The sequence below is a fragment of the Argopecten irradians genome, chromosome 6 (genome assembly GCF_041381155.1).
Source record: "Argopecten irradians isolate NY chromosome 6, Ai_NY, whole genome shotgun sequence".
NCBI lineage: Eukaryota > Metazoa > Mollusca > Bivalvia > Pectinida > Pectinidae > Argopecten > Argopecten irradians.
This window is the reverse complement of record NC_091139.1, coordinates 21,777,657-21,997,969: the sequence shown is the minus strand read 5'-3', so window position 1 is coordinate 21,997,969 and position 220,313 is coordinate 21,777,657. Positions and strand designations below refer to the sequence as shown.

Genomic DNA, 220,313 nt, shown 5'->3' with positions numbered 1-220,313 from the left:
GGCAAACCTTGAAGGAAATCGAAAGTGATGAAAGCTAGGATATCAAGCATTTAATTAACAGTATACTTTGTCTTAATTCCATGATTTTCATAATTAAGATTGAAATATACGTAATATGGCATGGCTAGATTCCTTGTTACCCATAAAGTTTGATCTATGTATTACTTTCCGTCTATTCTTATCTAATCTGGGTACACACTCTGCCTTTTTCTGACTTCGTCTGCGTAAACCGTTGTGCTCCTCAGACGGGTTTCTTACCAGTTTCTAAACAAAGGAAGTAGTGGTATTAGTGCGGACCGAGTGGAATACACATGTTCAGTGTCTTTCGCAGCATGTTCGCTTCATTGAGATAACACTATAAAAAGCTTCTTAGATATAACACTATAAAAAGTTTCATTATGATAACAATATAAAAAGCCTCATTATGATAACAATATAAAAAGCTTCATTGAGATAACAATATAAAAAGCTTCATTGAGATAACACTATAAAAAGCTTCATTGAGATAACACTATAAAAAGCTTCATTGAGATAACACTATAAAAAGCTTCATTGAGATAACACTATAAAAAGCTTCATTGAGATAACACTATAAAAAGCTTCATTGAGATAACAATATAAAAAGCTTCATTGAGATAACACTATAAAAAAGCTTCATTGAGATAACACTATAAAAAAGCTTCATTGAGATAACAATATAAAAAGCTTCATTGAGATAACAATATAAAAAGCTTCATTGAGATAACACTATAAAAAGCTTCATTGAGATAACAATATAAAAAGCTTCATTGAGATAACACTATAAAAAGCTTCATTGAGATAACACTATAAAAAAGCTTCATTGAGATAACAATATAAAAAGCTTCATTGAGATAACAATATAAAAAAGCTTCATTGAGATAACACTCTTCATTGAGATAACAAATATAAAAAAGCTTCATTGAGATAACACAATAAAAAAGCTTCATTGAGATAACACTATAAAAAGCTTCATTGAGATAACACTATAGAAAAGCTTCATTGAGATAACAATATAAAAAAGTTCATTGAGATAACACTATAAAAAAGCTTCATTGAGATAACAATATAAAAAAGCTTCATTGAGATAACACTATAAAAAAGCTTCATTGAGATAACAATATAAAAAGTTCATTGAGATAACAATATAAAAAGCTTCATTGAGATAACAATATAAAAAGCTTCATTGAGATAACACTATAAAAAGCTTCATTGAGATAACAATATAAAAAAGCTTCATTGAGATAACACTATAAAAAGCTTCATTGAGATAACAATATAAAAAAGCTTCATTGAGATAACACTATAAAAAAGCTTCATTGAGATAACACTATAAAAAGCTTCATTGAGATAACAATATAAAAAGCTTCATTGAGATAACAATATAAAAAAGCTTCATTGAGATAACACTATAAAAAAGCTTCATTGAGATAACAATATAAAAAAGCTTCATTGAGATAACACTATAAAAAAAGCTTCATTGAGATAACAATATAAAAAGCTTCATTGAGATAACAATATAAAAAGCTTCATTGAGATAACAATATAAAAAAGCTTCATTGAGATAACACTATAAAAAAGCTTCATTGAGATAACAATATAAAAAGCTTCATTGAGATAACAATATAAAAAAGCTTCATTGAGATAACAATATAAAAAAGCTTCATTGAGATAACAATATAAAAAAGCTTCATTGAGATAACAATATAAAAAGCTTCATTGAGATAACAATATAAAAAGCTTCATTGAGATAACACTATAAAAAAGCTTCATTGAGATAACACTATAAAAAAGCTTCATTGAGATAACAATATAAAAAAGCTTCATTGAGATAACACTATAAAAAGCTTCATTGAGATAACAATATAAAAAGTTCATTGAGATAACAATATAAAAAGCTTCATTGAGATAACAATATAAAAAGCTTCATTGAGATAACACTATAAAAAGCTTCATTGAGATAACACTATAAAAAGCTTCATTGAGATAACAAATAAAAAGCTTCATTGAGATAACAATATAAAAAAGCTTCATTGAGATAACAATAAAAAGCTTCATTGAGATAATAAAAGCTTTAGATAAATAAAAAAGCTTCATTGAGATAACACTATAAAAAGCTTCATTGAGATAACAATATAAAAAAGCTTCATTGAGATAACACTATAAAAAAGCTTCATTGAGATAACAATATAAAAAAGCTTCATTGAGATAACAATATAAAAAAGCTTCATTGAGATAACAATATAAAAAAAGCTTCATTGAGATAACAATATAAAAAAAACTTCATTGAGATAACAATATAAAAAGCTTCATTGAGATAACAATATAAAAAAGCTTCATTGAGATAACACTATAAAAAAGCTTCATTGAGATAACACTATAAAAAGCTTCATTGAGATAACAATATAAAAAGCTTCATTGAGATAACAATATAAAAAGCTTCATTGAGATAACAATATAAAAAAGCTTCATTGAGATAACAATATAAAAAGCTTCATTGAGATAACAATATAAAAAAGCTTCATTGAGATAACAATATAAAAAAGCTTCATTGAGATAACACTATAAAAAAGCTTCATTGAGATAACAATATAAAAAGCTTCATTGAGATAACAATATAAAAAAGCTTCATTGAGATAACAATATAAAAAAGCTTCATTGAGATAACAATATAAAAAAGCTTCATTGAGATAACAATATAAAAAAGCTTCATTGAGATAACAATATAAAAAGCTTCATTGAGATAACAATATAAAAAAGCTTCATTGAGATAACAATATAAAAAAGCTTCATTGAGATAACACTATAAAAAAGCTTCATTGAGATAACAATATAAAAAAGCTTCATTGAGATAACAATATAAAAAAGCTTCATTGAGATAACAATATAAAAAAGCTTCATTGAGATAACAATATAAAAAGCTTCATTGAGATAACAATATAAAAAAGCTTCATTGAGATAACACTATAAAAAAACTTCATTGAGATAACAATATAAAAAAGCTTCATTGAGATAACAATATAAAAAAGCTTCATTGAGATAACACTATAAAAAAGCTTCATTGAGATAACACATAAAAAATTCATTGAGATAACAATATAAAAAAGCTTCATTGAGATAACAATATAAAAAAGCTTCATTGAGATAACAATAAAAAAAAGCTTCATTGAGATAACACTATAAACAAAAACTTCATTGAGATAACAAATTAAAAAAGTTTCATTGAGATAACACTATAAAAAAAGCTTCATTGAGATAACAATAAAAAAAGCTTCATTGAGATAACAATATAAAAAGCTTCATTGAGATAACAAATAAAAAAAGCTTCATTGAGATAACACTATAAAAAAGCTTCATTGAGATAACAATAAAAAAGCTTCATTGAGATAACAATATAAAAAGCTTCATTGAGATAACAATATAAAAAGTTCATTGAGATAACAATATAAAAAGCTTCATTGAGATAACAATATAAAAAGTTCATTGAGATAACACTATAAAAAGCTTCATTGAGATAACAATATAAAAAGTTTCATTGAGATAACAATATAAAAAAGCTTCATTGAGATAACACTATAAAAAAGCTTCATTGATATAACAAGATAAAAAATGATTCAATGGAGATAGCAATATAAAAAAGTTTCATTGAGATAACAATATAAAAAAGCTTCATTGAGATAACACTATAAAAAAGCTTCATTGATATAACAAGATAAAAAGCTTCATTGAGATAACAATATAAAAAAAGCTTCATTGAGATAACACTATAAAAAGCTTCAATGAGATAACAATATAAAAAAAGTTCATTGACATACACATAAAAAAAAAAGCTTCATTGAATAACATAAAAAAGTTCATTGAGATAAACAATATAAAAAAGTTCATTGAGATAACAATATAAAAAAGCTTCATTGAGATAACACTATAAAAAGCTTCACTGAGATTCAAGTAAATAAAGCTTCATTGAGATAACAATATAAAAAAAGCTTCATTGAGATAACACATATTAAAAAGCTTCATTGAGATAACAATATAAAAAAAGCTTCATTGGAGATAACAATATAAAAAAGTTCATTGAGATAACAATATAAAAAAGCTTCATTGAGATAAACACTATAAAAAAAGCTTCATTGAGATAACAATATAAAAAAAGCTTCATTGAGATAACAATATAAAAAAGCTTCATTTGAGATAACGCACCTATAAAAAAAAGTTCATTGAGCTTGAATCACATATAAAAATTAGCTTCATTGAGATAACAATATAAAAAAGGACTTCATTGAAGATAACACTATAAAACTATCAAAAAGAGATAACAATATATGGGAAGAATGGTGATGATAAGAGCCCCGTGTAAGATGATATCTAAATAAACAACATATGTGATCACTCATCAGATTTTGTATCAGAAGTCATTTTCTATTATAAATCACAAACTTGACTATCAAACACAAAAACAAATAGTCGGTTGTGTCAGTCACAAAAAACTGTCGGTTAAAAACAAAACTGACAGTAAAAACACCAAAACAGTGATCTGTAGGTGTCAGTCACAAAAACTGTCTGTAAAAACATAAAAACAGTGAGCTGTGGTGTCAGTAAAAAAAACTGTCTGTAAAACAGGCTGTCAGTCAGTCACAAAAAAAACAAAAACTGTCTGTAAAAACACCAAAACAGTGAGCTGTAGGTGTCAGTCACAAAAACTCTCTGTAAAAACATAAAAACAGTGAGCTGTAGGTGTCAGTAAAAAAAAAACTGTCTGTAAAAACACCAAAACAGTGAGCTGTAGGTGTCAGTCACAAAAAACTGTCTGTAAAAACACCAAAACAGTGAGCTGTAGGTGTCAGTCACAAAAAACTGTCTGTAAAAACACCAAAACAGTGAGCTGTAGATGTCAGTCACAAACAACTGTCTGTAAAAACATAGAAACAGTGATCTGTAGGTGTCAGTCAAAAAAAACTGTCTGTAAAAACACCAAAACAGTGAGCTGTAGATGTCAGTCACAAAAAACTGTCTGTAAAAACACCAAAACAGTGAGCTGTAGGTGTCAGTCACAAAAAACTGTCTGTAAAAACACCAAAACAGTGATCTGTAGGTGTCAGTCACAAAAAAACTGTCTGTAAAAACACCAAAACAGTGATCTGTAGGTGTCAGTCACAAAAAACTGTCTGTAAAAACACCAAAACAGTGAGCTGTAGGTGTCAGTCACAAAAAACTGTCTGTAAAAACACCAAAACAGTGAGCTGTAGATGTCAGTCACAAAAACTGTCTGTAAAAACAACAAAAAGTACTGTAGGTGTCAGTAAAAAAAAACTGTCTGTAAAAACACCAAAACAGTGAGGTTTAGGTGTCAGTCACAAAAAACTGTCTGTAAAAACACCAAAACAGTGAGCTTTAGGTGTCAGTCACAAAAAACTGTCTGTAAAAACATAAAAAAAAGTGATCTGTAGGTGTCAGTCACAAAAAACTGTCTGTAAAAACACCAAAACAGTGAGCTTTAGGTGTCAGTCACAAAAAACTGTCTGTAAAAACACCAAAACAGTGAGCTTTAGGTGTCAGTCACAAAAAACTGTCTGTAAAAACACCAAAACAGTGATCTGTAGGTGTCAGTCACAAAAAACTGTCTGTAAAAACATAAAAACAGTGATCTGTAGGTGTCAGTCACAAAAAAAACTGTCTGTAAAAACACCAAAACAGTGAGCTGTAGGTGTCAGTCACAAAAAAACTGTCTGTAAAAACACCAAAACAGTGAGCTGTAGGTGTCAGTCACAAAAAACTGTCTGTAAAAACACCAAAACAGTGAGCTGTAGGTGTCAGTCACAAAAAACTGTCTGTAAAAACACCAAAACAGTGATCTGTAGGTGTCAGTCACAAAAAAACTGTCTGTAAAAACACCAAAACAGTGAGCTGTAGGTGTCAGTCACAAAAAAACTGTCTGTAAAAACACCAAAACAGTGAGCTGTAGGTGTCAGTCACAAAAAAACTGTCTGTAAAAACATAAAAACAGTGAACTGTAGGTGTCAGTCACAAAAAACTGTCTGTAAAAACACCAAAACAGTGAGCTGTAGATGTCAGTCACAAAAAACTGTCTGTAAAAACACCAAAACAGTGAGCTGTAGGTGTCAGTCACAAAAAAACTGTCTGTAAAAACACCAAAACAGTGATCTGTAGGTGTCAGTCACAAAAAAACTGTCTGTAAAAACACCAAAACAGTGAGCTGTAGGTGTCAGTCACAAAAAACTGTCTGTAAAAACACAAAACAGTGAGCTGTAGGTGTCAGTCACAAAAAACTGTCTGTAAAAACACCAAAACAGTGAGCTGTAGATGTCAGTACAAAAAACTGTCTGTAAAAACACCAAAACAGTGATCTGTAGGTGTCAGTCACAAAAAACTGTCTGTAAAAACACCAAAACAGTGAGCTGTAGGTGTCAGTCACAAAAAACTGTCTGTAAAAACACCAAAACAGTGAGCTGTAGGTGTCAGTCACAAAAACTGTCTGTAAAAACACAAAAACAGTGAGCTGTAGGTGTCAGTCAAAAAAAACTGTTTGTAAAAACACCAAAACAGTGAGCTGTAGGTGTCAGTCACAAAAAACTGTCTGTAAAAACACCAAAACAGTGAGCTGTAGGTGTCAGTCACAAAAAAACTGTCTGTAAAAACCACCAAAACAGTGAGCTGTAGGTGTCAGTCACAAAAAACTGTCTGTAAAAACACCAAAACAGTGAGCTGTAGGTGTCCGTCACAAAAAAACTGTCGATAAAAACACCAAAAACAGTGATCTGTAGGTGTCAGTCACAAAAAACTGTCTGTAAAAACACCAAAACAGTGAGCTGTAGGTGTCAGTCACAAAAACTGTCTGATAAAACACCAAAACAGTGAGCTGTAGGTGTCAGTCACAAAAAACTGTCTGTAAAAACACCAAAACAGTGAGCTGTAGGTGTCAGTCAAAAAAAACTGTCTGTATAAAAACACCAAAACAGTTAGCTGTAGGTGTCCGTCACAAAAAACTGTCTGTAAAAACACCAAAACAGTGATCTGTAGGTGTCAGTCCAAAAACTGTCTGTAAAAACACCAAAACATAGTTGCAGGTGTCAGTCACAAAAAACTGTCTGTAAAAACACCAAAACAGTGAGCTGTAGGTGTGTCAGTCAGTCAAAAAAATGTCTGTACAAAACACCAAAACAGTTAGCTGTAGGTGTCAGTCACAAAAAACTGTCTGTAAAAACACCAAAACAGTGAGCTGTAGTGTCAGTCAAAAAAAACTGTCTGTAAAAAACCAAAACAACAAACTGTAGGTGTCAGTCACAAAAAAATGTCTGTAAAAACACCAAAACAGTGAGCTGTAGGTGTCAGTCACAAAAACTGTCTGTAAAAACACCAAAACAGTGATTGTAGGTGTCAGTCACAAAAAACTGTCTGTAAAAACACCAAAACAGTGAGCTGTAGGTGTCAGTCACAAAAACTGTCTGTAAAAACACCAAAACATGTGTCTGTAGGTGTCAGTCACAAAAAAACGTCTGTAAAAACACCAAAACAGTGAGCTGTAGGTGTCAGTCACAAAAAACTGTCTGTAAAAACACCAAAACAGTGAGCTGTAGATGTCAGTCACAAAAAACTGTCTGTAAAAACATAAAAAAAGTGATCTGTAGGTGTCAGTAAAAAAAAACTGTCTGTAAAAACACCAAAACAGTGAGATTTAGGTGTCAGTCACAAAAACTGTCTGTTAAAACACCAAAACAGTGAGCTTTAGGTGTCAGTCACAAAAACTGTCTGTAAAAACATAAAAACAGTGAGCTGTAGGTGTCAGTCAAAAATAACTGTCTGTAAAAATACCAAAACAGTGAGCTGTAGGTGTCAGTCACAAAAAACTGTCAGTAAAAACACCAAAATAGTGAGCTGTAGTTGTCAGTCACAAACACCAAAACAGTGAGCTGTAGGTGTCAGTCACAAAAAAACTGTGTGTAAAAACATAAAAACAGTGAACTGTAGGTGTCAGTCGCAAACACTGTCTGTACAAATACCAAACTTATAGGTTGCAGGTGTCAGTCACAAAAACTGTTTGTAAAAACACCAAACCTATTGGTTGCAGGTGTCAGTCACAAAAACTGTCTGTACATACACCAAAACAGTTAGCTGTAGGTGTCAGTCACAAAAACTGTCTGTAAAAACACCAAAACAGTGAGCTGTAGGTGTCAGTCAAAAAAACTGTCTGTAAAACACCAAAACAATAAGCTGTAGGTGTCCGTTACAAAAAAATTGTCGATAAAACACCAAAACAGTTAGCTGTAGGTGTCAGTCGCAAACACTGTCTGTACAAACACCAAACTTATTGGTTGCAGGTGTCAGTCACAAAAACTGACTGAACAAAGACTAAAATAGATAGCTGTAGGTGTCAGTCACAAAAACTGTCTGTAAAAACACCAAACCTATTGGTTGCAGGTGTCAGTCACAAAAAATGTCTGTACAAACACCAAAACAGTTAGCTATAGGTGTCAGTCACAAAAAACTGTCTGTAAAAACACCAAAACAGTGAGCTGTAGGTGTCAGTCACAAAAAACTGTCTGTAAAACACCAAAACAGTTAGCTGTAGGTGTCAGTCACAGAAACTGTCTTTCAAACACCAAAACAGTTATCTGTAGGTGTCAGTCACAGAAACTGTCTTTCAAACACCAAAACAGTTAGCTGTAGGTGTCAGTCACAAAAACTGATTGTAAAACCACCAAAACAGTGAGCTGTAGGTGTCAGTCATAAAAACTGTCGGTAAAAACACCAATACTATTGGTTGTAGGTATTATTTTTAGTTATTGTTAATACTTAAATTTTCATTGTAATGATTTAGAATGGACCGAAATATACAAAACGTACTTTGCTACTCAATTAACGCGAGATCATGTTGCAGCTTGCATCTTTCGGCGAAGTAATAATTAAGCTATACGGTTCCGTAACTTTGATATACAACACGATTGGAAGATTTTGGCTGATGAAGCTTTCCGAGTGCGGACCAGCAAAAATCGTTCACGAGTGTTGAAATCATTAATATCTTCTTGATCACCCGATGATTATTTTTCCCACGCTTTAAAGAAAAATGTTTTTTATTGCGGTATGGTCTTGGTACTATCGACTTCGCCTTAAATTTGATGACGTTATCGACCAATACACTCATTGATGACGTCTTTTGAGCGTGAAACTTCGGTGTGGAATGTTAACGCGTGTAGTCTGTCGTACCCGAGGGGCGTGACATATCAGTGAATGGTGGGAATCACCGAAACAGCCCGTGGTTTGAATTGTTCACGACCTTGCTCAAAGGAATAGACTTGGCTATCAAATGTTTCGACATTTCTATGTTGAGAAAAGATAGGAAGAGAAAAAAACAACGTTAACATAAAATAAAAAGAGACATTTTTTGTGTCTGTCGAGATCTAGAGTGCTTACGGGGTCACTTTGCATGACATTTCCAACTAGTCTGTATGAAGTGCATTTAAAGTTCAGTTTTCAACGGCATTCAGGGTTAATTTTCAAATGACCGAGGTCAGTTTTCAACGGAGGTCTACTTTCAACTTTACACCTGTACAATAGCTACATCCTAGTTAACCTTAAACATTTGCAGAGGGCAGCAATACCAACAACATAAAGGCTATTATCAGAAACATTTCTATTGGTGCCGGTCTTATAATCCACACCAATCATATTATTGGCTGTCTGTCTGATTTTCTTGTAGACATAATTGTTTTTCAATCATGTCTATAAAAGGACGTTGACGTAGTTCACGACTTACTGCTTATCACCCGTGATACGGCCTGCGCTGTGATACCCGGATTAGACACGCCATTTGACTGTCGCAGCTCGTCAGTCTGTCGATAATTCCAATCAGATCTTCTGTCGTCTGCTCAATCATGTCACAAGTACAGCGCCGTTATAAACTGATGTATACGCCATTGCAGGTATATATAGAAACCCTGATCTTTTCTAGTATTTCATTTATTCTTTCTAAGAATCTAAATGTCTGTTGTACATATGCTACCTACTATATACTTACCACCAGCTATGATTAGCCACAGGTCAACATCAAGCTGACCATTAAATGAAACTAGTTGGCTTTCTAGCTTCCGTTATAACGTCCAGATGCATCAAATTTCCTTTCTACAGTCATGGCTTAGGAGCGGAAATCAATTACACGGCATTGCCCTAATGGATGTCTGAGACTTTAACCTTTTCAGGTGGCGTGGTTTGAGCCCCTAGAACATGCATCAAGGGCCAATCATTACGACCAGAGTATAGTCCATTTCATTGATCTGTAACACTTGGTCTGGATACGGCTAGTCTGGTGTCACGGACGCCAATACAGGCATGCTTGATTTATTCTGCACTTACCATTCTGTGTAATGGAAAATGGCAGGAAGGACACACCAATTCTTTATATAATACTTAAGCATCTTTATCAAGACAGATGCCGTCAGTGCTTTATCGACACAAATTCTCCGATTATATATCACCTTAATGCCATAGGATAAACTGGAAGGTATATCAATAATTCGTTATAATGACATACAACGCCGAGGCCAAATATTTACACTGACAGAGAGACGCATTAATAAGGTGGACTTATGTATCTTCTGGCATTACCCAAACACTGCCATATGGCTGTTGTACTAAAGTTAAAGGACAATGGAGAATTGTTGAGCCATCATGAGGGTTCCCGGTGTTGATTATTACAAACCCTTCATCCTTCCAGCTCAATACTTACAAGTGTTCCTAGATTAGATTTGGTACCATAAAAGGAACAAGGCGTTGCAGTAAAAGTGATTATATCAACTTGAATCAAGGTCAATCGGCAGCGTCAACCGATAACAAGGCGATGACTTGACTTAGTCCATTGTTATCTGTGGCTTCCTGCTTTGTTGGCCATCTTCTTCTGCTTTATCAAATATACCCACTTGTAAACATGCTCCGAATCAATATAAAGTTCACGGAAGTGTTTTTTTATGATCCAAAATTTATATACATGTCTAACACAGAGTTAAGGCCTCATGATCATGAAACAATCTTAAGTTTAGACTTAGCCAATCAAAGACAACGTTACAAAAAGTTACGTCATTTCTGATTGGCTAAATCTAAACTTAAGAATGTTTAATGATCCTGGAGCCAGTATGAAAAAAATACATGTATGTTTCCATATGAAAAAAAATACATGTATGTTTCCATATTAGTAAATCAGTCAAAGTGTTACTTTTAAAGTTGTTGTTCCTTTCAAAATAATCGTTAAACATAAAGAAAAATAACATCCTTTTAAAGCAGATGCAAGTCAGAGTGAAAATAGCTCCAGGAAGCTTTAAAAAAAAACCAACAACAAACAAACAAAAAACAACACATTCTTATTCACCAAACATATCTCTATAACTTGAAGGCTGCCAAGGTTTGGGCCTTGGGTCAGCCTTCATATACAAATAATGTCCCCTCACAGGGAGGGCTCTCATACATCCCACATCTCTTTCATCCCAGTCAAAACATCCAGCTAAAGAAAGCTGATAAAGTGTCGATGTGAAAATAGAAGCTAGTTAATAAAGTTATATTGATTTTTTCTTTGGAAACAATAGCTTTATGTGCCATAACTGGGCAAATATCGTGACGTTATGTGTATCATTAAGGTTTGATTAATTAACCTGTGATAATCATTTAAAGGCAACATGTATGGTGCTTTACATGCATATGTTACAACACGTATTTTATGCATTGTAGTTGTTCGTGTTTTTTTTTAATGTTTTATGACTGTTTAGATGACAACATATCTAGATAATTTATATTTATATTTATTTATATTTACTAATATCACTGTAAAAAGTGAAATGGTAGATCACAACTTGGCTTCTTGGTCTGACCATTTTACTGCATTAAACATAATTATTTTTGGCAATACTGACAAAATTAATTTTCCGCTCTTATTTGAATTTGTTGAATTAAAACATGCATTGTAAGTAATGTAATTCTCAAAATGTTGGTTATTTGCGGTGGCGAATAACATATTAAAAGCCCTTCTTGATTCGTGAGTATAAAAATCACAAAAAAATCATAAAATTGAGTTTTACACAGAAACTCTGAAAATGCAGAACAATGATAGAAGACGGTGTCCTTGAAGCGTTCTCTGCTACAATGAACGGCAACACGCGGTGACATTAGCAGTGTTCGTAATCCCTTGGTCATTGGTTATAGAATACATTAATACTGAAGTGACATGATGTTTTCACCAGTTTCAATTTTATATCCATTTTGAATAATTCTAATGTATGATAGAAACAGATAAAGATATTTATTGGACATATCAAAAATCATTTTTTTAAAGTTCTGTTTTACAGTTACTTTCATTTCAATCCCAGTAGATTTTAACTATAACTGTTCCGCCAATATCCCTTTACAATACACCAAAAGGAAAGCTCGACACTGCTAGACCTAACTCGCATACTGGAATACAACCTTCATATAAGTATGTAGTAAATGTATCAATCACATTCAACTCCACGTAGGTCGTACGACTTTAAAACAATAAAGCGGTGTACGAACATAAACACTTTTATTGAACATTATTACTGAATCAAAGATCTGACTAAATACTAAGAAGAGAAATGCCTTATAGCAGTAGATGGTATCATTAACCTACAAACTGTTGGGGAGAACGTCGCCGGTGATGCTCAAAACGGTATTTATACTGCGGAAAGAGGCATTCAAATTCAAGTTTATTATGTCATTCCCACGAGACAAGACTACATGACAGGGAAAGCATAGAGAAAAATGTCAAAACAAAGTCAAAATATTAAAACTAGACTTACCAAAGTTTAACAATGAGATCTAAATTATGATGCAGTGACAACACACTGAGCCAAAATAAACAACTATACGTGAGTTAAATATATTAAACGGAACTAGGAACTAGCAACCAACTTCAGCCCTCCAAATAAAAATAACCTGATAGGCAAACTACAAGTCAAAGATATGCAACCTTTCATCGCACAACGTCATGAGTACATTGAGATTTCACATCGTCAACACATCGATCTGAACCATCGCGAAAATGACGGCCAGAAGCACTAGGCTGCCAAAGCAAAAACAAGCATTTTAATAAATCAAATTAAAAAACGCCTAAAATTATTGATTGAAATCGGTTAACAATTATATTAATATCATTTAAGATGAATTTTACAGGAAAGAAGAACCAAGTCTACAGGAATAAGTATGTCAACAATTACCAAATATAGCCGTTCCGAAGTTTTCAAAAAAACGAAAAAAAAAAAAAAAAAAAACGACGAGAGAAAATTTTATTCTGGCAAAGTTGTTCATGCATGAAAAAGAGCACATGCTATCTTAATCTACAGGAGATAATACATGATCTGAAAAAAAATCAAAATGTAATTAAGGTAATGTATGGATTACTTTAAAAAAATAAGGTAAAATGACTATGTATTGTTTGGGGCCCTTATTTATTGGATCCCAATTCCATAATTTGTTGTAAGCAAGATATTTAGTACACCTCTGATGCATCGATGGTGATGGTTTTCTTACATTAGAGTTCTAGTTGCCATGGTAACCGTCCAAAATATGCATAGAGACAATAGAGCGCAATCGTGAACAAACTCAACATTTACTGTGAATATGCAGGCACTTAAGATGAATCTTTAGAAGAACTATAAGGTTTGTTAAAGGTTGAGCTCTATGAATTCTAGAAAAAAACCACTTAGCAGAAATAGGTCAACCTGATCAAACATGATTCAAACATCTGTAAAGATACACAACTATCATACTATTGGTACCAGAGAAGTAGTCGATATTCGAAATTCAACAATCTAACCACTAAGTAACAGGTTTGAAAATTTGATGTTGGGGGCTAAAAAGGGCCCAAACCATACATAGTCATATAGTTATTTTAGCTAGAAGTTTTTTCCACCTTGATTTGAAAATTGTCGTTAAATTGTGATAACCTAATGATCTTTTGAACAACTGGGCCCGAATTATACTAACGATCTAGTTATACTTCTCGTCTTATACTTTAGTAAACTTGGTATTAATCAGCCGAACATTATCTACAATACACTTTTCAACTATTTGAGGGCTTTTTTGCATTATGAATCCGATATATAGTCATCGAGATCATGGCACCTAATTGTCTTATGTGCCAAGTTGTGACATTAACCAGAGACCAGCTTGTCTGAAGTCGGGAAGAAGACCCTCAGAGGCCCATAAACCGGAGACAAATCACTAGCAAGCCGAACCTTCTCCAGAGAAATTTAATCATGAAAACAACAAGCAGCGTTAACCAACATTGGGTTATTGATCAGTCGAGAGAGGCGGTAACCACTTCTCCCCCATTTCAGCCCCTGTCGGCAAAGATTGCATTAATATCATCCGCGGATCACCTTTTTAAAGGATATATGATTGAAGCTGATCTATTTGCTCAAATCATAAGGAGATGGCATTATTGATTTTTCATGGCAAACCTCAGTGCTGGATGTTGGCGAAAGACGCCGTCCATAGTATTTTCCATAGAAGTGCTAGGCCTGTGTACTAGAACAAAACAGGCACCTGCCACGCTGGGTCACAACCAGTCTCCTATCTACAAATTGCTTTTGTCATCATGAAAAGACGTTAACATATATTGAGCTGATCAAATGGGTGCGAATTCATATAAATCGTCGTTTCTTGAAGGATATCAATTTTCCGTATACGATTATGCAAATGCATATATATTCCGAAGCAGCCAAAATGTGGAGATGATTTTGTCAAAAGCAAAAAAGATATGTGCACACTAAAAACTCTGTCAAATCAAAAAAGACAGCACAGCATATTTACTTCTTACTTCTTAAGCTCGTTAGAATGTAGTTAAAGTAAACGGCAAGAAGCATTAAAATAATGTACATTGTATTGTCCTTCTGTTCCGTTATTATGATGAGGGAATGAGCAGATGTGAGTTTGGTGTGTATGTTGTAATGTTGATCCCTCTTTAATGAGACTGTAGTGTGAAGTAATGGTATGTAGGGGTGACGATACTGTGTGAATGTAAAAGCTTGTGCGTATGGGGGTATGGGAATTGCCAATGGCAATCATCACGGAAGGAAGAAAGCCTGACAGATTTTATAACTCTGCTCTTTGGTTTTTAATGCATTAGAGCCGAGGAAGAAACATCAGATGAACAACATAGAGGGACTTACTGACTAGTGGGCCAGAATTCGTGGTAAACATCACATGTTTTATCGACGTGTAGTTTGAATTTATTAGCAACAGTGACAGTAAAACCACCTTTCGTGATACGTCACGTTAGCTTGTTCAATACAATCTTTTATTTGTGTTCATAAAAATACAGAAACTGTAAGTCGGAAAAATATAAATTGATACATGGGTACAATGTACAACTAAGAATGGCGATCAATTTATTCTAGAGTAATTCATGTGATATCTGTAGTATTTGGTTTCTTGTTTTCGTTTTTACTGTTGTTGATGGTGAGACACATATGTCTTATGTTCTACAATATCAATATCACATTATCTTATTATCATGATTTGTTATCACAATATACACGTGTAAAACACAATTAATAACAAGTCACTTATGACGTTTACACAAGACTGAAGATGTAATTATGTTGTGAATTATCTTCAAATTAAAGTGCCTTGGGTGTCCAGAAGGTATTGGGTATAGATATGATTATGAGTGGGAGGTTAATTTTGCAAACCATTCCAATGTTCGCTGGTGGTAACGTAGCATAGTAAAATTAAATTTCGAAAGTGTCGAACAATCGTATGAAGCAACGAGGAAGGGTGAAATAAATTAAGTGCTATAAAAAGGGCATGTCCAATCTAGATGTCAGTTCAGGAGAAATCTATTCATTGTCAATATCTTTATCGAAGTAATGGATTATTGTATTACCACGAAAAGCATGAAAATAATCGTGGTTTTGAAATACTTAAATGTGATCTGGGTTGTTCTATGAGTAATAGCTATATTTTCCCTACGGTTTTTAGTGATATACATTGTACATATACTGAATACAGATGTTCCCTTGAATAGTTTTAACGGATATAGACGACTTTTTATTTAAATGGCATGAAACAAAACGTGCTAACTGAAAATTTCGGGACTGCTATAGATGTTCATACCAAGTGAAAATTTACTAAGCTTTTAAATATTTATCAAAAATTACATTTTGAGAGGTCAACATGTGTTGGACTATGACCCAATCTGGCCTACAATATTTGATTGAGTACGATAGTATTGCATAGTAAAATAAGTGCAAAATAAAACATACATTTGTATATGTTGTCATGCATGAAGTCAGTATTATGCTAATTTTATTTAATATGCTATTACTGTAAAATTGTCTTCTTAAAATACATAATGTGGCTGTACGTTTCTAGATACATAGTGCTGGTAAATCCAGCGGAACAAGAAATTATTCTGATTTTATTCAGTGTTCATCCCTATACCAAAGCAGATTTAATTTTTTAAATGAAACTTAAGAAGAACTACGTATTGTAGAATTGATAAAACAATGTCATCATTAGCGTTTGGCAAAACTGTTATTTTCCTTTTTTTTTCAATTAGAATGTTACAAAAACATAATGGGCTTTTACTGTTCTAGGATTTCTTAAATGCTGAATTCCAATTAATGAAATTAAAACCGGTGTAAAATTAAAAGCAAACAATCTATAATAGTTGAACTGCATCACCAGTTTTGTCATACCAGCTGACTCTAAACAAAATAGAAATGACTCGTCTGGGCTTCAGCAATATCGATAGAAATGTATTGAAAACATATATAACCCTCTTATCAAACCGCAATCATCACATATCTCGTCGATCGTGAATCGGCCACGCAAGTGTAATTTACACATATTTTCGATTAAAGGATCAATTTCGACAATGTTTAGACGATTCGTTCGTCCTGTGCACGCTAATGTTCTATTGAGGTGGGGTAATGGAGGCCGCTCATGAGCTTTGTGAGGGAGACTCATTCGTCACTATTGGTGAACTGGATTAAATGGCGATATGTATATAGAGCTTAGTTATTATATCTGTCGCGCAATAGTGGGATCGAACATAAAGCTTCCTTTCATATACATTAAAGTAGTTTTCTATTGAATGTATGGCCAAATATAGAACAGACACTAATTGGGTTATATTTTTAAACGGGCTAATTGATTTTACAACACAGTAATGGAAATTGAGACCAGGACTGACAGTTCGGTGAAAGGATTTGTTAATAACTGCCATTGGCGGTCCTTAATTAGAATAGTGTCATACCTGTAATACTATCTTGTTACGGGTGTGTGTGGGCGGTAAAGGAACACATATATACATATATTTCCACGCTACTTTCAGTTTCCCCGCTTGATCTATATTAAACCAGATGGGCAACATCAAGCTATGAACTCCAATCTGGTCAAGCGCCTGAATACAATGTATACTAACGCCTATACATAACGGTCAAATAATTTAAAAGTGGTTTTAAAGTTGTGCAGTCTTTGAAATCCAATAGTATTATCCTGTTGACAAAATAGCATGTATTGGGAAATTTCATGTTTGCTTGATTCAAACCGTTTTGTGTTGAATTATATTTAGAAGCTAATGCTAAGGCTGTTCTGTTTATTGAACTTGGTGGCGTCAAGACTACCGCAAGCGGGAAATTTAAAGGATATACGTGTATAGTTTTGAATTTGAATGATCGTAATGGAAATATAAGTAATAAACTGTTACCAGATTGAGCATGCAGTTGATATGTTCATGGCGCCCTAACTGGCGCCATGAATATTTATCTTCCTTCGGGATGGGATTCATATCAACTGTATGTCCAATCTGGTAACAGTTTATTACTTAAGTATATAATAAATAACTACCGCTTAACCACTGGTACAGCGATTGGCTTACAGAAGCTTTGACATCGATATTCTTTTGCAATCATAACCCTGTACTTCATTAATATGAAAGAAAACTTTTTGATAGAATATCAAAATAATTATTTTTATATCATATTTAAAATTTCGTTATAATTTAACAAATAAATATATTTGATATTCTGATTTAGATTTCTCCAATATGTAAATGTAAACACATTTTAAGTATTTCTTGATAATTCATGAATAACACTTTCGGCATCATGTTTAAGTCCCGCAAACAGGACAAAGCCTGGTTTTTCTGTAGACCGGAAATACACTAAAGAATGATGTATATTTATTAGTTAGTTTCGTAAGTTTTGTTCCTCATGACAAATTATACATAAAGACTAGACAAGTCATGCTGACTATAACCAGTGGTTCCCAGAGCAACAGTTAACAAGATGGTGTCGTTTGTCACGAGTATCCACAACTGAATAATACTTCCCTTACGTTCTACGATTGGTTTTACAAGAAAATAAGAAGGCTATGCACAGGAGTCTATCATAGTGTCTATATATTATTCTCAGACATCATGGGGATTTATATCAATGAAATCATCCTTTTATGTGCTATATTATACATTTGTTTGAGAAGTGAGGAGTACCGTTGCCGAATAGCTTCGAATACTAATGACTTCATCATGAAGGAAGCAGTCGACATTCTCCTGAGCAGATATCTGAAATATTGGATTAATTTTTATATAGAATAGTTTAGGGAATACAAAGTAAAGGTATAGCAAAATAATTTCATTACCAAGTAAAAACTACAATGCTCGTTAGAATAGAACTGGTAAGAGTCGATGACTGTGTGTGTGAAGGCATACTATAGCTATGTGATAAACGTCGTCACAAGTATGATATCGATATTGATCTAATTCTTGAAATGTTTAAGAAAGATCTTTGGCCACAAAAAAAGTCCAACTATATGTAAACTGTAACTTCTCTCAGGTCCCTACGGGTTCATGTTGTTCCATCGAATTAGATAGGAATAAAATAGGAAAGTTGTGTTTTAAACCGAAAACAAGTGGATGTGTCACATTGATGCTAATTTCTCCATAGTGATAGACTGTATCTGACTTTACGAATGCGTGGATGTAACGCCATGGCCTATATTTCACATAGAATTAACGCTTTGAAAGAGAAGAAATTCCAGCGATCGCGAGTTTGTGTTGGACTTTGAACAAATCATTACTCCCCAGATGACAGTTCTGTTTCGGTTTGTCTGTTAACATGTCACCTTCTCTAAATATCTTCTTTGATCAAACGTGTGAGTTTAAGAAGCTGGAATAAACACACAAAACGAGATTTCGCTATCAAAGCACTTGCCAGCAGACTTGGAACATCAAAGAAGCCGGAATATTTATCTTCTGTTCACCGTAGCTTTGACAACACTATTTTTCAATTACCTTGATTCTTTCATCTTAGAATCTCATTTTATCGGCACAAACCATGCGCTTTAATTTTAACTTTTGCTACTTGCAAACGTCTCTGTTTCACTGTATCCAAGCTAAAATAAGACATATCCACATGGTGTCGTCTGCTCCGTATGGCACTGGTAACTACATTGTATCCACATACAGAAGGATGTATTTTAATATCTCAGATTCAACATCATTCGACAAAATATTCAAGATCAAATGAAGTTTATTTTAATTGTAACCAGTAGATTCATCTTAATCTGTGAAGCTACTCTCCCAATAATCCTGTGGATTCTAAAGTTTTTTTTATAAACACAACCTTAAATAATCTAAGCATGCTGCATTTAACGAAGCATAAGACCGATGTATTACATCTATATATTCTATGTTGTCTGCTCATGCAGGTAGCTATTAATTTTGACGTCATGTGGTTACTAGCGTAACGTCATATTTTTCCGATAAAATGAATTTCGAACACAAAATAATGACGTCACAATCGATATCTTCCCGCAGAGGGAATAATACTCCATATTATGCAAAGACGGAATAAAACCTTGAAGCTCAATAGTGTTCGTATTCAGTATTCGTTATCTATTCTATAACACTATAAATCTCGAGAGGATGCAGTATTGAAATATGTAAATAATTTATTCATGTAGAAATAAAAAAAGTAATATCAACACGATTTTGCATTTTACTGTTGAATTTTTTTATGGCAGAGTAATTATATCATGTACAATTTAATTCATTAATAAACGTACTTAAGGATTAACTTGAATAGTTTTTTTTATGTTATGGAGATATAACACAAAAATCTGAGTGGAGTGTACTCTAAATGAACCGCGAAGTGATACACTAAGGTTTTTGTGTTATTTCTCCATAACATAAAAAACATATTCAAATTAACCCTCATAATTCAATTTACTAAAGAAAATCTCTTCAATACTCAAAATTCATTTTGGGACTCATTTGTCTATAAAATCATTACGCCGTTATCTCTGCCAATCAGAAGCAACGTCACAAAAGGCGACGACATTTTTTCCTTTATGGACTGATAAAGTAAATTTTTAAGCCAATGAAAATGCTCGTAACAAGCAAAATTGAATTACATAGATTTAGAGATGTCACATGTACAACGTATGGCAATAACAAAAAAAAATTCTAACATTTTTACATGATGATGTAAAATAGAATGACGACCACATTGGAGAACTACAGTACACGATTTTCATGTTGAAATTACACTATATTAGGAGGAACATTTTTTCAAACAAATAAAATAAAAAAAAAAACCCAAAACAAATGATTTACATTGTCTATGGCACCAGGGGTCCATCTTTATTTCACGATGTACAATATGACATTAGGTATGAACCATTTATCATTCCAGACATTCTCCACGCGTCTTCGGCTTATGACCTAGATCCTACATGCTTGACATTGGAACATCTGAACTATTCTTCATCCGGATCCCATTTTTTATTTCAAATCCAGTCCAGGGGACCTGCCGTTCACGATGCTGGCTCTAGCACAAAACATATAAGTGTAAGCTTCTTAATTTTGAAGTGATTCGATTCGAGGTGACACTTTCAAATCAATATTCATTTCGGGTTTCATGGGCGCGACAGAGTCTTGGAATCAACAAAACACGTGACGAACGCGCGCCCCGTATGGATTCCAAACTTAGGAACACCAAGAGTGAAGAGACCCAAGAGAAAGCACCTTCTGAAGGTCACCTGTACTGATTTATACCGAATCTCCATTGGAATCTATTTCTCCGCCTAGAGTCGTAACGCCAACGTTCTAATTGATTTTATGTATGTGCTAGTATTCTGAACCTGTACACTTCTGGTTTAGATGGACATGACTGACTTGTATTGAATTAAACTCAGACTTTTATCTCTTTCTAGAGAAATGTTTGGTAGAGAGTATACTAAACTACAAACGGTAATGGAATTTAATGATGTCAGTTTGACTGTGACGTTTTAGAAACTGCTGCGGTAAACGTACAGAGTCTCACATAGTCCGCTCTATTTACATATTAAAAGAGAAAGAAGAAAAAGAAACAATAAAAACAAAACAATAATAAAACAATAAAATACCAGTAAACCCGAAAACAGGGATTAGACAATATATACTAATAAACAATTAACAACAATATTAAATACATTAGTTCAATCTGTTTGATATGTTATTTTTATTTCTTTTCATGCGTGTATCATATATCATCAAAACAACTCGATGTCAACACATTAATCTTGTCAGTAAGGTAGCAAGTGGGAGACTAAGAACTCGGCTAATGTTAGTGATGAGGAACAAATGGACATGTGACCTCCTCACTTCGTCATGTGGCAGGCATGTCTTAAGATATCGTCACTGTAAATCCCATAATCCACATATTTAGTACATCTGTATGAATAGTTTTAAGCCATGAAGAGTCTTTCGTGTCGTCAAAACAATGTATATTATTAATATATTGCGAGGTAAGTACACGTTATACAGAAAAAGTAAAAGAAAATGACTGATTATTGTTGCAGAGATAAAATAATAAAAAAATCATTTCATTGCAATATTTTATTATATCTTTTTATTTATAAAGGAATACAATTCAATAAGGAAATGATGTTGAATGGTTGATGTTTTGCTTACTTTACTTCATGTACATGTATATACATGTATAATGCATATTTATTAAGGAAATCTCGACACATTCTTTAGCGTTTCGCCGTGTCTAGACGGTTCTTCAGAATATGTATATATATGTAATGTACCTCAAATACACGATGTAACATGGCGTAAAATATATGCGTTAAAAACTCAAGATCCACATATCAAAATTATCTGTAATAGGGCTTATCAAAGCACACTGTATACAATTTACCAGAGAAAATGTACTTTTTTTTTTACATTATTTAATCTAAAATAAAACAATTAGGTGCTTTTTCAGATCATGCATATGGGGAAGCAGGTTGTACCATTGCGTTTGTATCAGACATAATGAAGCAAATCACGGTTTGTGTATACCGGTACATGCACACGTGAAACAAAGAACATATTTTCCCACTACATTTTCAAAGTCACTTGTCAACATATGATATTGATGTGAAATATGTTATGTGTCACACTCGCAAAATAGGGCGGGACATAAAAGGCTACTTATGTCGCAATCTGACTAATTAAACAATAGTACTTTTGTTGTGTATTGTGTTTGTACCACACTCTGGTATAACGTAGTGTGTAAAGCAGTTTTTTGTGATAATTTCATTCTTATCGCGTTTCAAAGTCACCTGGACATATGACGTAAAACTTATAAATATGTACATTAATATATTTGAATTATTTACTGTAGGAATATTTTTTCAAACATATATCCAAGTATAACTATAGTTGAAGGTGTGTAAAGGGAGGTAACTCGCGTTTCAATTGTTTCAATTCTATCCTGAGCCATGTTGTAGTTACTTAAGAGGAAACGTGATTGACAAGAACACATAGTAATACAAATCTTAATTACTGATGATTAAGCTTTACTCCAGGAAAAAAAATACATGTAGTTTTAAATTGGATAATGAATAATTTCTCAAAATGAAATTGTAATACTGAACGAAAACAAAATACCAAAAACGGAATAAACTGAGAAGTCAAACATGGGAGTTAATATTGCGACAAACAATAGTATGGTAATTTAAAATAGCAACACATCTTAGAGAAACAACTATAAAATTACTATCATAAAGAATAACGTAAAAGATATGTAAGTTAAGATTGAACACTGGCAATATATGAATACTGTGTTACAACAACCTGTTTAAAACAGCTTATATACATTTACCTATAATTTACTTATAATGCTAATACAGCAAAGCGAAAAAAATGGACCGGGTATATTATACACAATAAAGTACAAGCTAAACGAAATACAAAAATTACAAAGTTAGCTTAAGTAATAATGGTATACAGCAAATCAAAGAGCAAATACACAACACATAAAATAAAACAAAACATATCACAGATAATGTGTATTTAGTGTATTTAGTAAATATGTTTTGTTTTGATTGGTGGAATACACTTAAGAAGTTCAAGGTGTGAATTCAGAATAATCGAATATGAGGATATGGCGTAAATCTTACCACATACTATGATACAATTATATCAAATGGCAGTAAAATACATGTATTACATTATACATCAAATACTGAAGTATATCCATTTGAGAAGACGTGTTGTTTTGATAAAAAATGTCATATGATGACTGATAACATATATAAACAATGTTTTAATAAGAAATCCTTAACTATGATTGATGTCGAATTAGTAAGCCTCCAACCACCCCCACAAAACAAAACATATCATGTTAGAGTTTTTTCCATCCACATGATAATAGACTTGCTACGTGCAAGATGACCGATTTCGAACTCGATAATAAAGCATATGTACTCTATTAGAATGTTGATCATCTCGGCATCAGATGTCATGATATCGATATGAGTATTTTTATTGGCTTGTTCACCACGATAACAATAAGTATTGAAAATCTAATATTCAAAGACAGAGAACAAAATTAAACAAAATTAATCCCAAATAGACGGTGTCAATTGGTATATAAATTATATACGTGAGTAGGTGAAGCACCCGAATGTAACGCACATAATGATTACCAAGGTGTTAAGTTCAAATCGAAGGTTAGTTGCCTTTTGGCCTGTATCGCTCGAGATGAGCAGTATGATCTACATATCAGATACATTGTATTTATAATTCACTTCAATTGATATACACATCTGTCGAGTCCAGGTACTGTCCAATGAAGTCGTAGCAGTACTGGTACTGTTCCTAGTAAAAAAGGAATGAACAAAGGGTAGTAATTACATAATCTTTCAAGTGACAAAGGTTACTAACGACTAGGTCTGTAAACGAACGGTCCATTTCCTTATACCAATATATAGGTGGCTTCGGCGAAATAAGCTAAAATAAGAAAGCTTTATGTAAATGAAAAGCTTTCAAATGAAGCTGTCATTAGTACTTTATTGTATTTTTTCAAGGTGTCGGTTCCTTAGTCTAAAGATGAAGTTTAAGCAATAAGTCAAAATATGTTACTCATAGGTACAACGAAAGGCCAGTTTGGCTTTTCAGGGATTCCTTAAAAATAATTTTGCATTCGGACAAATAATATATACCATTTTTTGATAATTTCTAAGATCAACTCACAATGTCTTCCAGTGACTCCGGTCGTCGTTGTTTCAACTGACGTGCCGTTTGGAATATGTCTACTTCTCCATCCAGCTTCATCTGGTCCCTGGCGTTAGATACACAACAGAACAGTCCGCTCTGTGTACACCCGTCACTATAACAACGGAATGGTACAATCAAATATATGTAGGGTTATTGCTTCCTTTTGACCAAATACTTAAAAAAACCAATACAGCTTTTGCTTGATAATAAATGATTAGGAAGGGATAACTTGCATGTGCCAATATTTTATAAACAAGTAATGGTACAATCTGCAATACTCGCGAAAATATATCGGTATATTTGCTGACTTAGGGTGAAAACATAAATATTTGCTATAAGGACCATCCAAGAGAAAAGGTCTTGTTAGCCAGATTTTTTATACACAGGTTGAATTGTATTGAAATTGGATGTATGGGACCCTATTATTATGTAGAGGATCTTTGTACAGAGGTGGTCGCTTAGACAGGTTTTACTGGATATTAATTAATTTTACTGAGTTTTGATTTTCGAGGCATCAAATATATGATATATGGCGCGGGGTTATTCGTGAAACATCCCCAAATTGAAGTAAAAATTTATAATGCAAAGTCGAGCAAAACCTTGTATACTTGGGGTGCATTAAACAAAATATCATAGAAGCAATCACATCATATGCTTTAGACTGATAAGATATTCGGTATAACGCATAAAAATGGCTTCCAACCAAGCCTACTTTATGAGTTCGCTTCCTTGAACATATATGAAAAGTAGTCTATGTATCAGTTTCCATTTCAACATTTCACAAATATTTCGAAAATGTAATACCACACTCAGCTCAATCATCTTGACGTTTAAATCTTACCGACACATGACGATCACGGGTGTTTCATTGTTTGACCGTCGCCTACCGTCTACCAGTTCCAGGAGTTGGAGGAGAGAGGAGTCGGAGGGAGGCAGTAATTTATCGCCAGACCAAAGCATCAAGCTAAACAGCCGTACCGTTGTTTCAGTACTTTGCCTCTGATGTTTTGTGTTAAAAGTAGAAAATATTCCCGATATTTATCAAAGAACATTCGATTCGTGCAATATTTGAAATGAACTTGAATGGGATGATAATATAAAGTGCCGACAAATGTTACACTGGGTAAGGGGCCTGATTTCTGGAGACATCAATGAACAACAAAATCACATACATGTAATCACTTTATAATATGTTATTCCCTGAAAACACCTTCTTTTGGATAGACATCATGGAACAATGAAAATAATTAAGATATGATAGATTCAACATGGTTTAATTTATGTAACTATTTTTCAGTGTATGAATACCTCTCCAGTTACATGGTAATCCGAAATTGTCAAATTAGCATCCATCGATCGTTCATTCAGCTTTGTAAATGAAAAATTTGATGTTGTGGAGTCTCCTTCCAACCAATTTCCCTGAAACATTAATTATTTTCAGATTTATAAAAAATGTTGTTCAACATGACCTTTCGTGATTAATGTTGGACCGCCCTAAACCTTTAATTTCTTTCTATAAATACGAAATTAATCCAAAACTAACTTACTTCAGTTGGCTGTCCTAGAACCACAATACTCTCACACCTGTAATCAAATACCATTGTCCAGAAGTCTCCTATTGTATCCTCCATAGGGAACTGTGTCATCAAGTACGCTGACTTGGATGTGTGCGACTAAAACAGAAAACAATACGTTATTGTCTTTCGCGACATAACCACGATATAAATCACAAAAACCAAAAACAGAAGGATAGGAAACTTTCAAAGCAACGACCAATCAAAGGGATTCGGATAAGACAAAAATGGGATTAGACAAAATTATATTGTAACAGAACAAGTTTTGAACCTGACTTGTATTTTCAGTACTACTTTTACCAGCATAATTATGTAAGTACATGTTATATTGACAATATTTAAATATCATGTACATGTGACCGTTTGAAGAGTTATGCTGTATTGTGTTAACAGATGTGGACGATTTTGCTGAAAGGCTGATGGAAGGATTTTCTTACACCTCTGGTCGCGTGGAAGTGTTCTATGACGGACGGTGGACTATATGTTCGAATAGCTGGGATAGTAATGACGCCAAAGTGGTCTGTCGAATGCTTGGATACAGGTAACGTGCTCTAGGAAGAGCGAAAACAAGGATGATAATTCAATAAAAGCTGTACCGAATATTAAAAAAAGTAACGGTAAAAATTGTCTATGTATTTAATGTCGGAATCAGCTCGGCAGGCAAAACTCTTTTTGATTCACTGACCAAACAACGCTCATTATTACTTTGAAAGCAAAAGTTCGATCGTCTTAAATTATTTTGAGTACAATACCGGCACATGATCTCGTACACCTAAGAGTTTAATAGTTGATCAATAATTAATTTGATATTTATTTATTGTTATATCATGCTGTCTTCACATAACAAACATTTATTTTGTATTAACTTCACACAAATAAATGTTTTTTTTCTTGTATACCAAAAATAAATGAAAATCATGTACCTTACCCTATATTTGAACTGGAAGTAAACATGGCACATGATCTTTTAAAGAACACTCCGTGATCCAATTTCAAGCATATTATGATAGAATGGTTTGAAAATGGACTATATATTTTTGAGAACTTCGGTACATTTCAAACTGTAGCCCTATAGAATGTTCTCGAACATTCAGCTGACTGTGTTGCACCAAAACTCTACATGTTTATAAGTTGTTTTATATTCTACTCGGACGTAGCAGACGATGTGTACCAGTTAAACGACTCTAAACACAATTATGATGACTGTATGGCGAACGCGAGAGTAATTCACTAGTTCTAAGTATATTGCATATACATGTTCAGTGTATTTTGTCTGAAGCGGATGTCACTCGGATCAACATTTGCGGTCGGTAAAGCCAGGTTTCCAGATCAAATTATTATAAATTAAGAAGGAACAATGTCATACTATATATTTAAGTACATGTATTGGTATATTTTTTTTTCATTTCAGCGGGGTATGAACAATTTGTTTGCAAACTGTAAATCCGCGTAGATATCAATACTTTTAATTAATTTAATATGATATTAGATTTAAAAAAATCGCTTGTACTTTTTCAACTCATTTTAATAATGAAATGTTTTTTGCAACCCTGCGCGTATTAATTAATCGATTGCAACTCAGGTGAATGTGACTGCCTAGCTCGAAGTGATAAACCATTTGGCCGTTATGTACTATTCGCCTGCTGACCAACGTTAAGCTCACAGTTTGTGAAAACAGAGTTTGTATAGAGTCCAAAAGACATAAACAGGTCAGATAAATCACTATATTTGGAAGTAAAAACGCAATCACGTGATCACTAATTAGCTATAATACAACTTCATATTTCGGCCAATGGCATGAATGACGTATAAGCATGTGACTCGTTTTACTACGTTTTTACTTCACAAAAAAGGCGCGTGTTTCGTATCATTTAGAGGATATCCCCCGCAAATCCAAAGTTAGGAAACAGACTGAATTTCATAAATGTATATTTGCATTTATCTTTTTTACCGAAGCATTTGTTATTTAAAGGCATAACGATTTTTTGTGTGTGGTCTTAATGGCCATGTACAATTAATATTGGTTCAATCTTTGGGTGAAAACCCTCCCGGGACGTGGTTATATCTCATTGAAAGTAATAAATATACATATTTGTATCTTCATACTTGGTAGTGTTTGAGAGGCTTGTAAGTATTACACACTTGGGATGTCTGAGGCATTTTTGTCACGATGATTGAAATATAGGGAGCATTTGAAGGAGGTTTGGACAGAATATTTTATAATACCTACATTGTCGGAACCTTTAATATACTTTATATTATTAGAGTATGGAACATTGGTGTTTTTTTTTTAAATATTCCTGTTTATTTTTCTGTACAATGTCGTGTTAAATGTGGAAGCATATGTTTTAAAGATATCAATTCAGAATATCATGCAAATGAATTAAAACGATATCCAAGCTATTTATTTCCAGGTCCTCTACTTGTATTGCATTGTCTTCTTAACCGCAGGATTTCTCATCGTCATTTAGATATGCAGTACAGTAGCAGTAGTGTTTTAATTTCAAGAATTTTAACTTGTATTTGTTATTGATTTCATTAGCGGGGGCAACAAGTTGAAGATCAAAGGGATCCACATCCCTTTGATGTTTACCGATATCGGATGTCCGGAGGAAGTTGGTCCGTGGGTTTTGTAGGGAGCGCTTATTATTTTTATACAAATTTGATTTATAGAGGTCGGATTTAGCACACAAAGAAAAACAGTTTTAATGTTGGTTTGTATTTCAAATTTACCTGTACACTTATTGCGTTGATATAATCTGTCCTATTAGCCGGCTGGGACTGAAGAAAAACTCTGAACTGGTCAGCTTAAAGAATAGCAAAAACTATTTAAATGCATGCAAAATATGCAAGATATCATATTAGAATACAATGTGTATTTGTTTTTAATTTGAACATTCTATTCATCAAAATTAATTTCATATTTTAAAATTTAACAAAATTAGAGGGATTAATAATAGTATATTTAAAAGTATCGGGAGTTCTTACTCGAACTAGCAAAAATAAATATTAATAAATTAACGTGGCGGAAAAGAATGGTTTAACGAGACGTATTGATGAAGGGCAAGGTGTTGAATATACCAATGAAATTAAAAAAATAACTCACCCGGTAATATATCCAGTTTCCTGTTCTTGCTTTTGTTTTCTTTCAACATTGCTGCTTTGAAGCAACGTGGTGAGTAACTTGGTTTGAAGTTGAGCAATGCCTGTGATGGAAAGGGATTTGAAGGATTGAAAGTTTACACAAAATATTACACTTCAAGGAACATGGTGATATTATAAGACAACAGTTAATATTGCAAAAACAACAAACATTTATACAACATGTATATGTACGTATATAAAACAAATCAGAAAATTTGATATATTGATAATATTTGGTTTTGTATTTCTTTAGCTGAAAGTACGTGAATGTTTCTGAGCGAGCATGATGACTTCTGTAAACTTTGCACCGCGCCATTATGCGTTAATTAGCACAAATAAGTGGACTAGCTTTGAATGGTGGAATGTTTTACATTTTAAACTAAATATAATTGTGTCGTGTGTTACCTTAAATTCCTGGTGACTCTTTGTCTGATTGGCTGGTGTATTCTTTGGACACATTGTAGCCAAAACTTTAGGAAAATTTGATCGGGAAATGTTTGATTCTTGTAGATTGAATCCTTCTACCAATAATTCGTGGAGGGCAATGTACTGTTCCTGCAAATAAATCGCATGAATTGTTGGTAATTATTACATTTTAGAAAGAAAAATTATATACATAGTGATGGATTGTTATTGTATTTGGTTTGTTGTCTGATTGTACTTAAAGACGCTCCACCGCCGACAATGCATAAACGATATCCATCATTTGAACAACAACTGATATTTTAATCGCTTATATATACATTTTTTGTATGTCTTATAACTACAAAAATACCATTCGTCAGCAGTGGAGCATGTTTAACGTCTCACAGCTCTATTAATGTACGGACGGTCTTCCCTGTATGTGATGTGATGTGTGTGGTCTAGGTTATGTCACTGTCTTTGTAATAGTGGATCTCCATCTCAGCGCTATCTATAAACTGACCCGCAATAACACATCTGGTTATTTGATAAATCAAGTGTTGGCAATATTGCCGTGCCTATTATAATTTAAATAGTGACAATGTAATCTCTAGTTAATTTGAACGTACGTAATTTTGGATCATATTCATTCTGTCCTTTCGCATTGCCCTAACGTATCTCGGAATGTCCACCCGTTCGGTTCTCTTGCCTTGAGTAAGAAGAGCATCCAATGCAATGAACGTTCCAGTTCGTCCTAAACCAGCACTAGAAACCAAAGTTTTAAGGTTATGGTTTAGAAATGTGTTTACAATATCGCTTTGTCTATGGCTAGTTTAATCGCTCTGTTAATTTTTACTTTAAAATATATACGACTCGTATTTTGTGTCAACTGACGGTCAGAATAGAAAAGATATTTACTTTAAAATTGCAGCCTTTGTAAAACGCAATATAGGGAAATCTAAGGAAAAATAAATAAAAAATATAAGCTGTCGCAACAACCTGCAATGGACTATCATCTGTCCACTCAGCTGTGTCATATATGACGTCACACGGCGATGGAATAGTACAAGTTCAAGTGAATTAGGAGTACCATGGTCTGGCCAGGAGATGAAATGGAACTGTTGTATCTGCCTCTCCTCTCTCGTCTGTATGGGAAATACAATGGTATCACACTAAACAAATAGATAGATTATAGATAGTATTATTATGTGATATTACGTGTTCTTCTTTGGGGACAATACACTTTTCCTTTGCTGTTGTAGTACGTCTGTAGGTTGTTGCTTATACATATGCATTATAATTTATGTAGCTATATGATGTAAACAATGATGTGAAACATAACATTTGTCTACAGTTTTCACCATCTCGAACATGCTAACACACTAAGCTTTCAATCTCGTACCAAGATCCCTTCTCAGTTTTAACATATTGTACTGGTTATTTACGTCTGAGGAAGATAAAAGTGCATGTGGTTATAGTAACGTCACAAGTAATAATTTCGTTGGTTTGTGTCATTTGTATAACCATTTATATAATGATGTAAACAACATTCTATGAATCAACTATGTTTTCATGAAAATTGTTGTAAAATTATACGATACCTTCTTTTTAAGGACTGTGACGTCACGAATAACGTAGAAAGCATATGTTCTTTCGCTGTCAAGTGTAAGCTGGAATGTTGATGTGGAAAGTGGCTCTCCTTCATCAGGCCAATATTGATGACATTTACGCTGCAAAACAATGGAATAAATTGATGTTGAAATTTGATCCCGCAATATCAGCAAAATATTGCTACTTATATTAAACTAAACATAGATAACATGACGAAGGTAAAGGTAAAAGAACAAGCAAATTCGTGGAATTTCCATTCCTCGTTTTCAGGACATATTGAAGGTAAACATTATTGAGGTTAGGTTTAACCTTGGTTGAAACATGAAAAAATAAACTGAAGTCTTATTCAGATGGAAGATGCGTAAAATAATGTCCACTGAAAGTGACTACTAAACTTGACTGAGCTCTTAAGGCATTTAACTTCGATACTAACTTTTAAGAAAATCGGTTTATATTTGTAACTATTATTGCACTGGGAATGACAGAAAATGATGTTTTAGTACATCAAAGGGCCATAAAACAACTATACTGTTGGCCAAAAGTGGCAATCGAACTTGGCCAAGCCCTTAAGGCATTTTACCTTGTTACTAAGTTTGAAGAAAATCGGTTAATATTTATTAGAGTTATTGAAGGGAAATGGCCGAAAATGACTTTGTTATTGAATCAAAGGCATAACCCTGCTAAATAAGGTCCGTCGTAAGTGGCGATCGAACTTGGACGAGTCCTTAAGGTATGTAACCTTGTTACTAAGTTTGAAGAAAATCGGTTTACATTTGTTACACTTATTGCACGGAAATGCTAGAAAATGATGTTTTAGTAATTCAAAGGGCCATAACTCCGCTAAATAAGGTCCATCGACAGTCGCGATCGAACCTGGCCGAGCCCTTAAGGCATTTTACTTTGTCACCAAATTTGAAGAAAATCGGTTTACATTTTTTACAGTTATTGCATGGAAACAAAGTGTTACAGACAGAAGGACAGACAGACGTACAAAAATTATTATCCCCGGTTTCCGAGAAAGCGGGGGATAAAAAGAAAGTATTGTATAAGTGATATTAGACAAACACCGAACACGTACGATGCCACCTTCGATGAGGTTCGTCAGCATTACGATTTTGCCTGAGCTGACCTGCCACACCATTCTCCAAAAGTCATCTGTGGTGTTGTCTTTTGGTCCTGTAAATAATAAAGTCATAATACCTTAGTCTCTTATCATATTCCGGAGAGAAGATAAAGTTTTTTTTATTTGAAAGTCATATCTCAAACAAAATACACATACCGCTACTAAAAAGGTCTTACTTATATTAATGAATTGTCTGCATATAAGCCTCTGAATTTGTTTTACACATACTTAAACTAAAACCTTTTACTATATCGGTAACTACTTAGTCAGAGTCAAACTAATTTATTCCATTTACTTATTGCGATCATTTTTCTGTAGACATAATAACTTAATATACGAGTTTTACCTTGACTGGCGATATACACCTTGTTTAAATCCACACCCTGAAAATTACAGGTAAAGCATCATTGAAATATTACAAAATATATACAACAAAGCAGATGACTTCACCATAATCATATCAAGAACAATCTATATTGAAGATGTTAACGAAATTTAGCTTATTTTTCATGAATTTTGATCGTCAAATATATCTTATCAGTGATTTTTTTTTCATAAAGCTGAAACGAATTATCCAACTATTTCTTCCTATCAAAAGAAGATTGTTTCGATGTAAAAAGAACTGATTTTTTAGGAATCAGCTTTTTCAAGTAATGAACTTACATCGATATAATTTGCATTAATGTAGGTCGTATCAACGTCATTTCCGATCATTTCCAAAATGACCCTTGAATGGTCGTCTGCAACAAACAACACCTGGGTTTTGGTTATATATTTAAAGGCATTTAATCCTTTAAAATAATATTCAATTAATATGAGACAAGTCTGATATATAATCAATACAAAACAAATGCTGATTGTATATACTAGCCAAAATCGTATCAGGATGTCGTTACATAGTCGACATTGGATTTTGTCCTTTTTCATTGAGTTGGCTCTACGGCTAGTACTTAGTGCACTGTAGTAATAATTAGCGTAGGGGCAAAAAGGTAAGGGAGCTTGATTGAATCTCTCATCCCCTTTAAGGCAAGAAAGGGAACTCTTTAAAACCCTCAGGGTAATATTCTCAAGTTGTCAAACTTGAGGTTTGACGAGTGTTTAGCAAATTAAGAATCTTACTCCGGCAGTTTATCATTTTTTTTTAAAATATCTTCGCTATTTAAAGTATAATGTTCACATTGTTCATGACAATGTTGATGTGGTATACTGTAACATAATTGCTCTGTGCGTTCAGGCCGTTTTATCTGGTTACGATGGAGATACCTTACTCTGATAGGAAGTTTGAACGTGTCTGTTCAGGTTAAGTGAAAATGCTATGGTATCGGTAAAATTTTATCAACGTATATTTACACTTGCTAGGCTTGATCACAATACGTAAGTACTAGCCGATTTTGTTTACCATAACTGCAATATAACATTGAACTTTGAACTTGCGTATGAAAATATTCTATGCAACGTAAAGGGGCTACTTTCTTTTTAAAAAGAAACACATGGCTTTGTTTACATTTTGACGTAACATTACGTGTATATTGCTATTTTTCATGGAATTTGGGGAAATGTAAACAATACATATATGTTTTATATTTATATATGATACAAAAACATTTAAGATTAACAATTGTGTAAAGAAACGGGAAAAAATATCACGACTGGGGCGACGTGCAGCGCTTTCATTTTCGTTAAAAATGATGGATGTCAAATGTAAACATTACCTCTGTGTCTGTTTCCTACGATCGAGTCTTTGGGGTTGACGGGCGTGAGACCCTCTGACAGAGCTAGGTCAGTTATAAACATATTCTCTTGTCCTTGTTCTTTGAGAATTTAATCATGTGTATTATAAAACATGCACCGCTAGTAATCCACGTGTTGACAGTCACACGTCACCACAAATACATTGTATCCATCGAACACAAGTGAAGTTGTTCCATCTATAGATGGCGATGGATATAAGCGTAGATTATATAATCACATGGCTCCGAAGGATGTAATATCGTCAAGTCAGACGACAATCTCAAACAAATTTAGCTACTTGAACATCGGTGTTTTGACAACTTCGGAAAACTCCAGTGTGTTTACAAGCGTGCGTCAGCCTCGCCTCGCTGCACAATAACGGTCACCGAGTTCACACATGTGGCCGAGTACAAATACTTTATGTTATTACGCTATATTAGTATATATTCACTTTTAGCAAAATTGAATACCTTTTTAAAGTTCTGATATGTTTAAATAAAATTATCTCTGAAATTTACTTTGTTTGTCATGTTTATTTTACACTAAAATATTGAACTTTTTTTCGTCGCGGATGAATAATTCTATCTTATGTGAAGAGTCATCATTCGCTATTCAATTGAGTAAGCTCCCCCCACTTTTGTCCGACTTTTATTGAATAATTACGTCACTTTCAAATGACGATTTTATTGCATAAAATATAAATAAAAATTCGTGTGAGTGTAAATATAGGGATTGGGTTTCGTTTTTTATGTTAACCATATAACGCGCCCCATAGAATGTATTCTTAGAGGGATTGCTCCATACAAGCATGGTTAACATAAAAACGAAATCCAATCCCTATATAACATGCATAACATCAGATCTTTAAGAAGTTTAGAAACATTTAATGAAGACATAACTAAGAGGATACACCTTGGGAAAGGTAAAGTGTAATATAAAAATTAGAAAAAAACCAACAAAAAACAAACGAACAAAAAACACATTGTGATTGTGTAATTTAGGTACTCAGCAATGCTTAGTGACTCTACTAACTAATGTTTTGTTATAGATGTAATAAAAATGTCAAACTTACACGGGAATGTTGTTTTAAACCTATTGCGTTTCTTGTTAGATAACTGTTTGCCAGCTTCGTGAGGATAAACAGCTCCCATTGGGAAATTCTAAAAGTAAACAGTCTTAAATAAGCATTTCACAAAGAAAACCATAATCATAATCAAACATATGGAAGACTGACATCAAGACTACAGACAGAGTGAACAAATAATCTATAGGATTTACCATCATAATACAAGCGGAACTATTATCGTTTATACCTTGAACTCCTCCTGAAATGCCGCGGCCTTATTCGTTTTTTTCTTGTCGATGAGAGATTGTAGTTCAATTATAGGTATCCCAAAAGAATCCGAATTGGTGTATGTGACGTCATCATCTACAGTTAGTTTGACGTCCTGCATGTTTATATAGACCTGTCCACTCACTTCTGTATCACCTGTTAAAGCGATGAGTAGTTTGGTGTTATTTTAACATTATTATTGTGGGAAAATACAAACAACATGGGATAAATCATAAGTTATTGCAACTTATCAACGTCTTCCCCCAGTACATAAAGATAGATATTTACACATGTATATCAATACAAATTACAAATTAACATGCATATATTTTTTCACAGTTCTTTGAATGAATGGTTTGTTATGATTTTGATTTTGAACAACACGATTATTTATTTATAAAGGACGTTTTGAATAAAATCGTCATATTTAGTACTCAACAAAACAAAAGTTAAATTCATTACAAGTTGTTGGTAGACCTCAAGTGATGCTCTGAATGGTCTTCCTTTATTTACCGTTTCGATATATCATTTTTGCAATGCTAGCAATATAGTTATAGGTTTTCAATATTAACGAAGAGTCGTTTAAGTTTTTATTTACAACATTTACTAAAGGAAGTATGCAGATTTGTAGAAAAAATCAAGTCATTTCAAGCCGCTGATTTGGCAATTTGACAAACAACGGTCGAAGGGAACATTGCTTAAAAATAGAGAGAAAAACCCACATACAATGTCATTGTTTTATTTATTTTTTCTGTTTAATTTTTCTAATCATTTTAATGTCATTGTTTTGTTTTAATTATTACAATGAAGAACGCCTTAGAGATTTCCTTAGCTCTGTTGTAGATATAGATAGATATCAAAGTGCCCACAATTGTTTGGTTGATGAATAATTATCAGAAAAAGTCCGTCATAATGCCAAGAATTAAGAAAAAAATTACAAGTCCATATTTTAGCTATACACATGGTGTCCGTAATTATCATATCGAAACACTATGCCTTTTTCTTAAGATTTCCAAATGAAAATGCCAATATTGCATGCAAAAATTGAAAACTTGTAACCGTTGAAAATAACGTCAACGGTTAAAAGGGTTACATTTGTCAACGGTTACAACGGTTCCATTTGTCGAAATCAACAACACAATAACATATCTGATGTATTATAATAATTGGGCGCGATTAAAAAACTCAAAACAGCTTTCTGCAAACAGATTTTATAATATCTTATATTTGTTAAACGTCTACACTAGTATTTTGTTTAAGAAAGATTAGTCTTGTTGTAAAATTGACTTATAAAATTTACGTTTAGTTACTGCGGCTATCACACAATCTTGAACAAGTTAATCAATAATTTTGTTCCTTTTCCATCTGAATACTTGATATAAATGCACTCAAAAGCGGCAAACTTTCATGAAGAACGAAAAATAATGAGAAAGTGTAATATAATTTTTTAATCACAGCTATACATACCTACGGCATTCGTCTCTTTTGGTTGATTGTCATTTTCTATTGCTTGTTTTGAGGTTGTTGATGATGAAGTGACATCGAGGAATTTCGATGACATCTTGTCATTTGGTGAATTATTTTTTTCTTTGTTTGGTGGTGCTTTTCTTCTGAAATGAACATAATATGCATGTCGGTTTCAGTATAAAACATTTACAATGAATTTAAATATGATAATGATAAATTTAAAATAATACCTTTTTATAATGACGATCGTCACTATAACAGCAAGTAGGATACCAACAACTGCTCCTCCAGCCGCACCTGCGTACAGTCCTGTCTGGCTATCTGACGACGATTGGATGGCAATTCCTAACGAGACAAAATATCTTGAAGCATACACTTCTTAAAAACTTACAGCAAAAACTAATGTGGTTGCATTCATTGATTTATTAAATGTGCTTATATGCACCATACATACAGAATATAATATATTTATTCTAAAACTTGTATTCAAAGTCTAGATGTTTAAATGGTGTTTTATTACTGTTAAATCTGCCCCCGACTCCACCTCTGCCTCCGAGTTTAAGTAATGAGCATATATATTTTTGAAAGAAACATATATTAATTGAAGTCTACGATTTATGTTCTTTTCTATATAATTAATATATACTTGTAAGACACGTATCTCCTCCCCAGCCATCGGTACATTCACATGTTCCATTTGACATGCTGCATGACGAGCGTCTGCAGTTACCACATGTGTTATTGCAATCTAACCCGTGGAATCCATCTTTACAAGCTGGAATAACAAAAATATCTCTTTAAGCAACTTTTTAGTTGACTGTTATTTAGGTAGATTTGTTTAAAATCACCCTAATTTGCTCAGTATATGATAAGCAGAATCTCATTATATCTCGACAATTCCTATTCCCGTCGAATCGTGTAGCACACCGGGGTATTCGGATAATTTCTTTCTTACTTATTTGCCTCATATGAGAAGTTAATCTTTTATTTGTCGTCAATGTCTCACTTCATGTTAATTAACCGCGTAGACAATCTTATCACGTGGCAAAGAAATAAATTCCCAGTGTCAGGATATGAACGTGATCCATTGGCCAACTGTTTAGTGTCTTGTTTCTAAACCAAATACGTCCTGCAAAACAATAGACCTACCTACAGATTCTCCGGTATTTTGATTACAGCGTTTGTCAGAACAATATACCTACCTCAACATTCTCCGGTACCTTGGTTACAGCGATTGTCAGAACAATAGACCTATCTATACATTTTACGGTATCTTGATTATTGTAACATTACATACGAAATAAATTTTGGGTCCGAATGACAAAAATCATATATTAAATGTTCTTATAACTCGAATGAAATCTTTAGACAACGAGATCGCCGAAAATGCCGATTTCTTTTTCATAAATCTGCCGTAGAACAGCATTTCAAAATATATATCTAGGTGTTCAAAATATATATCTAAGTTTGCAACTATCGTCGGCAATTTTGACATCTGTCTTGTTCACATCGTTTTACGACATGTAACTTGTCTATTTATATCAAGTAAAGAGATCATCAGTAGACATGATAACTCGCTTAATTCGAACATTCGGATAACTCGAAGTTTTATCTCGGTCCCTTCGAGTTCGTATTAACCGAGTTCCATTGACCTACCCAAACATTCTTCGGTATCTTGATAACAGCGATTGTCAAAACAATAGACCTACCCAAACATTCTCCGGTGTCTTGATAACAGCGATTGTCTTTACAGTTGTCAGGACAGGAATCGTTACATTTACTTGAATAGTATCCAGGGCTACACTCTACAATGAAAATTAATACATGATTTGTGTTTCTTTAGATTGTTTTGCATTATCATTTTCATATTTTCTTTTAGTTAAATCTTAATTTAGATTTCGCTTAGTCATTTATTTTAATTTGAGATATAGAGGTTCCCCAACAAGTGACTGTTGTTTATCATGTTTATCAAACTCGAATTCGTTAATTTTCAAATTTAGAAAAGACAAGAGCTTTAGCGAGTCTTTTTAAAAAATTGAAAGTTAACTAACGAGAATTAAGATAAACATGATGAACAACAGCCACGCGTTGGGAGACTTAATTATTTCATAACTTTAATTCTATATTTATTCCATAATGACCATTTTCTCGTCTTCATTCAGGGAAACGTACCACCATACAATTTAAAGTGATATCTTTCCGCCATAAAATATAGTGCCTAAATAGAGAGCCTATATTCTACTGTTTTATACTTTGAATAAGCAGTTACCTGTTATGCAGTACATACAATTGTTGACCAATCAGAGGCGCCATAGGTGTTAGCACAACGGAGTGTGTAAATATATATGATAACCGATTGTTATGGAATTTATCATATGGGTTTTCTATTGTGTAACATGTATAGCTATGGGATAAATATATATATACTAAAGTCATAAAGACACATAAACCACACTCATACACTTTATGATTAGTATATTATATGTACCTACCTTCACAGATGCCTGTATCCTGATAACATTGACTGTCCCTACACTTGGAAGGACATGATTGGTTACAAAGTCTGCCATAAAATCCACGATTACATCCATCTAAAGTAACATTATATATTTTAATATTTTAATTACAAAACTTTTACAGATTAAAATACAATTTTGATTCGATAAACACAAGTGTTATTAATACATTTAAGACGATATTCTGATGAAAATGACATCTTAAAATCGTAATAAAAACATCTAATTAATTTAAATATTTTTTCTATTAATGTAAGTATGCATAATTACAATATGTATATATAATGGGGTGAAGAAATGTTAATACACTCATTGTAATTATGTTGCTTTTATCTTTGTATTTTTAACACATATCCTGTGCTGGGAATATGATGCTCCCCCTTAATATAAATGATAACCAACTGTTTTGGAATTTATCATATGGGTTTTCCAATGTGTACCATGCATAGTTATGGAATATATATATATATATATCATATACCAAAGTCATAAAAACACATAAACCACACTTATACACTTTATGATTAGTATATTATATGTATGTGTTTACTATTCAAGGGGTGATCTGATTAAGCGATGACCCATACCTACCTTCACAGATGCCAGTATCCTGATAACATTGACTGTCCCTACACTTGGAAGGACATGATTGGTTACAAAGTCTGCCATAGAATCCACGATTACATCCATCTAAAGTAACATTGTATATTTTAATATTTTAATTACAAAACCTTTACAGATTAAAACACAATTTTGATTTGATGAACACAAGTGTCATAAAACAATTAACACGATATTCTGATGAAAATCCAGTAGATTTGAGAGTTAAAGATGCTCCACCGCTGACATATGATATTTTTTTCACTATAAAAAACAGGAGCAGACGATTTAGTATTTTTCTTCAGCTACAAAAGTTACATACTTTACACCATTACCACCATTGTAAAGTTTGAGCTTCTAATTTTACCTCAAGGTAAAAATATGAAAAATAATTAATTGCATCCCGAAAAAATTCCGTGGCACTATATCCTATATGGAATGAAGTACTGGTTGCGCATGCACCAAAGGCAAAATAAATTATTTTATATTAGTTTCTGTGTTAATTAGACAGATATATACACGATTACACACCAATTATTATTCAAATTATGAATATCATTTATGCTCTGTCGGCGGTGGAGCATCTTTAACTTTCGCCCTAATCTTATGGTTTATTTACTGATACATAAACAACATACATGTAAAAAATGTATATAAGACTACAAAACACAGGCTTTACACAAAGTTACCGACCTGAGCATTCTCTGCTATACCGGTCACACACTGAACTCCCACAGTTGATAGGACAAGACTCGTTACACGCGTCTGTATATAGTCCAGCCACACAATCTAAAATCAAACCCATGACTTTATACTGGGTACCGATGTTTTACACTGTAATACAACGAAAAATGAAACACTGAAGTCGAAACTAGTAGAAGAGGCCAACTCAATGAAAATGGATATCGTCATACATTTTTGTATTCGGTGAATGGACTGATGAGTATATATGACAGTCATGTGATTTTTTTTCCAAAATATACGAGATTTGACAATTATAAAAAAATCGGGACATTTACTATAAAACAGAGAATATCCCGATTTTTCAAAATAATTTTTCAAATCTCGTATTAAAAAAAAACATGACTGTCATATTTACTCATTAGTCCATCCACCAAATAAATACAAAAAATGTATGACAACATCCATTTTAATTGAGTTGGTCCCCTGTGGAAACTAGCACGATAAAGACAAAACCTTTTACATACCTGTGCATATACCAGTGGTTTTATTACATACGCTATCTTGGCAACTTGATGAACAATTTCTGTCACACCTATCACCGTGGAATCCTGTTTTACACGCTGAAAAAACCCAGTGCAATAATGAGGGGTAATGACTCAAAAACATCATGGTAGAGTAGTTGGACTGGCGAAAATTACCGACGATAAGATAATCTGACCAAAGCAGTTGTATTTAATACATGTTTGATGCATACTTTTGATTAATATAACACTCTTTAAATAAAAAGATGGAATTTGGTAGAAAAATTGTGACGTCAAAGACGGGAAATGTCACGTTACTTTAAAAGTTGGTTAAAAAGGCACATTTTTGTTTTTGTTTAACGACCTCCGCAAAAAAGTATATTAAAAAGGATTGAACAACAAGCATATCTTGTATGTTCTGATGTAGACTATATCCAAAAATAGTTTTGGTAAACCCTTACGGAGGCATTTAAAACCAAACAAGACGACGAGAAAAATCTTGCAGCTCTACAACGTTGTCATAACAATAAATGAAAATCAAACGTTCAAATAATACGGTACTTCCTCTGCTATTAAGGATTTGTTAATTTCAAAAAAAAAAAAAAAATTCATTTCGGCAAACATATCAGTTTACCTTCAGTATTTTCCATCTATCTTCTGATGTGCATTTTGTAAGTAGTGTTATTTTCTGATGTTCTGATGTAAGTAGCGTTATTTTCTGGTGTGCTGATGTAAGTAGCGTTATTTTCTGGTGTGCTGATGTAAGTAGCGTTATTTTCTGGTGTGCTGATGTAAGTAGCGTTATTTTCTGGTGTGCTGATGTAAGTAGCGTTATTTTCTGATGTTCTGATGTAAGTAGCGTTATTTTCTGGTGTGCTGATGTAAGTAGCGTTATTTTCTGATGTTCTGATGTAAGTAGCGTTATTTTCTGATGTTCTGATGTAAGTAGTGTTATTTTCTGATGTTCTGATGTAAGTAGCGTTTTATTCTGATGTTCTGATGTAAGTAGCGTTATTTTCTGACGTAGGTAGCGTATTTTTATCTGTTGTACGTAGCGTTATTTTCTGGTGTGCTGATGTAAGCAGCGTTATTTTCTGATGTTCTGATGTAAGTAGCGTTATTTTCTGATGTTCTGATGTAAGTAGCGTTATTTTCTGATGTTCTGATGTAAGTAGCGTTATGTTCTGACGTAGGTAGCGTATTTTTATCTGTGGTTTGTAGCGTTATTTTTCTTGTTTTATTTATGATATTTTAAAATAATGTTTATGTCACCATTTCCTTCACAATTCCCAGTAAGCTGATCACACATGCTGTCTGTACAGCTAGCTGGACATGACTGGTTACAAAAGAGGCCATAGTATCCCGGATTACAGTCTGTAAATATGATGTATTTTTATACATAGAGGTAAGTGAAGCCTCCATTTGATTTAAAACAAAACTATCGATTATCACGAACCACTTTAACATTTTGTTGCCTTTCATTATGTAACGCATACGGTACGTACTTATTTGGGTGTGCTCTCAAAGAAAGATGAATACTTATATCAGTATTTCGCATGAAAAAGGGAAAATTAATTGTTAAGGATTTTAAATAAGAAACAAACATTTACAAAAGTTTCCAGAATTTCCACCAAAGAAACTTTACATTTTGCGTTATGCGGATGAATCGGTTATAAATATTTCATTTAAATACCTAAGCATTCTCCATTGTCCTGTATGCACGTGTTGTTTACACAGTTATTTGGACACGTCGTATTACACTGCTGACCAAAGAAGCCATTTCTGCACGCTACAACAGTAAATCATTACCATGGTGTCTAAATTCAATGTTGTCTTTAATACTTTCAACACAATAATTAGTATGAACGGTCGATACTGTTTAAAATCTAAAATTTTCTTGGAAATTTCATTTTAAAAAATCCATGACTAAGTAAGTCCTCTTCAAATCGTTAAAAAGAACATAATATTTACTTACGACTACAGTTTCCCGATGTTGTGTTACAAACATTGACACAACTAACAGAGCAGGTCATACAGAACGGACCAAAGAAACCGTCTTCACAATCTGGTGTAACATTGAAATAAAGTGACTAATGATTAAACCCATTGAAATTGAAATTCATATACATGTAGTTAAACGCATGTGACCAACTCCAACACATTTTTGTCAGTAAAGAATTTAATGTTATGATGTCATTCACGGTTTTTTTTTTTATTTAAAAACGATGTACCAAAGAAATCGACATTATCAAAATTATATATAAAATTCCACACCAAACCTCAATATTTGATCTACCTTAATCGTTACACGAAAAAAAGTTTGAAGCAAAATATAACAATTCAACAAATATAAAAAATCAACATTTATATAACTTTTATATGTTTTATTTAACTTAAAGGAGTTTAAGATAAATGACATTATTGACGTCGGAAGGAATACACTTACCTTCACATATCCCTGCTGTCTGAGAACATTTCTTGTCTTTACAGTTCTCTGGACATGTAAGATTACACATGTTACCATGGTATCCAGATACGCAACCTAATAAACAAAACATAGTCCATGCATAGTATATGTATTTTACTATGGTATACATTTCATCTAAAATGAACATGCCTTTAATATCCAAACCAGTTAACACGTTTGTTGTAGTGTGACCGTGTCAGGTATAGTTTGAGTGAAGTTTTATAACCAAAGTTAAATATTTCTTGTGGCTATTTAATGCTACCACCGTACTTGCATGTGTACGTACCTTCGCAGACTCCTGTCGACTGGTCACATTGACTATACATACAGTTACCAGGACACGGTAAGTCACAGTAGGTACCATGATTGCCAGGAGTGCAACCTTACAGAAATAAAATACAGCAAAATCTACATGGGATTCCCAAATTATTTTTTTTATAAGAAACTGATAAAATCAAAGGCATTAATAAAGACATGGAATAGAAGAATACTTACACCTATTGGAAGAATAACCCTAATTAAGTCTTTGTTTATACCTCAATGTAACAATTCATTTACCTCTTTACCAAACCCTAGCGATTTTTTTTCAAGAGCTCAACTCAGTTCTTTTTAACTTTTTATGGAACAGCAAAGTAGACAAAAAAGAGGGATATCATAACACAAGATTATAGCAAAGGCGTATTAAAAATGATGAATATAAAATTGTTTGTTGATTCTTTGAAACTTGGTTGGATAAGCCGCTTACTGGAAAAAACATGCAAGTGGCAAATTATTTTTAACTCACACACAGATTTTAAAATGCTGTCAACATGTGGTAATATATATATTGAGAAATGTCGAAAGAAATGTAACAATTATTTCTGGAAAGATGTTTTCAAAGCATGGGAAAATTTTAATGATATAAATGAAAGTAAGGAAAATATGGACACTTTAACGGGTGTGTTGACAAGGCCAATCTGGTATAATAAATCTATTATTGTTGGAGGGGGAGTAGTGTTTTATAAGTTCTGGTATGAAAAAGGAGTGACAATAATCAATGATTTGATAAAAGATTATGTAGCAGGCTCCTTCTATACTTTTCAAGAATTTACAGAAAGATATAACATCAATACAAATTTTCTTCAATTTCAAGGTCTTATTTCATCTGTCAAAACATTTTTAAGTAGGCTAAAATATTTCTATAAGATTATGGCCATGAATGGTGATTTTATTTCACCTTGTAGAAGAAAATGGGAGTATCTATTTGGTGAAATTGAATTAAATTGGGACAAAATATATAACAATCCTTTCAAGGTTACTAACAACACAAAGCTACCATGGTTTCAATACAGAGTACTTCAAAATATTTTAACAACAAACTCATTTTTATATAAAGTAGGATTAGTCAATAATCCAATATGTAATGTTTGTTATCTTGAAAATGAGAATATTGTTTATATTTTATGGGAATGCAGGGAGACTTAAAGATTTTTGCAAACTATAGAGACACTTTTAGATGCTTTGTATATCCCATTTCAATATAATAAGCCAAGTTTTCTTTTTGGTATGTGTCTGAATGATAGACCTCCAACAAATAGACTAGATAATGAAATTTTAATCATAATAAAATTTTACATATATAAAACAAGATGTCTACATAAAGCTTTAAATCCACATGCACTTATTAATTTAATCCATGAGCATTATACTTCTCAAATACATATTGCTTGCAGCAATGGTGAAACTGCACATCAGAAATGTAAAAATGAATGGAGGAAATGGGAAAAACTCATTAAATTATAAGTACATTGATTTCCTGTATAATTTTTTTTGTATTAATATATACTTATACGGTACATATTATTGCATAATCGTAATATATAAGGGCAGGCATATTCATAAGCTTGATTATTATTTATCTTTTTATTCTATTTCATCTAAGTATTCTTAAAATTCTAACTCATACGTCTTAACAATTCCATGCAAAACTCATGTTCACCAAGCATAAATGCCACATTAATGAAAAATATCAAAGGTTTTTTTTCTGTCACTAGCCCAGTCTCTTTCTCTTTTATCTCTGCTCTCTTCCTTTCTTTTTCAATCTATTGTTTACTACTTTATTTCTCTTTTCCTATTCTTGTTCCTTGTAATGTGTATGTATGTGTGTAAAGATGAGTATGTAAGTGAGGACTTTTCTTGTTTGTGAGAAAAATTGAATAATGTATGTGCGAGTAGGTGCGTGTATGTGGTGTAAGTGATATGAATGCTGTGTGATGTCTTTATTTATACCAACAGCTCAATTATGTTCAGTTAATTAATTATGATCATTAATATTACTAAGGAAGATTTGAAAGGACCTATGATTTTGATGAGTGATTATGAAAATGAGGATGAGTTAGATATGATGATGATGATGATAATGATGATGAATGATAAGGATGATGAATGATAATGATGATGAATGATAATGATGATGAGATGATAATAAAGATGATGAGGATGATGATAAATGATTACAGCATTGATGATGGGTGGCCATGATGATGAGGATGAGTGATGAAAATAAAGAATTACTGTAAAAATTATGAGAAAATGTAAATGATGAAAGAATTTGATTGGTGAAAGTAATGATGAATGGCTACGACTTATGAGAATGATAATTTTGAGTGTGTTGATGAGGATCAATTATGACTGATAAGGAGGAACTTTTAAATGTGAATGAAAATCTGGTGAGAATGATAATGATGATAAGAAATAATGTGCATGATAAGAAGGAATATGATTAGCTATATAATTTAAAAATAATAAATAAAGTGTTTTTGTCTGTATATATTACTGCTGTTGGAAAAAATAAAACAATTAGACAAAAAATCAACATATATATATCTTTGATATGTTTCTATTTAAGTTAAAGGAGTTTAAGACAAAGGACATTATTGACGTCAGAAGGAATACACTTACCTTCACATATCCCTGCTGTCTGAGAACATTTCTTGTCTTTACAGTTCTCTGGACATGTAAGATTACACATGTTACCATGGTACCCAGTTACGCAACCTAAGAAACAAAACATAGTCCATGCATAGTATACGTATTTCACTATGGTATACATTTCATCTAAAATAACATGCCTTTAATATCCAAACCAGTTTGTTGTAGTGTGACCGTGTCAGGTACAGTTTGAGTGAAGTTTTATAACCAAATTTAAATATTTCCAGTGGCTATTTAATGTTACCACCGTACTTGCACGTGTACGTACCTTCGCAGACTCCTGTCGACTGGTTACATCGACTATCCATACAGTCATCAGGACACGGTAAGTCACAGTAGGTACCATGATAGCCAGGGGTGCAACCTTACAGAAATAAAATGCAGCAAAGTCAAGTATAGCAATTACCTTCAAGACAGAAAAAAAATCTTGAAACCGATAATGGTTAAGTCATCGCTATAATACACACACTGTCGGGTATGCTTTATACAGAGACAGAGGGAGGTAATAAGACGCGTATTAAAATAATGTGATAGAAAAAGTGCGGTTAAAATGTCCCGACTTTTTACAACTAATCATTATCTTATAGTATAACGTTAGATTTTTCAACGTGGAAGAATGCATAAACAATAAATCAGTTAAAGATACTGTGTTCCTTTTAAATTCATTTTACGTAATAAATACATATTACTGTCAAAAATAATAATTTTATGTATAAACGCTAAGCGTACCTTCACATGTCCTTGAGAACTGATTACATTTAGCATCCATACAGTTATCCGGGCACGACAGGTTACAGTACGTACCGTGATAGCCAGGGCTACAACCTAAACCAACGAAACAGCAGAACAATCATTTCAACTATCATAGGAATAGAAAGATCCTGAAACTTGTAGTCTCGTCACTTAATCAAAGGATCTTCAGTTCACTGACAAAAACCACTTAATACCCCGGATACAGTTAACAGAGTTTGGTAGTTAATTAAAGTGATTTGCTAATGAGTAGTTAAATACAAACCATAAGTAGAAAATCGTGCAGGGATAATATAATGTAATTATATGTTAAAGATATAAAAAGTAATATTTCATTTCCATTTGTCATTGTTTAACCTTGTTCATTATATTATTTGTATTTATCGTTTTCATTTTATCTGGTCGTTATCCTATTTAATTTGATAGTTTTGTCGATTACAATGACAAGGAGAGTAAATCGTAAAGGACAATTTAATTGACTAAAAACATGGAATTCGGAAGTCCGAAAAGTTCGTAATCCGGACGGATTAGGCTGTGAACGAAGGTGTCCGGACTATCGAGGGTTCAATGTATTATTTTACTGTTATGTTTCTACTTTACATTATTCACAAATACATCATGTTTTTATTGCATAATCTTTCATACGATTATGTTTTTTCTATTATATGATTGTTCTTTTCCAATGGAACTGATTGTTGTTCTCCGCGAATCTGATTCGGAACATTTCACCGAGGATATTCAATATGTATGTAATAGTATTACCACCATAAAACGTATATTCCAGCCACAATGACGTTGAAATAAAATTAAAATTGTCTGGACACAAAAACTGTCCAATGTTTTTTTAACAGAAACCAGATTAACTGTTAAGATGGTACTTTCAAAATCACTTATTATAACATTTAACCTATCAATGCATTGTAAAATGTACGAACCTTCACATGTTCTTAAGTGTTGGTTGCACCTGTGATCCCTGCAGTTGTCCGGGCATATTAAGTCACAAATGGTACCATAATACCCGGCCTTACAGCCTATTATGGACATAATACAAAAACATGTTTGACAATTTAATTCATCTTAAATATGAAAATGTAACCGTATAACTTTAAAGATAGTGATAGCACTGAAAAGGGGATTTCATCCCTTTAACTGAGCATTTAAAATAAGCACCAGGCATGTACTTAAAATTACGCGTCAAAACCAATGAGAGGTAACCGCTAGGTATTAACCATATAGGTTGATGGTTTACAATAAGTTACTTTGTCTTTTGTCCCATTCCAAGTATGTATTAAATGAACTCGATTGATAATAGGATGTTAAATAAATAAAACCAAATAAATGTATATAACCATGTATAGCATTATGTATAACAGGTTTTACAGGTTGAATTATTATGTTACCTTGACAACCACCAGAATCCACATCACACGTACGGTTGGAGCAGTTATCAGGACATGGTGTACACAGAGATCCAAATCTATAGGCTCCTTGGGCACAGTCTAGCGTCGTAATTAGTAATTAGATATGTAAAACACTTACACAAAAGAAGTGAATAAGACGTTTCTTTCCACAAATGTAAAAAGGAAAAAGCCACTGTTAGATTACCAAAATGAAAAAAAAAATGCTTAAGGCATAGCAATGTTTAGCTACAGTATTGTTATCTGAGGACCCAAGCTTGCTCTATAAGAAAATGACACTAAAACACCAATAGTTCAGGGAAAAGACTCAATGAACCAATATTGGTGTTAAGGATGACTGAATTAAGCTGACATAAGCTGACTACCTTTAACACAGAACTAGAACTAGTAATTAAACAGTGTTATTGAACCAAAAACATCAAATAGAATATTCATTTATACTTATTGATAATTGATTGATTATAATGAGAAATAATAAACAAAAATATATGGGAAGATCTTGTAATTATGCACCATTTTGTCAGCTGCGTTTAAAAATATTGCGTGGAGTTTTGGTGATTATTTGTTATCTTAGGTGTTGGAGATTGGTAATCACCACACAAACATTCGTTTTAATTTAGTTTCTTTGTCATTCTGTCTGCTTTAAAATTGTATAGATATTGATGAAATTACATTGAAATATCCTCGGATCAATATAAAGGATGGTCACATTTATTTAAATAGTTATTTTTTCTGTGAGGAAACCGATGATACATAAACCAATATGCACATTTTTGCGTATATTTATATTAGGATTTCCTATTTTACTCTATTCAAGCTATATATGCTAAGTCAGGATATAATGTTCACACAAAACATACACGTCATATAAATTCAACCCTGAGATTAATGATTACTTGTCGTTTGTTTATTCTTATTGCTTAAGTGTAATTTAACTAGATCTAATATGTCTGTTCGACAACAACAAAAACGGCAGTGTAACAGGACGTTGGAAAGAAAGGTACATTTACACGTGTAACACTCTATCACCTTTTGATGACTGGGTGCATTAAATAAAAATGTACACACAATTTGATATTGCCAGAGAAAACAATAGGTTTATATACGTACATTGACAGTAGCCAGTGGTAGGGTCGCAGTAGCCGTTGACACAAGTGTTTAGGCAGGATGAATCGCAATTGCCTTGACCATACATCCCCAGTGGACAACCTGAAGTTAACAACAAAATAAAGCTTGCATTGTGATCAAAACAACATATTTTTTTTTTCTTTAGCTTCGATCGCCTCAATACAACTACAAAACTCAAATCAATCATTTTCTCAATGGATAATTTTGACCGCGCGTTTTTATTTTGACTTTCGGTCGACTTTTGAATATTCGGATACTGTTTACATTGGTAATATAGTTGTACGCCTCTTCAAGTTTAAAGGAAACTGTAAATTAGTTAAATACTTTTTGTAACATTGTTGTACACACATTACGTTAACACTAACATATAATTGATAAAGGGTTAACTGAAAATGTCAGTATCATTTTTCTTTTAAAAATGGGATACAACGCTAGTATAATTCCCGAAAAAACCTAAACCTCTAAATCCAACTGGTCAAAGTACACAAAACAGTATTTGCTGCAGTAATCTAACGCAGATCGCTGATAATCAATAACATAATAACATAACACAATAACATAAATGATATTATATTTATATCCCGAAAACATGCCAAAATGCAACTTTATTTTAAGAATATCACGAAAATCCTCCAACGGTCTGCGATTAAATCCTATATTTACCACATCTCCTTGAGCCCTGAAGGGTTTTGAGCCCTGAAGGGTTTTGTATCGTAACAGCTATACATGAATTTTACACGAACAACGAAACAGCAGAACAATCATTTCAACTATCATAGGAATAGAAAGATCCTGAAACTTGTAGTCTCGTCACTTAATCAAAGGATCTTCAGTTCACTGACAAAAACCACTTAATACCCCGGATACAGTTAACAGAGTTTGGTAGTTAATTAAAGTGATTTGCTAATGAGTAGTTAAATACAAACCATAAGTAGAAAATCGTGCAGGGATAATATAATGTAATTATATGTTAAAGATATAAAAAGTAATATTTCATTTCCATTTGTCATTGTTTAACATTGTTCATTATATTATTTGTATTTATCGTTTTCATTTTATCTGGTCGTTATCCTATTTAATTTGATAGTTTTGTCGATTACAATGACAAGGAGAGTAAATCGTAAAGGACAATTTAATTGACTAAAAACATGGAATTCGGAAGTCCGAAAAGTTCGTAAACCGGACGGATTAGGCTGTGAACGAAGGTGTCCGGACTATCGAGGGTTCAATGTATTATTTTACTGTTATGTTTCTACTTTACATTATTCACAAATACATCATGTTTTTATTGCATAATCTTTCATACGATTATGTTTTTTCTATTATATGATTGTTCTTTTCCAATGGAACTGATTGTTGTTCTCCGCGAATCTGATTCGGAACATTTCACCGAGGATATTCAATATGTATGTAATAGTATTACCACCATAAAACGTATATTCCAGCCACAATGACGTTGAAATAAAATTAAAATTGTCTGGACACAAAAAACTGTCCAATGTTTTTTTAACAGAAACCAGATTAACTGTTAAGATGGTACTTTCAAAATCACTTATTATAACATTTAACCTATCAATGCATTGTAAAATGTACGAACCTTCACATGTTCTTAAGTGTTGGTTGCACCTGTGATCCCTGCAGTTGTCCGGGCATATTAAGTCACAAATGGTACCATAATACCCGGCCTTACAGCCTATTATGGATATAATACAGAAACATGTTTGATAATTTCAATTCATCTTAAATATGAAAATGTAACCGTATAACTTTATAGATAGTGATAGCACTGAAAAGGGGATTTCATCCCTTTAACTGAGCATTTTAAAATAAGCACCAGGCATGTACTTAAAATTACGCGTCAAAACCAATGAGAGGTAATCGCTAGGTATTAACCATATAGGTTGATGGTTTACAATAAGTTACTTTGTCTTTTGTCCCATTCCAAGTATGTATTAAATGAACTCGATTGATAATAGGATGTTAAATAAATAAAACCAAATAAATGTATATAACCATGTATAGCATTATGTATAACAGGTTTTACAAGTTGAATTATTATGTTACCTTGACAACCACCAGAATCCACATCACACGTACGGTTGGAGCAGTTATCAGGACATGGTGTACACAGAGATCCCAATCTATAGGCTCCTTGGGCACAGTCTAGCGTCGTAATTAGTAATTAGATATGTAAAACACTTACACAAAAGAAGTGAATAAGACGTTTCTTTCCACAAATGTAAAAAGGAAAAAGCCACTGTTAGATTACCAAAATGAAAAATGCTTAAGGCATAGCAATGTTTAGCTACAGTATTGTTATCTGAGGACCCAAGCTTGCTCTATAAGAAAATGACACTAAAACACCAATAGTTCAGGGAAAAGACTCAATGAACCAATATTGGTGTTAAGGATGACTGAATTAAGCTGACATAAGCTGACTACCTTTAACACAGAACTAGAACTAGTAATTAAACAGTGTTATTGAACCAAAAACATCAAATAGAATATTCATTTATACTTATTGATAATTAATTGATTATAATGAGAAATAATAAACAAAAATATATGGGAAGATCTTGTAATTATGCACCATTTTGTCAGCTGCGTTTAAAAATATTGCGTGGAGTTTTGGTGATTATTTGTTATCTTAGGTGTTGGAGATTGGTAATCACCACACAAACATTCGTTTTAATTTAGTTTCTTTGTCATTCTGTCTGCTTTAAAATTGTATAGATATTGATGAAATTACATTGAAATATCCTCGGATCAATATAAAGGATGGTCACATTTATTTAAATAGTTATTTTTTCTGTGAGGAAACCGATGATACATAAACCAATATGCACATTTTTGCGTATATTTATATTAGGATTTCCTATTTTACTCTATTCAAGCTATATATGCTAAGTCAGGATATAATGTTCACACAAAATATACACGTTATATAAATTCAACCCTAAGATTAATGATTACTTGTCGTTTGTTCATTCTTATTGCTTAAGTGTAATTTAACTAGATCTAATATGTCTGTTCGACAACAACAAAAACGGCAGTGTAACAGGACGTTGGAAAGAAAGGTACATTTACACGTGTAACACTCTATCACCTTTTGATGACTGGGTGCATTAAATAAATAATGTACACACAATTTGATATTGCCAGAGAAAACAATAGGTTTATAAACGTACATTGACAGTAGCCAGTGGTAGGGTCGCAGTAGCCGTTGACACAAGTGTTTAGGCAGGATGAATTGCAATTGCCTTGACCATACATCCCCAGTGGACAACCTGAAGTTAACAACAAAATAAAGCTTGCATTGTGATCAAAACAACATATTTTTTTTCTTTAGCTTCGATCGCCTCACTACAACTACAAAACTCAAATCAATCAGTTCTCAATGGATAATTTTGACCGCGCGTTTTTATTCTGACTTTCGGTCGACTTTTGAATATTCGGATACTGTTTACATTGGTAATATAGTTGTACGCCTCTTCAAGTTTAAAGGAACTGTAAATTAGTTAAATACTTTTTGTAACATTGTTGTACACACATTACGTTAACACTAACATATAATTGATAAAGGGTTAACTGAAAATGTCAGTATCATTTTCTTTTAAAAATGGGATACAACGCTAGTATAATTCCCGAAAAAACCTAAACCTCTAAATCCAACTGGTCAAAGTACACAAAACAGTATTTGCTGCAGTAATCTAACGCAGATCGCTGATAATCAATAACATAATAACATAACACAATAACATAAATGATATTATATTTATATCCCGAAAACATGCCAAAATGCAACTTTATTTTAAGAATATCACGAAAATCCTCCAAAGGTCTGCGATTAAATCCTATATTTACCACATCTCCTTGAGCCCTGAAGGGTTTTGAGCCCTAAAGGGTTTTGTATCGTAACAGCTATACATGAATTTTACACGAGTCACTTATGCTTTTTTAATCATTTTAGTTTTGGTGCATGTACATGTAAATATCTGCACATAACAAACATACTTAAAAAAATGAAATTAATTTTATAACCATTAAAATCGAATTTTAAAAAATATGGTAATGCATAAATTTCATCATCAAGTACGGTGATCCTGCGACATGTTAGACCAATATTGCGTATCTTTGTATTATTTTCGAGAGTGAAACCATTATTTCTGAATCATGTAAATTAACCCATTCATATTATTTGTTTAAATCATTTCAACGTATGTTTGCTTTCCGCCTTACATTAAGCCATGTTATCAGAGTTAGATCTGTAAAATGAGTGTATCAAGTGGACATCTCCATCCTTGTAAAAGACTAGGCACGCCTCGTGATCTAAAATCGTACACTCGTGTTGATATAGCCCTGGCCAAATTATCTTGCAGTTCTGAATACATGTATATCAACATGCATAATGCATCATGGAAATTATAATTCCCAATATCTATGAATACATATGTGTGTAGAAAATTATAGAGCTGGAAATAACTGAAACGAGAGCGATGAAAAATGGTATTAAATCTCATGGAAGAGTTTTAAGATATGTCCGAGATCTTTCAAGTATTCGTATAATGTTGTAGACTACCGGCCAGCAGCTCACACCAGACGTGACCAACAATTTTTTTGTCAAAATATTATGCTATGCGTTGGTAGATTTGTTGATGATAAAAACCAAATGTACTTACCATACACTTCGACTTCACAAAGCTCCAATATAGCAGTAGTAGAATACCATGCTTGGGTTCGAGTTCGCCGGTCCACGTAGATCGTCAGGTACTGAGTGCTGCCTGTACAGGATGAGATGGTCGGAGTGAGGTCCATAGAGCCTTGTACAGAAGTTGGGTCTTCATAACATCTATCACCGCTTGTTCTGGTAGACGTGTTTGACACAAATACTTGAAACCCACCAAATCGCCCTTTCTGCTGGCTGCCATCACCATCATCTTAATAGAACACAAATTTATTTTGAAATACAAATATCAAAACAACAAAAAGAAAAAATAAGGATATCTTCTCATAGGAAGTATTATAACGCTAACTAGACCAAACATATTCTGTTGTGTACCATATGAAGAGATTAGTATGAAACAAGTCCCTAAAAGTGTTTGTAGTTAGCAAATGGATCATGCTAGTCTACTTAAAATACCTTTGCTAATATCAAAGTATTCATATAGAAATATACCATGAATATATTTCATTGAAAAATTGTATGTTTGTGTAGCTTACAATTGAACCGTAGTACAAAAGGGCGATAATTAATGTTTAAAAGATAATAAATATTATTACAATCAATTTAACAAAATTCTGCACGATTAAAGTCATACTACCAAAATCGATATTTAAAATTAATGTTATTAATTCATGTTTGAGAAAACCAATCGTATAATCAAACAACAATAATAACCAAACCAAACAGTTCGATATGAACACACAACGATATTCATCAGGCCTTCACGGAAACACTTACATAATATTACTCCAAAAGTCAAGAAAGTATTTGCAAACGCGATTCCCACAAAATGCACATATACAAGAATAAGTCAGCTAAAGGATGAACAACTGTGCGAAGTCAAAATGTCCATGTATTAAACCTGCTCTCATTTTGATTTTTAGAAATAAGTTTTAGAAATAGGACATTTTTGAGCTATTGCCACTCAAAGACACCTTTTTGGCAAAATATTGGATTTTATGGGACTTTTGCCGTTTTGACCATACACATATTTTAAGCCATAATTACCGAACGGGGTGTTTGATATTTATAAAAATTTAAGGAATTTGTTGTACAGTTGACTTATTTAAAGATGTAGCAGCGAAAAAATACTTTTTCAAAATGGCCCCCAAATGGGTCATTTGTTAAAATCTCTGTATAAACAATTCTATAAAAAGAGGCATAATTTTGACAATATTTGCAAATCGCACCTTGCTACTGTACAAATATTGATAATTTCTATTTGAAAATCTCAAAACTTCTTTGATCTATGTTGAAACGAGACTTCAACACCGGACTGTGCATCCTTAATCTACATTCTGTATTTTTGATAGTAATTCAATAAGTTTGAGAAAAATGAAATCGTTTTGTACGGGTTTCAAGCGCGTATACAAACTACATTAGATAAACTAATGTATTACATGTGTAAGCATGGTTCTCACATGAATGGAAATAAGTTGTAAGTCAAAATAATCCTGATTCATCAAAATAGCATTAAAATATATTATTCAAACGGATATGTGATAAAAGTAAGCAACGTCTAGCCTGCCATGAAAATTATGTTTGAGTCAATAATACAATTACCAAACTATCTCAATAATACTGCCTTTGTAAAATAAAATATTCTGAACTCAGGAGTTCCTGGTTTTGTTGCAGGTGTTTTGTTCGATATGATATACCTGCTCTTTCTACTTACCTCTGTAAATTATCTCGATTCTTTCAATAACGACCTGACCACCTAGATCTATCTGCCACCAAGCCTGCTTTATGTGATTTCTTACAAGTGTATGTGAACAACAACCACCGGCAAATTTCTGATTTCTACATCCGTCCACAGCTTTGACACTAGAAGTTGCTCCATTGTGATTCGAACTTTGCCTTGTTGTCTTGATTGTTGGCATCCGGCTTGTGTTTACTAAACATGAAAACTTAATGTGTTTTACTATCAGATATGATATAAATAGTAAATGAGAGGTTCATAAGCATTAACGTTTAACTGACATATGATACAACAGCAAACGCAAATATGTCTTTTCGATTAAAAATATCTAGCGTTATACAAAAAATGTATGATAGCATGGCCGTGGTGTAACTAATGTTTCATTGGATTAATAGCTAGTAACATATTGAATGGACGGGGTAAAATTCATTATAGTATGTAAAGGGAAACATTCGTATAGGTCAAGCTTCGGTAACATTATCTCTTGTATGATATTGTTATTGAACAGACATGGACATATATAATCAAGCAATCGTCTATCATGTAGACAGGTATACTCATACCCAGTGTAAGATTGTTTGCTTACCAACTAGAAATTTGTCAAAAAAAGTCACAATATTGGTAAAGATCTGTCAATCTATGAAAAGTACTACACAGGTATAATGTCTTCGTGTAAATTCATGTCGATTTCAAGTGTTTTGCAGGTCAATATGACCTGAAAAGAGCAAAAACGTCATTTTAAGTCAAAATTTTACCTAAAATTGTCCTAAAGTTTTCTTCATGTTAAATCGACCTCTATTTTAGGTGAATTTGAGGTCAAGATTTTTCAGATCAAATTAGTTTACCTGAAGATATATTGTCTGTGTAGCTCCTGTGAACCTCTGATAACTAAATTTAATTCGACTTATTTCGTGTTACAATCACACGTTTTGATTTCCCAAAAGGAAACGTACTTACTCATATGAGGAATCTTGACTCCCTATGATTGGTGAATCACAATTAAGGTAAAAGGTTTTTAAGTCTTTTAAGTAAATAACACAAAAATACGTGTTTCATACACATCTGGGGAAAGTTTTAAAGCTAAGCCATATCACTTAGGGATGAAAGACGCATTCAGTATTACGCACCAGGGCAGACTCACAGGTAGTTAAAGTAAGTAATCTGACACTTCGTTTCAGGTAACCAGAAAGACTATCTTAACTTACCCTTACGTTATACAGGCACCTGTGAGCTACATTAATAACAAACTAAACACACACGAACCGAGTATAGGATAATACGGGTACACGTATCTACTATAAATAACAAAGACATAAAAATATTATAATCTCACCGCATACACGGGATGTCACAGTTAAATGACCCAGGCTGACAATAGGACATTAGTCTAGCTAATCATTTACCAACCAAAAACAAAAATAAAAACAAAACAAAATATCCATAGTATTACAACATACAGTGATGACCTTGTAGTCTAGGCTAAAACAAATGCAGTCGTAACGCACTGTATATTATAATACATTATAATTCAATTTTGCTTGTTAGGAGCATTTCCATTGGCTTGAAAATTTACTTTATCAGCCCATAAAGAAAAAAATGTCGTCGCCGTTTGTGACGTTGCTTCTGATTGGCTGGGATAACGGCGTAATGGTTTCATAGACAGAAGGGTCCCAAAATGGATTTTGAGTATTGAAGAGATTATCTTCAGTAAATTGAATTATAAGGATTAATTTTAAATATATTTTTTGGTTATGGAGATATAACACAAAAATCTGAGTGTATTCTCATCATAAATCGCTTCGCGGTTTATTTAGAGTACACTCAGATTTTTGTGTTATATCTCCATAACATAAAAAATATACTCAAGTTAATCCTTGAATATATCAAAATATCATGAAACTAGAATAACAGAAGTAGAGTCAATGAATTAAGGAAGCAGTGCATCCTGGAATGCATTAATAATGCAGAATCTAATCTTGAAAAAAAAAACGATTTAGAAAGGCTCAAGCTTCTCGTAAATTCTGGATAGCTGTTAGTCATAATGGTTTGTATTTGCTGCAACTATTTGTATCCCATAGCCACATAATATATATGTGCAGGGTATTTTTGTCCGTTGAGCATATGCCATCTCTAAATAATAGGCATGATCATCAACTTCTAGAAAAATAGTCAACACATTAATACAAAATATATCTTTGTATAAAATATATTTACGTGTTTGGCATAAAATGGAATCTTAATCTTAACAACAAAAGATATAGTGTCTAAGCTATTAGATGTCGTAAAGTCTGATAGGTTAATTCTATCTGATGCTTAAAAACGCAAAAAAAATGCAAAAACTGTTTGTAATTAAATTTGATGCAGCTTTGTAAATACACGTATATTTTTGTCCAGTCGCCCATCACCATTTACGTATCTGTTGACATCATTACATGTTATACTGGTCAGTGTACTGTCGTCTAAACAATAGTCATATATAATGTATTGTTACCTGACGTGTAAGACACCTGCACTGCAGATAGAAAACACAGGAGCCACACACACCCATCCATCGTGAGTTAAAACACCATTATACGTCGTGTTTCATTCGTCTTTCTTTAGTAGCTATCTACCAGGAAGTACTGTCTTATTTTTCAGTACAGAGAACTGCTGTTTATAGCAAGTATCAAGTTACATTATATTGTATGCATCATGTCATTACGCTCCAACGACCTCTTATTTTTACAGACTTATATCATGGTCAGTGTGTTTGTATATTTACGAGGGTTTTTTGTGTGTCAGTGTGTATGTAAGTATGGCGAGAGCATGGATGTGAGTGTGTTTTTTCGTTTATTGTATTTGTATACACGTTTGTTTCAAACCGATGAGCCGAAAGGATCAAGGTAATAAAGGAATTGAATTGAAATTGTATATCCAATATAATGATGTCGTTTGTTGTTTGTAAGACTGATAAACTTGGGTTCCGCTTGAGTGGTTTGATTACATTAGAATAGATGTAGAATCCATAATACGTGGTCTCACAATGAGATAAACATGATATAAAGCTAGTATATTAATAATTCTAAATAAAAGGCCAAATTTAATTCGAAGTAAAATTAAAAAAAATCATTTCTAGGGAGTACATGTATATAGTCAGCCACTAAATAGGACATTCTTTAGTCCAAAATAACACTAATAGACCATATTAGTCCGTTTAATGTTATGATCATGCACACACAAATCCAGTCAGAACACTCCATCATATTCGGGAGTCATATGACAGCCAGGCAACAGAATACATTGCCATGATACATATACAGATACGATTTAAAACAAACTCTAACACTTCCCTCAGCGCCATGATTGTGTATTGTATATCATGTCATATTTCAGTCACGACACTCCAAAGACATCATTGGTGACTTAGATCACCACTAACGAGTAGATACATATAAGTCTTGCTGATGATGATTAAGGAAACATTCATACATGTAGTTGCTTATCAAAAGAGGTAATAATTCAGAGGTTGACAAAGCAAATCCGGTCACCTGACTATACAAGTAAAAACCTGTAGGAAATTCCCCGTTACTTTCGCATTTTTGATAATCAAAACGACATTGCTGATAATCAAGAAGAAAACTTTACGTGGACAGCAGTGGGGATTTGGGGTGAACGTTTTGGCTGTGTTTTTTGGTGTTTTTATGCAGGGCATCTTTGAGAAAAAGTATAACAAAATTACTACAAGAAACGAGGATATGTCCGCCTTCGTCCTTGGGTAATGTCACCTTTCTGAGATTTGACAATTTCTCGTATAAACCTTCATCAAGTCTATAATTGAACAATGACATAGAATGTATATTACATTTTTATTTTTAACCAAATATTACATTGGTGTAACTATGGTACAAGAACGTATTGCATAACAACGATGTTAGTCGATAACACTCCACTTAATTATATTAACATTCAATTAATTATTCTATAGTACTTACAGCACTGGGAGATTATTCTGATTGTTGATTTAGACATAAAAATGGACCTCTAGATAAGTCAAATGTGTTCATTGTTATTTCTTATAATGAAAACTGTACATAAAACACAACATTTTACAGCGTAAGATGGTACCGTAGGTACATCACTCAAACAGGAAGTGAGAACAGCACCAAACGTCAGACTTTTACTACTAACCCGGAATGTGGCCACAATATTGTATTTCTCCTTACAGTTATTAATAGTTTCATAAGTATGCCACCAATAGCACATGCTATACAATCTACATGTGATGCGTTTCAGTTGCGACTCACTCTGCTGTAATACCTTAATGGAAAAACCCAGCACATATCTGAGCGTATGACTTGTGATAATTCAGTCAGACGATTACTATATTTGTTAATGAAAAACGTTTTTGGTATAATGTAGCATCATATATATGTTACCTATAGCCCGAGAGACTCTGGCCCTGACACCAGACTTCGACGATGTCTGATGGTATTATGTTACCGTGACGTGGTACATGTACAATATCGTATGTCTTTTAGTTATCAAATCTTCTTACATATATGTCTTCTTATTTTCGAAGAATTTACATATACAAGATATATGGTTATCTCACTCACACCATACACATCCACTCACGTCATATTTAGCATAATTTCAATTTATCGCCATCTTCATGTATTATAAAAAAATTGACCATCACATTCACATCCCTCAGCCTCATCAATGATCATCATTCATACTCACATCGTTATTAATTAAGCATACCAATATATTATTAACTCATTCAATATCATTATAGACCAATCGACCCCTCACATCCTCATTCAACATGACATGAATATAATATTATCATCATGAGTCATCATCCTTATAACATTAATCATCATATACATGTACACTTACATCATCATTCAACATGTAAACATCTGGTTTTATATATAAAGTGTTTAATAAGAAGAATAATTTCATTCTCAATTCTGTTATATAGACCTGTGTATTCAAATAGCCCAAATATCGTTGCTTGTTTATTTACGGCAAAGGGAATAATAAGAACTTCTAATAAAGCTTCAAAGCCTGTCAGAAAATTTTGAACCTCATTGCATTCTCATAAAATCTGGATAATTGTCTCCCTTTCTATAATGCAAAAATACTATGGGGGTTATTTGTGTGACCAATCTTGTAAATAAAAGAGTTATTTGATAAAATATGATGGTTTATTCGAAATTGTAACCATTGAAATTTGGTATTGAGAGTTACTAAAGGTACATTATTTATTATGGTATGTTGGGGTTAGTAGTGACCAGGGTTACATACTCCCCCTCCAGAAATGAACTCGGACTCGAATTACCAGTGGTCGTAACGATTCTTTCGCAGATAAGTGTTGTTAATTTAAGTACATGTAACCTTATCGCAGACTATACTATTGTTTCTATCAAGGACGTATCTCGCTTATAAATCATTGTTTCTATTAATACACGCTCTGTTATTGCTCGTAAATTTATTCAGATATGATGCTATGGCATGTATTTGACTGAACACAAAACACAACAGCTTATAATTTGAACAGTAAAAATCTTTTTCTTATACTCTTATTACTTATAATTTATACTCGTAGGATGCATAAGTAGCTGTTGTTTCAGCATCTATACTGTGGCCATTTTGTTGTACGTGTATTATACATGTTCACGTAGCTACATGTATGATGATAACCTAAACACGAAAATAATGTATTTGATTTTTATTTTACATAGTACCATTTAAATTGATATGTTGATTGCTAAAAATTGTCGCTAAATTTGTTTCGAAATCGTTATTAATTAGTCAATTCAAAATATTCAGAACAAAATGTATATCTTGCATGTACCACAAGGATACAGTTAGGCTAGTAAAACAGTGAAAACAGTGTTTTTTTGTTTTCTGTTTTGTTTTCCTCATGATTTTATTCTTTTTATTTGGTTTTTGAACACTGCACATAGCGATGTACATGTATCTTTAAAATATATGTATATTTTTGTGTCTGAAATAGTTTTGTTTACATACAGCATGCGCTTTCTTTTGCTGAATTTGCAAATCTACTGTAACACTGAATTCTAAAATAGCTAGTATGCATCAAAATTTATACAATTTCACGGTTGATTGTGGCGTACAAGAAAACGAATGTTTGCAATTATGGGAAAAATGATGCGTATGGAAAAAAATAATCGTGCGTTGATATTTGACACAATGATGTAAAATTGGATACCAACTCTATCTGTACCAAAATTTGTTATTGTAGCTTGTTTTATTGTGAAGAAATCGGTAATAAACATAATTCCTGGCACGGGGATTGGGTACGGTATCGGGCCGGGACGGCGTACACGAAATCACCTCCGCCCACTGAGCGCGAATGAATTTGGAGTTATCTCCCCGGATATGAAATTCACTACTTCCGGTGAACATGATTTGAAGGTTGCAACCACGCTAACATTATTATGGCAAATAACAGAGTAATTGTAAGTATATTCGCGGAACCTAAATATGTACCATTTACTCGCGGTTCCTTTGGATGATTGCCCTCGATACACCGGTGTCTATTGATGTCAATAAGTCATGGTCATAATTTTTGCTTAATATATCTAGCTAGAATCAAGTAGTGTTGACAGTGATGTAACAGTGTGCCAATTTGGGTTACATGACGTTACAGTAGCTGAAAAGATATCATTTTCTGAATGACTTCACAGTCAGTCATGATCAGAAGGTGTTATTTTGCCGCCACAACAATAGTTACATGTATCACTATGCGCGACCTTATAAGAAGTGCTTTGCACTTTATGCCCTTCGGATTCGAGCACAAAAAGCTGATAGAAGCATCTCCCTTGCAGAAATATTTCTCATGTGGAATTATACGAAATCACGTGAAGACCTTTTCATTTGAAATTCATGTGAAGAAATATTGTCGGTGCATCATTTGTGATAAAAACTCATACACTTCCAAATATATTATGTTAAAAGTGTAACAGGAGAGGAAAAAATGTAGCGGCCAGACCGGGATTCGAACCCGGGACCCTCAGAATACTAGCCGAATGCTCTACCGACTGAGCTACCTGGTCACCGATGATCGACCCAGTCCAATCCCGCTACAAAAGCAATACCTAACGGTTAGAATGTAATGTACCTGCTAGTCTTACAAAACGGTTCTTAAGTTTCTGGATTCAAATAAATCATAAAATTTTAAAACCGATTTTTAGGTCAAAGTGACCTACTGTGATAGTCATTTGTCCGTCGTCGTGCGTTGTCAGTCGTGCATCATGCAACATCCGTTAACATTTCCTTGTGAAAATATGTACCAAGCTTAATGAAATTTTGTATATAGACTCGTATTGGAAAAATCTTAGATGAGTTCAAAAATCAGCTTGATTTGACAGTAATTTGCAGAGTTATTGCCCTTTGCATGAATGATTATTATTGGACCTTGTGAACATGATAACTTTAGTAAATATGCACCAAACTTAAAGATGCTCCACCGCTGACAAATGGTATTTTTTCACTATAAAAAACAGGAGCAGACGATTTAGTATTTTTCTTCAGTTACAAAAGTTACTTACTTTACACTATTACCACCATTGAAAAGTTTGAGCTTCTAATTTTACTTCAAGTTAAAAATAAGAAAAATAATTAATTGCATCCCGAAAAAAATCCGTGACACTATATCCTATATGGGATGAAGTACTGATTGCGCATCCACCAAAGGCGAAATAAATTATTTTATATTATTTTTTGTGTTAATTAGGCATATATATACACGATTAAACACCAATTATTGTTCAAATGATTTATATCATTTAAGCTCTGTCGGCGGTGAAGCATCTTTAATGAAACTTTGTATGTAGACAACCAATTTCAAGATCTCAGAAAACTTTGAAAATCAGTGTGATTTGAAAGTAATTTACAGAGTTATTGGCCTTTGCACTACTAATTATTACTGGACCTTATGAACACAATAACTGAAGTAAATAAAAACTAAGCTTAATGAAACTTTGTATGTATACTAACATTGGAAAGATCTCAGATGAGTTCGAAAATCAGCCTGATTAGACCATAACTTACAGAGGAATTGCCCTTTACAATTATAATTATTGAACCTTTTGAAAATGTTAATGTGAGTTTATATGCACCAAGCTTAATGAAACTTTGTATGTGGACCTAGTAGATCTATGTTCCTATTTTTTGAACAAAAGACATCAGTTGGCTAGTAAATGACACTAACTTGTATCAAATATCAGGTGACCATTGTTTAATTCCCATGGGCCTCTTGTTACGTAGCTTCAACCTTCATTGGGGTATATATTTGTAGTCCAATTGCTGATTAAAATATCAACCTGATGGCTACATATATATGTAACAAATCTAGAATTCAGGTAAAAAAGGAACAACTACATGTATATATGCTTTGAATACAACAATATGTAATCAATACTGTATTACATAAAGTATACAGTTTGTACATGTACACATGTATGTACTTGCTCATTTAAACAATTGATTGACAGCATTTCAGGCACATCATTATATTGACTTAATGATGTCAAATATAGACAACTTATGTACAATAGTGTACTTAATTGTCTGTATTTGTATGGAGATAAATGTAACTATAAATAAAATTTTTTGTATCTGTTATCTAAATGAAATGTCTAGTAGATTTCAATTTGTCTTTTTTGATAATTCAAAATATATTTTTTTTCAGCAATGGAACACATTTGCTAGAATATGGTGGTTATATGATGCCAATCACCAGTGTGTTATCCAGTCTGCTAGAAAGGTAGCACAATACCTTCAGAGTCACCATAAACCCATCTACCATCCTCTCAGTAAGTAATTACAGATCAACACACACCTATCTACCATCCTCTCAGTAAGTAATTACAGATCAACACCAACATATCTACCATCCTCTCAGTAAGTAATTACAGATCAACACCAACATATCTACCATATCCTCTCAGTAAGTAATTACAGATCAACACCAACATATCTACCATCCTCTCAGTAAGTAATTACAGATCAACACCAACATATCTACCATATCCTCTCAGTAAGTAATTACAGATCAACACATTACTATCAACCATCCTCTCAGTAAGTAATTACAGATCAACACCAACATATCTACCATCCTCTCAGTAAGTAATTACAGATCAACACCAACATATCTACTATCCTCTCAGTAAGTAATTACAGATCAACACCAACATATCTACCATCCTCTCAGTAAGTAATTACAGATCAACACCAACATATCTACCATCCTCTCAGTAAGTAATTACAGATCAACACCAACATATCTACCATCCTCTCAGTAAGTAATTACAGATCAACACACACCTATCTACCACCCTCTCAGTAAGTAATTACAGATCAACACAATACTATCTACCATCCTCTCAGTAAGTAATTACAGATCAACACAATAGTATCTACCATCCTCTCAGTAAGTAATTATAGATCTATACAAACATATCTACCATATCCTCTCAGTAAGTAATTACAGATCAACACCAACATATCTACCATCCTCTCAGTAAGTAATTACAGATCAACACAAACCCATTTACTATCCTCTCAGCAAATAATTACAGATCTACACAAATTTATCTACCATCCTCTCAGTAAGTAATTACAGATCAACACAATACTTTCTTCCATCCTCTCAATAAGTAATTACAGATCAACACAATAGTATCTACCATCCTCTCAGTAAGTAATTATAGATCTATACAAACATATCTACCATATCCTCTCAGTAAGTAATTACAGATCAACACCAACATATCTACCATATCCTCTCAGTAAGTAATTACAGATCAACACAAACCCATTTACTATCCTCTCAGCAAATAATTACAGATCTACACAAATTTATCTACCATCCTCTCAGTAAGTAATTACAGATCAACACAATACTTTCTTCCATCCTCTCAACAAGTAATTACAGATCAACACAATAGTATCTACCATCCTCTCAGTAAGTAATTACAGATCAACACAAACATATCTACCATCCTCTCAGTAAGTAATTACAGATCAACACCAACATATCTACCATCCTCTCAGTAAGTAATTACAGATCAACACCAACATATCTACCATCCTCTCAGTAAGTAATTAAAGATCAACACAATACTATCTACCATCCTATCAGTAAGTAATTACAGATCAACACAATACTATCTACCATCCTCTCAGTAAGTAATTACAGATCAACACAAACCTATCTACCATCCTCTCAGTAAGTAATTACAGATCAACACCAACATATCTACCATCCTCTCAGTAAGTAATTAAAGATCAACACAATACTATCTACCATCCTATCAGTAAGTAATTACAGATCAACACAATACTATCTACCATCCTCTCAGTAAGTAATTACAGATCAACACAAACCTATATACCATCCTCTCGGTAAGTAATTACAGATCTACAAAAACTTATCTACCATCCTCTCAGTAAGTAATTACAGATCAACACAATACTATCTACCATCCTCTCAGTAAGTAATTACAGATCAACACAATACTATCTACCATCCTCTCAGTAAGTAATTACAGATCAACACAAACCTATCTACCATCCTCTAAGTAAGTAATTACAGATCAACACAAACCTATCTACCATCCTCTAAGTAAGTAATTACAGATCAACACAAACCCGTCTACCATATCCTCTTAGTAAGTTATTACAGATCAACACACACTTGTCTACTTTCCCATGCATTCTATACATGTTTATATGATTTCTATTTTCAGGTGATATTGGAGACCATGTTGTAGTGATCAATACAAAACACATTGCAATGAGACACGATGCTTGGAGGAAATACAGATATCATCATCACACAGGGTAACCATGCACATATATATATATAATTAATATTTACTGTATAGGAGCTGTGGTAGACAATTGGTTATTTAAAAGATGCTGTGACATATTATTAATCACATCAGGGTTGCTAGAGTGAATCCCATGTGAGGTACATAGTAGTTGTTAGGTACTGATGTCTGGTCTGTGATTTTTCTTTTGGTACTCCAGTTTTATTCCACCTTCAAATCAAACCTGAAATTCCCTTAAATGGCCCTTTACTGTTAATAGGATGTTAAATCAATCAAATCAAACAAGTTTCTATATATATAATCCTAGTCCAGCAGCAAATCATTTGGTTCATGATTTATTGTGTCCCCAGGTAAAGATCCAAATAAACAAGAAAATGGTAATACATTTTGTAGTTACATAAGTATTTACTTAATTTAAGTTACTAGGGTGGAGGGTCATTTTACGAGCACCTCAATTAGCAGTAATTAGTTAACTAATGGTATTTAAGAAGAGGTAACAGGTAAAGGATACTGAACAGATTTTGTATTTTCTGAATTGTATAAAAAATACAAAGCCTGAACATTTAGATTACTTCAAAGGTATTAAAGAATAACAAAGACAGCTAATTTATGTTTCTTGGTGAAATTTGATTTGCCTTCTTAGATGATGTAGCTAGAAATAATATACAAAACCTGTCTATAATCACTTTACAGATACCCTAAGGGGCATTCTATGACAGCGGCCTGGCGACTTCATGATCTGGATCCAACACGGGTAAGTGTACATAATATATGTAGCAGGGAGCTCTATAAATCGAAATCTAGATATCCACTACACTTAAGATAATTAGAATGAGAAGATAGACTTTCAGTTTTTGTGTTACAAGACTGTGATTTTGAAGGGAATTCATGATTTCATAATCTTTAATACAAGTGAAGTGTATCTTTGTCTTTTAAAGATATTTCAATTGATGGTGAAGAGCAACATTAAAGGGAACCTTCTCCGCCCAAACATGATGATGAGACTTCATCTTTTTCCAGAGGAGGTTTGTTTACATTATTCTACTTCTCTTTATATCATGTACACTGTGGCACCAGTTGTAAAATAGTGCTGAAGTGGCTAGGACAAATGCCACCAGTTAGCAGAATCAGATTAACTGAACCGTAACTGGGTAACCAACTCCGCTTTACAACTGTATATCAATGCTATAACTATCATACTGAATTCCATAACGATCGCTTACATACTTTCAGTGAAATAATCACTTCACACAAACAATTTTTGCTTTGAATTATATTTATTATGTTTGTTTTTATTAACTGAATTTGTTAATGCAAAACCAGAAATGAGACAGTGAATGGAAATGTATCGCCCGGAAAATGTTGGGGCAAATTAAAGATTCAAGATTTTTTTAAACCAAAACTCAAAGGCTTTCCCCTTCCAAATTAAACCCAATGCATGTGTCATATCTTTTAAGTTTTTATGTAAATATGGCGACAAACACAATCTAGAATAATTAAATTTAACTGCAAAGAATTTAATTAAAGTTTTATTTCAACCCTTGCAGGAAGTTCCAGAAGATATACTCACCAATGTGTGTGACCAAATCAAACAAGTACAGGTCATACCAAAGAAACTAGATCAGTATACAGAAGAGGAGATCAACAATTTCCCCAAACTCTTTGACTGGTCTGTATTATTTCATTAAAGTTCCCTTGTTGAAATAATCTCTCACCAAATTAATCTAAAATACAGCAATTCTATCTATAACTGTCTGTCCGATTTGTCTGAGATGCTTAAGTTCTATACCAATGTATAATTCTTGACAGCAAAAACAAACCTTTTAGCTACAATACCGTTATAATGTAGATTTGAAAGAGTTACTTGCCTTGCAACTTTTCATACTTAAAACTATCTTTATTTCACGGCTATTAAATTTCATGATTTCCTTTTAAAAACATTTTTGCAGAGATTAAGTTTTGCAGATTTAAAATTCAATTAAAATACCTTGAATTTAATTGTGGACGATATCAAATTCAGGGATATACTTTCGTGAATTTATCTAGATCACAAAATATATGAAATGAAATTGCATTTGAAATAAAGTTGATTTACAGTATTTGTTAAGACACTGATCCACCTTCGATACTTCGATTTAAGTTGTGATGGTAATAACTCTTGATTGGTTTTCTTCATTGCCTTGTCGCCGTATTTATAAAACTTGTTTTGCTTTTTTCAGGCCAGAGGATTATAACCTTGATCATTTAAAGGGAAAACAGATCAAACTGATAAAAGAGGACAGTGGAAAGTGAGCTGTGACATGGAATGTGTGTAATTGTGTATATGGAGTGTGGAAGTATTTGTATAATAAAACATTTAGATTTAAAAGATTACAAATTGACATTTTATTTTTTCAATATCGTTTTTCTAAGTGATTTTTTATCACTGTTTTTAGCTGGAGAGTTTATGCCATGGCGTGGCGATCATCGTACTTCGTTTGGCAATATTTCCTTTCAATAGTCATAATGAGTACCACAATGATTGTAAGCAAATTTCCCAGATACATTCTTGGGAGAAGGGAATCAGAATTTGTATGAATCTTGGCTCTGACACCCCTGGAGAAAGAAGCGTGGGGCCCAGTGGGGGTAAACAGATATAAATCTCTTAAATTGCTACTAATAATGGAGTTCTGCATGGATTAAAACCAAATTCACCAGAAACATTTTCGGGGAAGGGAAATCAGATTTTGAATAAATCTTGGTTCTTGAAAGACGAAATAGATTGTCAAATTTTCATGAAAAAATCTGCCCCTCTATCAATACATGCATAAAACAAACACATTTATAAATTACATAATATAGAGTTAACAACAAAATTATTAGAAGACAAATGAAATGAGCATCATAAGAAAATTCAAGGCAATAAGCTCTTCAATGAGATAGAAATGTACATGCTATGTTTGACTCAATAAGCGCCCTAGCCGCTTAAACAAAATGAATAAGAAGGCGCTCAATGGAAGCAAATTTGAACTTGCCTTTCATAAAATAATTCTACACAGTTAGCCATAAATCAATTTGCAAAAAACAAAATCAGTAGAAATCCAACACAGTTTTCATATTTTCAGTCTGCATTTAATTCGAAGTAAGTGAAATTGAAACCTATAAGAAGGGGGAGGGGCGCTAATAGGGATGAGGACGCTTATTGGGTCGAATATATTACCTTGTCTCATGATCATCTGATACATAAATTGTTGCATATGGAGCCTTCAGCTTTATATGCCCCAGTCTGACTTTGGATATTATGATAGTTACAGAGATATACATCGTACTTCCAAAAACTCAAAAACTTTTGTGCAAATATAGTCCAGTAAAAATACAAAAAAAATAGAGGCCTAACCTCCAAATAATTGTAATATAATTTGTTTTCTGCTTTTTGGTTTGGAGGATCTTAGTATTTTACCATGAAAAAAGTCGCCAAAAATCATATGTTCGGAAAGTTATTTTTTCAACACCCGAAAAATAAGAAAATATATAGAAATTACACTTTTGACCACTTTTAAAGTACAATATCTGCTATTTTTGCAATACTTGAAATATGAAACTGGGTATATAGTAAGACAAACTTTAGGTTAGTAACAAATAAGTTGAATTGATACAATAATTTCAGTCAATCCAAGAAATAAAGAAGTATGAAAACGGCTCAAAACCTTTTGAATTTAGCTAACATTACCGTTTTTGTTCTTTTTAGATGCAAACATTTATAAAAACCTTACCCTGAACTATAGGGTCATTTTATGTTTTATGTCCTTAAAGAAAACAAGTTCTTTGATGCCTTAAAGAATTACATATATTCAGTTTATGTTTTATGCCTTAAAGAAATTACATATTTTCTTTGATATTAATGCATGATCGATAATACATTAGCTAGAAAAACCTAAATATTAACATGTCAAGTTGACTGATCGTGCCAATTTGAAGTGTTTTTATACTTAGATTTTTGGCAAAAACACCCATTTTGGTTGTAAATATTTCAGAAAATAAAAAAACAAATGCTTCAAAATATGTTATATCCTTTTTTGTATATTTTGTACTTGTTATTTTTATCATTTGTTGTAAAAACGGTATAAATATGCACATCTTATTTAGTAGTAAAAACTTCCTATCACGTTAATTTGGCTGAATACCAAAATAAGTCCATAAATCTGCAATACAAAAATCTTAATTTTTCGAATATGCTTTATTCGTTTGTCATAAAATTTTGCCAGTAAATAAATCAGAACTGTGATGATTTTCAGCTATAAAATTGAACTTGAACTTTTATTTTATTCCTTAAGCTTTATCTCATTGAAAAATATGTAACCCCCATCCAGTTCTATTATGGAAAAATGAAAAACTGACCTACACACACAGTATGCAAATATTTGATCAACTTCAATCTCACTTTATAAATAGCGCTCCATTATGGTGGTAATATTAGTCACAAAATAGATATTCACATTTTTGACATTTCAACTTAAGGACTTAGTCAATTAGAGAAGTTTAGTCAAATTGGCACTAAATGAGGATTTGATCGACCTCGCGTCTTTTATATTTGGGGATATTTTGATATAGTAGTCTATTAGGTGAGAATAGCCTACATAGAATCTGAATTAATAACTATCTAAACACTAGAGACGGTACTTACTGCATAATTCTTGAATGAAAAAGACATATTATTCAATTTGGACTTCAAAATTTCCTTGGAAAAGGCCAAAAGACCAACTTTGAGCAACCATATTATCTCAGGTAGTGAAAGTACATGTAAAATGTTTAACTGTTAAAGCCTTTAATCAACAGGTTTTATTTTAAAAGATTCCACCAAAATGAGTATCAATGGTATTGTTGATAATAACAATTTTTTATCTTAACAATCCAACAAAAGCATATTTGGCTGTTGCAAGGACATAACTATGCAATTTTCATGCTGTCATACTTTTTCCCTGTGTTGATTTCAACTTTTGTTTTTGGCAATCTGAGCTGTCCTTATAACGTTCTTGTCATACATTAATTTTCTAGTATCTCATGATAACCATGTAAGCTTATTTTTGGCTTCAAGTTGGCAAATTATGCAAATATCCCCATTTTTCTAATTTTTTGGGTGTCAAGAAAAAAACTTTCCCAAATTTTTATTTGTGGCGACTTTTTTTCTTGTATAAAACAAAGTCAGATCTGTATGAAAAACAAAGAAAAAATTCTGTTGCAATTATTTTGGGGTAACACCCTATCTTTCCTGGACTATATCCAAAACGACCATGTTGCATTCTTATGTATCCAAAGAATAGAATATACAAAGTTGAGGTAGCCTACATATAAACAAGTATGGAAAATCTCATCAGTATTTCTTGCAAAATTAATACACGTGTAGTTTACATGTATACAAAGATCTACTATGAAGGCCAAAATCCAAAAGTTCTGATATGTCTCAATTAAAGGGAAATTTGAATAATTTAATAAACACATAAATTTCTGTTTTTTTATTAGCCCACCATCATCAGATGGTGGGCTATTCAAATCGCCTTTCGTCCGTGGTCCGTCGTCCGTCCGTCCTTCCGCCCTTCCGTCTGTCCGTTAACAATTCTTGTTACCGCTATTTCTCAGAAAGTACTGAAGGGATCTATCTCAAATTTCATATGTAGGTTCCCCTAGGAGCCTAGTTGTGCATATTGCATTTTGGGACCGATCGGTCAACAAGATAGACGACAGGCGGCCATCTTGGATTTTGATAGTTAAAGTTTGTTACCGCTATTTCTCAGAAAGTACTGAAGGGATCTTTCTCAAATTTCATATGTAGGTTCCCCTAGGGCCCTAGTTGTGCATATTGTCATTTAAAACAAGATGGCCGACCGACGGCCATATTGGATTTTGATTGTTAAAGTTTGTTACCGCTATTTCTCAGAAAGTACTGAAAGGATCTTTCTCAAATTTTATGTGTACATGTATGTTCCCCTTGTACCCTAGTTGTGCACAGTACCTTTTAGGACTGATGCATAATGCCTTTCGGAACTGATCGGTAAACAAGATGGCCAACCGGCTGCCATCTTAGATTTCATTGTTGAAGTTTGTTACCACTATTTCTTAGAAAGTACTATAGCGATCTGTCTCAAATTTTATATGTCGTGTGTTTGAAAAAGTTTGTCTTTCCATTGTCAGACATAGATCATTCTTTGGTGGGCGCCAAGATCCCTCTGGGATCTCTTGTTATTTGTAAGAATCGTATTTTCAAATATTAATGTATAAGTGTTTTGCTTTTATTTTGTGTTCTTTTATCAGTTTTGATGAATAATTACTATGAAGGCGTTGTCTTCTTTCCATGTTTTTTTTTGTTTCCATATACATACTTAGTATGGTGGACTAAGGACTGTATAGCCCTATACATTACAATCATAACTTCTCCGTCTACTAAAATACATGTTCATACAATGTATTTCCATGCTTCCTAGTGTTGGTATCTGCAGAGGGGTCCTGGTGTGAAGTGTGTCATGTCTAAATCTGAAGTGTCTGTAGTGTATGTTGTCCGGAGTGTGTTTAAAGAATATCTTGATCATCTTATATATTCGATACCAGGAAGCAAGAATGGCGTAAAGATCACGATTTTATAGTGATAGCAGGAAATGCAAATTACAAACGATAAACAATAAATATAGTTAAAATAAGATTTGATTGACTTATTACAGTTAACCTTTGTTGATTCTACGTCAAGAAAAAACACATTAAAAATTATACATTAAAATATTGTGAAGGACTATTTTTATTGATATGAAACTGGCGTAATGTAATGTTTGAAATCAGCTGATCGATGCACGCGTACGAGAATCGTTGTATTCATAGTGTTTTCATAGGCAAATGTTTGTTTTCGTCAGTTTTTGATTCATATAGTGACGAAACACTCAGAATGTAAATATATTAAAATAATGTTTTTAAATGATTGTTGAAAACAGATCTACTGCAAAGGCAATATAAGGCTGTCCTCTTGTGTACGTAGTTTTACCTACATAAGTGTGCAGCACAAGAGTCAAGAGTGCAGGACACAAAAAACCTTTTTTTAATGAATATAAGACTTTTGCTTTTTTAGCCCACCATCATCAGATAGTGGGCTATCCAAAGGTGGCTATCCAAATCGCCTTTCGTCCGTGGTCCGCCGCCGTCCGTCCGTCCGTCCGGTCCGTCCGTTAACAATTCTTGTTACCGCTATTTCTCAAAAAGTACTGAAGGGATCTTTCTCAAATTTCATATGTAGGTTCCCCTAGGACCCTAGTTGTGCATATTGCATTTTGGGACCGATCGGTCAACAAGATGGCCGACAGGCGGCCATCTTGGATTTTGATAGTTAAAGTTTGTTACCGCTATTTCTCAAAAAGTGCTGAAGGGATCTTTCTCAAATTTCATATACAGGTTCCCCTAGAACCCTAGTTGTGCATATTGCATTTTGGGACCGATCGGTCAACAAGATGACCGACAGGCGGCCGCCATCTTGGATTTTGATAGTTGAAAATTGTTACCGCTATTTCTCAAAACGAACAAACGGGATCTTTCTCAAATTTCATATGTAGATTCCCCTAGGACCCTAGTTGTGCATATTGCATTTTGGGACCGATCGGTCAACAAGATGGCCGTCAGGGGGCCATCTTGGATTTTGATAGTTGAAGTTTGTTACCGCTATTTCTCAAAAAGTGCAGAAGGGATCTTTCTCAAATTTCATATGTAGGTTCCCCTAGGACCCTAGTTGTGCATATTGCATTTTGGGACCGATCGGTCAACAAGATGGCCGTCAGGGGGCCATCTTGGATTTTGATAGTTGAAGTTTGTTACCGCTATTTCTCAAAAAGTGCAGAAAGGATCTTTCTCAAATTTCATATACAGGTTCCCCTAGGACCCTAGTTGTGCATATTGCATTTTGGGACCGATCGGTCAACATGATGGCCGACAGGCATAATGCCTTTCGGGACTGATCGGTAAACAAGATGGCCAACCGGCTGCCATCTTAGATTTCATTGTTGAAGTTTGTTACCACTATTTCTTAGAAAGTACTATAGCGATCTGTCTCAAATTTTATATGTCGTGTGTTTGAAAAAAGTTTGAAAAGCAGGGAAAAGATCCCTCTTTCCATTGTCAGACATAGATCATTCTTTGGTGGGCGCCAAGATCCCTCTGGGATCTCTTGTTATTTTGAAATCTTTCATTTCATGTAGGAATTTTAATTAACAAGAATATCATACAAAACATACATGTATATGTATTTTCTGTGATTAGTTGATTATTCTTGAAATTGATATTAAAGTTGGCCGCAAGACATTTGATTGCTGATATGTACACAAAGCCTTGTATCAAGCTTAGTTTTCAAGGACATGCACTATCTGTTTTCTGGGGAAAAAGACATATCTGCCTTACAGCTTCATGTTTTTATGAAATTATTATATGTTTATATTTTGATTTTGAAAATTCATCTGATTTCATTCTAATTTTTCTGTTTCTGCAGCGTTGTATTTGCAGTACTTTGATTTAGTTTATTTAAGTCAGATATCTGTCGAAAATGTCCAATTCAGCAATTGTTTTTCATGTTTTAAAATATATAGTGTTTTCAGTACTGTCACAGGACTTTTGTTTCCTGGATTTTTTCACAACTTCATTGTTTTCATGTTTAGATTGAGAAAATAAGCAACAGGAAAGAAAAAGACTTATGGAAATGTTATTATTCAGCACATTTATGTTTGTTCATGAGAGTTATTAATTATTTATATTGTAAACTGAAAATTTTGTAAGTTAGTCATTTACCTATTTGTGTTCCAATTTGGGTAGTGTCACATTACCTTAGTTGGGTTCCATCTGTCTGTCCAACTGTAGAACTTCGGTTTCAAGCACACAACCATCAGAAGATTTTCTACCAAAACACTGACAGTGTTCATTCTGTCAGAGACACCATGTAAAGTTCGCTTTGACCCAAAATCGTGCCCTTTGTATTGACCGAACCTTAAACAACATGGCGCACAGTTAGCTGTAAAGCGTTTTGATATTGTCAAACTTGTTACTACTTAATTCTTTTATAGTAATAAATTGGTATTTGTGAAGTGATGCAAGTAGACTCCATTGCATCATCTTTCAATTCGAAAATTAAAAAAAAAATCTGCTATTGTTGTTTCTGTGGAAGTGATGAAGGACCTTATATATGTAGATCTTTCCATTGGTCTCCTGTTTTTTTCCATTGCACATTGTGACTGATCTTAAAAACTCACAGCCACCAGTCGACAATTTGTTATCGCTACTACTCAGAAAGGATTGAAATGGTCTCTATAAACGTCAAAAGTAGGTTTGTCTTGGCTTGGTACTCATTTTTATGTATACTCATTTTTATGTATTTCGGGACCGATCAAAAGCAACATTGCTCATACAAAGTCTTCTCATTATTTCCAAGAGAGTATTGAAATATCTGTATCAAGTTTATTCAATTCTTTGACTGATAGAAAAGCAAAATGGCAGGCATACGGTCATCTTATATTCTGTCTGGGTTTTATACGTAATCAAATATTTAAAATCTTTTGAAGACTCACAGTAACTGTACGACAGAATCCGTCAGGAATCCCTTGTAACTCAGTAACTTTATTGGTATTTACTCTTAAACTCGCATAACAACATGTCCGCTTAGTACTGAAATCTATCTGGCTGTTTGGCATGGTTCCTCAGATACACCCAGACATGTAACGAGCTTGATCTCAATTGCATCTTTAAAATCTATCATGAATAAAATAGTACAAACGCTAATGTAAGAAAAAGCACATTTATTTTGTTATACAAAATTTCTTAAGCAAAAGTCGTTAAAACACTTTCACTTTAATATCATTTAGTGTTAAATTTGATAAACGCAGAAACAATGCTACAACTAGTATTCTAAAATCTATTAACTACAAAATCAATTCTTTTAAATTATATTTACAATGTTGTGAATGATCAGTTTTTGTTTACTACGTTGAACATTATTTTAACAAGCATGTGTTCTTTTTTATTAAAGCTGGTTAAGGTCATGACATGGTTTATGTAATCAAACACTTAGTTGAAAGACTAAACATACGAGTGACAATAACGGTTAATTACTATGAACAAAAATTAATGATCATTTTTAAATAGTATATGTACAACTTTCACATCATTAATTACGTACAATTAAGCGATTTATAAGTAACTATGACGTCATAATCACATGAATGCTTCACAGACACATATATCAATAACTGACAGTGTAATTATCCCGCATGTTTCCATGTGTTTTATTTTCATTTTCATTAACTATTTAATGTATTATAACGCTAGCCCGACAGGGTAATTACAGACTTATTTTATTTCATATAATTGAAATTAAAATTGTTGTGACTACACAAGAACAGAATCAATTCTGAAACTAAATTCAAACAAGAAAGCGATCATTAAAGATGTCTATTGTTTGCTAAAATTCATGAATCATTCCATTTTCATCATCGTCCGCCATTTGGTACCATCATATCGTATTGATAGGTACAACACAGAGAAGTGTCACACAACGTCATTCACATAACAGATAACACACCCATTTATATATCTGTAGTGTCTTATCAGATATGTGAATTGCCATGCGGAACTTCTTTGGTATTTTTATATTGCCATTATTTATGCATATAGTTCAGTTTCTCAAATGTCCGATGCACACACACATATAAAATTACAACGAATCGCACAATACACGAGCACACACAGAGTAATGAGAATTCACAGACAATGAAAATGTCTCGCGATGGACACTGCCTCGATGGGGACAGCATCAGGAGCTTGGATGGACATGCGACATAGAAGATTTAATACCTTTTACGCTGAGGGAAGACTCTCCAGAAATGTTCTTATTTCGCCTTTCACATAAATAACTCATAAAGTGTCAAAAAATTGGCATTCCAACAAGTCACAACCTCAGTGATCAACACAACAAAACGACGAGCAGCCTGTCTTAACTGTGCACCGTTCATGGAGGTTTGGGGATACTCTCGCGAAATCCAGAGCTTTCACAAAGAGAAAACAGAGAGATCGGCACGGCATGATACCCATAGGAACCTCAACAATAACCCAACCAGACAAGCCTGTAGTGTGAGCAGTGAGCACATCATCACCACCATAGTGAGGTTAGTAGCCGGACATAGGTTAAAAGGTCTACAAGCATATAGAAAGCAGTAAATTGTGTCCTTACTACGTAAGTAAAAGAGTCAGTCTACATGCATACATTTGTTATGCAGAGATTTGTTAGCATTAATTCATAGGATGAAAGAGTGTCGTGAATTTAAGAGTATTGAAAGTGCACCACACCCGAAGGAGGAGTGAGAGCGATTGTCAATATCATGTTAGTTTCCCTGAGTGTGTAAAATATATACTGTGCTGTTTTTAATAAAACGAAAAACATGCTTTAACTAAAGTAAGGTTAAAAACCTGATTTACTCACATTTGCATGATTTTTGTTTGCAGTTTTACTATTTCATCCATGATGAAGGTGATTTGTGACGTAAAAGTCTCTTGACCGTCCTCCTGCATTTGATTACATCTCTAAGGATTTGACTGATGAGTGCAAATGTTTTCAAATGATATCGTGCAAGTAAATCTGTTTTCAAATTTATACTGGCCAGTAACAAAGAATGTAAAGGAAAGAGCAAAGCATCATACGAGCTACCATTTTAGTTCATTGGAAAAATAACAATAAGTATTATTCATAAATTCGCGGCTTTTACCTTTTGTCTCATCTAACGTAAAGTATTAATGTAACTATTAACTCGTAAGTAGAGATATTTTTGATAGCTTATTAAATTCCTCAGTGTAAGTGTTATTTAAGAAAACAAACACCGAAAAATAAATTATAGAGTAATATTAAGTCATATTAGCAAATTCTAAAATGACAGAATGTTAAGTTGAAATTATTTCAGGCTTTCGTGGGTGGAGCTAAGGTCGTCCCTGGGGAGGCGTCCATCCGAACGTTACCTATATATACTTAACAAGATACAAAACCACTAATACAACTATTTGACATTCATCAGAATGAGTATTGCATCCATGCAGTTTTGTATAATTCTTTTATACATGTATACTAAAAGCACAATGCCAATACAACGACCGGGAGAACACAAAACGAAAAATAATAATGGCGCAGGCAATAAAAACACACTGGAGGCGAATTAAAAACGGTACAATGAAGCTGTAGATGATTCTCGTCATAGAACAATCATGACGTTCTCTGAAGGGATAGACTGGGCAATACACACACAAACTTGCATACATAAATGATAAATGAAATAGAGAAAAAGGGTTGCGGAAAGCGAGGGTATAAAAAGAAACAAAAAAGGGGGAAAATGCTAAATAATAAGGCACTTATGTAATTTAGCGACACCAACACAATAAATTTGATAAGCTATAATGAAATAATAAAAGATAGATATTATGCTTTGTTTTGGGACTATTTAAACAGAAAGGCACCGGCGTGAGGTATTAAGAGAGTTGGGATGACAGGATGGAAGCGATAGGGGTGGTAAAGGTATTTTGATGGTAATGATTCTACAGGTGATATCACAAGATTATCGTCACTGATTGAGATTTTCCTAAGGTCCCTTGATACCATTAACTTGACCGACTGTCATATACTCCGGGCCCTGCTGGGATCCTGTGCCAGCGGCAAAGTTACAGAACTCGCAGTATCCCGGGGGTCCCGGAGGCCCAGCCAGACCTCGCCGACCGTGCATTCCGGACACACCTGGAGGTCCTCGGTCTCCAGGTCTACCCTGAATTCCTTCTCCCGTGGGGCCTGGTGGACCTGGAAAGTCACATAATGGTCATTTTAAGTCACTCAAATATAGCATCTGAAATTGAACGCGCGAAGCTAAAATGATAGATTGTTAACTGATAATTATCAGAGACAAATCAAGTTGATATCAACATTTGTTGAAAAACGCAAATATTGTTTTAAATTTGCAATATTTCAACGATTGATTTCACTAACCTGGAGGCCCAGGTTCTCCGTGACGACCCCTCTGTCCTTTCCCTGTGTTGCCCCTATCTCCCTTAGGTCCTGTCTCGCCCATGGGTCCGATTGGACCCTGGGGTCCTGGCAGTCCTGATAAACCCATCATTCCTCGGTCTCCCGGTGGTCCATGAGGTCCACGCTCACCTGAGGGGAACAAATATCATAACCATTGATACCATTGGTAGTTTGTAGATGTAGAAAATATTCTTCTGTCTGGCTCCGAGTAAGAATAATATCAATATCGTACTGTATGGATTCAGGAAAGTTGATATTCTCATTTGGATACAAAATTCCTGTATCTAAAAGCCATATATATTTCAATTTTATTTGATATTTAAGGAGAAGAAGCGATCATACAGTGGAGAGGTCAATCATTACACGATTACAGTAAAGTGGGAGCACGTTGTTATTTAATATATTTCAATAAACAACAACACAAAATATAAAAAACGTCAACAGGTACAGTCTCGGGTGATATTAGAATAAACATAAAAATGTTTGTATACCTTTCTTAAGACAACACCATCATCTATCTTTTTAGATTTCTGATTTCTGATTTCTAGAGCTACAATATCGCAAATAATAATCATGCCTGTCTCCAATAGTACTGGACGTTAATATGAAGTACCTACCCTGGATTCCGTTCCTGCCCGGGGGTCCCTGTCTGCCTGGGTTACCGATACCAGGTAAACCAGGAGGTCCCCGCAAATCTGCTGTTATTTCCTCCATATTTTCTACAAAGTTACCAAACGCCAGGTTAAAAACGGAGATGTCGATCAAGGTGGGAGTACTGTTAACGGGTATACTTGTAGCGCTTTTAGCACTAAACATGTCGAAATTAAATTACTTACATTGCAATGCATTACTGTGCTAATGTATTTATTAATGTTGTAGTAAAATTTGATGGCGTCAAAAGAAGTTTGTTCACAGACTACAGAAAGACACCATGCTTGATTGTTTTCAAAAGCGGTTTGTTGGAATATCTTGTTTAATAGCCTATGATTTTTACCATTTAAATAAAATAATACGTAATGCTGCAATGAAGACACTTAAGAGAGATCACGATTTACTCTATTTAGAAACGACATGATTTCGATTCGTGGTCGGAATCAATAGTAACACGTACCACGAAGAATCTGGAAACAGATTTCTTTGACCTCTGCATCGCTAACACTTCGTCCCTGCAATAGACGTACAAATATTACACAGGCAGCAGATAAAAATGAACAAAAATATTTGATAAAACCGATAATTTATACATATTAATTTCTTGAATATTATCCAACTTATATGATACAGGATTACAACGACATTGTGTAAAATGTAATTGAGATGCCGTGATGGCCGAATGTTCCAGCGCGTGTAGGTTTAAACTACTGACTATACATGGTAGGTCGGTGGTTTTCTTCGGATACTCTGCGTCTTCCTAAACTTGGCATGTCATATATATATTGGTTTGTGTGTGTGTGTGTGTGTGTGTGTGTGTGTGTGTGTGTGTGTGTGTGTGTGTACATCGTAACGATGTTGATGCGGATACATTCGGGTTTCTCCTGTATCCATAGCATACAAAGAGTATTGTGACTGATACTTACGGGAAGTCCTGGGATTCCTGGCATACCTGGCTGGCCCCTGAGTCCTCGAGTGCCGGCCAGGCCGGGGGGTCCAGATAACCCGGGCACACCGGGGGCTCCTGTAGCTCCCGCTGGTCCCCGCTCACCTGGCGCGCCTCGTTCTCCTGGCTGTAAACACGCGGGAAAATTATTAAAACTTCATTACAATCGGTAGTAATTTTTCTGTAATCGCATTTATTTATAGCAATAGTTGTTTTAGCGGTTCACAGAAAACACGTATGATATCAAACGTACATGTGACAAATACAGGATATGTGTTAATAACTGACATATATTATAAGAAAAAACTGTCACATTTCTTCTCCAATGAGTAGAAGACATCGAAGCCATTGGTGATGGCGGCTATGGCGTTCATTGCCTTTTGCTGTGCTCAGAGTCATTATAATGATTAAATAAAAAAAGTGTCAAAAAAGGAAATTATACTTCTCTGACCCGAAAGTAGTAATTATTTGATTTGATGCCCGTTTTGGTAAAAATATCTTTGACAGTTATCCAACAAATGAAAATGCCGGAAAAATACTAACGACAGAATTCTATCAGTTTCAACACCATCCGGTGTTGATGCCCCTACAGCTATCAATTTTAAATCATGTCGATATTATTATATCAAAGAAAAGCTACCCATGCAATAAAGCCTCGTAACGTCACAGCGTCAACAAAATTACTACTTTCTCGGTACAATTTTAACTTTTTTCAGAAACTCTGCTGTAACTACTTTAAAAGACAAACAATAGCACTGGAACTCAAAATGTATTCAACGCATGTACACGTCATAACGAACATTCAAGATATACAATCATATTATATATATCTCACAGACGATGTGGTAAACTATAATATCATCTGTAGTGCATTTAATTGAAATTCACGTATTTAGATTATCAATAAGATTTTAATTCAAGAAAGGTTCCTAAAATTACTTCTTAAATATACATGAAATGGTACATCATACTAAAAAAAGTGAAAAAGATCAATAGTTTGTAAATATATTTGACATTCTTAAACTTATAGGTTCCATTAAGTATACAGAATTTCAACCGACCGTTCGTCCTTCTTGCAAAGCCACACTTTCACTGATATGAGAAAAGTTAAAAATGAATATCTGAATCATTTAAGTTTACAATTTTTTCCACGAATATATGCGATGGTAAGCACAAAAGACGTTTGAATAGGCGCCAAAAGCAAGGCAGGATTTGTATATTATATGAAATCGATGATAAAATATAATAATTATATATTACTAATTTATAGAAATGACGCGACTGTAAGCCAGCTCAAATGTATAGAAATATAAGCGAGGAAAGTGTGCATGCATTGAGTTTGAGAATTTTCAAAAGTAAGCCGTTAATATTTGTGCAAGTTTTCAAAAGTGTATATTGCTATATTTTTATTGTAAAATTTATGTAATTTATAGCATTTTTGTTCTTTACTAGCAATAGTACTTGCAAAAATATATAAGGTCATATAATTTTACGGTTTCATTTACTTTGACATTATCAAAAAATTACCAAAAAAACGTGCTAATATAGGCGTGTATTTGTTGATGATTATTTGATCATGTTAAGTGGAGTCTCCGCTTTAATTCATTTTAACTGTTTTAAAATGGCTGATATTCATGGTTGTTATATCAATTATATAAATAAGGCGTGGCAACAAACACACATAAGGAGGAAAACAATGTATACTTACTTGTCCTGTAGGACCTAGGGGGCCAGCTGGTCCCTACATGAATGAAATATATAAAAGTTATTTATCCCAATATAATGATTGTTCAGTGAAGACTAATATTTCGTTATATATAATTAAATTTATTTAATTTACTATTAACCAGAACTTTTCCATTATATGCGATTGTGTAACAAATGCAATATTAAAATCATATATTGAATCTAATTTATATCGTAAAAATATGTTTTCTTATTACATAATATTTAGTAATAAATGAAACATTTATCGTTCCACATATAATGAAGTATAGGTATTGGGTATACTACACATACATGCTATCTAGACAGATTTGTAAGGGAGAGAAGATATAAAATCAGGATGAGAGGAAAACAACACCACAACAAAAATGATATACTTCAGTGTGCAGATTTACCTGATTTCCTGCATATAAAACAAAGAGTGTATTGCATATGTCAACTACACCAGACAGAGGGAATGTTTAGATCACAAGTAACTGCTTATACTTAAAAGTCTACACAATTAACACGTTAGTATCTTAAACGGCACCTTAATGCACCTTTTTATCTTATGTTTTTGTTTTGACCATTTCAACAACATCAATTTGATTATGTTGTCTTTGATTGCAGTGAATTAAAAGCAGCAAACGTGCTGCAGGTTCTGATCAGGGTAAAGCTAACATAAAAATAAGTTTTTGTTTGGCTTGGAGAATCTCAATGAAAATTCATTCAAATAATTGACATATGTTTGGTACATAACGCTTAGGAAAATTAATATGTCGTTTCACAGACGTATTAGTGCAATATATAAATATGGAATACGATAATTTAACATTTCCCGTCCTGGTATTAGTATTCATACTTTATGGCTATTCATTAGTTCATGTATATTGACATATGTGTTAAGTTTTGCATGAGCTACAAAGATAAAAGTGAATAGTTGGCACAAGATAAACCGACCTTAACAATAATGTTTATGAAAAAGTTGCTGACTCGTTAGTAAACTATAACTGGACATTTACCAATTAATACCACAAAACGGGTGATTTTACCGTTGTTTAAAAGAGAAGGATTTTGCTTTGACAGACAGAAGTCATTTATGTAACTTGGTATCAAGGCAATGTCAAGAAAAATTGAACAAGAATTCATGCCAAAAATAGTAAGAATGTATAGGCAAACGGAGAGTATAATGAGAAACTATATTGCGAAGTGACTATATTATATTGGTTGTCATAGTAACCAGCTGTGACGTGTGAATGGTGCTTACCGTGTGTCCTGTCGGTCCATGCTTACATAAACTTACCGGTGGTCCCATTTGTCCTTGACTATCCGGATTGTTAAGTGATGAGTAATAAGCACTCTTTAAAGTGAAAGAAATAAAAAAAATGCAGTTTTACTGTACCACATAACTCACTACAACAGTATAAAATAAAATTTATAAACATCGCACAATTCATTAAAACTATATAAAGTGAAAGAAAGTGATAACAATCATGGACTATTTGGTGCTACTACATCTCAGAAACCCAATTTTATTGCTTAAAGAGTACATGGATGGTCAGTCGCAATTCCTCCATAATAAACTGAAAATGGTGTTAAAACCAAGCCATATTCTAGTAATCACCGTACAATGAAAATAAACTATGAAAACTAATTAAATAATAAAGAAAAAAAACTTCCATTACCGCTACAGTTCTGAAATTACATTAAGCATACTTCAACAATATGAAAATTTCCTTCGGATTTCTGAAACAAAATCATTAGAAAGATAGTAGCAAAACTGGCGATTAAAAATTTACCAGGTAAAATGACGGATAAAGGAACTTAACGTTTAAAAATCTTAAAATAATATTTCGATAATAAAACTCACCAGATCTCCACTGAATACACCATCTTGACCCGGTGGACCGGGTGGCCCCTGAAAAGGTATTGCATTAAATAAATAATGTCATAATCATTAATCATAATTAATCTACCTATATGGTTTTAGTATGATATCAACATAAAAAAATAAATGAAAATACCGTTTATAAATCGCAACTGTGCAAAAACCTCTCCTAGCTAAAAATATAATATACATATATGTATGATATAGAACGTATATAGTGTTGTGAGAAGATGAAAACTAAAGCAGTGGATAACTAAACCGAAGACATTATTTTACCGAAAGTCACTGAACTCCTAAATAACAGTAATAATATAAAGTTTATATTATCCAAAACCATAGTCTTTTTCGCAATTAAATCTAGTACACCATTTCTATTGGAAACAAATATATCGACAGGATAATAACTAACCTAACTTTGAAAATTAGTTATGTTCTTGTGGATAGATATCGATTGAGACGTCATTGGTTTTGTCAAACACCCAGATGACGTCATACACAAATTATGACGTATCAACCAATGCATACCAGCAGGAGGAGATAACTCTTTATTATGCAAATATAAAATATCCTTCATATACTTACAGCTGGTCCGGGAGCACCTCTCATTCCCTGGGGACCTGGGTTACCCATCGGCCCTGGTTGTCCATCTTGTCCCTAAAATAGGTAAATGTTTCAGTGATGACGAGGAACACATTATGCACGACGTTCTCACAGGCATTGTAGGAAAATGTTACTGTACAGTCAATGTCATGAGAAGATAGGTTATTGATAGAACATCAGTGATATGATCCAAATGTCGAAAGTTGAAGATTCTTCACAAAATTAAAACATATCAAAAGTATGCTCAACTCTACACGATTATTTTATTACATTTTGGCCTATATGAACAAGTCCATTACATGACACAATGCTGTCGTCCTACTTGTTTATGTATATGATAGTACTGGCGAACTAACGGGTTAGTTGTCATGTGTATTGTTTCGTTTTTTAATGATAATTTCGAATTTGTAGATGTTACTTAAAAATTACTTCAATAAAGGGTATTGAATCATGATACAAGGGATTGAGTGTTATTTTAGCATTACAATTCAATAACTACGATGTCAATTTTCTTGTTGTGATGCGGTTTTTTTAAAGATTGATACACGGAAAGGATTTGTAAATATTTTCCATGGAATCGAAAGACATTACAAAAGTTACATGCCTTTCTAAATTCAAATGACAATACAGGACTATATAATATGTGAGTATGGAATAGATCAAAACGTTTTATACCAACTAGGAGACCGTGAGATGTTTGTCAATCCGTAACGCATCTTTTAATTGCCATAAATGATGTTTGTCAGTGTTGTGCAAGTTACAAAACGATCTTGAGTGATAAATTTATCATCTAAGAAAATGCACTTTTTACCAGCTCCTAACATGTTTCGTCAAATTATCCGGCAAATTGGCCAATTAAATGTTGTATAGCGGTTGGATGTCGGTACTGGCCTTCTCTCCTTATCTCCAAACTCAAATCAGCGTGACCTCCCCTGGCCCAAAATACTTCCGTTGGCTGATCTTAGATAAGAGAGGGACGTATGGTTCCAATACAAAGATTTACAGACAATCATTGTTAATCTTAAAATAAGGAATTCCAAAACGCGATACGCCCAAGTATACCATTTCATCAGAATCAGGTTGCCTATTCCAGTTTCAAATTGTTGCCAGTTTAATTTCATTAATTTACCACAACGATATTGTATGTGGTGGCACATAAAACCCAATTCCTTTATAGGTCATTAACAGTAACACATATTCTAGATAGTTTGAATAGTTGCGTCATGCATTTACGTAATTTAAAACCGAAGTCTATCTATTTGTTTAGGGATAATGATTTTGGCATTTATTAGTTTTAAGATGATTTTTACATGCGTTGTAACATAAACACTTAAACACTTTTCATTTTAATCTTTTTCACTTTACTCGGTCACAATGTTAATATTTCTTGAGTTAACATCAAGCTGATTGAAATATCCCGGCAACTCATTGAAAAATCTACTTTTCATTTCCCTACGTCCTTATATACTGTACAAATTCCAATTTTGATATGTTTATTCTAGTTTCTTACAATGTTGATAATTAATATGTAAAAGCAAGACTGAAGCGTCATGGGAAAATAGTAGGAGGTAAGCATAATAGAATTAGCTTTTAGATAATGAATTGAAGTCATTTATGACTTAAGAAATAAACAATGATTAATTGTTTGAAGAAAACAGTATGTGCAATTTTGCTCAGACCGTTAAAATTGACTTCATACGGTTAGTTAAAATTTTGTCTGTGGGCATATACTTTGAGGTAGGGCGGCCCATATCTTGTTCCTTCGGTATAACGACCCCTTTGTAATTTTGTTGCATAGTCTGCACATTCTGGCATGCGCAGTGCAGATGACCTATTTGTCAACATACAATACTAAACTTGATGATCGAAAACTGCTCTATCTTTTCTGTTTGCGGTAAAATTCTACACAAGGCTTAAAATTTAGCCAATTACTATTTAAAGCTTACTATAAAGGCTTTTTTTTGGTTGTTGCGAAATCAGACAAAGATTGTGTATCTGTGAGATATGACCCGAAGACCAAGCATCTGGACCACAATCACGTGTAATGAGCATTTCATCAAAGTAAGCGTGAAAATGATTCAGATAACACGGACCATATATCTATGCGTTTCTTTGATAAAGATCTAGACGACTCTGGTGTAAGTTGCTGTTAGATAATGATACGCTGTTTTTTCACGAAATTAAATAGACACTTCACATATTTCCGGAATGCATTCTTTTTATCCATGCCCTGACTACCCGGTATGAACTTCCTGAACGCTTCACGAATTCCAATTTAAAGTATTCTTTTAAAATTATTTTGAGAAAAAAAGTCTAAATATATCAATATCATTAATAGTTTTGTTCAGTTGTATTTAAGTTTTATAAGAAAATTGGTTAAAGATTGATTAAGAAGTAAAGCTTAATCATGTTCATCTGGAAGCATCTTTGAGAAAAAAATTTAAGTAAATAGTTTTTTATAAAAACTCAAACATTTATTATAACCTTTTTGTATGATACGTACTCAAAGCCTTGGTGTTAATGCTTTGTCATCACATTGTGTATTGAATGAAGATATTAGATTCCGACAACAATTGTACCTATTATAGTTCACCGAGTCTTGCGATCAATGTATTATTTCTATACATTCAAGAGAGAGTCAAGCATGCAAAGTATCTAAACAAACTGTCAATCAACTTTTCCCGACTATTTTAGTCTCGCCGGAACGTGAACAAAACGCTTTATAAAGACATGATAGGCGGAGCTCTGTTTTAAGTAGGATAATACACATCGTAGAGGATGCTGTTATATACAGTAATATCAGGGTGAGTATACAATTGCGTATGTTGGTATTTGTATTTATTTATGCTTATCATGCACATTAGAATTTTAAGATTTTGAAAATAAATCTCAATGTCGCTTTTCGTATTTGTATAACAGGTTTTAAGAGCCAGAAAAGTAAAATATTCAAACTTCTGCCAAAATTAATGTTGACAAGCTTCCTTATTATTTTTAAAATTTTATATAACGCAACATAAGGTTTGCGGAAATCCACCATACAGCATCGCTCTAAAGTACACGTACATACATGTTAAATATTTTTTTTTTTTACAATTGAAATTAAGTAAGTGATTGTAATACGTCTCTTCCAATGAAAAAACCGTAACTTAGTAATACTAAGGTTTTCTTGTTATAAGATACATATGTATATAAAATCGAAACCGCGTTTACCCTACTACTCATTCATGTTCGAATGTTAAAATACCTTTAAAGAGCCATGTATTAATCCCATTGGAGGGGGAAATGTGTGGTAAAGTCTTTATTTGTTGAAATCCCATCTGCCTGAATAACGAATCTAGGTTAGATAATAAATTAGATCGTTTTTGCTATATGTCTTCTTGTACTTATGTTAAAACTCTATCCAACAAAGTACTATTTTCTGATGACTGCATATGAATGTCCGGACTTTGAATGATAAACACAAATAGTATACGATGTATGCTAACAAGAAAAGATATAAATCGGTGATATGCTAAAATGAGAATACATAAAATATTTGTACTATAGCAGTTAATACTTACCGGTCTTCCATCCATTCCTGGTATTCCTGGTTGGCCTACGGGTCCTGGTTCACCTTGGTCACCCTGCATAAGTTCAGTTTCAACAATTTCAACATCATTATTATCATCATCATCATCATCATCCTCGTCAGAATTTTCTACGATCTCTTTAATTGTTTTAATGTCAGCCTCTTTAGTTGCTGCCTCGGCCAGTAACGCCGCTTGTTTTGCAGCTTTCTTTGCAGCTCTTTCGGCTTTTTTTAATCGCCTCGCTTCCTCCCTCTCTTTCTTTTTATGAAATCCATTGACATTTACTATGAGGAGGAAGGCAAACAAACACCATAAAACACACGTTAACTTCATTTTGTCTTATATCTGTCCCTATAGCAGTCCCTTCTTCACTTTCTGTCTCCCAAGGCGCGGGATGGTTTTTGCTGCCGTCTAGGAGCGAAGCGAACAGTGACTAGTCTCCCTCTGACAGGTCCAGGGAGGACCAGGGTCTCATATACTCGTAAGCGTAACGAATCCCAACCCTCGCTGACCCCACCGTCGATTGCTATTTGCTATTTCAGAACAAGGTAATTAGTGGTGTTACTCACTGATACCAATGTTAAGGTAGAGAGGAGGCAAGCATTGGAAGTTTTATTTCAATGTCACTTGGCTGTGACGGGAAACACCCACAACCTGGATGAGTTTGAAAGATGGGAGCTGAAATATCCTTTTCATAAATGTAGTATTATTCTTTTGAAATAAAATAAATATATATTTCCTTGATTCAGTTTAACATCTAACACCCAAATCATATAGCGATTTACACGACATATGTAGAACATCAACTCACCCTCCACCCTTCCCCGTACCCCGGGTCTTGTGTACAATATTTAGTCACTCGGCATTATTTTTGTCTATAGTTTGACTAATTTAATGCGTTTCAATCTACCAAATCATGTTTTGGACAAAAATATTGTCTCACTTTACGTTAAACATCATCTGAATGTCAAACAAAAACTTTAAGAAAGTGATCATCTATACATGTACGTATGTATGAAAAATAAAAATATATTTGGCTATGTAAAGTAAATGTTTGAAATTGCATATTGCGTAATAAAAGTCATTGATTTTGAAATTGTCATCTGGAAAAATCCGTTCATATTACATCTAAAACAGGAAATGAAACATTTACATAATCTAAACCCTTTGTGGACAAAAATCAAACCAGCTCACAAATTATAGTAAAATGTGTTGAATTGATTTATTGCGGAAGTTTCAAACTCGTTAAACCGGAGGTAACAACAAGACTTACACAGGAGCCCGATATCTAGATTTTGTGACTCGCCATATGGCCTCCTTCAATAACTTGACTGGTAATTGAAGTCGTTCCACCCGGCCTGAGTCATTTGTGTGGGAATCTCAATGTTACCATATACCTCTTTACTCTGTCCAAGCAGGTTATCACCATTATATTGTGTAAACTAGGTGCTAGAAGGCTCTTTGAAACCTTTCATCAGTGGACGACTGCCAATAGAAAAAAGGTCTAATGCTGTCTCTACAAATCTAGAGGAAGTCAGGTATCCTTAGTATCCTCCCAATTATAGTGTTGGCAGATTTCATTTCATGACTGTCTTGTCTGTGCTCACTTTATAAAACTCTAATCTTAATATTCAACACAGCCATCTGTATTGTTTCAATTCAAAACGCGTTTCTGGCTGTGAAATGTATTAAAGATACCTTATAATCCACTGATGAGGTGTGTGGACCAGACCATATGTTCTGGTATCGAACTACTTCAGAACAGGTGTTTTTGTTGTATCTATATATCTTACTTTAAATAGTATGAGAAATAGACCATAGGTCACTTGGTCATTTGATAACGTACTCTTCTTTCCTGTAATTACGTTTAATTTAAAAGTTCAGAAGGTCTTACAGTCTGTTGAAAGTCTTAATGTATTGTGAAAGAGAAACAAATGGTAACTGTATCACCATGAAATACCACATACGGAGAGTCTGGTTAACGAAGAGTTTTGATCAGAATATTTTGAAAGATTTGTTTATTATCGCCAGTTGTTTGAAGACCTTTAATTATTGTATCAATTATTTTAGACTATTGAATTAATTGAATTTCGTAAAAATCATACTAGCGGAATATTTTTACAAATATGTTACATATTTGATGCCAACTGACCCTGAAAATTCACAAAAATCAATCACAAAAATGAATCGCATCAAAAATTAATAAATATTAATCTGCCGGGGGACATGCTAGTGTAGAGAGGTCTCGTGTCAATTGAATTCTAATAAGTAAAGACGAGACCCTTAATTTTTTTTTTGGTTATGATTTTCACTAATGTTTCGAAATTATTATTTGATCCGTATTAACTTGCCAGTAATTGACCATTTTTATTGTACATACCCTTTCTCCTTCTCGTCCAGGCATTCCCGGTGGTCCTTCGTGTCCTTGTGGGCCCTATAAAATATCAATACATCACAGGTTCAATTTGTTGCATTTTCTATGGCTCACCTTCATTTAAAAGAAAATAACGAAAATAGAAATCATAATTTATATTCATTTTATAATTCTGTATATTTGTTTTTATTCGCGGATTTACCTAACTTCGCGAAATTTTATACCTCGAAACATTTTTACAAAAAATTCATGGTGTTATATTACACACCCGGTCACATGAATAACACTTTCAAAAGCTACAAAGACGGTTTAAAAAATAAATCCCACCGAATCGATTAAAACGAAAATCGCGGAATTTTACCCCTGCGACATTTAACAAACACACCATACACAGTTGCATAATGTTATTCTATATAACCTGCTCAATTTTTTCAGTTTTATTTTTTTCATGTGAAGTTGAAAACCACTCAAACTTCCTCTGCCCCAAATAGTAAAGTCAATATGTTGTATGCTTTTATGAATCAAACTTGAAATAATGATTACCACAAGTTACCATATATTTATTGAAATCGACGATAATTTGTTTGTTTAACGTCCTACATGGTATCATTATTCAGATTTTTCTAAGGACACGCCAGATTGAGATGGTGGAGGAAAATCGTAATACCAGAAGAAAACCTTTCGGTCGGTCCCAAAATTGTCATGTTGTCAGTAGCAACTGCTACACAACTCGCTTTGACCCAGAGTTGAAGGGCCTGCGACTGTATGTTGGAACACCTAACCATCAGGCCACTGTGGGTGAACACTTACTTTTCCAGATGTGTGTTCTTTTTTGTTTTTGTTTTAGTTTTTTTTTTTTTTTTTTGACTTTTTGGATATTTATCTTTCACTCAACACAAAATAATATTGACATGTATCTACCATATGCTTCGTATCTTTATCAAACCTCTGCCCGATAAACAAACCACAACAAAAACATGTTAAATAGTCATATGATAAACATGTAACACCAAAACTGATACGGAATAGCTGTAAAAATCTAGCGTCGTCTTTGAGCATCTTTGAACCGATTCAGACCCTCCTACACAGTGGTATGGATATACTTTTATTAGCAGTTTGATCATTGAGATGTATAAATGTCTGAGTGATGTGGTATCACAAGGTTCGTCACATTGGTCATGGTCACGTGATTTATTTGCAAGGTCACGTGATATGCAGTGCAAATTTATTAGACAAATACCATCCAAACCATGTCCTACGAAACTAATGGCAAACGAAATCTGAAATGTCATCATTCTGTTAAACAATGTTGTTAGCTTCGTATGCCTCGGTATACAATGTCCAAGCAGATTCAAGAAACACAAAAATGCCATATTAAACTACGATTTGACATTCGATGTGTACTGTTACTTATGACCAAGCCCGAAAGATGTTAGCAATGAATTTGATTTTGGTAATGATTGAGATAATTTATACAGAGTTTGTCGATGTTGTAAAGTAAGCTGAATGTACGCTGTGCCATAAGGTTGAGACTTTGAAACAGATAACAGCACAGGTCTCGTACATTCTATCTGTAAATTTCACTGCATGAAAAGGAAACATTGGCAAGCATTCATGACAAGGCCTCTATTTACTAGTCGGCCTTTTCATCTTTTTGATTCTTTGATTCGCTTGTAAAACTACAAAGCAAAGTTGAGATTCTAAATTGTAGAAGTCGTGAAAGGTCGAACTGCTGAAACTGCTAACACAGCAAACATTAATTTGGACATCCTCAGCGACATATCTTAATGGTGACTTTGATGTAATCCATGATAATTATTATTATAATGTTTGATACAAATATTTGGATTTGTGTTCGTAAATGTCATGATTATGGATTTCAAAGAAAAATAATTATGACACAGCTTTGAGTCCTATTTTTATAACACTGTTGTAGTTGCAATAAAAATCAAATCTCATATGTTGTATAACGGAATTTATTTTCACATTTCCATCTGAGTTTTGAATGCCCACTACCGAAAAGATAAAAATTCTTAAAAACAATAATAACACTAGAAAAAATATATCGATGGCCTAAGATGAGGTTACAACACCAAACATATGCAAGATTTCCTGCGTAATCTTTGTTAACAGTGAAGACGGAGTGATGGTCAACTAAATCGCGGTAATTATGAAGACGGCGGGAAACGTAAGACGACCTTCTTTATGAAAAGTAACGCTTGATTTTTTGAATGAAATTGTTCAGAAGGTGATGACAAAAAGTAAGTAGTATGAAGTAGTGTGAAGTTTTAAAGGTAGGCTAATAACTTTGTGTCACTATAAAATTACCAATATCGTTTCACATCTCATTAAAAAAACGTTTTTGATAGGTAGTATTTAATTTTACATCTACATTTTACATCTAAAAGAAAAAGAAATTTAACTCTTAAGGAAAGAAACCAAGGATAATGAGATATTATATAACAAAAGCCTTTTTTATGTATTACAGGAAATATTTGCAACATAAGTAAACGGTGAATGCTAGAGGTGAAAACACATTGATTAGACTGCTGCGACCCAACGTGACACTACACAGCATAACGTTATTTCAATACTGAATATACTTTGTTCTTGCTGTAATATGTTAAGTACCATGACATGATTTATGGGAAATTAGATGGATAATAAGATTATGTCCGTGTAACATGAATACCCAAACAAATACTCACGTAGCACACTGTCATTTTGCGGTCAATTAATTTTGGACATTTCTATTTTCGTTGTACTTTTCAAACCACTTGAGACTATATATATATAGGTCAAATACTACTCCCAGTAGCAATTAATTCGAGAATATATTTGCTGAATATTTCCAGAGTGTATTGGGAATCAAGGCAGTGTATATTCAGTTTTATTTCATATCTTAGAATATCAATGTACACGTACTTATTAATAATCAAATGGCATAAATCTGTATAATGCATTATGGATACTTGTACTATAACGTTTAATTTATTGACAAAAATCTTATATCAAAAGACGATTCCTAATGAAATGAATGAACTAATAATGATATACACATATTACATCTTAATGACTACGTTAAGTTGAAGGATCTGTTCAAAAAGTTTTAATGTGCATCTCGAACACACAAATCCCAGAGACCGATATTGATGTTGAAGATGATGTTGATATGAGGATGATGATGATATAGATTATTGTTGTGATGATGATGATGATGATGATGGTGATGATGATGAAAATCATGGTACGATGTTGGTTGTGATGATGGTGATAATTGATGATGATGATGATGATGATGTGAGTAAGATGTTTGAGAATGAGTGTAATAGTGATATTGAATGTGAAAATGCACATGAAAATGAAGTAAAAAATAAATTATTAAAAAAAAACCCCAGAGACCAGATCAAATACCTTAATCACAGCCTTGTTGTTTTTGGTCATGGTTTTTTTTAATTTTCGTTTTGTATTGTCTTTATTATTTTAATTTTATTTCTTTTTACAATTCTTTGGTAATGTTCCAAAAAATTCATAGTTCGCAGTTACAAACTATCCGGATGAGTAACAAAAAACGCTGCATCCCCATGGCCTTATGGTTAAACCACGATTAAAGATACCTACCAGATCCATGTTACCTCGAGAAAGTGTTATTTGTGATTAAAGAAAGTGGGAAAAAAACTACAAAATCTAATACAATTAACACCACATACAGAGCGTTCCTGTAGATTTACTTCCGATTTCGATGTTTGAAGTCCAGAGGTAAGCATCATTTGGGTTAGAGACATTCACACAGAATTTGATCTTCATTTATGCGGAAAACCAACAAGGTTTCTGTTTTTTGTGGCTATGTAAAGTTTGAGGGGTTCATCGTCTTCGTTATCAACAGTATCTGGACATTACCAGACACCACACCTGACCCACTCACGAACCATCCTATTCTACTGGAGGCCAGGATGCTACTTTCTCACTGCTCTTTTGTAATCTATTACAGCTTTATGAGCTCTTTAATCCACACGATAGACTAGTAAATATTCAAAAAGGAAGATAAAATTTAAACAATAGTGTTTTAATAAGATATGTATTTGTCTAAACTATTTTAAGAGATATAAATGTCTGTTTTGAACTTAATACATATGTGTATGAAACACGATTTGTGATGTATATGATTTTAGCGTTAAGCTTGATACTGTTAGGTTTACACCAGACTCCGTAAGACTGACCATCTATATAAACAATTGGCATCCGACTTTGGTCACGGAACATTAACGACAACGGTCATCATTACCAACCAATTATGTTCGGTGGTGAAATCTATGATTGTTTAAATCTTTTACATTGACTCTTTCTGGGAGGTAGGGCTTCTTAGTTCAAAAAGTCATTTACATTAAATGCTTTTAGTAGTTTGTTGTGTGTAACTCGCATCGAATGGTGATGCGGAGATTTCAAAGACCTTACACAAATGAATTGTTACCAAACACGTATACATTGTGTTTAAAAGGTAAATTCATCTGACTAGTGTTCGAACAGGACAGTGCTCGAACACTTATTTTATTTTTCACTTCTCATTTCTAAAATCAACCTTTTCTTTTGTTCATTGGTGCATGATAACTGTGGTTGGTGTGTGCACTTTTCTTCCGCCTATAAAAAAAATCTCTAATCAGATCTATAATTTGAATATGAGCAGACGACTTGTGACGGCACATCACAAAATTGACGATCGCCAAAATAAACAACATCGCGAGAAACGTTATATTCTAAAAATATTAAATTATGTTATAATGCTAACAAAACTTCTCATATTAAAGAAATTTAGCACTTGCAACGTGTTTTGGCATGAGTAACGAAAATATGACTTTCTCAATTTTGGTTCACTTTCACCACCCCGTTAAAACGCGTGTTTATCCGTGAATTTCTGATGTATAACCCACTTTATTTTTTGTCGAATATGAACATGCTATGGATTTAGAATAAAAAAAAGTTGTTGTTGTTGTTTTGTTGTTTTTCGAGGACTGGTACCTTCTTACGCAGTTTCCGCCATTTTGACAGTGATCTTTTAATTTTAATTTTGTTGAAAATATTCGCCATAAGTCTGTTCCAAGTTAAAATAACACAAACTTCAATCATTGCTTACTGCATGTATCTTAATTTAACAGTCAAAATTCGTGGGTTTTTTTCGATCACTGATGAGTCTAATATTTATGTTAAACGCATATTGATTCTCAGAGCCTATGGAGTCCAAGTAATGGAAAGAAGTTATTTTTATATCAAATTATAGAATTTAGATCTTTGTTTATTGTTCCTGACGCTTAAGTGTCTTTGAGTTATGTAAACATAGACAACCACTTTTAACATCAACAACTCGAACATTAAAATTTGAACAACTTGCACAGACATAATTATATACTTAAAGCACGGATACAGTGTTGTATACTTTTCTTCAGTCGGATGTTTTCAAATGCAAACTGCTGGTTTTATTCCAAAAGCATTTATCTATTATTCTATCGTGATGACTGATCCTCTATAAAACACAACGGTTTGTTTTAATAGCACACGCAAATATCTAATTAATCGTGTAGGAATGTAGGTGACTCCGCCTTTCTGCCAATTCCGTAAAGTTACTACTAAAGTGCAATTCCGTTATGCCTTTAGGTCTGTGATCCCGACATCACTTACACTGACCCATCTAACGGAACGCTTACAACAAATATCTAGACAAAGATACGGCTTACACAGAAAAGGTATCCGCACTACAATAAAATAACACTTACCCAAGATTAAATGTTTGGCATGAGAAATATAGTCCTGAGACCTAAAACAATACGATAGTTATCATCTGGTAGCGCCAAGGAGACGACAGCCATTTTTGTTGATGTTAACTATATAATAAGACAAGGTATGCAGGCAGAAATTAAAATTGGTTAGGTGAGCCTAGTAATCTAAACAACTAGACAGATCCATAAACATGGAAATAGTATTTTATGAAGTTAAGGAAAAATAGAATTTGCCTCAAATAAAAGTAAATATTAATGTATCAAAAGAACTTTACAGTCAAATTAAATTTGTTTCCCTTACTTTACTAACTAAACTTTTGGTTATCATCGAAATGAAAATCTCTATTTACGTTAAATGTATACTTCTAAGTAATACTGCTAATTCTTACACACTTTTAATACAATGTTCGTTATTCCAGGTTATTCAATATTACATTAGAAAGCGTTGTATAATGGGTAAATTGGCCTATCTTTACGCATATCACAGGACGTGCACTGTGCACAGATCATCAGGCCTATCTCCCCGAGATTACACTTATCCAATTGACTTCTTTGATGCTGTTAGAACCAGATTTCCTTAAAGTCATCACACAGAGAAAAACGCATGAGAAAAAAGCTGTAGTTGTTGATTAAGGGTTTTGGTGTGATAATCTTGCATTTTTTCAGGTTGGTGTAGGTCTGTTACACATTAGCCAATTCCTTGTTTAACTGTTTATACCCATGATTGGAGCGTCTGGAGATAGGAACAGCTCACAGATATAAAGACTTTAGGACGGGTGCAAATTAAGTGTAAATTATCGGAGATTCAGACTGAAACAGTACACGATTTGTATTGGTTGTAGGTGTTAGGAAGGTCAGTCGTACAAATGTATTTCTACTAATGTGATTCAGGTACTGCATTCCACAGAAACTATTGCAATAGAAAGATGTCAGTCAGGTTAAATAGCCTTCTTTCGATTCTATAAATGGACAAGGTTCCATCTCATGTATTTATCTCTTTTATAATAATGAAAAAAAAGTTTTTCTACCTTTTAAATATGATTTGGTCAATTTTGAAAGCTGCCTAGCGCAAGTAGTAAGTGTAAATAATAATATATCGCTAAATCACACAAGATTACTTTACATTTCTTGTGCATCCCGTTGGGTATTATCTAACATTTTAATTGCGCTTTGAAATCAGACCGATCTTGAATATATTTCACAATGTTTTCAAATAAATCTTTGATATATTTCAGAGTGAAACGATCACAGGAAAAATACTTTTCAGTTCAGCGCTAAAGCCAAAGACTTCCCAAGAAGACAAAAATAATGCATCACAGACGATTAATTTGATTGATAGCGATGCGGAAGCAAATGTTAACTTTATTTCTATGCTGTCTCTGGTTTACTTATAATGATCAAACTGTACTTCCATATAAACCAAAAGTCGTAAAGAAACATCTAGAAAACACAAGTTACCATGGACTCTCACACTCTTCATCTCTGGAAAAGTCATGGTACATTTAAAGTTTTCGCTTTTGAGATGATAAGGCTATTTCAATGTGCAATAAAATTATTTTCTATATGTGAGTCTAAATTAGCTAATAGATGTTTGAAAAATGAATCCCAGAGTTATCTTCATGGTAGACCCTCACTATGATAGAATCCCTTTTACATGAACCTAATCATTTTACCTAACAAATCTTGTCCGAGACACCTTTCTTCTGTTGTCTCTTTTCGAAATGTATTCGATTATCTCAATACTATATGTTTTTTGGATATACATGCATGAAACCTTGAAGGAACATAAAGAATTTGTCTTTCAATTGTAACAAGAGAGGAAAACTGCATTGACCAGACAGGGATTCGAATCCGGGGCCTCCGAACACTAGCCGAATTCTGCACCGATTGAACCTGGTTACCGATAATCAACCAAGTACAATTTCACTATACAATTTTTTTCTAATTTGGCAGAAGATTATGTCATTTTGATCAGACTTGAATTTTTAAAACCTAGAAATTCTGAAACAATATCAGTACAAAAGGCTTAAGTGATTGTGATGTCTTCAGCTCTTTATTTAAAGTCGTGAACATTTCATGTGATGCAACAAGTACATCACATCTTCTAGTCTGTCAATTAATGACTTCTATCTTTACCACTGTATTCCGATGAAAGCTTTCATTTCGGTACATTTTCGATTAAACAGAGATAATAACATAAGGATGGCGTGTGAATAACAGAAAGGTCAAAGTCATCGGTATCCAATAAAGTATAACAAAGGCGCAGGAGACTTAATTAAAACACAATGTGTGTATGGAAGACTTATCGTACCATATGCGTTTTAGGTTTATGACATTCGTATACAACTAACGACAACAGTAAAATACTACAATTTAGCATAGGAATACAACCGGCTATTCGATAAATTGTTATCGGCTGAAACTATCATCATTAGTTCCTGAGATTAGCTTAGTTTACCGGCACCTTTTATATTCACTTCTTGTGATTTATTGGACACGTAAATGCGACCAGCGGATGAGAGAAGTAACGTAAAAGAAATAAGTAAAGTAACCACAAACTTTAATATTTGGGATAATGCACCAATATATCATCAAATACTTGTATTATGTTTTTTGTGTTCCCCTTGGTGGCTGCGACGTTTGTAATGGCGAATGAGTAAATCTAATACAAGTCCCGTGTGAGACAAGAAACAAGATACCAACCCCGACACACGCGCTTTAAGTGGAAGGCTAAGCTATTTTCTCCATTGTAAATGGACCGAGACGAAAACGTGAGAAGTTTCTCGCAAATTAAGGGTATCTAAGGAAATAAATTTGACAAACGATTGCAGTTTTTTTTTCGAATTTAAATGCTTCATTTTATCAATTTTCGATTCATCATTTCTCAAACAGTCTGCACCTATGCTTCAATTAAAAACACATAAAACGAATGTTTGCTGATATGGTGATACAAAGATAAGTGTTGTAGGTAAGGGATATTGATAACCCTCCACCGGAGCCCCTGAACAGTCATTAACCTCTTTAGGCCCAGTCTAGATCATTATCCTCTTACATACTTATTTTCACAGCGCCCGAGTTTTATCACGTGTAACATTCACGATTTTGTCCCGTGTATCATTCAAGAAGCATTATGTCATAAAAATTAAGTATGAGTTTTTGTAACTTTTCCTACAAAAGGAAGTTAATTATCTCATTTTCAAAGTGGACAAAAGAGTTGTTCTTTGCAACATCGCAGTCACCTGCAAGTAGGGCGTGCCAATCTACAAAAAGGTGAAAACTTGGCCAAGTTAAAGAATGGCGAAACCCACAAAGATGTTGATATATCAAAGAAAACATTCAGTACCGTCCAGAATATGCAATTCTATATGTTCTTTTCATGCCATGACAAAGGGGCAAATTCGAAAATTCGACAATTTTGTCCACACTGTTAGAATTACTTCTTTGCCCTGTATTTATTACTGCAAGTAATTCGTATCCTATAGACATATGCTAATAAGGATCCAGTGTTATATGGAAAACAACCATATATTACTTAGAACAAGAATAAAACATGTCTTGGTAAAGAGCCAAGGGCGTTATGTAAATTATCAAAATAGTTTTTGTAGCAAAAAAAATAGTACTGGGTTTAATCATATTGTTTTAGTGTTGTGTCGGTAGCCTAGTGTGCATTTGGACACATTTGGTACCATATGCATACCACTGCAGCATTAGAGCGTATCAGTGGCATGTGGCAACCGCGGCGAAGCCGAGTGTCAAACCTCGGGTGACAGTAACATTGCAATATACTTTAATATAATTGCATTATACCAAAGTTCAGAAACACAACGTGTTTTCAGGCATTTAGTTTTGTTTCAATTTTTTTCAAATTCAAAGTTGGAGCCATACAGTCGGAAGTAAAATACCAGATCAGCTTCTATAACACTTACAAATCTCATAACTAGTTTCAAAAAAACAAAATTGCGTCGAAAAACAAATCAGTAAACATTGATTTCGGGCGGTTAACATTTTGCATTGTCAAATCTAGAACATCCTCTCGTTGCTAGGGTGTTGCTGCGAGAATGTCGATTGCCATCCATTGCTTTAATAATAACTGTCTTGTTAAAGTGGAAAATACTATATATTTCTCGACCAATAAAATGCCGGATTCTCTGAAATGACTAATTTGCGCATGCTTAGAACTGTGTTATGATTTTTATGCTAAACAAGATACATATATGTACCACATATCAATAGAACAAACGAATGACATAACTAAATAGTAGATTTTGTGCCTTTCCTGTATGAAACGAATCTTTATGTAGGTCAAGGTAAGCATGAACATGCACAAATTACAACATCAAACAATGTTCTATGTAAGCCCAGTAGCCTGCACAAATAACAACATCATACAATGTTCTATTTAAGCCCAGAAGCCTGCACATATTATAACATCTTACATTGTTATCCAATCACTTCCATAAAAATCCATTTGATAAAGAAGCTAATGTAATATTTGCAGTAATGGTCTATAAAGCTCTCTTGGAATTATGTAAAGGCAAATACCAAGTTTGAAATACGTTTTACATTTAATTGAATTACCACCTTTCTTAGCTTATTCAACAGATGTGTAGGGTCATATGCCTTCATTATATGAAGTGTTAAATAAATATGAATTTCTGAAATATACTATAACATTGCACTTTTCATTAAGAAACTGTACTTCAGAAACAATAGAAAAGTACGTTAAGTATCATTCGTAATGTTTTATATTATCCGGAGAATGTTCAGGGTATGGATTTCATTAACTAAAATTTCTACAAAGACTCAAAATAAGGTCGTTGGAAGTACCATGTGAAAGAATTCTAGACATTGGAATATGTTTATTTTGGTCGTGTGAACACCGATAACCCAATAGAGTTGGCGATAAGTGAGTGCCAGCACCGGTAATTACTATAATAACCTACAGCACAGATCGACTGGGGTGGACATCTTTCCATAACGCGTTCATTTTCTTTAAATTGAGCTTCAACGATCTTGTGGGACGTTCAAAGAACGTGTGGAATTATATCAAAAATGTTTTGAGATTTTATTTCAAATGCGTTATTTTTATCTGAAGCTTCCTACTAAGTGGTTTTTATCAGGCGCGTTTTAGAGGTAAAACTTTACCTGAGGTCCTACTGCATGATAGTAAAATGCGATTAAACTTAACTTTTCTGCCCCTCCTAAAGGCACTTTTGTTTTCAAAAAGCAATATATCACTACCCCACTTTAGTCCTATAACTGCCAGTATAAGAACGTGTCTGTTGTCAGTATAAGGAATGTGTCTGTTGTCAGTATAAGGAATGTGTCTAAGGTCAATATAAGGATTGTGCATGTTGACAGTAGAAGGAATGTTTCTGTTGTCAGTATAAAGAATGTGTATGTTGCAAGTAAAAAGAATGTGTCTGCTGTCAGTATAAGAAATGTGCCTGTTGTTAGTATAAAGAATGTGTATGTTGCCAGTAAAAGGAATGTGTCTGCTGTCAGTATAAGGAATGTGCCTTATGTCAGTATAAGGAATGTTTCTATTGACAGTATAAGGACACCGTGTAAGGAATGTGCCTGTTGTGTTTGTAAGGTGTCAAACGTATTAACGTGCCAGTTGTCCACTACACTATGGTGTCAAATGTATCCATTATTGTTAGGTGTCAAACGTATCAACTATTGTAAGGTGTCAAACGTATACACTGTTGTAAGGGTTCAAAACGTATCCACTATTGTAAGGTGTCAAACGTATCCACTATTGTAAGGTGTCAAACGTATCCATTATTGTAAGGGTTCAAAACGTATCCACTATTGTAAGGTGTCAAACGTATCCATTATTGTAAGGGTTCAAAACGTATCCACTATTGTAAGGTGTCAAACGTATCCATTATTGTAAGGTGTCAAACGTATCCACTATTCTACTGTGCAAAACGTATTCATTTTTGTAAGGTGTCAAATGTACCCACTATTGTGAGGTGTCAAACGCATCTACTATTGTAAGATGTCAAAAGTACCCACTATTGTAGGATTCAAACGTATCCACTATTGTAAGGGTTCAAAACGTATCCACTATTGTGAGGTGTCAAACGTATCTACTATTGTAAGATGTCAAAAGTACCCACTATTGTAGGATTCAAAAGTATCCACTATTGTAAGGTGTCAAACGTATCCACTATTGTAAGATGTCAAAAGTACCCACTATTGTAGGATTCAAAAGTATCCACTATTTTAAGGTGTCAAACGTATCCATTATTGTAAGGGTTCAAAACGTACCCACTATTGTGAGGTGTCAAACGCATCTACTATTGTAAGATGTCAAAAGTACCCACTATTGTAGGATTCAAAAGTATCCACTATTGTAAGGGTTCAAAACGCATCCATTATTGTGATGTGTCAAACGTATCAACTATTGTAAGATGTCAAAAGTACCCACTATTGTAGGATTCAAAAGAATCCACTATTGTAAGGTGTCAAACGTATCCACTATTGTAAGATGTCAAAAGTACCCACTATTGTAGGATTCAAAAGTATCCACTATTGTAAGGGTTCAAAACGCATCCACTGTTGTAAGGTGTCAAATGTATCCACTATTGCAAGGTGTCAAACGTATCCACTGTTGTAATATGTCAATCGTATCCACTGTTGCAAGGTGTCAATCGTATCTACTATTGTAAGGTGTCAAAAGGTAGGTTACAAACGTACCCACTATTGTAAGGGTTCAAAACGTATCCACTTTTGTAAGGTGTCAAACGTATCCACTATTGTAAGCGTTCAAACGCATCCATTATTGTTATGTGTCAAATGTATTCACTGTTGTAAGGTGTCAAATGTATTCACTGTTGTAAAGTGACAAAAGTATTCACTGTTGTAAAGTGACAAAAGTATTCACTGTTGTAAGGTGTCAAATGTATCCACTATTGTAAGGTGTCAAATGTATTCACTGTTGTAAGGTGTCAAACGTATCCACTGTTGTAAGGTGTCAAATGTATCCACTATTCTATGGTGCCAAACGTTTTCATTATTGTAAGTAGATACAACACGAAACGCACGCGCGAACTTGATTTTAAATTTGACATCAAAATTAGGGAATATTATTTGCATATATTTAAAGATAACTACAAAATTCACGATAAAAAATATTGACTAGAATTTGAAGCATTTTAGCATATGTTAATGGCTGAAATGTTTAATAATATCTCTACTACTTAACTTATCAAATATAACGTTTATTATTAAAGGCAGTGTTGACCGTACATATAACGTCATATAATTAATTACAAAAAAAACCGATGTTAACGAAATCGAGACATATTATACGTGGTAGATTTGTATTTCTCTTTTCTTTTTTGTTTGCCTTTTTTGTGTCTAAATATATTATAGTATGTTTTTTTTATTATATTACATTGATTATTTGTTCGCCTTAAACCAAGCATGATGAGGTACAAATTGGTTCAATAGAAAAAGTTTACAATTGCAATTAACGTTATTGCTTATTTCATCAATATAGTAATGTATCTTCTAAACCATTACAAACACGGATATGGGTTAATTTATAACTTTCGGATACCAGCCAATGCTTACACAGCTTAATTGTTTGTTTACATTTCAATATACCACAAATACTCTAGAAACTTGTCTACTGAGAACTAGAACAGAATCTGACATCACACATCTTCTCATAGGCGGAAAGTAATATCAGACGATCAGACATTAAAGACTTTTATTTCTTGCAAGAATTCATCATAGTTTCTAATTGAAAAATCATCATAATATGTTCATGACCCGACCTTAAAAACAATCGTTTTTTAAACAACTACAAAATTTAACTTATTTCGTCTCAACTCTCTCCTTCACTTTGCAACTGATATATTCTATATGGAGAACACCATTGTTTTAAATCATCTATATATATAACTTTTGTACATAAAACATTTATATCATAACTGATAGGGCATAACAAAATCTGGGTCATTTTTAAGATTTCCAGGTCATATAAAATCAAACAAAGCCCCTATGAAGCAATAATGTCCAATTACGACCATATCCGCATTCTGAGTTTAACAGACGTCCTGTGAAATTATCAGATAATCATATACGTATGGCGAATTCATGGACGGCTTCACAGGAAGCTTCTCTAACGCTATAGTCTGTGACTGATGTAGATAAGTTGGAAAGTTGTCATATGTTCACTTTACAAATACTTTAAACGCGGGTCATTTTACTAGTTAAGACTAGGCACTAGTACTCGTGTTTATGATACACGTTTTTAAATAAACTCAAACGTTATTGCAAACACTATTGCTAAGGTACAAAAATGGTGTAATATTGGTGCCTTCAAATTATTTACAAATCTTGTTATAACGACAATTTTAACACCGAACATTGGCGTTCGAGTATGAAGTACGACGAGGGACAGTTACATCCTCTCTCACATTTTTAATTATTATTTTCAATTTTTAGAAAGATAACAGTTAACTTATTAAGCTGGTTGAGAAAAAAACTCGTTTGTTTCATTTTGATTAAATTCCACCTTGAAAGAAAATAAATTAGGTTTATACAATCACCAGATATTCCCATTCATCGTATTTGATTTAATTCATACACTTTGATCAAATCTTTATATGTGAAACTCATTTGTATATTTTGTTGGCCTCATTTACTCGTTTAATGTTATTCAAACAGTGATTTCACATGGAGTGATATGTAAGCACTAACCAGTCTAAGTTAACAAGTGCAATACATTTGGCATTGGATTCCGCCAATGGAACATGTCCAACCCATAAAGCATATCATTTAGCTGAGCTATCCTAACTTGGACGTTAGTACATATCACGCCCATATATCTTTAGTACAAATACATCGGTATTAAAGTGACCCACGGACGCTACACCGATGTGTAGAGTATCCGCCGTCGTCAAGATAATGTTTACAAATCAGGTTCTATAATGTTAATAAATTACTCGAAATACAAAATTTGTATATTACCGCTAAAAATAAGTGCATTTCTACGATGTTTTATTTTATTTTACGTAAAAGGATTATTTCTATATAATAATTTCCTCATGGGCTAGTTGATATAGATACATAGTACACTCTGATTTAGCAAACTCCTCTGTATAAAGACTATCTGCTTAAGAATATTTTGTCATGGTTCCAAATACATGTATAGCAGCCAAATAACTTCAATACAATTTGACAAGTAAGGGCGAGTTAGTTATATGATGTCACGTTTCTTGTCCCCTCAGCGAACCTCATATGAGGTTTGACTACATATTAGATGATATATTACCAAAGTGTTAGGCCAAGACATCTTTTAACCAACTAAACAAGAACACCCTCTAAGGTAATGTTTTCCAAAACCGCATATAGTTTGTTTAAAAAAAGCTGCCTGGGTTTGAGTTTCATTCGTAACGATGCCTATATAACTTACCATTAGACCACGTGATCCTGTATCGCCTGTGGGGCCACGATCTCCAGTGGGTCCCTAAATTCAAAACAAATCAGACATCTTAAAAACCATAACCGAAATATTAAAAAACTATTTTGGAATTTAATATATCCTGTTTCTTATGCGAACTAATTTGGTCTAACTACAATGAAAGCGTCAATCTTGATAACAATACTGCAATCTTATACATAAAGGTTATTCGAATGGTTGCAGATTATACAGTGCTATTTACTATTATGTGTAATGTGAAAATTCCATTGTTTCATACAGCAAATACGTTCTGATTCACATTTGCGTTATATTTGAGTACTCTAAAATGGCAACATTAGTAGTAAACCATAAAAATGTGCACAAAGCAACATACCATTTCTCCTGGAGGTCCAGACTCTCCTGGTAAACCAGGGGTACCCTGTAGTAGATAAACACGTTCATTTAACATTTACCGAGATTAAAGAATTAAAGATAAAATATTTATTTGCAAATTATTTATTCAGACCAAATTTCAAATATGATTTGTCTCGTATAAAGGTAATATAGCAATATCTAATATGTGTCTACTTTTTGATAAGCGAAAGGGAAACATGGTGTACATGGTAATAAAAAATGACCACTTACAGGTTCTCCGTCATTGCCCGGTGGTCCTGCAGGTCCGGCAGGTCCAGATAAACCCTACATAGAACATATTTGGAATTGAGTTTTCACATCAGTATGTATAAATTAAAATTTTATGTGCTATTTTATTATCTAAATTAGTTCTTCAGATTGCATATGTACGTAGTATGTATCATGTTCTTTGTACCACCATATAAATTATATTTTTATTTCGCATAACTCAAACACAAATGATTTTAACGTATTTTTTAAATTAAGTTACTCGTATATATTGCTGTCTGGTTTTAAATATATCTTACATAAAACTTTTTGAAATCACATTATTGCATAGCAATACTAAGATTTAGCCATTTTCAATTAATTTCATATTCCTTCCCAATACTAATTAGCTTCATATTTTAAGATGCTTACCTCCTCTCCTTTGGTGCCTGGTGGGCCACGTGGTCCGGGATTTCCAGGCGGACCCTGTAATTCATTACATTATACAATACATAATTACATAATTAAGACTTTTAAGATATCCAGCTGTGGTATATTATAGAGTTAAACACTTACTGGCAGTGGACCGTGTCCGAGAATCATTTCTGTATGAAACTGATCTAATCTACAGAATGTATTAATCTTATATAATTGTATATAACATAAGTAAATTTATCTAATTGCTACTTTTGTACTTTTGTTCAAAAAGGATGTAAGTAAGAAAGACTTACCAATTGCAGAAGGAAATACTTAGTAAATGCCTAAGAGATTTAGTCCCATCACAACTTAGGGATCTTGGGATAGGCTAAGACACAAGACGTCACACAAGTGTTAACATTGTTCAGAAAACTAGAAACGCAATACTTTGCTCCTTGCATGGACAGTTCTCCAACACAACACATTTTTAATTATATTAATCAGTCTTTAAGCCAAAAATTTTTTTTCACGCATTTCTTACAAGTTCACCCCTTGATATTGTTTAAAGGCCCACTACCTTTCCGAAATGGTTTTTGATTTTTAAAATGGGAATGTAAAACGAATTTAATAATTTTGTCGAGTGGCAAAAGTTATTAACTTAACGTTAATACTACACTTATTATCACCTCCTAAACAATTTAATTAAAATAAATAAAATGTTAATTTTCATAACGCGGGTCGTCTTATGTTTTCCCCCGTCGTCCTAAATACCGCGCGGTAGTTGACTATCACTGCGGCAGACGGTAAAACAGCGAAATGACTCTCCATTGTTATCATATATTACGCAGGAAATCTTGCATATGTTTGGTGTTGTAACCTCATCTTAGGCCATCGGTATATATTTTCTGAGGTAATTAATGTTTTTAAGAAAGCTTTATATTTTGCTCCGGAAAGGTAGTGGGCCTTTAATGCTTTCTTTTATAATACTATGTTTATTTGAAACATTCGTTACCCATTTCATAGATGATGTTTTGGGAAACTGTCACATGTGTTTGATGCCCCACCTTTCGGCATGCGCAAATTTATCTAATTTGTTTAGAAACCGTACTACTCCAATACAATTTTATGCTGATTTATGATAACGCAAATGTGCTCCTATGATAACGCATCGTTCTGTCATTGCATACTGATGATTTGCGCGCTTTGGTTTAGTACACGGAATGTCGAAAAAAACAACAGAAGACTATTCTAATACCAATCTAAAACAAAAACAATAACGTCGACAGAAAAGAAAATCACAAATGAAAGCTAAGTGGTAGTTATTTTGATAGTTGTCGGCTATCAAGTTGTTTTAATTTTTGCTAAGGAAAGTAAGAGTTATTGCCCTTTAGTCAGTACTGAATCGCCTAATTTAATCTGTAATCGATCCATCTATTACAGTTTTTGTAAAAAAAACACCTTATCGTTTCTGATTCTAACTTATATTTCTGCTTGATATGCGCTTTTTTGCATCGCAGTTGAGCGAGAATCTACAAACTACGATGATTTCACCACTGAAGCATACAAATTTTATGATTTATGCTAAGGCTATGCCGTTTTATATCATGCATAAAAGAGAAAAGGAGTAGTACTAGAAAAAGCCTCTTCATGTCTTTCCATACCGGATCGTCTCCTGAACGGCCGAAGAAAGAGCTTTCACCTGGAGGTCCAGGGAGTCCCTAAAATGGCAAAGGCCAAAGGCCAAAGTAACTTTAAGTTTTAAACTTTAACTTTAAGATTACTTATTATATTAATTTGATGTTTATCGTAATGGAATTAAATTGGTCGTTGAATAATGTTTTTATAGAAATTGATTTATGGCTATCAATAAATAAAGAATAAAAACAAACAACTTCTCGCGTTTTTCATTCCTTAAAATCAAATGCTCCGAAATAGGGCAAATATGCTTTTAATGGCGAATTATTGAAAATCGAATAAAACAAACAAAAACATCACAACATATGCAGTAATGTATTAAACATCAAATCCAATAACTTCACTTGTAATCATTACATTTTATATTAGAAGATTAAGGAGGCCAAATGGAGTTCACACATATGTAGACTTTGTTGATACGAATTACGCTAAAATAAGATTATTGTTTAGATAGTAAGAGTTATTACCCTTTCACCCTGGTTCCCCTTGTCTCCCCGTTCTCCCGGTAGACCTGGTAAACCCTAAAGGGATAAAAAAGAGAAAATGTTATAAATAATGAGAGATAAAACGACAAATGTATGATATACCTATATCACTATAAAAGTATACTTCATTGCTAACACAGTTCAATATTAACATGAGCCATGGGTAGATATAAATTGTCTTCGACACCAATGTTCAAGACCAATACGTGCTAGTTTGCTTAGTGTTGTGTTTTCGCTTTTCACAGAAGACTTCCGTTTTCCTCCAGAACCAAAACTTAAATACACTGTTACAAATTCATGTAACATTAGAAGTAACCCCATACAACTGTATCTCTGTGTGATATACGTAGTATATTATGTCATAAAACCATCTCTGAGCATCAGTCCTATTTTATATGAGTGGAAGTACATATATATTACAGAAATGCTTAATGGTAACTTCTTACCTGAATCCCCTGCTCTCCGTCAACACCGTCATTTCCTCTCTCACCTTTAGGTCCCTGCCGTTTAGTAAACAAAACAATAATTAAAACAAAATCCTAAGTTTTAATTCATTTCCAACGAAAATAAATTCAAAAAGTTTCGCAACAAAGATTCGAGAATCTAGACTTATAGTGAGAAATAGCTATCATCTTTAATATGTAATTTCTATATTTTGTACACAGCTCGGATATTAAAAGATATAAACATAGCCATTTACCGTATCTCCTGGTCGTCCGTGAGGTCCGATCATACCCGGTTCACCAGCTACTCCCTACACATCAACGAGGATCGAGACAATGAAAGACATATTGAACAATGTACAGAGTAGATCTGTTAGATACCATCACAATTGTATAAAGTGATATTATAATTTGAAACAAAATTTTAAATTTTTGCATATTTTTAGAAGTATCAGTAGCAAATGCTATATGAAACAAATGAAATATTTACCGGAATGCCGTCAATGCCTGCAATACCCATAGGACCTTCATCACCTTTGTCCCCCTAAATTCAAAGAATGATATAAAATCTTGAATTACATACATATTTGTATTACATTAACAAGCTATCCAATGTCAAAGTATTATTAAAATATCAAATACAAAATAAATCTTATTGATAATTGAACATCAAAGTTTAAAATGAAACATTAATATGTCAAGTTCCAAGCAAGAAGAGATCAAGCGTATTTAGTTTGAGATAAATGTTTTAAATATATTGCATAGGTAACTTGATAAAACATAATGATTAATTTACCTTCAAACCCCTCTTTCCTTCCTCTCCTTGTTCGCCTTTGTCACCCTAAATATGAATTAAATAAATGACGTATTCTATATTTCTCCTGAGAATATCTGATGATGAATCAACAACAATATCTTTACGAATTTTTTTAAAAATATCACCACACTTATTTCATTATTCATTAGTTTTCTACAAAGTATAATTTCATGTGTGTATAATATGATTCATTTGCGGGAAAAAATCATAAACATATAATCTATGATTTCAAATTCGACAATAATATTATTGACGCTGACGACCAAAGATACCTTTGACTATTTGTATTTGATACTTGTTTATTTATTACATTGATCATTATAATGCATTATACTACCTTTGGTCCTATATCACCCTGAGGTCCTTGTGGGCCCACTGGTCCGGCAGGTCCCTGTTAGGAGGATCACCATACATAATAAGCATAGACAGACATGAATATAGTAATGAAATACACGTGTACTTTACACAATCAACAATGTCTGTTAGGTAAGCTACACGTAGTGATGACCTAGTATTCCTAAAACATTTGTGAATATTGTCAAGTTAATATCAGTCTCTTTGAATTCCATTTAAATAATATTATCACTCGCATAGAGAAATCTGAAACTTTAAACGACAGTACTGCTTCAAACATTTCGTTTTACAGAAGCTGGTTATATTTACCTCTACAGGAATGTGGTTAGACATATCAGGTTCAAGAATCTGGCCCTGTGGAAAAACACAAAACAGGAAATCATTTCACTGATTACTGAGACGTGAAAAACGCCTTTTATTGACGTTCCGTCGTATACAGAACGTCCATTTTTTGTTGTCATATTTTGTCAGATCGTCAGATGGAAACTCATGCAGATGTCAAAAATAAATGTCAAGCGAAGAAAAACGCACTGACAAAATCATATGGTTCATGTAGCCTTAAGATTTACCAACGAGTAAATCAGCAACTGCTTTGTCGCATTGCCGGGTGTTAACAAGATTTTAACTACCGATAAAAATAGATGGCCTTATTGTCTAGTCTTCATTTGGTAAATCGAGGATTGATTTATCTTTTTAGACTGGGTAACTCTTTTAAAACCGTTGATAAAAGTACGTGTTTGTAGTTATTATTTTAATCGTTTTAAGATCATCTCATGGATTTTCATATATTACTTTACGAATGTTTGAAATACCTTTTATCGTTGCGAGGGGTTTTTACGATAACCACTTGGTGATTGTTGCTATAATATGCAAGTATCAATATTTGTGTAATATTGATCAGATTGATAGACTAATATCAATTATTGTCGATTATATTCCATTTCAAAAATCACAACACTACCTGACAGAAACAATGTTATTTTTTTCTATCCTTGATTCAGTCTGTGAAAGTCTGGCACGCAAACCAAACCCCTGAATTTTATAATAATCATTTTAATATGTATTTAACTGCACGTGTTAACCTGAAGATTATATATCACTAAGAACAGTTCAATCCAATACTCTTATCATTTGTTTTATCATTGTCTCGACACGCCGACCTCTGGTTTGATTGTGTACATATTTAAGAGTATCCTACCGCCGGCCCTGGTGGCCCTGCTGGTCCCTGGATTCCCTGTTTTCCTGGTACTCCATCTGCTCCCTGTTAAAGAAAGACATACTTTAGGATCATCAAAGCACACTTCATAAATAGCAACACAAAGAACGACGTAGGTTTTATAATATTAGGTTTACAAATGAACGTTTTAATTTTTGTTGACAGATTAATGGAATTTCAATACTATAAGGATATGAAATTCAAAGGATATAGACAAAGGACTCACGTTAAAGCCTCGGGGTCCTTGCTCCCCGGGGTCACCTTGCTGCCCGCGTTCACCCTAAAAGAGACATAAATCGCACGTAAAATATAAATATTATATCTCGTACACGTTTCTCTTTCAAGCATCGAATTATTTCATGATCCATTCACCTTTGAAGAATTAACTTAATTCAGATCAATTTTCATGTGACCTCGTGTATAAAAACATTTCGAGTAATAGATATAACATGGCAATATGTATCATAAAGACATGTATCGCAAAAATATACACCTTCAAACACATCTATATATACATTTGATGTGAAATGCATTCATTTACGGTAGATGAAAAATCTAAAACTATAAGCAGGGCTGAACTACACAGATGTCTAAATCTTTTAAGATATAATCTTTCAGAAAGTTATTCTAAACCAGAATATTTTTATCTTTCCTATTAATCACCATGCAGTAGATATACATTTCCGTAAATGAACAACAGTTACAATTTATTACATTCAAGTTTAATGGTCATCTTTGAGTGCGTGATTCTGTCACTACCTATTAGCCCCCGGCTGTTGACAGAACATATCATACCAAATTGTGATTAAATATTATCTATTTCATAGACGGACGGGGCAAACCCATTGACAAAAATGTCATTCTTAATTCACTCAACGAGACGTCAATTTGTATTGTCAATGAAAACATCTCACTGCGTACTTAACTCAGTCAGATCTCTTCTATCGCGAGGCGGATAATTTAAGAGCGTAAAATAGCTACTTTATAAAGCGTTCTCGCTGTATTGGGTATCACGCCCTCAATCAGATATCGATACAGCGGACAAGACAATACGGCTGGTTTGATGAGGTTTGACAGGGCATAAAGTCTACGAGGATAGAAATACATGTCAAACCGCTAATCGCTCCCAAACTGTCAGCAATTCAATTACTCTTTATACAAAAACATTCCTCTAATTATGTCTATACACAGGTAATAATCTGTCATGTGAATACAAGTCAATATGGGTCACATAGCTGAATATCACATCATAGCATGATATTCAAAGGTGATCTCAAATCGAATTGGCAGGTCGAGATGTGACGGTTATTTGACAAATTAAAGTCTTAATAAACAAAAGGTCAAGATTTTGTTTCGTCTTATAAAAGAAAATAAATATCATAAAATGTAGCACCTGACACATAATGTGTAGTGCATTATCAAAGTTGTTGAGATACGTTTCGTTATACAAGTTTAAGTAATTTGCAGTCGATAAACTGTGTCGTAATATTTAGCATGATATTAGAAATACAAAATGTTTACAAAGCTACTTTAATTTTGATAGATTTCATAACACATTGATTTCTTTAAATCCAATCGTTACGACTGTATTTGTTATGTGTATCAAAGGTAGTTACAGTGTCATCGAAAACACCATTTTCCCAAATAAAACGCAATCGAAAAATCGTAAAGTATGAAAATTAAAGTAGGCCCACGTTATTCGCTGTGGTCAATGTAGTTTTGGTGAATAATGTGTTGTGTAAAACCTTATTTGTTCTTTTATCACACATATATATTGTTTTTGGAAGACGTATTATTTACGAAAAGTTATATTTATAAATGTAGAAAGTTTAACCTTAAAAAGTATGGATATAGCAGAACGCATTTTATGCATATATAAGCGCTCTTAACAAATGCGTTTAGTCATGAATCAAACAAGCGGTTAAAACACACAGTGTGTCACACTGCCCTTTATCTACCTCGTCGTAGAATTCAAAACTAAGCCGATAGTACTGACAGGTCATTAAGATATTACCACAAGACTATGTAACTAAAGTCTAATGAATTCCGGAACGGCAGTCCATTATTAACTCTTAACATTAATCGCTATTTTTAACAGTGATGATCTTGAGTTTTAAAAAGAGTCGGAATTTATGAGACAGGTCTATCCACTTTCAACCCATTAAGGACCACTTAACACCTCTAGGAATCTATTGGATCCCACTACTATTGAATTAGGCCAGTGACAACCCTCAACCTTCTAATCTTGATCAAGGTAAAACAATGGGGCAATGCCTCTTTAATGAATAGTATTACAGAAGTTGTCTGTCGTAAATGAATTGTATTACATAGTCGTACAATGTTGTTTAAGAACGGTCGGTGATCAAAGCGTCCAAATGGGACCTAATGATCATGTTTGTATATTAGATAACAGGGATCCCACATAAAACCCATACTATAAAGATGTAATGATACGAGTTTACAAGCTGAGGTCAGCACTCTAACATAGTACCGATGTTAAAACCGACATACGCTCTAAAGAATACAAAAATCATATATATCCGTGAAATATCATAGGATTCGAAGGCACTTTGAAGTGGAAGATTTCATTTTCAATTAGTAAATTTCATTTCAAAATGTTTTTTCAATGGTTTTTCTAATCAGTAATTAAAAAATAAACAAACAAACTTAAAAATTAAAAACTACATTATATATTAGAAATTATGTATATCAAATATTTACTTATGTAAAGACTGATTCTGTGTTGTTTGAACACTAAACGAATGTTATATACATCAATTTTTATTTGTAGATCTATGTTTAACATTTTATGTGCTATAACGAATGATATATCGGAACATTTGGAAAGTGTTTCATTTGAATCTGTTATTAATTCCTAGCGAGACACTCATTAACCTATAGGAGTAGTGCATTAAAGGGGCAGTCTTTATTTGTTATTAATAAACTCATTATTTAAGTTAATCTTAACTTTAAACCGTGTGCCAAGTAGCGGTATGTGTATGTTCAGATCGGGCGATAAATATCTGTTTTCATTTATAAGTCGGAGATGCACATTGTTCTTTGCCAAAATATACTTGTGTTAATGCAACACTTCTTTCTCATATTGGCTTTAAGACAAAATGTCTACATTTTCAAACGATTTTGTCGACTCTAATTATTGAATGTCTGGAGTTTTATATGAGATGGGTTTTGTTTTTTATTATTTTTGAACTCATAGTAATTACGCATCATTGAAATAATATCTTCATATGGTTTCAGTATTAGGCTAACAGTCTTTGTGCAAATACAAAATATGATTTATATACAGACAACATTGGCATGAAGACATGCTACAATGACATATCATCAGTGAAATGGCTTACCAATTATCATATAATACTGATTTCGTTTCATTACCATTGTGAAAAAACATACATAATTATTAAAGTTCTAAATACGAAAATGAATTTAAACAGGTATTATTGACGTATTCTCTCTCACCTGATTTCCCTTTTCTCCCCGTTCACCTCTTTGCCCGGTCATTCCCTATAATAAATCAATTATGTTATATAGATATTGTCGGTGTCATTTTCAAATAAAATAGGAAAACGAAGTGGAATAATTTCATGATTGAAACAAAAATCATGGAATAAATTAATTTTTAATTTTGTAAAAGACAAACATATTACTACAATAAGGTAAGTTGATATCAGTTGAAGATAAGAAAGTAATAACAAATTTGCATGAAAATGTATAAACAAACTTTTGTTTTCTTTTTTTTTCAAATATCAATGTATTGATCACTTCATATGTCTTGGCAAAATAATAGAGTGATTACCTGAGGACCTGGTTGACCTTGTGGGCCTTGCGAACCTTCTGGACCGGCAGGACCAACAACCTGTAGATACGTACATCAAATAATTTTATCAAAGATATGTAAATCGTGTATTTTATTTCATTCGAAAATAAAACACAACATTAACGTTGCGATAGGTGATGACATTAGAAATTGAAGTCCACAACTGACAGATACTCTGAGTGCTGAACTAAATGCAGCTAGAACATGTCAGTGTGTCTGTAATGTTACAACAAAAGAAAGATATTTTCAGGTAGTGGTTTAAATTGATTACAAGTTGCTTATTAATAAGGTGTTTTATCAAACTTACACTTTCTCCGGGCCTGCCAGTTTTGCCGGGAATGCCTGGGGTCCCAGGCTGACCATCCCTTCCCTAATTAATGTATACAAATGACAATCTTATTAAAAAAACATCAAAGTCGAATAGTTAATTGTTTTATATTGATTTTCATTCAGGTAAGAAAGGAGACAAACCAGACTTATTCTTGATCTTGGACACATAATGTGTACTATATTTCCTACAAAATAATATATATTTTTTCACTTCGGAGAGCCTGTTATGTTCTCACTTTATACTGTTCCAAGTAAGGAACATGTATTGATTATAAATTAATTGTAATGTCCTTCATTTTAAGTTAGAACTATTAATACAAACCCGTTCACCCCTTTCCCCTGGTGGACCCATATCGCCAGACAAACCATCTTTACCCTACAACAAAACCATGATTTTCGAACAGGTATGATGTTTGAATGCCTGAGACAAGATTTACATGCATTATAATAACATCCCATTACAAATAAATCAGAAGAAAATATATAAATTACAGATAGTACGTTTCCAATGGATAGTTAAATAATTTCTGAAACCAATAAATAAAATATAAAATATAAATCATTATGCAAATATATTAATATTGCGTGAAGTATAACTTCACTTTGATAATAGAATTAGATAATCAATCATCCAAAAACCATTCTGGGAGGTAAAGCGAAAGATGCTCAACGTGTACATGCTACTGTATATCGATAAGGTAGGAATTCGTCAATACTAACGTCCAATCCAGGTACTCCGGGTTCACCCTGACCACCATCATCTCCCCGCGGTCCCTCCGGACCTCTTGGTCCTTGTGGTCCAGTTTTGCCTGGAGTTCCAGCTTTACCCTGATCAATGATGAAATGTTTGAGCTTTTGAATGGCTTAAAATGTAGCAATTTACATTCAGAGAAGAATTATTGTAACAAAACTCATTCAGAGAAGTCTTATTGAATATTTTTTTTTCATTTTCTTTGCATCTTTCGAGTTTATTATTGATTGTTCATTATGTGTTATACGAAAATCATGCCTTTTTACAAATTTATTTTGTATATTCTTTTTAAACATCTGGTAGTATGACAATCATTATGCCACGTAACTCATCAAAATATATCTAATATACTAACAGCCTTTCCATCTCTGCCAGCCGCACCCCTTTCCCCTGGTTCTCCCTTTGGTCCCATCAGTCCATCAATTCCATCTAGACCATCACGTCCATTTCTTCCTGGGGCTCCCTGAAGGTATAGCGTTCATTCTTGTAAGTTTTCTTTCGTTATTATCTATGTTATGTTGTGAAAGCATGTTTGTATTTTATGTCTTGTGTATGAAAATTGAATTATCGGGTTATATTCTCGATTTCACGGCACAGCGCCATTAATGTAATTAATATCTGCGTAATATTAATGGTAAAAATAGTTAAATTAGATATACTCTGAAAGCTAGATCGCCAAAATTTAAAACTTGTAAAATTTGATTTTCTCATTTTATATTCATCATGTATGTTTACGTATAATGCTTTTAAGTTACTTTGAATCTATTTTATTGAAGAGTATATTGTAATAATTACGATAAAGATATATATATTTTATCACATTGAAAATATAATAATCATACGTGTAGTTACGCCAAATGGTCATGCTTACATTGGTTCCGTTGAATCCACGTGGTCCTGCTGGGCATTGTACTGAGCAGCCCATGTCTCCTCTTCTCTGTAGGAACAGTATAGTTTATGATCAATAATACTTTATATTTATTAAGTGAACTTGTATTTAGATTACCTATTTACTATTATCATACCTCTAAAGAAGTGTTAACCCAAACCAGGAATAACATACATCTAGAATAATGATCTAATAATGAAAAAGAAAAAAAGACCAATAAAAGTTTTCAAAAACAGTATTCACATATCAATCCATAAAACTAAAAAAAAAGAGTTTTCAAAACGTTAGTTGAAATATGTACTTACTTAAAATGAAGTTACCTTCAATAGATCTATTTTGGTGGCAATGATATACAAGCATATTTTGGAATAAATTATTAAGATATTCACCAACCCAAACCGTGCTGTATTGGTTTACAGGGGTACATAAATATATTTAACCTTATGGCCGTGTTAATTATCAAAACAAATGAAATGTGAGATTAAGCAGTAATTGCGTATTTCAATAATTGAAATAAAAAAGTGAAGGTTTGTAAGATTCATTATTTCGAATGATTTTCATATGTCATTATAATGAAAATAGAAATAGAAACTGATTGAGTCGTGTGTCGGTGGAGCCGACTCTGATAAGTATGTATTCACTGTCCGCTATGAGATCATAGTACCTGATAATTCATTAAATTGATTATTACTTGGTGAGTAAACGTTCAATAGGTTCTTCATAACCATCGTTTAACTGTGCTTGGTTCTTTTGTTTTGTCTTTTATCTACTTCAAATATTGAGTATGTGAGAAAATACATATGAACTCTGGAATGGTTATAAATAATACTTATTGAGCTTGTGCCCTTTGCCATGAACATACCTCAAATTATGTAACTTACGCTACTACTTCCTGTAACATTTGAAACAGTTTACAAGGCTATTAAAATCTGTAAAGCAATGAAAGGCTAAGTAGGTTATAAAGCAGGCACCTCGGCATGAACTGTTCATAGCAGCCGATTGATTGTTAGCTTTCTTATAAAATATTTATAATGGTTTAGTTTATAACGTTATACAAATCAAAATGAAAAAACACCTATAATATATATAAAAGTTAATTATATCACATGTTAATTGTTGAACGTAAAAAATATAATATATCGAATGTTATATTTAAAGAATAATGCGTGTTAAACTGACAGATCATTTTGAAACGGGATCTACAAGTCGGTAGGACATAAACAAAGTCACGTGTGCTAAAGTGATCTGCTTCTGTTTTACATGTGTACCAGGATGGAAGTTGTTCAGGACAATTACTCTTCATTATGTAATCTTCTTGTAGAACTCATGTGAATTCCATAACGTTCCACGAAACAAGCATTACTTTATAATCAACCTTACAGGTTGTATCAGCATGTACATACTGTTTTATCTGTAGTTTACATTTTAAAGAAATCGTACTGTTTTTGGTGCAGCTATGAATCATAGCATCTACAATAGCATTGATTCTGAGGTGATTCTTTCTGTTACCATGCACGGACACCTTACATTGCTTCAGCAAGTGCAACACATCACAAATAATGATAGTCAGTGTATTTGAACTTTATAGTCGACCGCCAAAGATGCATTTCATTCTAGGATGATCTTAATCGTGAATGTATCTGTGAAACGCCTCGGCAAAATTACATTATCAGTTATTCTTATTTCATGTATTGTATCATTTTTATATGGTCTTTTTAAACTGCCGTGAAAACGCGCCATTGGAATGTTTAAATTGCTCGTTTTGCAGATGCTAACATGCTACATGGGTACAAACTATGATCATAGGCAGAACATATTTTTATGTCTTGATAATGAATACAAGATTATTGGAAAGGTTTCTTTTACACATTTTGATGCAAATTTTGATATTGAATTACCAAACATTTCACTATCGCTCTGTAATGTGCAACCCGTCAATAAAGCTCAAGGTAGGTATACATACATAGTTATATTTCATAAATATGCAAATCAATGTGCGACCTATATCTCCTGTGTGCAGTACAACTCACTACTTGCTGTTGGACCTTAGTCCCATTTTTTATCTGTTCAAATGCAATGTAAACCAAAGAAAGAAAAGTGACAGAAGAACACTTATACACGACAATACTAATATGCATTCGATAGATAGTTTTCAAACAAATTGAAAGAAGACTTCAATAGTAGTATGTTAAATGCAGGCAAACTAGCATTATGTTCTATCACATCACGCATGCACACAAGCAACCGGAACTGTACCTGCTCGCTCATGTAGTTTCTCGATTCGCTCTAAAGAAGAAATTGACATCACATTTTAACACCAACACCCGTCATGCAGATGTCGTACAAAATAACTCTCCTTTATGCACGGCACCGGCCATTCGTTGACATGAGAACGTTTCTTATGCTATGAGCAGACGATTTGGTGATACGACAAAACGAACACCGTCAAGCAATTCAAACAAATAAAAAATCAAAACACATCCAAATATCTGTAAAGGTATCAAATATTTAAAAGAACAACAATGACATGTACTTTTGACATCATGAAAACAATGAAAACAATTCTTGTAAAATAATTTCTGAAAAAGCGTAACTTTGCACTAAGCACATAGACATCGGGTAAAGAGATAGCTGCTGATGGCAGGCTATACAGTATATGTATTGTAGTAGTTTATGTTACATGATACTTGGAGTATGATTGACCGTAAACTGAGTGTCAATGGATGTTTCATATAGACTGGTTTACTTACTGGGAGTTCGTCACAGTTTTCACGTTGGTGCTTTGACGGATCGCAATGAATGACCAGCCATTGGATTTCGAACTGAAAAAAGACATAATGAATCAGATAAAAACCAAGGTACTGTACTTTACAGTATTTCATTGAATTTCATGTATATCAATACATCACAATCTTTATAATTAAAAGAATATAAAACACTGATGAACAATTGCTAAAAATGATTTCATTTAAAAGTATTAATGGCGTTGTAATACATACAGTGAAATACAAATAATTGAAATAATTTGTTTTACATGTTTTCTAAAACTACACGCAATCATTGAACTCATTGGAACAATCACCTTTGCCAGAAGGTATTGTTCAAAAGTTTAGGAATTCATGGACTTTAAAAACTGGAATTTTAGCCACATAGTTCGGTAAAAAATATTATCAATTGCATTAAATATTTTAACTGTTATTATACGACATATACAATTCACATCGGTAAATCGTTCAGCTGTTATTATAATCATACCTATTATTTGATTATTGTAACAATGACCCTTATATTACATCATGATCATCATAAACGATAAAGAGTAGTCTGTACATCAATTTATTGATGAACTTAATCTTACCAAATAACACCCTTGCAAATAACTATTAGCAATATCAGAGCAGAAGTAGCACATGGTTGGCTGATTACAAATTAGAAACTTTGCGCCCAATGTATAAAGGATGACAGGTGTAAAACATTGAATGCTCGAATTGAACCAAAGGTCAAGGGCCAACAGGTGTTACAGAAAAACGCACCGAGCACTTGAAAAGGGTAATTCATAAATATCGTCAACGTTATCGTTGTTGATAGACCTGATGTGCTGTTTTGCCGACTTACCGGTACTGTCTTGCCGTCGAGCGCGTTGACGGGCTGGGCTAGAACTATGTCTCCATTGATGTCTACCTGTGACCGTGCTACCATTGGAAGTGTCTGAATATCCTCGCAGTCTAAAAATAGTGTTGTTAGCGTCCGTGTCACTTTGATGTGAATCTTATGCCATTCGTTGTTGAATGCCTAGATAAAAGTGAAAGTAAGAAAACTGTTTAAAGGTGTGTCTTCAGAATCAAGCTTGGATTCAAACACAGAGCAGTCTGATAGAGGGACAGGCACCTTTTAAACTCTCATATAAAGGGTAAACCATAATTAATTAAAGGCAGTATCACAAGCAAAACCGATATTCATACGAAAGAAACCTACACAGTTTCGCACGTTTCTGATTAAACATCTCTCTAAAGGTATGACAATTGATGTAATGAAGAATTATAGATACAAATTTGTATTTACAAACCTTTCGAACTCTTCTGTTGTCAAATGCTAGAGTCGTTAGAGTGTTACGGGTATCTTTGAAAACTAGAGCTATGGTTTTTGCTGGGGCGTCGAACCTAACGGCGAATTCTGACTGGCCACGTGAGCTTTGGAGGTCCACCATGTTCCATACCATCCGCCTGGCTAGTCCCTGTAACCTATAGGTGGCTCCAAAGGAGAACTCCTCGGGCATTCCGAGCGGGAACATTGTCCTATCAAAACAGAGGGGTAAAGTTACGTTTGGTTCAGGAAAGTATTTGAAAAAGGAATTTTAATCATCATTATTAAACGAAAACCGGCACAAAGACGTCGAATGCCTGTGGTTAAAGGAGGATGTATTAACGTGGTTAGAAATAAGTGACGAAGAACACACTTTTACAAAGCAGTTTTAACAATAGAATTGGCGACACGCACCTAGAGTAAATAATATATTTTCCAATTTTGAGTGATCACATAATCTTATTGTCATATATTGACCTTGTTGCTACTGATAACTGCTTCTTTTTCGCCGATCGTTTGAGTTTATATGCTTGTTGATATGTATTGGATCCTCGTGTACGCGTCACTCCTTTCATTCTCAACTCACGTGCTTTATCTAACTGGAAGTTAGATATAAAATCAAATGCTGAAAATAAAAAGCGAAAATATTAACATTTGAAATAAATATTAATATATCAATATTTTTATATGACAATTGGCATAACGGAAAATCTTTTTAATGTAATTTATGCATTATATTTATTATTTGAATGTTGTTTTTGTACCCATCATTATTCCGTAGTTTTTAATATCTGTTGCAAAATATTTTTGCTTCAAGCAATGTATGGCGTTACTAAAAACAATAGGAAAAACTTGTTCTTTCGACCGTTAAGGATTCTTGGTTTTGTTGAAATCCTACTATAATGAGTTCGAGTATCCCAATCAATGTAACGATGGCTAAGTTATAAATTGTTGTCAGCTGTCATATTGTAAAGGAGTAAATTATTTTCAGTCCGTATGCAGAATAAACAATCGTGCTTCACTTCAAATATATCACCTTCGTTTTGTACATTGTAAGAGGATATAAGACTGGCACAATTCCAGTGCTGGAATCTGGATGATTGACAGGTGAGGTTTATGGGTTGTAAGGTTAAATACAGAAAACTGTTAACACTCCTACATCATAGATATATAGTAGTGCTGTCGTATTCAATGTTGGCTCAAATTCTACACCATATACAACAGCTTACAGGCATCAAACCAATATGTTATTTTATCCTAAGCGAAACTGACAATGAACATTAAAAAACAATGTAGCACATTCAAAAGAGGAAAATGCAACAAGATATATGTGGATTTTAATTTCATTATTTGAGGATTAATTTGCATGATAATGACAAACAAAAATCACACTATAAAATGAAGCAATGTATTTTGACAATCACTCTGGTCGAACAAATCAGTAATTTCAAAATTGCCTTATTATGAGTGTAATCTGAATTTCCATAAAGATACCAAGATTTTTATTTTTGTTAATTACGTTTTGTAATCTTTCAGGGTTTTTTTCTGCATCAGATTGACAACAATAATGACCCCTAAATGAAATTCAAATAAGTTATGAAATGATTTACTTCCTGCTGTACTTTTAAGAACGCCTGAGAAGAGTGAAGATGTTGTGTGAAGACTTTCACCTTTATGTTTGCCGTCTACGCAGACCATTCTCATGTGGTTTTAGGGTTTTTTATGTCATGTGTTATGTTTCAAATCCTGCACCGAAGATGAATGCCTTCTTTGAAGTTGTACTATATCATTTCTACATGTAATACAACACATATACAAATGTTAGCTCGTCTTTAATGTCTACCAATAAATCACCCGGACTAGGTGGATCCTATGTCTCATGTTTGTTGGATCCGAGCACCATGCTGGCTTCATAGTGGCTTACTGACCTAGGTTACTGTGTCCTAACGGCATTTCACTCCATTAACACTACTTTACTGGAAGAAAGGGGACAGGCTTTTCAGCTGATTTAGCTCAGATTGAACGGCTTCAGAGTTAAAACTTACTTGCACTTTTTACCATATGTGTGTGCTACCTAATTAACATGCTTTTGGGGTTTGTATTTGTAATAGACATGGTATGCATGTAATGCCTCCTCTATTGTAGTGTAATGATGAGGTAATCCTGCTTTCAGCATTATAAAAACGGCAAATACTTTGTAAGGAACTGTATGTCAGTGTTTGATTACTTGCTATTGATTATGAAATACAGATCTGTATGTTACTCTCACAGAATCCAATACTACTGACATATCTATGAACGATGGTATCCTTAATATTCTTCTCAATTGCAGCTAGGCAACATGGTGACCATCAGAGTAGTATATTACCGTTATAATGTATAGAAATGTTCACAAAGTAAATTGTTTACTGTGATTTATCATTAAAATACCAATGCATACATGTATGTTGAAATAAATCATTTACATGCGTTCACATGAATGCCAAAGCAATCAGCAAGGTCGTCTGGATATCTGTGCAGTTGATAATATTAAAAACGAAGAATAGTATAGCTTTTTTTATATGGGTCATACCATATAATCGATATGTCAATTGTAAATTGTTGTACGTTTTATTATCATGCTGTCTAAATATGTGTCTATAATGATGAATTAAGCCAAAATAGAAACTACTAAAATACTTCGATTTCAACAACGTGTCAAAGAATCACTGGTATACCATTACTTCTTAGAACATGTCAGTCCGCAACCTCACGATCAACTATGTATGATGTTTGGAGTTTGAGCTGGATGTAAACGTCATGTACAGTGGATATGACAGTAGACCACCACCCAGAATTCAGATTGTCATTAACTCACCATTTAGTGTGATTGTATTACTCACATACATCAACGAGCAATATAACTCTCAGGTTGGTCTATTAAGGAAACCAGAGGCAGATAAAGGAGGCCGTGGATAACAATGATACGGATTGTTAAACATGAATGCCTTCAAGTGATAATCACCATAATTGTTTCTAGGGTAAAATTTGTCTTCTTCAATTAATAGTTTTTAAACATCTTAAGTGGAATTTAATGTGCATAAAAACTGAAAGTGTTAAGTGTTTCTGTTTTCAGTCAGGGGCGTTAACAAGTACTCGGTAACATATTACTCAACACATATGGAGTTTTACTTGTATGAATAATATGTTTCATCAGATATTTTTTTAACTTTTAGTCAGTCAATATTGTCCGTAACAATAGATTTATGCGTCAAAATAAGTATATGTCGTAATTAGAGCAATCAGTCGGCATTCAATCACTCTCACTTGCATTCTAAGTATGCAATACCGAAAGCATGTATTATGCATGCACAGAAATATACCAATGGTATTATGAAACCTTAAATAAGGGGGGTAGTTTATATAACCGGATCCGGTCCGACGATGAGAATCGTTTAACATGGGCGTGGACACCGGTGCTGCATACACATGAGCAGTAATGTTGTCGTTAAAGGTTAAGAAAACCCTCTTTTACAGAAAACCTTTTTAATGATTTTATGTAGTTTATTAAACAATTAACAAATAATACCTTGAAATGTGATTTAAAGTAGTAAACATAGTCTTGTTGTTTGACCAGAAGGCTACTTAAACATTCAAGTAATTGTTTGCACTAACTTTAATACCTAGCGTTGACATATACGAGCTTAGGTGATAGTGGTGTCTCTTACATAATAACTGACAGATATAGCCATTAAATGTCACCACAGAAGCAATGTGCTAGCCCTCCTCCGAGTAAGACTGCTGTATCATGGCGAGTGTTGATAACTCCACCACAGCTTTACGCAACTGCACTGTATGTTTGAAGTTTTGTGCATTCGACAAAAACGACCCACTATCGAAACTCGATCTAATTCTTTTCTTTTTGAGAGTATTTTGTTCTTTTCCCCTCAATTTTCTCTAAGGATTAATGAATCATTTTTAACTCGGACATTTTTTTATGTTTGATATGGATAAGATATGTGAATAATGAAATGAATGGATGAATGAAAAATAACAAAGATTATAGCGCAGAGGCTTCAGGAGGATTTATGGTTTTTTTTATACAAGGTACAATATGAGATTTTGATAATGACTCCATATTCAAAATCATCAAAAATGTCCGATCTCATGTAATGAAGAGAAGTAGAATTTTCCTGATAAATTAATTGGCTAACTATGAGTTTAAACCATATGATATCTGATTGTTTAATAGGAAATCTATTTTACGAAAACATTGTACGGCAAACTAGCCGATTACTTAACTACACCATTCGAGCTATTACATGTACATTATGTATATGTGATGTTTCGACTACGGCAGTTAAAGATCACCGTGCCTTCTATGAAATCATTATAAAACTCAAGTAGAAAAGATTACACGTAGCAGAATAAAACTGACAGACGACAGAGCAAAATTATATACCCAACCAACAAGGTAAGTTGTCTATAGACAATAACAGAATTTTCAAAGGTACATGATGCCTTTTGAAGTCCTTATACTTATAAGTAGCTTTGGAAACTTAGGCCGCTACCGGCAAAGAACAAACGTAATATAAGTATAAAATACAGCGATGTTTACTGTTGTTCATCTGACACTGTTAAAGGAATCTTCACTTGTCAAGCGCCACCAAAGTTGCCCTGTTCATCTCCCTGTTTTATGCATGTATATACCAAAGATCGGTCTCATCTTATCAAGTTTCAAAGAGACACTCTTCAACACGTGTATATATCAGACTAAATTCGTTTTAGTAGTGCAAATAGTGATGGGACTTCAAAAATAATAAAATTCTGTCGCGTTTTCAAACAAAAGTGCCACAATATAATCGTAAAATAACCGCAAATACTGCTACATTTACATATCTGTACCAAAGTCAGTTATGCTGTTGGTGTTAAGCAACGGGAAATATTCTATCTTTTAAGTCCCTGAAGTAGTAGAAGATGTTTCTATTTCATTATTATCATTAAGCTATTACATCAAGTCGATTATCGAAATAGTGTTATTCAATACAAATAAGGTGATAACAAGTGAAGATGTTCCTAAGGTAAGACTTCAAGAACAAAGAAGTGTGCTAATTGGTAAGATCTTTACACCATTTCCTTTCACATTAATACAGGTATAGATCAGTTGGTAAGTGACAAATGAACTCACCTTTTAAGTCATCATCCCCGGGTCGTATTTGTCCACAAATACTGTGACCACTTGGTATAAGTTCTGTAATGCAAAACAAACATTTTTGTAATCAGTGTAATATTATAATTGCTTTGAGATCATTATGCATATTATTTAAGAAGCGTTAACATTGTAGAAAATTGTAAATGACTATTGCGAAACTAGAACTGTCGCCAGAGTGGACGACTTATACCTCCGCTGCACAAATTTAGTAATAACTCCATTAATAGGGGACATTGTAGAACCCTAAATAGATTACTTAGCTTTCCTTTATGTCAGCGTTCCGTGTTCCAAATTTTGTCAAAATCTGTCCTGTAGGCTAAGAGAAGTTTGCTGGACAAAGTGTCTACAGACAGAGACAGACAGACCGACAACCCGATTTCTAACTTTTATAGGGTTTAATAAGGAATAATTCATTTTTTCAGACACTGCATTATATTGCATCATCAAGGCAAACTAATTCAACAATCAAATGCTTTGTTTCTTTGCATATATTGTATATATACTTTGTTTAAACTAATGCAAAGCGTTTTAAATTTAAATTATTTCGAAAACAAATAGAATATGGCATGACCATTACATATCTATTGTCTTTAACACTATTCGGTAAAATATTGTCAGTGGTACACTATTACACGATTTCTCTATTCTCTGGTCCGTCCTATTCCGTTTTCTTCATGTTACAAATGCATCAGCCAATGCGGAAACGTATCAATGTATCAACACCTCTTCGAAAACAAGTGTCTGTGATATACAAAACTAATATATCTTTTTTTATTCATACATAATTATATATTATTTAAAATTAACTGTGTACGAACAAGGTGTCGTGATGTCAGAGGTAACACCTTCTAAATGGTATGGATATCAGTTACCTGGAAGGACACTTAATGATATTTGTTATATATTTACATTCGATTGAATGTAGATTATGAACTATGTACATTTCACGCTAAATTGGTTTTCCGATCGAGAAGGACACTTGAACCTTACAAGAGTGTCCGACAAAACTCTAAACACACGAGGTATGGAGGCCTATGTCAGAAATATAAAGTGATGTTCATGAAGAATTTGATTTTTTCCCCTCACTGTTATCATCATACATGTGCTAAATATCCACATGATGTTCATATGTAACCCAACGCCTATTTAGTACGGAACAGGGTTTATTTAAAGATTAGAAATACAGTCTAAAGTTATGCATATTGAAATGAAGGTATTTCATTATATCATCTTTGTCAGATCATAGAGGTGAGGTGGTATATATACTGTAATATAGAACAAACTTACTGACCTTATTCACCTGTACAATAATTGGATTAGGATAGACTTTAACGCTTAGGTGATGATTTAGGCAAGCACATGTTACATCACTACGCATTGGTCTGAGGTAATCCTTATAACACGCTGACAGTAATATACAATGGTATCGTTCAGGTATTCACGAAAGAAATTTAGGGGTAACTATTCACCCAACCAGTAAATAGCTAGGCATAATATAAATGGTTTAATGGTCATATCAGTTTCTCCATTTATAAAGCAGTCCAACTACATTTAATTCAAAAATTAAAGACATACCAGAGCTTTGTATACATCTGAAAACCTCAAAGATATTACCTAAAATATGCAGTGATGACTGTAGACGTGAATATCGCAGATACCTTTTTCTGATTTATGAAGAGTAAAATGCATATTACATAACTCATTCAAGATCAAGCACCGTTTCAACGTTGTTCATTTGGATCTTTTCAATGAGGAATCATGTCAATAGCTTATTAATAGCTTTTTTACAAACAGTTTATAATTTATAAGTCATTTTGAAAACCGGAAATGAATTGCGTTGATGCGTGTCCAATATCCAGCTTTAATCACTCATGCGTAGTATTTTATGATATAAGGAACAGTTTGAAAAGACGATCAACATATTGTATACCAATGTATGTAAAACACAGTCTAGATATACAAACCTAAGACGGTTAGCCGCGTAAAAAAATAACCTTCATGTGAGCTTTGAATGGAGGATGAGAAACCCTCATATCTCGGTTATTTAATATAAGTACAGATTTATCAAATTTAAATTTTTATCGTCGAGACATCTATTAAATACTCATTTTAAGACATACGGGTCACAGCTGTTATACTCATGCTAACAGAAAGCGGTTATAATTTTTAGTTCTATATCTCAAATTGATATCATTCACGGTGGAGGTGTGTAGTGTACTTCTACGGTAACACACGTCGTCAGCGATGTGATATCAGCACAATAGACTCAAATGTATTACAAATTTATCAGTGAAATCAAATTACCTAAGATTAGTTTCTAATCTATAATCAATATAAGTCGGTTTTTTCTTTATATAGTTGTCACCTTAATACCAAGTTCTGATTGTAAACTTTACATAAAATTTTATGTTAAGTATTATATTGAATGACCAGCTTCAAAAGAAAAAATTGCAAACATAAATACAAATGTGGCATATTAATAATATAAAGTAACTAAATAACAAATACGTATGGTTATCTATGCTTTTTAAAAAAAAATCAATGGCAGTCCAATATGATATAATAGATTTAAATCTAGATTAAAATCCAATGAACATAATTGGAATTTGTAAAACAATATCATATTAATCAATCATATCATAATTGGTGTATTGATTTTCATCTTTGTCTTTTAGAACAATTGTGAATTCACTTGATGTCTTTTAACGTAATTTTATGTGAGCATCGACTGATTAAACAGGCGTCTAAATTATTGTTTAAGTATTATCGCACCGTGCCATCCTAAGACTGACTGATGTGTTTAATTTCCATTGGTTCAGCGTGAAAATCTTGCTGAATTCTAATGAAAAAGAAATATCACTATCATCGAAATTAATTATTTGTGTGGACATTCGATACATTGAAAAATGTTGATTTTGTCTCTTAACATTTCACTTCGCAAACAGAGACTCTATAGGTTGTCAATTAATTCCAAAATAAAAACTAAAAACCAGATAGGTTGTGTAGTCTTTATAAACAGGCTAAATATTTATTTTTTAATTCAAATATAACATGAAACAGAATAAGAAAACACCTATGAAAATATATATTACAAAAAATGTCATTCGAAACCTGGCATATTCTAATAATTTGAAAAGGCTATTTCCATCGCATAAGAACTATCGTGAACATTACGATACAATCGGTAGGTAATTAAGGTATTATTTCACAGGTGTGTGAATGACATAAACTACAATAAATTACAGCCTTCCTACACTTAACAGGTAACCCTGGACATACCTGTGGAGAATAAAACCATCGGAATACATCAGTCGATAGCCTAAGCTTTGTTAAGGCCATGATCTGGACTCATTGACATGTACATAATGCGTTTGTGGAGTAAAAGGTGGAGGTTAGAATCCATCTCAAATAATATGGCTAACCGTTAATCTATTTTGACAGCCTTCATTTCCAGTAATATTCAATTACGTTTTCACAATCTAAGTATTGTTTTCGAAAGTCATTTAGACGCTAATGTATTTTACCAAACGTTCAAATTGACCTAGTTTCCACTGTCAATGGTGGAGATATAGGACTTACACCGTCGTTGTAACACATGATACAGTGAACATTTATTTATATGCAATTATCTTCACAAATATCTTTAAGCATGAAGGTTCAGCAATAACATCGCAATAGTGTTAGACTGTCAGTTAATTCACAATCGACGCTTCAAAGGAGCTCTCCACGTTCCCACAGCAAACATAAACCTAGATATCTCATGGAAAGTTCTCATGTAAATCTTACACCTGACTGTTGTGCACTATATTCTTTTCTGCCTTAATACGCAGGTTATATAGTCTGTAAAAGGACTAGAGCTCTAGACAGCTGTATCTGTGATACTGAGCACACCTTAATGTACTCTATCTAAATATGTATCAATGTATATGATGCGCATGGAAAAAAGATCAGGAGCAATAAAAAAATCAGAAAAAACTTATGTGTATCTCCCTTTGTGTTTTCATTGAAATGATTATTTTAAAACAATAGAATTGTATATAGAAAATGCCGTTTTATAAGATATATAAAAAATAATATTTAGATATTCAGATCCTTTTGTAATTTCATTATAATTGAAGTACATTGATATAAATACAGCAAAAAGTATTGTCCTCTCTGTCGCATGTAGTAGTGATCAGTTTCATAAATAGACAACCAATGGCTTTGTAAAAGATCATTATTATCAACTCTGTATAAGATAAACAGCTTCACTTCAAAATGAGAAACATAGCTATAAATGGGAATGTAATGCTTACGTTTGCATAATTTCCATTTTGTTGAGATAACATGAGATTGCATATTAGTTCAAAGTCCTTCATATGGTATAAACGCTGTGGTGTGCCGACCTATTGGTCATATATTACATGTACATGTAGTTGGTGTTGTTAAATGATAAATACCGTATTAATGAGAAGAAATAATAACGCTATATGAAAAGTTGGATACTGCATCAATTATATTAAAAACAATGATATTTGTTCAGACCATTGTGCTTCTGACATTTATGGACATGGATTTGAATGTTCGTATTAACATGAAATTTTAAGCCCATATTGATCACATGTATTCAAATCAAATCAAATGTATTTTTGCATGAAAAAGTCATTTTACACTGAAGATGCACTATCCTTTCATTCTGGTTTCCTTCCATAGCTGTTGTTTTATCTCGAATCTAACAACCAATACATCGTGTAAAATGGTTATTATATATATTGCATGAACTATCAACATATCTGAATTTTGAAAAAATGCATTTTTGATAAATTAAAAAGTTACTACTAAAGATGTAACTGATTATACATTCAGTCTGAATGCGACGATTGTATTTGTATGTTTTCCAAATTTAGAACATAAATCCTCATAATTATACCAAATGAATTTGAAACCATTCATAACTGCATGTCTTCTTGAATTTCCAGTGTACCCAGCTTAGATCAGGCAGAGATAGAGCACTGTGTAGAGCAGAGTGTACTCGTATGTCCACTACGTTATAAGAATGACAATGCAGACACTTATTATAGAATCCTATAATAGGTACAACTAATACCAGGGTGTCAAACCCACATAAATCAACTTTATCAATGGTTCAAATTCAGACATAATTTTTAGGAAAAAAATCACTTACTTCAGGTACGTAACTGTTAGCATTAAAACATCTTAGTTTCAAAGAAAACTAATCTCATTTTCGTAATATTGTATTGTACATATGATACTGATGATGCGGTATCCCAACACATCTCCTTTTGTAATTCATGGAGGAAGCCATAAATCTTACTGCATGACTTAATTCTTATCTAGCAAGGGCTTTGTTTCAACATATCATATGAAGACTACATAAAACATGACTTTATTACAATGTGATAATAAAGCCTATTTTATCACTAGATCTAAATGGCACCAACAATGTCTATTATGTAATATAAGGAAACAGTACTGCACTGAACCAAACGGAAACGACTTAGAAGAAAGATAACATACTATGAAGCCACACTTCCCTCAGTCGTGTCTACAAATATATATTTATATTGTTTGTTGATACCCGACCTCTGCAGATCTATTACAACTTTGACGAACAATTTGAGGAACATAAAAGATTGCAATATCTGAAAATATTCTACTGATCTTTACAGATTCTTTTATATCGGTAGCCATATTTATAGTTTCAATCTCGATGAAAATATAGAATGCAGATTAAGAAGAATTGTACAAAAAACACATATATAAGTGTGCAAAGTTTGAAATTGGACATTTAATTCATCGTGATTGTTAATTCGAAATTACTGTTAGGAAATCAAATGTTACGTTATTACATAATACGTCATTTATTTCAACTGTATATTTGTTTTACGTTTTTAAGAATGTTATTCTGATTTAATCTTAGCTTGTATTAACATGCAATGACGTTTAGGAAAATACCAGGTTAGCATAGTAAAGATAAAAAAGAACGAAAACCATCGACCTACAGCCATTTTCTGGAAGGTAGAATTACAGACACATTAGACCACTGGAATACCATTGCCCTTTATTACAAAGTATCAAGTACCTGACATCAGAATAACCATATCACAAACGGAGAGTAGCATCAGACTTAAAGCTTAAATCAAGGTTCAAACAAACAACAAAAACAACAAAAAGTATTATAACTGATAATTGGAACAATATCTTTTAAAGAATGCAAAAACATGTAAACGTATATGATAGTACCAGCATTAATAGGGTTCACACACAATCATTTGATCGAGTTGCAATTTTATCTCGCAATGTGTGTTTAGTTACACTAAGAAGTAGATTCCCGTGCATCACACCTAGATCTCCACACAGACTATAACATACTTGATTTGTACGATAGTGATCGTGCTGACTCCGGACAATGGTGGTCCGTCTATTTATCAGTGGGGCGTTAGTGACTGGTCACCACCGGCCCCGCCACACACCATTGGTAATACAGATCGATAACACGAAAGGTGTGGGGCTCCCTTCAAAGCCAGGTCAAAGGTCAGTTCCGTACTGTATCACATTCAGTCTTATCGCTATCCGCTGTAAGAGGTGACTAAGCATGCGTGAGGTTACTGTCAAATCCCTTGAGATTTATCACTAATTCCATTGTTACATATTCTACATCGTATGTGTCTTTTTTTTAATTTGTGCTTTGGTCTGAATGATCAGTTTATTGGCGTGTAAGGAGTAAAACACAGTGAGAACATTTATCATATCGCGATGTAGATAGCTATAACTCACACCTAGACCCCAAATCAGTGTTATGATGCTTAGAATACTCCTTTATTTGACGTTAACAAAAGGTTATTTCAGAAGTATCACGTTTAGAACAAAAGAACTTATATGGTAACGTCATGCTACCCAAAACGGAATATCTTACAAGACTTGCGAAATATAAGGAAAAAATCTTGATTCGAGCGCTCATTGCATTTTTTCGCACTTTTGCAGAAACAAAGAAAGAGCAGAACCAAAAAAAAACAGGCAATAATCAGACAGACACGATCCGAAAGGACAATGAAAAGAGTATTAATAGTTGAACTTTAGAAATGAAGAACAACCTTAAAAGCTAACTACAGAAATATTATCACTATACCTGCTTCGCGTAAAGCGTATTATAATTTACACCTGTATGTTAAATAACGACGCTTCAGATAATGTCTGATCAATTTAGATTCACAATGAATGGGTAAACCAGATAATTCTTGCATTGACTAATAAATCTTTTTGCATCATCCACTACCTCCGGTTATTTCTAAACATTATTTGTAAAACATCTAGAAACACATGCATTTTTTTTCATATCAATGCAGTGTCTTATTACATGTCGTTATCAATGGCTTCACAGTGAGATGCGTCCTAACAAATGGAGATCTTTTTTTAAGATAAAGACAGGAAGTGACAGATTAATGTGAAGTAATAAATGTTTTGTTTGTATACAATGTGTAGGTAGTCGAGTGTGTCACGACGTCTAGGTGTTATTTGTTATCTGTATGTCAATTTAGAATTATCTAAACGACTGATGAAAACTCTTTATCATTATAGTAACTGGCACAAAGTCTTTGGTTACGAGTTTTTAATTAACTAAAAACAACTCAAATAATGTGACACAATGATTCAATATGCGATTACATTATATAATCCATCTCATAATGATATTCACGTGTTTAAATAATGAGGCCATTCTACAGTGAGTGTATATCTGTATACAGTCATCTGTACGAAATACAATGGTGTAATTCCATCCAGCCAGAACGTACGCTTCAGTATGCAACTCCACATAACCGCTATGGACGTTTTGGTGATAAATAAAATGAAGATGGACAGAAAACAAATAGATCTGAACGCCTGAACGTGATTAACATACAGCAAGCACCATTGGTATTCGGCGTAAGTACTAGACCTTATCTCGTGCTTATGACAGTGCAAATCAGATTCTCGTGGCGAAAATGTGCCATATTCCTTCCGCATGTTGTCGTTCAACGCGGAATGAATTAATTTTATCGTCTGGTAAATCTTTATGGTGAAAGATATGTCTCAAAATCGCCCAACATGCCATTTCGGATGTAAAGTCATAACGGTGAAGCTGTGTCGTTTTATACTTGGGTAAAGAAATGTACTTTGAAGTTTATCTATTACTAAAACATCTTGTAGCAAGAAAAAATGGTTTTCTGTGAAAACTTCTCATGTTGACGACGTTTTGGTTTGAAATATAAATGTATCAGAGCAGTGGTAACTACTGGGCCATCTAATAAAGATTTCGGGTTTCATCACTTTATTCAGATCAATGAAGAACATGTTTATCCTAAACTGACGCTCACTGAGTGTGATGTTTAAAGTTGTACCCATCAAAACTCTGTCAATTATTCAAACAAAAGAAGTTTCAAAAAGTTTCTGCTCAGGTGTTGAGGGTTAAGTTCTTAAAAAGATAAACGTATAGGTATGTGACCATTATGAGTTCTGAAATATATAACATAAATAGATGAACATTATACAGCCCAGGCCATGACGACCTCGTAAATCAAAACCAGTTGGCAACACATTCCTTTATTACCAAATATATATTCAATGTATATATAAAGGCATCAATTTATAGCGAAACATTTTAATGGGGCAAGCTATTAATTGAGATGCACATACAGTATTATTCAAGATTGAAATTCTAGAAAAACGAATGATATTCAGAAAATGAAAAATGGTAAAAATAATAAGAATAAAAAAAATGTACAATTTTCAAAAATAGTATTTATACATTTATATGAAACAGCTTAGCGTGACCTATGTTTGTCAGTCATTAATCATGGCGCTGTGCAGAGGTATGCCATAGGGGGTGGTATTGGCTAATGACAGGGGTGGTAGGGAACAGGTGTGAACAACGTTAACATTGTAACGGGTAATGTAACAAAGCTAGTTAGTAAAGTTCCGTAACGTGGTCTGACGGCCCACCCAGGACTCTGCACGTGTTATCGTTATGGAGAGTCGCGAGGTATTTGCAATTAAATGAGTTTGTATTTATATTTAACACTACAACATTTGTTGTCAATTATACGGTGCAAAATTGAACTTGCAAAAAATACATTGAAAAATATGCACTCACATTAAGAAGCGTTGTAAAAGAAGGTAATGTTTCAATGTGTTATCATTAAAAGTGGAATCATTTAAGACTTGTCTCGACAACGAACTAGACCACCATGTTAAATGACGTTTTTTCTGAAACGACAACTTTGATATAATATTAACAATAAAGAATTTGGATCGCATTCCTTATTCGATAGCATACTAAGTATTGTTTAATCATTTATCACCGTTGGGATAGAAACAATGCTATTGAGGATATTGATTCCATTGTTTCATATTTATTCGGTGTCCATCCTAGTACTTGTTACAATAACAATATATAGAAATTAAAACTAGATGTTGTGCGATGCAATAATACATCCTTTGTTCATTATAGAAGTCGTGATGCAAACATCATTCTCAAGCAGAATGTTTTATGCATCGTTTTACATATATACCTCATTTGATCTTTTGCTGTATAGCATGTGGTGAGGCACAGTATCGTCACCATTAACGTTAAGTTTATTGGAGGGAAACATAGTATAGGTATGCTATTAAAAGTCTCTCATATTAATCCTGTTGCACTTCACAAGCTTTAAATAAGATAATGTCTCAATACCGACATTTAAGGTGGAGGAATCGATATTACCTAATATGATAGACGTTTAATCTCTATTTAAAAACAACATTTGATAAATACTAACTTTATATTAAAATGCATTTAATGACATTGATCAGATTTAACAATAAAAGTTTCATTGATGATACTATAAAAGAATAACAAATAATGATTTTCAGCCTAATTATTTTTGTTTAAATCTAGGAACACAGAAATGCAGATTTTCTCTCTTTAATCAATAAAGCACTAAAAGTATACTATCTGTGGATCACCCTGTTATACGCCGTAGCCCTACCCGCTCCGTATACGTAGTCGCTATATATTACTGATATATCAGTTATCTAGTCGTTATACAGGCTGTCCCTTTTGACAGATTACTGACAACAGGTATTGGTGTCCGTCGCTACGGTAAGAAGGTGAGATGTCTATCGACACACCGAGATAACCTCTGTAATTACCAATCTGCTATATACGCTGCAGTGAACTGGAAAATATGTTGAGTGATTTATTGTGAAATTTAACAATCTTCAAAGACAAAGTTTGTACTCTATATACCAAAATTTATATAACTTTTTATAATTACTGATGCACATTGCTGATTTATGAAGATTTAATTCGTGCGTGATGGCAACTAATTAGTGTTTAATTAGCAGTTATCTTTTACAACATCACAGTAGCAATTTGTGAACAGTTTGTGTCTACGTGTGTATTTTAATTCAACTACTTTTAACCTATTATAGAAGGTATGCGCTAAGAGAATATAATTTGAAAACAGATATAACAGAAATATTTCTCTTTCTAATTTAAAAACATCGATGTAAGATAAAAAAGATAATAGAATACAATTAATTGAATTGTACACCCAAATACATTTGAGTAAAATTCATCATTTCTCTGAATTGCTGCTGCTCGTGCTAAACATGCTTGATAAGCAGTAGCTGTGGACGCGTTTATGTGTGGAATGATAATACACAGACCGCGGTACAATGTACTTCACATACCTCACTCACCAATGAATGTCAAGGCATTACATCCTTACACTGTACACTGAACAAATTGCCTTTGTTTTTAAATTTGTATTCATATTGTCGTAAATACATGAGTATTTACATCATATTTATGGATTCAGTTAAATCAATTCGTCGTAAATAATTATTTATTGTATTTTTAATTTGTATGAATATGTTTTATGAAACTTTTAAAGTTTTCATTTTTGAATTTTGCGTCTATTACTTCCGACAGATTCAGCCCTATGTGGCTAATATTATTAGGTAGTATCCCCGCTATTACAGGGAGCATTGTATGTATGTATGAATAGGATTTAACTGTTCGCATGTTTCACATGATACAACTACGTACATAGTCCGACAATACAACAAGCCATTGCCTATGTAAGATCCATGTGAGAAATATTTTGTATAATAACCATAATGTACTCACGTGCAAACATAACATTGATAAAAGTGGCCAGTGTAGCCAGACTTGTTATCCACCCCATCGTGTCTGAAAAATAAAAACAAAATTGTACAGACTTTTTGTACGAGTCGTTCATGCATTTTGGGACAATTGAATCATAACTCTAAGACAGATATATATCAAAACCGTCGTAATGCATGTGCGTTTTCACATTTCGTTGATATCATTTTTACAAAATTCGAAATGATGTCACAAATATTGAGCAATGGAATATATGGGAAAACATTATTGTGCAGGAGATTCTACAAAGTGCTAAACATTGATGTATCGATATACCTTAACCCTATTGTTCATCTTAACGCATTGGCTCTTGTAAAGAGTTTTCATAACGAAGAGTTTTCAAACGGTGCATATCGCATCCTGTGGCGAAGTAGTTCATAATCAATTACACCATAAGCAAGACAGATTATCATTAACAGTATCGGTTTGTGTTTTAACGACGAGGTATGTTGTAGCGATAGGAATTATTGCAACACCTGAACACCTACTGTACGAAGTGGCTCTTATCATCATTATAATCAGGTGTAAAACACGTGTTGTCATTTTCTAATTATCTTGGTGTCAAACCCCTCTTTAGTCTATAACCATGTCGTCGGCGTGAAATATCCTCTCCTTCACATGATTGTGCTCGCCTAGGCATTCATTACAATGTGCCTCATACCACTATCTCTCTTTTAATAACACATTCTACAAAATAATTATACTTACAAGTGACAGAATCTATTCAACAGCTGACAATTTCACAATTTTGTTAATTTTATGGCATAATTATTTACCAGAATAGCTATAGTATTGTTTCTTCAGTTTGTTTAATGAAATGTTTCTAACACGAAATGACTTCATATTTAAAACACAAAGACGAAAATTTATTTTAACGACTGTTTATCTAGAGTTTGGTGACTAATGTCAGTACTACAACCACTCTAAAGAAGTCGTTTGTCTTGGTTCTTTTATCTACACCCTGTATGTGTGTCATTATTATCGGTCTGGAACAGGTGTAGATTTAACCGAGAGCCTTCCTCCTCAGAAATAAGATTATTTTATTGCAAGTTCAGGGTTTGGCTTTCAGACCACAGCCAACACATGCCTTCAGAGTAAACATAAAAAGCATGGTGAATACTTAACGGTAGACAAGGAAAGTGATACCTTGTACAATAACGATTTAAAGGGTATCAACACAGTGTGGAGCAAGCTTACGATCAACCAAAATGTAAATATTCTACAGCTCATAGTACCATGTTCAGATTGGAACGCGCCCTCAGCCCAAAACATACAGCAATGTGTTTTATTACATTGGTGTCGTGTGCTTCGTATCTCATTGATGCCTACAACATCATTTTGACAATTATAAAACAGAGCAAAAGGCAGGTGTTTACAAATTACTTGTACTTTGATGTAAAATGCCATACACGGACCTTACTCAACTGAACTTAAGTATTTCGATGTTGAGTATCATAGATCATAAGTATCATAGATCATAAATGGATTTTTATGCTCTTTGTGACAAAGTTTAAAACATATTTTTGTTATACATTGCTTGACACCCTTTTATTATCAATAATTTTAAATGTAATAAATATTTTCCTTATTGGTACATTGTATGCCCTTATATAAGTGATTCTTCTATTTCAATTGAAAATACATCATGGATATGACCGCGCTGTAAGATCCAAAAGGCTTGATTCAAAAGTACTTTCGCGTGGCTTTGACGACTTTCACAGTGCACATTTTGGATGAAAGTATAATGTATTAATCATAAATTGTGATTTGAGATCAATGTTTGCTTTAACTAATTATCAATTTGAATTTTCAATTTGAAAAATTATTACAATCATGAATGTTCGAAAAATTCAGTTATTACAACAAAACCCATAAGCAGAACATGATCAGATTGATGTATTGTTATCTAAATATTACCCTTCAAAACGTTTTATACTTAATACATCTAAGTGATTGGATTCTTATAAAACGATTCAGAGTCGTAAACTAATGTTTTACGATTCTGTTTTGCACAGTAAGCGTACCAAGTTCCGCCTTCACTGAAAACCCTTCCTTTTTATCATCTACATCTGTTAACTTGAGGTCAGACAAATTGAACTTAAGCGTCTTGCTGGGCTTGAAGGAAGCTTGGAGGAAGGTCGCAAAATGTGTGTTTTTTATACACTAAATGGTTGTGGCTATTTATTCTTGTATATAATTCGCTATTGGGGTAATATAGAGGTTATCGGATGGAACACTTGAGATTCGGTGTATGCTGTAAGTTTTAAGGTCCCTTTAAGATATAGCAAGCTCACTGTTCACTCTTTCGTAATTATTTCGACTAATGCTTCTGATCAAAGTCCTAATTTTAGCGTTAATTCTTCCAAATTATAATTACGACTGTAACCTAAATTTGTTGACAAGTGTTTGATGCATTTTTTTTTTAAATTTTTTATCTTTTTTAGTTTATTAGTTTAAAAAAAATCCGTCCTTGACTTTCAGCTTGTATTGAACGATTGCAATATAGTGTCTGTATTCCCCATTCATTTACCTTACAAATCGCAGCATATTCACCTATTCACCTTTTACATCATACACTATATATTAAAACTGGTTATGCGCTGTGTAAACGCGAGCAGCATCGGCGATAGCATACGTAATCTAACTCAATAAATTCTGGTTAGAATAGAGAAAGATGAAATTCTATACGTCTGTTTTGTGGCAGTTCCGACAATTTTCTGTATCAGCAATTTTCTTTTTAACATAATTTTAATTTAATCAGCTTCAATCCAGGCACACACACCTGTTCGACATATATCACTGCGCATACGACTAAAGATTAGCAACACACAGCCAGTCCCCCGAGTAGACAGCACATATCTAGACTACCTTCCTTTTTATCTAACAAGGCACGCTTTTTTCTTTGACATTCCGTGTCATCTTTAAAGTTGTCTCCTTAAATGATAAACATACTTTAAGCCCCTTGGGTATAGATATACACAGATTTATTTGTATACCATTGATGACTCGGGAATGGTTTTGTAGGAGCACTATGGTATTTTGCGTATATGAAGCACTAAATTATACACAACTTAACCAGGTAATAACTGCTGTTAGTTTGAGTGTTATATATAAGTCAAACTACAACGAGAAAAACATATATACATTATTTTGCAAATTATCGCTTACTTGTACTCATATGTATATATTTTACATTTCTAACTACATATATGTATAAAAAGATTCTTGATTTTGAGAATTGATCATACACCAAAAAAGTATAGTTTTTGACATTTTTTTTTACATTTCTGTGACATTTTTACCTTTTATAGAAGAAATTCTTAATATCATGATGGAATACAAGATCCATTTCGATCAGGTCCTTTTCAGAAAAAAAGTACTTTAATTTTTTATGAAAAATGATATCTGCTTACCTATGTGGTGAATTAATCCAATAAATTAAGTGTGAGGGATTTCAGTGCATTAAATCCCCTTTTCCTTAGTTCCTTCCTTAGAATCACAGAAGCAGACGACAGCTGCCTCGAAAGCACTATGGTAACAATCGTGTGCCTAGAACACGTCCCGGTCGTTATTCCATGTTTTATATCTCCTCTGCGTTACCACTGTCTGAAATATAGAAGAAAAAACAAAACGTCAGAGAGGACTGCCTCCAAAAATCATTATTTCAATACAAGTCCCTTCGTTGGCTACGACGATTCATCTGATTGGTTAATTGCAAAGAATGGACGAACAATTACTTCGGCACGGGTAGCTCACAAAAGTAATGTGTTAGCGAGGTGGGTGACTTACGTGAAAATTGAGAAGTTCGAAGAATGATTTTACGGATAGATAAATATGCTATCATAGGCCATGGTGATCGTCGCTGTTACTAGTTGTGTGAGTAGTATATAAGAACCTGGACAGACACGCTAAACTGCATACGTGTAAAACGCATGTACCCTACGATTATCCAAATAGGGAATGTGTGTCCACTGGATACTCACTCCACGTCTGTTAGAGCACCGGTATATCCAACAAGGTGGTTATATAAGGATGTATATCCAAAGAACAAATGGCAAATTTAAAGTCGAGTCGTTAATTTATCCATGTATATTTTCTGTGTGTTTTTTTCCACTAATACGAGTAAGGTTATTACGTTTGCAGTACTAAGACTGCACTACTGTAAAACATTAAGGATTTACATAGATATGAGAGTCTATTACTGTGGGCCACTTCACTGCCTAATATCTATAAAACACACAGCCTACACATACTTAAGCTCTACACTGAACGTATTCTAAATGTTCTTAAAAATGTATAATAAACTATTTTGCCCGGACCACTTCACAACGTAATGTTCTGTGTAGATTTTATAACTAGAGTACATAACCCAAACACATAAAATCCACGGCATCCACTCCTACGGTCCAGCATATAACTGACTACTTAAGCTTTAGAAATATTATAAATTAAAAAAGCAATAATTTCACTTATATATGACGTCTCTGTATTTGCTTTTACAGTAGCGTCACCAGTGTTACTACATAGACAGAATTACGTTAGTTTACCTGCTTACCTTATTTCCCCCGTCAATGGGAGTTATGTTGTCAGCTACATGTGTATGTAATCTACGGTACCTGCCATGTACGCTGTATTTATTACGATCCTAAGCACCTAGGGTATAACCAGCGGTTATGGGAGTTTAACTAGTCTGCATTGTAAATTTCAAATTTTAGAGCAATAAAATTAAAAATTTCAAACACTGACATAAAATTTGTTAAGGAAACCAAGCAGCATGAAGTGTTTTACTTTGGCCCTGAGTGAACATAGGTACCCATCACTTACAACAGAGAATCACTGAGCCGTGACGATGGTGACAGAAACACGTGGCAATGAATGGAACATGACACAAAAGTATCGGCTGTATCCGACGTAAGTTAGCTTTAATCTGCCACTGACATAAAACTAAAAGAGGTCTTAAAATATGTTAATTATTGTGAAATCACGCCTTTAGAAATTAAATTTTCATTTCTGATATTGTTTAATTTATTCTTTCTCTGTAACCAATCTAGTACATGTATATATATTTGAGATTAAGAAAAATTACATAATAATAATATTATTATTATGGATATATGTTCAGAGTAAGGAAAAATAAAACTGTCAATTTTGATACGATTTCGCTTCAATCTGATGTTACTTTATATATCTACATCAACAAGAAATTCAATTACAGTATGAATAACAACTGAGCTACAAATGTCAAAGGATAACAATGCATCGTGTATTCTAGTTTCATATGATCCGAAATACGATAGGAAGCATCTTAGTAAGATGATAAGAGGATCGTGTTAGGGTTTGTACAACAAAGGGTTTTAGATAAAGAAAACAGAGATGTGCTATAGGGGCAGTGTTGTTGTGATTTTATTTGGCAACACGAGAGTATCAGATTTTTGCATACTAATCAGTAGGATATCGTCATTCATAGTTATAGTCGATGTAATCGGGTGGTGTAGTGGTTAAGCCACTCGCCTTTCATCTAGCCGGCTGGAGTTCGATCCCCTGGTACGGACGTGAAAATTGAAGAGTAACCTACCCGATCAAGTGAGTTTTTTCCGGGTACTCCGGTTTCCTCCCACTCTAAGACCCTTATGCCCTTTTATCCGGGCCATCGAAAGTGATTTGTTTAAGTTGTATATTTCGTGTCGCATTAGATGTAAAATAATAAAGTGCATATAGTCGATGTGTTAAAACATAACCGCTCGAAAGAAGTATAAAAAGTATAGTATAAAATTAATTAATAAGTGTGTTAATGTCCGAAGGTAAGAAGACCAAGTTACTTTGGTACTGAAGGAAAAAGAATAATTCGTCAGCTCCTCTTTTGATAGAAATAATTACTTTTCGACGGTGTGGTAGCACCTTCAAAACAAAATCTCCGAACAAAATATTAAATGAAGTTACTGTTATTTCTATTAACAAAACTCATCATTAATGATATCGTTTTAAAACCTTTGAAATACAGACTGTCTAAATGTCTATGTCCACCAAAACGCCTGCCAGGTTCTGCATACTCATAATGCATTGCTTAACAAATCTGGCATACTTCTCCACCTGAAAAAAAGCGTATTGTGGATATTTTAAGGCTGGATGCATTTTGTTCTTAGGGACAAGACAATCACAAACAAACAAAACACACACGAGCAAGTGAAAATGGCACCTAATGGGTTTATTTTGATAGTTATTCAAAGTTTCCGCCACGTGAATGCTATTTACTAGGCGTCCATAATTACTTGTGACATCGGCGCTAATTGCTGCACATGTACAGACACCGAGCATATGATGACATAACACAAGCTGTTGGTATGCATTAACGTATGCATTCAGCTACACCGAGTCCGACTTCTTTATCGTTTATTACGTAAAAATATAATTTTGCTAATTCAAATTAGTATTGTTCAAGGTTGAATAGCGAGGTTCATCGAGTGTTACTATTTTGTTCCAATAACAATGGTTATTTGTTTATTGATTGTTTTGCTCTGTAAATACAATTGTGTAAACACCCTGCATTAGACGATTATACTCTATGAGCGAAGTTAATATTCTTTCAAACAGGTTTTAACGACCTCGCGAAAGGTAACATAGCATTCCATAAACTCACTAATACAAAAGAGTCAAGTATTACGATTTCTGTTTTCCTGTGAAATTAAAATCATAACCCTGAAACTATCAAAAGGTATGATTCACGGACAGTCTTATTTGGCATTATTATTTAGTATAGTTTACTTTGTATTTTCACTTACCTTTAAATTAGATATCCAATTAATGTTGCATCCATTTATATTCTATAATGTAATTCTTATACCTATATTTAGCATGCATATATTCAGGAAAGACTACGTGGATATTTCATTTCCTGATGTAATACTGTCATTTCTGATACATCGAAATTCCTAAGGTGGCATCTTGAACACACGTATGTGCATTACATGCATATCAACTCATATCACGTAAGTGCATCAAAGACCACTTTATAGGATGAATAGGATGTAACTATGCGTAACACGTGATTAAATATGGTGGTGACATATTTCACGCGCGTGGGATAAAATCCTGCACGTTCTTTAGTGAGGTCCGGCATAATATACACTGGGTCTTATTATCATTAGTTGGCATTCCAATGAGTAATAGAATCGACGACTTAATTTGAATTTCTTCACTTCCTGGTGCACACAGACATCAATGCTAATATAGAAAACCCTAAATGGTTTATTTACAAATAAAACAGAATTATCCAAACAGCTAGTGCGCCTTGGAGAACGCAAACGTCCTAAAATCTAAAACATACGCTGATACTTTTTTTTAATATCGCGACGTGCTTATGTAACTATTTAGCGACGATGTTATTTTCGCAATTCAGATAACTCAATCAGGTACTAGTTAGGCATAAATTTTCATGATTTTACTTGATTGTATAATAAAACAAACTGAGTTGTGGCGCAGATAATGGAGTTTGGCGGATGACTGTGCCGCTTTTCAAATTCCCCACGAAACAGTTTTGTATATATGACGTCATGATACTTGACGTACTATTCTTTCGGTCTATGGAAAAATAACCTCAAAGACCTAACAAATAGAAATGAGTGGAACATATGAAATTAAATTATTAATTCATATACATTTTTTTTTCGTGTGAGAAAATTTCGCGCTAAGAAAGCCTTAACGCTTAATTAGTGTAATTTTACCCCTAGCGTGAATTACGTACGGTTATAGTACATCATCACTATCTTTGGTAAGGGAAAACAAATTATACATTTTATGTATTTAGCATAAGTATAAATAAAGGTTGTCGATGAGTATCTGGGCAGACATCCCCTGTTACCTTTGTTTTGTTTTACACAGTTAAGTATAAAAAATTTCCAAAATGCTTTATACTTTAAAGAGCGTGTTTCCTGGGGCCGCGGTGGCCGAGTGGTTAAGATGTACCGACATATTACCACATGCCCTCCACCTCTGGGTCGCGAGTTCGAATCCCATGTGGGGCAGTTGCCAGGTACTGGCCGCTGGTCGGTGGTTTTCTCCGGGTACTCCGGCTTTCCTCCACCAACAAACCTGGCACGTCCTTAAATGACCCTGGCTGTTAATAGGACGTTAAAATAATCAAACCAAACCAAAGTGTTTCCTAATCTATTAAACATGACCAAAAAATATCGCAGGCCCAAACACCAACACATAACAAAATTTCAAGGTGAATTGGACCAAGTTTGAAGTCAAGTTTTCGTTGAAGCGAAAGGACCTGACTTGGAATGAATGAAAGGAGGATGCACTTAGAATAAAGAACTGTTAGACAATAGCTTGCCCATATTATCTCATTTTGTATACAGAAGATATCAAAAGATAGAAAGTTCATTGAAAGTGCATCCCAGGTGCAGAAATTTCGTACATATCATTAACTAAGTTACGCATCTAAATAACTGTTGTTTCTTTTGTGGTAGACATTTGGCAACAAATCGTTAAGGCAGATGTTTGCCCAAAATGCATATGAAAAAAAGCAGGAAGAATTCGGTCGCATCACTCAATAACGACTTATATGCGTGAAACACATGCCGTCTGGACACCGGTATTACATACAACGGTTATGTCAGCAAGTTATAGTAGGATCCTAAGGCAGGGTAAGCCTAAGGAAGAATAGATGTACGAGATGGCCATGATTTATTCGTGCAGAATCATACACGTGTTGTACAACTTTTTATCTTTTTCATGTTTTTAATAGAATAAGTTCTGGTTTTAAGATAGAGCAGATAATCTCTGTTCTGAATAGACAGCTGTAAAGCAATAGACTGATATCAGAGATTTCTCCTGTATATGAATTCGTAAACCTAGATTTAATACATTATTAGCTTACTTTATATTTACACCTTTGTAAATAACACCATGAAACTTTATTGATTTATCAAGGATTTGTAAAAACGAAAATAAAACGCTAGTTGCTTTTGTTTAATACGACAGAAGTATTTCATATTTTTATTAACCTCTTATGATAATGCCAAAAAGTCAACATTGGGAAAGTTCGGGTTGGACATTTTACGCAATTTCGCCATACTTATGATAGAACATCCTCGGTCACCAGGGATACGATCACATACGTTCTCTTCAATTGAATATGGAGAACCTGGATCAAGGAATGTGGTAAGGGTGCTAACTATAATGATAGCCAATATTTTGAAATGTTTTTCCTCGACTTGAAGAAATTATTCGGTTTTATATTTAACACTTCATGCCACCATGTAGCTTCTCACAGTCATTGGTATATCATTAAAATGCATTTATGTACATGTATAAGCCAGCACAACTATAATTATCAGTACTGAAAGCTGACAGTAGGGAGATAGTGTTATGATGATAGGGGAGGAAGGCGCTCTTCTGTGCATGTTATAATCACTAACATCAGCATGTGGAAAGTGCTTTTGTAGGAAACAACTATAAATAAACCGATATTGTTAAAGCTACCAATTGTTGTGTGTTCTTTTAAAATATCCCATCATCAGCCATATCGTAAAAATCTGCTTATAAAGCACCTTGATTATTACTATTAAGCACTTCACACATACATGAACAAAACAACCTTCTGTACTTTAAGGTAGATGTACCCAGTTCATATCCTCATGAATAACACAAGTCTCACACAAGAAATGTGCTTATTACGGAGAATGGATATAAGGCATTCCGGTCAAAATATCTGCATACGTCTTTTTGAGTCAACATCTGTAAAATCATCATATACATAGTCTCACAATATCATCTTTAAGTTATCAAAAGAAAAATACATATCCCTCGCGTTGATCTTTGAAACAACATATTCCTTAAACTTTTTCCAATATGAAATTTGCACTGTTGACATAGCAATATCTAACCTGAAATTTGAAATCTTTACCTATGTTCGTGTATATAAGATATGCTTATAAGTAAGATTAATAATACCGAATGATTCCCGATAATCTCTATATTTTGTATCGATTAAAATGTGTTATTTGTATTAATAATACGACCAATAGACCAATGAATTGCATATTTATGTTGCATATCTTGTGAAAATCAATAAACAATTTTATCTGTGTTATCGTTCTAAAACTCTCATCGTAAGTGAATATTTATTCAAACACGTAAACGTTACTTCCGGTTTACACAAATTATCAATAAAAACAAACTTTATGGAAGGAATGTATGCTTTAGAAGCAATGCCCTTTTTGGACCATCCAATCATGGGAGTGTCTTAATTGAAATTATCTCTCGTGAAATGAGTCGTTTCGGGGTGGAGCATTGATCGTGACAGAGATCATCCAGACAAACGAGATGGAACCGGATATGACATAAACTGCTGGAATGTGGCGGGAAATATTTCAAGGCAGACGACACGGAAAATTCGTTATAGTTTAGTAGGTATAAGGTTTTAAATATTTAGGTTTAATAATCTGCAGAAAGGTGCATCATTAGACTCGGGGTCGTCGGTAATTTATCAAACTAGACTGATTATGGTCGCATTTTGATACTTGTAGACAACTTCAAAGCCTCCACAACAATGGTAACGTTTAATTTATCAGCAGGTTTCGTTACGCAAGAGATCTAAACACGAGATAGACGACTTCTTAGAACGGATGAGAAAACAGCGACTATACATACGGTGTTATTGTATGATTCGGAGCATGACCTTGTTAATTTATCGACAATTTATAGACAAAGTATTGCAAAACTATCCAATGTATCCATGTCTGTTTTTGCAGACGATTATTTGTCAGGTTTGACTTGTGGGTTTTATCAGATCGATGATATGATATGACTTGGGTGGTCAGTAATATCTTATGTCCTGTTGGTATTGTTTAGGCTGCACTATAGGCGGAATGCTTTGGATTCGGTTGGTCAACAAGCATTGTACGCATGTCAGTACCATTAACCTGCGTATACCTGTTACCTTACATGTTACCAAATTCCAAATTCCAAACCAATGTAGCATAGCATTCACATTTTCCAGAGTATTACCTTTTCCTGTGTTGTGAGTTTTTTATCACGCTAACATGCGTTCTTAATTAACATGTGAAACACATTGTTCAGTTGGAGCCTGTTAGTCTTAAAATATCATTCTTGCTTAATTGTATTTTAATAATTGATAATTCTTTTATACATTTCCAAAACTACTGCTCGTCTTATTTTTGCTATTTCATAAAAGATTATGTTTATTTCATAAAAACCGGTAACATAGTTTGTAGTTTCTTTAAATAAATGCTAAAACAGAATTGGCGAACTTATGTACATTATCTAAAAAACCAATAAAGACAACATATATACATGTAGGGGAAATATCTAAGCAAATAGAATGTAACATATTTTGCGTATGCCCTTATCACCAGATAACTAAGAAGCTAGGATTCATCAATAATGAAATATTGAAAACAAGATTTGCTGTATGAAAATTTTTTGATTAAACTGACCTCTTATTAAAATGCATTTTTATTACTTGATTTTACTAAATAAATTCTTTCTTTCTAAAGAGCAGACGCAAACGTTATGTAATGCGTATCCATTACTACAACAATTCTTTCCCACAGAGTTTATCTCCATTTCCTACTACATGTTGGCCTACTCAAACCATCACCTAACTGACATACGTTTCTTCTATCCGTTTCTGACGAGTCCGACCGTTCAATGATTGGTTAGGCTAACCGGGGATTATATGACATTATACAATGAGATTTGTTCGCTGTAGGTGATGTGAAAAGTTCAGTTTTTCATTGCCGTGTTACATCTACATCTTGAAGTGATGATAAAGTGCATGATTCCCAAGGAATAGAGTCTGCTCAGAATAACACTTTGCCACTAGTTTGTTTTCCAATGGCGAAAAGAAAAATGCATACTAGAACAGGAATTATGAAGACACCCCAACTGTGTTTGAGATTGTGTAGGCGAGGGAAAAAATTATAAAATATTCAATCTTCGAAACGAACTGAGGCCACTAAGTACGTATGTACTATAAATTTTACTCGTTTTACATCATTAAGATACCCCTGACCTTGAAAGAGAGGTTTTTAGACTGATCATACCTCTCCCAATACATTCATACGAATAACATTAGAAATTCAGCACATACCCATTAGCCACCAACTTAAAGCACTCACATGAATATAAGGAAATTTCGAATTACAATTTAATCATAATTATCCATATGTGAAGTATAATAGTGATGTAATAATTGTGCTAGAAGCAAGCCACAGGAATCAAGGTTACGATTTTACACCCATGAAACTGGTGTCTTTTGCAATTTAAAAAATAATTCACTCTTATAAAATAAACGTTTCCTATCCAACAACCATTCGTTTTGTAACCTCTTCATATCCACGGAATTATTCTAGTACATATAGTAGAATGATGTCGGTATGTATCCTTGAAATATAAGAATAATTGACACATATGTTTTAGATCTAAAAGAGCATGGCTATCATCGAGGTATCAAAATTTTCCCTGTGACCTTGACATAGCAGTTGAACTTCAGCTGGTAAAGTGCTCGCTATGTTTTATTGTAAGTTTTATAACAGAGTGCTATATTGGAAAAGAATTAATAGGAGTTTTATGGTTTTATATGTCTATGTTCGTATATAACTGTATATGTCAGGAGGAACAAGAGATACAGATCAAGACTTTCTGCAGACAATCGGTTGTCGACTTAGATTATGATTATTATAGTTTTTCAATCAACCATAGGTCGACGTCTATCTTTACATTATGATTTCAGTTACAAATAACACCTATTTCAAATCACTTTATTGTCGCAAAAAAAAAATGAAAAAAGTGCGAGAGAGCTCAAATGTTCCGAAAATAATGTTATAATAGAAATTGTCTCTGAATATCAAGTCACGTACTGTTTGTCTTTGAATTGCAGCTTATGTCATATTATCAGGTAAATACTGTAATAAGTTAATCTTTCTGTCGACAACATACGTATAGTCGACAATATATATCAGGAAAATTATCACCTGGAAAACCAAGCAGTTTTTGCAAGGTTTGCCAATAGAAAGACAAACACTGTTAGCCATTTTTTTCTTCATCAAACCGATGAAAAAGGGAAGAAACAGTTTATATCTTAATCACTTTCGATTCTTACCAGTTAGCTTGGTGAGAAAAATAATGGTTTTTATCATATTTCATAGCATATACACCAAGATTGCGGCTGTCTAACATTGTCGGTAATGTTGAAATCAAGAAACATAAACATGTCAGCATACATGAGGTAAATTAAAAATTATATTACATAAAACATATTTGCTGAATTTCCGCAAAGAAATAAGGTGTCAGCGTTGTTTACCATACAATAAATTCAAAATAAGATTACGTAAAACATTACAAAAATGAGCATTTCCAACACTTGCAGGCAATAGCTATTGTCATGACTTTATAATCTAATCCTCTTTATCTATTCCTATATGCATATGTTATATTTGGTAAGTGATTAAAATGTGATTAATGTGGTTTTCTATCCTAAAAAGTATTAATGAATGTGTCGTGTTTCTAAACTTAATTCTTGATTTTATTACAACCTGTATGAAATACGAAAAGATAGACATAATAAATAAGCAGCGCTCATTTCGTATTCTGCATGTGTCATGTTCAACTGATATATCCGTGATCCGTGAATGGTTCATTTTCTAATTACGCAGTTTATTGACGCAGTTGTTGCATGTGGGTCAATTGCAATATCCTCTTCAGAGAAAACGAAGCCAAGGTCAGTAACGAATCAATAGAACTCTACGTCTGTTTACATATAATTAAAATTATAGTCGTGTCTTTAAGTCAACAAACACTTACACAAACAACAAACTCTCAACAAACAAAATCTAAATCTTTAGAAACTTTACCTTAGCACTAAAAAGTCATTAATCAATTAACAGTATGTGTGTGTTCTATTCGTACTATTTCCTTTGTCTTAATTAGACAATACACTGCCATGAGACCCCCATTAATCACTCTATAACAACGCTGACCCATCGACACCCTGACACCTGTCTATACCCTTCATAGACCGTGTCAGAGTGCGGCACAATATCTTGCCACGATATCCACTACAATTCTGTCTCAGTTTGTTCAGACACCTCGAATAAATTAATAGATTAATTACAAAAAATAGCGTCTAGGAAGATTGTAAAAACGGATTGCAAATACCTCACCAGATAAGAAAATCACATACAACTTGCATCTGCATTTATTGATAGTGGGATTGTATATTGACAAGAGAATCAAATAAATAATGGATAGTGAGTAGCTTAAAGTAACAACGCTTAGTCGTCATTTAATTCTAAACGTAGATTTTATGCTCAGCAAAACTATATATTACTTCGTTTTGTCTTAGGGTTTAAATCCGTTATCAAACAAAATGTTTAGATTGCCAACTCCCTGATAGGGTATAAGCGTTTGACAAAAAATATTGACTCAAGAATGAAATATTGCAGGGCAATGGATGTTATGTCGAACCTTACATATTAGTTATTTTATAAATCTTAAATACATCATTACCGTAAATAATATGTTCGCCTAGGTATCACTAATGCTTGTTTTGTGTGTCATTGTGTCAATACATTACTAGGACAGCGTCTGTTGACCTGTCGTGCAGATACACGGCCTTGTTAAAAGTACATTAATCAAACAGAACTGATATGCCCGTGATACTGTTTAACTGTTCTGTAATCGTCAGCAGATCAGACCTATAATTGTTATAATAATTATATAGATTTCCCAACCCCACGTAAGTATGTGAAATAGATACCGCTTTTATATTTTGTGAAGTGTATGACATTGGAAATTTGAAACAATTGTTTTGCGTGTGACCTTCCACGAAAAGAGTTTAACTCATATGTCGATGTTTTTTCTACTTTTGATTTTAATATTATCTCTTTTTAGATGCAAAGACAATATATTTTTGTGTTCTATTTGATATCATTGTGGTTCAAACAAGAAACGAGACAAGAAATTGATGTAAGATCATTTTTCTTCAAAGATTTCGTCCTGGTCATTACAAGATGATGACCTTTGTGCCGTAATAATAGGTGATCACGCTAATGTCTTTAAACAGGTAAAATATACCCATTAACACGCGATGTGTGATTTCGGGATTAAAATTTTGTCATTTTTCAGATATTTTCATAAATCGTTTGCCTGATAAAGGGAGAGAACAATTTACTAATTACATACGCTGCCTTGGTAACATATTGAGTATTGGATAAATTGAAGTTTAATCTTCAAATTGAAATTTAACGTAAGTGGTCCTAAAATAATTAATAGTACTGCTATCTTACATATTAATGAAAGAGAGTTTTGTGGTTATCCCTGATAAAACAGGGTAGCTTACACTTGGGAAATGTATATAACGCGATTAATCCGTCACTACTACCTTGAAGCACTACATTTTTGTCAAAAGTTCCCGCTGATCACTGAGACTTAGCCATGTATATACCTTATCATTAGGAATAAAAAGACCAAATCCCACTCAATCTAGCGGAGGTACTCAATAATCTTTGTCTTAAATATACTTTTGGTTTCATTCAGGTTTCCTCGTGAGTGAACGACAAATACCGGTTTCTATTGAATTTTACACGAGACCTGTCGAGGTGAATATTTGTATGCATGTTATTTATAAATGTACCTTAGAAGCATTTAAACCCTGTGATTACCTGCTTCCAGACAGATATGCACATTACACGGTGGAGGTCCAAAGTCTCACTGCGGACCATAAATCCCATACCTCGATAGGCTGGATGACTTCCGCTGGGTAGTCGTTAGTAAAAAGATTCCTATAATTAATACACCCCGGATTTACCAACCTTTAATCGTCGGCATAGTTTTTGCATATTAATTTCATAAAACTGAAAATGTATACTCGTGTCAAGACAAAAACATGTCTCGTTAACAGACTCTTATATTATTATTAATTGGATTCATACATGCAATTATAACAAAAGAGATGGAGTAGTCATATGTTCTATTGGACGTTACTGGTAGTTACAATATCAGTGTAACACACTTGGTACACACATCTTTTACATGTCTCAATTCACATTTTGGTATTTTAAATTAAATCAGCATTTTTAACGAAACATGAAGTCTTTGGTAATTGCTGTATATGTTACCAAAACCGGAAATGCATAAGATTGCTTATGGTTCTCAAGATAAATATTGATATTATCTAGGAGATATCAAGTTAATTAAGCTATGAAAGGATTAAAATAAAGAGGCATGGGAGATGTAGTTATATTTCCTTCCAGTCTGTACTCTTCATTGATGTTAGGGTAAAGAGTCCTGATCATTTGTGTATTGTGACAATTAAAAACACATTCTCAAAAGAACTAGAGAACTATCACCAGGATGACTGACTTGTATCCATTCAACCTACGAAAGTCAGTGGACAATGATGATTAATCCAGTAAGAACTAATGAACTATTGGAAACAGCAACAAAAATATATTAAATGAGATATTGCAGTAAACGCCAAAATACGTCTGGGAAGTTTCATTGAAGGGATACATTTTATTGCTACATAAGCCACTGAATATGCATGACCTGATGAAGACCTACAGCCAGACGGAGACGTCCGCCTAGTGCGAAACCTAGAAATAGTGTCCTGGTTACTATACCGACAGCTGATCTCAGTACCCATCTCCCAGGATTCCTTTGTGGAAATAATCAAAGATTAACAAAAACGCCAATGAAGATGAAGATGCAAAAGCTTTTGCTGTTAAATTTTTTTTATCATATGTATGCGAGAGATATTTCCCTAAACTTATAACATTGACCGTCTTAGTCGTCCAATGATGTCTCTTAATTGTTAATTCTCTGTAGCTATCTAATAAAGTATCTTAGCCAAGCCGCAAAGCTCCAGAAGGCTACTCGGTAATCCTGACAACAAAAGCTTTAACATGACAGCTTCTTCATCAGACAACCATAGCATTGCCCGTTATAACCCATGTATATAGGTCCGTTAAAACCATTACAACTGTTGCTGTAATAGTTACAACTACCACCAAAGCTTGCAGCTGCATGATATGCAAGTCGGTCTACTCCAAATGTATATACCAGCTGGTCATTAGGTAAAGCATTCAAGTAAGACGTCAAGTCTTAAATACACATGCTATCAGCACTCAACCTCCACAAACTAAATAAAATCAGTCCCAGTTATATATCAGATTATGGAGATCTGTTTATATATAGGAGAATGTACATACAATGATTATAACACTACATAACTAAGCCAACAGCATTAATGCTCAAACGAAATAAATTGCATGCATAATTTCCTTGTCACACACTTGCTCGTCGCTCTTGCCACAGAGACTCCCATTGTTCTAATGATAATCATGATCTGCATTATGAGTGTGCAAACATACGCTATTCTATTTATCTGCTAGTATTTGTATCTCCAATGATTGCAATCTAACAATCCTTTAATTGTTTAAAAATAATAGTTTATTATAATCTTACACGCTATTTTAATCTGTAATGATTAAATTATTTACTTGTACACAAAAACAGTTCGGTAGTTTCTTTAATCAAAAACTTATAAGCAATCCTTCCTATCGAAGATCTGAGTTTGTTTATCAAGGCATTGCAGATCTCAAAGTATCCATTATCTCAAATTAAAAATCAGAAATTTTCAATGAGTAAGCATATTGAGCCGAGTCTGAACGACAAAAAGTTGACATCACAGATCGCGTTATCTATGATTAGGAAGTCGTATGTCTTATCAAATCTTAAGAGTCAATCATACATTAGAGAAACCAGGCTGATCTTGTTTAAGTTGTCTTAGCAGGCACGTGTTAAAACCGGAAGTAAAATAGAAGCAGTTGTTTACTGTTTACTTATCACCAAGAACTCCTATGTGCGCACCCTTGAACGGCGGTCGAAAGTGAACTTAATGATTCCTTTAAAATAAACCGGAAGAGACACACAATGTAATTATTGTTCAATCTGAAGACGTACGAAAAATTAAATTTAAAATGTTCTACTTTTCAACATAGTAACTTAATCATTATTGTACTATTTGTAACCTTTTTAGAAAAAAAACCCAGAATGATTAACTTCTTATATGGATTTTTTAGGATATTTTGGTTGTTTGAAGGTGTCACATAACTAAAGAATTAAACATAAAATGTCTCGTGTTATAGAAACATTTAATGACGTTAAGCCCTGTCATGAATGACCCATGTTATCATAATTAATAGGATGTAGATTTCAGTTTATTTCGTCAACACGAAAATAAACATCCTTACTTCAGTAAAAGCATCCGTAGTGTCAGCCTAGGAGGAGAAGTTTTCATTTTCGTGTTCATTTTCGATCGCGTCACGGCTTTGATGTTCCATCCAATCACAAAATGTCAGAGTTGGTGTATCAACTAGAAAACAGCTTTGATCCAGTTCACATACAACAGCTACATCGCCATTTGACCTTTGACCTATATACAACGATATACGTATCAATATAACAGTCCTGACAGTTATTTTCACATTACTGTATAGTTCTGTTAGTGCATTTCAATCTCATTTTCCCAACCGATGGTTGTCAAGTTTCATTCTAACCATACCTCCGATTAATTTCTTCTTAAAACTGTATTTTTACATAACTTCAGAAATTTTCAATTTGTTTTGTAATATCAGCTTTCGTTTTAAAAATCGATGTTAATTCCGTGCTCTTCCATGTTTGAAATGACCTCTCACTTTCTCTTATGAAATCCAAAGCTAAACAACTATCTTTGTGAAATAATGTAATTGATACGTACCTTATGTAAAAGTAATTGGCCTTTAAGTAATGCGTTTTACACATGTAAACATTTAGATATCAAAGATTAACGCACTCTTACCATGCAAACAGAAATAATCTAATGTGCTATACCCCAAAACCCAGACTTAGACTAAAGATTTTAAATATCAATAATTTCTAGAGACAGATCGGGACATGTGCAACATTGCAATATGGCACAGCATAACGAATGACAGTTCAATATCATTACATTTGCCTACAATGCATGCCAAATCGACCATGTTATATGTAAACATTCATAGTTCAATTACTTCTGCCATTAAAACAAAATGTTATATTCAATTTGGTGACTTAAATCATTGTTTTAAGTTGTTTTATCTTTGTATTAGACGTTTGAACTATAAACTGTAGATTTATATTATTGTGCAAATATGACCGATCACCAGGTTTGACACTGAATATGTGTTCGCTGTAGAGGAAATTTCGTTAAATTTGGTTAATGGAATATATTACCGGGAAGATTTAAAACGGACCTATGCTCTGTTATCAACGGCTACTTAGACGCCGAGACGGTGAAGTGGTCTAACCAAGGCACATAAATAAAACTACCAAACTTTAGCTGCTCAACACTTAGAATACGTATCAAAAGGATGAGCAGTGATATATATACACATCCATCAAGGAGAGCGAGACCCTGTCTTGTCTAGTAAACAATGACGTTGGGAAATTGTATATTGGAAGCGTGGCCAGAGTTTCAGTGTTTCAACATTAAATCAGCAGGGTCACTGTTATAACGGCCATCGTATAGCCACATTCCTAAAACACTATGTATCTGAAGGACGAGGAAGTGTGATAGTGATGTCTGCTCACTCAACAGTCTTATAATGAAAGCTGATCACTACTAAATGTACTGACGACTTCCAAAACTAGAACATGTTATTTAAAATTATGAAGTGTACTTTTGTCCATCAACACCATGATCTATAACAAAAGCATTTTAAATGGAAAGAAGTATCACATAGTACGCCATGCTAACCGAACTTTTAGATTAATGTTGTACACGTGGCGCGAGTAGTAGTGACCGGTAACACGTGAAATATACAGCTATAATTTATATGTTTACTACACAATTTTATCAGAGTTTCTTTTTTTCGAGCTTTCCTTATCAGATGAGATAAGTGGTATTAAACTTACTCTGCAGTGATATGAGTTGAACTGTTTAACATGGCGGAGAGTTCGTTTTATACAAGTCTGGTAGATGTATATTCAGTGTAAATAATTACTATAACTACGAGTCATTAATTCAGAAAGAATCACGAGTCAAAAGGAAACTACAGATATAATGAAAAGGATTGTATTACTAACTATTATTTGCATTTTTAAAATAGCAACAGGAGAAGAGAAAATGCAGCGGTCAGACTGAGGATGACTGGTCACCAATTATCGATCCAGTCCAATTCCGCTACACTCCTTAATCTTCTCCTGAAGTTTTCGTCCCAAAGGTTAACAAAACTATCCGCATAAAGTTCGCATATCGCCTGCTGACATACTCTTAATGCTGTAACAGGGGGTGAGCAAGATCTGTAATTTTGTAACATAGAGGTAGAAATTAGCAGTCAACCGGTGGTTTGGACCAGGAATACCAGGACACTACGATTGGTTACTATACCTGATCATCGATGTTCGACCAAGCCCAAAGAGATTTACATGCAAAGGTAATTTCAACTGATAATTCATTATTCATGGAAAACCAAGTGAAACTGTACGAGGAACTATATTACCTACATAAGTACTACTATTATACCCATTGCTACATAATTTGCACGAGGTAAGTTGACCTTGATTAAAATTCTTACTCATGTTATTCAGTAACTATACATTGCTTCTCAATGTCTCCTCCGGATGTTTTAACATTGAACGATAATTCGATAGTATGATTCTGAGTGCTTTATTTCTAATTCTGTCACCAATTTATGGAACTTCTTGCTATACCAGCTGTTTCCCTAATTGTATTATAACCGCGGTAATGGTTAAAATTAAGGGGTTCGGTGACACACAGAAATAGGACCATCACGACTGTTTTAAATACCCTTTATATTGGACATAGGTCCAACCCTGACTGTCAAACTTTGTCATAATCGGTACCATACGTAAAAGTGGACGGTGAGGGAAGTACAAACCGACCGTAATGTATAACGGAGACACAAATATCACTTCAAAAGGAAGACGAGTCAAAATTAGCCGTTTTATTGGCCCTAATTAGCCGTAATTCTCTTGTACCCGTGTTCCGATTGTGGGAAAAATGACATGATAAAAAACGGATCGGCGTGGCCTCTAAATATTGTGAAGGAGATGGTATGCTTACGTTGATACATTCCCTGATTGATACAGCAGTTATAAATACCAATCCAAATTTAAAATAACAAATCAAATCTTTTTGACTTGATCCATTGATTCTTTGATCTTTATTGACAGAAATGATTTAACTCAATATACATTACGATAATTTCATCCACACTGAAAGCGTTATACTGATTTAAGCTTACCAATGAAATATGGTCGTATCATGGACATTCAATGATAGACAGCGCTAACACCCTCCATACAATCAGGTATAGTCCATAGATAGACAGCAGTACTGTAACATATATATAACACCGACTGGTCATAGACGCTGATTGCTGACAAATTATGTGTATAAGGACCTTCACACGAGTATCATTTTGTCATATGACATTTATATATAAATTAAAATTAATTCTATTGCAGTGAGCGTTGATAACCCAGTCACCTATGTTTTACGGTAAAAGTGGATGGATTATGAGCCGGTTGGACTGCTGAGAAATTGGGTTTAGCAAAGCACACTTAGTCGACATAATACGACATATCAAATATGTTTACAGCTAGTTATTTTGTGATCTTTGTTTATATAGTTACACAGGTACATGTAAGGCTTTTGTTAATGGTGGAATGTTGCAAAGGGAAATTTCAACATGTTATACGGCGTTCATATTTGCTAACCAGAGACAGATGTTATTGATAGTATGTCGCAAACTTTTTAGATATTGTGATCCTTCAAATTAGTTGCAATATTGTAACTCTAAAGACTTCTAAACAGATAGTTGTGTATTTAGAAACTATAGCAGGTCGGGTACGCATACTCGCGTTATATATAGGTTAAGTACATTGTATGGGATGCAGAATAACTGCGTAATGGTAATGATTTAGTATCAATATTACAATTCACATTTTTAAGTCTTCTATATCATAACAATGACACGTTTTCCGAGGTTTTTGTAATGTATAAATCGTGAAATATGGGTATTCTTCCGATTTGTTTTAGACAAAAACACTTTATCTTAGGCGAAAGTGAAGTGTACCATCTACTGAATCTACGGAAAATTATATCGTAAATGATGTGGGTAATGACACATCGAATACAAACGATCTACAACCGTGAAGAGAAATGTTCATTAGAAACACATTTGGCTAATGACCCTGAAAAATCACGCCATTTTTAGCAATTAACAGTAATTAGGACCGTAATTTTTCCCGGGTACATTAAGTTCAGCAGGAAAACAGAACTAGCTGACATTTGAGACTGTCAGAATGAAATACATGTATAGGATCGTAAAAGGCACAAATCACACATTGTTACCAACATTTCTTATAAGAGACAAACAGTTTTATACAGACATTGAACAGGTTTATTATCGGAAAATGATTTAGTAAACTTACATATTCATACATATGAGCAATTTTAGAAGAACGCATTTACATAGTAATGTAAATCTATAGCTATTGTAAAACTGAGTTTAGCGAAAAGTTATCTTCTTAATAAAACATAGTAATATTAGATGAAACAATGTAGTGGGTGTCTAAGGAAGTATGGCTAGATGTTACTGGGCGCAAAGCTCAATCTTATGTCAGCTTAAATGCATCGTGATCATTGAGTACACATCCAAAAGGCTACTGAATTAAGTCATTTCAAAAGACTTGTTAGCTCAGTAAGACGAGAACAATGTCTTTAGAAACGTTTGGTCTTCACTGATAAAAAAATTCTAATACCGATAGAAGAAAATGTAAAGCAGGCTCAATTAATTTCTCTGGTACAAATTATCACAGCTGTTCCTAGATAAACGCCCTGTTGTGGCTTTAGAAATGTGATGTTTTATGGACTAAAGCCACGCTACAACACCTACTTGTTGACAGTATATATTCAGAATACAGATCGCCAGATAGGTTTCAGAAAGGTGTGTTTTACGACCTTAATATGTTTCCGCGAGAGCCTCCCTGACCATTACGGTCATTATGTGGACTAAAGTAATGGTCATTATTTAGACAATTGACCCTCTCAGGTTAGACTTATTATAGATCACACCACCGTGACAAGAGATTGACAATGAAATCAAGAGCCGATGAAAACTGGAATCACATTTCCTATAGAAAAATGTTTGTCACGGTAACCGTAACTACTAATTATACATGACTCGACCAACTCTGTCTGTATCGATATCACACTAATGTTTGTAAATCTTATAAACTAGATCATTACCTTTGCTGTGTCGTAATTTCAAGCCGTTTTTTAAAATATGGCAACCTAATGTTTCGAGATCGTATCTGAATACAAGTCGAATGTTCCTAAAGATTTCAGATTTTTATATTTAATTCCACTCTCAGACATACAAGTAACAGGAGATCACTATACATAATATAAACATCCAAGTATATTGGGCACATCGCGCGACAGTGCATTACAATATGTATTAGTGATGTACATGCTCAAACAATAGCTTTTTTAATTTTTTTTAATTTACATATATTTGTCAGAATAGTAATGTTACATATAGTAAATAGGATAACACTATGGTTTCTATAATAGTGACTGGGTATATACATTTCATAACGTTTCACCATTTAATTTCTTCATTACAGATTGCCAGGTTGAATCCATGGAAACTTCAGGGCAACTCTTGTCCATGAGAGGGGTAGACTGCCGATTTGCCGTAGTGTTGTGTCCAAGAGCGCGGCCTCTCCTTTGATGTGTGGTCGATCTGTTGATTCGGAACCCGACATCGGCACGTTAAACAACATGCATGCACTGTACTTATGATAATATTGAACAGTATATGATGTTTTCTCAATTTTTGCGATACGTTTATATATGAATGAAAAATACCGGCAGTTTTACTGATATGACAGTGCAAGTGATAAACAAAACTTCCGATCTAATCCTGTTAAGATTTGACAGTTCCAGACGACCACGCGTTATTTGGTTGCCGACGATCAAGCTGGTTCTGGTTAAGTCACAATTGAGATTGGATGGCAATATCGGGACCCTAAGATATCAAAATACACCGCATACATTTAACAAAACACAAAGGAGAAGATATACATACGTGTATAAGATAATAATTTATATTTCAAAAATGTATCTAGCCTTATAAAGCCCATCATTTCTGACTAAGGTACAGCCAGTTGCATGTACATGTATCTGAAGGACAAGAAAATACTCATCAATTTTTAAAGCATTGAACGCTTAATAAAAACGAAGAAGATTACCTATGTTGAAATAGGTCAATATTATGTAACTCGGTCGATATCTTTTTGTGATGCAGTCTCCATTTATTGTCCATAATTATAGTCTACATAACGTTGATGAATGCAAACACGTGTGATCATATGCCATATATGGCGACAATCTGTCTACAACTCAATGAGAGAATAACTTAATATATTTTCTAACATTAGTCTTTATTTGAATTTTACAGATACAATATAAAATAAATCCGTTATTCGGATTAATGTATATGGTGTATATGTTATATCTGAATGTATACATTTACATTTATAAAATAATGTTTTATTGAAGTTTATCAAATACAAATACTGTATATAGTCACTCCATACGGTTTCAAATCTAATTGAAAAAAATAACTCTAAGGCTATTGATGAAGTAGTTAAACGAAACAATATGTTATACATTGCTGGCCACAGTGATATTGACTGTTTGTTGTATTGTCTCAATTTCTTTGAGAAAAAATTAAGATATCTTTTTTTCTTCCTAAATCTGTCTTTCTCTTCAAGATTAATTAAGCATAGTTTTAGTAGTTCTTCACAGAATTCATTAACTAAACTTGATACGTCATAATTGGCCGTGGACCATGTGACAATGACCTTCGCGGAAACAACATATCTCTGAGGGAGGGACATCAAGCTCCAAGATCGGCATCGATCCAATAGCTGTTTACAATAGATTAGATGCAAAAACTACAAACATTATAAAACGTGAATTAAAGACATATAAAGCATGTTTACCCACGATTCTACAAAGTACAATATAAGTTATGCATTGTATTTCATATGTGAACATTGGTCATATTAACCGTCCAAATGACTTCATTGCGAGGCTAAAGACTATAATGTGCGCATGACAGAGCATATTTATTGCATCAATGGTGGAATTTAGTCGACAGCACAATCGTCTAATTCTCGACTAAAGACACGTGTAACAGACACGATAGATAACAGGCACTCACAACAGATAAATACAGATGATATCGAAACGCCATCTTGTGATCAAGCGCCATATCGACCTGGACAATGACCTTGTGTTTGAAGGCGCTTGAAGGTTATGATCATGCAGTTTTACTTCTTCACAGTGTTAAATGTTTTTGTTTGAAGTAAAAGGATGTTGTATAAGGAGGAAAATGAATAAACAGGGCTTTATACATATTATACATAAATACATTAATATCATATAGTATGTTGTTTTATGGGACTTTACATTATAATTTATATTAACTTCAAAGTGCCGGGAGTACTGTACTCATTGTCAGAAAAATAACAGACTGTTTCTGGCATATTTTGTCACATTTTTGAGTTTAAGATGTAAGAGATCTGACGGTAGTTTATGACAATGGACTGATGATATCAGATGTATAATGTTAAAATTTAGATCTATGTACGTCAGATAAAATCAATAGCTATTAGATATATAAATCTTGTTGACATATTAAAATAAGCAATGACACTACGTTAAAGTCATGATTACTAAACTATGAAAACTGAAAGTTTTTAATAATCATTCTCACATAAAATATATTTCCCTCCAAACGATAATTTTACAGTTCAAAGTGAACTACTTACAATGAGACTAGGCTATAGAGGAAGCATTGTATAACAGCAGTCTGTGGATTAAATCATGAATAGTACCTCTATGAAAAATTCATTTTAAAAATTCTAGCACTAGGGTCCCCAAGATAAATCTTAATGGCTTTCCCTTTTATTTCAATATGTGTATCATTCCCATGGAATACAAATACACCGTCAGACCAAAATATCATTATACATGAATCTCTTTACATGGATCATGCTCGACTCTTCCATTCGCAGCCACAGTGTTTTATCCATCAATCCCCAATAAGCTTATAATGCAATTTCTGAGAAGGTAGAGCTGGTGTTTCTTTGTCGGGTTATATTTTAGCGGTGATGATATTAAAGTAACATTTCTTTATGGAAAACCATTTGTTAGGGATACTGTTATACTTATCATTGTATACAAACGTCTCGTCGATAACTGAAATCAAAGTTCTCTCTGCTACTGGAGACGTCGGACACGGTCGAACTACTTTTTGTCAATGCAAGATGATAACAAAACTTTCGCCTCATGACTTAGTCTTGTCGTTTAGATATGACTTACATCTTTACAATGAGAAAATACGTATTCGCAATAGCAATAGGTTACATGCATAACAGCTACAGGAAAATGTAATTTTTTGAAACAAAACATTTTCTGTAGAAGCGTTATAAATGTGATTTGACCTATAGTGAACCGACGCTAAGTTCATTCGCAGCCCTTGATAAGACAGTTGTCTGCCCCTATCTCGAGTTGTTATTGACGATTTACGAGCGATGATTTCAGATTTTAGATCGATCTCTGCTAATTATTTCAGCTGGAATGAGAACGACAAAGGTCATATTAGCAGTGAGCCCTTTGATTATTGGAGGGGTCAGATTATCAGGGGGGATCTGGGTAATTATAACGCTGTGGGGAACACAAACCTAACGTATTAGGTAGGTATGCAATAAATATCCATATAGGCGGATGATTTGGGGGGAGGGAGGGGGAGGAGTAAAAACACACTTCGTGAACTTTTAAATAGATCAAAGATGAGGTCAACCGCTATGGAAAATAATGGTTACTGTGATGTATCGGAAGGAAATTGAAAGGCCAACCCTTGCGGTCATAAGTATGTTGTGTGGACATATGTCATCTCCACGAGTTTGTACAAAGTCTTAACAAAATTTACCTTAACATTGCAGAAATTTTCTTTTACGGCTATTTGTCTCTGGTTTGTTAATAGCAGCAAACGTAAAGGGGTTGGTTGTAATTCTGGATTTGTTGAGGCTTCACAAATCAAAGCTGTGAATCTGTAAATCGGTCGGGGCAGACCTGTGTTTACGTATTACTTGATTGCATCAGATATAACGTGGTAAAAACAAGCTATAGTGCCATTGCAAAACTCCTCTCATCAAAGTACAATGTATGTCTCTGTGTAGATTTAACGCCTATGTGAATTTTTCAGTTTAGGATTTTTGTGGTTAACGAAAGTTGTATTGTCCTTGGTAGAACCATGGACCTTTACCTTGTGACTAGTAAAACATGTCAGACATCACCACTACCAGGTTGTCTGGGCCCTACACAATACTCTACAACAATACTGCTACAAATTGTATACTGCTCTGTGTCTGAAATCAAATAACAAATGTTCACCGAAGTACTTTATGCATTATATCCGCATATTTGTCACTTGTAGCTAGAAACTATGAAGGTATGGATCTTAGAAGTAAGTATCGTGTGATGTCGGCACATCAAACGGACTATACGAAACCTAAATGTATTTTTTCTGATGAATTGATATAATCTAAGCCTTAAACATCTTTGACTCCCTCTCTTATGTAAAAGGTAAATACCGAACGTAATCACAATGATCTATTTTGATATTTAAATGCTGCCAAATTCGTTTTTGGAGAAAAAGATCAAACAATTTTTGTTTGTGAATGATAAACCAAAAAAAAAAAAAGATCATAATCAAATTACACTTTTCAGGCAAAATGGGTTTCAACTTAAGCAAAGTTGTTGTTGGTGATGAGCTCGCTTTTATCTATTTTACGTGTTTTACTTGCAAGCTCAATATCAACAGCATTGTATCGTGTTACGGATTAATGGACATTCTATACGTTTACCTCGCATCTAAGACATTAAAACAAATTATTAATAACAGCGAGGGTTGGTATACATTGATATACTTATTAACCTTTTGCATGCAATGATAACCGAGATCAGGGTATCGGTGACGTGCATGTTTAATCGTTATTAATCATGCAGATGCAATGATAACATTCTGAATGGATAAATGTAGTATGATGAACTCAGACAGGAAATATCGGGTACGTTTGTGGCGGTGAATGAGCCATTAGCAGACTGACTTAAACAATAAGGAGAATATACGCCGTGCTCGGAGTTCTAACCTCACAAGCATTGGATACAGGTTCGTACTGTGAGGTCAGAATAGGGCTGGGTATTCATAAGTACAATTAACACCGGGACGAGAAATACATTTGCTCTTTTAGCCGAATGGTGTTGTTAAAGCTGTACAGTACAAATAAGAAGTATGTAAGGGAGTAATTGAGAGAATGTGCAAAGCATTCCATGGTTGCATCGTCCATTTTGATGTATGTTTGAAAAATACCATTTCTATATAGAAAAGGTTTTACTTTAAGTATACTTGTCTGGGTGATAAGCATCTTTATGTGTTTGTCCAAACCGATCTTTTGGTATGTGTATTGGTGACCCTTAACCTGCATCCCTCCCCTTCCACACGAATACAACACACCTACCATCGAATCGCTAAACAAGAATAGGACCTAACAAAGCTAGCCACACTAAATTAACCGTAGCTTCGTATCAGAGGTAATTAATGGCTCATTAGATCATCAACCGACACCATAGCTATTGTCTGGTACACCATTACGCAAGAACTCTTCGGAATAAATCATTTCGTCAGATATCGGGGATAACATCTGTAAAACGGAGACGAACAACGGATCGGGTATCGAATGCTGCCCCGCCAGGGTGGGTCCTGTATTTCAGAGACTGATACATGGCGGCCCCTTTTGTAACCAGGAATGGGCAGACGTACGTGTTGTAGATGGAAGCAGATAGAATATAGATACCTTAGTACGACTGTGTGTTACACCTAAATACTCTGATAATAGAACCAGACAAGTTCCGGACCATCAGCCATTCGTTATTGTCCAACTAACATTTGATTGGTTAGGTATGTCATGTGGGATAGGTGTTGTTTAATTATAATTCAATTGCACTTTAAATGTGCACTTCACGTGTAACACTAATTCTGACCATAAGTACAAATTATAATCATAAATCTAAACGGGCGTAAGGCTAATTAACTTTTTTCATAATGTCTGGAAATATAGAAAAAAATTCTCAATAGCAAAAACAAGAGCATGTGAGTTTTAAAATTGAAGGAAACACACAATTTTGATAAATATAAGTATAAGGTAAACAAGCCATAAACATATAATAGTTCATCATGACGCACACTGGCGTGTTGACCACCCTAGATGTTTTATCAGCTCAGCATCTCCCCAGTTAATGAGAAAATTACATCTAAATTCTAGTCCTTAACTGATCAGTGTGTAAACCTGCTATCACTATTAGGACAAGTCTATGTACTTCACAGTTACACGCCAACTTGCACGTAAAGAGGATTTGTTTCGAGTAACCGCCCTCTACTTCACATTGGCTAGCCATGACGATCTGGTATGGAATGTCAAGGGCTATTTGTGAGGTCAAAGGTCAAAGGGAACATGTTTCATAGCATGAAGTGGTAATGAAAGGTGTTTTGTTACAAAACAAAAAACGGTGACAACGGTGACAGTATCAGTTGATAAAAAACATGTTTATTGCAATATACAAGGTGCATATAATAATTAATTCATTAAGTCATGAATTTATATTTAGGCAACAACTTCTCGTATCAATAGATTTGTGACAAAAACCCCGCTGTCCGATGAAGTAAATGGCACATACCTTGATGTAGACAGCAATAGTTAAATATACCTAAAATAACGTCATAGGTTTACACTAACACAGAATTCATAGACAATGTTTTATATCAATCTTACATTCTCTAGATCGATATATCGTATAGACATTACGTGACCTACTTTAGTCGACAATATCTTTATATTTTATCTGTGAACAAATCGATCTAAATTACTTTCTTTTTTGAAGTTGTCATAAAAGTGACTTAAAATGACATTCTGATCATGTGAGTGCTTAGGAACCTTCTTTGTATCTTGTCCTACTCAGTGGTTTCGCAAGGATAAGTCTGTAAAAAATACCCACATTCTTTTATTATCTGTGATTTATTAGATAATTATAGGAAAATCGTCGTGTGCTTTACTCACACTATATTTTATGATTAGAAGAATCTATATTTTCTCTTTGAAGGGTAAAGGAATTCGCTTCAAAAGTGCACGGAATATTTATCAAATTAAGTAGGTCAAGTTTATATCTTCAAAAACACTTGTATTATTGCCGTATTGTAACATCGATGATATCTAAAACCAGAACTTTTTTTAAATTATTATATTTAATTTTGTAAAAAGCCAAACAACACCTTGCTAAACAGAAGTTGTGTTATTTTGTTCTTATGAGTCTAATTAATGATAAGTTTAGTTGAATGTGTAATTGACTTCTCTATTTGATGAAATCTACGTCATTACATCATGATATTATTCCTGTCCTAGGAGCATTAACATCCATTTACAAGGTACAGATGTTCGCCAGAAGGTTTTTACTTGTTTGCGAATCCTCCTTTCGCCTTTATCAAACATCATTTACCTTATAAAATGTTCTTATCGATTCCAATACGACATTTAACCACTTAAAACGTCATCAGTGGTTTCCAGATGTCAGATTTAAAGTAATAATCTTGTTTTTCTATTACATTTAATGGACAAATCTGGATGATGTTGTGGTTAAATACAAAGTCACAGTGTTTATAAATCCATTTCATTTCGTGCTTAACGACGATTTAGAAACATTGCAAGATCAAAATCCTGAAACATATTTCAAATGTAATATTAAAATGGAGATTTTAATTTTGACAAATAACGTTAAGTGTTGATTTGAGTGATATTTGTAGTTAAGAAATCATAGAAGTTAGGATCTATTAAATGAAAACTAATACTCGCCTAAACTATTTTATTTCACTAAGATATGGCTGTATGAATAAGTATGTTAACTTAGATTGCAATGAAATACACCTAACCGCCAGTAGTTAAATTTTATATTGTATTAGTCATACTGTCTTACATATCGGAGATACTACGGAGCACTTTGAAAATGATATAAAAACCAGTATAAACAGTGTCCCTTTATCTGCTCTACAATGCAGTGTATATAAGGCTCCGATTTCTCGAAACAAAAGTTCAGATTTAAGTCAAAACTTAAGTTTTTTTACCTTAAATTATATATAACTTATATAACTTAATGAATATTTTTACTTACGTCAGTTTTTTAATAAAGTTTGTTTCGAGAGATTGGGGCCAGACGGTATCTCTATTATAGTGTGTTTCGAGAGATTGGGGCCAGACGGAATCTCTATTATAGTGTACTTAGTTGGGGCCGCAGTGCATGTTTTACGTGTTAGCCCCTATGGATGCCCTATAGAAGCACAGCACCGTGCACTAATGAACAATTTTCTGTTTTCATTTTCCTATTTTGTCAGTCGAAACTATATCTTGTTCCAGTATCGATATCAGTGAGATTAAATATCTAATACATTTTTCGGGAGTTATCTTTTTGAAGCAAACATTTCTAAATCTTATTTCATAATCAATATCAGTGAATTAAGATATCTAATACATTTTCTGAAGTTATCTTTTTGAAGCAGATATTTGATATGGAGGTCATGTGTTGTTTGAGTATGTAAAGCAATAACATGGACAATGACGAGGCATGTTAAGTTTATACATACCTATTAACTTAGTTTTGTTTATCGCAAGGTGAACATAAATAACCCGCATGACTAATCGAAAAGATAAACATTCGACATATTGGGCATGGTTGGACACGCTTTGCTAAAGTCGTCCAACTCCAACAGCGCAACATTCTTATCTCGGTTGGGTCAAAGTAAAAGTACAAACGTTATAGGGTTTGAGAATTCTCGGATATACAATTAATCTTTTTTTTTTTTACAACAACTCAAAACAAAATGGCCATTGAAGCTAGTCAGTGATTATCATCAATTTGACTTTTTTAATGTATGAAGAGTATTTCGTTCCATCAAATTTGTGAATTAAGTAGAAGATTTTTGAAATTTTAGTCATCATTACACCTTTTCGCCTCTTCCACAGCCCCCTGAGGCGCGAGGGCCATATAAATAAAGTTATTTAATATCTGTGTTTGTCTTAACTTCATGTAGTCGAACAAAAATTTCTAAAAAAAAAAATAGACCAAATTAATCCTGTTAATGAAATAGCACAAACTATCTCAACATAGAAGACCGAATAATCAAGTTTTATTTGTTTCCAAGATTAATTAAACAGGTTTTTTTCTGACAATGAAAATGATTATTTAACCTCGCGGTACCATGGACCAAATGTAATATTTTTAAATCAGTCAACTGTAACAGCATTCAATGTTTTATCTTTGACGCTCCTCTTTTCTAAGTTAACTTCAAAGAGCGCGGACACATGTATATATATATAGTAACATCTCTGTATCAGGCGCGAATATATTTTCAAAAAACGAAGTAAGAAGATAATTAAAAGAGAATGTCTAACGATATATATATATATTTAATGAACATTTGTGTCTTTGTCCTTAAATTTTGCTGATGATTTCGTTATTCTTCATTTTAAATAGTTGCTATCTATAAATACTTCACGTACATCGTCAGTTAAAACAAAATTTAAAACATTACTTACAGTGCTTCCAACATAAGAGGAAAGCGAAAAATGTTTTGTTTTGGATAAAATTTTAATATATTTATACAAGTTTACTATAGCTTTAGGCCAGTGTCGATCATTTTATTTGACCTAGTGGTTAAAAGAGATAAGTTTGTGTGCCTTAATTGTTGGTACCACCCCTATGACCAGGCCGAATTAACTAGTCTATCGACCCTTTACATATATGTTAGCTTAGTCGGCCCTAATTGGTATACCCTGTAATTTATGGGGATCAAGATTCAAATATACAACTCTAATTACAGTTTTCAATTGGGGTCCCTTTAATACCAAAGACTGAGCATGTCCTTTTATTCAATTGTTTATCTTTTAGAACAAAAGCTCCTTTGATAACCGGTTTTCAATTGTGTCTTCTTCAGAAGATTTGTTATATTTCTTGTTCTGATCTGAAACAAATGGTTATAAAGAGAAATGCTGAATGAATGAAATCTATTGTTTTGTCCGCCCAATTGAATATCTGTGTCTTAACAGCCCAATTAATAGGACCAGCAGCATAGCTTAGGTCCCTCTCGCACACGTGAGGCCCCTTATCCCCTTTTAAGTGGAAATGTGAGAGCCCGGGGAGTAGGGCGGTACCTGGTTGGGACGGGATTATAGGCTGTTATAATGTCCTCCCTCGTTGGATTTTGTGATTTATTGGTGATTGGATAATTTGATTACCGCCATCATAGCTCACATAATCTCGCACCAGGTCTCGTAATGTCTCGTACAGCCATGACCCACTGCCAGTTTAGAGATCACAGGTGATGCGTTATGACCATGTAAATGCGGTGCTATATCCAAGCGATTAAGCAATGCTGTAATCTAAATATCATTGATCCTCACGATGTCCTTCAATGTTTTAAGGAACATTTCAACTTTGATCTCGAAAATCTGCTAATTAAACTCATTATCGGTTTCTGCTTAATGTGCACATTGTACAGTGGTCGTTTTAATTACCTTCGCAATTAAGTGTAAAACTTCTTCGAATTAAATGTAATTCTACTTGGACACCTCAAGTGTACTGTAATTATACCCTCTGCAAATTGCACCTCAATAAGAACTTAATATATTACTGAATACTTTCCATTGATATCATACTATTTTCTCTCTGCGATATATAAAACACAAACAGTATCAGTCCCTAAAATCTACACAAACATCGCGAAACGTACTTCGTTCATTATGACGCCACATTCTAGCCTTAATTATGATTTTCTCTAAGTTTCTAGAATTACATTAAGGGTCTTGATTATCTGTCTCCCGAGTTAAATACAACACCATCGATTGCTATCAAACACCAAATGTCACATTGCAAGTGAATACCAGAACACCCAAGAACCGCAAGTGTTTAAATTCACACACATCTCAGCCAAAATGGTTTGCCAATGCTGACAAAACGACTAAAAGACTTTCAAGGATCAGTTGAAATCATGCAAAATTATCAAAAGTATCTTTTATAAGTTCGTTATTACGACAGATACTGCTTTTATTTGTTTATATTCATATAACTCAACAGAGTTTCGAAAGACAGACAATGTCTACGTCTATATGGTACGCTAACAAAGCACGCACTATAAATCTAAGTATTAATAAACGGTTTCTCTATATATAACTACGTTTTACGACGTTATGATTGGACGTCATTTTATCGTGTTCATAAGCAGTCTACTATATATCACCATTATTTCTATCTTTGTTTATTGTAGATGCTGACTACGGCATGAGGTTCAAGCTGGAAACTGACGACAGCTTTTCTGCCAAATCGTCAATTACCAATATTGACACATATGTACTTTTTAAAATAATGTTGTTATGCACTGCAGCCGTCAAGTATTATATCAATTTGTTGATTTTACCGAAATATGCATTTTCGTCGAAAGTGTAAAAGAAAAAAAAAACGGTATGAAGACGAACTCATTAGAAAGGGTGATTATTTTTGTAGATTATTCATGTATGCGCCAAGATATAATGGGACTTCTATGTACATTTTACATTCTGGTGGATTTCCAACTGAAATGAAATACTCACATACACATGTAAGATACATTCTTAATTATGGAAAGCTGAACCGCCAATTGTTGCTTATTGTGTTAATTAAACTAGTTAGTACACAGCATACAGAAAACACTAATTTATCTGTATTACGATTCAAATGGTCAAATTTGCTCATAAAAGGTCCGTTATTGCTCATTTGTGTAATGTAAGTGCCGTTTAGATTTAATTATATATGGTGTACAGGAATATCCAAATACACAATATATAATACTATTAGTTCTAAATGGGTGGTCGTTCAATGAGAAATGTCAAGTTCAAAGCGATTTGTCGAAATCAATCCGCAAAAATTAATTTCATAATATTCTTTTTGTAATAAATCAAAATATGATATTAGGACTAAGCCAATAAATCGTGAGGTCATTGAGATGCTTGAAATATCTTTTTCATCGTTTAGATTTTTATAGACTTAAATTGATGTGTTTTTTGGTGTTACTGTACTAAGTATACTGTATCGTTGCTTACTTAATTGAATTAAAGCATGTGATGCGTTATTTGTTATTGTTCAAGAATGCAGTAGTTCGCTCGGCGACGAAAAGGTCAGTGAAGAGAGCTGAGTGCCTGAAAAACCGCGACATTCCCGCACACAAAGACTAGAGGTATCGAAGAAGAGGCATTGATCAACACGATAGCGGCGTGATTTGATAGGCCGATATACAGAGATAGGATGTAATGAGGCACTGATATCCCTCCGCGGAGAAACAAACACCGTGAAATCTTAACCATCCGAATGATCCGATTTTAGGTGAAGCGCGAGCGAATTGTGGTATTTGTGGAGCATTCTGTCCCCTTTAATCCCCACAAACCACAAACACGGAATTATCCCCTCTGTCCCGTACTAAGTATAAGACACCGTGTTACAGCCATGGCCTGACTGAGGCGTCAACTTCATTATGTCGACACAATGCACACGCTTCATTTCCCGCCGTCCGCCTTTCAGAGATTTTTCGTATTGTTTGAAAAATCTAGAATTCCTCAAATAAAATACCGAGTCACTTAAAATATCTAACAACATGACAATTAAACGTTTAATGAGAATTAAATTTCAAATGAATGATGGAATCGTTGACGGAAAGTTATAGAAGGCTGAGGCCCTTTATTCCGTGTTAGGATATCACGTTAAAATATCAAAAGTATCAAAATATCATAACATACCATGTTTATCACATATTCACACTAGTAGGACTAATGTAAAATATGATTATCATAAAAACAAATTAATGTCTAAGGAAATATACCAATGGTCTTAGTTAAGTAGAAATTTTTGACCGTCATCAAGCGGTTATCTCCCCCGACAGCAAATGGCTAACCATTCACTTTATCTAGGTCATCCATCCTAAATAACTCCTTTATAGCAAAACTTTTTTTTTGTTACATTCTCACTTTAGAAAATGAAAATAAAAGTTTTCTGTGATGCAAAAACGAAACAATGCACGTGTGTATGTCTGCATTTCGCCTTATCATATGAAAGGTCATGACCTTGACATCGATGTCACACATCAAACACATCTTCTGAAATATGCTACTTCCACGGGTGACAATTTATAGCATAGGACTACAACAATTTAGATCGCATTTCAAATGTTGTACGTGTAGATCTCATAATAAATATCATAAAAACATTTCAAATTAGTCTGCAGATTTCCCTCAAACTATTTTTGTGTATAACTTGACAATATAAACCCCCTGCCATTCTACAGTTATGAATAAAAATTACAAAATAAACATCAAAATTAGCATAAGGCATGATAAAAAGGATTTATTTACCGTGCATATGATAGCGTAAAACGACATTTATACATATTAGATTGAAATTTCAATTTAGATTTCCTCTGCCAATTCCTTGTTTGAAATATTTTATATCTCTATGACTGTCATTACCCAAAGTAAAACATATCGTTTTTCTTTTTCTTGTATTAAGCCTTCCGGATGAGATCACACAAATATGCAGCATAATTGTTTAGATCCTCAATAAAAATTATGTTCATATCTTGTCCATTGTGTAACACATTTTAAAGTAAAAAAATGAACAATCCAGTTATGGTGTCCTAAGACTTATAGGGCTATTAAATTGCTAACCCTTTCCATTCCTTTGATTTTATGTATTATTCTTTCTCAACTCTTTCTTGAAACTACTATTCAGAAGAATAAATTAGGTGGGTGGTCATAGCTGAGGTACTTTTTATCTGAGAGATTCGTGGAATAAGTTTTTGAAATATCTTGCATTTCGATTTATTTCAATTTTTATTTTAAGTAAAGTCAAAGTAGCAAATCGATATAATTAATTAACTTTTCAAGGTCACAAACGTTTATTTTCATCGCCATTGAACAAACGTGACCACCAAACACAATCTAACGCTCGGAAACGTCCGTAATCAAATCACATATGTATGTTATCACTTAGGGTAGCAAGATAAACGTGTTTTGATGACGGTATTGAATTGCTTTAATTATAGAGAGGACACCCTTTGAATCAATTAACAACTTTTTAGTATCTTAACTCAAATGAAACTTAAGTCTTCTGATCGGATAGGGTATGGATCGTTAGGCAATGATGCAACTAATCAATATCAACCATTTGTCAATCAAAGATTACAAATCTTGATATAACAAAGGACTCGGAGTGTGCAGTTGTCGATAATTATAGTCCTGGATGAATCTACATCCCAGCTTATCTCCTTACTTACACACAGAGATCAAGGGGCGTAATCCTACCCTTATGAAGCTTGGTATCTGGTAACTTTTAAATTACGTCACTACGTGGCATGTGATTTAATTACAGGTAGGATATCACAAACAGGTCTGTACTAAGGGTATAGCAAAAATATCAAATCGTTTGTTAATTACAATTAAACAAAGCTTGAAATCAATCTTCGCTCTTTGTTTCTTAGACCGTGACGTCGTCATGATAGAAACTAAATATTGGTTCGTGTGTGCAGGGAACTAATTATGTAATTAATCAGCTTACCAATGACACAGAAATGGGATTCTTGGTTTTAATTATAGGTCTGGAGATGAGATGCGTTCTACCACCCAGGTAGGTGAAGTGAGGTAAGAACGGGTGATATGTCCTTTTTAGTTATGCCATTTACTACATTTCCAACTAATGTTCAAACAGCAAACATCAAAATGAAATAAATTAAATTCATGGACTTGTAAGTCAAAATATCAAATATCTAAAAATTTAGATATGGTTATTTCCTTAGTTACTTTCTTTCATTCATTGATTCTATTACTCATTCATTATTACATACAAATATACATTCATTATCACTGTTAATTTATTTCTTTATTCGCTCTTCCTCATAAACCTTTTAATTCGATGATTTACTCATTTCATTCTTTCATTACCATTCATCAATTTATTTGTTCAACTTACCGAAATGTCCTTATCTTATACATTCATAAATACTAAATAACTTTTTAAACAAAAAGGTGTATTTCCTTTTTGGTTAATAATTATTATTAATTGAGAATTTGCAGTGTTTGTTCATCCCTTGAATGGTGAATGAAGTGAATACTTTACAAATTTATACACAAAATTCCTTAAAAATCGTGTACGGGCATAATTTGGGTTAGCAACACATGTCAGTGAGTGAGTGATGGTATTACCGCATGAGTGTTGACATATGCGCGATGACACGGCCAGTTATTTCTTTATAATCTTTTGAAGTCGAATACAAAACAAACAAATCGAAGCGGATGGTTGCTCCTTGGCCTCTACATCATCTTTGTCTTTTAACATAACCTACCTGACAAGTCATTGTGTTCCTGTATACCCCGAAATAGTGTTAATCTTGAATCAATTGCTTGTCTTTTATCTTTCCTAATGTCGCGTTGTGATACACGAGAAAATCTCCTTTCTTTGGTTTTCTCTTTTATCCCACAAACAAAGACGGTTCAGTCCTCACCTGATAGTATCTATTATAAACAAATCCCGATAGAATCGAACACTGGGGTGGGCTACCTACGACAAACGGTCAAAACAAGTAACTTAAGCACTAGAAATTAACATGTAAGTTTATCAATTATAATGCGTTCGATTGACAGTTGTGATCGTAAAGATAATTGGAAAGAAAGATCTTCTCAAAGTGTCCGCTAATGATTCAGAATATTAGAAATTTCAAGAATTGTTATCAATTCTAACTGTTAGATTCAGCATTTATTATCGCCATCGTCTTAAATGATACGAAACTTGCTTTTGCAAAAGTATAACAAATCTGACAAAAATGATTAAGAAAGCAAATGTCTAGTTTGATACGCACTCTACTCTTTTTAATTACCGAGTTTCGTTTAGTTAATTTGAATCTGACCACAGATTAACACTTGATGATAATACATAAACTATACTGTTAACCACTTTATTCATGTTTTCATGACACGAATTCAAATTTCCGCGAAAAACTGTATAACACATAATTTCAAAAAGTAAATTTATGTATTGGCGAACATGTTTATATCAATGAAGACGCGAAGTAATGTCTACACGAAAGTAAAGTTATCAACAGAACCTTTTTTGTATAAATCCACGTAATAGGAATATAAATTTAGCACAGTAATAAAGTACAGTAATACGCTGTCAAAATGAATCCCGGACCAATTTTTTACATCAAGGTCGTCGCGGATTTCTTTTCTGCTGACTTTGTCATCCGCCCAAATTGTGTCAAGTCCTAATAATGGTCCAATTCTGAATGCAGTCATATGATATGCCAATTGAGATAAAGTGATCTGATCATAGTCCCAGTTCCACTGCCTACAAAGAGTAGTCGTTATTATCACAGCATACTGAGTCTGAGAAGGCGCGATAAGAATGTGCTGATTTACATAAACAAAATTCGGTCTATCATATATTATTATAGATTTTGTCTTTTGTTCTTCTTTTGACCAACATACACATTGTTCTAATTAATCCTATGGCAATATGACAAAGACAATCAAATTACAAAGACCTGTGATATATTTAGTCTAAGATATTCCTGAAAGTGTTTTTCATCAAAATCGATTTCTTAGATTCAAACAAAAGAAAAATGAGTTATTGATAAATGGGCAGCTTGTTCGGAACTCTGAAAAGAGATTAGCTGTTGGTGGAACGCCACCATTACATAACTAACTGTAAGCGTGCACGTATCTTCCGCTGTAAATATAATATATAGAAACCCTTGATATTCATCGTTTTCAATTATGTGTGAATTTCTCCGTGATGTCTACATCACTATGTTTCCCTTTAAACTAGAATGTTGAATAAAACCTGACACTGGTTTATAGAAAAGTTAAGATGTATATGATAAACTCTGCAGAATTTACTTCCCAAGCACGAAACAAGATGTTTAAAGACGATAAATATTCAAGTCAGAATAATGGAACAAAAATACACAAATTTTCTTTGGGATGTATTTCAGGAGATAGAAATCGTAAACATGAGACCAGTTAAGATATCATCTCGTGGCATAGAAACATGAAGGAAAACTAACTATTTGCATTTTCCATTCCTATTTTAATGGAGTCTGCTTTTAAAAAGAACACTTCAAATTTACACATTATCAGATTCTAGCCGATATTCGGGCATCAAATCATTGAAATTCATTACAATTTTATTATGATGCTATATAGGATATTCTATTTCATTATTGATTTTTATACCTGCTGTCTCGATAAGATATTTATTCTCAAAAAATGATATTTTGAAATATCTTTGTTTCTATTTAAGCCCTTATATCTGATGCGGTATTAACAAATAGTATCAGGTCTGGGATGGCACATGGTAAAGTGAGTGGAAACCGAAAGTAGAGAGATCTCGGTAGGGATAAACACACACATGCTTGCTTGTCAGAACCACTTTAATAGCTAAATTAGAAAAGTCATGGATAACAACCACCATCGAGGAAACTAGGTCAATAATGAAGCAATCTTTATTATATTCACATTATGGTATTATCTCAGCTATCTCTATATGTTTATGTTAATTAGTTTAGATTCATTACACATTGATATGATTTAATAATGATAAATTCGACATGTTCACCAAGTAATGAAATCGTAAACGTTCTGAGGGGCAGGAACTCCTTTATAAGACGCACGCTAATGAAATGGTGGTTTTTTTAGTTAGACTCTCTTTGAAGGTTATAAGCTTATTAATGTTCTACTTAGTTCTGTTATAATGTCTCGTGCTTTGGCTACAATGTCGCCTGAATTAGACGAACTTTACTGAACTATTTCCTGCTCTACTATAATGAATTAACGATGCCTTGTTAACAACAAAAAGACATCGTGTATGTACAATTATAGCAGACATAACTAACGTTGATGAATAAATTGTGTACTTGGTGTCACGAGCAAAAATTGCTGAGTATGTGAAACGATAGTTTCAGTTTTAAATGATAAAAGTCGCACTAGAAAATAAGACACATGCCATTATTTAATTCTCTTTGCAGGGTTATGATGAAGTGTAATGGAACATATTGACCATAATCGGACCATAATTGGATCAAAATCTTCTCGTATGTGTTATGATACGTCACAAGTGATATAATTGTGAGATTTGCTGCAGTCGGATGTTGTTGCATTTAGTTACAAGTTTATTCTTTTTACATATTGACAGCCTTTTCATCAATAGAATAAATCAAGTAAAAAAATAAGCATGTAATCTTAGAGTGGATATGTGGGCACTGAAATGCACTAACAGGTCTCCGAGATCGCTCATGTCAAATTAAACGCATGTATTATTTCAGACGTAAGGCTCGCTGCGCACCAATAAACCCATACCTATGTGTAAGAGTTCCTTACAGAGTTAATTAACAATACTTTCGGAGGTTCGTATGTCACTTGGAACACATATTAAACAAACTCGCATGCGAACAGGTCTTTATAAGGACAATTGATATGTTGGATGGAATATCGCCAACAGAGTATAGTCGTGGGTTGAACAGGTGTATATGATGTCATTAAGAACTTAATATACAGGTGAGACATGCACAGGTGAATTATTGTTGGTTACAGATGATGGTTATTAGAATAAACTTAGATCTCAAACAATTCAGTATAAACAAATTCATACAGATGGCGACACATTGTAGCGATGATTGACAGCAGATTAATTAGAAATAAAAATGGTAAAAAATGAAACTTTTGGACAATCGTCAACATTTGTGATTTCAAATGTTAGGTCTTTACATTTTAATGTGAAGAAGAAATCATATCTAGAAGCCCACAATGATATTTGCTGTAAAGATATATCAGTTCAAAGTAGGGTTTTAGGGTATATCAGGGACCAGTTTCATGAACATTCCTTAATTTTAAGGAATTCCTTAACTTAAAATTTTCCATAGGATTTTGAGTACGGCTCCTTAACTTAAGGGATTTTTATTAACTTCCGTAATGCTTTCCTATAGAGAATTATAAGTTAAGGAATTCCTTAAAGTTAAGAAATATTCATTAAACTGGTCCCAGATGCATCGACTGTATAGGCATGTTTAGTAGCAAAATACATTGGGTATTGCGGAAGTGTTTGACAGAGCTAGAGTTTCTATAGCATATTTGAAACTAGACATGATAAAGGTTTCACTGTGCAAATTTTACGTAGGTTGAAATACACAGTTAAATTAAAATGTTGAGGGATATAGCAAAAATGTGATACCCGGAGGGGAGTGATACACTAAAATCTTTATTAGAAATGATTGGTGGTAGAAATTCTGTCTATAGTAAAACACACATGTAGCAGATTTCAGTCCGAGGTGGTAGCATTTAGAACATTAGCAAAATAAAAATAGTCGTAGTATATGTAGTACTTCAGAAAGAGAGGCACAGTAACCTCATAATTCAGTTGGTTAGATATATATCGGATATTGGATGAAACTGGTAACGTATACGATAAATTACATGTGAAGCACTGCATGGTAGTTACTAATGTATTAATGTCTAAATCTAAATAAAAGTGTAACAAGAAAATAAGACATGAGTTATTGCACCGTTATCAACGCCTTCCTCGAATGAAATTGCATAAAGAATGGCAAATCTCGAAACTATGTCTTCGGCACAATATATCAGCCAGCAGGCCAGGCAATGTTTAACGACTTGGTTATCAAGATCACTATCAGTAGCCGTCAATCTGTTCTCTATACTCCACACTAGACGATGGCTGAGAGAGTTGCGTGGATTCCTGAGTACTCACTGTATGAATGGGCCAGTTAAAAAATATGGGAGCCCGTTGTTTTTCATCGGTGAGCCTTTTTTCAAGGTCAACCCTTAAATTATCGTGTGATGTGCCGGTAACATTACTTATTGTTTTGATGGAATGCTGATTTTGATTTTTGGGCTTTGTCAAGGTCAAATACCCTCTAACGGTTTTTTACCATACTGATCAATCATAGTTTGGCAATGGATCAAGAAGATGAGAAGTCAAATACTTCGCATTATGGATATATTTGCTAAAAATATGATTGCAACAATTCACAAGACTCATGTTTCCAGATATTTTGCGAAAATTATGCTGAATTAAGAGCTTTTCTAGATTTGATTTCTAAAAAAAAATGTCAGGACATGAATATGCTCTACTCTACATTGTCTCTTCAAATCAATGGTTGCTTAAAACATAATGAGCCGATTTTTGCAATTGAGAAATATTCACTCTGGTTCCTATCAATACATCATATCATATCTCTCATTGCAAGATATTCATGGATGATTCAAAAAATGGATTTCAACAATATATTAAGAGATTTTGTAGAAATTGAATTTTCGTCTCCCCATGTAAACCTATTTTGAGAGTTTGATTTTGTCTGAATATAATCCATTTTACACGCATTTGTCGAATTATCAAGTCATAGGACAAGCAGGAACTACATATACCAGGGTACACTTTAAGGTAGAAATAAAAGACATCTTCACTTCTAAAGAGAAGCTGGAATGACCTCTGTCTGCTCTAGCTTTCCATACATCTGAGCTCAAGGGAATGTGAGCAAAACATTAATATCCCATAATTCCGTGGTGTTTTTTACACAATGGTCATGTTCCCAGTACCGCTAACCGTGTCCACGTGTCGGCTTCATTCCTATTCCCGTTTTATTGGAGGGTGAAGGGTGAACAAGTGGAGAGGTACGGAACCAATAATGATAAAAATCTTATCATTTATACATACGGAGGGATATATATATTTATTTATCTTTATATATCATAAATGGATAAATGAGTAGTCAAGATGGTTTTGATTATCCCTCAACACGATGCTCTTCAAGAATCTACATTCAGCAATTATTAAACGCATAATTAGTCTATATTACAACATTATATATAATAAGTTATGAAAGTTAACGACAATATAAAAAACAATGGGCAGTTGTCCATGGTTATATATAAATAGAATATCACAGGTATTAAGTGTGCTATCATTTCCTATCCTTGGCTATAGATACTTTCAAAAGATAATAAATAATATAATATCTACACTATATCTAACGAGTGTACTCCAGGCTCTCATCACACATCAAAGTACATTGCAATAACTATGATCTTTTTTCGGACTATAAACCAGTTGAAATGTATAAAATGTCAAGTTCACATTTTATCACTATTTGAAAATTCAAAATATGTAGTTTTTTATGATGTCACGGTATTGTGTGGGTGAGCTGTTCTGGCATTTGTGTATACGTTTAACACTAACGAGATCTGAACCAGCAACGACATTATCCGTTTACCACTGATCCTCATGTGAAAGAAAAATATATATCTATATATTTCATTTCCATAGTAGAAACCCATCTTCATAAGTGAATATTATTTAGGAATATTTATCATTTTCCTTCGTTACTGTTGTGTAATCGATATTTTACATAACGCGCGCCAGCGTGTAGTGTTGAAATGTTTTATTTTAAAATGCTGCTCAGACACCAGTGAACAATAAATAATATTTTTCCACAGATTTTCCAATACACACACAACACTTTAATCATTATGAGTTAATTCGACGCAATACGTATCGTCAGAACTGATTAGATAATGTAACAACTGATTCAGATTTAGGCAGAAACTCATTGACTTCCAGAGCGAAAAAAACAACAGAATTCTGCAAAGACTTTATGATTTGTCAGATGTCTATAGGATATTTTAACATTTACATGTTCAAATCAGATGTTCATTAGATTTTTACTTTTGGGTAAGAACTGAATTCCAAAATATCAAATAAAAGTTGGTGCCTCGCTCTCATTCGACGTTTACGTATTCCTACGCGTGATAATAACGTTAAAATGCAATTTCCCAGACTTCATTGTGGTCCCACAATCTGAAATCAAAGGACTATCATAAAGTCTTGGAGGGATTGATAAAAATAATGATTTGTCAACCTTCGCTGGTACCGTATTTAGCGATCACACATCGGAAATGGAAATACTACGGTATGACACACATTTCTGATATAATGTCTGATTAACATATGTATGCAGCAGCTTAGAACGTCATCTATAAAATACAGAGAATGCTGTTCTTCCAGAACCACGCCGATGCCGTAGGGGAACGTACCATACTAACCGACAGATGGCAAAAGCATAAAACAACCGGCTCAGAAACTACTGAAGAGAATAAAACGAAATCAATACTTGTTTTTATAATAAACATATGATTAATGTTTGCAAATAATAATAAATGTGTCTACTTTTTTCTTATCTGATATGAAAGAAATATGTCCATCGGTTCCAAAAATAATCTTTGATATTTTATCCGAATTATTTCACCTTTGGCCTCCATGCGGACAATGTTTGCAATTGAGTTTTGTAATATTTCTTTTTGCGGTCACTAATTTGAAAAAATATATTTTGGTATGCCAATATACATATGCGATATGAGATGAGAGGGGTAGCTAAAAGTTCTTCAGAAACGATACTTAACTTGCACAATACAGATAAAGAAAAAGAAAATGAAAGTAATCGTAAATTAATACCGCGACTTTAGTATTGAATCCATTAGGGTTTTTAAAACCGATTAAGGAGGCAATGATATTTTTTATTTTGTTTATGTAATGAGGGAATCTGTACAATTTACAGTCTCAATTATCATTATACGCTCACAACGTACACAAAATAAAAACAAAAATGGTTTTCATATTTACAGTTTTCTTTGTAGATAAACTTATTATTTGTCTTTAAAATACTTATCCTTCTCTAAAATCCGTCATTGTTATCTAAAATACGACAGCTACTCCAACCGGAACCCATCGTCTCTTATCTAGGCTAAGGCGTTCCGATTGCAGTTATCTAGGCTGAGGCGTTCGGGTTGCAGTGAACCGTGATCAACACTACAACCAATATTGATGTCACCTCATTTCATCATCCGCCAAAATGATTGTTCTGCTGATGTATAAATACACCAATACCTTAATATTCATATATGCGATAGTATCTGAGAACATCAAAATTTTCTCTATTACTTGGTAATATCTTCCTTGAAATCATCTATTTTCGTTGAGCTTAATTTTCGTAAAAAAGCCGAAAATTACGTAATGTTAACTCCCACTAAATATAATGCTTTCACATGCAGTTTTGTGCTTTATACCATGAAGCATTATCAAAGTAAAATTGCTTTATCATTTTTTTTTTTTTTTTTTTGCATCAAATATTTTGAAATATTACCGGAAAGATATTAATCTGTGCGTTTAGTCATGGTTTATTTAAAGTCCTAATCAATATGATTCCACAAAAGTTTAACATAAATCACAATTATTGTTTAATCACCTTGCAGTTTGCTTTCATTTAATGTGGGACCCCAATTTAAGCATAACTTCTCTATAGAGTCATGTGCCATGAAATATTCATGTTAGGTAGTAAATTATGTTCGCATGGGTTGTCTTCTTTAGTTGCTATTATTCTATAAATATATATTTTGTAATAATAAATATTCTTTATTAAGTTTCATAAGTTTAATTTTTGATGCTATTGTCTAAGACATATTTCTACTACTTTAAAGTTCCGATCACCTGTAAAATTGTATGAAGTATTCCAATGTCACCGTAATGTGGAATTTGTTTCCAATATCTTCATCAACAATGGTAAAACGAACAATGATTGAAAGCATTCATTTTCAGTACCAGAGCTATTTAAACTTCAATATATCTGTCATTCATAATTACAATTATTTTTGAAAATCATTTGCCAATTTCTTTTCATCTTGCCAACTTTCACATACTATCAACATTATCTTGACATCCTTCCTGGATTTCACTAGGTTTTTTTATCGTATATAAAGCAGCATTACTAGAAAGCTCCATTGAATGTATTCCTGTTTCAAGATCCAGCTGAAGTTTCTTGCATGTCCATATAATTCAAACCTCAACCAAAGTACCTAGCATAACATGCGCGTAATCTGACAACTTATTGCTTAAATAGCGTATCTACCCGTGACTGAATTTATGTTTGATATTTCCAGGCCCTGATACTTTAGTAATGTAATCAATCTGATTATCAGAACGGGCAAGTTTTCTCAAAACAAAGTGTATTTGCGAATGTTCTTTGACACAACCCTTGACATGAACCTGAATTCTAGGATCACAGTATTACCATATGGATTTATCCAATATGATATGATTTAGATTTTTTGTAAGTTCAGTCTCTGAATGAAGTACGGTTTTTATATACACCTAGAACCACAGCAGATTTATGTAAAACCATTTGTTTCGTGTGTTATATGACTTTGGATGGTAACGGAGAAGATATCTTCACAAAGAATAAAATATTTACGTAATAAAAATGAGAACAATTTCTAGTCTTGAGTTTTTCACTATAAATTAATTAACAGTTGGCAGCGAAGTGCTGCTGTATATCCATTTTATAAAACCTACTCACTTGTTTTTTTATGATATGCGTCTTACGCACTGCTCGCCAGTACATGTACTGTATAGTTAGGGAGACAATTTGTCGATCTCCTCTTTAATATTCGCTAGCAGAGAGAAATATTCACACATTTGTCGGTCTGGAAGGGTAATACGCTATACTGATTTGTCATTCTTCAACTTCTATCCGCAGGTATTTGATTTCGGGAAATCACGTTGGTGAAATAATACCCCGCAAATAAAAGAACTTATACTGAGTAAATTTCAGAAGTTCTGTATCCGGGGCGATCTTGCCTTGTCATAATAGGCCAATGCTTTGGATCACTAATCATGAGTAGATGACAAATATCACCACACTGCTTAAAAAACACATATGCTTATCCTGACAAAACTTGTTAAATATTAACTATTCTGCCATTATTTTAACACCTTTCGCCAAGATTAACAGATTTAGGGTTACCAGTGGATATAACGATGATTTTCAAAGCGTAAAACAATATTTTAGTTGTTATCACAACACTAGAGTGAATTCAGAGCTAATATTAGTTCAAAGTAAATAATCTACAATCATAATAATAACAACCTCAAATTATCTTGCAGAAACACGAGCAACCAAACGTTCTTTATTCATCAGATACCATGAGCTTGACAGGGGAAAGTCACAATAAATCGTACTGCCACCCACTTATACATGTAGGTCCTTAAACATTTAAAAAAAACTTTTCAAGTTGGAGTTAATGGAGATAACACAACACGATGATTTAACATGCACAGTGACGAAAGATGTTCAGTTTGCATTCGATTGCAAGACTTCCGTGAAAATAATCTATAGCTAAACATTTCTCTTAACGCGTTATCGATTGTTTGTTTATTTTCATGTGGTTAGTGCTCGGTCTGCGAACAAGGCGCAATTATAAGTTTTTAAATCACTTTCCCAAATTCTTTCAACACGTTACCAAAACCAAAAACAAAACTAGAAACTACATTGCAAACGCTTAATTACCGACGTGTTATAACCAGCCCATCAGCTATGCTGAGATATGCATTCTGAAGAAATCATAACAATGCTCTTGACATACTCATATATCATTGTCTGCAGTAGATACGGTGGCTGTCTGAAAACGATCGGACCCCCGGACCTGTATGAGAGTTGGCCATTTTATGTACAAACATATTTACGGTTGTTTGAGACGAAAGCAATAGCACTGCCTTCACTGTTAATCCATAGAAACAATAGTTAAGCAGAAAGCACAAAGTATTTACAATAGCTGTGTATTAAATTCCAAACATTGAAAGCTTTCGATTATGTTTTTTTTCTTTGGTTACAAATGAACAGTGTGTCTAAAATGTGTTCTGTAGAATACAACACAGTAGCAAAGAAAAAGGAAATTTTAAATTGTTAACATTTCTATAACATAAGCAAGACAATATGTAATACATGTTTGATAGGGCTTTTTGATATCACAGTAACAGCCAGGGCCATTTAAAGATGTGTATATTAAAAGAGGTGAAGGTCGAATTCAATGTTCCTGAACAAACCATCTACATAAGGTCAGAAAATAGTAACCCAGAGTTAGACGGTTGATGGCATATCTATCTGACGCCGGAATATTTATCTAACATAATCAAACAATATGCTATTTTAGCAAAGTAAAGTTGGACGGTTATTCGTTATTCGTTATTCGAATAACGAATAACTGTATAACTTTACTTCTGGCCGGGTAAAGTAAAACTAGACGGTTATTCGTTATTCAAGCGTCACTTGGTGGGAGAGTGGATCTCCAGATCCACGTTTGTGCACGACTTTTGAAGGTGGCTGCCACCGTATACGGCTGATAATGTATGTAAAATGTTTTTTTTTTTTTTTTTTTTTTTTCTGGGGATCCACTCTCCCACCCAGTGCTGAAGGTTCGTTCCGCTTTCAATCCTAATAATATTGTTATGGAATGTTCCAATGGAACCACTGGGATGGCAGTCACCTTCAAAAGTCATGCACGAGCAAGTCTTCCCACTGCCTGGGACCTATACGGCTGATGATATATGTAAGATGTATTATTTGACGCGGAGAACCAGTTTCCGACCTGGATCACAGGGCTCATTCCGCTAGTTAGTATTATGCTTCAAATAAGTTATATAAGTGTCAAATTCTTCTTTTTTACTTCTTATGCATCTTAGAAAAAATGTAAATAAATGTGAGCGCAACTGAAGGTTTGGTATCAGTAAAATAAATTATTATCGACAGTAAAACTCTCAGATGACTTATAAAGATCTTTGCATTAAATATTTACTTGAAAACTCCGAAAAATTAGAGTTGTTGCAAAGAACTAAAAAAAATATATTATTTAATTTCGCTGCATCCGTCAAAATAGGTGACGCTTGAATAACGAATAACTGGTTAACTTTACTTTACTCGTCCAGAAGTAAAGTTAGACAATTATTCGTTATTCGAATAACTAATAACGAATAACTGTCGGACTTAACTTTGCTTGTTGTTTTTTGTATGCTGAAAAACTGACTGTCTACGCAATAAAGACTATCCACATTTAATAAGAATGCGCGGATCCCTGATTCGCATGCTATATCCATGAAGAACTCTTAAGTGATTGTCGAGAACAATTATGTTAGAGGGAACGTAAGCCTCGAATTGGTTCGATGGTGCAAAAGACTTTGTGGAAAATATATGGATGGAAGCGATAAATATTCAGAAAAAATGTTCTTACATATTAGTCAATCATATGTCTCGGTAAACATATTGGCAAAAAAGATACGTTTATGTAAGTGGCTGAATTACAGTATTAAAACAAAAACTATCTAAAGTAAGGATCATTCACGCGCATTCACGTTTAACAGGCCTCACATGAAAACAGATGTTAATATCAGATAGACAGGTTGGGGAATATTTGTAACAAAAGCTCATAGTTTGCAAGACATAGCTTCCTGAAAAGTAAAAAAATAACAGCATCTATCTATCTCAGTATACAGAGGAAACAGATGAGAAGCTGTATAAACACCGATATATATGTTACACAAGTATACTGTACTATTTCAAGATCATTTCACAAAAGAGCATGATGTCATTGTAATTATGATGCATCATTTTCCAACAGCGTGTTTTCATTTTTTGAAGCAAAAATGATAACGAACTACGATTCTGCTCATTTTTTTGTTTGTTTTGTAAAATGGCAAGATAAAAACTATCTTTAAAGTTCTCCATGCCTGATGATGCCTTCTGTCCTTACGTCACTCATCGGAGTAACGAGACAAAGGATAGCCATAATTGGTGATGGCGTTACTATTTGATTTTCTTTAATTATTGACACTTGCTAACTTTTTTAACATCAATTACTTTATGCAGTTATTCATAATTATTTTAATTTCACAAATAAACTTATTTTTATCATTTAATCTTTGACCAAGGGGACCAGGTCTAATTATGAACACAGTTAGAACTTCAGCTATATAAGAGGAACGATCATGGTGGATGTTTATGTTTCTCGTACATCAAATACACATATCTCAGAAAACAAACCGGTTGGTGTTTTAGGATCTTGTCCTTAATGCTATGATTGCAAAGTGATATTTTATTGTTACCACAATCTTCTAACCTCAAAATGGCGTTAAACCCCAACACATTTTTGGAAACAAGGTTAATTGACTCAGTAGTTTAAACCTCCTGTTTAATGCTTGACTTCTTTTTTGATAATGTATGTGGGTATGCTGTTGCAGGAAAAATTATATAAAAATATATAAATAGCAGCCAGTTATTATGCAGATCTCGATTTTGCCAAGTGCAGTATAAATTGCTATTTTTGTGCATATATGAATAATAAACCCAAAACAATTCGTACGTAATCTGATAATCGGACTGACATTTTACAATAACCTGCCATTCTTTTTGACGCCCGACGTTAGTAATACTTACGACGTGCCATTATACTTGTCATCTCCCGCGTTTGACCCCATTCATCCTAATACAAGAGTCGCGCCTTGCGAACTTTATCATTTCGTTCGAGTGTTTGTTGGCATTTTACTAATACAAACACTTGAGCACCAATGGCTTTCTGCTAAGGTGCTAGTACAGATACAAACGTGAATAGGTTATTGTATACTTCAAGCACCAATGTAACAAATTGCTACTAAGTAGATTTTTTTTAATTCATTGGCATCTTGAAAGAAGTTTTATTGATATGTATGGGTCCGAGATGAATTATATTTTTTAATATCTTTATTAAATTACAATATTTAAGAACATATTGATTTCTGACATTTACTATTTGAGTTTCAAAAGTAGATGAAATATGGAGCGACAATGCTAAAAAAATAGAAATATTTCTCAAGGAAACATAATTTGCGCCTTGCGAAGCGCCTTGCGAACTTTCTTTTATCATCCTAATGGCCTGATTCTCTATTTGATTGGTGATTATGATATGGTTGTGTTTACAGTCTTTCGTGATTTTTACCTTTCTAGTGGATAGATTTCTTTTTTTATTTGTGAATACTCCAGGAAAGAATAACGATAACTCCAAACAGTAATAGTTTTGACAGCATATCTTGGTATTGGCATAAAACATGATTAAATATCCATCTACCGAGATAGAGCTAACGCCAGAACAACTCGTACCAGAAATAGCCGAGCTGAGCTTGACGTCCACTCATAATATGCTAGGTTGATTTAAGATGACACATGATTGCTCTCCTAGTTAGTATATGACTATTTTCGTTGAATGTATTGACATAACCCTGGTTCGTACAAAATGTAAGAAGAGCGAAAACAGACAGTCGTGTACTCTAGCATAAAGTAGTCTAAACAACCGTAATTCTCATCTTCGTGAAATATGAAAATATAAATAAAATGAAGGCTATCGCTTTCACAGACCTGGGAATTAACTTAGTTTTGGATTCCTAAGTTTGTTTCCATAAGTACACTATATAACTTCTGGGTTAACCCTATGTACTATGTTACTTGTCTATATATAATATAACTGTGTTAGTAAGTCAAGACATAAACCAGTCCTAAAACAAGGAGGTGCAACACAACGCCAACCATTGAAGGGTACTGTCAAAATCTAAGTAGCAGTGTCATTTTTTATGTTTGTTAAGATTATAAAACTAGAGGAGTCAGAATTATGAATGGAATTTAAGCAGAAATAATGAAAAAGAAGCTAAATCAAACAAAACAAAAGTTGGCAAGAATGACATTTTTGAGGTTTGTGTACCTTTGTGATCGTATTAAGCAGTTATTGTTTAAAAACGTGTTTTGACAGGAAGTGAACTTTTTGGAATGCTGGGTATTTATCTGATCTCATTCTTCAGCGTGGTAGTACACAGAATGAAGGGCACGTGGTATATATGTAATTCGTGTCGGATTTCAACGAGCTTCGTTCGATATTGCATCTGTAGAAATGCTTCACTGTGCATGTTTCCTCATATGATTGCGTATCATTTACTGCATTACATATCATGCGGCTATGGAAATTCATTCATCTGATGACTCAGGAAAAATGGATATCAGGAAATGAGCATTGGATAACTGGAGGCCAATCTTACTCGAATGGCTACAATCTGTAGGAACGATCACAACTTTCTGGATTCCAGAATTTTTTGGTTTAGCGACATTTAGTGTGGAGTGTGAAAAGTGCTCGCTAGGCATAATAGCGTGACTGGGGGTAGACTTGGAGGCGGTAAGGGACCAGCCCTGTCATAGTTATATAGTTTATAGGGCAAACAATGTGCCCGAGAATGTAGGGTCGCCAGCTGTAGGCCTAGAAAAGGACAATATTTACTAAGAGTAACATCATTTCAGATTTTGCATCTTCAAAGCATAAACTATTAATTGTAAGGAAAACAATCGGATTGTGCGAAACAGATTCCATTGATATCCTTAGTTGAATGATAAATACGCGTAACTAATGAAAGCTCGTCAGCGATATCAGCAATATTTTAATAGGTATGATCACAGCTAGCCATTAGAAATTAATATACAATTTTAAGAAATTTGAAAAATTAATCAAAAGAAACTTTATTAACAAAATGTAATCTGTATCAAATACTTTATATCAAAGAAACATCGCAACACCGGTCCCATTCTTAAGATGCTCATTACAGTCGGACAGACAGTTGCTATCTGAAACGTAAAACGTTAGTAGAACTGACAGTTACGATGTTACACAAGAGAGGAAGCATTGTTAACGAAGTATTTTCATAACATTCATATTAGTGTTAAGGATTAAACACACAACGAATTGTTTACTCCGGCACTTGTTTTCCTAAATTAGACTTGTGTGCTCATTGGGCAGACAAACTGGGTATTTGTAGCTAAATACACAAAAGGTCTTTTAAATGAATAAATCCAATCGACGGTTTTGAAGGTTTTAAAGTAAAAATCTATTTTAAGGTATTTTAGTCAATGACTGCAGAAATCAAAATGTATCCTTTTCACGTGTTTTTCATGTTTTGGAGTTATTGTTTTTTGTGAGCGTTGTGCACCAGACTGCTTAAATCAGTAAAGTACAACTGAAAAAATAACATATTTTATCAAACTTCAGGATAAATCAAACAAAAATGAAGCTTAAATTAAAATTCAATGTTACTTACCATTTCTAAAAGCACACTAACCGGTCCAAAAGAGAAAAGATTTCACAGACAGGGCTTTCTAATTTATGATGATAATCCCGGAAATACCATCCGATGGACACAAAGATGATTTAATCCAGTTTAAACTCCATTCGGACTACCATGGTAAATCGGGGATCCAGCTGAGGATACTACCTATCACACTTCTACACATGTTCTAGACCTATCTGATACCGTGTTACTGTGTCGGCCTCCGTTATCCCTCGCACCATACATATACAGAACTAGGAAAAAAACACTCTGCTCCCAATCAGCTGATACTTAGCTCATAGCAGACTGGAGGATTTGTACAGGGAGATGGGGAATTATTAATTATTATATAATTAGGTGGAAGACGAAGCTTGAGTTGATGGGTAATTCGTATGAAATTTCTTCTCTGCGGTTTTCATATTGTATGTAGAACTACTGACAAAACCTACAGCATATGTTGACATCCACAGGGATAAAATAACCCATGTCTTGGTCAATTCAAACATGAAAAAGAAGAACTGGTTGAGGCCCTTTCAATACTTCCAGGTGTATCAAACTTCCTTCTGGGTAATACAGTGGACTAGAACCCATAACGAAAGCCACAATCTTTAAGTTATTCTTGATAATCATTTCATTGAATGTGGCAGATTTGGACGAAACCTATCAAAAGTTCACTATATGGTCTACGTTTGCATAAAAACACATTCAATAACAATGAAAAACATTGGCCTTACATATATTTTGGCATTAAAACAGAAGTTTACAAAAAAAAAATCGGCAACATTTTATTCAAGTAGCATGATAACTTTTAATGTACTTCAGTGAAATTAAGGTCATGACCTCTAATGGACATAAATAAAGAGGAGAAATATCTCGACTAAATAAATGTTTAATCGGCCTTTGTCGAGGAATTTCGCAATAAAATTGAGATGAATTTACAAACCCAGTTTGGTTTGATAAGTTAAACGTCACTGTCATAATTGAGCTAGATAATAATTGTCACGTGGCATAAAAGAAACAAATCTATTAAAGGCAAAAACTTTGCCTTTACAACCATTTTGTAAAATAAAGTAACGTCTAAATACTTCGCCAAACTTGTCATTTTAAATCCCCAATGCATGGTAATATATATTTCAACCATTTGCTAAACTATACTAATTCCTTTACTAATTATCACTATATAGTGTCTTCTCAAGTCTCGTCCCAACATTACTCGGGCTGTCTCAATGACGTTAAAGCACAATCAAACATCTTCCTTTGGTAGGCATTCCAAACGTTTGCAGCAGGCCAAATCCTTTTTCTAGCGCAAGATATGACCTTACAACTCCTCAGTGGGAGGGGCATGTGGTCAATATAAAACCTATCATTATAGGTAATTGACCACGTACATCAGACTGTGTTATACGCAATTCTATAAGTCATGGAGGAAGGAATAGCAAGCTGGCCCTGCCTAGAATAGACAGAGGTATTGTTGTCGTATGTTGCATTAGTAATATATACCTTTCACCTGAAGGGTCTGGGCTCGAATCTCTAATCGGACACGAATGGTTGTGTGATCGTTTGCCGACCATGTGGATTGGTACTCTGGTTCCCACTAAGATCCACGATAGACTTTTTTCAGAAAACTAGCATTTAACTGCCCACATACAGATAGCAAACTAGTCAGAACTCTGTCGAGGCATGGCAAGGAAGCGAAGGTTCTGTATCAACATCTATCTAAGGAGATGGAGATGAATCATTTTGGTATTGAACTGATCCACAATGTCCGAACAAATCGAATTGGCTATATTGTGAATGTAATGAAATAAAATGCATTATCAAACAAAGAAAATGAGTTTTGATGTTTATTTTGTTATTTTCCCGAAACCCAATATCAAATGAAATACAATACTACCGCCTTGTTCATAATGAGGTTCGCATAGAATACTATCAATGTCCATTGATATTATGGGTTTGAAAATTCAAATGAAAAATATTAATGTGGAATAAGACAAGTTTCTTATCATTAAATTGTCAAAAATAGACCGATTATACTTTCAGTACGGATTCAAGAAAACTTTATACTTTCAAATTTAAACGACCATGGAGAAGAATAAAGAATAGAAAAACAACTCATTCTTCCATACCGCTATCCGTATACACAGTATAATGTAAAATAATGTTAATATAATATATAACTACAATATAAACACAAGGGGAATCCAGAAACAAAACAAAAACGTATAACATGCATTTCACTATAACATTGGGATAATTTTACAATCCATGTGGCTAGAGTAGAGAGTTACTTGTACCTGCTACAGTTCTGTTTTTAAGCTTCTTTAAAGGAAATCCGGAAATCCCTGAAATAAATACACCAATCAATAGTCAGAACCTGCAAACTGACTAAATTGGGATTCGAACTAAAACCCCTGAGATAAAAGGCATGAATACATCTACTTACAATGTTGATTCTTCCTTCCAAGTCAACGATGCAAACGTTTACGATTTGCAAAAATTGATCACTTTGCTAGTCCAAACTATCAGTGTGTATATCCGTCACTGTTCGGTGAAATGTCCGGAAATGGCAAAAATACATTCCGCCATTCTGTTTCTAGGCTATCTCCACGCAATTGCTATTGTGTTCTATTAATAGATTTTTAAAAACCTTTCTGCATTGACCAATCAATGACTGTTACAATAACACTTCCGTTTTGTAACAAAAATTCATAAATACATATCATAAAACATAAGTTGCCAAGATTTTATTTTCCCAGATGGGTGGTTCTCCTGGCATGTCCTTAGAGATAGATTAAGACTGCATTTACATGACGTCAGTAGCATGAGTCTAATTACTGTACCAACAACATAAAGTTTGGCAATAGTAACAACATTTCCTAGAGTTGTTTCCTACCATTTCCTCTCCAAATTCTTAATTAGAGAAATTGAAAATATTTATGTTTGAAATAGCACACTCCCTTCCAATTACTTCTAGGTGTTTATGAGTAGATGTTGGCATGTGTACATCTATAAGACAAACATTTGATATCATCAGACATTATACATATATATATACGCCGTATGATAATCGTATTTCATAAAGTTATGTGATCAGCATTGTCTTGCTTTTTGGTGCAAAAAGGAAACAGCTTGCTTAATAAGCTTAAACAACAGTAATATCCGCTTGATACCGTGCGTTTCATTGCTGGTCCGTACCACTTGTACCGGTACCGATTCCTGTATCTGTTATTGAACGCGCTGTACCAGTCGAAACGAACCGATACAAGTGGTTCGTTTTTTGAAGTGTATGTAGATAAAGATTTGACCATTTTCTGCGCTTATTCATGCATGTGAATACCATGGTAACTAGCAAAAAATGCAAAATATGATTTTTGAACCAAAATTGCAGAAAAATTGTACACATTTTTTTTTATTGACCTATCTTAATTGAGAATTTCTATCACAATGGAAAAATGAGCTTATTCATTTAATTGATCAATCCAGCATTTTTTTTTTTTTTTTTTTTTTTTTTTTTTTTTTTGATTTGCCTTAATAAGCGCCATGGTGTTTGCTTCACGTAAAGCAAGCATTTGCGGTCAAGACGCACTTCCGGAGGAGACTAAAATTGTAATGTAATCTCTAAACCAGTTTAGTTAGATTTATTTAAAAAAAAAAATGAAAGTCAAATCAAACCCTCAATATTGGATGTACCAATTTTAGAATATATTTGATTTTGATTTGTTATGCATGGTTCAAAACAAGGGCTTCCCACAAAATAAAAATATGACATGGACCAGGCTGTCCTACTGTGGTCTGCTACCTGTACCACTTGGGTCCAAGATGGCGACCCGATGTATTACATTAAATACTAAATTTCCTTTTTGATGAACACAAGAAATACATGTAATAGATTGATATGCATTGGAATTTAATTTAATATTATGTATTTGAATACATTTTGAAACTTTCTTTGTACGGTCTTTATTTCCGTAATGCTATCCGTAAGATATCAAATAACTACTTTTTAAATTCATATGGGTGCCGCCTTATTGGAAAACCCAAAACGTGTTACATTAGGCGGTGTCGTATCAATTTAGAACAACTGGTAGGATTCTGCAAAACGAACGCGCAGATATTCTTACTTCAATACTGCATATTAGATTTATTGTAGACAAATGTCAAAATGCATGTTTCTGGGCAAGAAATATTGAAATGTCCCATCGTCATTAAATTGTACCTAGAATGAACCGCTGCTGTAAGTAGGCGCCTCTTTGACAGTTAGCCTACCAAAACATGATAATCCATAGAAAAAAACCACCGCCCTGCGATCAGTAAACGACATTACCCCTTGTGGGGTTCGAATTTGCAACTCCGAGACGAGCGGTAATGTGTAGAACGGCTTCAACACTTGGTCACCGATCTATGCTCAATTCCAAATCGAAACCTGAATAAAATACTGTTTAATTAAACTAAGGCCAACTAATTCAAAGCCAACTAAACTAATGCCAAATTATGTGTATACGAATTCCTTGTATTTTAAGTACGCAATGAAGCTTTTACATAAATTCTGATTATAATTCATGAAACAGGTTTCAAAGGGTGCTAGCTAAAAAAAATGTATTTTATTAATGTATTATTTTATACGTATATGAGACATAAGTTAATTCTTGGATATGGACGTATTCGAACTGATCCGAAGTCAATAAGGTTTTCTACCGGATAACTGTCAAAATACACTTTCTTTTTTGCACATAGTTATGTACTTTGTATTTATCTTAAAATACTTTAATGGTGTTGTGTTTGTCACTTCATTCAAACGAAACCCTTCATCAGTATTCGGGTCTGGAATCGACAATCCCCAGAGAGACGTTTTGCCATGGCCTGACCGAGGAGATTCAATAAAGGTAAAACAGTTTCAATCTATTAGTTACAAATATTATGACGTCACAATGACTATAGGGCCAGTTCGGCCTTGGTATCACGTGTTATCAACTATGACGTCATAGTTAAAGTGATGTCATTTAGTTACATTGTTGACTACCAAGCCTTTGTGCAGCTTTCTTCATCACGTTCTTAATTTGACTTACAATATCTTCTAATATGGGTAAATCCTTCAAGCAGAGACTTCAAAGCCTGTGTTTTCCTTGTTCTCGCACGGTAAGGCAAATCATATCATTATACCAATACGTTCTTAGGGATAAAATTTCTCAAATTAAGGTCTGGACTAAGAAAACCTTAAAAATCTTCATAGCTCTAGTGAAAGTTTTTTTTCAGGAATCTCGAGGATCCGTGACTAGATCTTGATTGCATTATCTCTTTGTTACATGTAATATTTAACTGACATTATACGTTGTATTGCATATAAATGAGTGATCTGTGAACGTTTGCTTTTCAATTTAGCCTCAACCAGAACCAATTCCTGCAGTCGCTAGATCACCAAGATATCTCTGGCAAGCAAGGTAAGAAACATTAGTTCATTTTCGCTTCTGTTTTTGTTCCATATCTATTTATTTCTCGTTTCCCTACAAAATTTCCCGGATTAACATTACGAATAACAGTTAAATACCCATGAAGCTGAAATAATGGTCGAAAAACTTCACATCAGCGGGACGATCCCTATTGGTCCTCTGTACCGTCGTGTGAAGTGAAGTTAGCGAACTACAGCACCACTCATATAAGCATATTATTTGTAACAGGACAGAAGTTGATTTAGTTACATGTGCGGAGTTCGAACCTGCGATCTCCGAACATTAGCCGGATGCTCTACCGATTGATCGGTAATCGCCCGTTCATTCCCGCTACCTTTTCACTATCAAGTAAATTAGTTGGTTTCCATTAAGGAGATCAATTACACTATGTTCCCGGCGACCACGGTAGCCCCGTTTGCCCGAAACGTGGTGCGCCGTGGAATTTTGGCTATTTTTGCCTCTGTATTCAAGTTGAGCTAGGTCTTGTGAAGTTTTGCCTCGGTGTTTTACGGATTACGTGGTGGACCGTGGATATAGGGGAAAGTGCTGTTCCCGGAGGTTAAAGGTACACTACGGCTTTAGCACGGTCTATCAAGGATACCACTACGTTCTCTCTAGGCCTGTTACGATCTGATGAGGTCTGCTACATTTTACACGTTTTGATCAAGCTCCGATACGTTTTTCACGGTCCGCCAAAGCTTACTAGGGATGAAAGTCTGATGCCGTGCTTTTTGGATCAAATGAAACAATACTTATTGCCGAAAATGTCATTTCAAACTCGTTTTGATTACAAAATGTGTTTAAAGAAAAGAAAATCTTAATTATATTTGGTATAAATATACAATTATTATAGCCAAGTGTGTCTACGCAAATATTTTTTTTCTGTAATGGTTCCCACTTAATCTAGCTTTTGCAATAATAGCTTTGGTATACTTTGATGGTTTAAATGTGTTTGATAATGACTATTTCTATTTATTAATACAAATAATTTCATGAAGTAGCAAATATGTACCAGGCCAGGCAATGATACTCTATTATATATTGCTTGCAACGTAAGACCGTAATAAGACGTAACACGCCGTATCACGTCGGTATTTCAACCGCTACAAGCCGTGATGTGCCTGGACAGAACGTATCAAAGCGGTTATCATTCACCTTGACTTGCCGTCAAAACCTTGACAAACCTGGACGAAACGGCACAAAACGTGCAGCCAATCTGCATCAACCGTGATAAAACGTGGAAAAAACGCAACAGAACGTCACAAAACTTGAAATCACCGTGAGATTCCGGGGAACGTGCTTGCTGCCCGTTCCACCACGGACCGTCTGAAAGTTTTGTTACGGCCTCATACGCGCTGTTACGTTTTGTTACGTCAATCCCGTTTTATTACGTCCTGTGGCGTTCACCATCTGTACCGTGGCTGCCGTGGCAAATTTTTTGACAGTTTAAAAATCTGTCACGGCATCCACGGTAATCACGACCGCTCACGTTTGTTTATCACGTCCTTCTGCGTTGTCTCACGTTGTCTCGCGATCACCACGTTTTGTCCACGGTGGCCTGAAACGGGGCTGCTGTGGCCGCCGGGAACATAGTATAAACCTAGCATAACAAAATTTGTAAAAGTCGGGATTTTATCAGAAACGTTATAAACATAGAGATTGTATACTCCTTCATTGCCTTTGCTAATGTCAGTCAGACATTCGGGTTATAGATATTTCCCTTGGTTAATTACTTTTAAGTGCATTCGTTCAAACATGATATTTTTGTATATGTAAAACTTTTCACATTATATCATGATCTGATTTTACCAGTTTTTCTGATCAACATGTTTTAATATAATTTTGAAAGCATGAAAATAAGCAATATGATTTTACTGGGTTTTTCGAAAATTAGACATTCAAAACAAAACTTATTAAAATCAAATTGTTCAGAAGGTGATGGTTAGTATAGTATTAACGGTAAGTTAATACATTTTGTGACTCTGTAAAGTTATCAATTTCATGTAACATTCCCATTTTAAAAATTAAAACCGTATCGGGAAGGCAAAGACCCTTTAAGGGTATATCTAAAAAAAATTGGCATATACAGAGGTATAGCTGCCGATCATACAGTATAAGAATGGCGGAGTTGTCAGTCTCTAATATAAGTCTCTGATATTATATCATCACTTTGATAATGAAATTTGTTTTCTGTTCCTATAGTCGCCCGTACATCTCAGCAAAGTCGGCCGGAAGTATCATGGCCATATCTGGTATAGATCTGACCACTGTTTCCCATGTGATGCGCCCTACACCAGTTACCCTACCTCAGAAATCCTCTCTGTCCCAGCTTTTGTTCAGTCAGCCCAAACCAGCACCAAGACCAAAACCTGAACTAGTAACTTTGGATGGTAAGTGGCGCTACGTTCTTGTTTATTAGTCTACTTCATCGGCTAATATTTTTGGTAGGTTTGTTGTTATACACTGTACACATATAAACCTCTTTATCAGTTGATGGCATTAAAGATGGTCACGTGATATGCTGAGATTGATGAGTGCATGGTATTTTGGAAGGCTACGGTATGTTTGTATTGTATTAAGATGTCCCGAATGAAGCTCTAAGATATGGCCCGATTAAGTAGCGCTGTCTCACTGAAGCATACTGTCATAAACACTGAAAAGAACATCCTACCTGAATGAACAGACATATAAAGGTAGATCACTGTTGACGTTTTTCAGGTTATCAAGACACGATAATCCGCGGCACGATCTGCCAGGACAGCGTTGGGCCTCTGTTTGTAAACCGCCAGTGTACCACCATGGCTTACCAGGCTCTGGCTTACCAAGCCGTGAAGAATCAGCCGGACAACTGGACATCAAAAGACGTCAATACAATTATCCGCATGGCCCATCGACAGCACGCACGGTTTAGGCTCACTGATAAAATCAGCGACCAGATAGATGGAAAAATAGGAATTTACCAGCTTCCGGCTAAATATATTATCAAAACAATTCCACAGTTTATGGTAAAGAAACATGACGACGCCTTCTCTGAAGTACCGGAAGTGACCGCAACATCTCTGTCATGCGTGGACGGATGTTATGAGTACACGGACAGTGACATAGCCGAAGCGCTATCCGGAGTATCACCAGAATTTCCAATATTTATGGAGAATGCTTTTAAAGCAAACCGTGAGGAATCTGTCAATATGATCCTGACCATTGGTGAGACGTCTGTGGCGGTATGGAGGAGGAGAAATGATGACCGACTTTGGCTGTTTGATAGTCACCGTCGGGGACCAAAGGGAGACTTTCACTACGGTACCACAGAGACAGAAGACCAAGGTTCTGCCCTTGTTCGTTCCTTTAAAGATCTGGACGCTCTGATGACTCACCTTACCACACAGTATGGAACCACCTTCCAATACAGTGCCACACTTCTCAGTTACGATGTGGTAAGTTTTATATTAAATCTATTACAATATCAGTCGTATTAGTCTTTATCCGGAGCTTCATAGTCCTCCTCAACCAAATCACACTGTTTACGTAATGTGATAAAGTGTTTAGTATTGTGAATTAAAATAATAAATGAAAGTAATATTTGAATTGTTGGTTTTTACGAATGTAAGTTTGAATTGAACATGTCATGATCATCGATCTATATATTTCTCATTTGCATCTTTTCACGAACTATTGGTTTCTACTTTTTCCTAACAGGACTGAAACTACATTCTAACAGTTATACGGAGGCGGATAAAGGGAACAACAGCAGCCAACATCTTACAGGATGCCGTAATGTTGCCTCCACCGGACGCTTCGTATTAATCTGAAATCCGACACAAAACCCTGTGTCTCCGTTATCCGCGACCAACAGTTCTGATCAGATGCCAGACCGGAAGAGGAGAGCGCCACATGAAACCAAAACTTGTGACGTAGAGAATGTTACAGCGCACAAAACTTTATGTCTAACGAGTCTTTACTTATGAAAATGACGGATGTGCTTGTATACAATCACTGAAGAATGTTAACATGTTAGAAACATGTCAAATATATTGGAATCAAATGACTGAAGCTAACACCATCAAAAGACAAACACCTCTTTGCTTCCAGAAATAAATTTAGAGTCAAATATGTTCATTGTATATTTCAAAACTTATTAAAGAATATGTTATACCCTAATAAAGTGATTTCATATTAAATTTGAAATTATTTGTTGTTTTGCTTTAGAATTAAAATCAACACAATGAGCATGTAGAGAATACTAGCCACTGTAAAGATATGCCGTCTTTATGTATCCCTCTGATGAGCAGCAGATAGACATGGACTGTTTCCTTTTATATCGGATCAGAAATCTCACGACACAATAAAAACCAGTGTTAGAGATTAAATCTTTACAGCTTTCGTTTTCGATATGATCTTAATATCACATTTTGTAAAGCTTGTTACCAGACAAACGCGTCAATTAGGCCCTTCACAATTATTTTTTTCTGGACTACAATTGGTATGACGTGCATTGATTTTAAACCACGAATGGCGTTGGTATATTACATAAGCCCATGTCAGCATTGAGGAAACGTCCTTCTGTGTTAACAACTTCACAGTTTCAGATATATTGTGACTTGTGTCAGAATAAAACTGCTCCTGCTACGTATATGGAGTAAAACATAATTTCTCATTTGCCTTTCCCTCGTGCTTTCTTGCTTGTTTACACTATACATTTACCATAGTCTGCATTCTACTTTTCAGCTTAACCGATAAACTCTACAATCTCAATCCTACCGGAAGTCGCTTAGACGCCATATTTATTTTGTAAAGATGAAAAAAATACAATTTCATAAAAAGTTTTACTGATAACGTAACTGCCAGTAATGGATGAAAAATTTAATTTACATGCCACCATTTTGTTATGCTTACCTTTGATCTTTAACGAATCCAAAGGTACTTGTCATCATCCTATACGGAAGCGTATTAGGTTCACATAGAAAAATAGTTTTCAGGATATCAAAAAATTTAATATGGCATCCGTCACTTTATTTTTCAGGCAATAGGCAAATGGCGGCCAGCAGAAAATGAAGTCGCGGCCGCCAAATGAAATATTTTCGTTAACCTGAAAAAATGTTTTCCTATGCGAACCTAATAATTTCCCGTGTCATTCAGTTATCGTAGATAACCTATGTTCGTAATATGGCACTTCCGATGCCTTGATAAATACAAATAACGGCATTGCTAAATGTTTTCGAAGATGTTTTTTACAGTATCGTACGGCGGCGTATTAGGGCCACTACAAAATTTTAGTATCGCATTGCTGAGTCGCGGCAAACTTTTTAATTAAAGACCCAAAATATCTTTACTTGCTATCGTTTGATTTGTATTAAAACACAACGGAGATATCTACGGATCTTCTGAGTGTCCCCAAATGTTCTGATTGAGTTTTGACTCCTAAATATATATAAATTGTACGTGTATACGCATCTTCTAAGAAGAAAGCCTATCTATTAAGAAGAAAGCCTATCTATTCATAGGATATTTATCGACACTAATTTCATACTCAACGCCATAGACCACACATGATAGCGTATATAATTACTATATACTCAAGCTTTTAAAAGACGTTGTGCATCAGTAGATTTTTATATTTTTAGTTTTTTTAGTAATTACTATATATATACACACATATATTTGCTAGGTTAAATAAGTACTAACTATCATTACAGTTAAAAATGAAGCAGAAGAAGTAATGGAAACGAGGGGATGTTTCAAGTCAGTTTCACAGAATGAAGTCCTATGTTTTTGTGGTCGCCATACATTATGATGAAATTATTATTGAATGAGTCTGTTCCTTGGTCAGGGCATGTAAAAGTTTGTGTATGGTTGGATGGTTAGCAAACACATAAACCGTGTGCATGGTGATGGAAACGAAGTCGACAAATTTTCAGTTTTCAAAAAGGTCATGCACAAGGAAAGGTCAAGATGAATGGGATCGCAAAATTGGCATTAAAAACAAATACATGTATGCCAAAAATTAAGTTCATTAATAAAGATTGGATTTGAAAAAAAAACAGGTTAGCAATGTAATGTTCTGCTTTTATAAACTTGGGAATACTTTTATCAAAATATCACAGTAACCTTAACACTTTTTAATTCAGAAAGAAAAGTAGTTGTCATGTCTATTCGAAACAATGTCTATACAACTAAATAATTTACTTTTATTGAATGAAACTCTGGCAAGTCAATATGCATACACATATATATTCAGTACATGCCTATGTACAATACAAATACGTCAATATCTTTTAGTAAGAAAACAAACATGATCACGACGGTCACGTGACTGGCGACAGATGCAACTTATTGAACGCCTTGTCAAATCGGTGCAATATCTGATAAACAAAATGTCTGCCTACTTCCCGAAATGTTACTATCAAGATGAAAATGTATTGCTACTGTGAACATTGACAGAGGTAAGTATAGCATATATATATAGGTCGGTTATAGGTAACGGAAGGGGGTTTTGATAACTGTCCACGTAAGGTTAGAAATCATTGTAACACGTTATATAATATTAGGAGAGAAGATACCTAGTATGCCCAAACATAGCTTTAAGTGTATCATCGGTCATTTCTAAGACAAGCATGGTGTTATTAAATGAAACATGAAGAACGATGTCACAAGTATTTATAATTTGATCGAATAACACCTTTATACTACAGCGGTAGGGTCTTAGTATTACAGGGATCACCATAGCTAGGACACACACACATTCTGTCCACACATCTTACCACGTCTGTAACGGCATACTGTGTAAATGTTTTTTCTGTGTCACAGTAAATTACTTTTTTCATCCCTCGGCTCCCATGATGGAAGTGACCTTGGTCTTTGATGGGACAATTATCCTTAAACTATATCATGTTATCATGTAACCCTCAACCCCCTCTAACCCCCTCCCCTCAGGGCGTGCTGTACGCGATGACCTTAATTGATCTGTCAAAAAGGTCATCCGTCACTTTATTGATGGTTATATGCTTTTTATATCAAAATTTAAATCCGGATTTTATATCGTGTGTTCCACCATCTGTATTTCTTTTAAGTTATATATGCGTTGGTTTTCATACCCATAATTCAAGAAGAGCTTTTAATATGTTATTCACCACCAAAGTTACCAAAATTTTGAGAATCACAGTACTTACAATGCATAGGTTTTAATTTTACAAGCAAAAATAAGGGCTAAAAGTGATTTAAACTTGAGCTTAATTCATCAAACCTTACGGATTTCAATAGATTACTGAAACAAAATATAACATGTCAAAAAATCATTCCAGCTATGGCACATAACTTTGACTTTATTTACCGGTGCAATCACAATTATAACATGGTCTAGGAAACCTTTCCATCAATCTTGTTTTGTAACTTTCGTGGCATTATTTTTGGCTGGGGTGAGTGTATAATCGCTCTTTAGAAAACAATATCAATACGATCTGTTACAATATTAAAATCTTGATTTTCTAAACAATGGATTCCAGTTTCCTTATGAAAATAGTTATTTCTTCCAAATCTGTAATCGTACTAATATATTCTAAGATAAAACAATTGTTCATAGTCCGGAGGGATCTGATCCGCCTTACGTATTGGCTGTCAGCCTAAACTGCTAAAATGGCTCCAAAACACCGAAGACGGTTAAATTGTCTGTAATTACTGATCTTTCTTTAAACCATTATCACTTGTGGTGTAGACAAATCGTTTTAACTGCTGCCAATGTTGTAGAAGGAAACATCCCCCACTAAGTAGACGTATACGTACTTTTGTTTTGAAAATTTCCACAACGCCCATGTTTTTTTATTAGATATGTATTTAATTTCATCTTTGGAGTGTTTTCAAAAATGGCGAATTTTCGTGCATTTTTAAATCCAATACAGGATCAGGTCTGTGAGCCTCCCAACAATTTAGATTTATTTATTCGCAACACTGTTGTGATTTAGAGTAATAAACTTTTTCCCGTCGAATTTTTCACAGTCCATCGGCTTCAATCAACCCAAAAATCTAAATACCTGACTGTTCATTAAAGCTCGAATTCCTATAAATGTTCAGACTATAGACTCTCATATTGGTTAAAGAAACACATGATGGCATTTCATTTTCATTGCTGCATTCAAACAAAGGGCAATAACTAACACATGACGTAGAGAGAGAGAGCGCACAAGCCTTAGCGTTGGAGATAGCGCTTTCAGTTCGTTTTTAATGCATTTACCGACGTGGTCAATAAGCATAAGGGTCCACAAAGGTCATTGGACTATCTCCAGACACTGACCACTTGTCTTACACACTGACCCTTTGACCTTGGGATTAAAAACATAAAACAGTCGAACTACATCATGTATCATTACTGCATGGTGTCTCGGGGAATATCAACTGGGGATGGTTAGCTTTACGTCCACGTTGTAGACGTGTCTTAAAGTTAGTTGATGATTTCATTATGTGAATTGTAAAGGAATCCAATTAATACAAACTTATGAATAGGATAACTGTTTATTTCTTATGTAGAAATCTTCTATTTTGTGCCGTCGATGTCATAAAGGATCCAAGAAGATGAACCAAGGTATAGACAAGCACACATCTAACTTAAAGGCATGTCTGTATGTTGATGGGGACATGAAACGAGGGGTAGAAAATGTAAAATCGGACAAGAATGTCTGACCGAATTTCAAGTAAAATATGTGCGAAAGAAATAGGAAACCAGCAGATCCTATAACAGAAAATTTTTTTGTTCTGCAAACTTGCCTGCTTTAGACAAAAACGTGATTTTAATTTTAGCTTTGGATCTTTTTAAATTAATCAATTTTCCTTTTGTTGTGTTTGCTGTTTTATATATTTAGATGTATGTGTCGATTAGACGCACACATGTGATATATCATTATTATAAAGTAAGGTCTCAGAGCTTAACTAACGATCACAATGCCTTGTGGGTGGAAGGCGTTGTCAATACCGGGACGACGTGACCTCCAAATTAATCTCGCCCTGAGTCAATTTCAATGACAGTATGAATTATGCCCCATCACCATTAAGCCGGGCGTTACCGACAGATTCTAACCTCGATCGACCTCACACTGACAGTTTTCTATCAATTAGTGTTTAAAGCGATCTAAACAAAGTACTATCAATACACATAGTACAAGTAGCTTTCCTTAAAATCCTCTATTCTAAATATGGGTTAGGAAATAAGAAACGTAAGAAATATAAGAAATATATTTTTAAAACCTTATTTTTCAACTTCCATTTGTGTATTCAAACACATAGACAGCATTCAGCTTGTCAATACCAACGTACCATAGGTCTATTCGAGATCAGTCCGAAATTCCTTTGAGCACTGTGCCAAGTTTTGATCATCTACCATATTAGACAGCATGACATAGAGGCAATGACTACATATTTATTTTAAACACGTGCAATCTTTAACGAAAACACACTCTGTAAATTGTGACATCTCTATGTGGAAATGCGGCGAGGACAGGTGAAATACGGAAGGCCTAACACAGAAACTGTCACAGGTACACAATAGGTAAAATGCTTCCTGTCATTGATGTCAACATAACAAGGATTTGTAAGGCATTTTGGGTCAGTATGTAACATATCGCTGGGGAGGTAAAGACACGTTAGGGGGATACAAAATCCGGTGACGCTCAGTCTAGTACATTTGATAATTGATACGTTTTGTACGAGTAATAATAGGTACATGGTAATTAGTATTATTGCTCCTCTTCTTGCTTTATATAGCCACTCCCTCGCTGTCTCTCTACTGTAATAAATATAGAATTTATTTTTGTATCCATGTCAGCCTTTGCACTATTATGTGCCCGTCTTGTTTGCGATAAAACATTATAAAGGCTAGAATGACCGTGAAATTACACGTCTGGCACGACAAACATGCCTTACAACCCTCAATTACACGAACAATTACAGTGTGCATAGCAATGCATCCATCCCTTCGTTTTCATTCAATACATTTTATTTTAATTTTGTAGGCACAAAATATTATCAATGGCTTCCTCCTCCAGAAATGACGTACAATGTTGCTGTTTGGAGTGCTTGTCGAATCCGGGAGATCTCATAACTTTCATTGCTTCTGTTTTCATGATTCTGGGTCTCGTCTTCATGACAATCGGATATGTTGTTCCACGAGATTATGATTTCAATCCATATGCACCGGCCAGGGAAATGGAAGCAATTGAAATTTATTTCGCAAATCTTTCATATGATTTGGACGTGGTAATCACCGCTGGAATGGGCTTTGTCGCTTTCGGTGGAATACTTATGACGTCAATGGTGACGTATGAAATGTATCTACGAATTACAGAGGAAGATGACGACGACGGAAGTTACGTGCAGTTAAAGTCGTACAAAAGACAGCCATCTTACGGATCAGCTGAAGTCACGAGACAGGGGTCAGTAAACCATCGTGACCCTGAGATGACCCCAAGACAAGGGTCAATGAAATCTCACAACATCGAAAGGTCTTCTACACAAAATCAAAGATAACTGAGTAAATTGTATATAATAGTATCATGTTCATTTTGTTATATTTTATAATATGACTTAGATAAAAATCACAAAATAATTGTGTTATGTCAACAATCATTTATGTTCAGGCTATTTAACAGATAGCGAAAATTAACAAAACAAAAAAAAACAAAAAAAACATTTCAGTAAAAACTATCTCGTCTGATGGCGATGGAATCACATTTTGATTTGAAAAGTCCTAAAATGTATTTCAATGAGCTATTTTTCTTTTTATAGCAATGGTGAGCTTACGGGACTTCGCTGATGTTGCTTGCTTGTCGTTTACGCTGTGAAAACATAATATCAACTATTCATTCGATGATACTTTCAGATCTGTTATAAAGTTTTGGACCCACTTTAATAAACATTTCCTTAACTACAGTATAAGGAATTCCTTAACTTTGAATTCCCGATAGGAAAATAAGGAAAAATCTTAAGTTAAGGAGTCTTCCTTAAAATCCGTAATGCGGGAGTTAAGGAAAATCATAAATTCAGCGATTCCTTAAATTAAAGGAATGTTAATGTAAATGAAACTAGGCCCTGTTGTATAATAAGTCACTTCTCATTATAATAATATGGTGTTAATTAATAAGCGCTTGTAAGTGTAGTATTTCAACATCGTCGTAGTGTAATATTACTATCTCTCTTTATCATAGCATTAACATGGATGTATGACTGTTGTTTGCACCCGAGTAAATGTATGTAAATCTCCAGGTGAATGCATGTATCAATAAAGGATGATTAGTGTGTTGTTATCTTACCTTAATATTTCGGAATTCTTCTATATACCATTGTTCGACCAACAAATTGAACGACGAAGGTATATGTCCAACAAAAAACAGCCTGAGCAGACGACAAAAAAACTCCCGCCCTTTCACGCTGCAGCAGACGAAACACTCACGCTTTAGTGGAGAAATTATGTATGTTATCCAATTGTGCATGAAAACTGTGGTTTACAACACGGCTATTTTAAGTCGTTCCTCAGATGTTTTAAGCGAGTTCCTCGCAAAATGACAATGTCACAGTTCGCTCCAGAAAAACTGCGTGCGATCGTTATAAATGCTGCGTAGCAGAGACACTTTTCGATTGGTAAAATATTTGTGTTGCTTACACTTAATTGTCGTTTATATCTAAGGATCCGTGTTTACCTTGACTTATTACAGGTGTTATGCCCATTATGGCAAACATTAATTCACTTTTATAACATCAATTTTATCAAGAAACAATGAGTACTTTGAATAATGGCTCTAGGCCAGTTGTTGATGACCAGTTGTTGATGAGACTGATAATTTTGTAGTGTTGCAAAAATTATTAATTTGCCGTTAATACTACACTCATAATGACCTTCTGAACAATATAATTAAAATAAATTAAATGTTAATTTCCATAACGCGGGTCGTAATATGTTTCCCGCCGTTACAGAGGTAACTTGTAATGTCGGTCAATGAAATTCCACGCTAGCCTTGTGATAATTTCGTCTTCAATAATTCTCTGTCGTTTGTGTAATTATGTAATCAATCGCCTGATTTTCATAAAGAGGGTGTACATGTATAAATATTTACATTTCCGTTTTCTCTTTGCTCTATAACCTTAACAACTGCGAAATAACTTACATCAGATTAGGCTTATTGTATCTGTATTGACTAATCTTCAATATAATGCATGTATGAATGTAATGTAAATCTTAAACTATATATAAGAAAATAAGATATTTAACAAATATTTTATAAATGGGATCAAAAAAGGTATAGTTAATGTAGAAATATGTTTTGTGTACTCTCTGAATTTGACACCATTTTTCGCCATATTGAAGCCAGCTGTTCTGGGATTCCATCGATCATTCTGCTGTTCCAACAATCTTATAACATTGAAAACACATAGTTTTATCTTATCAGAACACTTAATTTAAATTAAATGGTTGGTCGGAATGTATATATAAGGAATGATTTTTATTTATTTTTTTTTTTGTTTACTGGTGTGTAAATTGCACACCTAAATGCCGAGGGAAACAGTTAATATGGTTGGTCTCAACACCGAGGGAAAGAGTTTTGACTGCTGACTGAAAAGGCATGAAACAACTGTTTTGTTACCTGAACCGCAGACTTAAACTTATCACTGAGCTTCTGGTGAAAAAGACTTTCACCGAAAGAATACATTTACATGTATATATAATGAGTCAGGTAACAATTCAACATGACGCGCGTTAGCGCGTCATTTAAAATATCTGTATAAAAAAAAGCAGTTTACACACCAGTAAACAGCAAAAAATAAAAAATCATTCCTTAAATAAACATTGTTTCACGCATGATCATTATATGTGAATAGAGTACTTATAAATATTCCCATAGACTAATGTCAATCACAGCTGTCCACTTATTATATATTTTTATAACATACATAGGGATTCTAAAGAGATTCATGCGTATGGACTTGTGCATTACTGTACGAATACTGTTGAAGAGATGAAGCGGTTTAGTACCATTTATTAACAATAACCACTGAGTGTGATAGGAATGGTTTGTCGCCATTTAGAGTGACCTGATAGGAGGTCTGCAGTGTTCGATAGTAGGTGCCAGTGGATAGCTTTTTAAATTAGTTCCGCTGTCACAAGGAGACACAACACAATTTCCGATGGCTTCTAAAACATATTGCAATGCATAATTCTCACAGAGGAGACACGCATCAAATGAGCTAAATTCTGTGAGGACATTCACACACAAAAAAAACCTTAAAACATGCTGCAGAAAAGCAAGCAGGGCACGAATATGAGTATGGGCAACCTCTCTTGCTAAGAATATCTACAAACTTTCAAAAAATAAAGAAAATACAGATATTCAAATCAAAAGTTAAGTTGAGACAGTGTCAAGTGAGGGACAAGGACGAAATTTCGCTTACATGTCGTTCGTGTCGCTTGCTATAGACATGTAAACTTAGCAGACATGAAACATGGCCCTGGTATCTGTATACAAACACGATACTACATGTCGTTATTTAGTATGTAAGAAACTGATGACCAGTATTGAGTAAGCGGTTCGCCGACGACTACAAACCTACAGCCCACAGTAGAGTGGTTTGATCCGGCAATCTGCTCCAGTTATCACACATATGGTTTGAATTTACAAAATTCTTAACCAACAGGGAAAAAAACTTTTTTCTCTAGATTATTTTTTAGTAAGTGTTAAACTTGATATTGTTAAAAACGAAATATATATCGTTGTGAAATATTTATGTGTTTTAAAGTGAGTAATCAGTCTTCACAATCAAAACAAGCATGTCTTTAAAATGTCTTTCTTGACTGCCTATCCGAACTGTTATTCAGTAATCTATTTTCATTTTTCAATCATTGACTAGTGGCATAATACCATACAATGGTGAGCAGATAGCTAAGGTACTCAATACTCTATTACAATCTATTCATATTTTATTCGCCATTTCGAATTCAAGATAGACTCGAGTACTGGCAGTGATTCGATAGATTTTCTCCTTTACGAATAGAATTTTCCACAATATTTCTGGTCATATTCAAGGATCACTATACTCACATAATTTAAATATAAATTAATGCAATTTAGATGTTATTTAAGGATTAAAGTCTCTTTCTGGTGGTTCTATCGAAGGATAAAGTTGAGTAGGGTATCGATATTTGGAATGGACCGCGAAGCGGTCCATGAAACAAATATCGATACCCTACTCAACTTTATCCTTCGATAGAACCACCAGAAAGAGACTTTAATCCTTATATTTACAGTCTTAACTATTATTTTCATAGCTCAAAATTTACCCTTAATAGTGTTTTATGGCATTTATAAGACTAAAATTGAATTATATCGTTTGGTTCCGACAGGCATTTCGAACAGCCACTTGAAGTGGCGGAAATTCCCGCCAATTTATCAATGAACATACCAATAAAATGAGTTCCGTCTGATGAAGCATATATCTGAGGTTTTCCCGGTATGGAACTATAAATCATTTTATTTATCTGTTGTTAAAAACACCATGGTGCAAAGCAGTTTGGTTTTAATATTTTGCTTCGTATGATTTCACACGCTTACACAATTCAAAACGTGGCAGGATATTTAACGTAGTTGTGACGCGGCGTCCGATTCAAACCGCCTGTGTCAAGGAGGTGTGACAAACAGAGAGTTTCTTCAATTTTGTGATCACTTGAGTTCTACTTAATCAGTTCACGTTTGAAATTTCTTGAATACACGGATGTTTACATAGTTCCATGTCATTCTTTCCGGATTTTAGAGATTTTCAAATGTATCGGACGTCGTTTCGAGGAACATGTACAAACACAGGTAGGCCCACTACTGTAAACGTTTACTGTACCGCTCTCAAAATGTTAGCTATATTTATATTGTTGTTTTAAACACTTCAATAAATATTAGAGGTATCTATTACAAGTATTGTAAAGCTACAATTGAAGGATTCCGTTTCATTGATATTTCGAAACACCCAAACGTACATTGTGTATGTAAGTCCTACTCTTGCCGATTCACAGTAGATTCTAGATAACGTACAGGACTTGTCTGTCCGCCGAGGTGAACAAAAATGCATTGTCGTGCTAGGTCGTTTTGGTTACACTTATCCAACTCAAATACTGACGTGTTCTGACATATCTTATCCATTCGCGTACAACCAAAGATGTTAAAAATACGAATATAATGTTGATCTAGGCTACATGTTGTAGAGAACAACACAGACTCACAGACACACAACATGTAAACATTGCGACGTCATCGGAATGTGCAAAACTGTACATTGTACAACATTGTTTATTTATCATACGCACGGAAGCATTGCTCAAAGAGGTACGGTAGTAACATAAACAATGTAACTTTTCTACATTTGTATTTACACACGTACATGTATATGTGTTCAAACCTATTTTGATACATGTACATGTTCATCGAACGTACGTTCGGTTACTGAAAACACCAAAAGTTTCTGATTTGGACAATCATAAATTCATCCGCGCGGCTCCAAATTGCGCGTGACATACTCAATTTATCGAGAAATAAAGTTGAGTAGCCTTTGGTTGAAATCAACGGGGTTTATACTATCAATTCACCACTGAATTTAGATTTTATTTACAAAAGTTTGACTGTGTCCATCATAAATATGTAATAATTTGATAATGACAGCAAGATGTACTTTTATGTTTCGCGCATGTTAGTAAAAATAAAACATTTTATATGGTATTGCAAAATCTCAGGCAGATACTGACTTATGTACTTATCTTGTTTATAGAAATATTTAAAGTATTTGTATATGAATGCAACAAAGCAGAGATTGTGAAGTATCCTGTCCCCTGCCGTCTAACCTCGTCACCCTGCCCAAACCCAGACCCTCCGATGTAGGTGGCCGGGTTACGGTCCCTTGTCATGACAGCTGTCCATGTTAGGAATGTCGAAAACATGACAAATTTAAAGGTTAGATGCACGAATTGTTTAAACAATACCGCATTACAATACAGGTTGTAGATTCTTACAAGAAGATGTCTAAAATTCGACTCGGATTGCGGATGGCCTCCCCGATCGTATCACTAACATGACGGGAGCGTTGTGGTTATATCTGTCAGTTTTAGGAAGCGTCAGTTATGACAGGTCCACAAAGAAGTGATCTCTCCTCCACCGATTACATGTCGTGTTATCAGTTCGACCTCCCATTCATAAATTATTATTTACGACCCACGAACAGCTTACAGGTGTCTTAATGACTAAAAATCAAATGTACATCCGAAATCGACCCTCATTCATTAGCACGTTACAGGGGTCTAAAACATTCCTTCACGTGCTCAGACCTCCATTGCATGTCGGGTCACCAATGATATCAAACGCTCGACTGCGCATGTCACTCAAAATTCAAAATTATATTAATCTTCCTTTACGAGAAGTTGGATATGTCTAGAATGTCTTCACGTACGAGCAGCCGTCACTAATGGGTATATAATATACTGTCAACGTTTAACTGTGTATAGAGAGCTTCACACGAGATCTAGAATCACTCGACCGAATTATCTGTCTCTTAAGATGAGCCATTATTACGTTTGATATGCTCATTATCTACGGTTTGTTTCTTGAGAATGAGCATATCAATATACAAAAAGTAAACAAAAAGTAGTTCATTTTAAGTGACAGACGATTCGGTCTAGACGGGGTCCTGAACGTTTGCTTGTTGTGGCATACCACACCAGGAGAGACAATACATGCATCTGGGTCATATATATATTTACCTGAATCACAAGAATGACACCCATCATTTAAACAAAAATAGAACTTACTGAAGTCAAGTGTAGAATAACGAAACATTATGAGTTGTTTTAGGACACCAATTCTTACTGGTCATGTTAAACTGTATGAAAGGTTTTAGATGTATTTACTGAAGTCCGGGTATTATGAAAAACTCAATTTTATGAAATTTCATGATATATATAAAATAAAACGCGAGCTTTGTCGTGAAAATAGACAGCCGTTTTAATAATAAAGAGATTAAATAAATATCATAGGCACAACCTTCAGAGTTTACAAGTTCAAAGCTCGTTAATTGTTTTTAGAAAGCTTTCTTCATTTATGTTGTGATATATGTTTAGGGAGATAACGTCTTTAAATATAATTGTTTCACAATCAATAAAGATACATTGTTCTTGAATTAATAGACAGCAATATTCTTAGATGCGGATAATTTCTACCAAGTTCAGAAGAATATCACATACACTTGAAAGTTGACGGCAACGAGAAGAGCTCACTATGAATTAACTCGGGTAATATTTATTTTCAATTGACAAAACATGCAAGTGTGACAAAACAATTCCGGCGAATTAACCATTCAACATTTCAGAGTAAACATATGCATGCAGTTAATGGAACATTAATGTTATCTACTAAGAGAAGACTTGTCAAAGCTTCGGGTTGACAAGTCAAAATGTTTTACTTGGGCTGAGATACTCCTGTCCACTTGACAGACTCATTTAAACTTTTATTATTTTATTATTCCTGTTAAATATGAGAGAAAATGTTTATCACATCTAATTGCACTGAAAGATCAAATTGCTTTTTACAATTGCCAAGGTACAATGATAAGAACAATTATTTATCCGTTCTTGGTATTTTTGGGGTTAAACTCGTAATTGTGTTTTAGTTTGAGAAATTGAGTTGAGATCTACTTTTTGACAACAATATAATATACTTTTTTATATAAAATACTTTAAGTTAGTCTAAAAAATAATTATATGTATCGATACGCTAAGAAGAAATATGTCATTATCACTAACAAAAACCCAATGTGATAATACATGGTTATCCATTTGAATACCAGTATGGTAGGTACTGGTATTCAATCCATGGTAAAATAATTATAACGTAAAAACTAAGTAATATTTAATTTTATACTTAGTTACCATGTTACAGTTATTTTTACAGCGGACTTTGAATGCCATTACCTACATTATATACCATACTTTATAGATTCCGAAATAGACCCAGGGTTTCTTTGATCTCTGTTTTATTGATAGCATCGGCCATACACAGATTATGTCGTAGTAACCATAAATTGTTCCAAAAGCCTTCATCAACTGCTGTCTCTAGAATCCCTTTAGTATTAGTTTTTTTTCCGATCCCATGTAACAAATGACATCGCGTTCTCAAAGCAATAGATTAGTTTTATTTTCACTATAATATAATTAATCTTATTTTTTATAACCATCACCAATCAACTACAATAATGTTATCCTCTAAATGTATTATTTTTGTAGGTTTTACATATATGATACTAATAAAATCTGTTACCTGTAAGTGATCGAGATCGGGTTATCTCAGTCGAGGGCTAAAGTTTTGTAACATAATCCCAACCGAGTGTTTATGGAGACATATTTAATTTTCAGAAGTGTCGACTAGCCAAACTGTCTCTCAGATAGACTACATAACCAAACGAAACAAATAATAGGAGGAAATAAAGCAATGGGATAGTGTAATCGACTTCATTACATTTATTCCATTTTCTTTCATTGCTACGTCACCGACATATAAGACACAAGGAAAATTTGTTTTAATTAAAACTAATTTTGTGTACTATCAACGGATAGCAATGTCGATCACAATCTGTATATACTTGTTTATTTCTGTTTCAGATTTTGTCGTTATTGTTGATGATTGCTGTTAGTAATAGTTACATTATTGCTTTATTTTGTTATCGCTCATCTTCAGGTTGTGGACAAAATCTTTCACGAGGGTTGAGATAACCCTATCGACTTGACAGATCCATGTTTGATTCTTTTTCTTCCATACTAAAAAGAAAATATGTGAAATTTCAGTTGCTTTCAAGCTTTTTCATCCCGTCCTCACCACAGGAACGTCGTTGTGTGTCAAAATTGATAACGTCATCGACAATGCATTCCGTCGTTACGCCACAGGTAATTGTTTATGGCGTATGAGCTGTACTCCCACTGTGTAAGATAGAGTTATCTTTTTCCTGTCTTTTTTCATGATGAAGTTCCTGGTGATTATGGCGCGATGAAAATAGCCGGAAAGTCATTGAATTTCCTGTCTTTTCTACTTAGTCATCTTCCATTTGAACCCAAAACAATGGTTTGCCATGCAGATTTCATGTGACAAGAGATGCAGGAACCGAATCAAATTCTGTTCAGAAACCTTTGTTTACATTTTTGTCCTATTTCTCATGGACAAATAAATGCATTGCCTGACTTGAATTGGTCAAACGATGCTTAAGAATATCATATAACGCACACTGCGTTCAAAGAGCGATAACTTCTGTAATTCTGAACGGTTCAAAACATACAAACTTATTCTTTGTAAATAGGCTTTGTTACAAACCACTTTGAAAAATTAACGCACTTTTGAAAAAGAGGGTTGTAGCGAGGGTATAGTGAGTGGTCAGTCATAATGCTCAGACTGTACAACACAAAACTTTGTGTATTCAGCATACTAAATACAAAGTTTGATAGTTTTGCACTCGGAAAACCACTCTAGCTTTTCTGGTAAACTCAGCGCTCAGCTACCCGCTTGCTATGAGTAAGTGGAAGTCGGTGTTATTATCAATGTTTCGAAAAACATTTTATTCAATATTTCATGCAGAAAACAAAACATTTTGCCTTCACAAAAGGCCTCTCATAATAATTTACAATGTCATAATTGTTTCCTCACACATGCATGACTCTTTCTTACAGTAATTTAACACACTTTATCCGAACTCTCATTATAAATATGCAAATTGTTGTTTTGAGATGATACATTTGATGCAAATGAAGTATTCTTACATTAATGACAATGCTTTGTAATCATTTTTCGATAAAAGCATCTTGTACATGGAAATCGACACAAATATTCGGCCGATGCAGAGATGGGGCCCCGGCAAGGGGCAATTATTGCAGCATCGCATTCGTCGTATTTTACATCAACCGAATCATGAAGGTTAAATACAAATAATCGTAACATAATTTCCCATTTAAAACCACACGAAAACGTTCCATAGAACGTCCATGCATGTAGCTGTCAGAGATGTGAAAATAAATTAGCTCATACATAGATATTTTACAAGTACAATATATGTGTTCAATTATTCGTGTAGTTTTTTGCAGAGATTTAATTAAATTATCTATGTCTCTGTTTTTTTTTGTTTTTTTTTTTGTAAACAATATTTGAGTTCTGGAGAGAGATGACATGAATGTCCAGCTGGAAGGAAAGAAACTTTTATGATGTATATGTATCGTACAATGTATATATGTAAACGTACATTCCATGTAGCTGCTATAGAATTACAACTAGGAAATTCTCTCAAACATTGATAATATTTAATTCTTCACATTCATGTAGGCCTATGCTGTGAGAATTAACACATCATATATATTTCCAGAAAACATATAGGCCTACATGTATGTTACTTTCCTTTTCTGTTGTTTCCTGTTCTTTTTTGTGCTCTGGAGAAAAAGATGATTGAGTTGAAGAAAAGTAATTAATTAAGAGAAATGTGTACCACAGTACTTTGTCTGTAGCCGAGGGGTTCTATACTGTTTTAATAGTCCAGTAATTAATAATTAAATTGAAAATTTCAAAATTAAGATGAAATTGTAAATTCCATTTTTGAATGAAGTGGTTCCCCTCCTTTGAGAGTACACAGTGTGTATACCCTTTTTGGTTTTTAGGAATAATACCTGAATAGGAACCTGAAATAACATGACAATCAATCAGGTATGTGTGTGTTGGGGGGTGGGGGTGGGGGGTGGGGGGCTAAAAGACAGAAGAATCATGAGGATGGGAAGTTGTAACTTGAGTGGGGGTTTGAAATATAGAAGAAATAGCTACAGATAACTGGAAGTGGAAGGGTGCTTTATCATTGATCTGGTCATTGCATATTTGGGGTTTACATGGCTTTTTTTTGGTTATTTAGTCTCATTGATTTTGGAGCAACTTTGAATCCATATGGTACTGTATATCTTTCTTTTTTCCATGTGTAGCTATTTC

The 220,313-nt window shown here is 33.8% G+C and overlaps 4 protein-coding genes and 1 long non-coding RNA gene across 22 annotated transcripts; 3 read left to right on the top strand and 2 right to left on the bottom strand.

The window, feature by feature from the left end:
* Nucleotides 1-21,904: 21,904 nt before the first annotated feature.
* On the bottom strand, nt 21,905-59,081 carry LOC138325331 (receptor-type tyrosine-protein phosphatase U-like). 11 transcript variants are annotated; one of them, XM_069270899.1, is made up of 38 exons: nt 58,927-59,081; nt 56,412-56,630; nt 54,693-54,950; nt 49,996-50,094; nt 48,868-48,966; nt 48,403-48,498; nt 47,447-47,542; nt 46,986-47,081; nt 46,688-46,783; nt 44,034-44,129; nt 43,727-43,822; nt 43,256-43,345; nt 42,974-43,069; nt 42,553-42,654; nt 41,284-41,379; nt 40,769-40,864; nt 40,067-40,165; nt 39,452-39,550; nt 38,669-38,764; nt 37,606-37,734; nt 37,190-37,304; nt 36,960-37,102; nt 35,473-35,648; nt 35,232-35,319; nt 33,092-33,168; nt 32,775-32,811; nt 32,384-32,481; nt 31,296-31,424; nt 30,694-30,839; nt 30,324-30,459; nt 29,698-29,847; nt 29,255-29,354; nt 28,882-28,955; nt 26,122-26,247; nt 25,883-25,993; nt 25,416-25,573; nt 24,551-24,686; nt 21,905-24,175 (listed from the first exon to the last, which is right to left on the bottom strand). In XM_069270899.1, exons 1-38 carry the CDS (start codon nt 58,985-58,987, stop codon nt 24,107-24,109), a joined length of 4,284 nt encoding a protein of 1,427 aa, XP_069127000.1. In that variant the 5' UTR covers nt 58,988-59,081; the 3' UTR covers nt 21,905-24,106. The 11 variants fall into 11 exon arrangements, with proteins under 11 accessions (XP_069127000.1, XP_069127001.1, XP_069127002.1 ...); XM_069270900.1 differs by having other exon boundaries at nt 36,960-37,099; XM_069270901.1 differs by lacking the exons at nt 48,403-48,498; nt 48,868-48,966; nt 49,996-50,094 and adding exons at nt 52,078-52,176; nt 53,202-53,300.
* A 3,664-nt stretch (nt 59,082-62,745) lies between these two features.
* On the top strand, nt 62,746-69,662 carry LOC138325330 (large ribosomal subunit protein uL13m-like). Its single transcript, XM_069270896.1, has 7 exons — nt 62,746-62,905; nt 65,140-65,263; nt 67,202-67,295; nt 67,979-68,039; nt 68,224-68,310; nt 68,833-68,954; nt 69,505-69,662. The coding sequence occupies exons 1-7, from the start codon at nt 62,885-62,887 to the stop codon at nt 69,575-69,577; spliced, it is 582 nt and encodes a 193-aa protein (XP_069126997.1). The 5' UTR covers nt 62,746-62,884; the 3' UTR covers nt 69,578-69,662.
* Nucleotides 69,663-77,061: 7,399 nt separating this feature from the next.
* Nucleotides 77,062-194,006, bottom strand: LOC138325328 (collagen alpha-1(IX) chain-like). 7 transcript variants are annotated; one of them, XM_069270892.1, is made up of 41 exons: nt 193,847-194,006; nt 142,989-143,181; nt 139,540-139,602; nt 128,367-128,429; nt 123,677-123,824; nt 123,183-123,411; nt 122,732-122,908; nt 121,867-121,938; nt 121,373-121,402; nt 119,099-119,164; nt 118,583-118,690; nt 118,197-118,304; nt 117,799-117,852; nt 117,454-117,516; nt 117,126-117,185; nt 116,789-116,833; nt 113,535-113,588; nt 113,291-113,353; nt 112,402-112,446; nt 112,076-112,129; nt 111,718-111,762; nt 111,412-111,465; nt 111,179-111,232; nt 110,925-110,978; nt 110,461-110,514; nt 109,960-110,016; nt 108,314-108,367; nt 107,906-107,959; nt 107,655-107,699; nt 107,273-107,326; nt 92,075-92,128; nt 89,686-89,748; nt 86,108-86,179; nt 85,508-85,555; nt 84,905-84,997; nt 83,642-83,674; nt 81,914-82,060; nt 81,448-81,502; nt 80,954-81,055; nt 80,298-80,465; nt 77,062-80,111 (listed from the first exon to the last, which is right to left on the bottom strand). In XM_069270892.1, exons 3-41 carry the CDS (start codon nt 139,595-139,597, stop codon nt 79,900-79,902), a joined length of 3,069 nt encoding a protein of 1,022 aa, XP_069126993.1. In that variant the 5' UTR covers nt 139,598-139,602; nt 142,989-143,181; nt 193,847-194,006; the 3' UTR covers nt 77,062-79,899. The 7 variants fall into 7 exon arrangements, with proteins under 7 accessions (XP_069126993.1, XP_069126992.1, XP_069126991.1 ...); XM_069270891.1 differs by lacking the exon at nt 193,847-194,006 and adding an exon at nt 144,131-144,266; XM_069270890.1 differs by lacking the exon at nt 193,847-194,006 and adding an exon at nt 143,559-143,845.
* Nucleotides 194,007-198,852: 4,846 nt separating this feature from the next.
* LOC138326311 (uncharacterized) lies at nt 198,853-203,402 on the top strand. The gene is made up of 5 exons (XM_069272430.1): nt 198,853-198,991; nt 199,235-199,293; nt 201,505-201,692; nt 202,021-202,736; nt 202,999-203,402. Exons 1-5 carry the CDS (start codon nt 198,935-198,937, stop codon nt 203,002-203,004), a joined length of 1,026 nt encoding a protein of 341 aa, XP_069128531.1. The 5' UTR covers nt 198,853-198,934; the 3' UTR covers nt 203,005-203,402.
* Nucleotides 203,403-205,616: 2,214 nt separating this feature from the next.
* Nucleotides 205,617-210,579, top strand: LOC138325329 (uncharacterized). Of its 2 annotated transcripts, XR_011208767.1 has the most exons (3): nt 205,617-205,742; nt 209,298-209,717; nt 210,070-210,579. It is a non-coding gene; the product is annotated as an uncharacterized lncRNA (long non-coding RNA). The 2 variants fall into 2 exon arrangements; XR_011208766.1 differs by lacking the exon at nt 210,070-210,579 and having other exon boundaries at nt 209,298-209,835.
* The last annotated feature ends 9,734 nt before the right edge of the window (nt 210,580-220,313 follow it).

What these genes read in the sequence shown, in the direction of transcription:
- LOC138325328 (XM_069270892.1), bottom strand. Translation starts at nt 139,597, where the DNA reads ATGGGGTGGATAACAAGTCTGGCTACACTGGCCACTTTTATCAATGTT. An exon ending in ACAACAGAAGAGTTCGAAAG is followed by an intron (nt 122,909 to 123,182) that starts GTTTGTAAATAC and finishes ACTTTTATCTAG; the next exon opens with GCATTCAACAACGAATGGCA. An exon ending in CGGAGAACCTGGGCCTCCAG is followed by an intron (nt 80,112 to 80,297) that starts GTTAGTGAAATC and finishes GTGACTTTCCAG; the next exon opens with GTCCACCAGGCCCCACGGGA.
- LOC138325330 (XM_069270896.1), top strand. Translation starts at nt 62,885, where the DNA reads ATGGCAAATAACAGAGTAATT. An exon ending in AGATATCATCATCACACAGG is followed by an intron (nt 67,296 to 67,978) that starts GTAACCATGCAC and finishes ATCACTTTACAG; the next exon opens with ATACCCTAAGGGGCATTCTA. An exon ending in TTCATCTTTTTCCAGAGGAG is followed by an intron (nt 68,311 to 68,832) that starts GTTTGTTTACAT and finishes CAACCCTTGCAG; the next exon opens with GAAGTTCCAGAAGATATACT.
- LOC138326311 (XM_069272430.1), top strand. Translation starts at nt 198,935, where the DNA reads ATGGGTAAATCCTTCAAGCAGAGACTTCAAAGCCTGTGTTTTCCTTGT. An exon ending in GTTTTCCTTGTTCTCGCACG is followed by an intron (nt 198,992 to 199,234) that starts GTAAGGCAAATC and finishes TTTTCAATTTAG; the next exon opens with CCTCAACCAGAACCAATTCC. An exon ending in TGAACTAGTAACTTTGGATG is followed by an intron (nt 201,693 to 202,020) that starts GTAAGTGGCGCT and finishes GACGTTTTTCAG; the next exon opens with GTTATCAAGACACGATAATC.
- LOC138325331 (XM_069270899.1), bottom strand. Translation starts at nt 58,987, where the DNA reads ATGGATGGGTGTGTGTGGCTCCTGTGTTTTCTATCTGCAGTGCAGGTG. An exon ending in GTCGACAGGAGTCTGCGAAG is followed by an intron (nt 43,823 to 44,033) that starts GTACGTACACAT and finishes TTTGTTTATTAG; the next exon opens with GTTGCGTATCTGGATACCAT. An exon ending in ACGATCGTCATTATAAAAAG is followed by an intron (nt 37,103 to 37,189) that starts GTATTATTTTAA and finishes TGTTCATTTCAG; the next exon opens with AAGAAAAGCACCACCAAACA.